General features: G+C 41.4%; 5 protein-coding genes across 6 annotated transcripts in view; 2 read left to right on the top strand and 3 right to left on the bottom strand.

The window, feature by feature from the left end:
* Positions 1-27287, bottom strand: part of pacsin1b (protein kinase C and casein kinase substrate in neurons 1b) — a 31127-nt gene extending 3840 nt beyond the window's left edge. The window contains exons 1-8 of the mRNA XM_080775296.1: positions 27173-27287; positions 23368-23440; positions 7849-7977; positions 5282-5438; positions 2962-3197; positions 2558-2713; positions 1870-2045; positions 1441-1561 (exon numbers count right to left, since the gene is read on the bottom strand). Coding sequence (XP_080631422.1) covers positions 1441-1561; positions 1870-2045; positions 2558-2713; positions 2962-3197; positions 5282-5438; positions 7849-7911 — 909 coding nt within the window. The 5' untranslated portion in view covers positions 7912-7977; positions 23368-23440; positions 27173-27287. The remainder of the gene's footprint in view (positions 1-1440; positions 1562-1869; positions 2046-2557; positions 2714-2961; positions 3198-5281; positions 5439-7848; positions 7978-23367; positions 23441-27172) is intronic.
* A 389-nt stretch (positions 27288-27676) lies between these two features.
* On the top strand, positions 27677-30656 carry rps10 (ribosomal protein S10). The gene is made up of 6 exons (XM_080791580.1): positions 27677-27835; positions 28628-28777; positions 29096-29270; positions 29820-29900; positions 30255-30310; positions 30564-30656. The coding sequence occupies exons 2-6, from the start codon at positions 28628-28630 to the stop codon at positions 30609-30611; spliced, it is 510 nt and encodes a 169-aa protein (XP_080647706.1). The 5' UTR covers positions 27677-27835; the 3' UTR covers positions 30612-30656.
* Positions 30657-32698: 2042 nt separating this feature from the next.
* nudt3b (nudix (nucleoside diphosphate linked moiety X)-type motif 3b) lies at positions 32699-44655 on the bottom strand. Its single transcript, XM_080780595.1, has 5 exons — positions 44389-44655; positions 42439-42549; positions 37967-38011; positions 37797-37881; positions 32699-36374 (listed from the first exon to the last, which is right to left on the bottom strand). Exons 1-5 carry the CDS (start codon positions 44485-44487, stop codon positions 36172-36174), a joined length of 543 nt encoding a protein of 180 aa, XP_080636721.1. The 5' UTR covers positions 44488-44655; the 3' UTR covers positions 32699-36171.
* A 49846-nt stretch (positions 44656-94501) lies between these two features.
* On the top strand, positions 94502-248586 carry LOC308324811 (metabotropic glutamate receptor 4-like). 2 transcript variants are annotated; one of them, XM_080777113.1, is made up of 10 exons: positions 94502-95032; positions 164618-164834; positions 202560-202695; positions 204087-204241; positions 204724-204864; positions 212635-212835; positions 222616-222764; positions 225340-226275; positions 242215-242461; positions 247830-248586. In XM_080777113.1, the coding sequence occupies exons 1-10, from the start codon at positions 94523-94525 to the stop codon at positions 247877-247879; spliced, it is 2742 nt and encodes a 913-aa protein (XP_080633239.1). In that variant the 5' UTR covers positions 94502-94522; the 3' UTR covers positions 247880-248586. The 2 variants fall into 2 exon arrangements, with proteins under 2 accessions (XP_080633239.1, XP_080633238.1); XM_080777112.1 differs by lacking the exon at positions 247830-248586 and adding an exon at positions 243605-243956.
* Positions 114131-114474, bottom strand: LOC308324826 (eukaryotic translation initiation factor 1b-like; the record flags this gene model as incomplete). The annotated part of the gene is made up of 1 exon (XM_080777132.1): positions 114131-114474. One exon carries the CDS (start codon positions 114472-114474, stop codon positions 114136-114138), a length of 339 nt encoding a protein of 112 aa, XP_080633258.1. The 3' UTR covers positions 114131-114135.
* Positions 248587-288358: the final 39772 nt, after the last annotated feature.

Here is a 288358-nt window from a genome sequence, read left to right as displayed (position 1 = left end):
TTATTCCTGAAATAGTGAATAAGCGCCAGGATGTGCACACGTATAAATCACCCCCCCTCCTCCGACGGTCTTTGCAAATAACGGACACTATAATAAGGAATTAGGTATAGTCTCTCTGACTTACATATTCAGTTCAGTCCACATATAAATAAATACATTTTTGTCACCGTCATTCATAGCAGTCTGTGCATTCAGGCATGCACAGAGATAAATTAACTATAGCTTTTGAGGTGTGCACAATATAGCCGGCCTAATTTATATATCCTACTTTTATTATGCTTATATCAGACAACGCAATAAAGCCAGTGGCTTGTTGTGGTCCTTTCACTTTCACATAAGTAGGCTAGATAGGCTACTCTACTTTATCATTCTGAAGCTCTATTCATTCAGCGAAAAATTTAAATGTGTCTCTTCAACAAACAGCAAAGCTTTTTAGTGTGTGTGTGTGTGTGTTCGCACGCACGCACAGTGTGTGCATGTGTGTGTTGGGTCAGCGACTCAGCCGGCCGGCAGCTAGTGGATGGGGGGGGGTGCATAGTATCGGGTTTCAAGCAGTGTTTTCTGTGCCACATGTGGAGGAGGCGGACTTATGTCACTGGAGAAGGAAAAAAACATACCCCACCGAGCCTGCACCTGATGTACACTCGCTCTATGCGGTCTCGGAGAGCCCACTCGGCTCCTCCACTCGACTCCTCGATGGAGCACTTTAACAATTGGAACGTTAACCATTTCCGGGTCACGCTGGAATGACCCCGAGTGACCGAGTGGGAGTGAGCGAGTGGCCGAGATTTTGGGTATTGTAATTTAGCTATAGTGTTTCTTGGAGTGGTTGCACCACTCAAAAAGTAAGCTTTTCAGGCAGAACAAACGGCAAGATCTATGGCAACATTTATCAACACATCTTTGTAGAAATAAATAGACCTTACTAGTGATGAAACTATAATAGCCTATATAGAGGTGAATGAGGGCTTTCCGTTTATCTATAACAGTGGTTTTCAACTGGTGGTCTGTGGTCCATGAAGGTATTGCACGTGGTCCCTGATCATGCATTTAGTATGTCTGTCATACGCCTACATAAGTAGGCGTATGATAGACGCATCAATGTTGTCAGTTACTGGGAAGCTGGACGTCAAGAACTTCCACAGAAAAGGGAAACCGGATTGCTTGGTTGAGTCACCAATCGCCATTATAAGGAAATGTGCCCATGTCATGTTTGCTCGCTCACACATGAGTTGCAATGAACAGAATCAGTTTAATTTGGAACCCACACCACGCCCATTGTGTTGGGAGGGGGGGCGTGGTGTGGGTTCCAAATTGTGTTTAAAATACATTTTAAAAGTTGTTGCCTACCATATGCACTGTATCTATTGTTATATAGTAGTTACACTATTGCATTTATTGCATAGTACAGTGTATGTATAGTAGTCAAATATGTTTTACCTCAAATTGTGGCCAGTTCATATGCATGCCAGGTCCGTTAGTGTTGCTGAACCACTTGAGGTCTTCTTGTGCACTGGCTGACGTGATGCTGCGTTCAAGCTCTCTGTACACTGTTGTATAGCTGCAGAAACACAGGGAAGAGTTAGTTAGCTCGAGGGTAGTGGTGCACATAATACATACCGATACCAAGTGTACCAAGTGTGTGTGAATGTATTGTACATTACTTCTGTTTGTTGAATAAATATATTCAATTTTCGCTGGCGCTTTTTGTGTGAATTTCTTCCTTTTGATAATGGTGTGACAAACAATGTACCGGTATGTATTTTATTATCAATAAAGAGGCCAAAGTCAAAAAAACAAACTACTGATTTGTACAGGTGATATACTTATAGACGGACAGACAGTCAGACAGACAGACAGACAGACAACCTTTGGTTCTCTGTGAGGTTGAGGTGGCGTTTGATGTCCAACAGCACCTCCCTGAGGAAGCTCAACCTTTTCTCCTCGAACTGCTGGCACGAGTCAAACACCGTCTCCATGTTCTCCATGTACTGTGGGGTGCAAGCGCCCAGCTCATCCAGAGCCTTCTCATACTTCTCCTTGGCCTGTGGCGGTGTGACAGTAAGCAACAGAGTCCGTATGAACAGTGCTGGGAAAAAGTACTCACATTTATTACTTAAGTAAAAGTATCAATACTGCAATGTAGAAATACTCCTTTACAAGTTAAAGTCTGGAATTCCAAATGTGCTTGAGTAAAAGTACAAAGGTAACGGTATCAAATGTACGTTTTAAAATGTATAAAAATCTTTTGAAAATAGCAGATCTACAAGATATTAGCCAGACATTAGCCACACTATTCTGCATTCTTTGCTTTACATTGCCTTCTATATATATTATTTTGTAGTCTTCAACCTCGTAGCCTGGGTCTTAAAATAGCCCGTCAGTTGATTTAATTTCCCTTTTGCCTGATTGTGTCTCAGAGCTCTTGCATACTGATGAGCATGCACGCACACACACACACACACACACACACACACACACACACACACACACACGTTGCCATATGTCATGCTTGCATTATATATGAATATGTCGCAGTTGCATCGCACATTCGCACCTTCTGCGATTCTTGTTTGCATTTATCTACTTTCTCGTGGAGTTTCTTCTGTTGGTCTGCCGGGGCGGAGGGCTCTCCTTTGGTGTTGGCCTCTCTGGTTGAAGCCAGCTTCTCCTCTTTACACGCTATGTGGTAGGTCTTTTTGGCAGCCTCCAGCTAAAAGGGGCAAGGTTCCACAGAGAAATTGAAACCCATGGAAATATAACACCATGATGCAAAATGTTAACCCGAGGAATGTCTAAAGATGGATACTGTTGAGAATGAGTACGGTACATATTTGCTTGTAATGCAATGTGATTGTAGTGCTTTGCAGATAAACACAATAATCTTATGTCAATGTCCAGTGATGGACACACTAATTTCTGCTACACTACACTATTCAGATAAATAGCAGCTGGCCTCACCTCCTTCAGTTTCTTGGCCCATGGTTTCTGGGCTTTCTTGAAGCCCTCCTCTGCCTCCTTGGTTTCCTTGAAGCCTCCCATCATCTGTTTGTGGTAGGAGTCCTTCTGCCAGTTCTTAACCTTCTCAAAGTCCTCATTGATCAGTCCGTTTCTCACCTCCTGATGCAATTCGCTGACCTTCTCCGCTTCCGTCATCACCCCCATCCAAGCACGCTCCACTGTACCGTACTGGGGACCTGACGGAGGATGGAGGGAGGTGGAGAGAGAGAGAGAGAGAGAGAGTCAGACACAGAGAGAAACAATTATAACTTTAAATTTAGACATTTAGACACCTTGAACCCTAGTAGTAAATAAATGCCATGACAATACATAAAAAAATATATAATCACACCCGTGTGAAGTGAGGGGCGCTCATCTTATACATCATCTCATTCTGGCCAAAATAGCCGATTTGCTCGTCTACATATTACGTACATTTTCCTTTCATTGTCAATGGCATTTAATGTTTGTGTTTCCAAAAAAAGCCGATTTGCACTTCAGACACACATGATGTAAATTCTCCTTTCATTGTCAATGGCAAATGTGAAAAGAGTTCAGGACAAAGAAATTATATAAGGGTAGCTAGCGCCCCTCAAATATCACACTTGTCTGAAGTGAGCGCCCACTGTGTGCTCAATGATGTCATTGCTTAAAGCGAACATTAAAAGTCCATAGACTTGGTCACCGCATGACGTCACAAAAGCATAGACTTTGGGTCAGGAGTAACATTGTCCACCAAAGATACAAAAAAAACCCAGATGTAAGCAGTGGAGCTAGGGAGGAGGCTGGGTGAATAAAGCAGTATGAATGAACAGAACAGAACAGTCAGTGAACAACAGCAGGAGAGCAGCCTGACGGTGAGCTAAGTATGCCATAAATGCCTCAATGCCTGACATTAGGGTGTGTGATTGTATGAATGATGAGTGGTTTGCCATTGAGTGGTCCAATCAGCTTAAGCCTGCTTAAGCTTTCCGGTTGAACACAAGTTGTTCATTAACGAGAGTCCTTGCAATTAGTTACATTGCACCTGTGTGTGTTTTATATGACTCTCAAAACTAACTCTTTACCTTTGGGACTGTATATGCTTCTTTGTTGCCTGGACACTTCAAGTGCTGCTACAACCGGCTGTTTAAGTGCTAAGTTATTATTAATGATACTTTACTTATCCCTCATTAATACTGCAACCCTCTGTTCAGTTAAGGGCCGATTCATACTCCTGTTTCGGCGCTGTAGTGCCGAAATGATTTCGGCTCGTCAGAAAATTTCAGTAGCACCGAAGAGACGACTTTAGGACGGTACCCGCCCCCCCGAACCTCAAATGACGTCAAATTGTAGGCTCTACAGCGCCGAACCGACTTTTATTCGGCTCTAAAATAGGAGTATGAATCGACCCTAAGTCTGCTATTTTTTTTTTTTTCAATAATGTTTTTATTGATTTTTTCATTTTATGACAAAGACAAGACAGGAAAAACAAAACAAACAAACAAAAACAGACAGCTCAGCTCAGGCGTGTTGTGGAACAAAGGACACAATTATACACTTATACCAAATAAAAATAAAGTGCAAAAATAATAACAAATATGGACACATTTGCAGTTTGGTGCTTGACAGTTTAGATGGGTTAATAACTCCAAATAAAATAAAATAAAAGATATGCATTATACATACATAGATACACAACAATATCCATAACTTTATCAATCAAGGTTAGTGGCATCACTTCTGTCCAGGAACCCTATGGTCAAGGTGGTAGCTAACTGAGGGCCAACAAATCTCAAATATGGGTCCCATATTTTATAGAAGGTATCTGTGGTGGAGCGTAGTAGGCAGGTTAGGAATTCCAACGGCATGCACTGCATGATTAATTTGTGCCAGTCTTTTTTTGTTGGTGGTTTGTCATTGATCCAGGACAACAGAATATTCTTCCTAGCAGCATAGGTTAAGAGATTAAACAGACGTGTATGGAACTTGTCAACAATCTTGTCAAGTCTGCTATTTATTACCTTGCCTGCAGCAATGTCAACTTTAAATATTATGCATATTATGTAATCTTGATAGCATAGGTACCATAATCAATATTACTTATGCAATGTGTTTTCACGCACCATCCTGGCTAAATGTTGTGTTAGGACTACTGCTGTTACACTGGACACTGCACTATTTTTTAAATATAAAATTGAACAGGGGGAAATATTTTCTTGTACAGTTTATGGTAAAAGCAATAAAGCCGATTTAAATGGGCTAATTGGGCAATAAAGTGATGTGTGATTCTTTCACTCACCTTTGTCAACTAGCTGTCTCCACCTCTTGGACCAGTCGGTCAGCTGCTGTGCATAAGCTTTCTCAATTTTGGCACGCTCCTGTATGCAGTTCATCAGGTCATTACAGAGCCGGTGGCCATCGTCAATCCGTTTCACTGCACGTTTGTAGTTTCCAACCTTTCAAAAAACAATTAAAATTAAGTTTAGTAAAATGAAATAAAACGGCGTACACTAACAATAATTAAGACCATGTGTGTTCTCTGCTCCGTCAGTATGAGAAAATGTGGGGGGGGGGGGGGGGGGGGGAACACAGCAAGTGAGGGGATGGGGTGTGCAGTTATGCAATGTAAGCAGTGGCTGGCAGGGGGGGGGAGGTATCAATTGCATCTCTCCATTGACACAGAGCAACGGAGACAGACAGACAGACACAGAGAGAAGAGCACAAACAGATGAGAGAAGTGAGTGTTTCGCTATACAGCAACAATGTTGCTTTGTATTGACTATATTCACACAACAGCCATTTTTGCTCTCATGTGCGGAGGAAATGCCTTAGACATGAATTACATATAGTAGGCTACATAGTTCAACAGAATGTAACCCAATGCCCATACTACACCCTACAAATGACGCACTATTAGACTACCCTCCTCAATGGGGTGGAGGGCAAATGATTGTATTCTATGCCATCCTCTACTGCTGCAGAAGCCAGCCTAGTCAGCTATCAGCAGGCAGCACTGCAGCAAGCGACTACTGTAGTGCAGTGAGTGACTGTGATGGATTGCACTGTGCTGTATGTTGAAAGAAGACAGGTTCTCATGGCCCTGCTGCTTTCTTAAAACAAGGCTGTGGTGTGTGGGGAGAAAATAACTTCAACCCCACCAATAATTTACTTGAGGCAACAATGTCTTAACAAAAGTAATAATAGTATTCATAATACTAGTACCAACTATATGTGACACTGCTTTCCCTTTAAATAATTGAATTGACGCCATTAATATACATTGGAGTGAAAGGCAATTTGACAGGAGTCCTTCAGAGACCATACTGGATACTGCTGTCATCACACTAGCTGGAAGCAGAAGCACACATCAAAAAAGTTTGATGTGGTCTGAAGTTCAGGAACTACGTATTCCTAATGTTGCCATTGTGGAGCAGGAAGTGCTAGAAGGTATAGCTGAGGTCTAGCACAAAGCAGTCGCCTCACAGCGATATCAGTAAATCGTCACTGTCAGGCGGAACATTACTTTTCAGGTAAGCACCACTCAGCACCACTGCATTATTTTTTATTTTATTTTGCTTTTCAGGAAATGGAATCTTGTTCCAAATACCTGTAATGTAACCAATGTTCTCATTGGTTAAATATTTATAAGACCCCACAGACAATTGCTAATCTCCATACAGAAGCATTATGAGTTTTATGGCTTCAGCTATGTTGCTTTTGTGCAATCAAACAACAAAGTATAAAATAGGGAATTAATTTATGAAGAAGAAACAAAAACAGAAACATACGAAACATGGATCCTACACAAGGTTCCTGCTAAACAGCAACACATTGCTGTTTCTGTATTGTCTTGCCCCAGCATTTAACTGATCTTACATGAAGTCCATTACGTGTTCGTCATTTAGCAGTGTAATGACCTTTTACAAACTGTATGGCTCAAAGGCAGGTTTACTGGGAGTTCATGGCTTAGCGGTTTACCATTACATGTTTGATGTAGTCTGGACTCTGGGGGTGTTCCCAGATTGTCTCACCTCCTGTTTCTAATGAGAGTTCAGCACCAAGGGTGTTTTAGCTTTTATCTAGAAAGGTTGGTTTTATCCAGTTCCAAAGGGGTTTAGGGGTTTATTGTGAGTTAACGTCTTGGACATTTCCTTCTCCAAGATAGCTTTCAACTGTGAAGACTTGTTCCAAACTAGCTCACTCCTCAGAGGAGTGAGACAGGTTTACTGAGAGTTCATGGGGCTGTGCAATCTTCTATTTCCATTTTTAATTTGTGAGGCCAATGATTTCTTCTGTTAACAGTAGTCCCGTGCTGTCAGAGGAGGTAGTTTGGAAGTAGTGAGTGAGTGAATTGGGAGCTGCTCATCACGTAGCAGTTCCCGCTCAACCTTAGCGCTAACCTGAAAAGGTTGTCTCACATCCCACATTACACCAGTAAAGACTGAGCAAAAATGGTCTCACATCCCGGGAATTCACTGTTCAGCAGTCTGAGAACAGTGGTTCTCAAAGTGGGGTCCGGGGACCCCCAGGGGTCCTTGAGGGAGTTCCAGGGGGTCCCCAGCTAAATGATAGTTTGGAAACAAATGGACCCTTATGGGTCTGTAACTCTGAACGCTCTCAGAGTTACCAGTAAATTAACATTGATTTTACAATATAAATTGGGGTCTCAGAGATAGAAATGCCATTAAATGGGGGTCCGTACTTAGACTAAAAATGCATGTCAAACTGGGGGTCCTTGAAATTACTGCTAGAGCCGTAAAAGTCTTCTCTTATGGGGGTTCCTGGCATATCTCTTCTAATGGGGGTCCGCGGGTTAAATAGTGTCAATTTGGTGGTCCTTGACATGAAAAGGTTTCTGTGTCTCACCTCCCAGAAGCTGTCTGTGCAGGTCTCCTCCTGGCTGGCGGACTCGTCGTAAGCTCCAGACATGGTCCCGGATTTGGCAGAGTGGCTTCAGACTGTGGAGGTCGGCAGCGGAGTAGCGCTCCTCATGCGCTGTGGGAGGAAACACAAGCACAGCACAGCAGAGTCAACAAAGGGCACTGCATTGCTGTATTGAGATGTCATATATATTTTTCAAAAATAGTCAGCCCTCTACAAGGCCACAACAATTTCCTATTTTCACTATTTTAAATAAGTCATTTATGAAACTATAAAACCAGGAACTGGTGTTAGAAATGGAAATGTTCCTTAATACATGGACACCATACCAAGGCACTCACTCAGAAAATACACAAGCTGAATCTGCCAAGAGACTGTGGTCCAATAAATGTATGCAATAATACATCACATGATTGCAAATGAGCACCATCAGAGGCACACATGAATCTCATGTCAGAGATAAGCTGACTGCGACAATTAGATTCATTTTACACACACGCATGCATTCTACACACTTCAATTGCGATATGAGGTCAGACACACTCATTCATGAACCGGCAAGTGCTTTCAGTTCCAGTAGATTGTTCTCCTGTGAGGTACAGTAGGTGGCTTTGTCAATAGGATTGATATCTGGCCATTCATTTACAACTGGCGTCAGTTGTAAATGAATGCCATTAGCATGCAGCGACAGCTGCTTGCTAATGGCAGTATAATCACGCTTCATCTAGACCTGACTAATATTATCTCAAGTCCTCATTAGAGCCACCTCGGGAAATCAATAGCTGCGGGAAAGATAATGATGACACTCTTGCAGAAATGAGGGCACAAATTGTCTGATGACGTGGAGAGAGGACTTAAAAGGACCAATATGAGACATCATGGGAGTATGACAAACTTTAAAGATGTTCCCGTGTGAATCTGCAGTATATAAGCTATAAGACATGAATTGTTGGGTTTAGTAAGGTGCTGTGAGGCAGCAGCAGCAGCATAGCAGCAGCAGCATAGCAGCAGCAGCATAGCAGCAGCAGCAGCAGCATAGCAGCAGCAGCATAGCAGCAGCAGCATAGCAGCAGCAACAGCATAGCAGCAGCAGCAGCATAGCAGCAGCAGCAGCAGCATAGCAGCAGCAGCATTAATGCTAGTGTTCAGTCACAGCAGACAGAGCAATGCATGCTGACAGTGTGCTGCTCTAAGGTGTCACATAATCACTGTAAAATCCTCAGTTATAATTGTTGAGTCAAAACTCAGAAATGGACCACAAATATGGTCAGCATACAAAATCCCAGACCTCAGAAACTTCATCTCCCAGAATGCAGCAGCAAGATGGCTGCTCGTTACCTGATTAGGAGCACCTTAAAAGGAATGGAGCTTCAGTCATTCAAATTGAGTATAACAATCGACCCAAAAGGACCCACAAGGGATTTTGCTGTGTGACAGGAAGCAGAAAGCATGGGAAATCCTTTCAAAGCCAATACATTTTTTTTTTTTTGTGTATCCAAAGGACAAACAAAACATCAAATACTGACACGATAACAAATATGATACACCTGATTGCTAATGTTCACAGATGCAGCAGTTTTGACAGAGCAGCCTGAACAGGAAGTGCAACCCTAGAACATTTTACAGTATTAGACAGTGAAGAAAATGATTAAAACCTCAGATAAAAAGTAAAATTATAAAGACAAAGACATAAAGGGCAAAATGGGGCATATTATAAAGTAGGTTTGGTGTTGGTGTTGGTGAATGATGTGCTGTTATGAAATGTTACATTGAAACGTTGCCACATACTAAATCTATTTAATTTCTCTCTCTAGAAATAACTAACCCTTAAATTGTCAAGAACCTTTATAACAATCCTTGAACCTCACAGATTTATAACAATCCTTGAACCTCACAGATTTATAACAATCCTTGAACCTCACAGATTTATAACAATCCTTGAACCTCACAGATTTATAACAATCCTTGAACCTCACAGATTTATAACAATCCTTGAACCTCACAGATTTATAACAATCCTTGAACCTCACAGATTTATAACAATCCTTGAACCTCACAGATTTATAACAATCCTTGAACCTCACAGATCTATAACAATCCTTGAACCTCACAGATCTATAACAATCCTTGAACCTCACAGATTTATAACAATCCTTGAACCTCACAGATTTATAACAATCCTTGAACCTCACAGATTTCAAAATACCAGATACCTAGATGCCAATGCTATAGTAATACAGCTGGTACTAGCTTCCAGTAAACCCTAAACTCTAGAAAATATGAGACCTTCCGTTATAATTGAAATATTTAAATGCTTACACATAACACATGGCAAGTTTTGAACACTTGACATTTTTTGTTTTGTTTTAAGCGATAGTATTGTGAGTACAAATCTAACATAACACTTCCCAATGGATTACATTTTTTTTCCAACCAGAAATCGAGCTCTCAAGACGTGTTCGGAATAAAAACTAGCAAAGATGGATAGAGGAGAGCAGGTCAAGATGGCATCCACATCACTGCTTCATCGCTGCCAAATACCACACAAAACAAAGCTATGCCTCACACATTATACCGATCCTGTTGATGAACCCTGGGAGGGGGGTCTCACACTGGAAAACAACAGAGAGAGAGAGGGAGGGAGAAAGAGAGATGGAGCTGTGCTTGGATAGGATAGGGGGTCAGGGGGAGGGGTACGAGCTGCATGGGTATTTGGGTCAACTGGTAGGCAATGGGTGGTGGAACACTTTTCACAATGGAGGAGAGAGAGGAAGTAGAGTGGAGTAGAGACATACTGACCCCGAATACAATCTGACATCCAGTTGATCAATGATGGAGATTAATTTTTTTGCAGAGGTCCAACATCAAGTTCTACATTTATAGTGGAGCATGCAGGGTGTTTGTGTCTGTGTGTGTGTGTGTGTGTGTGTGTGTGTGTGTGTGTGTGTGTGTGTGCCTGTGTGTGTGTGTGTGTGTGTGTGTGTGTGTGTGTGTGTGTGTGTGTGTGTGTGTGTGTGTGTGTGTTTGTGTGTGCGCACACTCACACACACTCAGAGATCTGTGTGTTTATCATGCTTGGTTAATCCATTAGCTGGATATGAGAGGGGGGCTTTTGTTCAGGGCTACAGCCCTCGCCCAGCTCACAGACAGCATACATACACCACAGACCACCTCCCATTACACACTAGCTTCTTCTCAAGGTATTGTTTTACCGACTGTCTAGTGTGGGCACACACAGTAGTATTCGTTTACCTCAGAGGGTGTACTGTAGTGTACACATGTAACCAAATGTAACCGTAAGGGTCCATTTGTACATTTCTACAAATGCATATAACGTTTCACCATGTGCCTTGAGCTATTAGCTAAAAAATACAAGGCAATTGTATTGCGTCTGAAGTGTCTTTGTTTGTGATGGAGCAGCACTAGACTACCGACTTCTCCACTGCAGGGAAACAAAACAACACAGCAGGAAGACAAATGACCACACACCCCAGAGCCTGTCCCCTGGTGGATTTCGTGACAGTGCCCCCTCTTAACCAGCACAACACAACCTGTGTGGACCTCAACCTCACCGCGACAAACAATCGCTCATGCCTAGAGAAGACGCTGGGAAATCTCTGCACCTCGATCCTCTTCAACCAGGCAACATGGACCACAGCTCCCAGCACAGCCAGCCGCGAGCTGGGGCGCATGCGGAGACAAAGGGCAAGAGGAAGAGAGAGAAAGAGAGAGAGAAGGGTCTGCTGGTAATACAAAAGCTTACCCCCAGTCCTCCATTAACGCACCGCAGCGGCTGTACACTCCAGAGAGAGAGGGAGACAGAGAGAAAGAGAGACACACACAGTCACACACACGTGGGTTCCTCCAGCACTCTGCACCATCTCCCCTCTTCACTCCCTCTCATAGTTACACATGTGTGTGAGCGCGTGCGTGCGCACGCGTGTGTGCGTGCGTGTGTGTGCGTGTGTGTGCAACTGTGCGTGTGTGTCACGAGCACTGGAACGCATTTTGAAGTGGGGGGGTCAGTATATCATGATCCCGAGTGCAGATATCAATGAACCAGCTGAGTCATACACAAACAGATACAGTTATCAACATTATATCTTTGTGCATACTGCTGCTTCAGTTGGACTTGTGTCATTCCTTGCCCAAGATTATCTTTTTGAAATCTGACTTGTATCCAGTTATGGCTACTCAAAGCAACGTGTGTCAAAGAGAGCAATGCTTTAATGTATTGTACTACAGTAACTAGAGGATAGATAAATGAACTTGATTGGGTCTGATACAGTTGAGTACATTGTGCATTGGGCATCTAGGTGGTTATCATAAGAACTCTCTAATTATATATACTATTGTAATATAATTACAATTACTGTAAAACGTGGAAGGAAGAAAGTCAGCTGACCCCCTATTCCCACACCACTGTTGATTCTATGCAGGGTGGCACAAAATGGTCACTTTCATCTGTGATCTGAGACCTCGTCTAGCCTGGATCACTGTATGGGTGTGCTACAGTATGTGTGTGCTGCGTGTGTTGCGTGTTTGTGGTCCTCAGTAATTAGTAATTAGCCACTAAAGGCTATTCTGACCAATTTTCTCTACCAGAATGACTATTGTTTGGGACAGGAGAGAACCCCTGGTTCTGCTTCTCATCCAATGAGCTTTGGCTATACTTCAAAGCATTCAACATTAAAGGAGTGGCTATAAACGGAACTCAAGGCTGGCCAAACTATTGTACGCAGGGAATGAATGGAGGTTCATTATGTCTTTACAACACAACATCTTAAAAAGCTCTTCTAGAGGACAAGCAGAATGAGAACTAATTAACAACTTAAGAACTTAGGGCAAAATCATAAACATGCTCTGACCATGTATAAATGCAGTTACAGATTGATAACTTGATTTTACTCTGTGGTATAATGTTGAAGGATTTATACACATTAGAGAGTAATAGAGACCATTAGAGAGTAACTGATCTTGATAAGGTAAGACATATGAACTGTCAAGTTCATTGTACCATAAAAATAACAGAGAGAGAGAGATATGATACACTAGGTTTTGAGTGGTGCAGCAACTCCAAGGAACAGCAATGTCTGTCCCTATGTCTCTCCCTATGACTGTATGTCCCTATGTTTAGGGTACCAATAGGGGAAAAAGTGGCGCTAGAACCAGAGAGAGAGCGAGATAGTGTTGCGCTGTTGCCTGCTAATTACAATGTGGAGCGTGCGTCATGCATGCGAGAGAGAGAGAGAGAGAGAGAGAGAGAGAGAGAGAGAGAGAATACACTAATTCCCCCACACAGTAACTCTGTCATTTTTCGAACTGTATATCAAGTTAAAAGGTGCATCACCATCAAATACTAAATCCATTAAAAGCTATTAAGGATATTTGTGACAAAATTTGACTGAGGGACTGCCATTAGATTCTTTTGAATTTTCATATGAAAGCAGGGAATCATAGCTTCCAATTGACATATTGGTTGTTCAGTTTGACCCACCAGTTTTGGAGATATGGCTTATAGAGTAATGTCTTGCAGAACACAGCGAGTTGAGAAAACCGGTATAGAAAACCCCACCACTCTAGCTGAGAGTGGGGCGGAGCAGTAGCAGGCTGCCTGTTGGTGGCGTGGGCGGGGCCAATAATCAGCACACCTGAGGGATATATATAGGCCTAACTAGGCAGCATACAAACATTTTGTCCCTCACTGAGAGGTGCCTGTACAGTGTACACCGATGCATGACTGTAAGTCTGCCTTTCCTATCACCAGAATGCCCTCCGAATACTCTACTTGTTACATTGCCTATGCCTATGTTTCTTACTGCGTCTGATTACGCCTGACTTAATCCTCATTATTGACTGTTACTTATTTCTTTCTCTTGCCAGTCAAAATCATCATCCATCATCATCCATGTTATGCTATAACCCTCTGTGAACCAAAGAACCGAATAAACATTTGCTACCATCAAAACTGCCTGTTCTGTGGCCCCACATGCTCTAATAGGCATGCAGGTGTAGGAGTGCACATACCACAGACTCCTTTTACCGGTTACAATATATTTCAACAGGCTTGAAAGATTCACTTCTGTGGTCTCTAACATGACACCTAGCTACATATTTATATTTTCATATTTACAGCTCTGACACTTATTTCAGACATGTTCTAGTTATTAACTGGATAAAATTCTCCTTTGGTGAAAAGCTGGAGTTTGCGCAATGGCAGGCAATCAGTCAAATCTGGTCACATTTCATCATGGGTTCAAAATCCACTTGTTGTAACCTGTGCAAGTTGCAATGAGTACAAGAGGTTGTCTTCCTAGATGTTTTTGTACCTTCTATATGGCAAAAATGACACTTTCTTGTATGTTGAAGTATATCAGGCTTAAGGGGTGAAAACGAATTAAACTAACACTATCTGAGTTATTGCTGAGACAGACAGACGTGTAAAAAATAAGATTCATGGAGATCAGACCAGTATTCAACTGAGGTCCTCTGGCAATAGGCCCTTTGCCATCAACGCTACACAAACGGGCCACTGTTTAAGAGTAATTTCTCCAACCCAGCTTGTTCGCAGTGGATAAAGACATCCTGTGAATTTCATGATCAATTAATAATCTTGCACGCACATACACTATAACATCTTTGCCTAGTTCTATCCAGAAGACATATGCACTTTGGGAAGTCCTCAAGTCAACTATCTCCTTAGAAATTGAATAGAGAGAGTTCTCCATACTTAAGTTGTAGTTGTAGACAACATCAACAAAGCTAATTAAAGGTTTTATAACTAGGTCGCTGTTTTCCAAGTAAGTATGATGAGACTGAGAGAGTCTCTATGGAACATAGCATGACTAATGCTCTCTGCATGGTTCTCTAAATCACTGGTTGTCAACGTGTGCTCCGTGCACTCCCAGGAGGTTCCCAGCTAAATGACATGTAACTCCAAGATTGTAACCTTTTAGGGTTCATAACAGTTAGGCAGTCCCAATTGCAGAATCTGGTGGAACCGAGATAGAAGACTCTAGGAAACCCGGGTGGAAAAATACAAGAAGCCTCGATATAGACATGGAGGATAATTCCCAAAACAAGGATAGGAGACGCAAGGATAGAGCCCAAATGAGAGTCATAGAAACTAGAAAGTCATAGAAAAAAACAATCCAACTAACCAGAGAACAAGGAGGCTGGAGCGTGGGCTTAACCCATTTTGACCTGAGATCAGATTCTAAAAATGTCTGTTTGAAAATGACAGTTTTCTGAAAAAGCTATGTTTCTATATCAGTCATTCTTCGATTTTTCAAAAATAGCAGACCTACAAGCTCGTAGCACGCCACTTGGTGGCGCGCTATGAGCTTGTAGATCTATTTTTCAATAGCTAAAGCATAACATAATGCTAACACCAAAAGGCGTTCCCAAAATGGGATAAGCAAGGAGATTATTTGACCAGAATCTTACATGTGTACACTCTCAGAGTTCAATTCAATGTGAGACTTTTGGGGTCCGTGGCCTGATTGAGAATCACTGCTCTACATAATAGGCTATATTGTACCTATATACTGTACTAAAGTCTCAGTAGCATTCAGCTATAGTCTATCCACTCGTGCAAAGAATGAGATATATTATTAAGATAGCATATGTTTTATCTAAAACCATTACTGAAAGATATCACTGATATATGAAATATAATCCTGCCTGCTTTCAAATAGAATACTGAAACACCCCAGTTCACAACATCATCCATCAAACAGTTTGTTTAGATGCCGTAAAGGACTGGAAAAGGTTGCTTACATCTTCCAAAACAATTTGCCCTTCAACGAAGATCAAGCATCAATTGTTATATTATCTCTGACAAAAAACAAAACAATTCGTAGGACTTTATGTAAGTCAACTGAAATGACACGCACGCACTCACACTCACACACACACACCACGTTTCGACCGCCCACTGCCTAACACAAACACCTACAGTATAGCCACAGCATGGTCAAATGCAGCATTTTTCCCTCTTTCTCCCCAAGAGAGACTGCACTGCTGCCCTCATCAGATTCAGGTCCTATTTATGGGGCCTGGGTCATCAATTATTCATTGTGTAAACAGATGACCAAGCCCAATTCACCTGGACTCACTGGTCTGATCTAATCCAACATCGCTGTCAAGACAATTCCATAAAACTTTTCAGATCAATGGAAAGTTGTGCCAGTGCTGCTAAAAGTAAATAGCATTAGCTACTTTTTTATGTGTGAATGCCAAAGGCAATGATTAGTCATATACAGTATGTGAACTCGATCCATACAAACAATACCATTGACAGGACAAACATTTGAACTAAGTCTGTCACGATCCGTGACGTGCTGGTTTTCATGTTTTCCAGTAATGGTTGGTGTTTTACTTTTCTGTTGTGTTCCTCTGATTATGTAGTATTGTGTTCTTGGTTTCCTAGTTCCTGTGTGAGTTTTGCTTTACCCTTGTGTGCTTTTATTTTGTAGAATTGTTCCTAGTGTCTCCTGTCTGCCTTGTTACTGTTTGCCTGCCTTGTCAACCTGTATTGTGATTTGCCTAGTGTTTCCACCTTGTGCTGTTAGTTCCCCAGCCTATCCCAGTGTTGATTTTCAGTTGTGTTCACCTGTGTCCTTGTGTATTTATACCCCCCTGATCCCAGTGTTTCCTTGCTAGTTCATTGTGGTATGTTGTGTGTGTCTTGTCTTGTTACCTTTGTGCTTCCAGTGTTTTCGTTTGTGTTCTAGTTTTTTTTAGTTATTAAACTTTTTTAAATGACCTGCTCTGCCTCCTCCTGCATTTGGGTCCTACAAGCTCTCCTGACTTGAACCGTGACAAAGTCATCTTTCCTTAGTTTTCTAGTCACTCCTTGGTTCCATGGGATAGTGCATGCAAGTGTCAAGCATTTAGGTTAGTGACATTTTCTATGGTGGGCATTTGTCAGCAGTAGCAGGTACTTCAGGGATTGTCCTGGGATTATAGCGTTAACCAAATGTCATGTGTAAGGGAAAATGTACCGCTGTGCGCAATCCATTCTATAAACTTTGGATCGATGTGCGAGGAGTTTATTTACAGCCTTGTCTTATCAGTTATCACTGACCTCTCACACACACAGAAAAGAATGTAATGGATGGAGCAATCCTCAAACAAAACATTACCCTTTCTACCAACAATGACAGGAAATACAATTATACACCCAACCCTTCAAAACAATCTGGATGCGCAACTCACCGCCAAACTGGAGATTACATTTTCATTCCATGTTAGACTTAAGGCCTATTCATAGTCCGGTTTTCGGTGAAGAGGTGACCACCGAAACGGTGGTTAGTAAAAACAGATGTGTTGTGTGAGCGGTGACCACCACGGCGTGAACTCATGTTGTATAGTTTTCGGTGGTCACAGCCTCTTCACTGAAAACTGGACTATGAAATGAATAGGCCTTTAGCTTCAAACGTTTAGCATTGGGTAATGATATAGACAATGTGAAGAAATAAAACTCTTCTCTCCATGTGAAACAGTAATGCTGAATGTCCTTGAGAAAAGAACCTTAACCAGCAGAGTTGCCCAGTAGCCAAGAAAATACTGTGATTTTAGGAAGCAGCACCCAGGTGTGATTTCATGAAACCGTAGGCTACGTATATGCAGTCGTGGAAAAAGTACTCACGTGTTTTACTTAAGTAAAAGTATCAATACTGCAATATAGAAATATATTGACGTATTGACGTCGAAATGTACTTAAAGTAGGCTACCAAAATAGAAAGTACTCATTATGCAGAATGTGCTGTTTCAAGTTTTCAAATGTATAAAAATCTTTTGAAAATAGCAGATTGTTTATTTTCAAATGGCCTAAGTGTACACAGGGTTGAAGTGGTTAATGTAGTGTAATGTTAGTGTAATTATAATCAAAATCTACAAAGTAACTAGTAACTACTAGTGTTCAAATAAATGTAGTGCAGTAAAATGATTTGGATCCGAGTTGTAGTGGAGTAGAAAAGTATTGGAAATTAGAAATACTCAAGTAAAGTACAAATACCTAATTGAACATTTTACCGGCTTGTCTACTGAAAGAAGCGGATCAACTAAACAATCCAACAGGAAATAGGATATTATAGAGGAAAGTGAAAGTTATTTACTTGAAAGTGCACTGTTGTTGTGATCCTGCACACATTAATGGTACACAAGTACAGTACTTAAGTAAATGTTACTGTACTTTCCACCACTGTAACACACTACTACAGTATATGCGATGCGATGCACAAGCACAGCGTTTCTGTAGAAAAGCAAGCTCAGCAAATGTTACATGAGACAATCGGGGCCATTAATGTGTGCAGGATCACAACAACAGTGCACTTTCAAGTAAATAACTTTCACTTTTCTCTATAATATCCTATTTCCTGAAATGTTCAATTGTTATAAACACAGAAGGATAGACCTGCATGAAGCACTGCCTCTCTCAGAAGAGCTTAAACAACAGTGCCAAAATAAACAATTGTACTTCAACAATGGGAAACATATTATTTACATTAGACAGTGTAATCAAAGGGTGTGGTTGTGGTGTTCATAGTGCAACACCTAAGCAACCATTAGAGTGACTGTATGTTATTTACATTAATTACTGTATCAATTTGTGTTAGCACACCGAAAGTCATTTTAATCTGATGGCAAATGGTGGTGGTGGTATGCCACCCATGCACACAGAGTATAAGATCAATTAAGTATGGCGAGAACTATATCAAATAGCTGATTTAGCATTTCAGCCAAATAACCACAATCATTCTTTTTGAATGTCACAGTACAGGGAACAACAAATAAGGCAATTAATTCCAGCCAAAAAACATCCACAATATGAATTTAGATTTAGACAAGCCTCAATTGTAAAAGTAAACAACCTGTGGCGTCACAGTTTAATCCATTTACCCAACCTGTTCTCTCTCCTCTGTGATCAGCAGGTCCTTGAGTGTCACTACTTGGAATTTGTCACAGTCTTCATTGAAAAGAGACGAAGAGTCAAAGAGCATCGCTGCGCTGTGTACCTGTGTAACTATGACACATCCTGTGGTCCAACGCCCTTCACACACATGCACACACACACACACACACACACACACACACACACACACACACATACACACACACACACACACACACACACACACACACACACACACACACACACACACACACACAAACTCCGTCTCACAGTGCGAGACCGAACTTTGACACATCCTTCAAAGTCACACCGGGCCATCAATTATTAGCCAAGCTGCTACAAGGGGCAGAGGCAAAGGGCTGTCCCTTGACGCACATTCCATCCTGTAAGAGGTATCGTGCAGTCAGAGAGAGGAAGGGCAGAGAGTCGTCTGAGACGAGAGTGGAGGGAGAGACTGTGAAAGCAATAAAAAGAGAAAGAGGAGGAGGTCTGTCTGTCAGTCAGTCAGTCAGTCAGTCAGTTTTGGCCCCACTATCGTGATCCCCAAACTCTCCCAAGTTGGTACGTCATACATGACTGACTCCTCCAAGCACTCTGATAACGGGTAGGTAGGCCTACTGTATTAAGTATACTCTGGACACACTCCAGAGTATAGATAAACAGATTGCGGGCGAAGGACAGAGAAGTCAGAATTGAACATCAAGTCATGCATTAGTAATAAGATAAACGGAGAGAACGGCAGAAGATTCAAGAGACAGGTGACGTGGAGGACACACAAGCATGAGTCAGCGTCTTAATTCAAAGTGACGCATAGGAAAGGTCGGCTGTGCCGTCTTATAAATCAATACAGATTTGCGGATTAAAGATCAGGCTGAATGCCACACATATACAAGGCCCGGACTTTGCCACTTTAGATCTATAGATATAATGTAGGTGTATAACCTGCGTGGATAAGACCAATATGGGACACTTACATACAGGTACAGCGGGTACTCTGACATGTCTGTGTCCCTTTTATGCCCATATATGGAGATTTCTCTGTGTTCCTTTATTCCTATATATGGAGTTCTGTATCAGGCATGCCCAAATATTGAGTGTTGTGATGTCCAGCTCCATATATGGACTGCAGGGGCCCTGTCCAGAGCCTCGGCAGAGGCCTTTTGTGACGGTTCTGGACAACCGTGGGTCCGACCTTCTCGACACCGGGCACTGCACTCCCTGTGGGGGTGTGGCACACGTGTCTTGAATGTGAAGTCGGTGGGGCGAACGGTTCACGAGTTACGTGCATTACAGCCGTACACACGTACAGACAGACAGACAGACAGAGACGTGGTGCATTTATAGATAGATTACGCCAATGTTTGACTTGTTTTTATGGTATAGATGGTTGATTACTTTTCATGCAGTAATGGTCTCTTTTTTAGGTATTAAAAGTCCTTAAATTGTCACTTCACTGTCATCTGATCTGGGGACCCCCCAAAAGCATGTAGGGGTCCCGACCGACAGGTTGAGATACTTGAGAACCACTGCTTTATAGGACTGAAAAGGGAACTTTGTCGTGTGCGTGAAGTGGTGCACACGGCAGACAAAGTGGAATCAGAGGGGCGTGTGGGTGTCTCTTTGGAGAGCCTTGTTGCACAGAGATGACTGTTGGGAGAAGAAAAACTCCCAGCTGTCAGATAATTGCCCCAGAGTGGAGTATGGAGAGAGCTCCATCCATTGATCACACAGGCATCTCTGACACCGTGTAGTGAGCATGGAAATGAAACATGGAATAAGGACATGCAATTTCAGGGGATCCTGATATCCTGGTTCTCTTTTAAAATGGCCAGAGACTGACCAGAGGAAGTTCACAGACAAAGGCAGCTGTCTTTGTCTCATTATAGAGAGACACTCATCTTCAGTACGGGCCATCTGTGTGTGTTATCCAATCATGTGAACCCTGTGCAAGGTTCACATTGACCTCCCTGCTAAGACCCATTATTTGCGGGATGTAATTTACAGCTGGAGTGCAGGCAGAAGAAATGAGGGAGCTGCAGGTGTGACACACACACACACACACACACACACACACACACATGGGAAGGCATTGCAGGCTCCCCATTGGCTTAAAGGACTACCAATGAGGTAGTCATGAAATAATCACTACTAGCATAGCAGTTAACTGATTGAACATTAATTGAACTGTGCAGTGCAATCCTGAAATAGATTGCATCAGGATAGGCAATCAGGACTGATAGCCTGTTGGAGGGAGGAAGGCTTAATTTATACTACATTGCACGAGCAGCACGGTCATTTACCATCAGAAACTGTGTGATCAACGTCATAGCGATGTGTGACGCATTATTATAAATCTGTACAATTTGATATTCTACATGATACTATAGAGCCAATCTCCCGACCTCTAAGGTTGTGCGATCAAATCAGCAGCCTGGAGCATGGTCTCCTATTCCTGCCAAATCTCTATTCCAGTCTTGTTTTTAATCAATAACCTTTGACTCAGTAAATGCTCAGTTCATTGCTCATGGAATGTGGACAGGGTGTTTATTGTACTGTTTCTGAAGCACAACCTACAGCCCTGGCAGAGGAAAGGGCAGCGGGCATCTCACAAACTCATTCCAAGTAGTGGGCAAAGTGACTCATTCACAGAGTGCAGCTGTTAAAATCAATGATACACATACACACGCATGCACGCACGCAGCCTCTCTCACACACACACACACGCACACACACACACACACACACACACACACACACACACACACACACACACACACACAAGCAGCTACGGGCGCACGCATACAATGCATACACACACACATCTGCCCAGTGCCCACACAAGAACACACACACACACACACATGTACGTGTACACACGTGCATATGCGCACAGTCACACCCACACACGTGCAAAGTCACACACACACACACACACACACACACACACACACACACACACACACACACACACACACACACCTCTGTCGTCACGAATGGTTCATCTTTGTGCTCTGTGATTTACCATCAATTTAAAGGTCAGGTAATAAAGCATGAGCTACACAGTGTGTGTGTGTGTGTGTGTGTGTGTGTGTCAGACCTCATATCTCCATATTTATTAGTTTTTTTCTTTTCATATATAAACTCTTTTCATATATAAACACTGACTGTGTAATTAATTCATCTCAATCCCTCCTTGACTGCGGGTGTTTTTCACTAACCTTTTTAAGAATCACCCACTATTGTACGTTGTTCCATTCCACCCACGGGTGCCTTAATGCCCTACTGCCTAGTAGGCAGTAGTGCCTACTTCATCATACTACAGTGTCACACAAAAGCAAAAAGAGCTGATATGCAAGCTCACAGGGTGTCGCATTACTCGCATCACTATCCATTGAGCTTATAGATCTGTGATGTTGGGCTTTATAAATATTTAACCAGTGAAACGTATTAAAGTTCTTGTGACTAGTTAACTATACATGGGATGCATTTCCCCCATTTCCTGAAAAGTTACCATTTTGGATATATGTGGTTTCCACCTGACAGCAACGACAAGTATGTGCACCGCACACTCCACAGAATGCATACATGCATTTAACATCATCTCCTTCATACTCCCTTAGTCCTTACACATTCATGCAGCCTAATGACCTCCCACACATCTTTTTCTTTTCTTTTTTTTTACAGAACCCGGTTACCATGGCAACATCAAGCACTGTATTCCGGCTCCGCCCATTCCTGCCTCCCCCATTGGCTCCAGAGCTTTGCACTGACGCTCTCAATGGCTATAATGTGAGCAGTGCTACAGTAGGTTCCAGGCGAGCAGAGAAAGCCCTTATCAACAGCGTCTAGCAGCCTCTCATTTGCTCTCGCTGTACTGTCAGGGTTATGTTCTACAGTATGTGTGCCTGAAAGGATCGATTGAAACAGAATAAATCCTATGAACTCTTCACCACATCGCTTCTCTACCAGCCCATCTGTCGGGCAACAGGAGGAGTGGGCACTCAGGAAGAGTGGGCACATCGATGTAAAATGATAGTGTCACTTTAGCTCCCCTGTTAATAATTGCACCGAAATATCAACATTTTGTTTCACGTACTGTAAATGAGCACCCATTCTCAACCATATTTTCGTAAAAATTGGTTCTCACCAATGCTCATGATGACATAATTTCCGTCTACTCTTTCCAAGTCTCATTGGTGGGATATGGACAGTTCAAAAATTACATAATCAATAGCCAATAGCCTTTCTCTTCCTGGAAAATGTGCCCGCTGAAATAGAAGCCATTGTTCTTACTTTAATAAAAATAAAAATGTCAGAAGAGTGGTAATGGTTTGCACTCAAACCCACGGGTGGGTGGAGCTATGTGCTAAGCACAGCTAGGTAGCCAATGCTAAGGCATTCCACTATGGAAGTAATGGCATTTCTCCCATAAACAATGCACCGTATAATGTTTATGAATGATTCATGAACAATGCACAAAGCGGTGAAGACGTCTATGTATACAGAAGAAAACACACTCACACACACACACACACACACACACACACACACACACACACACACACACACACACACACACACCTTACCTTGTTGATTTGATGAATCAGGTCTGAGTTAAAAGCCTGTGTTCCAGGAAATCCTGTCCTCTTCTGATCCCACCTACAGCACACAGATACCATACATTAAATTACTGACTGCTGCTTTTGCTGATATATTTTTTGCTGATATATTGTGTTGAATTATAAATAGCGAATGAGGTTGGCGGAGGGTGTGTAGAGCCCAGGATCACATTAGATAATTGACAGAGGGGTGAAAAATGGGTTACAAAATCGTGGGATAAAAAAATATATATTTAAAGAAATAAATAGCGAATGATTAATTACATTTTTTGCAATGATTTAATAATATATTTTAATTATCAACAGAATATGTAAAAGATATTAACAAAGTAATTACTAAGAAGATAATTGATAATTATAAATACAATAAATGATTTTAAAACAGAAGTAAACTGGCTGTATAGTTGATATAATACTCCAAGATGTCAGTAGTCAAAACCAACAACAATGAACCCCCATCCTCATTGAGTCACCGGCCTGGGGAAGCACATGTGGCAAAAATGCAAACCCTGGGCCTTTGAGGATATTCAGTCTGCCTATCTATCTCCCATGCTCCCCTGTGAGGATCCTATCACGCAGTATCATGGGCTCCAATTACTTTACAGCTCAGGCCAAAACCCTGATGTCTCTGAAGCTCCATCCGGACAACAAGGCACTCTGAGGCCCATCAGAGGAAACGTGAAGAGGACACTTTCCTTTCAGCTTTGTGAAACGATTGTCTATCCAGTAAATAGCCTATTATATGATATTTACAAATCCACTAATTGTCAATCTTTTTCTAGGAGACCTTACTGAATAGCAACAAGGAACTCTGAATTAGTTAATATCTGTTAAGCCCAGGCTATTATACTGTGTTACTGGATGTTAGGGATATGTAAAAGTGAACTAAATGAAAATCGATTACTATATTTCACACAAACAAAAGGTTTTTGTTAAAAAAACATTATAATAATAATCATTGCTATAGTCAGTCGGTCAGTCATTCAGTCACAACCCCATATATGGTCATGCCTCGTGACATCACTTGATGACGTGTTCATAAACATGTCATCAACATCAATACACTGCCCCCGCTGCCACCCTTAGATCTCCATATATGACCTGTTCTGACATTTCATTGATCTCACCTCATCAAACCCTGTACACTCAAGACACGCTCCATATATGGCCAGTGTTTCTTCACTAGTCTGATCCAGACGAACATAGTTTGCCGGCCACTGGTACAGAGCTGACAATGAGGTTATATCTTCCCTTATTCTCTAGAAACCTGCCTCAAAGCAGACCAGAGGTAGAAAACTGTCGTTCCCTGGTGTCATCGCTAGGGACACATGCATCAGTAAGCAGCAACTGAGGATGGCAATGAATGATGATGCAAATGATGATGATGATGGCCAGTACAGAATTCATTCCATAATTATGTTTATCTGACCCCCCATGCCAAAGCACCAGCGCTCGCCCAGCAGTCTGCTGTCACCCAGGCGGATATGTTGATCTGACCCCCCATTCCAAAGAGCCAGCGCTCGCCCAGCAGTCTGCTGTCACCCAGGCGGTCCAGGCGGATGCGTGCTTCTCGCCCTCAGGCATGGTAATTATTATTATTATTATTATTATTATTATTGATGCTGCTACAATGTTGTGAGGTACCAGAGTCTTGTTCTTATGTTCCTGACTGTGCACAAGACATAACAAGACAAGACATAACAATCTCGCACCTTGAACCTTGAGCTAAGCAACCAGCTAGATTAATATAATAACTTAGTAAAAAGACATTGCACCAATATATGTGCACCAGATGTGACATCATGAGAAGCTTGTGTAAATACAAATGAAAATTGGTCAAATAAAAGTGTCTGTCCCTTTAGTCCTACTCCCTAGGGGGACAGACACATGCTTAGGGAATACCACAGTCAAATCCTCCTTTTATTTGGCAGGGGGGGGGGAACCATTTATGACTTAGCCTAATTGATTAGATTAAGGATCCTCATCTGTCATCCCTCCTATCAAGGGGAGAGGGGTTCAACTGGCTACTTTAAATCAAACAGGTTGCCCTAATTTGTCATTTGAATTAATCAAATCAGGCACTCAAACAGATAGGGGCACTTTAATGAACATGTGTGCAGAATGCAGATTCATAACCACCAACGTCTCTCTCTCTCCTCTCTCTCTCTCTCTGCACTCCCAATGAACCTTGGTCATGCTATTTTCACATCAATACAATTCAATACATTCATACACAAGTAAAATAGTATATCTTCAAAACAGATAGGTAACCAATTCATGCTAAAATGAACCCGACAATGAGCACATGGATAAATTAACAATTATAAACCATTTCACTCATTTCATCTCTGATTTATTTTTCCTATATCAAAATGTTGTTTGTGTTGTATATCCTGTCAGAATTATAATATTTAGCTGAGTTATCTTCATTACAAAGCAGAATAGTTGACTACTGAGCTCATGCTCTTCTAAAAACAACACATTGAATCCAAATGACAATCCCCAAGCCCTTTAAAAAAAGGTGGTTCCCATTTGTTAAAATAAGCATTTTTTGTTATGATTTCAATATTAGTTCCGGTAAAATATTTTCTTTTTGTATTGGTGAGTAGCGAAAGTATTATTTTTATTTTTGTATAGAAGTCAACAGGCTATCATTTGTGTGCAGGAAGTTGGAAGTACCATAGCGTTAAGGAGACATCCTCCTAACACAATGGACCAGAGCTACCTTTGACCTGTGTTATCCACAAGACAATACAGACATGGGCATGCATTGTTGAATTGCATTTATAGGCATAATAAAAGATGCTTTGGGAAACATCAACACATATCAAATATGGGCAAATGTAGTCCAAAAACATTATAACACTTTTAAATCATATCATCTGACTGCTGTGTCTTGTAATAACTCAGTAGGACTAGGATACATGTCTAGTTTAGGCCAGTGCATGGTTCTCAAAGCGGGGTCCAGAAACCCCCAGGGTTCCTTAATTGAGGGCGTTCTGAATTGACCTTTTAGCAGGATAGTAACTCTGAGAGGGAGGTCCTTGAAATGTAAAAGTTGGACATTTCAGATCGACAGACAGTGACCAGGCTCATCGTGCAACAGTCTTATATGATGTGACGTCAGAGGGATCAGTACCCTGGACAGCTCTCATGAAAGTCACTCAGACTACAGATGGAGGTCAGCGACCTCAGGCAATTGTGACACTGCGTAACCACCACCAGCTGGTCCTCAAACAATAAATCACTCAGAAACAGGCTCCCCTGGAAGCGGAGACCCCCCCTAGAGACCTGATCTTTGATGAGGGCATGAGGCATTTGCAGTACTCTGCTGGCTGCTGCAGCAGCAAGTGTATGCTTTCAAGTGGTGCACAGCAAGTCAGCATCAGCAACTGCTAAAAAGTATGCAGCGAGAGAGTCAACAGTACTTTATAGGCTGGCATACCATGGGATGGGAAGTCTGTCTGGCAGCGGTTCAGATGCATAGCCCACTTGGCATAAACACCTAAATTACTAGTGTACGTGCAAACGGATAAACTGTAAAGTTATAGGCCTAACTAGGCGAATATTGTATCAAATTGATTCACGTCGTCCTATAATTTTTTTCGTCCTAGAACAACGCAGGTTGACGATCATGTTAATTCCTGTCGTAGAATAATAGATGTGGCTCACTGGCAGCTTGAAGTGATCATTCCAAAAGGAGAAGATATATAGCCTAGTCCATCATCAGTTAACTATAATGAAAGAATGCATGATGTAAAGAATGACATACCTGCACAAAATGAGTGTTTGACGTCTGCAGATATCAATAGGTTATCATGTTCTTCATAAACTGGGGACTCAGGCAGGGAGGGCTCCGTTCCGTTGTATCGTTGCTGTTCTTCCGTGTGTGGTGCTGCTGCTGCTGCTAAAAGGGGCGGCGAGGCGCCTGGAGGCTGCTGGAGGAGCCCCGGCCCCCATTCATATTCATAGTTCGTCACACGACGGTGTCGCGCGTCAAAACAAAGCAGCGATCTACAAGCCCACGGCGTGTGGCAGATGCCGCGCGTTGTGAGCTTGTACGTTTGCTATTTTCGACGCGCGACACCGTCGTGCGACGGAGCATAAATTAGTCTGGATTGGGGGATGGTCCAATAACAGTTATAACACGAGCAAGCCAAGGCAAGAACACACACTAGTGTAACTGCCAGTCTGCCTCTGATAGCTAAAACAACTAGAACATTTTGTTAAATCTAACAAACTAAAAATACTAACACGATTACAACTTTAAAATGTATTTTATTTTTATTTATTTAATTTGACGTATTATACGCTCCCTTCACCCCCGTGCCAGGAGAGGGCGATATAAAACCGCGGACACAGGAAGCGACAATAAACCCAGCCGGTGATCTACGCTCAGTCCTTTTCCGGCTCCGTTCTCATACCAAGTGGAAAGGTAAGAAAATGCCGGCCTTCTCCATCTAAGTTAATCTTAAACATCTTATGGGTTATAAAACATTTATGGTCGATTGGTGATGGGAATCTATATCGTCGACAAATTCCCGAGCATATTTATCGTAAAAAAAAAAAATTATTGTTAGAATTCACCGAGTAAACTCCGCTCGAATATGATCATCAAACCACTGCCATTTTTCTAGTCTGCTGTTGTCTTCTGTCAAACACCGCCTATGATTGGAAATTCTAATAGCTAACTGTATTATTTGGCCTCAGCTTGTCTATTAAAACGCAATTGACGTGTAAATGTAACCTGACAACTTGGTAGTATGCGGAATACCACTGAAAGGCTAGCTACTGAAAGCTATCAGGAAAACACAATGGCAGCTATCATCACATCCCGTTAATAACGAGTAGAATCAATGTTTCGTTTATCTCAAATAGCCAGGTACCATGGATCTATTGCCAGGAACACAAGAGTAAAATGGTGTTTTATCAGTTCCTACATAATGTAGACTGGTTACAAAATGGCATTAAATTAGCAAGATGAAAAAATAACATATATACTTTTAGTTTAGATGTTTGTGTACAATATAGATAGTGGACCCGGATGTGTTGAAATGTAGTGTATGTGTACTAGGGTTGTTTAAGGTTATATGTACACTGCTGTGCAAGCAACAAGTTCAGACACACATTCCTGGGGGCCATATGTCTAGTTGAGATTAGATATACATTCCCGCCGGGGCTGTATGTCAAGTCATTTGGGGTAACGTCCTCGCATTGCCTTTGACAGATGCTGATGCCCAAGAAGAATCGCATTGCTATCTATGAGCTCCTCTTCAAGGAGGGGGTCATGGTGGCTAAGAAAGATGTCCACCTGGCCAAGCATCCAGAACTTTCTGACAAGAATGTGCCCAACCTTCATGTAATGAAAGCAATGCTGGTAAGAAATTGGGTCGATTCATTGGTATATGGGTCATGCTGTTTTGCTCATATTACTGATGTCACTTGCCACGTGATGTTTTGTACAGAAAGTAATGTTTGTTTTGATATGCTGGCCAAAGGCTTGTATACATAATTTGTACTGCTAACCACATTTGAATTGCTCTTGCAGATAAATCATATTTAGAACCTAAGCTGTATCTTTTTTTAAATTTAAAGCTTGTACTTGTAGACTGAGTTATTTCAAGATGGCACGCAAGCTTGTCTTATGTGTATGTATGTATGTAAATTCATGTTGGGCGTGCTTGTGTCTTTGCAGTCCTTGAAGTCGTGTGGGTACGTAAAGGAGCAGTTTGCCTGGCGCCATTTCTATTGGTACCTCACCAATGATGGCATCCAGTACCTGAGGGACTTCCTCCACCTCCCCCCTGAGATTGTGCCCGCCACCCTGCGTCGCCAGATCCGCCCTGAGACCGCAAGGCCCAGGCCCAAGGGTAGGCTCTCTAAATGTTATGCAGGCTGTTGGAAGGAAAGATTTTGATAGAGATCAATTATATGAATGCTATTTGACCAGCTACTAATGTCTATGCTGGCAATACTTTCGACAGAGGAATGGTAATGTTTCACTAATCACTTATACCATGTTTTTTTTAATACATTGTTTCTATACTTTTGTCTACTGTGAAGCACTTTGGTCAACTTTGGTTGTGTAAATGTGCTATATAAATAAAGGTTGATGTTCTAAGTTGCAGACTTTTGTTCAAAGAGACTGGGGCATAGGGCAAGATTACATTTTTATGATAGCATTTTGGGGCTACTTTGCTCATTGGGTGTCATAACCACTAAAAGCTAACTTGGAAAGGTGTCTTGCTGTGAAATCTTAATACATTGTTGTCCAGCTGATCTTCTGTCCGCCTTTTGAATAAGAAATTGAAAACTGATACTACAGTAACCACTAACATACTTTTCATTGGACTTTCTCAAGTTACAGGTTATCCAGGTAACAGTTATACATGTCTGATTTTTACTATCTTGTTCTCTAGGTATGGAGGGAGAGAGGCCTGCCCGCCTTAACCGTGGAGGAGAGGCTGACAGAGACTCATACAGGCGCTCTGCTGCACCTGGTAAGTAAAGCATTAACACAGTACCAGTCATTCCTTTACACTGGGTTGTTTATATAGTACAATTACTACTGTTTTGGCTAAATGAGTTTTGGTAAATTACATAAATGGCCATGTATGTCACATGAAGAAACGGCACAAACTACATTCACACAGTGGCCATTTTTCTCTTGTGTAATATTTGCGCGTTGGGAAGAAACGCCACCCTGCGGGGGTCCCCAAGTGTGACTTAGGGGCAAAATGGCCACTGTGTGAATATAGTGAATTGGCTGGCTTGTGGACTGCATGATGGTGTTTGTGAATGTTGAGTAGTTTATTTTGGCATCTGTCACTTATAATAATGCATTTGCCTTCCAGCTGGTGCTGACAAGAAAGCAGAGGCAGGAGCTGGTGCTGCCACTGAGTTTCAGTTCGTAAGTGTACTATGCCTTATTTCAATGGAAAACTTATCAATTCATTAAATGTTTTTACCATTGATGGTGTGATATCGGAAGATGGAAAGGAGGGATTTCCATTCCCTGGGGAGTGGAAATTGCGTATATTTTTGTTCTATTAAAACAAACTATCTCTAGGTGTAAATTGACTGAATATAGGCTTGTTATAGTCTGTCTTGCATGTAATTGTAGCCATTTGTTTAATTTGACAATTTCTTTCTTCTTTCCACAGAGGGGTGGCTTTGGGCGTGGCAGAGGAGGACAGGACAGGCCTCAGTAAATTTCAATTTGTTTATTTGTACAATAAATGTCAAAACACAACATGCCTGACCGTGTATCGGTTATTTACTTACCACTTACAAAAACTTCTATGGTAACTTAAGCTGTATAAACTCCTCAAAGTTGGGTAACTTAAAGTTGACCCATGTTGGGGGGTCAACAGAAGCATATAGAGTATGCACATGCATGTTTTTCCCATCAGGACACGCCCCACTCACTGAGTGGCAAAACATTGAGCAGCAGTGTTGGAGTTTGGAAGCGCTCGTTGGAAATCACTCAACCGCCCTGCAGGTGGTACCTGTTTCTAAGGGTGTGTTCGGAAATGCGCACAGGGAATGTGGTCAGTTTGTTTAGTGTGGTGGGCGGTGGCGTCACAGTGTGCCTTATTTACGAACGACCACAGCTGTGACGCATTGACACCGCTGACACCGGACAACCCCAGCTTCAGGGTAGGGTCCCTCAGTGCGGGCACACCCGGTGCACAGCGCACTGGATTTTCGAACGACAACGCACAGAGTGCACTGAATAAAGAACGACGAGAGCACACCAGTGCGTTCAGGGCGCATTTCCGAACTCGCCCTATATGTCATAATGCAGGAGTCAGCAAAATGTTATTGAAACCAAGCACTTCCAAACTCACTTAAATGCAGTGCATTTCTTTACAGAAAGTAGCTCATAATGTTTCTATGGTGGATTTTTATGAAACAAACTTTGCAGATGGAGGATAATTCAAGCTTTTCGTACAGCTGCAATGTTGGTGAGTTTAACATTGATTAATGCAATCAGACAAGACTTTTCTGTTTAGATGAATGGGCTGTCAAGGCCAGAAAGTCGTTTTTTGCCACTCAGTGGACGTTCACACATAACTTCCAGGTATGATGATGTCATGTGCATACCCTCTATTGGCAAATTACTAGTCACTCCCCCCATGTTGTGTTTATTCCATCTTAATAGTAATTGTATTTGACATCTTGGACTGCAGTTCGCATATGGTCAAACGATCCACTGCATGAAGCAGTCAGTGTCATCCAATACAGCCTTCACACCTGGAGAGTAAACTAATGACCCCAACCTTTGGGATATATTTACCTATACTAACTTTTAGGAGCTTTGGGCACCACTTGGAGCAGTTAGTGGTTATAAGCACAGACTGGTTCAACCCAGGGATCTTCTGATTCCCAGATGGCCTCTATTCAGCCATGGCTGCCTTCATGACTACAGTTTAGGCATTTAGCAGATGCTCTTAACCCAGTGTTAAGAGCAATAAGCAAGGTACAGCTCAGCATTCAATTCAGTCATACACTATTTGTAAAACTCACCAAACTGACGACATGCTTCTGCAACTGGGTGTTCAACTTTCAAACAGCCCCTAGTCAGTAGTTGGCAATCAGCCAATCATACATCGGCACATAGCCCTCAAAGCTGTGTGCTGAGCCGGTGAGCCCCCAGCTAATACACTTTAATGGCTATCAATGGTGGGGTTGAGACTGCATACAGAAGAAAGGCGGTATATCTGGTGTCCTGCAGTGAGTGGTCATGACAAGAATGTTGAACCCTAGTGTCCTTATTCTGGAGAAAACAGGCTGTCAAAGGAGTCTTAAAACCCTCTTGACATTTAATATTTACCAGGCGTCATCCAATAGAATAAATTTCTAGTTCCCATTGTCCTTTGATATGAAGTGTCTAATTTGATGTGTGCAAAGAGATGAAATGGGTTCTATTCTACATCGTTTCTCTATAGGCTTTATTTCTTGTAATATAGTCAGAGTTCTGAAAGACTTAAATATTCCCATCAAATGATTTGGACTGTAATCATACCACTCTACACTGGAGGAATGAAATCTACATTTTCTAATAGGGGCATATCATTCAACGCAGAGCTCTTTTTTTGCAACTAGACTGGAGTAGATGGGTTCCTGGTAGAGTTGTGTTCGATTAGAAACCCATCCCATCTAAAGCCACTAATAGTTTCAGGTGTTCACTCGAGGTGTGAGTGAATCCATGTTATCAGTCTGGCCAAAGCCAGGCTAATAACTTGCTACTACTGTAATCAGGATAGATTGCTACAGTAACAGACAATGGACTGAATTGTGAAATACTGGTGTTTTATTTGTTGGCACATTTATATTACAATCTTCAGTCTTCTCACACTGGTTTATTCCACAGTCCCAAATGACAAGAGGAAAAGAAAATTCCAGTGACACATACCTTGGAGAATACAATTACAACAAATATGTACTGTAGGTAACTTCAAGGCTGAGGTCAATGGCGACAAGTGCACGTGTTATTCAATTTAGTTCCAAGTATTTTTTAGGTACATTAACATTTTTAATGAAGTTTAGAATTACTATTAAGGTTGCTCAATTAAGAACATGACATGAAAGAAATAACTTCCACAGGGGCTATGCTAAATGAAACTTGTGACTGCAGAAAATGTGATGATCATCATTTTACAGTGATGTGCTTTTATGGTATATCTACTTTAACCACTAGATGGTGCCATTAATAGCAATCAAGAATCACTGGGAATTAAGGACTTTACTTTGAACTGAAACCAGCTCTTTTATTTGTTTTAAATGCATCCATTTAATGTAGTCATTCATTTAATGGTTCTTAAGCATTGATGTAATTAAAAATTAACAGTCAAATCCAATGATGGATTAGAAGTCTCAGTAAGAAAAGTAAGGATGCATATAGGCTCCAACTCAGAGACATTACCTCGTTATTCACTGCTCCCCCTGTACCTCAGCGTCCATAATCTACTTTTTCTGAGATTTATGAAATGACTGAATTTGGAGTCAAAGATTACGGAGGCAAGATTACACCAACCATCATTGACCAAAGCCAGAGGAGAGAAGGGCTCTCTGGTTTGTAAGGGTGCTGCGTTAGCTATGTACAAGACATTATCTTGTCAATAACAGAGAAAATCACAGAGAGAGAAAACAAAATCAAGTGGTCATAAATGTTCAGTCATTGGCCTCCTGTACTTGTGAAAATCCTCCTCACATTCATTTTGACAGCAGCTGTGACCCACATCGAGCTGTTATCACCATTCACCTTCAACTGGTTTAGTCCCTTGTCGGGCCACAGAGGGTCATGTTTTGGAATTTCCACCAGCCGTGTACAATTTCATCCTGTAGTGTACACATACAAAATTTAGACTCAATAGGTCAAATTGGCATGTAAAGTATTACATTTTAAAGTACCAGGATGTTACAAATGAGGACTTTGGCCACCACACCCTCCTGATGCAAAGCAATAAAAATGCTAGTTCAAAGTCAAGCATTTCAAGAGATTTATAAAATACTCAAGTAATAATCTGCAAGTTACACAGAGATTAGGGGTTATCATTAATGTAAGGAGTGGTGCTACTAGTGAATTGACTCATGCCCAGTTTTATGGAGTGACAATTTATAAAAGCAATCCAGAGGTTTGTCTAGTACCCAGTAAGTTAGTCACTCACCACTACTTCACAACCTCTGTTACCGTCTCAGGCCTGTCAAACTGTAAGCCTAAATGGTATTCTAGGTGTTTTGGAAACTAAGTGGAGGTGGGCTTTTTTTAACATCTCACTTAGGCGTATATACAGTATAACAACAACAAAGGATATGGTTACATGTAAGCATCAGATCTTAGAAAACGTTCAGAATATTCTAATTAGGCCCATCACTCCTAGCCACACCAATTCAGCAGCATCCCTTGTTCTACAGCCTTAAGATGTATTGTATGCCATCTCTCAGATCAAGGAAAAAATCCTCAATGAATTTTAAAAAGCCAATGCCACTCTTAAGATCCGAGTAGATAATTCTGGCCCTCGGTTTGCATGACATGTTGCACTCACAGATGTGTTAAAGAAGCGTTGTCATTTGTACTCTCACCTTTGATCTATACAGAAATGAACAATTTACAAAAAAAAAAAAAAGTCTTACATGCTATCTACAGCGCCTCCAGTTTCACAGTATTGAGCCAGCTGCTCTGGGCTGCATCGAGGCAAGTGACGCAGCTTGGCTAAAGAGACTTTTGCCAGACGTGAAAGAGAAAGAAATTATCAAAACAAAAATGAAAAAAAAAAAAAAACTAGTATCCAAAAGCATTTTACATATTTATATTAAAAACGAGGTCTCAAACTGTACAAGGCTTGTTTGTTCTGCATCTTGCCAAAGACAGCATTTTAGATTCCTTTACTTTCAATGTCAAGCAGTTGTTTTTGAGTGTTTCTGGGGATGCAGATTAAATACTAAAGAATGATGGTTTAAAAAGAAAAATCAATCATGAATCATACTGAAAAGTGCCCTAAAGTAATCTTAAAAAACACCTGTCTAGTGCTACTATATTAAACACAATGTAAACAATTTCTATCAACCAAACTGAATGTGAGGTGTAAAAACATTGGAAATTGATTTGGAAAACAAAAAAAACAAACAAGTGATATGTGCTGCATTTTGAAATTACGAGCCCATCATTTTTTGAAAACCACTCCGGAAGCATGATTTAGCTTGACAAATATAATGTAATTCCAAACAGGAAAAAGTATCAGACACTTTTTCCAATTGAAAATACACTTTGTCACCAAAGCATAAATCAGGCTTTAAACCCCTCTTAGCATACAGAGGAAGACGTTGCAGTCATTCAAAACCTACTCAACTCAAGAGATTAAAAAAAAAAGGGAAAAAAAAATACAGACTGAAGGGATTAAATAGCAGGTAAAGACACTAAAATGATTTTACATTTGTGCATTAACATTCTCGCTCTCTCTATACTCATATACAGTATATCCTCTGTTCGAGAGTGAAACCTGTAGTGATTGGCTAGCTTCCCAAACGAGGGAGAGGCATACTTGACACTTAAAAACTGGTAAGAACCTCATCGAGGGGCTTAATAGTTCCAATTCTGTGACAAAAAATTACCACAAAAAAAAGAAAAGAAAAATGAGAAAGGTCACCCAAGTTAGAGCGAGAGGAACATAACAGTGCTCATGCAAAGATAAGTCACTTCCCACAATTCAGTCCATTCAGACAGAACATTTCCTATCCTTACAAGAGAGGAGGATATACTCACGAGCACATTCACCCACAGAAACTAAAGGAAAGAAATAAAAATGAGAGGGAGACATTTAAAAAGACCACGGAAAGCCTTCAGCTTAAGCACTAAGTATACACTTTTACATTACAACAGTAAAAAGTAGTTCTTGCATTCAATAAACTCCACGCTAAGGGCGTGTTGAGGAAGTAGAATGTAAGGATGGGAGTGGGGGGGTTCAGGATAGTGGGAACATTTCATGCAATTGTCAGTACAAAGAAAAAGACACAGGGGAGGGAAGGGGCTCAAAGATGGGGTGTCAAAGATGACATTTACAAAGTGTTTTAGAATATTCACTTGTCATCAAGTGTGTGCCACAATACTGGCACCAAGGAGTTGGCAAGGCAAACCATGTTATTTTTATTGAGATAAAAGAGAAGAAAAAAATAACATACCGAAAACCGATACAAGTAAGAGCGCGAGCGGTGGCATAAGCTCCTGGGGATGGGTGTGAGTGGGGGGCGTCAGTGTTTGTGTTTTAGTTATCTGATATCCGTCTCGGAGCTCTGGTTGATGTTGTAGGTAGGGGAGAGGTCCCCGGCTATCGTTGCCACCAAGGCCAAGGGCGTTCCGTTGCTGGTCAGGCAACCCTCCTGGAGAGACTCGAAGTAGGTGGCCTGCACAGGCTTGTGACACAGCAACACTTGTATGGCATCGTCTATTTTAAACCACTCCCTTTTTCTTCCTGTAGACAGAGAAGAGCAACACAGGCAGCCGTTGTCAGATTTGAGTTCAAGCGGATGGAACATGCATTTTAAAACGTTTTTTTGGGTGTTGTGTTGTTTATGTCCCTCAAACTTATTTCTAATGGTTTATGGTTTGAGCCTAAATCACCACTCTGATGTAACTAGTCCATGAAATTTCTTTCTGGCTTCTGAAGGAGTTTTAGCTGCAGAACCACAATGAGGAGCACTGTGTATGTGTTACATATGCTTGCTTCCACTGCCTGTCTCAATCTGCTCGGTCTGTCCGACTGAGGAGGCTCGTCTCACTCAAGTAAAGCACTGTGATCGCCTCCGTCAGAAATGACAAACACAACTGAGAGAAAATGAACATGTCTTATAATATAAAACAAATTGCCTGTAAATGACCTTAAAATGGCAATAAACAAGTAAAAAAATAAATGACATAATAACTTTAATTACTGAAACGGCACAAACTATTTACTGTACAAGGACAATGTTGGTGCAATCAGGAGAACAAGCTGCAATGTTTTCCTGGTCTTAAAGCAGCTAGTGTCTCAACTTCTCCCCACTGCTAATTGTTGGGCATGGGAGGGTAGGTGGTGTTTGTCTCGATCCCTCCATGGTACGCTGCCGATTTTACAACTCGCCTTCTACAGACACTATCCGCTCACGGTACCGCTGCTCAAAACGCCTGCGGTCTCCGAGGCTACCTCTCCCCTCCGCCTATACCCGGGGTGCGCACGCTTTTCCGACACACCGAAGATCCGAAGCGGGGGGACATGCGATGCGATGCGAAAAAGCGATGGTCCGACATGCGCTGCTCCCGTGCTTGCGGTTAGGGTTAGGTTAGGATTGAGGTTTCGGATCAATAGTATGTCGGAACTAAAGCCTGCACCCCTATACCCCACAGGTCTGCTCCCCAGCTCTGAGCCCCGTGTCCTTTTCCCCCCGGGAGAGAGATTCATAAACCCGAAGGAGATTATGCACGCCGCCGTGAAAAACCAACATGGTGTTATTGGCGGACATTGCAAACAAAGTCGGAAACTGTAGACTGGGATTATACAAAGTAGGGCGATATGGATGACATCTACCATACGGCCAAATCTGATGAACTGTTTCTGAGACGAATTTACATAAAATCCCCTATATGATGAGAAAGCCTGATTGCTCAAAAATGTCTTTGTATGGATAGAATACATAGGAGAAACCAAAAAGCACTAAACAATTTGAAAAAGTTGAATTTTTATGTTATAGGACCTTTAACTACTTGAACTGAGAACAAATGCTTTACTTTGACAGAGCTGGGTGTTAACAGAGCTGATGTTATAATCACACAAATAAAGCCCTGTGTGTTGTGATATCAAATAGGCCCAGAGAAAGCCAGTCATTAAAGCATTAAAGTAACAAATGTTATACATTACCAATGTTCAGCGAGTCCTCCCAGTCATCCAACACCTCAGACACAATAAGAACATAGACATATGTTCTGTGTTTCCTCTCTTCATTCTGTTGGGGAAAACATTCAGACTTAAAGGCAGCCCACCACAGAACATTGCACCAAATAAAATAAAATAAAATCTGAAAAGCTCACCTCAAATACTCCAACTAAGCGTCCTAAAGTCCCCTTTACACCAGCCTGTTGAGCAAAATGAAGAAAGTATTCAAATGAATAGCCTGTTTTGTTCATAAAAAGAAAAAAAGGAAACGAGAAATTAGCACAACGTAATTTATGTCAGATAGTCTTTCATGTTATTTGCAAGGTTACTTTTTGGAATGAATATTCACTCAGTGGCCTTGTGGTAACTGTTAAGTGTCTCCACCCTGAGATTGGAAGGTCAGGGTTCACTGGGGAAATGTACACTATCCTCATGCAATAGAAAGTACTATGGGCCACATGGCTATGTATTAGTGTCTGTATTTACCATTTCTTCAATAACTATAAATACATTTTTAAATACATTTATTTTATTGTAGTGATTACAAGCATTAATTATTAAATAAATAAATACAATTAAAATACACCACATGTAAAAAATAAAATCCTTTCTATGTGAAATGTAGCTTATTTTTCTTATATACTGTATCTAAAATAAAAATAAATGATTAGCTGTTTTTCAGCAGAGGGCGCCACATCACAACAGCAGACTTACATTTGAAATAAAAAGGTAGACAAACAAATGACTAGTCTAACTAACCTAATAATCACTTTCATCCCATGAACCGAAGCCACACAAAGGTCACAATATTTCTAATTGAAGGACAAATGGAGCCATTTCATGTTGCCGATAGTTATTAAGGGCTCAATAAGGATATGGACAGGAGCATGATTTAGCAATGCAAGTGTAAAACAGAATATACAAAGAAAGGTGATTGTGAATTCATTTTATGTCAGCTGACAATAGTAAAGGTCTTGTGAAACACTACAAATTATAGTATTGATTCTGGGGAGGAAGAAAGAAACAACTAAAATACAATCTTAATCCAACCGTAATTATTCAGGCACTATTATACATTTTTATTTATATTGCACTTTTCAATTCACACAGAATCTGGCCCTGCTGCCTGCCATTAGTGGCAGCAACAGTGATTTGGAGTTGGACAAGGGCCTGACTTATCCCAAAGGTGGAGCAGGCAAGGTTTGGATACAGAGCCAAGTGCCTGCTGACATCTTCGCAGCTTCTTCTGGTTCCAGTTTCGGACTATAAATAAATGTTGACTCCATGCACCATACACAGTCTCGGCTCTACATTCTGTAGAGTAGACTATCAGCCACATTGTATGTCATAAAGAGGCTTAGAAAAGTGCCAAGACATTGGGTAATAAGGCAAAAAAGAAAAGAAACCAGTGTGTTGGTGAAAATGAAAATGCTTCCCAACTCACATTCTAAATAAATGATTAAATCTTGTCATTGTCAGAGACTATATGTATTGAGGGTATACATTTACAGCCAGACAAGATGAGGTAGATAAATATAACCTTTGGCCTGCTCCTGAGCCTCATGTCCCTGCCCTATCATCCCTGGCAGGCCTCCAAACCAATAAGCATAAGCGGTCAATCACCATCACTATCAGAACAAGCTAGCTACTGTATAGGATCAGGGTATGTCCTTTTACACCACCGCCCAATAAGGGGGTTAGGAGCATATAGCACACCATTTTACAACAATGTTTCTGGACTGTTGCCGCGTTACCATTTTAGTGCTTTTAACAAACTTCGACACCAATGTGACACTTCCAAGTCCAACCATAGACCTTGGCCCGGTGGGAAATATGTTGGCAAGCGACAAGGTCCTGGTAGCTGCCGTATCTACTGAGTAGCAGCCAGAGTAAGAGATGATATCAGCATCCATCAGTGTGAGGGATCATAGACAGAGAATAGGCTTTATGCAGTCAGCAGTCTGCCAACAACTGACAGGCGGGTGAAATTCAATGCCTTGGCCGTGTGTGCATTCAAAGGCTTTTATTTGTCACTCTGTTACATTCTGTTAAGAATGGCACAACTAAAACGTCCCTGATCCCCAACCCTGAAAGTTTGCATTTTTATTTCATGGCACATTAAAAGCTAAATAAGCAGAACACTGACTTCTATTTAGGACGAGAAATATTTTAGCTTTGTTCTAAATATCCAAAGACCAAGACAAATAATTAATCAGCTTTACAAATGCAGGATATTATAACACAGGATGTTATTAGTGCCATGGACCACATTTTTAACTATTAAAAGTGAAAGTGCTTTCCACAACGCTTAAGTATTTGCTACAGGGTAACCATGGATGTATTAAGAGAAATATAGGGTTAGTCTGGTTAATTACAGTCAAAGGTCCAAACACACTGGGATAAAACTAAATAGAAAGTAGAAACATATTGTAATGTATTTTTGTCACAGTACATTTGCACATAATGTGTTGTGTACTGTGTCCTCTGTATTTAATCCATCCTAGCCATTGGGAGCAGAGGGCAATATGGGCACAGCGCCTGGAGAGCAGTTAAGGTATAAGTGCTTTGTGCAGGGACACCGTTTCCCCGACGGCCTCTCTACCCATTCAGCTATGGTCACCCTCTCGCAAACCACTTGACTGGTCCAAACAATGCTACGATTTTCAGATGTAAAATAAATAGTTAGCTACGCTTCATATAAATTGGAAGCTTTAGACAACAATGTAGGCCTGTTTAACAAGGCGGTTTCTTGCTGTAAAACAGAAGATATACAAACAATAAAAGGCTCATTTTGTTCCTTCCTTTGCAGGAATTAAAGGATGATACAGCTGCACTGTAACCACTGGGAAACCTAATGCACAATCTCAGTGTGATTCCCTTTGGCACTTAAAAGTTAAACTCTGCTTTTAAACATGACGCTGATGTACTGTAGCTTACTGTAGATGTTGCCACATAGGCTCTCTCTGCCCTTGCAAACAGGTTTCAGTACTGACAACAAGGTTTTTAGGCCTGGCATAGTGTTAAATACTGACATGATTTAAACACCACATTTTAATATACTCCAATGAGAGTCTAAGGGAGGACTTTACCCTGAGTAATGTTTCTGGACATATTATGTAACATCAAAGACAAAGAAGGAACATCCGCACACTTTGTTTTAGAGCTTTATATTAAAAAGGCCTATTAACACTCCGATTGCCCGGGGTTATTTAATCTATTAAATCATAACGCCCAAGCGATTTATAGCAACAGAGCACTTTTACCGACGGACCGGAAGTTATACCGGATGTGGCTGGAGCAGCTAAATGTAGCCAAAACACTCTAGAGGTGATCGACAACAATGGGAGGCATCATTAAATCTAACGCGACTAGCGATTGGACAGCGATTGTCTAACACAGTTATTAACGTTTTAAGATTTTCGTTCTCGTCGGCTAAACAGGGGGGGGACATTTTCGATGACATCTCACTGTTGCGCAATATCTCACTGTTGCGCAACAGGCGCTCCTAGGCTTTGGAGCGATGAGATCGGTTTTCATATCAATAAACTTCGTCTTTTGGATAAAACTGCGTCCTGGGTGTTACTAATAGAAAGGACGGTGAACTTCGTCCTGGGTGATTGGGGTGTTAATAACATAATATCCTGTGTTTGTAAAACAAAACTGGACATAATTTACATACGGTAATCTTTTATGTCTATGGTGTGTTTCTGTTTCACATTTTCAAAAGACTGTAGTTATGTTTAGTTGTTGTTACTTTTAAGTGAGTTACTGTATAAAGAACGCAGTGTCATTTACTTCTCAAAATTGGCACTACTGTGCAGGCCTAGCATATCTCTAACTAGAATAAAGAAGGATTTACCAGTGATGTCAAAACTAAGTGGCAGCCATCTAGTTGAAGTGCTTCAGACTCATGGGCCCCTTGGCCACACCATTGAAACATTAAGGGCCACTTCATACAGTAGAGTAGGTCATACTTCCTTGCAAAACCCTTTTGCTCAACAATAATGACTCAAGTCATGTTGACACACAAACGAGACATTTCTATGGAGCAGCACCTGAATAAAAGGTCCAAGCTGCTCCAGTGTCTATTCCTTTTTCCTCATCACTGTTCAATCCTTTGCTCTTTATTCTAGTCATCTCTACACCAGTGGTTCCAAAACCTTTTAATTTCAAGGACCCCCATAACTCTGAATTACAGACTTGTTCCATTTGGAACCCCCCCAAGGAACCCAGATGGTCCCTGGACCATGGTCCCTTTGAGAACCACTGATTAACACCAATGGTTTTCAAACTTCTCCTCAGGGACACCTGTGAAAATAGCCAATCTATAAGCATAGTAAAAAAATTATTTATAAAAAAAAAATAAAAAAAAATGTTTGCCTGTAATGACATGCCCATAATGTGATGTAAGTGGTTAAAGTATATTTTTATGACTGCTGATATTGTACGCTTACAAAATATTCATAACGTTTTCTATAGTTCTATAGTTTTTCTATAGTAAATCCCAAGGCACACCTGGGCTTGTCTCAAGAGTCACACCAGCCAGTGTGCCGCAGCACACCGTTTGGGAACCATTGCTCTCTACAGTATGTTTCCTATAAGAGTTCCTTAAAAGAAGAGAACTAACCTCTTCACACACTTCTCGAGCTGCAGCAACATTGGGCTCTTCCTCTGGCTCCATTCCTCCACCAGGGACAATCCATTTGTCAGGATGCCGACTACTGCTCACCAGTAGTACCTGAAAACATTTGCAAATAAGAATGCTTATAATTAGCAATGCTTTTATATACAGACAGACAAGTATATTAGACACAATATGCTAGTTCTCCTTCTCCATGCCCTTATCATCAAGAAGCCCACACAAGGGCAAGATGATCTGATGAGCAACATGAAGAGACATCATCCACTTTAAAAAGGAATTGGCAGAGAACAGGACAATAGAGAGCTAGATGTTCAGGTGCAATGCTCCATGAAGCAACCCCTAAGATGAACAACTGGAACTGGAGCTTTTTAGATAACCCATTTAGGCCTGACCTCAACATAAAAAAAAAATCTTCTAAATATTCCAGTTCAAAAATAGCAGACCTACAAGCTCTAGCGCGCCACTATGAGCTTGTAGATCTGCTATTTTTCAATAGCTAAATTATAACATAATGTTTAAAACACCAAAAGGGGTTCCCGCCCAAAATGGGATAACCTAGATAAAGTGAAATAATGGAGTCAATATGGTTCCAGGTGTCATTAAACACACGCTGTCACTTCATTCCTACCACAGGCCTACTGCACATTGATTAAGACTTTATTTGCAACTAGTTATTATTATTATATTATTGTTTGTGTGCAGTTCTGTCATACGTTTGGTTCTACAAATAGCCTTGTTATAACAAATAACAATGTTTCACTATATTTTCAGTTGTCTCTATAAACCTGGTACCAGCCAAGTAGGATAGCTGTTCCATGTCATGGATAAACACCATATGTTTCCTGTAATCCAAATGACCATTATAGTCAATTATTGATTTTCTTCTCATACAAACATGAACAGACATGAATGTGCCTTGTGTGTCATCTCCTCCCTGGTTAATACAAAGCTACCTTTGAGACTTCCTGTCTGGAGACCAGGTTACAGCCAGCTTGCAAAAAGTAAACTTCTATTATTTCTCCCCCTTTCAGGAAATGCACATGCATTTGAATAGAATATGCACATGTTGAATCTAAAGTACAAAGGCTATAGTTATGGAATAATTGTTTGGCGCCGCCTAAAAAAACCCAGACATTGCGTTTACTGCAATCGGACTAGCCATTGGTCATTTCACACCCTATGTTTCACACCCTTTGACTCAGAATTTTAAAGCTAATGATTTGTTTACTGATCCCATTGGTCCATGAAGGCTAATGCTATACCATAATGGAGCTAATGTTAGTCTTAGAGCTTTAGCATGTGGGCCAACCGATTTAACAGTAACATTACAAGAGGACTCTTGATAATCAAATAGCATGAACCTAAGTATCAACACAAACAACGAAATCACAACAACCACCCCGTCTGTCCTGTGATGGGATCTGGGATGTGTGGTCACTGTACTGTACTCGACAGCTGTTAGCCTGGTAGCCTTAGCAATAGCGTGTTGCTATTTGCTAACAACCTGGCTCAATGAACCAATGTCCAGCATACTGCTGCCTGCCAGCTAGTCTGTTGTGTGGTGGTGGGCTCAACTTAGCTTACATAATACTTTGCTTGACCAGAAACAACACTAAAAGCAGAAGCCCGCCAAGGCCATGTCTGTACCAGCTGCTAGAAACACAACACATGCCGATTGATTATTGATTATGTAACGTTACAGGTTCACAGAGAGAAGACCACGGGATCCATTCAGCCGGGCCTGGCCCAACGTCATACTTCGTCCGCGCGATCGTGTCGTTCGACATAAATGACATGTTATTACTGTGAAAAATGTCGACGTGACACTCGTTGACACCTCGTTTCAACTGGAAACGCGTCGATTCCGTCGAACGAGCCCGGTCGCGCGACGAGGCGTCAATGTTGGCCGTGAATAAATCTCCTCCTCGGACTCACCTCCTCCTCCGTCTCGCTCCTGAAGCACAGACAGGCGGCCCGCTTCTTGTATCCGTCCCCGTCGTACGTCCGGGTCTGGTTGGACTTGAGCTTCATCATCTCTAAAGTTCTAAAGTACAGCAAGCAAAGTGGACCCCTAATAGAGAGAGCGCTGAAATGTGAGACGCAAAGTCCTCCTGCGGGGGGAACATCGGCGTTTATACGCTTAAAAGAGATAACTTCTTCTCCGCTTCATCTTCACAAACCTAGGCACACATCTACGGCACGGTCGCCATTACCAGAAGCCGCTACCTACGCCCACGACGTAATTTAACCTTTCGCACCCAAGCGAGCGTAAGAATATTACGTATCGTATTTGAAGAATTCAAGCATCGGGTGATGGGGGAAAAAGGCTGTTGTACCACATTATAGCTGCCGGCAGCCGGGGTTAGAAGTGGCACTTTTAGCTCTAACTACGCTGTTCAAGTTCGATTTTATTCCAAGTAATAGTGTCATCTATTTAAATGCCATTGGCCTCACCCTTCGCCTTTATTTAATTTATGTTGTGAAATGAATGCAAAACTAAGTTGATTCATCATCCACAGTTTCAGCACCTCAGGTAATGGACAGCGCCCAGATGTAATAATTACCGGTTGGGCAGCAGCCTGTATAGCCCACATGTTGTTGACTGTTGTAGTAGGGGCCGGCTAACCCTAGAATGGCTAGCCTGTGATAGTACAGTTTGTGAAATAAGCGGCGGCAATTTCATATCCATTTCAAAGTGTATAAAACGTGTTTAGTAAAATATCTCTACTTTTCCCTCGAGATGGGACGACAATCACAACATGAGTCACCTACCTGGCGAGGCCCAAAATGATAGGGGTCAACACAAAACTTAGTTGGGAACGGAATGTGATTATGTGATACGTATCGGGAACCGCAAACAGGTGTGATTAATTAATGTTAGTGCAGAAAATGTGCTCCGTATCATGAAGCTCGACGGTGGAAAAGTGGAGACAACTTTCAAATGGATATAAGGACAATACACAATAGCAGACCCCAAGTCACAGCAATTAATTAGGCTATTTGGTGAGTAGTACACAGTGCACACAGCATCACACATCACCACAATGTTTATATTGCTGTGAGACTAGCTAGCTTGCTACCTAGCTCTGGTCCATAGCCCTAATGCCGTTGCTGCCGTGAGAGCTATATGGACGTGTAATATAACAGGCAGCCATTCTAGGGCTAGGCCTATATCACAGACATTTTAGGGTGAAATATGGGCTTGCATTAGGTTGTATGTTGTTATATTATTGTTACTTCCTTCCTGGACTACATTTTTGTAAGGTGGAGTGAGTGCAGCAAAGCATTATGGTCATTGTAGTAATCCAGCAGTGAGACCATGAGTGTCTCTGACTTTGAAATACTAAAATATCTAAAAACACATATTACCCACATAAAAACCCCAGGAAAGTGTTTCTTGTCTCCCAAACATCATTAAAATAAGATCTGGCTGGCATCAGCGCTTCCAAAAAAACTTTTGTTTTATGGCATTCTGATTCTGCACTGATCCTACCTTAGTTTTAGATATTGAGATATGTGGTGTGCGAGGCAAGTTGGTGCTAGAGGAAAGTCAATTAGGGTCATCATGGGATTGGTAGGTTTCAGTAGGTTTCATCCTAACCTAACCGCAAGCACGGAGCAGAGCATGCCATCTGCCCCCCCCCCCTCCTGTATCCGCACCCCCCCTCCTTTCTCTTTTTTCTGGAAATGCAAGGAAGATGTAATGTATCCAATATAGCTGTGGTAACTGTATTTGTAACTGTACTCTGCTGTTCACCGAAACAAATTCCTAACATGTATGGCAATATAACAAAAAACATTGCATGGATGCACCTGGGACGTATCCTCAGTGATGTATCCCAAGGTCATCAGGGTTTCGGGTCTCTCGAACATCATACCCCTCACTCAGGTGACCCAGCCGGGGTGATCAAGTCCCAACTTATGTCGTAGTAGCTACCCTCAATCAGACCCATTAGGGAAAAACCAGGACCACACAATCCGTTGCTCCGGAACTACTCTGCCAGGACAGTACCTGGTTCTCCCAGCCAGGTACTGGAGCTTTTTAGATTTTAGAATAAAGGCTTCTGATTCTGATTCTGATGTTCGACCGCATGTCCGACCGTTGTTTCCGCATGTCGGTCCGTTGGTGTGCATACCCCCCCCCCCGTTAGAATATTAGATGAGTGTGCAAGGGTGTTTATCCATGACATGTCTAAAAGGTTTGGAAATATTGTGAAACATTGTCATTGTTAATTAGATCAAGGCTATTTGTAGAACCAAACAGCACTGTACACAATCGTACAAGATCTAGTTGCACTCTAATGAAAAGTCTTACCTATGGTAGGAATAAAGTGACAGCAGCTCAGAGACACATTGACTCCATTATTTCACTTTATCAGACTACTAGGTTACCTAAAAAGCTCCAGTACCATTCATCATAATTAAGTATATCAGTCGTTCATCTTTGGGCTTGCTTCATGGAGCATTGCACCTGAACATCTTGCTCTCTATTGTTGAAACATCGGCTGATCCTCCAGCTCATCTGATGAGGAAATTGATGGCAATTGACTGAAAATACTTCTCGAGCTGAGTTGAGTCTTGGAAACAATTCTGACACTCACTTTTCTGCCATTATTTGTCCTTATACCTGTCCACGTTGTATTTATGCCTGTGAGTGACACACAGACTGTAAGGAGGGGAAATGAGATGTGTGCAAGTGGAAATTGTGGCCTACATGTGATGCTAAAAGAAAAGTGTTCAAGATTAAATCGCAGCCTATAAGCGTGGTGCTATATCAGGGGTTTGAAACTGGCTGCCAAAAGGGTCCAATCTGTCCCGCTGGATGATTTGGAGATGAAATACTTTTGGTATTCATGACTATATATTATGTATCAGTATAGTCTATCTTGTTGCTGTCTTGCCACTATATGTCCCTACTGCTGTACAGTATGCACCGCCTGCTGTGCTTTTTGTCTTGCAGTTTGTCCAGGGCCTTCCTTGGCGAGGCTGGAGAAAACGTTTGTTGTTGTGCCGTTTGTCATGGGCACCATTTCCACAAACAAAGATGTACCATGACAATTCCCAACGAAGCTACATAAGTCACGTTGGTGCTGTTATCAATTGTAGTAGGGATTCCAATACTGTCTGTCTGTCTGTTCGAGCCTGAGAGAATGTTAAAAGTTATATTGTAACATTGAAATTGGACTATTCATGAACGAGAAAGGGAAGCCAATGGCAGAGTTGGATGACAAGACTGGGTCCATGAATCTGGTGGATATAGAACACACAGATCTAAATCTGTGTGTTAAATTATTTTATTCAAATCTAAACTGCCCAGAAACTTTTCCTTGCATATCAGGTGTCTGGAAGCAGAAATTCTGAGAGAGGAAAAGCAAAAGGGCTATTCTATTATCGTAAATGTGATCACATTCATTGTTTGTTTACTGAAAGCAGGGCCATGCAGCTAATAGGATATATGTGCTTAATGGTAACATGAATATGAATGTGTGCCTTCCGTAAAAAACTAAATTTAAATATGGCTATACCGGACGCAAGTATACCCAGCTCATTTCACCTCTTTGCAGTCTGTGTGTGTCACTCACAGGAATAAATACAACATCGACAGGTATATAAAGGACAAATTATGGGAGAAAAGTGAGTTTCAGAATTGTTTCCAAGACTTCACTCAGTGTGGGATCCGATGTGCTGGAGGATCTCCAAATGGAACTAATTGATGTTCAGCAGATTTGTGGGTCTGTGGACTCATTCTATTAGTTACCTGGGACAGATGTACCCCAGAAGACAGACTTTACCTAAAATATATCCTTTGCATGCAGTGCAGCACAGCATATCTCTGTGAGCAGGCCTGCGTTCTCTACTAATTAGCATTAACAAATTCAAACTGCACTCGCAACTGACACAGACTAAATTACATTATGAAATTCACAACTGCCCAGACATTTACTGGTCCCTGATGCTGACAGCTAGCGAAGACATTTCAGGTGTGTGGAAGCTCTAATTGAAAAATGTGTCACTGTTTGATACACTGAAAGTGGTCAGGAAAAAACTGTGTGCAGACTTCTTCTTTCTTTTGCTGTTTGATGACTGCAACATAGTATAAGCAAAATGCATGATTCAATATTGAGTCTCATAATATTGAGATTCAGAGATTTCTTTTGACTAATCTATTGAGCGCTCAGAAAGTTTAATAGGAATCTTGTGTGCAATTGGAAATTCTGCTCTAATGCTGACGTTAGAGTAAAGGTTAAGAGGTCACTAAAATCAGAAGGTCATGCAGGAAATTGCATGAACACAACAGCTGACATCATTAGATAAATGATAGTTGTGTTATTTCGGGTAGAGGCTATGCTATGTACGTGGGGACGGTAATGGCTCAGAAGGTATATCCAGGCCCGGATTAACAATGGAATTTAGTGAAGTCTTAAACGCCACGGCCCGCAGCCTGCAGGCCCATTGCGAGACTATTTCAAATAGGTAGAGCTGTTGGCTTCTGTCAAAACCATATTCATAGGTCACCGATTTCAATGTAACGCAACACAGGAACCCCCGCTAGTGTTTTTGGTCGTCCAGTTTCTTAAAGGGGTACTCCACTCATTTTCAACATTTTACTATGTCATTAATATACCTTAGAGCTGTTGTGTGGAAATAATACAAAAGTCCCCCCATTCTGTGTTTCCTAGAACTGGAGGTCATTGACATGGTGAATCACATCTTGATGACATCATCAAGATGTGATTCACCATGTTAATGATTTTTTTCAGACTTTTCAGACCAGTTTTAGGAAACACATTATTTCCACACAACAGCTCTAAGGTATATTAATGACATAGTAAAATGTTGAAAATGAGTGGAATGCCCCTTTAACCACTCGGTGGAAGGAGACTCGAATAGCAGATCCAGTCGGGGAGCAGCGGCAATCATGCTTGTGGTGGCGCATGAACGCATCATGCACGTTCAATCGTTCATTCAATGGGCCCACATATGTCAAAATTGTCATTCTTGACGTTGCACGCACGTCACGCGTGGGACCCTTTGATTTGGTGTAGTGGCACGGCCCCGGGAGGGGTTGATCCGTCACTAGGTAGATCAGTAAAGCGTCTGTCTTGGAATGGAAAGGTTCCTGGTTTGATCTCTGGCTCTACCTGGCTGCGTATCAAAGTGCAGTTTAAATGTGTCAAGACACAACCCCCAACTGCTCCCGAGTCCCGATGAGCAAGTTGGTTCCTCTACTGTATTTTGAGAAATATGTCATATAAATGTATTTACCATTTTATGTACATTATTTAGTTGTGTTACAAAATAACATACGTTTTTGCATGTCTAGTTTCTAGTTACTCAACTACCCCCCCATATAGTTTACAACCAATCCAACTTTACTTACGTATACTTTATTACTATATACAACCATTCACTATTGTTCATAGCCAAAAGGTAGCCTATTCTGCTGCACTTAATTCTTTAAGCAGCTAATGCTGCTGCCACACACACACACACACACACACACACACACACACACACACACACACACACACACACACACACACACACACACACACACACACACACACACACACAGGTTATTTTGGGATAAAAGGCAGAATGTTTAAGAAACCAAGGCTTCACTTCTGGGGGAAATATTCACATTCACTGAGGACTTGTGTTTGGTGAAATGAAGCAAACCAGTTACAACTGAGTTGTTGCACATTACTATGCCACCCACCCACTAGCTAAATGGGCCATGGCCATATAATAGTGTACCATTAGAAGAAAAAAAAGTGCATGAGATGAACATGTGCCAATCCCCTTCAGCATCACCGTCTTCTCTAATGGAGGATATAATATACCAATGGTGGCTGCTGACACATGCTCCTGATTCTGACAAGTACAATTTAATGTCAACTACCTATCCTCAACTGGATGTACATGTAACTGGGCCTCTAAGGTACACCTTGCGATCTATTCAGCCTTCTGCATCTCATTGTAACAAAAAACTAGTGTGTTGATGAGTGACACATGACTGACAAGAACAAATAATAATAGGCTTGCCTGATCTAATTTTAATCAATGTATATACATTAAATCATTGTGACTATGAATTATTCTGAAAGCTAATTAAATTCACTTGGATGCATCAGTCAGATTCAGTATTACTACTACTGGCCAAGATTTTGTTATGTTTTCCCTGTTATCATCACATGCAAGAAATGGTACTGCATAAAGGCATACATATATGATTAAGTCAATCATCAAAGGCTCATAGGCCATGACGAAATATCATCTCTCTTCTGTGTACACCCCTTGCTATTCAGGGAGATCAGTGGAGGTTTTACACAATTAAGCACATCTTTATGGGGTCGAATTTAAGAGGTTGTGCTCTATCTGCAGTTGCTAAGGCAACCCCATTGTCTTTAGAAGATTCTGGTGTGCAGCTCGCTCACTCACTCACTCTCACAGGATTGCAGTTCTTCACACCTCCAAAAGAGGGCACTCACCTCTCGTGTTCTCAACCACACTTTACATTTTAAATGACATGAATGTGCATGTAGAGTTACACATTTAACATGGCCTTGCTATGACAGTCAAATCTATGCTTGTGGTTGTGAAACAACACTTCCATAGATAGCCTGCGTGAACTCTCCAATCTAAATAAACATGATAAAATAATCTAGTATGCTTTGACTTCTGTGTGTATACATACAACACTCAAGGTTTGACGGCAGAGGTGGTGATATAATCTCATTCTCAAAATGAAAGGTGTTGGCAGTGGTGGAAAAAGTAAATATTAAAAAAAAACAAAAAAAACTTTGGTCATTTTATCATCTACTCAGGCATATGTAAACACCCCCAGACCGTTTGTAAGTATTGCTCGATTCAGTATTTCGATATTTTGTATTAATTTTAGCTACCCTGCTTCCTTAAAAAGTAATTAAAAAACACGGGCACCTCACGTATCAGTCACCAGAACCAAGGACGGGTGTTTTCAATGAATCTTATACATGGTTAAAAGTTAAAACGGAGTCTTAATAGTTACAATGGGTTTGTATAGGAAGGGGGCGAGGCAGCTAAAATGAATCTCATATATCTAAATACTGAATAAAGCAATTTAAAAACTGCCTGGGGTGTTCACATAAGATGATAAAATGAAGTGAAATATTAAGTAAAAGTATCAATACTGCAATGTAGAAATAATCTGGTAAAGTAAAAGTCCAGTAATGAGTAAAATTACAAAAGTATTGGCATCAAAATGTACCAAAAGTACAAAAGCTTGTAGATTTTAAATGGGGCTGAAGTGGGTAATGTATGTTTTGTAATAATAATCAATATCTACAAAGTAACTAACTAAATCACACCTGTGTGAAGTGAGGAGCGCTCTTATCATCATACATCATCTCATTCCGGCCAATCACAATTTGCGTCCTCACTTTTCCGTCCTCACTTTTATCTTCAATTTTTGTGTTTACACAAACCCGGGAAGCTGGGCATATTTCAAATAATTGTAGTCGAGTAAAAGTCTCTGAGAAGTAGTGGAGTAGAAGTGTTGAAAATTGGACATAAAAGTAAAAGTACCTCGAAATTGTACTTAAGTACAATTTGGTGTTGGATAACTGACACCAGTTGCTGTTGTGAACTGAGCCCAAAGATTTCCAGTTGGAGCTTTTGTTGAAAAGTGTGCAGTAAATTCAACTGAGGTGAATGTAATGAAGTTGGAAAAGTTACTAATTCGCTGACAACACTGTCTCTGGTGCAATTCAATGGCATGGTAGCATTTCTGTCCATCTGTTCATCATGTACAATATAATGCATTGACTATAATAGTTTATGTTAGTATATCATTCTACATTGAAGTGGCCTAGTATTATCATGAAATCTGATTTATACTTTAATTAACCACAATACACAGCATTCACAGATTTCACACTCAGAATTTGACATACGGAAAAAACAAATTACCTGATAAGGTGACCCCTATTTTGATATTCAGCCCATACAACCCAAGGCTATGAGACAACATCATTTTGTTTAATCAAAGTCTACGAATCCACCAGCAACATTAACCTTTAAAAGCATTTATTTTTCTTCAGGTATAATGTGAAAGTTAATGACTTAATAAGCAGAAGACTGTACTGTTGTGCCCAAGGCCAGTATGGTTGCCTTGGCACATAAAGCAGATCAATTCACTTTGTTGTAATTTCCTGTACCTATGTTAAGTAATGCAATGGATCTCTATATAGCACCCTTTGCTAAAGGTTTGAAAAAGTTGAGAAAGGGCTTTAGTTATTATAACCTGCACAAAATAATGGAAAGATGCTTTAGTGTTTAGGGCTATAGAGTTGTACAAAAAACCTTTCCTATGCATGAATGGAATGCAAACATTATTTGTTTAGTAGATCAAACAGCCATAAGCCTGCTTAATGATTGGTCGAAAGGATGGGTTGCCTGCAGTGCACCTTTAGAAAGCTCAGACGAAAATAGAGCCCTATCGTCTCCGGCCTTCGGCTGTCTGGCCTGGCGGAAACAGTACTGGTTAAGTAAGTTGAAATGTAATGAAGGTAAATCATTTAAGGTAAACGTGTACAAAGAACAGTATATTGATTTGTTGCCATGAACTTTCAAATCACAGAAATGTAATTTCCCAGAAACATGAACTGAATCATTCCCACAAAATACTTGCTTTAGTGAGAGGTCCATACTGCAAAAGTCTTAGTACCACCCAGATGACATCAGTATGGAGCTTGAAATTTGAAATCCATCCATCACCGCAACAATGACTGCCCGTTAAATAATCAAATTGTCTTGCTTTGATTTCAGTCTCACTTTGAGGAATAGTGGCATGCATGGCAATGGTTCAGAAATGAATACAGTACAGCATGTATAAATGGAACTGCTTGGTTCCATTTGTATTCTTTGTACCCTTTGTGCTTTTACTGTGTCGTTGCAGTTCCACCCAGTACATCTGAGACTTGGTGGGGAAACCACTGAGAATAAATCTGTTCATTAGATTAGACAACCAGTAGAATCTTAATTGAATTTCCAAATGAGGGTTGGAGGGTACTACAAAATAATACTGACTACATAATTATGTACTGATTGCTGTACAACTAGGTGGTTGTATTGCTAAAATGGCATCTAAACGTTATTTGACACTATTTGACAAACTTACTTTGTTAAAATTAACACTGGCCTACATATCATTCAAAACACAGCAACAGGGTAGGTTAAATTTAGTTCATGGGCAATTGGTCTAAAAGGATCGATTTGCCTGCTTTTTATGAGAATACTATTCAACTATCAGAATGTAAAAATAGACCAAGGCTGTACCAATCTTTCACAGACATTTCCATGTGCTTTATAAATACATTTATACTTGTAACGATGTATATCATTCTTTCACTGCTCTTGTTGAACATTTGTTATTGTATTCATGGGGCAATTTCCTAACACAGAAGAACCCCCAAGGCCATGCTGCATTGCTGTATTAAAGCAATACGTCATTGTTTGTTTTAGTGTTTTGGGATGTATTGCAGACTATTTTCATGTAGAAAGGCCTGGTACCATTGCCAAATTGTAGCATTTTAGAGTGGGAGGCATCTCACTCAGTATACAACACACACATCATGCAGGAGCATATGCCCAGCTTCATCTTTGTGAAACATTGCTAAAAGAAAAAGGCAAAGGGGCTGAGTGATACATTGATGTATCTCAGGTTTGAGAATATTAGGACTGGAATGCCACACTTTCATTTCAACAAACAGGAGAATATGTGTATCGTACATTTACTTGTTCAACCACAAACTATTCTTCCACCCCTCCTTGATAGAGCAGTAGCAGACTGTCGGTAACTCAACTGAAAAGGTACTGGTTGAGTGACAGTGTAACTAACATGAAAAGGCTCAACTCAAAAGTTTAGCCTTTTCATGAATCCAATTACTACCTTTTAAATGTTGTAGGCAAAGGAATGACATGTTTGAATTACTCCATAATACATCCATGAAATGAGAGATGTCTGGGGCATGCGATTATGCCTCAGTTGTTAGTTTCTTTCTCTGGGATTTTCACTGGGGATTGGAATTAGCATGGCTTAAATTCTCTACACTCCATGGCTAATTGAAACAAGTAATCTCCAAAGTTTGCAATGCAAAGAGTGAGTAGAGGACTCAGCTGAACATGATATCCTCACAGCAGTATGTACAAAGGACGGAGAAGAGGACGGAGAAGAAGATCAGCCAGAGAATCGGAGCGGCAGGGGCGGTATTGTAGTCACTGTAACGCACTGTTGCGACGAAAAGAGAGTTGAGCCAGAAGGCAAAGCTCTCTGTCTACAGAGCAATCTTCGTTCCTACTCTCACCAATGTGTCGCTGGACTGTCAGTCATGAAGTGTTTCATGACCGAAAGAATAAGGTTGTGAATACAAGTTCAGTCACACGAGAGAGACTCGGAGTAGAGTCGCTGCTTCTTTGCCTGGAAAGGAGCCAGCTTCGGTGGTTCGGGCATCTGGTTAGGATGCCTCTCGGGCATCTCCCTAGGGAGGTCCTTGAGGCACGTCCCACTGAGAGGAGACTCCGGGGCAGACCAAAGCGCAGTTGGAGGAAACACATCGACTCACTGGCCTTGGAACGTCTCGGGACCCTCCAGGAGGAAGTCAATAATATTGCTCTGGAGAGGGAGGTCTGAGCTCTGATGGAGCTGTTGCCCCCACGATCCGACTACGGATAAGAGGTTGAAGATGGATGGATGGATGGAGACATGTACAAAAGACCAGGAAGCCTTGGCCCCAAAAATGTCCCAAAGCAGTGTGCAACTGAAAGCAAAAGTTCAGTAATGGCTATCCTGATAGAAAAGCCTTTAATATTACACTCCAAAACTACATTATTCACTTATTATCCCAACTTGTTTAACAGAATGGAACAGACAAGAGCTGACAGTTTGGGGGGGGGGGGGGGGTAATAAATTGAATAAACACTTTCCTCGATTAAAGTAAAAACATTTATTTCCTGCACGCTATCTCATCCCTTGGCATCGCACCTTCTGTCAGCCCTATCAGTGTGCTTACTTAAGTTGAAATTGTTCCAGCTAAACTCTGCATGAATATTCAGTGGCTGTGCTGCTTCCACTGCCCACAGAGGTGTCTGATAATGTTATACCACCAACATTCGCTCTGAAGGTCAGAGGTTCATCGTGCATGGACTCTGGCCACTGGCCAATGCTCCACAGGTGTGACCTCCACAGACCCAGAACAACTAGAAATAAGCCCTAAAGCACTACTCCACTCTGCCTTGTGATCAGAGGAGCAGAACAGAGACATGAGAGAGCTGCACATGAACAGCTGTGCATGGAGGCAGCAATAAGAGGCATGCAGTTCCACGGTAGGGTACTTTATCATAAGGCGCCATCTGTATGGAATATCAATGAATTGCCGCAAGGTTGCCACTCATGATAATCATATGGATCGATCGATGAAGACACTCTTAGCTCTGTTGGGTTAAAGGATTTAGAGCAGCATATAGGCATACATAAATCATTATTTTAATTGTAATATTAGAACACATTTCTGGACGGGATGTTAAATGTTGCCTTGCAGATGTTAATTATTTGCTTCAGGATTTGGCAACACTCCCCATGTAAAATCTGTAAACAAAACAGTTAATTCAATTCAGAGTTGAATTAACACAGTGGGTATATGTTATTGTGCACCCGTGATTGGAGGTGATTGTGTGGTTTGCAGCATCACATCTTCCAAGCATGAGACACAGTGCCCAACACCACCTGCAGAGGAGTCACTTTTGAAATCATGCTATCCCGGCAAGCACGGTCAGGACCTCTACGAATTAGTGACGTCTCAATTGTGGCCAGATCAAGTGAAACCAAGACTAGTCACTAGTCAGATCTGGCCCAGAATATCACCTGATTTCAACCAACATAAATTTTACCCACTAAGATGGACGTCCCTGGATGAATCGGAGAGAGTCCAATCGAGGCCAGATAGATAGATAGATAGTCTCGGTCTTGGTTTATCCCAGATCAACTTAAGTCATATCATAACTAGTCAGATCTGGCCCAAAATAAGCTATATTATTTAATCTGTTGAAGATGTCCTGGAAATGACGTAAAGATCGTCCCCACATGGGCTGTGATCTGCCCTAGTCCTGAACGTCACCACCATAACGTTATCATCATGAGGTCGTTTGGCTTGCTGGGATAGGCTACCTTATATTTTGTTCCCTGCCCTGGAAAATGGGCTGAAACGCCTACCATTGCAAAATAGTTGGTCGCCCTATATATTCCACAATTAAAATGTTAGATTCATATAGATTGTGTGGATTCCCAAACCGCAATGAATAATTGAAACTTTATATCTCTATCTGTCTGTCTGTCTGTCTGTCTGTCTGTCTGTCTGTCTGTCTGTCTGTCTGTCTGTCTGTGTGTGTGTGTGTGTGTGTGTGTGTGTGCGTGCGTGCGTGCGCGTGCGTGCGCGTGCGTGCGTGCGTGCGCGCGTGAGATTTATTATTATTTCAATTACTCATTGCAGTTTGGGAATGGTATGAATCAACAGCCGATTGTGAAATAGTCTTAGGCAGCAGGTGGCCGAATCAATTGCAGTGGTGTTTCTCTCTATAACACACACACACACACACACACACACACACACACACACTCTCACTCTCTCACACACACACTCTCTCACACACACACTCTCTCTCTCTCTCTCTCTCTCTCTCTCTCTCTCTCTCTCTCTCTCTCTCTCTCTCTCTCTCTCTCTCTCTCTCTTCCACGTCGATCACGAATGATACGAAGCCAGTTCATATACGTAGCCAACTGGTTTGTGTTGCCTGTGATCTGCCATTCATTGAGGTTGTATTCCTACCCTGCATGCACTGTCTGCAGTGTTTCCGCGGGTGTGGGATTTGTTATCTATACTACTCCGATTCTCCCTTTTTGTGTGAAAACATGATGATTTTCTTTTGAAGAGAGACGTATTAGTGACGAATTGTACAGGTCGTGTTCTTCATTTTCTATTAGCGCAAAGCGAAAGTTGGGACTTCTGAGTTTCAGCACCACTTTTCAATGGACAGCGCTCATGCTGAATTTGGGGAATCGGCGGCACAGCCTCGAAATGCAAGGATTCCCTTTGGATAGTCTACTCGAAACAGTGTTTAGATTCTGATTAAAAAAAAATTAGGACATTTGTCAAGAAGCCACCATCACAGACTGACAAAACAAAAACAATTTGGCGCTCGATCGATGCGATTCTGTCTTGGATATGGGTCACTTCATGTAAAAGGATTCCGTTTGGGCAGGATAAGACGGTAAGCCATGCACCCAATTGCTGCGAAATGGATAAAATAAATAAAACATCGCAGATTACCTAGACATGAATTAAAATGTAAAGGTAAATGTTTAAAGAGTAGCCTACGTGAGGGCGCATACATCTATAATTAGTGAAAAACACATTTCTTATAACCCACATGCTTTGTTTGTTTGTTTGTTTTACAATTTCTCTGCTTAAATCAATTGACTATCCATATGACATACGTTCTTATTAACTAATTATAGACCTCGTCGGTGCCTATCCCAAGAAGAACAACGCCCAGGTTGTTAGAGCAAAATTGCTTGTTTTTTTATGCGTAAAGGCGCAGCGTATTGTGTGCAGTGAAGTCCAGTATCCGGATGCGCTGCATGTAAACCTTGCACAGCCACCCAAAGTCTGATCAAATATGGTAAAGTCAAAGAGACACGGGTAACACTGTTCAGAACTGTGATGGGTGTGGTGTGGTGCCACGCCAAAGCTTTAGTTTTAACTCGAGAGATGCATCTCTCTCACACAAGGGAATAGTCGCGATCGTTTATATTAATTGAATCCCACCCACTAGTGACTATGAGACCTTCATGTGAACAATATGACACACTCTATGCCCACTCTCTCTAACTAGGGCTAGGCTACTAACATTCTGCAATTCCCATCCCCCGCTATCTCCTTGTTGAATCAATTAAGTTGAATCGCGTGGGAGAGTAACCTCTGTGTGGAGAAGCAAACGGTGTGAGTGTGAGATGTCCTCAATGTGTTGTACAGATGTGCATGGAGCCTGCTGCTGGCTAAAGCCAAATGTGGCTTGTCTACATTCCCTCTGAACTTACAGCCAAGAGGGGAAGTGCTCCTCAAATCAGTAGGTTAATTATGCAAAGAGAGTCTGAGTGACTAAGCATGAAACAGGTTTCACTCCAGTCTCTGAGCTCCCATAGATGGATTGGGTGTCTTAGGTTGCGGTTATTACTTTTGGCAGGCTCTTTGCAACTGCAGTGACTGATATAACCTATACCTGGATCCAGCTACAAAGTATCCTTAAGAAACCTTCCCCCGAGAGATGGTTGTGCTGAATACTCCTGTCAGTAGAATGTAGGCGCAAGGCTCTTCTTTCAAACAGCTCTTTACTTCCTGGCTTATCTTGTCTTCTGCGTTGGTAGCAATTGCGGACTCAGCAGAAGACCCCTGATTTCTGTTGATGCTATATAGCCTATACGTTCACTTTAATATGTCACAGGGCAGGCTGTAAGCTATGAGTAGATAGCACTGCTTCACTCCGTGCTTAATAATGCATGAAGACATGCACGGTATAGATTGGCTTGCTCAGAGAATGTAATTGCTACTTTACATTTCAATGTGTTGGTGAAGGGATGATGTAATGAACACATCAAGCTCTGCAGATACAAATTGTGGTGATCAAAATAATTTAAATCATCCCATGGCATGGCATCGTTTCCGCCCCGGGTTGCAGAATATGGTGTAAGGCTTTCTCCAGTTTCCTTACACTCCTTACCCTCCTTACACTCCTTACATTCCTTGCACTGTGCTGCGGTTCCAAGACAAAAACGGCAATGCATGAATGTGTAGGCCTATATTATTGTTTCAAAAGAAAGACCCATGGCCAAATTCCCGATAGATGTCTGTTCTGTCTCCTCTCCTCCCTCACAGAAGCTTGTGTGGGGAAATAGGGTTTCCATTCTGGTTGTGTGTGCGGCCTATAGAGGCCACGTTCCTCTTCTCGCTCCTCCTGGCAAACATCATCTGCTCATAGGGGAGGCCTTCCAAACAGTTTCATAGTAGAGGCGGGGGAAATTATAGAACCATGTTGTATGGCAGTTCCAACTTGACTATTAACTAAAAGAACAGATTCCCAGGCTGTATCCTATAAGAAAAGCTTTTTTTCAAGCAAACTGATTTCCAACCAGGAGCCTGCACCTTCACAGCCCTTGAAATGTGTGTGTAGTACACACACACACACACACACACACACACACACACACACACACACACACACACACACACACACACACACACACACACACACATACATACACCACAAACATGTGAATAAAGTTGAGGAATATTTTATTTTTACTCTTCTGCAAACACCTCCTAAAACTTTAAACAGAATTGTTTAAAGTTAAGCCTCCACAGTGTTTTAATTCACACAATGTACAATATCTTTCGCACATGATTTGAAATGACAAGACAACATTTTGCATAATAATGGCTGCATTATAATTATTGTTTGACATAACAATTCATAAAAAAGTGGATAAAAAAAGGTGTGTGCAAGTGAATTTCACATTAGTAACAAAAAATACAAAGCAGAGGGTATTATAAAAGTGATGTTGTGTATTTTCATAGTCAATCATACACAAAGCCTCCTCCTCGGGCTGCGTGTGAAATGGACTGTGAAATGACTGCACTTATCCCTGCACTGATTATACACATTATCTTTCATCAGGTTATTAGACCATCCAGCTTCTTGCTTCAGAATATGTCTACAAGTCACATATACCGTATAAACTACTGATTTTCAAATGGCAGTATGTTCTTTTCAACCGTGACACGGCAAAGTAGACATAATTCCCTTCACCTTTTCTGGTAAATAACAGGTTTGTGTTGTCAACCAAACTACTACTGCTATAGACCTGAGTGATAGGCTATTCAGTATTTGCCATTCATTTCTCACCCTTGTTTTAGCGGATGTGAAGCACCAATTGGGCGGAGTTCACTATGCTGTTGGCCATTGAATGAACTTAATTCCAATAGCCTAAACATTCAAACACTTATGTAATGACAGAATTATTTAGAAATAGTATTCTGTCTGCAGACACAGTAAATCCCCAGTGTTAATTTAACTAAGGCGTAGGCGTAGGTTTCCAGAGCTAGTTTGAATCCGCCCGTCTAGTCTATGAAAAGCTCAGGTATTTAAAAAAAATTGGTAACACGTAGGTTATGCATGAGTAACCAATTTGTATTGTTGTAGTGTTAGTGTCTTGTAGTTTATTTGTTAGCATACAGTACATAACAGATGATAATGACCAACATGATCAATAAGTTAATATTGATTACTGCCATTATGGGTCAGTTTACAATTAGCTTGAAGAAGAGATATTACCACAGCACATTGTAAGTACCGGTAATTATTATGGTTGGACGCTGCCAGTAAAGTGTTACTCTTATTTTGTCATAAGCTATCTCGCCAGATACCTGGTTAAAAGAGAAGCTCTCAAGACAATTATGCACATTATGCAGGGTTGGGTGGGGGTGGGTGGGGAAATCCATTCCTCTGCTTTTGCTATACCTCTCTGGTGCCACACATATGAGCTTGTAGATCTGTCTATTTATGCTATCCACCATAAAGAAGTATATAGCCAAGCCTAGCAGTGGTTGAGAAAATGCTTTCCACAAATCGAACCCAGACAATATGTATTCAAAAGCAGTGCCAACTAACACTACTTCCCTGATATCCTACAATCACCTCTTTAAGCAAAGTGACAGACGGGGAAGTTGAGTCTACTGCACTCTTATGTTTCATCCAAAGGATGGCAATTACAATTATGCTATGGAGGCAAGCCAACAGCTGCATCCAACAGCAGCAACATTTCCCAGTGGTAGTGGTCCCTATTTCTAAAACTATCATTTTTCTTCCTCCATACTGCATTGTGTGTGTGTGTGTGTGTGTGTGTGTGTGTGTGCGGGTGCGTGCGTGCGTGCGTGCGTGCGTGCGTGCGTGCGTGCGCGTGCGTGCGTTCATACACATATGTACACTCTCACACACACACACACACACACACACACACCCACACACACACACATGGGGGTGTGTGAGAGTGTATGTGTGTCAGTGTGTGTGCGTGTGTTTGATGCATTATGATTTGAAAGCTTCCTCTGCATTACACATGCATAATGCAATCATAGAAAATGAAGGCACTGTCATGGCTGCTCTGAATACTTTCTTAGTTGTGTTCTCAAGTGTCTCAGTGAAAGCCACATGAACCCCTGCTCTGCATGTAATGATTGAGCATGTGATGTGAAGATTCTGTGAATATTAGTTGGACATTCAGCAAAGATATCACAGCTAAGTTCAGAATGAGCAGTGTTGTGAGCTTGTAGATTGGATATTTTCACTATTTGGTGTAAAACAAGTGTAGAAGGTTTAACTGGTTGAAGAAGAATATGTTGACAGTTCAGGGTCAGTTATTACTTTTGTAGGTATTCAGAATCAGGTCACATTTTGGAACAACAACCTGGCATTTTCTTTGAAAGTTTTAAAAAAACTTCTTATTGAGTAATGTTCTACACCAGTGATTCTTAAAATGTCTTTACATTGTACCCCCAGCTACAATGTTTTCAGTTGGCCACCCCTTCACCAGCACAACACATTCTTCCTGATAAAACCAAACTTTTCATGTTTCTGTTATCAGGTTATTGTTGTATTGTTTTTGTCCACTTACATTTTCTTCTTGGTTATATTTGTAACTCACTCAGGACAGATTAAAAACATGCTAGTGAGCTCTCAACTTGTTTAGTTTCTTTATTGGCTGACTGGATGACTTATATTGGCAATTGGTTGTATTGAATATACAGTACAGTATATTGAATATAATATATTTTTATTTTATTTTATGAACATGGAATAAATCATTTATAACCAATAGAATAATAATTAATACATAAACAAAAATACAGTCATGGGTCAGTGACATGGTCAGTTTTAATTGTGGGGGGGCAGGGTTCTTGAAGACTCATACACTGACTTGGCAGTGCCCGGATTTGAACCCATGTTCCAAAGGCGAGAGCTCTACCTACGCTATACGGACACAATCAGTTGTTTAATTGTCAACAGCAAAATCATTCAGTGTTTTTGATGACAATTATGTGTGTCCTGGTTTTGGCCCGGGGCAGAAGAAGAATTTTCACTAAACAGCTATTTTCATTGGCTCATAAAAACTTAATTTTTTCACTTCATGTTTTTGTAGTGTAGAAGTTTTCATGCATTTTGATCAAAGATCCTGGGAGGAGATAGATCTTAACTGTTTTTCATATTATTCCAAATGGCGGGTGATCTAATGGTCAGAGGTCAAAAATAAGAACACGCTACTTGGTTGGCATATGTGAATCAAAGTTTTATTGCCAATGGTCAAACGGTTCATGAGCTATGCGTGGTCAAAGTTAGCATTTTCAATTGAGTGCTATAGCGCCACCCTTTGGCCATTGGTCATGGGCTTCGCATCATCACCGTTTGGCATGGCCCTCTACCATATTCCCGAGTTTCGTGAAAACCGACTGCAAAACCGGTTCATCCAGAACTGCTATTTTTGCGGAAGGAGGAGGAGAAGAAAAACTGTTTGGTCCCTTAAAAACTTGGCACACCCAAATAGTGCTGAGGCTTCATCAGATGAAGACGATGAAGTCATTATTTTCCATACTTCGAGGTCACTGAGGAGTCGAACATGGTTTATCAAATAGGCAGGATCAGATCTCCATAATAACAGCTGTAACAGAACCCCCTAATCAATATCAGGATGTCATGCTAAAGCAGCAAGTCAGTTGTCCGCCTACTCCATCAATAAATAAGTATAGTATAGCTTATACCACAAGTAGGTACATCTTGTTACACCTCATTAAGGTACAAATGCTTTAGCCTGAGTACAGCCTAGTGTTCTTAGTTAGTGTGTACAGTTAAAATAAGCTGAATTATACTGATAATGGCACCCTCAAATATTGAACTTTTGAGAGGCAAAGTGCCATAATGGCCCAAGATTATTAAAGAAGTCCTCACATATTTGACAGAAGAGAAATTAAACTAGATGAAATTGGGTTTTAATTATGAATCTACTTAAAAATAATCTTTGAACCTACAAAAGGAAGCATGGTGATTGGGTCGATTTAATCAGGAGGCCGCAGGACAAGCAGTTGTACAAAAGATTTCATGGAGTATTTTTGACTGTCGCAAAAATGGGTCAGTTTGACTGATGGTTAACTCTAATATTGCTCATAACTGTATAAGAACTGTATCTGAAAATGCACACAATCCACCCATCTGACCACTTAACACACCTTAAGTAGTCAGGTGAGTGGGCTGAAAACGCTGTTGAGAATTTCAAGTAGGTCCTGATCCAAAGAAGGTTGGGCACCACTGGTATAAGGAGACCACTTTCACGTTGAGGTGTTAATGAAGTGCAACGATTATATCAGACATCTGGATCACAAGTGCATGGCCCCAGCACCCTATACTATACCTTCAGGAGAGCTTGTCTTGTCACAGAGGTGTGATTCGAAAAAATGGCTCTGCTCAGAAATAGATTGCTGTGTTTGCTGTGATGAGATTAGGGTGGAGGCGATGCAATGCAGTAGCAGGCGGATCGACAGATCAACGTGAATGGAGGCTGATGTGTGCTGGAACTAGGGAACTATATATGCGGCGAGAGGAGTTCTGATTCCTTCAAAGTCCTGTGATGATTCATTTAACTTCTCTATAGGGCTGATTAAAGTGACTTGCCATACTCTTTATAACCAAGGATGTCAGGCTGACAGTTTGACAATGAAATATAAATGATTTATCCAGGTCTGTCATGCAGCATTCATAGCAACCTTCAGTAGCACTGGCATTATTCACTAGTAAAGAGACCACACCTCTACTTAAGTTTGACAATTTATTGAAACGAAGTGAGATGAATGTGGAATGGGATGAGGAACCCACGGTTAGGGCGAGACTCAGGGTGGGGGCGAAGTCTCTGGAGCTGATGGCCATCATTGCTCTACTATGGGAGTGGTCGGTCGTCTCTGCTCCGTCACTGCCCGTCTGGATTCCTAGAGAAATAGAGAAGGAAGAAGAGCAAGAATTTAGAGTGGTGAGCGGAGGCAGGTGCATAGTTGGGCCATAGCCACTGACATCATCAGATGACGGATATGGTATTTTTTGTGCAAAACGAATGCTTGGAATGGATTCAGCATCATGAAAACCCCCTAGTTTGACATGCCACATGCTACATAAAGCATGATGACATTTTCAGTTTCTACATGCTGGGGACCCATACTCAACATTTCTAACATAAAACGTTGGTGTACTCAACATGCCTGGGTTCACATTCTGGCAAGTGGACTACAATACAGTACAGAGCACAGTAGAGTCCAATAATTATAACAATAAATGTATAGTTGCACCGCTCAGTTCACACAGGTGTGATCTTTATATTTATTTACATAAATTAATGCCCCATTTTATGCTATGCAAAAGTATAGTGCAAAGAGCTTATCTACAATTGTAAGCTTGTAGATGTACAGTAGGTATTTTCTCAAATTTTGAATGTATTTGGGATATTGTCAGATACTAGTATAAGGGAAGAGTGTCTGTTGTTTTTTCTACAGTAAATATTTTACAATGAAAGGTATTAACTGTATTGGCCATGTTTTCCCTTTTTTTCTTTATTTACCCAGGGTAGTAGCTGAGCACACGTGCTCATTTTCAGCAACGCCCTGCATACAACGCCCGGCAACAAAATCTATGGTGTAGATGTGCATGCATGACACGTGCACGCACGCACACAAATAATGCGTGCACTTATGCAGAAATACAGACACATACGGTATATCAGGTTGCAGTACACTGAGCACAGATATATCTTAATTAAAATGATCTATTCACACAGTAGTATTGATAACTTGTCAAGGACGGAGAGAATTAAGCTGAAGGAAAGGAGAAGCGAATGAAGGGATTCAGCAGATAAGGAAAGAAGGAAAGTAAGGAAGAAGCAAGTAAGGAAGAGGAGGAAGGCAATACATGCATGGGACTTCTGCCAGATTGAGCAAATATTCCTTGAGTAATATATTATTTACATACAGTATTATTCTGTGCTGAAGCATAGTCTTATCAGCATCAACATATGGGGATGTTTAGATGTATTGTTGCTTTAATCCCCAGGGTGTGGGTGTTAATTGGTACTTCCTAAAAATAAAATCGAAATTGTATGCCCTCTGACCAACCATGCCACATACACATAAAAGGCAGAATACGATTAAAGTTCTCTTAATATGAATCTCAACCATGACCACCTACATTTCTGCACACATACAGTACGCACAAAAGCATTATGCAAATAATTCACAAAGCACTCATGCATGCACACACACAAGCATGCAGACGCCCCAGCGACATCATAGAAACAAGACCTCACACATTGGCTAGCACATCCAATATATCCATGCACTCTTAAGGGGGTGGATGCAAAGAGAGAGCGAGCGTGTGCTGAGATGCGTGTGAGAGCTCCTCTCAGATCCCGCTAGCCCACTGTGGGTGTTCTGTCTTCCCCGCGAGGGATGCTCGTGTTGTTTTGCGGAGGCAGGTTCAGCTCCAGGATTAATGAAAAGCCCCATCTTAGGCATAAAAAGGAGCATTTTCACGACCTATTTAACATTGAGCATACCAATGGCTCACATTAGGCTCTGGTGACTTATGCTTGCCCACAGCGGTGCTTTCTGATGCATTCAGTGCCATCGCTGTGATCTTGTGGTATATTGTTGCCCTCCTTCCAACCATCCACATTGGCTGCATGGCATTTGTCACGCTCACTGTTTAATCCTTTAGCAAAGCCATGAAAGACATGTGATTGAACAACAACAACAAAAAAAACTAAAAGACGTGAGTAATAAAGCTAACTAATAATTAGAGATGTTCCGATACTGTATCGGTATCGGAAAAGTATCGGTATCGGCCCTTTTTGATCATATCGGGTCATATCGCTATCGGCGAATATGCCAGTCTAACCACCGATACGACACAGGGGTAAGCGGTTGACACTATGGCAGGTGGCACTATGGCAAAATGTTTGGCCATGTGGAGTTTGCTTTCGAGTTGCCCAAACTGCAAGTGCACATTTGAGTGAGGAGTCTGCTATAAACACAACACGAGATATATAGCTATTATAAACACTATTCCCGGTCGTGGACTTCAAAATAAGATTTTTATTTTTTTTATTATAAATATTATTCTCTGGTAACGGTATTCGGTGTCAGTATCGGCTAACACAGAAATTGTGGTATCGGGATCGGATCGGAAACGAAAAAAGTCTTAAATTAAAATTGATTAATAATGAACATAATAATAATAACTAAAGCATTATCTTTTTTTTGTTGCCAAATTGGAGATCAATCTGACCCTATGGAGAATTCAATTCAATAATTAGAGACCGTAATCAGAGCAAAAGCTGTGGAAAAGCATGCAGGCACACTGGATGTTATTTCAGTGGTTGCTGTTGGTGAATTATTGATGCGGTGCAAACGGTTGTAATTACACAGTGACTATATGGAGTGGCCGATTGGGCTGTGACATGCCCAGATCATGAGGGGTGACAGGGGTCACGGGACACTCGTCTGCGTGATGAACTCACTTCCAGGAGGTTGTATACACTCCCGCTCCTGGCTCGACTCTCCCCCGGCCCACCCCACTCTGTCAGCGATTTCTCTCCCGCTAGTTGTTGGCGGCCCTCTCAGCGCCTTTAAAAGGCTCATAAAGGTCCATGTGAGACACTGCCCCAGCGCCCCCTTTCCAGACGCTACCTATACTACAATCCACCCTGCCCACCCACAAATCCCTCTAAGCAATCCCAGTTCCTCAAGATGTCAGCCAGCATTACCGTTACCCCCTCCCACTCCTTACGCCTATGATCAGGGCTTTTACCATGTGTGGGGGGAACTGGGGCCAAAGTGGATGGAGGCACTCACTCATAGCAGACTGAGCATGAAAACGGAGAGACGAGAGAGAGAAACAGAGAGAGAGAGAGAGAGAGAGAGATATGAAGCCAGGAGCCCAATCTCTATACCATGATCCACACAGAAATATAGGCAGAGAGACATCTTGTCATCTTTGTCACAATGAGGGCCCTTCGAGAACCGGAAGAACTCACCATACATTCAAGTGGGTGGTGAATGATGGGAAAAGTACACAACAGAGTACAGACTGACCACCATAGCGGGGTGGAACTAATGGCTCAAAATGAGACACAAATGTCGTCCAATGCTATTCTTTCTGAGGGGAAGACAACTGGAGGGCCTATTATGCAGCTCTGTGTTTCTCCTGTCCTGTCCAGTTCAGTTTGTCTTGCCAGGTAAAGTGACAGAGCCCCGAATCCCACTTGACAGAAGAGACTCTCCTAGAAGACTATAAGTGGCCTCGACCTGTCATAGTCGCACACTGTTGCTGACAAGGTGATGATGAACACCTTTCATTAAAAGGCAGAAACTTGGCTTTCCCTGTGCATGCGTGGGTGCGTGCGTGCGTGCGTGCGTGCGTGCGTGCGTGCGTGCGTGCGTGCGTGCGTGCGTGCGTGTGAGTGCGTGTGAGACAAAGCCGGGATCCCAATCTCTACCATGATCCACACTCAAATCACTAAGCACAGTGTGTTAGACTTTGGTGTTGGTTTTTAGTTGAGTTTACGTTAAACTAGGTATGGTATTCTTAAAATTACTTTTTAGCTAGTTGTATGTTTTCTGTTTTATCATGATGTTGCTGTGGTGTATTTGTATGTGGGCCTACGGATGGAAATGAGCTTAGAGCTAAATCTGGCAATGGCATATCTGTCTATTCATTAATGTGCACTACCCGGAAATAAAATTAAGTAAAGTAAAGTGGGGACTGGACCATATCCAACGCAACGTAGCCTACCTCAGAGAGTTTTCAATCTTGTGACAAGCTTGTCAGCTTTAAAGCCTGATATGATTCATACAATGTCGTGCAGCGGCGTAACCTGACAAAAATAAGCCTTGTAGATCGGCTTACGGATGCTTTTACAATAGCACATGCCGTTATCTGTTCCCTCACTTAAATGTTACATAGGTGAGTTTTGCGGTTTGATGAATAAATAATGCAAATTAAATATTGACTGTTTTCACTGTGCTGTCATACTCCTTGGGATATGCGACAGCTTTTCAATATCTCATACTCATTCCTATCAAGAGTAAAAAAAGAAAAGAAAAAAAGAAAACAGCCATATATTATTAGGAGGGGGCCACGATGGCACACCACAGACTTCAAAGACCCCAGAAGATTGAGGAGGCGCACAGCATAAATGTTCCATCATAACAATTAATATGACAAAATTCACTTTGACTTGTTTGTGGAGTAATTAATCACTTTCAATTTAGCATTATTAACTGTGATGCAACCTCACTCCTAAAACCCTTCATTAAGTGATTGATGGGCAGTAACATGCCATTCACTAATTACAGGTGGGCAGCGAAGGAGTAGAGGTCGAGTGACACAACCCAAATAACAAATATGGAAACAGACCCATTAAGAATTAATTCAATCCGGGTGACTAAACCTTTACAGATTGTACTTAGTTTACCCAATAACTGACAATAACACCCTGGAATTCCCAGGGGAATCCAAAAGTATGAAATGCTGTTAGAATATGAATTGACATTCTGTTTAGGTATGTTTGCACATACAAGTAATTTGTCTGTGTATTGAGTCTAATAATGATAGTGTGAAGTGTTTGTGTTTTAATACTATTTTTTTCTACTATCTATTTATTATACCCACTGAGCAATGGACTGCTATTTCCCACTGAGCAATGGACTGCTATTAGCCGTGCGTCTAAAAATGCAATATAAAACGGCAAAAAAGTTTTTTAGATGTCTATCCTTAGATTAGACGTTGATTAGCAGTTGTTCAGACGTCTATCCTCAATCAATCAATCAATCAATCAGATTTTATCACTTCCACAATATACACTGGGCATACAGGGAGCAAAATACCGTTCTCCACGACTCATGATGCTTCACATTTAAAAACAATAGACACATTAAAAGAGGCAAAGCCTTTTTAAATCCTTATATTGATGTTGATTAGCGGTTGTTTAAACGTCCTTTAGACGAATATTAGATGTCTATTAGACCAAAAAAATGCTCAGTGGGTAAGCTATGACAAAGGGAAGACATGTCCATTGGAGATGGAGAATACATTATGAGTAGGAGCAATGAACATGGCTAGAGATACCATACTAAACACTGGAGTACCCGCACTGCAATTGAAATACAGCTCCAACAAATCATGGCTTAATGACCTTCTTCGAACTTGGATATTATAGGTCATTACCATTTATTACCATTTCTACGATAACGATGGATGTATGGAAATGTTCTTCTCTTATCAGCTATCGCTGTGCTCACCTGCACATACTGTACATGTGGCATCCATTGGTCAACTGTTTTCCTCTGATTGTTACTGAATCCTTCTGGCATTGTGTACCAGTATGAACATTGGTCAGTAACCAATGTAATCGTCTTTTGTTTACCCTTGATATCACCATCAGTATAATAATATAAGAGATTTTATTCTCCATTTTAAAACATAAGAAATAAAGAGCTCATTCGCAAAACGCTATAGGCTATACTATATCCTTTAAATATTCCTATTAGTTGAAGGTCATTTTTAACTACAGTATCAAATGATCACATGATAGATGATGTCGTATGTAGCTGCCACCTTCTTGCCACTCTTATATTATGGGGGATGTGCTGTTGCTGTACATGAATGAGTCATTGTTTGTGTTTGGTGGACACGGTCTATCCGTTGTGCTGTCTAACAGGTTTGTGAATCCCTCACACACGTACCACCCTGTATTCTTTAGTCAACTAGTCATCATTGTCCATGCGCAGAACTTTACACTGTCATGTGTCTTTTAATTTATAAATCCATCATTGGACTGCTGCCCAGTCACCTATCCACTTACATGTCACGTAAACAGTGTACTACTTCCCAGGCAGGGCTTCATCACTCCCTCCGCCCCCTTGGTCCATAGTACAGAACATGGCAAAGAAAAAAAAGCCTTCAACTGTTGAATGCTTTTCTTTTGCCATATTCAACTATACTCTGCCCCCTCAACCTGGGACACGCTATAGCACATTTTAAACTTTAGCAAAAGCAGGAGGAGGTTCACTTGCATTTAGCTGATTTAATTTTGATAGCACTTACATTTAATTCAATCAGTTTTTTGTATCTTGTCTGTATTGAATATGGACTGTCTGACTGTCGATAACTTTGTTGATTGCTGCTGCTGTCTGAACCAGACATCTCTTGAGAATGTGACCTCAGGTCTCAATGAGATTAGCTGTATAAATAAAGGTTAAATACTACTACTACTACTACTACTACTACTACTACTACTGCATTTTACCATTAAATACCACATTGAGCTATAAAACATTTTAGAAAAGGTCCATATCTTTATTTAAACTATTGGACCACAGCTCTTAAAATGCATTTGTCCCAATGCATTTCGAGAGCTGTTGTCTCAATTTGTCCCCGCTCCATGAAAGTGGAATTTAATATCAACGTATTTATCACTGAAGTCACAGCAATATATGTGGCTATAGAGTCCATTATGACAAGAGAGAACCACAGATATATAGTTCATCTATTGCAAAAGTTTTGTGGCTATAAAATCACAGCAGCTCAAATCCGGTTGCTTAGTAACTTGTCATTCTCTACCAGGATAATTGGAATGTTGGGATTTGCCACCACAGCGATGTGAGAAAATTGGATGACATTGTTCTGGATTTGTATCCATACTATCCAACCTGGCCGCAACCCTTACTATAATTGGCTCTTAGTAGTTCGTCACGTGTTCTCTCAAAAACACATTTGACTCTCTCATTCTGGTATTCCAAATGCATAGGATCATTCAACATGCCATTATGCATATTCCAGTTTTATCTTTATTAGCACTCTATAAGCATGTGAGCCTCTACTGGAAATTATCAATGTTAATATAGTCTCAGTTTGTAGGCTACTGAATGGTCATTTCAGTGTTGACAGAATACATTACACCTCTTCATGAATTCATGCATATCTCACAGATTAGAGTCTTTGAATATAGGAAGCCCTTTTCATATTCATGAACATCATATTGGTTTTCATCTTGCAAACCGCTAGACGGATCAGCGCCAAATCCCTTGTGCCATACAGTAGAACAAGGAAGGCTCCTCAAAAATATTTCATGTTTTATATTTTTTGAGGGGCGATATCCCCTCCTATGTCCAGCTTTAAGTGTGTGTAAACTTTGTCCTAACACAAACATTAAATGCCTTTGATGTTTAAACATTGCGTAAACACGAACCTTGATGACAAACATGCCCCCAAAAATCTGGGTGCCCCTCACTTCACACGAGTGTGATTTTTATCATACCTTTGGCTAGCCGTGCGCCGTGCGACCTTACATTGCAAAACATGTGTCTCTTATTAGCATTCAATCTTAGTTCTCTGTGAAATTGTCAATGCTATATCCTCCTCCACTGCCCCTGAGGACTTGTTACAATGTTAAGGGGCACAGCCTGTGAAAGCAAAGCAGCACAAACTGATTGAATTTCGACATGAATGCATGCAGAGACATGGTATTATTTCTAGGATGCGGCCTATCTTTCTTCTAAAACAATGTCCCTTACCTTTACATTGAAAGATTTCTTATTTGAGAATAAATTGTTACGCCCTCTTATAAAGTCTCACACATGAACTTGTAACCATTTTGAGACAGACAGGGAACAATGGGGAAGAGTGCTTTGCTTCTCTGAGGAGTGTTTCTGATAGTCGCCGTTTCCTTGTCCTTGTTCAGTTATATTAGCTTGTGTAGAAATGAAAATGCTTTAAGTTGGTCCCTGCCTTGCCTGCCTTCTATGCCACGATGCTCTCTATTTGGAAGTTAGTCCTCTCTGCCTTTTGATGCTCTAGTTTCACTAGTTTTGTGTGCTTATTCTCTCAGCCGAAACGGTATACATTATATTAAAATGATAACAACAACAAACCAAAAATATTTGACAATTCACGCTCTGATATGCACCAAATTCGTCTGTGGGAGCTTGAAGTGAAATTGTGGGAAGGAGCACTCTCAGAGGAATATGTTTGATAAGCCATAAATTCCTTAATCCTGACAGACAGCTAGGCAGGTCGAGCTCAACAGATACAGTAAATCAATGTGTCTGAGAAGTTGCAGGTATCTGTATTGACTGTGGAACTCACCCCCTCCCCTATTTTTCTTCTAGACTAGGGCATGCTGCAAGCTGCTCAGTGATGGCTTATGATGTAGCCTGCTTATGATAAAAAAGCGTATTTGACCTATAGCAACATGGCATATGCCAGGGATCATTACCAAGCACCGCTTAGAGTCAACATAAAGCTGGAGATGTCACACCTCATGCCATCTTTTCACTGGACCATTAACCAAACCCGTTGTGAGTGAGCAAATGAGCAGCTTTTACTGCCCAGGGCTGGTGCATGGCAGACCAGGAATTGTGGACATGCTTTATGGAATCTCTGGATATATGGTTAAATGATTTAGAGGCACAAGTACTGAATGTTGGATTCTTGTGCCTCTAAATCATATACAATATGAGCCCCAAGGTATACAGGTGATGATGGGTAGAATTCTCAAGGTGTACAGGTGGGATAACCTGGACACGTCTATGAATAATAAGCATTGTGTTGACTGTTCACATGGTAGATCTGTTGGGGGGGGGGGAGAGGGAACTGTTGAATAAAGGATAAGATTCTCAATTTTCTTAGAATTTGTGTGTGTGTGTGTGTGTGTGTGTGTGTGTGTGTGTGTGTGTGTGTGTGTGTGTGTGTGTGTGTGTGTGTGTGTGTGTGTGTGTGTGTGTGTGTGTGTGTGTGTGTGTGTGTGTGTGTGTGTGTGTGCGTGTGCGTGTGTCACATTTCAGCCCATTTTATCTTCTACTTCTACTAGATGCAGTTAAGTGATCCTAGCCCTCCAATAACCTAAAAAAAGAAGGGAATGCACTTAACTTGCACTTAACTTAAAACATATTGCAAAATCTCTTGTTTGGTTTAAATACTCTTTGTTTGTGTGCTTAAAATGTCCTTTATCCAACATAAAAAGTGGAGCGGGTCTCTGGTGAGGCTGTCATAAAGTTGATATTTCAAGAGATAAATTACACCAGTGTTTCCTTAGGGTCCATAGTAGAATGAAATCAAACGGCCAGGGAGAGTCAGCTATTGCATAATATCATGTCCTACTGAGGTTTTACACGTTTTGCAGGGTCTAAATAAATCACACCTGTCATCTATATCATGCTATTCCTGCAATAAATATACTGTACCATCTCAGAGTGTCAAAGAATAATGTGTTGTAAGCCCCAAAGATGGGGATCATTTACTTTCTCCATTAGGCTTTCTGTTGTTGTTCAGATACATTTTACATTTCAACATACACTCACTGACTAGATCAATCACAAATGCAAGCCTTTTAAAAGCTTAGTGAACTATTCAGATTTATAACCTCATGATTTTGTGGAGAAGCTTCACAGACTCATTCTTGAAATCTTCTCTGTGCTGATATTTCAGGGTGAGACCATAGGTTGAGCGTGACATTATACCTAAAGGACTAAATGAGGAATTGGTGTTGGATTTTTAATATGAAAACTGAACAGGAGTTCAAATTTCAATATTGTATTTCTGTTTTTGTATTTTCTCATTTTAAGTGTCTAATCTGAGATGTTGTACTATGTATTGTGATGATATATTGTGATGTCATAGTATTGCACTCAGTATTCATTTGATGTGTATTATACACTGAATGTCTATGTTGATAATTTCAGCTTTGGCAGTTCTAACAATGACAAAGCCAGAATGGTCGTTTGATATTTAAGTCTGTGGTGCATTAAAATAAGCCTTTATTTTGTAAGCGCAGATGTTCATTTTTTAATTAAGTAGCACATGGGAACTTACAGGATAATTAATGGCAAGAATGAGTTTTTCTTTCATTTACGTTATGGAACAGGAATTGTGAGGAGAGAGAAGTGGAAATGGCAAAAGAAATACACTGTATGATGTATACTAATGATAATGCTTCAGCTGGAGTGTTTAAAAATGTTATATAGGCTAGCTCAACTTTTATCTGGAGAGTATCCAAATAAGTATCACGCAGTGACTACAAAGTCTCGGGTGACACTTTGAAGCTTCATGTCACTCGCTTCCACTGTACATTGTTGGCCTGATAACATAGGGTGCAGGCAATGTACTGTAGGTTGGTTGATCAGTCTGTCCAACGCCTTTGGACCATAGACTGTAAAAAATATGGACAAAGCGTTCCCCGGGTCTAACACACGTAAAATGAAGCCTGTCAGTCCTTGAATTGTAAATCGCCATCTTTCTAGATCCGTTTTGGCCCAGCTGGCCATTGGCTGGCCCAGACAACGAGGCGGGACTTCCCCCCTTCTTCTTAGTTGGTTTTTATTTTGACTCGAGTGGGTGGGGAATCCCGATCATAGACTGTAACGGTAGCCACGCCCCTCAGAACATACGCAACTTTATGGTATTTTTTTAAATAAATGGGACCATAATTTTCCAAAAAGAATATTATGACATTAGAAACGAGACATTAAACTAGTGACTGGAAGCAGAAAGTATTCATGACCATGTGTATTAAGGTAATACAGTCTAGGTGAAGTTGGGCCCAAATACATGGACTTCTATGGGCCCAATGACAGCGCCACAACAGGCCATTATATGAACTTTCAGGAAATCCCGATTTCCTTAGAGGCTTCACAAAATATCTGTCTGACGGCCCCCTGCTTTGGACCCAAACAAGATGTCTCGAAAAGACTGGTTTCATGCTCCCCAGAGAATAAATCCTACTGATATTGGTTGACCCATGCATCTTTCCTCTGGCACTAAGTCACACCTTCCACATTCCAGTGCTCAAAATCTAATGGACACGCTTGCTGCTCCTACACTGAGGACTGTGTTATGTCGCCGTTTTTCCGAAGGAATAGAAGTATTCATTAGGTTCTTTGCCCTCCTGGCTTTGCCTGACGCAGTGCCCTGCCAAGCCTCATCCTTCTCTCTCTGACTTTGTCCGGTAGGTCCCCATAGAGGTCCACATTTCTGATGCGGTCCGTCCATGTGACACCTAGTGCCATTCGTAGCATTTTTGTGTAGACTCCATCCAGGGCTTTTTCCTGTTGTACTGTGAGGGTCCATTGAAGCCTAACCATTTGAGAGACCCATGTGGTACCATTGTTGGATTGTTGGATTGTTGTTCACAAGCTACACATTTTGGAAATCATGAAATGCTATATCACAGCGAAAACAACTAATCAGTGCTACTATTAATCACCTTTGTGCTACTTGCATGTAAAGTTCTTCTTGTCAGCTACTTCCATGTTTTTTACATTCTTTTTTGTGGATGCTTCCGGGCTTCACCTGGCTGTCATGCCTCACAATCACAATGCAATGAATTGCCTCAAGCAAAGTCTGCAGATATGCAGATTTTCAGAAAGTGTGTGTAAAGGGCTGAAAGAGGCTGCAAGAGAGCCTTCACTTGTACAGTGGGTCAGGCCTGAGACATCATGCACGTCTCTGACCTTCATCAAGGTCAGATATCTCATAATTAAATTATGATACATATCTTATTTCATATTAAAATGTATCTAGACTATTCTGGCATTTAAACACTAAAGGTCCCTGCACACAGAACGTGTTTCGGATTTTTAGCTGCGTTTCTCCATCAGTTTTCCGAAAAACCCGTCCAGTGTGCAGCCACCTTTACTCAGTATTGTATTTGTTGTATGTCAAACAGTATGTCAAACAGCGACATTCCAACACCTAGAGATCTGCTATTTTCACAGAACACTGCCTAGTATTTTTGCATAGTGTTCATCAACTATGACATGTCCAATACCAGGGTTCATGTGGTTACATATGGTGTCACTTTGAAAAGTGTGAGTGGTTGGGTAAGAAAATGTTATAATTAGACCAAGGTAGCTAGCTGCAAGAACTGCACTGAAAGCATTTACTGCAATTTCATAATATTATGACAGTTTGCACTGCAGCCATCTCTGCTTTGCATGCTGATAACTGCTGTTATCAGACTGTCTCAGACTGATATAGGCCTGGTATCAAGATTGCACTTTATTTCAAGCGTAAAGCGTGACTACTGGCAATCACGTCACACCGCCGTTCGGTGACAGATATGCCCATATATGGAGATCTCTGCATCCAAGTACTTGTCCATTTAATGCCCATATATGGAACTGACTGATTTGTTTGCGCCTGATGCCATGATCACAGATTGGGGTTAGACAACACACTCCAGGCTCTATTTTTGTCCATGCTAAACCCCTTATCCCTAAACGTATTATTATAATTTTTGTGTTTTTTTGTGGCTTTCGCCTTTTTTAATATTTTTTATGGAGGGACAGACCGTAGGCTGACAGGAAATGGGGAGAGAGATGGGACATGCAGTAAAGGCCGTCGGGATCGGGAGTCGAACCCGCAGCACACTGCCAGACTGGATTACCAGCCAAGTAGCCCCATATGTGCCCTCTCTCTACGCTCATTCTGTAGCTCCGAGATGAGGTCACACCCTGGGCACCTCCCACCGTGGTTCAGAAACGGCACATATTTCCACAAGGAACGCTTCTTACCCTTTTCTGCACAATGAATCCAAAAAGTGAAGGGCAAAAAAGCTTTTACACTAATTCAAATTTAGCATCGGCCAAGAAAAGCCAAGTTTAAACGGTTACACAAGCTTTACAGCGGTTGTTTAGTCAGCCGCTTCCATGTTTATCAAGGAAGTTGTGCGTGTGCGCGTGCGCGTGCATGTCGAGTGAACTGAAGTCAGTTGGAAATCAAATTTTACTTTCGACCAGGGGAGGCTCCGGGGATGCGCTAAAGCTTTTCAACTTCCTTGAAAAACAAGCTAAACAACCGCTGTAAAGCTCGTGTAACCGTTTAAACTTGGCTTTTCTTGGCCGATGCTAAGTTTGAATTAGTGTAAAAGCTTTTTTGCCCTTCACTTTTTGGATTCATTGTGCAGAAAAGGGTAAGAAGCGTTCCTTGTGGAAATATGTGCCGTTTCTGAACCGCGGTGGGAGGGGCCCAGGGTGTGTAGTGCTGAGGGAACATACTGGGGTTACCAGCCAAGGTGCCTGGACCACTGAGCCATGGCCCAGGCCATCCCTAAACTTCTTTACCTTTTCTTTTTTTTTTACTATTTTGAAAAACATTTTTGAATAGTTAAAATCTAGAAGCTCACAACGTGTCAATGTAGATCGGCTAGTTGAACTATTAGAAAATGTTTTAAAAATAGTAAAACAAAAAGGCAAAGAAGTTTAGGGATTAAGGGATTTAGCATGGGCGAAAATCCAGCCTTCCAAATTTGCCGGTAGCTGCTGGGAACTCCTTATGGTTATGGTTGAGTCGTATGACATTAGCGTGATGACTTAAGCTAGTTTTAATATAGGATGTATGTACACAGTATAATGGGAACAATCACTGACAGATTACATTGCATGTTGTTTAGATTTTTTTTGTTCAGATTGCATTTTACTACTCGGTACTCGCATAGATTAACAAATTACAGCCATTATACACACAGATCAAACAAGCACGATCTGTTGTTTCTGCTACTGCATTTTGACCAACCCTTCAATGTAATTTATTATAAGATTTTTTTTTTAAATGGCAAAAGGTATATATATATATATTATAGAACAAAAACATAAATTGATAATTTGGATCCCTTAAAAACCTAAACACGGTACTAATTATAAAGTATTGTATCCTTGGACAGCAATTACTGTCAAATTAGATTTTCGGAATACAATATCTGTGAGATTACAAGGTGTAAAATGTCCAAGTTTCCTGACCTTTTGTTTTCTTCTATTAGATACAACGCTGTAGGTTGAAAGAGTCCTTCTCTCTCCATTCATTTTCCTCAGGGCAGCTTTCCTCTACCTTACTATTGATCTGCTTTGCAGCAATATGATGCTGGAGAGTGTGTCAATTAGAGAGCCCCTCCTGCCCATCTGTGAGAGGCTGCAGTTTCTCCAGCAAGGCCTCTGTATGTCTCTGCTTCTCTCTCCTCCCTGCCCACAAGCTGAATGTTTTACAGAAGAGAGAGCTCTAGAAAACATGTATAAAAAATATATAGGTTTGCTCCCATATTCATGTCAGATTTGTTTTTGTCTTTTCTTTTCACCTTCTGACGGCACTGTAAAAATGTTATGGCTGGAGCTGTGAAATGTCTTTCATTCGAGGTGGTAATAGATAGCCTTCTGGTGAAAGAGGCTGGTCTAGAGAAACACACACTGACTTGTAGGTTTAAAGAAAACACGTGTAAGCTATTTTGAAGTGCAGTGCATTTGTAATGGCAGCCAGGATGAAGAGGGTGGCGAGAAGGAATGTATTTACCAAGGGAGATTCTTATGTTAGTATCGTTACTATTAAACTACCAGAGAAATTGTAGAACTGAGTGCCTACTTGATGATGTGAAAAAAGTACTAAAACAAATTGTTATCAAATTGTTAAGGTTCAAGGTTGTACTTTATTGTTACATCTTGTGTACAGGTAAATAAGAGTAAAACTTATTTTAGTTTTGGCTTCCTAACAGACAATGCAGCAGCATATAGATAACATGACATTCAAAACAAGCACAGCAAACAAGAATAAAGAGTACAAGAAAGAGCAATCAAAGTGTAAAAATAATAGCAACATACCGGTATGTGTCACTCCCGCCATAGTCATAAAACGACACAGTAGTTCTGGATACTGAATGGATTTATTCAAGCTCTTGTCAAAGCTGAAAACCAACTGTCGAACTACATAAGATAAAGCATAAACAAACAAACACTCGTATTAACATCAAATCAAGTCATAACATTGTACAATACAAGTAAATGAATGAGAAACAAAAGAGAATACAAATAACACACCTTTCTGGCTGCATATAGACTCAAGGGGGGGAATGAATCCAAGTGCCCACGACAGACTCGCAGCAATACAAACTGCAATAAAGCAATACAATTAACCCACTATTCAAGCCGTATAATGTTGACTTGGATACCATGATTCAGAAACACTTCAAGAACATACCTGTCTGTCTACTGCAAGTTCAAACGCTCATGAACGAGTGGAAGCGTTGGTGTTACACACTTGTGTGTCGTATGTTAAACTACACTATTTAAACAAATCACACAATTACTACTTCTGGTAACTCAAATAACATGTAAAGGTAGTTTCCGGGGCAAATAAATAATATACAAAATAAGGAACAAAAATATATCCAGTCATAATATGTACATGTGCATATTTTCCCTGTAGTTTTCCCTGTGTAGCTAAAACAGTATTACTAAATATAGAATATTTCTGCACAGCTGGAAACTGGGTATTGTGGCACATCATGTGTAGGAGAAGGCAGGCAGACATGCCACAAAAAGTAAAAAAAAACCTTACCCTTAGTTTCACTTAAGCAATATTACACTGGATGCTGTGCTGTCCTGTGATATATTGGCACTGGTGTGATGAACTGACCGCAGCACACCAGTGGCAATATATCACGGAATAGCACAACCTTGAGTGAATTACTGCAATTATACCACAGTTTCATAATCAATATGAGTCTGACACAAACTTATTGTCAAAGTCTTTCCCAAAAATGAAAATAAATTATTTCATTCCTTTCCTTTATAGCCCATTCAGATATTCTTAGCTGCAGGCAGGTCATCATTTCATTGTCATCAAACATTTTACTAAAACAAATTTGTTCAGCCAATATATTTTTTACAAAGTCATTACAAAGCATAATGTGTTGTAGCAAACAAACTGATGCTGGTTAATTAATGTGACGATAATGTCTAACATCTAGCAATGGACAAAAGGCTCCATTTGGTTCGATTTCTACATTCTCAGTTAGACCTGTAATCAAGGACGTATCCTTGATTTCAAAGGTGGGGGGAAGACTATGAGCATGTATGGAAATAGCGCACTGAGCGCACTGTGCAATGCAAACTAATACTGTAGGTTAGTGTACTCCGGTGCATAGCCGCAATTTGCAACTCAAGATTTTTTTACAATGGGATGAAGAGTTGCAATACCCTCCATTGACTCCCCACTCATCCAATTTGGTTTGTGATCTGCTTGTCTTAAACAATGTTAAACTCGCCAACATTGCAGCTGTAGTCCAAGCTTGAATTATCCTCTTTCAATCTGCCAAACTTGTTTTTCATAAAAATCCCCCGTAGACATGTTATGAGCTACTTTCTGTCCAAAATATTCCACTAGTAATATTCCGAGCTGCCATTTTGTATTTTTTCAACCTGCCGTAAAACAAGACGTGTGGGAGAGCGCTTGTTTAATAGAAGGCTGTGCGTGACGGGGCCTCGCGCTGCATCGGCCTCTTCTTTGGGTGTCTTACCTGCGCAGGTAAGATTCTATTAAACAAGCGCTCTCCCACACGTCTTGTTTGTGCAGATCACAAACCAAATTGGATGAGTGGGGAGTCAATGGAGGGTATTGCAACTCTAGATTCATCCAATTGTAAAAAGATCTAGAGTTGCAAATTGCGGCTATCCGGTGCAGTATTTCCAAACACACCCACGTGATTGATCTGACTAAGGCAATTCATGCTTGGAGTATCGAATGACGAGTAGCACTATGTGACTCAATATTCTGAGCTTTCATACTTTCATATTCATACTGTCTGCGACTCGTTGACAGCGTCGCAAGACATTTTAAGGAAGTGAATGTGGTCGGCTGGTCGCATAGTACCTGTGGAAAGGCATGAACTATGTCCGTCTAATATGTAATGCCCCGCATGCCTCTGATTGGCCTACCGACACTGACATGTGAGGTTACTCCGTGGTGGGAAATAATACATATACCGTACTTGTATAATACAAGTAAAGGGACAGAGAATGACAGCTTGGAACATACGACAGATGACGCTCCAGAATGCAGCCTTGTAACTTGTAACTTTTATTTTTGTAGAAGAGGCAAACTAATATTGTTTATGCTTTGAGCATATTATAACTAATATGGTATAATTGATTGAGCATGTAAGCCGTAATATGATTTGATTTGATATAAAGTGTTAGTGTTGATTATCGTGTATTAATCTAATTATAGTAAACTAATACAATTCTACTAAAACGGATAAGGATGAAGGGAAAAGAGACCTTTTCCAGTATAATGTTATAATACAATAATGTTTCAAGTTTACAGCAAATAAATTCTCAGCTCCATCTTTAGATTTTTTTCAATTAGAGGTTAAGATAACAGATTGTTCACTGAAGTGCTACACCCAGGTGGTACAGTAGGTGGCGATATGCACCTAGCGTTGCTTGCGATCCACTATTAAATGACAAAGAAGAACCTGGGGAAGCGGGTGTTTTGAAATGGGAATATTCCGCTGTCAGTGAGGATGAAGACGGAAAGAGGAAATAAACAGAAAATAAACAGAAAAGAAAAGAAAGGCAACTGAAGAAAGCTACCAGGAGGACAATGTGATAGGGATGGTAGCAGAGAAACAGATTGATGGCCTCTTCAGCGATCCACATGCTGTGAGAAAGATTGGAGAAGTCAACTCAGTTAGAGTTAGTAGAAGAGGGATGGTCATAGACTATAGTAGATTGCAAAAACAAGCTACTGTATGAATAAAATTGATTAGTTTAGAGAATGTCCGTGAATGTTTTTCGATTGGGAGTGAAGACTTGGAGAAAGGGAGTAATAAGTGGTGTACCACTGTCAGTGAAGAAGGGAGCATTTGCCAATTATGTTGTCGGTGTATGTCAAGAGAAAAGAATGGCACGGTTTAGAGATGGGGCATGGGAGGAAACTACATCAGTGTGCTTAACGTTTGAAGGGGATACACTTCCAGAGCGAGTGTAAGCCCTACGAAAGAGCACCACTCCGGTGTTTTTGTTGTCAGCAGTATGGACATGTCGTTGCAGTTTGTAGGGGAAGTAGGAGGAGGTGTTGTGTGGGAGATGTGGGGAGGAAAGCTGCAAGGAGGAATGTAGAGAGAAACAGCCTACAGGAACCAGCAAAGTGCCTACTGTGGAGGTGAACATTGCGTAGGGTCGGCACCGTGTCCCAGGAAAGAAAAGGAGATTAAAGTGAGTAAGATCAGAGCAGGAAAGAAGATGTCATATGCTGGAGCAGTGTAGACTGTAGAGAGTGGAGGGGAGCAATGAAAGGATGGCCTCACAGTCACAACATGGCTGAACATTAATTGGCATGGTGATGAATTATAACGGTGGAGATAAAAGGCAAGTCAGAAAGGATTAAGATGATTTTGGATGCAGCAATACGATTACTGGATGTGATGGATGTCAGTGGACAAACAACATTATCAACATTATAATTAGTTGGATTTTTGTACTGCATAATTTGGGAGTTTAACACTCCAGTCCAGTTGGTGGCGGTAATGCACGTTAAATGATTTTCCAACTGCCAATAAACCTGAAGAAGAAGAAGAAGAAGAAGCCCATCTTTTGCCATTGCAGGAAGTCAGGAACCATTCAGGTAAATAAAAAACAAAGAGAAATGCATTGGTACACAAACAACTAGTGCATATTCTTAATAAACAAAACAAACTGGTTGTGTATATTTAAATTACTGCAACTGCAAATAACTAAACAGAGGTAGTGGCATGGGTGAATGCAAATTGTGTGTGTGAGTTTGTTTGTGGAGTCTTATCTCAATGTGTGGCTGTGGTCACGTCCCTCACAGGCGCCAACCCTAGCCGCAATTTGCAACTCTAGAATTTTTATAATGGGATAAATCTAGAGTTGCAAAGAATCACCTGCAGAGGATGTCTTGACAGAAAGTATCTCAGAACATGTCTACGGTGGATTTTTATGAAAAACAAGCTCGGCAGATTGAAAGAGGATAATTCAAGTTTGGACTACAGCTGCAATGTTGGTGAGTTTAACGTTGTTTAAGACAAGCAGATCACAAACCAAATTGGATGAGTGGGGAGTCAATGGAGGGTATTGCAACTCTAGATTTATCCCATTATAAAAAAATCTTGAATTGCAAATTGCGGCTAGCCCCAACCCCAGCTTGAGAACCGCTGCAGTAGGCCTAATAACAGTATGACTATATAGTCTCTAATCTCGGCACACTTCCAATATTACCCAGGGGGCAAAGTCCCATTTTTTGGAAAATCAGACTTGGAGCGTTGTAAAAGGTTGTTCACCAGAAATGATATCTAGGACCATCACTGATCACAACCTAGGTGGACAACCTGGTCAACTAGCTACTGGAAAGCTACAGGGTGGGTTCAAACAAATCCCACCCCAATCTCTGAAAAGGCAAATCCGAATAGGGCAAAAGAGACAAAAAAAATATATAACTTGATAATGCTCAGTCTTATCTTCACCATATTAGCTGAGGTATGAACCAGGAGTCTACCCTACATCACCAAAGAGTCAGAATGCAATTTGCCCTAAGAAATACTGAAATATTCTCCTTTAAACATGTTTTAGTTTAGGCGGAAATTGTTTTTTTGTGGTTAGGACTCATTTACTTTCTCTCATTTGCAAGAAAAACATAAATTTATGTCAAATAAGATGTTACTGCATTGCCCAGGATGCTTTTCTGGTCAATCTTCCTGGAGATGACAGACATTCTGCACAGGTTTATATACTACCAGCGAGAAGGTAACTGGGTAGGACATCTCTGTGAATCAGCACGGATGCTACCATACCTCACTGCAGCAGGGCACTAGAAATATGGACAGCAGTCTTTGCCTCTGTATTTGGCAGAGATGAAGGGACTGCCAGAAACGGCTCCAGAGGTATACATGAAGCACTGATGGCAGGTGCATTTGTTGGGAGAAGAGCAAATGGCAACCACAATGGGGTCTCTCCTGACATGCTTCTGGAGCAGACTTATAATGCAGATGCCAAAGAGGCAAGTGGTCTGGATGGCATTACCCTAAATCCTGCTGCTCGGATGAAGTGGGTCTACACAAAACCACTCACTGCAGCTGTCTCTGCAGAGCTGAAGTCTATGCGGCACCTCCATTCCTCCAGCCCACACCATGAATCTGGTTTGAGACGTGTCACCAGGGATGCAGAGATGGTAGTCAAGGTCATGGCAGCAGTAGAGACCAATCCATTCACAACAGCCTCAACATCACTGATCAACATATCAACTGGACAGTGTGCAGATTCCACAGTCAAGGACAACCTGACCAGCGTGAAAGTAATTGGTCTGAAGGCACTGTCTGATTCACTGTCCAGTGAACAGAAGAAGACACATATTGTGAAGCTTAACACCTTCCATACACAGAACATGAAGCCAAAGAAGTCCAGGGGGAAATCTTCTGCACCTGGCAAGAGCAATGAAGTTACTGCCCTTCTTCGCATGACACAGATCATTGCCAGTGGTGGAGAACTGGACATTGTTGACTTCATAGGCAACCATGAATGCAGTGACCTTCCCCCATCCCTCTTCCAGGAAGATGGCGGTATGAGAACGGGTACCAAAGCAAGCCTAGTGAAGATCCTGAAAGAGGAGACAAAAGTTACAAGCATCCCTGATCTACCTCAAAATGTCAAAGACAGCAATAGTCGTTGATGCGTGATGTGTGCGATTCGACAATGGTCTTTTCACGAAGGTGAAAGATTTGGAACCATTGCTGAGCGATACAAACACCTGCTGCTGAATGATGTGCCTGCTGGCTCTGAGATCATACACTTTTGTTGTGACAGGTACAGTGAATCCAGTCTTAAGTCAGCTGAACAGGAAAAGAGATACGGCCCATCAAAATCAGCCAGAGTATATGAAGTCAGTGAGCAGTACACAGCTCCTGATCCAAAGGAGTTTTTTGCAGTGTCAGCTAACAAAGCAAACTTTCTCAACTTCCTCTGTGAGAAATGGTGTGAGAATGAGCAACTGGAGCCTGCTCTTGGCCCAACCCATCTCTATCTGGGTGGTGGATTCACAGAAGAGACAAAGAGTGTGGTGCTTACAGCAGGTTCAGTTATGGATGTTCCTGCTCTGGAATCCACACAGCAGGAGGCAGACACTAGGATAATACTCCACACCCTCTACAGTGTCAAGAATGAAGGAGTTGACAGAGTTGTCATACATGCAAATGACACCGACATCATTAACTTGTGCCTGTATTATGGTGCAACATACCTCAGCGACCTCCCAGAGCTGTGGGTAAGAACAGCCCAGAATGCATACCTGCCTATACATGAAATGGTAGTGGCGTTGGGACATTCACAGTGTTGTGCCATGCCCTTCGTCCACAGTCTGAGTGGTAGAGATATCACTAGTTATCCATATTTCACTGGAAAGAAGGCATGGTTCAAGAGCAGCATGAAGCTGGATATACCTGCACTTGAAGAGTTTGGTGAGAACCCTGACGATGCCATAACAGATGACCTCCTCAATCAGGCAAGGGACCTCACCATAGCTGTGTACACATCCACAGCTGATCACTTTGAGGGTGCTGATCTAGGCAGACTAAGAGCACACAAGTTCCTGAACAACAAATCTTAAAGCTACTACCTCCAACAGAGAATGCATTTCTCCTGCACCTGAAAAGGGCTGCTCTGGCAACACTCATTGACAAGAGTGCACACATCGCCAAACCACAAATTCCCTCATTTACAGAATTTGGTTGGTTTCTGGATAAGGGAAATGTAGTTCCACTTCCATCTACACAGCCAGCCTGGCCTGTGTCAATGGACAAAATGATATCATGTGGATGTGTCAAAGGCTGCCAGAAGAACTGTTCATGTGCAAAGAAGGCTGTCCCATGCTACATAGGGTGTTGTTGCCAGGGACTGGCAACCAAATGCAGCAGGATACACACTGTCACATTTGAGAGCAGTGATAGCAGCAGTGACTCATAAGACTAAGACTAAATGCCTAAAATGTCCTAAAATACCAATGTGTTGTAGCCTAAATAATGTTAAATATATATATATTAAAAATACTATTGTATGTCTAAAGAAATCTGATTTGCAATAAAATTGTAATAGTTATCTCCACACATCCACTGGTTATTGTTTAATAGCACCCTAGGCAATGCAGTAACAGCTTAGTTGAGTACTGTAAATCTGTTTTTCTTGTAGATGAGAGAAAGTAAATGAGTCCTAACCACAAAAAATCATTTTCCGCCTAAACTAAAACATGTTTAAAGGGGAATATTTCAGTATTTCTTATGGCAAATTGCATTCTGACTCTTTGGTGATGTAGGGTAGGCTCCTGTTTCATACCACAGCTAATTTGATTAATTTAAGAGTGAGCATTATCAAGTTATAGGCTTTTTTTGTCTCTTTTGCCCTATTCGGATTTGCCTTTTCAGAGATTGGGGTGGGATTTGTTTGAACCCACCCTGTAGCTTTCCAGTAGCTAGTTGACCAGGTTGTCCACCTAGGTTGTGATCAGTGATGGTCCTAGATATCATTTCTGGTGCACAACCTTTTACAACGCTCCAAGTCTGTAAAACCACTTTGCCCCCTGGGTATATTGTGCTACTATAGAAATGATCTGTGGGACGACATTCCGTGCTCAAATGGACAGACAGACAGACAGAGCAAGCGAGCTGTGCATGTCAACTGCCTCAAATGCCAGCAAAATAATTAATTATAATAATTATTATTATTTTAATGCAGAGTCCCTCATTTCCTGGTGTGTGTGTGTGTGTGTGTGTGTGTGTGTGTGTGTGTGTGCGCGCATGCGTGCACACAGCAGACCCAAGATGTTCACTGCTACAGTGCATGTTTAAGGCCTGCATGCAACAGTTACACATACAAATGTCCTGATTTTATTGTTTGGCCATGAATGCATATTGTAATGTATTATTCAGTTTACAGTTTTCAGTTTTTTAATGTATCTATTTTTACCTATAGAAAGGTCAATTAGATTCACCATTAATTCCCACAGCTGTCTGTGACATTTTTCGAGGAAAACCCTGAACTGACAAAATTGGATAGTGAAACTGACTACTTGGTAGACAACAGAATGTTTGGACATTTACAATTCAACTCCCCTGCCTTGGTGTTCACTCATCGGTGTGCCAGCCACTTGTAGATGCATTAAGACAGACAAAGACTGCAGGGACAGAGGATTTATGCCTTCTTCAGATGGAAAAACAACAGCTAAATGATCTGAGGAAATATATATTGTGCGGCTCAAAGAGGATATCTTACCAGGCTCTCTACTCAGATTACATCGACCGCCATCACCACAATCGCAATGTTTTGCCTTGCTTCAGATGAATATCACATAGTGATTCCTCTGATAACCATTGTCACACTTTGCCTAGTGTGGATAGTGTTAGGCCGGAAGGCACAGGTTGCAAAATAGCCAGAAAGCAGGAGAAATACTGAATAATACTCAAAATAGCAAGTGTTTTATTCACCTTTTGAGTGTCCACATGAAATGGTTCTTACAAGAAATACACAAAATAAGTATTTACATTCACTGGCCTGGTTGGCTCTACAGGTCTGTTCTCCTGCCTGGGCAGTCGTACATTGACTGACCCCTGTGCAGTGGCGGTCCCCCTCTTAAAAAGGCCAGGCCCCTCCCATGGACCAAACCAACCCAGGGTTGATTCCACAATCTAACCAGTGGCTTCACAATGTCCAGAGACATCACAGTTCATTCATAATACATTTTAGAGTCACATAATACACAATATAAATTATCTCCATAATATAATTAAACATAAGTGTCTTTATATACAAAATCAAGTTGGTGTGTTCCCCACACAAACCCACCTCACCCCTGCCCACTTTGACAGGCTGGAATGGCTTAGGGTCGACGACAGAGTACAGCATCTTGCAATGGGTCTGGTCCACAAGATTCGATATACCACCAAGATACCCATGTACCTGAGTGCAACAAACCATGTACAACCCAGATTCGGCACAAACAAGGGACTAAATTATTTTCGCTCCTATGCCACCAAAATGTGGAACGCCCTACCAACAGTCATTAAGACATTTGAATCCCTTGACTCCTTCAAAACCGCTCTCGGGCACCTATACGGACGGCTGCAATTTGAAACTGGCCCCCGTAAAATCTGAATCCCCCCCTTTCCCCCTCACTGTATAGGTTTCTTTTCCCTTTTTGCTTCCTTTATGATGAATTCCTGTTCTGTTCTTTAACTATATAGTAGTCTATTTGTACGTCTCTAAATGTTTTGATTAATTGAACATGGTGGAGCAGATGGACCCTCTTGTAAACAAGTGTAATGCTTAATTGGGTCGTCCACTCACAGTTAACAGTCTTTGTATTGAGTTTGTGCTTGAAATGTACTGTAATTCTGCAAACTGTTAATACATATTTAAATCAAACCACTATAGGATCTTGATTCTGGCGACTAATCATACATTTTAAAAGATGAGGAATACAGTGGTACTATTTAGATTTGTCCTGTGACCATGTCCTGTAGAGAAATCTGACAGGCATTCCAAAGGAACTCAAATGTGATTATTAACGTCCTGTAAGTAGACTTAGAAATAAAACTAATGTTGACTAATCATTACATGTTGCTCTTGTTTTGAAGAGGAAGTCAGTAGTGCACAGGAATCCGTTTCAGTTGTAAACAATAAGCTACTACAACTATGACACTTTCCCAAAGTTGCGTGCTTCTCTCATAGTCTTAGTGCCTTGGTAGTCTAGTCGCTAAACCACGCGAGTCGCGACCATAATTATTTACCATATGAAAACCATGCATCTTGAACAACACTGCCATTATTTATAGAACCTGCAGCAGTAGGTGAGTAATTACTTTTATTTATGTTTAAATGACGTTTGTTTTGGTTTGGTTGAGCTACAAACAAACGTCCTCCTTGAGCTGCTTAACCCGTGTGTGTGGGAAGCGGCAGAGTACACAATGTGCTCCTTGCAGTATTTGTAACGGACCCAAAGGAGAGTTTATATGGCCACAATGTGTTGTCTAGAGACTCTTATTTTGAAGGCGAATTCCTGCCCAAATGTCGGTTGTCTCTGGAGTTGGATATGAATGTTTGACTTACCGGTAATTGTTTGTTGCAAATATGACATGTTTGTTTGTGGTGATTCATTATGTATTTTTGTAAAAAAATTTAGTTTCTACGTTGGGTTCCGAAATAAAGATTAACATAAAACTAATTATTCGGCTTCACCCTTATTATCCAGCCGGTCCGCTACACGCTACAGTATTTCCGAACGCAGTGATTGATCTGACAGGCAATTCATCGAGTATCGAATGACACGTAGGACTATGTGACTCTATTATATTCTGAGCTTTCATACTTTCATATTCATATACGTCTGCGTCCTAAAAACAGGGCTAGGGTACAGCCTTATATGTGGCGGTCAATGTTTAGAAATAATCCCTTAGTTCTATTCAGGATGTTTAGATGATTGATTAGTATAATCCCAAACTTTTTAGCCTACAATATGCACCCCCTTCGATATGCTGACACAGATGAGGCACACCCAAAGCCTGACGGTAACAAGACAACTCCCCCCGTTTCTGTTTTCCTCCCAGAATTTCTCTAACTATAAACTTTCATGACAGCAGACAGCAATCACAGCATAAGTACAAATATAATTTATGAAAAGCTACTACAGTGAAGTCAGTTCACAGAAGTTGTTGTAGGATATGTGGGGATTATCTGACGAGGTACCATTTGAGTTAGCCCTAGAACGGCTCTTGTTGTTATACATACAGTAAGTACAGTATGTGAAATACTGTACTTACTGTATGTAACAACAAGAGCCGTTCTAGGGCTAACTCAAATGAAAATTTACGAAGTATAATTAAATGATCACAGGCATTCTAGCCTAGGTCTACATTTGAGTGGGCAAAACCTTTTATACTAAATAATACTAAATTGTTTATTGGGTCAATATAAGTAAAATAATATAGCCTTTCCACAGGAGTATCTTTTTATAACTACCGTATAGTATTTATCTGTATTTTCGCATTAACTTTAATGTTGGACTACGCACCCCCGAATAGCAATGGGTGGACTTCCAGGCACATGCATGAGAACAACTACAGAGAGCGCTTTAACACCAAGCAACAGTGCAATATGGAAGTCCATAGGTCCAAAAATGAAATGATAAATACCAAAACTTTAATAATAAATACTGCAAAGAAATCAATAAAAAATGCAATTAAATAAATGTATTTCTTTAATTGCATTTTTTATTTACACCGCCGGTGATCCAGCATACTGTACCCACGGACTGGTTGTCGGAGGGTTTTGACAACTTTGGATGCCCAAAGACGAGGCAGAAAGGCTGGCAAAGTATTGTGCCATCTCTGCTGCCCTATATGGCGGAGCTGCCACTACTTGTGCGCATGAAGTGCTGAATGACATGTGTGTTGTATCATGAGGACATGTACATGAGTTTGTGAACCAATTTACTGCACCTAAAATATTTGTATATAATGCTTTCCCTGTGATAAATTGTTAAAGTGTGTGTGTGTGTGTTCGCGTGCGTGCGTCCAAGTGTGTGTGTGTGTATCTATATCTTAGATAGATATAGTATATACCTTGGTAGACTAGACATTTCAATTGGCTCTGCCTTGTTGGTGTTGTACCCATGCTGCCTACGGTGGTGTTTGCTCTGCCTTGTTGGTGTTGTACCCATGCTGCCTACGGTGGTGTTTGCTCTGCCTTGTTGGTGTTGTACCCATGCTGCCTGCGGTGGTGTTTGCTCTGCCTTGTTGGTGTTGTACCCATGCTGCCTACGGTGGTGTTTGCATATGGGAGGGCTTGCATCCCATGTAGCCTACATGTCATCTGCTCTGTGGTGGTTAAAGTGAACCTGCAGTGAATCAAACGTGAACAATTACTTCTCACTCACTAGTAGGTAGTTGGGTGCATTCAAAAGACTTGTCGCTTCCAATATGCTCCCAATGAATCTCAAGTAACCACAGTAGCGGATCCCAGACTCCTGTGGAAAACCAATGTCTTTGGCCCTGTTTTCTGTTACTTTGTACCGGGAGAGATTGTTCCTTCACAGTCTATTACAGCTTATATGAACAGGTATGGGGAACCTGGGCATATCTATTTGTGTATGTATTGTGGTGTATATTTAGGAAGGGATATGGCGCAGAGGGAAGGAGAAATATACAAAGAGATTTGTGGCAATAAGACTAGTACCATCCAGTTTTCAGAAACAATTATATTATCTTTATCTGTGTAGAGGCTGTATCTGACACGCCATGTAGCAACAATGATACACGCTAACACCATCAAATTACAATTAATTCAGTTAGGCACTGTAGTCTAATCTTCATATCCATTATTCACACTTTTTCCCCAGCTGTTGTAAGCTGTTGCACATCAGCAAAAATACTGGTAATAAGCTTTTGGACTCTCCTGATTTGTGTCTGTATTTATTTGTGCAAGGATCTGTGGGAGTGATATAGTGAGATCGTATTAGACTTTTAGATGATACAGACAAAAATCAAATTAGTCCTACAATCATTTCAGACAACGGACAGTATTATGTATCTACTGCGTTGATATGATACTTAATAGGAGAGTACCCAGAGTACTATGGGCATACGGTAGCAGCTATGCATGTGTGTGAATACTGTAGCTTCTTCATAAGGAGGACATTTTTTCTACTTGCCAACTCCTGGTATCAAAGCAACCCTCCATTTGTAGTAATCACATCATTACCATTTCATAGTCAGTTCCTAGACTCTCCCCTCATGGTTTGTTGTAAATTTCTCACCCTCGAAGGCACAGACTTACATATTATGCTAAAGCTGAAGCTGTGTGTGTGTGTGTGTGTGGCAAAGGAAAAACCTGGCCTAAATTACTGTACTTAAGGGGACAATTCAGAGTTTCATTAATAGTTTGTCTTTCCAGTGTTGTCAACGGGAAGCCACTTACTCTGTGGTCTTTAACTACTACTAAATTAAATGAAGAAAATAGAAAGGCTTGATTGTGCCAGGAAAATAAAGGCCTTGAATAGCTTTTAGTTAGTGCAGTGACTTGTGCTTTTTAGGGATTCAAAACAAAGCTTTAAAGGATAATTCCATACTAAAAGGCTTTTTTACCTTTATTTCTAGTTGTTACGTCCCCACCAAAGAGGTCCAGGTGTTATTTTGTGCAAAAGCTCCTTATTGGCTATTTCCCCTACCATAAGCCCTAAATGAATTGAATGGGGCTATGGGGTGTTAAGCTAATTTGCTTTCCATCGCTCAAAAAATGTTTTTTGTATATATCCTCTCTTCATAATGTAAATAATATCCCAAGCGGCACACTTTACTACTTATTTTGATGGAAATAAGCGAATAAGCACAACACCCCATAGCCCCATTCAATTCCCATTCAATTCAATGCAATTCATTGAGGGCTTATGGTAGTTGAAATAGCCAATAAGGAGTTTTTGCACAAAAAAACACCTGGACCTCTTTGGTGGGGACGTAACAACTACAAAGAAAGGCAAGAAAGGTAAAAAAGCCTTCTAGCATGGAATTCTCCTTTAAAGCCTCATTTATTATCAACTAAAGATTGGAAACTTGAAAATCTATTTAATTTTGTGATGTTGCTTAATATACCGTTACTTGATCAGCAATGCAGTGGTTGCGCTATATTATATTATTATTATATTATATATTATATAAGTACCATTACCTTACCATTACCTTACATTTGAGACACACACTGGACAGAAGCAAGTCAAGTTGATGCAATTGTGATGAAGTGCACTTGGTTATATAATTGGGTAGTAACGTGCAACACCAACGTGGAATAGCTACACATACAGTAGTGTATTTCTAGTTCCAGAAAAATTATAGTGACCTTATATTCTGTACCAATTAAAAATTCTTACAATGTGGATTTTAACCCATATGGGAAGGGAAGAGCATGGCTCTTGTGAATTACATAATTCATGCATCCAGCGTAAATTGACTTTTATTAATAATAAATCGATTGGAGGTATTTTTGTGGCCTACTCAATCTGCACAAGAAATGTCGGTACAGCAGATACACAAAATTATCAAACTGACCCTTTTCTAGACGGCCTCATATCTGAGGAGTAATGTCATTATAAAAAGCAATGCATTTCCATTTTATGAAGTAAAGACAATATGTACCACAGGAAATGCAGTGATTCTGTATTAGCAATGCCATTAGTTGAATAAGGCTGATGATAATCTTTAATGTGGAAAGATGACATGAAAAATCAAGCGTAGGGTGACTGATGCCTAATGCCTGTCAACCTTGGTAGTCCATGGCAACCTTTTGAATTGAAGATGGCAGAATGTAAGGAGGAGCAGAGCGTGCAAGAGAAAGGCAATGAGTGTGGGTGTGAATTAGTTCTTTGTTCCACCCAAGGCTGCAGCAAAAAGGAGGGCAAAAAAAAAAAAAAAGATTCAGCAAATACAAATCCCTCTCGGTTTTCTTCCAGTGCACAATGTATCTTACTCCTCTTCTATTTTTTTCCCCATCTTATAGGGAAATCACTTTGGCGCCTGTGGACCTAAGAGGGCCTGGGGGCACTGACACACCGCACCAAATCCATGCCCCGGAGGAGCAGGGGAGATAAAAAACTTCTGACTGAGTTGGAGAGGGAAACGAAGAGGGAGCGAGAGGGAGAGTAAAGAGAGCTTATCGTCACCTCACCTTTTGTTCTTCTTAATGCTTCATGTTAGAGATCTCCATAGACCAGGCTGTGGATGACAGCAGACTGCCACGCTGGTCAGATGATGGAGTGAGAGACAAAAACAGAGAGACAGGAGGCAAGAGACTTGATTACAGTGTGTGAAAGAGCCAAGCTCATATTCTGCTTTCATTGAATGACTGGTAAAAGCGAGAAGCGACATGATAGGGAATTTTTCCTGTGCCAACTGCTTCAAGAGGTTTTATAGGTAATTATCTGGTCATCCCTGAAATCCTACCTTCCTCTTGTTGTGGTGTGCTTCCAACGAGCCCTGTTCAGGTACAGCGTGTATTTGTGCACTAGGGTCGCAGCCATGTTTCAGCCTCCAGGATGGAGCAGGTTGATCCTCCTGCTGCTGTTCCTGCACTGCTTCCTCAAGGCCGTGCAGGCCGCCAAGCCCAAAGGCCCGGGGCACACGCACCTCAACTCCATCCGCATCGACGGGGACATCTCCCTCGGCGGGCTGTTTCCCGTGCACGCCAGGGGCCACGACGGCAAGGCCTGCGGCGAGCTGAAGAAGGAGAAGGGAATACACAGGCTCGAGGCCATGCTCTTTGCTCTCGACCGAATCAACAACGACCACAATCTGCTGCCCAACATCACCCTGGGTGCGCGGATCCTGGACACTTGCTCGCGGGACACCCACGCCCTGGAGCAGTCGCTCACCTTCGTGCAGGCTCTCATCGAGAAGGACAGCACGGACGTCAAGTGCTTGGGCGGCGGGGCACCCATCATCACCAAGCCCGAGAGGGTGGTGGGTGTGATCGGAGCATCTTCCAGCTCGGTGTCTATCATGGTAGCCAACATACTGCGGCTGTTCAAGGTAAGCTTGATGCAATCATGATGCAACGCGTGTGTGTGTGTGTGTGTGTGTGTGTGTGTGTGTGTGTGTGTGTGTGTGTGTGTGTACTGTGAATAAGTTCATGTGCATAATGTTGCCTATAGTCTGTACATTTAGAGCTTGTTTGGACTCCAGCACTGAGAGACATGATGTTCCGAGTGTGTGCGATATCAGAAGCAACTGAAAAATATTTGTGCCCTTGATTTGTGCCTTTGTATTTTATAAATGTGGACTCAAATAGAGAAATTTAAATGTGCGTGCGTGCGTGCGTGCGTGCATGCGTGCGTGCGTGCGTGCGCGCGCTGAACCCTTGACAGTCAATGTTTTTTTTGTGATCAAGTTTTTTATTTGATTTTTTGTTAAAAGAAAGAAAGAAAAGGGGTTTCTTTCCCCCACCCCGCCCTCCCACCCCACAGGTTGAACAGCGAAACAGATACAGGGTTACAATACATCAAAAGATAAATAATCATAATAATAATAATAATAAATAAGGCGAGACAGATATTTTACAATTGGAAAAATCAAATTAAAAAGGAGAAAATAAGTTATCAGAGACGTTGGCATGTTTTAAGTTTTTCTAGTGCTGTGGATAAGACATCAAGTGTGTTTTCTTGTGCCCCATTGGATCGAGCTATAGAGAGCTCCAGAGAGATCATGTCCATTAGTGAGAGGATCCATTGTGAGGTCTCAAGTTTATGGGGAGATTTCCATCTTAGGACGAGCAGTTTTTTTTGCAGCTGTCAGCCCTAAGAGCAGGAGTCTTCTACGTGGCATTGTCAATGTCAACCCAATCGCTGAATCATCATTCAGCAAGAAAATATTAGGCAAGAGGGGAATTCTAGTTCCCATTACCTCAGATAGTACTTCTGAAACTCTAGACCAAAAACGATTGACATCTAGACACTCCCACATCATGTGCATGTATGTCCCCAGTGTGTTATTGCTGCATAGGGTGCAAATGGGTGTCGTACAGAGCTGGAGTTGGAACCGTTTTCTTGGAGTCAGATAGAATCTTTGGATAAATTTTAAATTCAACATTTGATAGTTATAATTTCGTGATGAGAGGGAAATATTTTCCCAAGTTCTTTTTTTTCTCCCTTGACAGTCAATGCTGATATGCATGTTATGTAGCATATTGCATCTATTATGTGTGTTGTTGGTCATAGCCATCCTTCATCTTGGATACGGATCACTATGATGTGTGATTTTTCTTTTTTTACTGCAATTTGTTTCCCTATACTAATACTATACATGAATAATTCAGACAAGCAAAACATGAACTATTAAAAGGGGAGAATAGCACTTGTTAGAATGCTCATGTGCGTTTTCCATAATTCCAGAGGAATGCACTCGTGAATCTAATCACTCACTATTACCCATGAGGACCCTTGTTGCTGTATTGCCTCTCAAGTTGTTGAATAGGACACTAGTCGATTCAAAAATGTAAAATTATGGTAATGTCAGTCAGTCGTTCACTACGTCCGTCCATCACAATTGGTCCCGAAAACATATGTCAAAAACTACAGGCTGGAGCCATGAACGTAAGCCCCCAGGAGAGATCTACCCTACTGCTTTCAATCAACCAAAGTCGGAGAGTGGGCATCCCTTGAGACGACAGTAATATTAAATCATTCATTCCAATAGGATTCATGCCATTGTCAGTTATACATTATAACACGTGTTTCCCCTCAAGTCACGTTTAGTACAACTGGGTTGCTCCTGGTAATATATTTCATTTCTGCAGCAATTAACCTGAAATCCACTATCGTACCTGCTCAGCCTGTCAGTTTTGCAGTTGCTGTGTTCTTAATTTACAATTATGTATACCCAATAATGACATTCTTCTGGTGGAGTGATAAGGCACTGTTACATTAATGTTTAGGTGCAAAGGCAGAGCCTATCATACATGGATTTGACAAAACCTTAACCGTAGCCTGTTTTACCTGTGAATTCCTTAAAAATATAATTTCTAATACTTTACTTCTAATACTTGCTGATTTTGTAAGATAAATGTCACCAAAAGGTGAAATCTATTCAGAAAATGCCCCACAGGTAGTACCTACAGTATATTCCTAAATGAATGCTCTCCATCCATACTTGTCACAATGCATATACAGTAGGCTTAGAAGTCTGTCTTTTATAATTCAAACAGTAAACCTGCCTGGGACCAGGCTTTCGGGACCAATATGGGACACTCTACCTCTGGGAAAGGTTCCCTGAATCATCCTGTGTTCTTTAGCAAGGCTCTCAACCCCTAGCTGCTCCTGGTTGTTGCCTTGCATGGTTTCCTCCAACGTCGGTGTTAGAATGTGATTGTGAATGCTGTGTGAATGTACTGGCCATTGTACAGCGCTTTATATTGATGCACTAAATGCACAAGTTACCCATTATATTCAGGCCTGCATGATTATACTCAAAACCTTGCTCACCTGAGGTTTTCCAATCTGGCACGGCAACACAAAGCTCAATTACTGTGAACATTGAATGACCTAGATCCTATCATTGGAACACATCATTTCCCTAACTACCCCATTCTATTGTCAACATGTAGCTTGACATCCCTAGAACAATTTGCATTTGTGAAAATTTGGTCTGCAACCAATTTTTACACTATCAGCGTTATTAACATGTGGAGACCGAACAGCTTTGGAATGGATGCAATAGGCTCTGTGCAATAGGCTACAGTATCTGCAGTCCCAGCCAGGTTTCCAGAAGGTGACATATGCGTTTCCTGTTCCAGTTCTCATAGTCTCGTTTGATTTGGCTCAGCACAGCAGCAGATTAGAAACACTATTATGACACCTTTACATGTGTTTCCAGTTCAAATCTGCTGCGGGCCAATGAAATGACACTATGGGTAAATATGAATCGTAAAAGGAAACGGGTACACTCCAAACCTGGGACTACAGTTATACACAGATCATATTGGATAGACCTACAAGCAAGTGGGAAGGTGCTCCATAGCTTTAGAGAGAGACTGCAAGTGCATTTTCCGGAAAGCCGTAGCTGCCGGCGACAGCCGAGACCGATGCAGATGAGGCAACTGCTGGCAGCTGCCGGTGGCTGTGTGTTAAACTATGCCTAAACCTACCCTACTCAGTAAAACTATACATAACCTCAGTAAAACCATGCTTAAACCTAACCCTAACCTCAAAACCATGCCTAAACTTAAAGGGATACTAGGCAAGTCTCTATGTGTACAAACACACTCCCCCCTCCCCTCTTTGACAGGCATCAACTTGGTAGCTGTCTTGAAAAGAGAAAGCCCTAACGAGCACAGTGGCCCAGTCAATCAACTCGGTGCACAACCACTTTGAAGTTCAAAGGGATCAATTAAGAGCTCTGGCCAACTCCCTCTCCTCCCACAGAAAAATCACGTCCCGACAGGGCCGACAAGGGATGAATGTCAGCATAAACAACATGTTAACATAAACAGTGCAACAAAACTCAAATACAGCCTGAGAGATGTGTCTTTCTGCACACCAGCACAATCATATGGTGTCTGATAGGGAAATGAGGGCTAAAATATTTTTTACACATATTATAAAAAATCACACCCGTGTGAACTGAGTGGTGCAACTCCCCTCTCCCCCTGCCTCTCTCTCTCTCTCTCTCTCTCTCTCTCTCTGTGTGTAATTAGCAGGCAACAGTGCAACACTACAGTATCTCTCTCTTTCTGTTTCTGTCACAACAGTGCCACTTTTGCCCCTACTGGTACTCTAAACAGTCACATAGGTTAGGACATAGTCAGTGGTCACATAGGTTAGGATGGACATTGCTGTTCCTTGGAGTGGTTGTACCACTCAAACCTTGTTTAACCCTCACCTCAGTAAAACCATGCACCCTAACCTCAGTAAAACCATGCCTAACCCTAACTCTAACCTCAGTCAAACCTTCTATCGCATACTGTAGTTTTATGCTGCAGCCGGAATGTGCAGTCGCTCCTTCTGGCCTCAGAGCCACAGGCAGTATCCTATCCTTCCCCAGACAATCAGGCATATGAACAAACAGAGCAGGGAAAAGAGAAATAATCCTGGGAAACACGTACTCCCCCAACCCCCAGGTCGACTGGAAATCTGTCTGAGTGGGAGGGGGCCATGATGTAACTGCCAGAACAAATAATGAATGAGCTCACAGATTCATGTGGTTCTCAGGCTAGTCATTATGACTAAACCACAGAAGGCAAGATTTCATGTTCTGGGTGTACTCATGAGATGAAGGAGAGGTGCACACGCTCCACATGCACATGCATGCACGTTTGTGCCTGCGAGAGAGCCTTAATTCGACTAACTTACCTAGAGCGTATCGATCAAATAGTGTCAACAGCGCACATTAACATAGGAATGACCCTGGCTGGCTGCATTTCAATGATCCATTGTGAGACCTGAAGTACTGTAGGCCACTTTTAAAAGAGGCAAAGATAGCCATAGATTTTCTGAAGCAGTCTACATATTTGAATGTTTGGGCTGATGGATTCATGAATCAACTAAATACACAGTGCTCTGCAAGGTAAATGCATAATTGTAGATGACAACACTATACAGTATCTCTATTATGCAAGTAAAAAGAATACAATTCGATATATTTTGTGGGTTTATAATGAATAGGCAAAGCAAAGCAAAGCAAAGTTACTATGTTTACCCAGGGTAACTGGACTAAGCTCAATAACTTGTTTACAGCCAGGCCCTGCTCATAGAACATTTCATGGTAGGGGTTCAATGCCTTAAGGATAGGCCTACATATAAGACGTTATCGGTGACCACGCGTGTGTGCAGCTAATCACAACTACAGTCAATTGTGAATGGAAAGTTGATCTGGTAAACAATAACCATTCAGCTAATATTAGTTGAAGTGATTCCTGAGTTACTATTCAATAACTGTGTTACTGTGTACTAGTGTCTGTTTTGATGAAATTGTATCAGACGACAAAATCGCCTGAGTGATCATTTGGTTTAAAAGAGAGATTAGGCCTAACAGCACAATATATACTATTTTGGTTCTGCTGCACTATGATACTTGAAAAATATGCACTGCAATAACATGAATATTGTAATTCCTTTTAAATGAGCTGATCTACAAGCTGACAATGTGTCACATTGTAACACATTGTGAGCTTGTACATCTGCTACTTTTGCATGATAGGGCATAACTTAGCATAAAAATATGAAATATGGAGATACAATGTTTTTGCCCGACAGCGGTTATATACTGTTGGGATTTCAATAGTGAGTACCACTTTATATTTGACTACAAGTGCTTCCTCTCAGATAAAAGCTGAAACAACAGAGCAATCCAAATTTGGCCTCTATTGTTGATAACAATGCTCCCACCGTGATGGAACACATAATCATGTACATCAGTATACTGTAAAGTGCATGCAGAGCAGGGTAATGAGTATCCACCACAGTTGTATTTTTTGATCCTCCATTCACATGGAAGCTTTATTATCCTGTCATTATCACTCATTTCCTCCTCATTAAGGCACATGTATAAGAGATTATCCTGCATGTTTAATATGGCATCTTCACTATTCACCCTCAATGTATGCGTTAGCATTCTCCTCATCCCTATGCCGTAGCAACTTGAGGTTAACATGGCATCTGTGTTGATCAAAAGAGCAGATTGATGTGTTGAGTCTGTCACTTCATCATCCGTTCCTGGTCTTGCTTCTGGAGCGGCGCAATTGAAAAATCAAAGTGGCATCCAAAAGCACTCGCCAATCAGTCATCACCCGCTCTAATTGAATAATGGCTCTTACAAACAATCAAAATAGAGAGCGAGTTCCCTGACGTGATGTAAAGTAGACCTGGTCAGTTATATGGATTAAACAGTAAACTCTAAATGGAGAGTGGTATGTGTTCTCCTCTCTGTTGGGTCTTGAGTTATATGGCCGTGAGACATGATCTATGAGTCGGGCATGGTGCCGGATGGGTTCCTGGACCCCTGATGGACCTGCTGATGTCTGGAGAGAGGCTTTAACTTCACTATCCCCTCATCGCCAGGCCCCGTGCCATGATCTAGCTAGCATATAAAAGCACACCCGTGTGAACTGAGTGGTGCAACTCTGTAGGGGGTCCCTGGAACTTCCAGACCCACAGGAACACGCCCAGGGTGCCGGCCCGGTTCTGATGAACCGCCCCGCGTCCAAAACGGTCGGGGCATGACAGAGTTACTGTGTGGGGGAATTAGCAGACAACACTCTCTATCTCTCTATCTATCTCTCTCTCTCTCTATGTCTCTCTCTCTGTCTCCCTCCCTCTCCATCTCTCATGCACGCTCCACATTGTAATTAGCCGGCAACAGTGCAACACTATCTCTCCGTTTCTAGCACAACAGCACCACTTTTTCCCCTATTGGTACCCTAAACATTGGGACACAGGGACACAGTGACACCACCAGGGACGGACATTGCTGTTCCTTGGAGTGGTTGTACTTGTACCACTCAAAAAAGAAAAGAACAAATGCTAATATCACCGCTAGATGTGAATGTTTGCTTCGAGCTTGTGTGTAGGTTTGGCATACAGATGAAGACATGCAAGCAGACTCGCTGGTGCATATGACAATACAGAATGCTCATTTGTAAAGTACAGGCATGTATGTGCACAAGCAAACAAACCAATGTACACACACACACAGCCCTACACTTGACACAAATACATCACACGCAAAGAGCAATCAGGCACACTTGCACGCACACCACTCCAAACCCAGTGGCAGCGGCCACCCTTGTGTAGTTAGCAGGCTTAAAGAAAAGTGTTTCCTCAGCACTGTGCTGCATACAGATGTGGTCCAAAGCAGGCTTGATGAATATTTTAAACAGGCATTATGTAATGGCAGCATGGGAGCCTGGGAGCTGCTGCTCAAGAACATCTTCAGTGTAGTTCGTCGAGAAGCACGGAGCACAATGACAGGCCGTTGAACAAAGAGATATTTCAAGTCGATGTCGGATGGTTTCATTATTTAATTGCATAGAGGATGCCCTCACAGACGCGACACACATCGATGCAATGATGCACAGCATGTAGTCCACTTGCACTCGCTTGTTTGTCCTTTTTGGCTGTAGTAATGTATGTTCATCCGAGTATGAGGCTGTCTGCATTGTCTTGTGTTTGTTGCTCCCAATCCAACCCCTCAGAAGCAATAAAGCGGATTAATAAATGTTTTAAAGAGTAACTTTTCGTTCAGCCTTGGCTTGTGGGTGTGCACAAACTAGGTTTTATTAACCATTTGTACCCCCAGCATCCATATTCTTAGCCGAAAATAGCTGATCTACTAGCTAACAACGAGTTGCAGAAGAGATTTGATGTAGAAAGCAGTTTAAGTACAGAGACAATTCAGATCCAGTTTGATAACAATCCGGTTTAAGTAGCCTGGGATCAATACCGCCGGTATAGTTTGTTGTTATATTTTACTGGTTGTAGTTATCAGGCCGGACCACCAAGCTGGAACCAAACATCACCCAAAATAATTCCCTGCGATGATGGGCATCATAACTTGAGGGCCCACTCAATGGGGTGTAGTTTAACTTTAGCTTATAGGAATAATTCGTTTAGAATATATCCATCTTTTATTTCAATTCGTAGCGACTGGCGAGACTAAACTAGTAGGTAGCCTACTAGATCCGGCATTTAAATCGGGATTGGGGGACCAAAACAAAGCAGTGCCGAAACCCAACCCCACACTTCTCTTTGTTTTGTTGCACTTTCAATGTCAGGTCAAGTTACCTTGCTATAATTCCCATTGGCCATCAATGTAATGTAAGTAGCTGCAGCTGTCAAAGGTTATAATAGTTTTGTAGTTTATAAAAAGAAATTCATTAGAATTCAAGTGGGAGCAAAATTGTTTTCGTCAGAGGGCAGTTTCTGATGTTAAGTGCTTTGCTTTGTCTTTGAGTTATTATGGGGCCAAGCATGAAGTGCATGTAGCCTCTTGAGTGGTCTATTCAAGCACTTCTGACCTTGCAGCATAAATGAATGGAACAACAGGTTGTCAACAGGTTGTATGCATGGCATTCAGTGCACACCGCACAGTTGTTGTCGAGCTGTCCTCGCTCCGAAACTGAACTCACTTCTCCATCTCCCCCCTTTCAGTCATGACGAAATGACTGAAAATGAGAAGTTGGCGCACGTAAAAGTTACTGCAATTTGTTGCAGTGTAGGCTACCGCAAGGCAGAAACTTATGACGTGAAGTGATGAGTTGCTGAGCTCGTATATCTGATCCCTCGCTGTTGTTGCTGTAGTAGAGTTGAGCTAAGCGCCCTCCTGGCCTCCTCCTGGTGTCTGACGCTAATGAACGCCTCCCTTTGACCACTGAATCGCCGAGTTGAGCAGAGTAGAATGGACCCCCCTCACGATCGCTGCTGAGCAGAGGTGACGCTGTTGAGTGCTGACCTTTGACAGTATAGCTCCTCTCTCCGGCCGTCTGCTGGAGGAATCTCCGCTGTGCGCCCCTCCGTTCTCTGGTGCAGGCTGACATCTCCGCTGCGACAGTGATGACGACAAAGCACACCACTGCTGGTCCGCTTCTGGTTGACTGCCGCTGGTTGACTGTAGCGCGTGTTGCAGAGAAGATCACGGTCCCCGTCGAGTAGACTGAACTAAACATAAGCCCTTAAACTGAATTCCTACAAGTAAGTTGTCATGGCCTTCCAATCACCGTCCTAAACCACAAGGTCAAGCACTCCCAGACACACCCCGCGACAAAATTAAGTTCTTTCCAGCAGTTCCTCTATCTCGCTATCTAGATCAAACATACATGCTCAGTTTTTTTATTAATACATTTGCAACTATTTGAATAAAGGTTGTACACATCAGTGAAATTAAACACCTCTTGGCCCAAGCGCCCCCCACCCCCCCGTAAAGGTGTGTGACTACGTGACAACATGACCAGGGGGAGGGGATATTCAGTCTTCATTTCAGTGGGTGCATATTGGCTTATTATTTTGCCAGTGGGTGTCTAAGCTATTGGGCACTCCCGGAGATGACGCCGTTGGTAAGAAGCCTTTTATAATTCTCCAAATAGTGCATGTGGGGTGTGCGCTCCATAGAGAGAGTGTAGCCTGTCTAGTTACCTTGTGACAGTGCACGCACCCCAAATGTGTTTCTTCGTCTAGACATGGCTGAATACTAAGTAGATGGTCATCTCTATAGGTTATTAACACAATGGCCATCTAAACAAAGGTGCCCACGGCCCAATTCAATAGCCTTTCAATCTCATAGCGATCCTTTACAATTTGTTCACTCTAGGCCCTTCTTGGACTGGGGCACTAGACCAACCCATATCAACTTTTGGGTTCCCTATAGCAGCCAGTTGTTTGTCATCACATACGCACAGTATACTGCATACTGCAACAGTATATTATACACAATATGGAATATTACATGATGATGTGGTTCCACTTCCAATACACAACATGCATAAGCAGACTATTGCAATGTTTGAACAGGCATAACTCATGTTTGACCTAGAGCCATGGAACTCCATTACACATATGATATGCCTCTCTCTCTACAAGGAACACATTGACACTGTGATCTCTGTGACTCTTTAATAGGCCAATTTGGATTTTATGAAAAACACTTAAATCCCTACTATTTTTGAGCAAAACTGCACAAAACCTTTGACATGAATGTGAAATGAAGCTGATGAATATTGTAGTTTCAATTCCATTTCTTCTGGCCCTAAGTTAAAGGAGAAATCCAGATGTTCTCCATTTTCCCCATCCCTCCCACAGTAAAATGCAGCTAGAATGGAGTAGTTGTCTTAATTCTAATGCGGGTATTTTAGTAACTCCAAACTCGTCCATTACTTATGTGTCACACATGTCACACATGCACTGTTTGTCACCTTCGAGCTGCCGTTCATACAAAACCCAGCGGTAGAGTTCTCAACGAGCCTGGAAATATTGACCTCAAGGTCCCATAAGCTCTGCCTCTTCGATTTTCTGCTGTTGGGGGCCGCTCAGGTGGTAGAGCGGCCATCTTGGAAACAGAAGGTACCAGGTTTCGATTCCTGGCTTCTCCTGGCTATGTTGAGCAAGACACTGAACCGCATGCTCCCAATGAGCAGGTTGGTAACTTGCATGGTTTTCTCCGCCATCGGTGTGTTTATGGGTGAATGTGAAAAAAGTGCTTTGGAGAAAAGTGCTATAAAAATGTCCATTTACCATTTACATTATTTTCCTCTGCAACTGGCCTGGCGAAGACCTGCGCTCAGAAGAGAGCACTTTTCTAGTTATTATTGGATTTACAGTAGTACTCTAAAATGGAAAACTAGCAGGGCAGCCTTCCTGGCGGTGAGTCAGATTACTGGTTAATGCTCTGAGTTACTACTGTATACGGGCAAAAGGGCAAAGGCAGGAAGAAGTGAGGAATACATTGATTTATTTTTAAATGCAAGAGCACAGAGGGATTTACAGTCAAACTCTTGTTTACAAGTCTCTTGCTGGAGTCTTAGCGGTTTCTCACACGAATCATTAAGCATGGCCCAGTAAGAGCAACAATGGTATGATGAAACCAGACAGCAGTTTTCCTGTATCACCTCCTTAGGAGACAGTAAGATATGAATAGTGTCCAATCTTGGTTCACTGGGAACAATAGGGCTCCACAAGGAGCATAACGCATAAAGGAAAAATACATACAGTACAATACATTACTGAATGTACACATCTCATTCATCTCATTCTGTTAAGCTGTTCACTTTGTTTCCATATAATTTAGCAAGATAATGGTTATAACCAACGCCTTCATCAGGAAAAAGTAATTCAGCAATCCAAGTAGACCGGAACATTTTCAGTTTATTAAACCACCGGCTTTCTACGCATGGCTTTCTGGAGTGAGTAAAAGCACATATTATAATTTAAGAACATTAAATTATTATTATCATTATTATTATTATTATTATTATTATTATTATCGAAAACCTTCCCCTGGCAAGAAACATTGGTTAGGAGAATCATTGTTGCTCTCATATAAATAAAAAATACAAAATCTCATGCATATCTTTGGTTGAAGAGAGAAATGTCATGCTTGACACTAAACTCATTTATTCCCCCTGCAGCACATCTTGAAAAAAAGAAGCAATTTTCAAATTATCTTTTAAATTACACTTCAAGTAAATCCTGTGTAAACAGACTTTTTTTTGCCAGGACACCATGGAAATATCCAAAATCATGTATTTGTGTTCATAAAGGCTCTGTCTTTGCTTTTTAATACATGTTATTTGTACAATTTTATATATTATAGCTTTATAGGCGCAGCGCAGCCCTGACATTCTTGTCAAAAGATCCTTTAAAAATTTCTGAGTTAATGAGTATTTTCACCTTAGACATTTCTGAATCAGAGACATACACTGTTCATACAGCTACGTTCTAATTGCATCGCTCTAAAATATTGTGAATATATAGCATACAGTAAGCTGCCAGTCTTTGGCATACAACTGAAACATTTAAAATAAATAGTGTACATGCTTTAGTTTTAGGGGGAAAACAGTATCGTAATTGTTTTTCATTTATATGGCATTTCTCATTGTTTAGGGATTGATGAGTTAGAGAAAATTAGCTAAATATGTGGCAAATCTGCAAAAGAAAAATGCTTACTAGCTTTCTTCAAAAATGTGTTCATAAAGGTGTCTACTATAACATATAAATTTGTTCCAACCCAACTCCCTTTGGAAACTTTGTGACAGCTGCTGAAAGTTCGTGTACCATTAACAACCAATATAAAGCAACATTCCCAAGATTTCATTATGCTTTAAGTAGCATGTGACATGTCAAACTAGGGGGTTTTCATGATGCTGAATCCATTCCAAGCATTAGTTTTGCACGGAAATACTACTTGGGCTAAATTCGGCCATAGCCACTTGCCCTAATGTGTCCAAATGTGCTGCCCTCATCACATTTGCGATGACGGCTATGGGCAGTGTTTTTTGTGCAAAACTAATGCTTGCAATGGATTCAGAATCATGAAAACCCCCTAGTTTGACATGTCACATGCTACTTAAAGTATAATGAAATTTGGAAATTGTTGCCTTATATTGGTTGATAATGGTACCCCATCTTTCAGCAGCTGTCACAAAGTTTCCCAAGGAAGTTGGGTTGGAACAAATTATTATGTGATTGTAGACACCTTTATGAACACATCTGTGAGGAAAGCATTTTTTTCCCAGATTCTTCACACATTTTACTAATTTTCCCTTATTTGCGAATTGAGAATTAGTCATATTTTTCATTGCATTCAATGTTGTGGCCAAAACAGCTTGAATAAAGCCCCACAATACAATTACTTCCCCGAAGGATTGTAGAACAACATACACTCTTGTTCTACTGTTCTTTATTTCCCTGTAAACAGGCTTGTGACAGGCACACAGGCTGAGTGAGGACCCCATGTCACAAGTGATTTAGCAGCTCATTTAAGGGACGACAGCTAAATCAAGATAAACTAGCAAGAACTTGTAGTGACTAGGCATCTCCCTCCAGCCTAACCACTGTTTCAGAGTGAGGCAAACATGCCAAGATCACCATAGCACTATATGGAATAAGAAAAAATAACTACTAAGTTTGTGGATCCGGATGGGTTCAGAATCACTTTATTCATCATGGTAATTATCTGGGGACTTTGGTGGAAATACATTGAAGCTGCATGACATGAGCAGAAAGACAGATCATTATCTCTACTAGGCCAGAACAGCCGGGATGTGGATTATATTTTCAGTACTGTGAGTCTGTCTGTAAATCTCGGACACTGCTGGAAACTTTACACACACACACACACACACACACACACACACACACACACACACACACACACACACACACACACACACACACACACACACACACACACACACTGCCAAGGAACCTCATGCCACATTTTTCTAATAGGCATGGTGGTGCTATAAAAGACCATAGGTTGTTCAATCAAAAACTGTCCAGTCACACGCATGCACGCACTTCACACCACAAATCATAAACGCATCGTATATGCTCCAAGGTTTAATTATACATTGAGAGCCTCTAAACAACACAAGCCAGCGATTTCACTCAATGCCGCAGGGGGCACCAGCCAATAGTACACGGCCCTCACTGTGCCGTCATCCAACAGATGTTCTATTGCAAAGAACATAATGCAATCCACGGCATGTGTGATATCTGTCACCATTGATTCCATGTTCTGCGTTCCGCATATAGGACAGAGGTGTAGGAGTAGCTACTCAAAGTGCAGAACAAGAACAGCAGCTACTTCATAGCTTTTCAGCCTTTTCACTGACTGTAATGTGAGGGTAAACAACTGTGTCAGGGCAAATTAGAAATGTGCACACTATGATAACTGTGTTTGGTGTTTTGCATTCAGTGTGAACAAATAATGTTCACACTTCATGCACACACACACACACACACACACACACACACACACACACACACACACCCAAGAAATCCCAATCCTCACAAAAGACTCAGACACTTTGTAACATATATAGTAGGCTATAATACGGATAACAATTTGGAAAAACACTGGCTGTATGCAAGCTGGTTGAAACCATGTCCAAACGATTTGTATTTAACACCGTGTTCACTTTGTCCCTCTAGAATTATTGTGGAATATGAAGGCAGAGGAGCAATTGTGTTGATGTAGCTGATCCCATCAGCCTCATCCCAGTAGAGTAGAGTTAACATGTTGGATGAACCAAAGCACATTTATTTAACATGTCTATTAATTGCAAAAGAACGTGATGTGTCGTACTGCAGTATTGTGCTGTTTATGTTTTATATGTTTTTTTATGTCAGAGACGTTTGGACAGTTATTTTCTTGATGTCATCTAAACTGAAGATCACTTTATTTTGAGTGGTAATGTCACAGCCAGAGTCTGATCATTTTCAGTTGAGTCATGTGTCCAGGATTTTACAAGACTGAGATGGCAACCCTACTACCATCTGCCTGATCCCCGTGAAGTCCTGAACATAGAATTAGTCTTGCTCCTTTACAGTATATCCAATCAATCATTAAACAGTGTGTCTATGACAGCATGCCATTAATCAAGTTTTAATTAAGAAATAAGTAAGCTTATAGTTGTGTGCAACTGTATAAATGAATGGGAGCATTAGCCCTTTAAAACCGGGAAAGCATCTGTGTAATTTTATATTTTTGCTTTGGCTATTCAAAAATAGCAGATATAAGCTCGCAGCATGTGACTTTGTGCTGCACTGCAAGCTTGTACATCTGCTATTTTTGAACAACAAAAAAGTGTGAGAAATTTTAATTTAGAAAGCATTTGTAGAATCGGCCTCAGGTCTTAATTTGTTAGACAAGTAATGCTCCCCTTACTAGCACCCCTAACTGTCTGACAAGCAACCTGCCAATCAAAGAGCGACCATATACTGTTCCTCCTACTGCTAGAAACACAAAACTCGTCATGGGTGTCACCATGGCATCACTAAACTGCATTGTCACATTCATTTGCAGACATGGTTATCCAATTAGCCCTTCGCTAAATCCCACCCCAAAAAGTGATTGTCCAATGCCAATCCAAATAGTTTAGCAACTGTTGCTATGCAGGTCAAGCTTTTGCCACCTCATAGCTGACAGTGTTATTTTGCATGGCTGTGTTGTTGAACACATACATAGCTTTACGTCAAGAAAGTTACACTACTGACCCACCCAGGTGATGGCAATAATACTAATGACCGTAGTCTTACCGTGCAACATGAAAACTCTGGTCAGGTGGCCGTTTAAAGTTGATTTCTCCCTCTGTCATTGCCTCGTATTTCTAGACTCATTGGGTCCCATTATTACAGTCTTTGGTATGACAGGGATCGAACCTCCTAGTTTCAGCCTGGCTCCCAGTTTCAGGGCGGACACTATAACCACAATTAAGGCCACTGTCTGGTAAATATTTCAACCATTGCTTCCAGAAGATGGCTCATTTATTGTTGTAATCTTGTTGTAACATTCCAAATCTGTCTGTCTGACTGTCTGTCTGATAATAATCCATCAAGCAATCATGGAATTTACTGTCATGTTCCTCAGAGGATGAACCTTGCTAAATTTGGTGACCCCATGATCTTTCCTCTAGCACCACTAACATTTTCTTCTAAAAGGAAGATTGCCATTAAACGTATTGAGTACATTCACGCCCCCTGGATGATGAACCTTATTTGAGTGATCCCAAAAGCTTTCCTCTAGTGCCACCCTGAGGCCAACATTTCTTTGCACACAAAATATGTCATACTAGCTGTGCTCCCTTGAGGATGAATCCTACTGATTTTGGTGACCGCATTCTAGCGCCAAAACATCCACTTCATCAGCTTAGCTTTGCTTTAAAGCCTTTGCTGTTGTTTTCAGGATGTGCTATCAATTCTTTATTTTATTTTCAACCCCAGATTTCTATTAAGAATTTTAACAGCACAGCAACTCAAAAGAGTATCATGACATAAATATCCCTGAGGATATAGCACTTATGATTATGAAAATACTTAATTCCAAAGTAGTCCTCTAAGGAGGGAATGTTGAGTGGAGGGAATGTTGGGTGGTTCAAATCACTTTTGTCTGGTTGAGTGTAAATATCAGCAAATCCTCCAGGGGCCACTAGCAGGACTTTAGTCTCTTAGGGGCAGACTCAGAGGCACACAATTAGCACCTAAATTGCAAGCTTTGTGGAATTAACATCTGATTTACCAAGACAGCAGTTAATCATGCAGACAGAGAATATGACTGCCTTCTAGTAATTTTGCATTTGAAGTCTAGCTTTAAAGGTTGGAGTGGCAACCATTGCTCATAAATTAAATGTCACAAAAAAACAAAACAGAACAATTATTTTGTGGCTTGCATTACAGATTATTGTGTTTTCTGTTTCTAGAAATGTTCATTGGATGTGGGGAAACATATTTACAGGTTTGTTTTTAGTTCAATGTTTGTTTTAAAAACACCATTGACAATGAAGGGAAAATTCTTGTCCCTAAAACAAACATTAAATGCCATTAACAATAAAGAGAATGTAATGTTTGTTTTACATCACCATTACATCACCTAATCAACATGAGTTAGACTTTAATATATTAGCACCCCTCACTTCACACGGGTGTGATTTTTATTATCAGTGGTGTAAATTAACAGTAGCCTATCGGTGCCGGACATTTACGACCGTCGTTCAGGCTTCCCTGCCTATGATTAAAGTTACCTTTGAACAGCCACTGCACCGACCGTTGAGTTGCTTAAAGTTACCTTTGAACAGCCACTGCACCGATCACTGAGTTGCTTAAACGGTGTAATCGCTTGTCGTAGAGTTGAAAAGTATTCCAAAGTGGCAATCACAACAAGAGACCGGACGAGGAAGCCACGCGCTGCTCGGCAGCTTCCACATTGTAAACAATAGGGACTCAATTTCCAAACTTCTATTAGATGGCTCTGGCCAATACTTTTGTACTTTTACTCAAGTACATTTTGAATTCCGGACTTTTACTTAAAAGTATCTTAAAAGTATCTCTATATTGTATTGATACTTTTAAGTAAAACATTTGAGTACTTATTTATTAGTTTGTGCGCTACAACAGAAAATGGGGAGGGAGATGGGGGGAAGACATGTAATAAAGGCCGTCGGGATCGGGAGTCGAGCCTGCGGCACATTGCCAGACTGGATTACCAACCAAGGTGCCTGGACCAGTCCACTGATCCATGGCCCAGGCCCATATTTGACTTTTAAATTAATTATTAATCTATTGACTACATTTTTGTTTCCTTGCTGCAATTCACCTGTTGGCATTTCCACCACCCGTCCAATAGCCTTCCTCTGCCTGTGCTAATTTAAACTTCTTAGAGGCAAAGAAAGTCCAAAACTGATCCTTGCAAATTGTATGAGTGTTGGTAAATCCAGTTGAATGTGTAATCACCCACACAATCATATACTCCTATTATTTGTGTGAAACTCCCTTAAATGCATATGCGTACATCAATAAATAAATCTTAAAAAATGCATATGCGTATAGGAGAGAGGACTCTTTCTGATAGATTGCATACATGTGATAGATTAGATTATATGGGGAATTAAGTGCCATAGTAGCACCACAGTAAGGGCGGGGTTGGAGTACAATAGCTTGATCCTCCGCAACCCAAATCCAGATTGTCTAGTTAAACTCCCACGACAGAGATAGCCTTTCTCACCCTTGATTTGATGTAATCTCCCAACAAACCATTGCAGAGGGCACTGTGTGGATGCTGACACTTTTTTGCTTGCCCTACAAGGCTTACATTAACAAACAGGTTCAGTTCATTTGGATGTGCCAGAGTTCTCTCCACTGTAGTGGTACTAGTGTATACTGTACTGCCTGTAGCCCACAATCCTATTAACCTCTCGCACCTCTCTGCAGTTGCTGTCTTGCAGCCTGCCCTATTGGCCCTGTAACAGCCCTTGGCCTCTGCCAGAGCCTTCTTCAGCTCCCTTTGGATGACCGTGGCTTCTTGCACTAGCTAGTCATATAATCACATTCCAGTGAGCCAGAAGCATATTTCTTAATTCAATGTCATGATCTGTTGGTCAACTCTCGAGACAATTGTCTCGAGAGTCATGACCATGTGAATGGACTGACTGAAATTACAATTGAGCATCATTATTAGTTATGATTTCTAGAATTCATGATATGCAGCTTTCAGCACTATATTATTTTCAACGGCCAACATTTTCTGGCTGTGAATATAAACGGACTATAGATGAGTTGACTGCTTTAGAGGTCTAGCAGCAGAAACCACGCACATTGTTATTTGTCCTCCCCATTTCAGTTACTCAAAGTTCAAACTAACACTAGGCACGGTGGCACAGTTGGTAATGCTGTCGCCTCACAGCTAGAAGGTCCTGGGTTCGATTGCCGCTCGGGACGCTGTGGGTGCTGGCGGTGTGTTTCCTCCTCCGCGTCATCAGTGCACATACCCGAGGCGGGGTATGGGCGTGCATGGTCCACTGCATGGTCTTTGGCATTTTGGCAGCCTTGCCATTGCCACCTGGAAACTGGTTTGGATATATTCCATGTCGCCACGGATAGATTTCTTTGGCGTCAAAGGCTGTTTCTGTTTCCTATACCTATGGTCTTGTGTAGCTATAGATCAGAGATCTCTGTCTATGTCTGGGGAAATCTAAATTCAATGTATGGGCTAACAAACTTAGGCCCACTGCTTGAATTGAATTTGGATGTCATACTCGCATATCAATCCAGGTATGTGATTTGGGAGAAAAAAAATAAGTGTATATACACTCATGTGAAGCCCACCCTATTTATATCGGCCACATCTCCCTTTATCAGTGTTTGTTTAACTGCTCCACATTAAAAGACAATATGATTTATGTCATACAGTAAGAGCTCTAAACAAACATTTAAAGAGTTCATAGACTTGACTGCCATATGATGTAATTTTCAAAAGCCATGCATTGGAGGTTATGGCGCCCTCAAAAAAAAAAAAAAAACTCCAGTGGAGGACCCTCTCTACACCAATTATAATATTATCTTCAGCTGTGTTTTTTCATTTGCTTGTATCATTTGTTTAATATAATTGGAATTTAGGTTTAAATGAATTGCAGTGTAAGATAGTAACCTAAATAGTATTGCCATAATTTGTCATCAGCATAATTAACTTGAAAGGTTTTATTTTGGATAATTGTTTTGACTCGACTTATTTTATATTTAAACATGTACAACACTGCAGTACAAAACAACATTTTTATGTACTATGCGTATCCTTTACACAGCGCAAGACTTCAAATAAAAAATACACTCACTCGTGTCACTACGTCTCACGGGGGCATGCACAAAAGGAAGGAGGGGAGAATAAAATAAGATGTAAAAGAAAGAGGGGTAGGGGTTTATAAACATCATCACCACTCATCCCTGGTGTGCCCGCTGCTGGTCTAGGGGGTATTGGTGTTCCATCATGTTGGCCAGACTCGAGGCCTGTTCATACAGTTTTCGGTGATGAGATGACCACTGAAAGAGCTGGTAGGGGCCCTAAGAGGGGGAGGCCTACAGCATGCATGAGGGGAGTGGGGGAGATGGGTGATTCAGGACTGGAGGAGGAATGACAAGGGGAGAGGTCGCCGCAAGCTTCTAGAAGCCGTGGACTTTGAGCTGTTCCTTCTTGGCCAGGTGACCCTCTGTGAGGAACGTGCAGATATTTGTGCGCTGGTCTCCCTGCAGTTGGATCACCTCACCATACTCTGGGTGTTCAATCACTGTCCCGTTGCAGGCAAACTTCTTCTTGAAGGACTGGACTAGTTTCTGTAGTTTCTTACTGTCAGGGTCACTGGCGATGCCCTGGACGGTGGTGAGGGTCTTCCTACCGTTCCTCTGCTGGATTCTTATATGGATGTAGTCCTCTGTCCCAGCTGCACCATCAGTTGCATCAGCAAAGGGGTCAAAAGTCCGGAGGTTCTGGATAGCAGACATACAATAAGACTGGCTTTCCTTTCGGATAATTACTTTAACTGTTTTGTTCGTATTGGACAACACTGCTTCTTTTTGCTTCTGCTCCGTTCAAATGCTGCTCACAAAATGTACTCCAGTTCTCAGGTTTCCTGTATTAATAAACCAGCCTGTGATGTATGTCATTTATGACGTCAGTTGTCATGATGATGTATGATTCCAAATTTCCAAAAGGTTTCAGCCACATGAAATTAGAGCGGTGCCCGCGGGGCCTCTACAGCGGTGCCCGTTGGGCACTGGCCTACTTGAAACGATGCAAGTTGGAAATGGATGCCCCACCCAGATATTATGCGTTGGAGCCTCTGGTGCCCGTTGGGCACTGGCCTACTTGGAACGATGCAAGTTGGAAATGCATGCCCCACCCATATCCAGATACAGACGTCAGAATGATGTCAGAACAGGCCAGATCCATACAGTATATGGACCCTGGGCAGGTGCCCTGTACAGAAACGGGCAGAGGCCTTTTGGGGGCGGTTCTGGACAACCGTGGGTCCAGCTGACTCGACACCGGCCACTGCACCCCCTGTGATGGGGTGGAACACGCGTCTCTAATTCAAAGTCGAGCAGGGGAGTTGAGCATGGGGATTTCTCTCTCATGCATGCTGACGTTGACAGAACATTGTAGTTAGGGCAACCTACTGTAACTACAATTCATTGTACTACTATTCATCAGTAATGAGAAGACAAAATTAAATGCAAACATCTATGATTGGCTAATCTGTGATTAGCTGGATTGGATTTGAGGATGAAAAGTGAGGACACCAATTGTGATTGGCCGGAATGTGATGATGTATGATGATGTATTATTGTGAGTGACCGGAATGACAGAAAAGTGAGGACGCCAATTGTGAGTGGCCGGAATGAGATGATGTATTGATGTATGTTGATAAGAGCGCCCCTCACTTGACATTCACAGTTTCACACGGGTGTGATTGTTTCCCTATATCCTTAAAAGGTTGCTCCTCTATAGCAAAGGTTTGGGGTTGGCTCAGGCTGATGCATTATAGGATAGTTAGTTTAGTTATGATTGTTTTATTTCAAAGAAAAGTAGTCTAATTGTTGAGTTTTAAATTGGGACATTATGTAAAAGGAATATTGGAGGTATTTCTGTGCACAAGACATTTGATGCTGACAGGTCCGGCGGTTTGCGAGACTGCATTGTGAGCTGCATTTTAGGCACTCTAAAACTACATATAGTGGTGCCTCCTGTATGTCTAACTAGCGTCTGTACAGGGAAAGGGATTTTGACCTAAAAAAGTCACACCATAGTTACAATTTGCAATGTAGTAAATCATTTTCAGGCAGCTGTCTGGTGGTTTACTGTACATGATGCCAGTAGTCCAAACTGTATGCAAATGTTCTGGAGTAATGCAGGAGTCGTTCTTTAATTCGGCATCATTAATCCAAGAACAGAGCAGAGCGTGTCAGGGTTTGGTAGGTTATGCAGCCTGATGGTTACTGGCAGAAAGAACAGAAGTAGGATGATGAGTATGTGGCTGAAGGCAGGGCTGGGTTAAATCACCACGGGCCCTGAGCTAATCATTTCTGCAGGCCCCCGATGCACCATAAAGCCCTTGAAAGAGCCTGCTCTAGTAGATCAGAGATCAGAGGGTCAGTCTTGTAAACCGAATGTCGGAAGGTTAAATCTCCATACAGTGTACATATACAAATACATAGACACATGAAGACCGACCATTCTCTCAAACACAATGTTGTGGAACACTCTTGAGGAAACGAGCATGTGAAGGTATCATATAACTATTTATTCAACTCATTATACAACATGAGTTATAGGTCTAATCTGGCAAGCTAAGCAAAGCGAGCTCGCCTCCATGTACTTCCTGGCTGCTTTTATAACCTCTTTCCTTTCCTATCAAGGCAGGCATAATAGAAACTATTCTTACCCACACTACCAATCACATGGTGTTTCAATTATATATCTTAAGTGTTTGAATATTTACTCAAATACATTCATACAATGTATATGAATCTTGCATATCACTGCATATAGTATAGAAATTCCCTAACAACAACATCCCTTACCTCACAGTGTGACACAAACTCAGCAAATCCAATAAACTAGGTTTAGGCCATGCTGAAATTGCTCTGCATTCAATGAAGGCATCAAACATATGCTATGCTTTTCCACAATCGTCGCTTGTCAAAAATAACTGATGTACACGGCCACTTATTTTCGGCAAGCAACACCCTCTTAAACGTAAAACATAAATTAAATTGAGATGGAGAGACATAAGTTCAATGTCATCATTAGGAAATGTACTCTAGCAGTCATTATATTCTAGCAAAAGCAGCTCTCATGAGGAAATGCCAGTGATATCTTTCCTCTGGCTTCACATTAACACAGAAGGTAAGATCCGCACACCGTTCTTAAGCTCCCAGTAGTATTGAAAATTATATAAGCACGCCTAATTGAATAGGCGTGCTTATATACAGGTCAACACGCTGTCTTTGCAATGAGGGTAGTTACTGGCCTTATAGTGCCTTAATAATGTATCATTCTACTGACTGGCTCTACAACTTTGTATGATATATTGGTAGATGTGGTGGGTGTGTCACTCAATTACCCTAACTACCCTCATTGCAAAGAAAGCTTGTTGATCCTATATATAAGCACACTTACTCTCTTGTAATTTAATTCCTGATGAAGACCCGATGCGGTCGAAAGTCGAAACTTTGAATCCTAAATAAAATACTACTGGGAGCTTAAGAACGGTGTGCAGACATCCTACCTTCTTTCTGTATGTATATTTTTTGTTCAGCACTCGTCAACTTTTTTGAGATGTGCGTGTTTCCATTTTGGATCTTCTTATTTCACATTAACACAGAACATGATGTAAATTAAATGTTCTGGTAGTCCTTGTTGTTGTATGTATATAGCGAGGGAATTGTATCTATCTATTGAGGATTATTACATAATAGCTGGGTAACTGAAAAGAACAGGGTGCGTGGCCACATTCATTTCAATGGAAAAAGGGGCGCCATGTTCGGTTCCGCAAGCTATTGAGTACAGAAGCTCTTCAATTAAATTCCTGCTCATCCGGGAGGGATATATACTGTAAGTGGCTGGGGTGGCTTCAGCCCAAGTAGCCCATTGGGTCATGCGCCCCTGGCTGCAGGTGCTCGTAGACACAACATGTTCCATGATGAATGCCGTGGTATCCCTCCATGATGCACAAGGTGTGCATAAAATGAGAAGCAAACTGCATTTCCTGGCCAGTCTGCCTATTTAACCCATTCTGACCTGAGATCAGATTCATACGAGGTTTCCACTGGACACACACTGGTCTGATGAACCCATTCTGACCTGAGATCAGATTCTAAAAATGTCAGTCGTTCTTCGAATTTTTCAAAAATAGCAGACCTACAAGCTCGTATCGCGCCACTCGGTGGCGCGATATGAGCTTGTAGATCTGCTATTTTTCAATAGCTAAAGCATAACATGATGCCAACACCAAAATGGGTGCCCGGTCAGAATGGGTTAATAAATGGCCAGCATGTTTCTAGGTGCAGAGTCTTGTGCTTTTAATACGGCGGACAATTTTCCACACCAATATGTCATTTGCATGCACCATCTGAAACTGCAGGGCCTGTCCATTTGCAGGTCAAAGCCACAAATGGATGGCTGTCGATGCAGATGCCAAATCTATCCATAATAAATGGTTTTCTACTGAATGTCTTGGCTACTACCTAGCCTAGATTCTATATATACAGTGTGTATATTATACACACACACACACACACACACACACACACACACACACACACACACACACACACACACACACACACACACACACACACACACACACATGTAGATATAACATCGATATTATGATGAGCAACATATTATTTATATGCAGGGCATTTTGTATTTTGTTTGGGTGATCCCACCAAAACATAAAGAAAGCCTTGGCCATACTCAAATTGGCTGCCTGAATAAATTGTAAGAGGAGTATATATTTGTTTGGCTGGAGCACATCAGCGGGTCAACTCAAATTAACATCTCTCCAGCATTTCATACATCGTCCAGCCATATGCTAGTGTTTTGACCTAGTTTTCTCACACTTTGTGAGTTATTGGAAAAAGCAGAGATAAAGAAATCCTCAACACGAACTGGAGTCGGTTTATTTGCCTAGGACAGCTGATGTGTTTGTTTGTTACACTGTGCTTTCGCTGTCTCTGTCAATCAGAGTTTACAAACTGTCACCGTGCTTATCGCCTCCGCTCATCAGAGTTCGCAGATCGTCATTGGGTTCTTTCCCATGCATGCATTTGCAATGTATTTACAAATCAGCAACCGGTCAATTTTACAGATATAAATCATATAGGCCTACAGTAGGAAAAATAGGGTTGGTGGGGACCCACATAAATCATGACTCTTATCAAGCCAAACACAGTTGCAGCTGTACAAATTATTGACTCAGACTCCCATATTGCAGTACAATTAAGTCGTTCATTATCTGTCATCTTTTTAGTTTTCTTTCGTCACCAAAGAAATGCTCTAGTTCAACCAACTCATGTAGTTATCGATAGGGTTAAGTTAGCCCTTTTTTATGTTAGGAAAAACTGTTTGACTGCAGACTGATGCTACGGCATCAATCATGCCTTTTCATGCTGCTCATGCACACTGTGGCTATTCCTACAACACTCTGTCTAAGCCAATAAGAAGCATTTGATGAAGTAGCACATTTCTGAGCTATCAGACAGCCATGGTGAAAGAGACAGGAAAAGAGCATAGAGAAAGGTGATGATTAGATGTAACAGTGTCTCAAGCTCGCGGCCACGGCCCACACACACCCTATGACTTCACAGAAAGGTCTGCAGTTTATGTGGTCGTAGGTGCTCTATTTTTTATAGTATCAGTTATGTGTTATGGGATGTGCATATCAGCAGGTTTTTGAAACCCTTATGCCCATACCTAACACCATTCCAAAAATCAAGAACTATAGTTACCAAGTGCACAATTTTATGATTTTTTACATATTAAATCCCTATTCGAGGGATGACTTCCGCACACTCGGTTACATTTTATAGCAGGTGCGTATAGGTCCTGGCAGAACAGCAAACGTTTTAAGGAAGGAGGAGAGACCCGCACACCGCCACTTGCTGGTTCAAGAAGTTTATTTTAAGAGTCGTAGCAACGTTTCGGCCTGGCATGCCTGAAGAAGGCCGAAAGGCTGAAACGTTGCTATGACTCTTAAAATAAATGTCTTGAACCAGCAAGTGGCGGTGTGCAGGTCTCTCCTCCTTCCTAAACATATTAAATCCCAGCTTGTAGGCCTTTTTAACTCCTGTGCAGCCATCGTGGACACCATCTTGAAAATATTGCCTTTCCAGAAGTATTTTTTTCTCCTACATTTTTAGTAGGCCTATGTTATTTAGCATACCCAATAGTAACAGAATCCATTGAAAAATCTCTTCTATCAATAATTCGGGGTTTCAACCATATACTGGCCTATCTAATATTGGATTAATTGCAAATGCAAACAGACCACTAGGGGGTGAGCCCACCTCATTTGCAATGGTTTTTGAAAACCTTTTGCCCATACCTAACACCATGCCAAAAATCTAAAACTAGTCACCAGGTGCACAATCTTGATGATTATGCACAAATTCCCTCCCAGCTGGCAGGCAATTTTCAAAGTGCAATATAAATAAAATCAGGGTTGAAAGTGGGCAGGTGCGGAGCGACCCTGCAAGAAGAAGTGACAGCATGCCCACCAGAGGCAAGCACAGGTAATAATAATAATAATAATAATAATAATAATAATTTTGTTTATAGCACTTTTCTAAGTAGTACTCAAATACGCTTTACATGTGTCTTGGAGAAAAATATTAGGAGATGGAGGTTGGGGTTACTGTTATTTTACAATATAAATTCTTGAATGATAATCTGTTTCTCGTGTATGCCTCAAATACAGAACTGATCAAATTCAGGTTTGTGTGTCTTAGTACATGCCATGGGCTTATTCTAGATATCTGGTACAGTATATGGTTGAAGCATTCCATTTCCTTGTGATTATGGTATAAATAGGAGTATAGGACTTGTTACAATCAATCATGTTATAGTAAGTGTAATGAAGTATAGGTATAACTGTGCGTCTGTGCCAACATGCAGTTTTCTATGCATTGGCATTGGTGTGTTTGACCCCTCCTAAGCGCACCGCAAAGCGGTGTGCCCTCATTATAAATTCTGGGAGCTGTTTTTAGGTGCCTTTTGATTTATAACTGGCTCATAATAAATGAAAAGTAAATTACAAATGATGAGAGACGTGATCACATCAATTCAGATTAGTTTTCTTCATCTCATACAGTACTCTCAGTATGCAAGCTTTAGTCTTCACTGTTAAACAGATGTGGCAGTGCCTGAGGAGGTAGAGCAGCCGTCTGGGATTGGGAACCGGAAGGTTCTCGGTTTTGTACATTGTAATTGTAAAGCTCATTGGAGTAGTCGGAGGATGGCTATAAAAAGCACAATAAAATGCAGTCCAACACACTGCAATTCAGTTTTACATAGAAGGCAATGTTATCATAATACTTCATACTATATGTCTTTCTTGAGAGATTAGAGTGGAAATAATTCTGGTATAATAATGGATTTAGGATTTGTTTTTATGTCCGGATACCCTGTCCTGACCTGCAGGACGGGCTTCAGACGCGCTTCCCCAGGAGACTTAATTGGCTCAGATCTGAACCCATTTGATTTGGTGCCATTAGGAACCTGCTGATGGTTGCTGATGTCAACCCTAGGCGAACCCACAACCTTCCGCATGAAAGGCATATGCTCTAACACTCTAGGGCAGCCCTAACTCTGGTATTATAATAATAATAATAAATACCAAAACTGCTTTCCTGTAAAGGGTTACAAATGTTCAAGGTTGTAAAGGCAAAAGGTTAGCCTGATATGACACATTCAAGTCAATTGAATCAATCAATGTGAATCATTCACAGTCAAGTGATGAGTCATGATGATGAGTCATTTGTCTGACTCTGAAATTAGTTCTGTTAACAAACAAGCGTCAAGGCCACAAGACACATATTTAATCTGAACAGATGTCATAGTCATGCACGCCAAATCTATCATTCACAAAATATCATGCAAACAGCTAATACTTCCATAACCTGATAACCAGAATGAGATTTCCAGATATGCCTGTACCACAGTTTCTATTGAATTTTTGTCTTGTTCTAAATAACCACTTTAAGCCCTACTTCATATTTGAATCTGATCTATAAGCTGTTTTTATTATTGTGTTATTATTATTATTATTATTACCATAATTATTATTATTAATTATATTGTTTTTTACATATTTTGAACGGTTTTGAAAACAAAATAGGGACACCAGTGTAACACAAAATGGCACAGATGCTGGCATTGTCTAAACTAAAGGATGTTGATTAACTGTCATTTGGTATTCCTGTGTATTTTTCTTCTTTTTTTAACCGATGTATTATCATGTCATCTAGTACAAGTAATAGGCTATAGTCAAGCAATCAGACACAATCCCAAACTGTATCTTCAAGCTTCAATGAACCTCCATCCAAAAGGCATGCCACCATCTGTTAAGTTGTTTTAATGCCATCTATGACATTTGTTGGTTGAAATGCTCATGCACATGTATGTGTGCTTGTGTTTGATACTGTTTGCTCCAATTATGCATGTGTGTTTTAGTAACATGTAAAGGAGAATTATGACAATTTATTGGACACATGCTTTCATTAAAATCATCAAAGCAAGCCACATGAAAACAGACTATTCCCAGATGGCATGCACAACACACTGTCAACAAAAGTGTTTTCAAAGGTTAGGTCATCTCATTCAGCAATTCACAGCAATATCACTCACACATATTGGTAAATATTGGTTCTCTAATGGACACTGGCATGTGGCAGTGCCACATAATTACTGAGTCTTTGTCTGTTATTCATGAGAGCAGAGGTACTCAACTGGTTTCACACTGAGATATGAATGTTACACCGACCAAAAAGTTGTGACTGAATATACAGTCAGGCGGTCATTATTGGAAAATAAATCCCTTTGGGGAGAAGCAGGACCTGCGTTTCTCCTGCAGCGTCACATAAACCACGACAGGGTGACTAGGGCTGACACAAAGCAGAGGATTGTAATGGTCCCTTACATATGTCGGACATCTCGGACATGTGTTGACATCTCGCCTGAAGCTACGACGGTATTTGACAAGTGCTAATCTGACTGTGATAGAAAATGTAGGGTGTGTATTGATTCTTTACGGAATCATACATGCCTGATTAAACACTATCAAGCTCACGTTTACAGATCAGTAAGCTAATTGATTGCACGATAACGCACGGCTAAGTGTTCTTGAAACAAAGGAACTTCACACTGGGTGGGCCACTTATCATCACCTCATAGCACATGGAGTGCACAGCGCCACATCAGGCAAGGTTGGACTCTCTTGTCAATGGTAAATCATGAGATAAAGTTGAGCTAGTAATCACAGATGACAATATGTCACGAAGGAAACATATTGAGTCCCTCGCCAACACTGCCACTGTTTCTGCTGACAGACAAAAAGGTCGATGTGGTTTATTATTGGACAAGATGATTTATTGATCTTTGATGGTCGGGGCCCAGTCTTTGGTGGTTCCTTATCATCCTCACAACAGCTGTACAGGTGATTACACCTGCTTACAGATGATCACGAGTGCTATGAACTGGTGTTGAACAGGGGGAAATGCCAGACTGTCTCTGCAAACATAATCACTGTCTGCAAGGAGTCTGAACAGTTCTTATCAAACAGCTTGGCAGAGCTGACAGATCGATTGTCAAGATGCTGAATGCCAGATTGTTCTGGGAGGGAGAGGCTATATATACCAATACAGCGCATTTCTCTGTGGTGTCTCCGGCCTCATGAAAACTGGACCATTCATAACAACTTTAGTGGAGATTAAGAAAAGCTGCCTGAAGGACTGATGCAGGGGTGAATGAGTGATTATTGCATTGACATACTTTCGAGACATCATAAACAGCAAGCAATTTTGGTTTGACCTATAGTGATAGCCACTCTGGCACTAAATTCAACAATCTCAAACACAGGAAGTAAAACACAAGCCAACAAACCGAGATTCTCCTCAAGCAATTGGTGGAAGAAGTACTTATATTATACTCTATTATAAGTAAGAGTCCTGTATTCAAAAATATTGGCATAAACATGTAGGTAAAGTACCAAAGTAAAAGTACATAAATGTACCGGGTCAGCGTCATTATTCCGACGGCGTGTTGGTCTGACTCTCCCCATTACGAACCCTGTCCCTAACCCTAACCGCAGGTGAAGCCACGTTGTCAGACTAATGCGTGGTCAAAAATTATGAGCGGATCCCCTTTGCACCTACCTCCCAAGTGCAAGGCTGCACAGTTTGACAGTGGACCTGGGTGCAATAGATTTATAGCCATGTCAGGGTCCCCCAGAGGCCACAGGCACACCGTTGCTCCAATCATCACCAAACATGGCACAAAGCCTGTTCATTGATCTGCCATGACAATACAAATGACACACACACACACAAAATGCACCATAGCCATGGCCATAACTCGGTGACCATTGCTCTGAACAACAATATTATTATTTTAATAATTATTATAAATGTCCATAAAATTTGCCTTTTTTTTCTTTCTTTTTTTTCATAATTTCCTCTACAAAGTCCTAGTAGTACAAGTTGAAGGTTGAAATCTTTTTTTTTTAAGTAAAAAAAATATATCCGGGTGTTACAGTACAGTACTTGAGTACAAGCAATCAAGCATACTATACTACACTATAATGTACAAGCAATTTACAGTACCTTCCACCACTGGTGCCAGTCTGTTTCTCTCAGTGAGCGTGCGTAGTGTAATCAACTGTATGTGTGTTGTTTAGTGTGTCTTCATTTATGAGCTGTCTTGTTTCTGTGTGAGAGGGTCTGGGGGGTTGTTTGTTTCTGTGTGAGAGGGTCTGGGGGGTTGTTTGTTTCTGTGTGAGAGGGTCTGGGGGGTTGTTTGTTTCTGTGTGAGAGGGTCTGGGGGGTTGTTTGTTTCTGTGTGAGAGGGTCTGGGGGGTTGTTTGTTTCTGTGTGAGAGGGTCTGGGGGGTTGTTTGTTTCTGTGTGAGAGGGTCTGGGGGGTTGTTTGTTTCTGTGTGAGAGGGTCTGGGGGGTTGTTTGTTTCTGTGTGAGAGGGTCTGGGGGGTTGTTTGTTTCTGTGTGAGAGGGTCTGGGGGGTTGTGTATGTTTCTGTGTGAGAGGGTCTGGGGGGTTGTGTGTTTCTGTGTGAGAGGGTCTGGGGGGTTGTTTTTTCTGTGTGAGAGGGTCTGGGGGGTTGTTTGTTTCTGTGTGAGAGGGTCTGGGGGGTTGTTTGTTTCTGTGTGAGAGGGTCTGGGGGGTTGTTTGTTTCTGTGTGAGAGGGTCTGGGGGGTTGTTTGTTTCTGTGTGAGAGGGTCTGGGGGGTTGTTTGTTTCTGTGTGAGAGGGTCTGGGGGGTTGTGTATGTTTCTGTGTGAGAGGGTCTGGGGGGTTGTGTGTTTCTGTGTGAGAGGGTCTGGGGGGTTGTGTGTTTCTGTGTGAGAGGGTCTGGGGGGTTGTGTATGACTTAGAGTTTGAGCATGCTAGTGGGTGCATGTTTTTACGTGTGCATGTGCATTTTGAGGTTGTGTTTCTTAGTTTGAGAGCACCAAAAATCTCTTCCTGTTTTGCCTTCAAAATATTCCTGCACATCTCCCTCCAACAAAAACAAGACTACATAATAAGCCTACTCAGGAAACCAACTAAATATAGTCTAGTAGTTCGTTCTCTAAATTACATATTTAGGAGTCAAACAAACACATTCATTTAAATACAACCTCAGTGAAAATCTCATATCTGAATAGTAACTTGATAGACAGTCTAACAGCAGGGCAGAAATATTTTGTAACTTCTGAACTTCTTTGAAGAGAAGACTTTAATCAAGTAAAGTCCAACTCCTATTCAATGGCCATGACCCATGAGTAACGGATCCGAATTCAATGGCCATGAGTAACAGATCTAATTCAATGGCCATGAGTAACAGCATGTTCAGGTGTCTCTGAGTTGCCCTCTCAGTTCATTTTTAATCCTAGACGTTTGGGAAAAGGACCATTCTTACTGCAATGTATACAGTATGTTGGAAAATCCACAATCAAGCATTGTTTTTAGACATTTTGATGGAGGCATGTTCAGTCCATCAGGTTTAATGTAAGATCTTAAGTGAATCAGTGCAGCCTTATTGGCGTTTTGCCCAGGAAAAAACAATGTTTACTAGTAGTAGTCCTCGTGGTTTTATTTGTGCTAACCTTCTTTTATCGCAACAGTTCACAAATCTTGCTGCTGTGTTCGCACATTGTTGTATTTCTCCCATCATCTCCCGTCATGTTTTCAAACGCACTTTGGGTGTATGAAATCTGTGGGAAGTTTGTGTCTCTGATGTCTTTGTATACTGTACATTTTTGTATGCAGTGGGTGCATAGTCTGTCTTCCCATGGGAGCGGGTCTGTCTGTGCTATTTCTCTATTGCAAGGCATTCAAGTATTCACTCAAGTATTCACTGAGTCTGTACCTCATAGTCAAGGTTTTCATTCACCATGCTCAGGTATTCTGCCAATTATGTATATTCTCTATTTAGAGATAAATTGCATTCCATTTAGCTTTGGTTTGGGGTTGTCTCTTTCCAGTATGTCACATAGCTTTCTTTTTGTTTTCTTATAATGTGGTTAAGTCCATCTGGTAGCTTGCGTTTGAGTCCCTGAACCACCTGACTAAGGGGGCATCCCTGTAGGGTTTCTCTATGGTTGATGGCTATGTTGTGGTTAATTTACATAACATTCAATCTTTTTTGAGGGGCGCTAGCCCCTCCTATATACATCTTTTCGTCACAACACGTGTCACATTTGCCATTGACAATGAGAATTTACATCATAATTATGTGTCTGAACAAATCAGCTTGTTGTGGCAACACAAACATTAAATGCCATTGACAATGAAAGGATAATTTTACGTCATATGTAGACAAGCAATTTTTTAAACATTGCATAATGGTTAAAAGATAAAAACACAAGTTGACAAATTAATTCATGAGGAAGTATATACATTCTTTTATTGGATGATGATTGTACGATGATAAGAGCGCCTCTCACACGGGTGTGATTTTTTTATAATCATACTACCGGTACTACTTTTTCCACAATGACATTTACTCTAATAGTTATTACAATATTGTAATAAATTGTTATATTACTTTTGCTAAACAACTTATTACCGTATAATAATCTTAAGGCCAGAGGGGCCCCCATTGGCCCCAGTGCCATGGGCACATACTCATTTTGTCTGTGTGCATAATCCATTTTTCATGCGGGGCAGTGTGGGATCATTTGAGCGTGTGTGTGTGTGTGTGTGTGTGTGTGTGTGTGTGTGTGTTTAGCTCGTCTGTTTGCCCGAAAAGGCCACTGGGCCTGTCGGGAATCGCTGAAGAATGTTTGTCAACCCACGCCACGATGGCTCTGTCTAAGACTGTGTGGAGATTTTTACCCAGACTGCAGACAGTCTGCAGTGAGGCATGAGAGAGACCATTACACACATGTCTAGTGCACTCAGGATGATGAAGAGATCAGGGAGCCCCATCCTCCCATGGAAGCCGTCTTTGACCAATAAAGTCCATGCAGTCGATACCGGCCTCGGCCCCAGCCGTGGCATCGCCCCGCTCTGTTGAGTTAACACACACTGACAGACACATGTGTAAAGTAACAAAGTACATTTACTCAAGTACTGTACTTTCAAGGAAATTTGACTTTTCACGGTAATATGACATTAATAATTTCTCTCAAAATCTCTCATTTTATATTGTACTTTTTACTTGGCTATATAATTATTTGACAACTTTAGTTACTTTGTAGCTTTAGATTATTGATACAAAACATGAATCATCAAATTGATCAATAAAGATACCTAGGCTATGCTTTGGCTTTTCGAAAATAGCTCTACAAGATCTACAAGCTCACAACTTGTACATCAATTTTTTTAAGTTATTTTACAATCCTTTTTTAGTTTTATACTTTTTTTTTAATACATGGCTTTTACTTAGTAGTTATACATTTTTGTGGGCACCTGCTGGCCTAGTGGTCCAGGCGCATGGCCTGACGCGCGTCACGTGTTCGAGTCCCGTTCATGATGACTTTTGCTGCATGTCTCTCCCTGTCTCTTTCCTGTCCATCTTCACTGTAACTATCAATAAAGGCACAAGGCAAGGTAAAAAAAAGTTTTACATTGTTGTAGTGGGTCGACAAAATCAAACTATATGGTTTGATTTTGTCGATAAAAGGGAGTTGACCGTGGGTAGATATGATTTTTGCCAGGAGAATTTCTTGCCAAGTGAGAATCAAGCTGCTGACTGTGGTGGCCATTAGAATATATTGTGTTTGCGTATAATGAGTTTATAATACCACCAAAGCTTTCATTCAGTGTTAATGTGACATTTGTGGAGTGGAACTCTCAAAATAAATCTTTGAGACAGACAACTGCGTTGAATATATTATAATGGAGCAGAACGTGGCAGTAGAACGAGTAGTTTCTCATGTCCCACTGGGATTTATCTTACACATCACAAGTAAAATAGATACAGTAAGTAACAGAAGTATACAATATGCAGAACATACATAAATTAGTGCAATAACTGTGTCAGTACAGTAAATCACGGTTATCCGTGGCATACTGTATAGGATATCTAGCACAATTTTAGCAATGTTGCCAAAGGAACCGTGTTGAAATTAGCAGCACTATAGGCTACAATTAGCTCTGATCCATATGCGTTTCATTTAGAGCTATGTTACTCTCAACTTCCGTTGCTCGCATAAATGCAGACCAGCCTCTCCTCTTTAGCGTATATAAAAAGAACGTTTTTGCTACTCACCAAAACAATGGCGGGTTGATTGTGTATTTATTGCATGTAGTCTCTATTCAACAGAAAAACAAAGTAGGTCTACAATACATCGATTTTTCGATTATGTTCTTTTCTGCTCTGAGCTGTTTGACTTCATTTCACATAGCCTTTTGTGTTGTACTCATCACTGATGTGTACATTATTTACTGAGGTTGAGCTAGGCTCTGTCAAATAGCTCGAGTTCTCTCACTGACCCTATCTTGGTACAAATAGAGACGGTCATTTAGATTTGTATCTCAGATGTTATCACATCCTTTCAGTGCTTGCCACCCAATCCATTGTAAAGAGAGGAGAGGAGGAGAGCAGAATGTAGGAGCTTAAGCTGGCCATACAAAGAAAAGTCTGATGACATGTTCATGAAATGTTTATTCTGTATACTGTACAGAAGACTTTCTTGGAAGCTTGGACATTGACTTAAAGTGAAATATAGAAACACGTTCTATGCTTTCAGAGCAGTGCTTCCAGGAAATTGGACATATGCGCATCTACAAGTTTCAGAAGTGTCTAGCAAACTGTACACAGAAAGTTTCGTTTTTAACTGCCACTGCTATTGTTAACAAAGCACTTTGAAGAGCGGTGTGACTCCATGCCTTGCACTGAAAAGTTGAGAATATTTAAACTTTTATTTGTTTTTATAATGGTCTTCCTAACAACGTGTCTCAGTGTGATTGACCCTATCAACCCCTAATCCATGTAAATAAATTAGAGCACTCATTAAGAACACAGGCAGAAAATACAGCTGCTTTTACATTCAGGCTTAATGAACACTATACTACATTTCAGTGTAACATTATGTCTTCCTCAGAGTAACCTGTGCAAGTAACAAGCAATCATGACAGTAAAATGGTATCCACTCACAGATACTAAAATGACAAATTGAGCTAATGAAAATATAAAAATGAATGGTCTCTAATCTCTACAGAAACAATGAACAAAGAAGTATTTAAAATAAACTGAGTATTAGCTATGCACATACAATTTAAATGGTCAAAGTCATATGAACGTGACCATTAAGAAAACATGACAAAGAAAAGTTATCTTACGCCCCCGGGTTCAATATTATCAGACTCATACAAACCAATATGTTTCACGTTTCCCGTCATGACAGTAATAATAGTATATTCACAGATACTAAAATGACAAATTGAGCTAATGAAAATATAACAAGACATACTGTATTACCTAATCATATTTGTCAGGTGAAACAAACGCTGTCTCTGCTGTGCATCTTTCCTGCTCTCCAGTTTGCTCATAACATTAGGCTGTGTTATCAGTCGCTCCGCCGAGTCCGCTCCACTGCAGTGTTTATAATATAAACACCACTATCTATGGTTGAGAGTGTGGTCTGGGCATTGCAGACCTCCGCCGTGCCCGTGTCATATAGCTTTTGAGGCAGTCAATCATGACTAGGTTGCTAATACGCGATTGGCTGGCGGCGTTTAGGTGGCTTGCTTACATTTCATGAGCTTTCATTAGTCAGGTTTCACCTGACAAAACAATAATGGGTTCAATATTATCAAACTCGTACAAACCAATATGCTTCACGTTTCTTAAGTCATTACAGTATGACTCTATTAGGCTTGTCTGTGTATGTAAGTCTGTTTGTTTGTTTGTGTATTGTCCAGACCAGAACTACTCTTAAAAACCGTCACAAAAACAGTCAGCACCACATATCACAGATTATTTTCCCCATTTTTACATCAACAATATATATATACCGTATAATATAACTTTAATTTTATAATAAAAGTCAATGGGGCTCAGATTACGCTGAAACCTTGCCCGCATTTGGAGTTATAATTATGTATAGTCTTTAAATCCTGCCTTTTTAATGACCCGATTAAGAGCTACCTGTATACATTATACAACGTAGAGTAGGGTGCACCCGTGTCATTTCAGTGCTGTGTCTATAATTTTTCAGAACAGTGTTTGTAAAATGTCCCTTAATAATTCAAAATAGTAATCATTCATTGACACACGGTCCATGTTCTCTAATTCACACAGATGATACAAGAACACTGTATGAAGTTTGACACAAGACATAACTCATTATACATCGTACCATTGCAGTGAAGCTCATATTCATTACATAGGGGCCTATTCACCTTCCCTTAATCTCACTTCTAGAATGTGTACTACTCATTTGTTATACTGAGGTTACGTTTAGAAATAAGGCTTAGGTGTAGTTTTACTGACGTTACGTTTTGGAAAACCTGGCACGTGACCCTGGAATACCTGGTGGCGAGCGTTCTGAGGTTGTCGGATTTGCACAATTGTCTTGCACATTTAATCCCTAGTATCTCTCCGAACAACCCAGAAGCCCAGACACTCGTCGACATCACGTCCACTCGCTGAATGTAATTTCACTAGACTAGACTATCACCCGGGTGCATTCAGACATAGAGCATTTTGAGCCAAATTGGACATTATCCGGATTTAAAGGGATATTTCACTTTCACTTTACTCAGGATTTTGTGCACACCCCAGACAGTTTTTAAGTTGCTTGATTCAGTATTTATTTAGACTAGCCCTTACCCGTTGTGAGATATTTGCCCCATCTTGTGGCCGCGGGGGGTCTGCACCCAGGCGCATTGCCCATGGGATCGTGTGGTGATGTAAAAACAATATTTGTACAGTAAATATGACAGTTACGTCTGTAAAAAGTAGCCTAGGTCACTTCTGGGAGCGTGCAGAATTCTTTTGGCATGGAGAGATGTGTGCTAATAGTGTGGCTCGGTCGGAGATAGACCACGTACAAAGACCACGGCTGTAAACGGCTGTAAACGGCTGTTTTTATTCACTAATAAATTCATTATTAATCATTAATGTGTCAAATCGAAAAAAGGGCTCTGTTAAGACCTCCATATAATCATGGTCCATGCCTGTGTGAAAAGTGGGACTGATTCGTGCAGTTAATGATGAGATAATGCTCTGTCAGTGACATTCAGAAATTCAGACATTCAGACATTCGCTGAATTATAGTATGATGATATGATATTTGATATTCATTTTAGCTAGATATATTCATTGAAAACACCCGTCCTTCCATGGTTCTAATATTTGAGGGTGCCGTGATTTTTATATTACTTAATTACTTAATATATTACTTATAAGGACAATATCAGTCACCAGAACCAAGGTTGGGTGTTTTGCCAAGAATCTATCATGGTTAAAATGGAGTTTGAAGTTAGAATGGGTTTGTATAGGAACTAGGAAGGGGGCGGAACAGCTAACATTAATATCAAATCTCTAAATACTGAACCAAGCAGCTGTCTGGGGTGTTCACAAAAGCCAGTGTAGACGATATGACCAAAGTAAAATTTTCTTAAGTTCTGGCTGCATAAAATCTGTTGCATGTCCGTTCTACTGGGCCGGAACGTTGTGTTCATACAGTACATACAGCCCTGCTGTACTTTTATGTGAACAGTAAAATGTTACGTCCTGCATATAAGATTCTGAGAGGTTTGCTCCAGCAACTTCAATATAACGACTACAGCAACAGAGGAGAAGCTGATCAAGAGCCTTGTATTGGGCTCTCCAGGGAGACACATTAAATTTGACTATTTCATACAATTTAAAAGTTAACATATTTTTTCTTGAAGTGCCAATTATACTTTAGAGTCAGAAAGTGTACTTTAAATGTAAGTAGCGACTCTTTGTCAGAACTACAACTTTTACTGTTTGATAATATTGCATACTTTAGTTTATAATTTATATTATACTAGTCTCCCGCTCTCATGGAAATCTCAGGGATTTACATTTGTAGACCTCTCTCCTATCCTATGTTAATTAATCTATATTCATCTTGATGTAGAGTCTGCCATTCAAGGGGGGTTTGATGTAACAGGAAAACTCTGCCTCAGATTCTCTCCCGTTATATATTCGTTCATAATAAATCTTCTGTACAAGAGTTCAGATATTACTTTCAGAACTAACATGAACTGTCTGGAAATAGCTTAAGAATTTTAATTGCCATGAATCAGGTGTACCTTTTCCATGCCATAGTGTCTGCCATTCTGCAGCCATGCCTTACTTACACTGACTCATAAAGCCACATGTTTCATCATCACTCTACGAGAGTCTAAGCGACCTTGTCCCATGGGTTGCTGTCTGAACAGCGCCCCTAGAGGTCAGGGTTCTGTTGCGCATTTACAATGGCAGGAAATCCAAGATGGATGCCAGATTCCGAGAGAGAGTGGATTAAATACATTTTTTGTTGAAAACTATAGGCGTACGAGTTGTAATTGCTTAGCATACCCTTACCGGACAAGTGGGGCAGCAGGGAAAGCACCTTAGATTTTGCATTTGTATACAAGACACAGCTTTTCAGACAGCAACCCATGGGGCAAGGTCGCTTAGACTCTCGTAGAGAGTGATGACGTCAGAATCGATGTAGTGCATCTTTTGAAATTTGCTATGCAGTAATATTGTAAAAAGTTACAGATACCACGTGAATTAAAATCCATATTGTTTCATGAAATGCGTCCTTAGCATGTTGGGTATTAGACCTAAATAAACCCATTACAAAATAATTGATGCTGAATATCCAGAAGAAATTGGTACACATTGAAATGTAAGCCACATATGGAAAGCTTCTCAGACATCATAGAACATCAGTATTCAGTAAGTCTGTTGAACATGTTTACCCAGAGTTGTTACCCAATTTGCTCAATCACCATGCCCCCCCCCCCCCCCCTACACACGCACGCAAACACACACACACACACACACACACACACACACACACACACACACACACACACACACACACACACACACACACACACACACACACACACACACGCACGGCAGGCAAGGATATAGAGAAGCCCCTCCCAACCCCAACCCCTGACTGCATGGCTAGAAGGGAACATGTTTATCAGTTTTTTGCAGATTCATGCCACAGTAAATCAAATATTGCTATGATGTGGTGCTGAGGAAGAAGATTTTCCTTTAGTCCCAGCCATGGCAGACTACTTCTGCTGTTCAGGAAAATGATCTGGCGGGAATGCTATCCTATCTGTCCCCTACAGCCCTGAGCCCTCAAAGTCTGAATGCTTTGAACACAGTTACAGTACATAAACATTAAAAGTCAGGAGCAAACTTTTCTTTTTCTTTTTTTATTAATTCAAACGTTATATGCTGATGGGATAAGTCTCTTAACCATTTTAACACTGGTGACCCTATTTAAATAGGCTATTTTAGCTTTCTATTCTAATTATATGCTGTGTTTCGGACCCAACTGAACACTTAACCTTCGCGGCCATCGAACCATTGGAGATGTACAGTGTAGCTTGTGAAATTATGAGTTTCTCTGTTTGATGATAATTGAATTGTCAAGGAATAAGTGTACCATATAATTGTATTTCTGACATTTTGATTTCTTTTTAAGACAGAGCTTAGAGGCGAACACGATGAAGTTAATTAACCATCCCCTCCTTACAGTGGGCTTTCATAACCTGCTACAGTTTGGATGATGACTTCCAGCAGAACACTGAAAGATCTCCTCCTCTTCTTCTTTCCTCTGCTGCACTACAACCTCCCTCAAACATGCATGCACGCACGCACGCACTTCTCCATCGATTTTAGCAGCTGGCTTACCCTTACCCTGAAATATTGCTTCTAAGAAAATAGCCGATCTACAAGCTCGGGGCATGTTGTGAACTTTGAGATCGTGGCTATTTTTGCTGAATGTTCGCCCCATGAATTGAGACGCTAGGGTTGTTAATTCCCTTTAAAATGTCCCCTTTCAATTTACGTAAGTGAAAGTAATTTTCATCAAGTGGCTGACTGGTCTCTCTCTATATCTTTTTCTCTCTCTCTTACTGACTGAATGGCTTCGCTCCTCATTGCGCTATCCTCACATTCTTCTGCTGACTATATGTGCCATGCAGTTCTGCAGTCTCTGAACAGCTGAGAGAAGCTTAAATCTCTGTATTTCAGGGATTGATAGTATTCTGTGAACTATAGCTTCTGCTCCGAAACGATACAAGACCGCAGTGACAGCAGGCCGTTTATTTTAATGAACTGCTATAGAGGGAAAATGCTTTTTCTATATAAGGGACGATCTTCCGTGAAACTCCCATAGTTGACAATTCTTCCTGCAGAATCCTTTGTTGGGCAAAAAAAAGTCTACTTTTCAGGAGTCACAACACAAAATATTAGCTATTATTAATTATTAGCCTATACATATTCATGAAAATACACATGATGATCGTAATAAACATAATTACTTCTAGAGTCAATGGACTATTTATGTACAAAATAATAGAAAACAAAACAAAACTATCTGAGATAGGAGGTTTTTGCATGGCGCTGATGGAGTTTGGGTGGGTGGGGGTGTCTCGATGCAGTTGTTTTAATTAATTTGCCCTACTTTGAAAGGTTCCAGTTATGCCAAGCTTATTCATTCTTCTGTAGCCTAGCTTTATCAGGGGGACTGTCTGCTACATACAGTGTATCACAGGCACAGAAACCCAACTCTGATGGTGACTATATGGATGGTGACTAAAGGAACTCCCGTGGCCCTTCATGAAAAATGCATGAGTTCCAACTGCACAGGAAAAGGGAATGGATGCCTCTTTTAAGCAGGGGCTGGGGAAATTGGACAGTGACAAACAATGCTCTTGATATGTCAGCATTACAACATAGAAGAGTAGTATCCGGATGAACAGTGCAGGCATACTGTATATGCCTCTGTGCGTATTACAGATTGAATAGGCCTCACCACGCTCCCTCAGGCCCATAACATACCCCCAGAGGTACACCTGCGTTTGCTGTTCCTTCTCGGAACTTTAGGTGACCCTAAAAAGAACAGTGAGACAGGGGACTGCATGCCTCTCATTGTTCTACTTCCATATTTAATCAGACATTACTGGACTGCCTCTCTACACTAGTAGGCCATGTCTGCTTCTTCAAGTTCAGCAGTCTGAGATCTTAGGCAACACCCAGGCATGTGATAATATGATGCATGTTTTCAGCATTTCTCTCCTAGTATAATGTTCTAGGAAAGTGTTTTGACAATTTTACTGTGATAGACAGCATGAATGATTAGCACATCCTCTCACGTGCTGTGCAGGTGTGTTGTGTATGTATGTGTGGGTGGGTGGGTGTCTCTGTGTTAGTGATGTGGCTTCTTCTGTTATAATTCCATCAACTGACGCAGTACATTTGATGTGTTTTCACAGTCAACCCTCAACTGCTTAAAACGGTAATTGCTTTAGCGCCTCCTTAAATTCCCTTTTGTCTTAACCCTGCACCTTAACTCTCTGCAGAGAAATCCGTCAGCAAATTAAATTGAAATTGAAAAGTATGAAACGAAGCGATAAATTAACTCTGAACATTTTTCTTGTAATGTCACTTTGTGGTGATAGCCTATCACCGTGGTGACATGGGACAGGCGACGATAAGGCGTGCCGTGCTCACATGAAAGACAGGATCAGCTATAACAGACTGATGCAAAGCCCGTTTTCCCCTAAAACTGATAGTCATGGTCTATTTTAACCAGCTCTACCAGGCTGATAGTTTCTCCCCTGCATCTCCTCCCAGCACTGCAATGATATAAGCAGCAGGAGGTGAGGATGGATGATGGATGCGTGACACTACTGCCAAGCCGCAGGTCTTTCATCCAAGAAGGGATTTTTCTTTTATGTATACTGTCAACAAATACACGTTATTCAATGTCAAGGCATACCAACCACCAATGGGCATGCATTTTTCTGTACTCAGTTTGCATGTCATTGAACGTAGTATTTGTTTATTTTAATTGTATTTTTTTTTTTAGTAGGGTCGATTGATCCTTTCACTTTTTAGCTCATGCCAGTTCAGCCTCAAGCTTGTAATTTGAGCCTGTTTGTGACTCATCCTGTTGCCATGAAAAGAAACGAAGGTCATATTTCACATGGCTCATGAGAATAAGGTTATCTATAGTATAGTATGCAACACTGAATTCATATTACATTATGGAAATTTTGAAATATGAGGAAGGGTAGGCTGGTGGTTAGAGTACGTAACAGTCCGAGGTTCAATACTAGAACCTGTGTCTGTGTCTTGTCAAAAGAGCTCTTGAAGTCACTGAACATCGCCTACCTCTTCACTCAATTACCATATGGTGGCCGATGAAGTAAGAGCAAAATGTTATTTGTATTATTTTTATTTTAATTTGGAGGACACATTGAATGATGATACCTCCTTTTTAATGATGCCAACCTGCCAAGATTAAACAAAAGTAAAAAAAAATCACACATTTCATCGGCAAACCCGGCCTGGTGGAGACCCGCAATTATTTTTTCTGTGCTGTCCTTAAGAACGACTTCACCCATTTTCAACCTATCTTCATATATAATTGGTCCTCACTAATGTAATTCTCCTTAAGTTATGATATGGTAGCCTACCATATGTCTCAGAGGAGGGCTGTGAACAGTTCATAAACCTGCCTACCAGTGATATTGTCGTTGGGGAATCCAAGCTAATAGAAATTGCAAGCTTTCTATTCCTGCCCTAATACAAATCTAAGAAATCCTATTAAAAAACAATCTGCCGGGCGCCCACTGGCCTAGCGGTCCAGGTGCATACCAAATATAGATGCATGCCTGACGGCGTGTTGTGGGTTCGAGTCCCGATCCCTGCGACCTTTGCTGTGTGCGATTCCCAGTATCTCTCTCCCTGTTTCCTGTCTTTCTCCACTATCTCCTATCATTAAAGACAGAAAAGCTAAAAAGAAATCTTAAAAAATAAATAAAAAACTAGAAATGCACTCTGTCGAGCTGCCAACTTGCGCTTCGCACACAAGTTGGCCATGAATGGCCTACATGTGCACGAGCAGAGCGCACAACTTATCTCTGACTGTCAACTTACTACACTACACCAGAGCAACCGGTCTGTATGGCTGGTAATAACCTCCTTGAGCTTGTCCTGCTTCAGTGAAGTATGTAGCTACACTGAACGATGAATGGAACATATGATCCTTTAATTGTGCATGCTATAATGTAACACTTTAGTGTTACATCATGTCATTTTAGACATGCAAAGTGCACACAAAATAAATAGAATATTCTATTGTTCTTTATATAACAATTTTAGGGGAAAGACAAAGAAATGGGCAGCCTGTACACGGCAGAACCATTAACCACTTAAACCTGATAATTATAGCCTACTTTGTTGACGGGAGTTACAGTTATACACTGTAAAATATCTATAAAATATAACAAAGATGAAACCCAGGCATAAACAAACATTTTAAGCTCCTTTGGCAAATGGGTAAATATAAAGCTTCTTTGGCAAATGGGTAAATAGAAACAGACACTATCAACATACATAGTTACATCATCAGCCAATCCCTGATTGGCCTAGCCACCACCAACATACAGAGCCAATACATTCGGTCAAGGGGCCACCGACATACGCAGCAAGCTACCAACTTGCACTCTGATTGGCCGAGCGACGCCACCAAAGACAATACACAATCCCTGATTGGCCAGGGATGCCACCAAAAATTCACAATTGCTGATTGGCCGAGGGAGTCACCGACATACACAGCCAAAAATAGTACTTGCGCTCTGCTTGCGCTCACTGGTAGGCAGGTTTCTGAAGGGTTCACACAGCCCTCCTCTGAGACAGGACAGACTGAGTAAGAAAATAAAATCCCACTCGTGAACGTGAAGTGAGGGGAACTTTTTATCTTTTATTGACCCACATGACGTCACACAAACACGTGGGGACTGGGGACGTGACATCATTTGCCATTGACTTTGAGTTTGGACGGAACATGATCTCTCACTCAAACACAAAGCCAGACAGCTACAGTAGCGCCCCTCAAAGAATGGTACCATTTTACCATGAACATTAGTGATGATTATATGAACATAGGTTGAAAATGGGTGAAGTCGTCCCTCAACCACTTTACAATTGAGCTCCAGACGTTATTTATCTAATAATAATTGTCTGGCTACTGTAAGACTTCTAAAAGATGTTAAAAGGCAACACAATTACACCTTGAAAGCTGATACTGTACAATGCATTAGATGTAACTGTCAACAACAGATGAGAAATACTGATGTATCTCAGCGTGTGTTATTCCATATCAGGAGGCCATTGATAAGAGCTGTCTAATTGAAACAGCAACTTGAGAAAGGGGATCAATGTCTACACTGGTGCAGGGAGCTCTCCTCGTGGGAGTCATATTATTAGATTCCATACAATCTGATAACCCTTTTGCTTTTGATTGATCTATTCCATTTCAAACATTCAAGCTGCGATCAATGTTCCATCCCTCCAGCCACTACTGTCAAAGCAGTGGGGACACAAGGGTCGTACTCCTACAGTAAGTCTTCACAAGGACAGGACAAAATAAATAAAAGTGAAATATGACAACGGAAGGACCACACAGAATGAAGGACAATTTCTTAAAGGCACTCTGTTTCGAGGCGCTCAATGCTGCATTGAAAATTAGGCTGAAACATCAAAAGGATTTTCTTTTTTTTAGCAGACCAGAATCAGATGCACCCTCACACTTTTACGATATTCTAGTCATGTGATCTCAGCTGCAGTGTGTGCACAGGAGTACGGCTTTATAGAGTAAAGAGAGAAGAGTGAGTAAGCACAGCTAATTGCCCCCTCTCTCTCTCTAATTCTCTCAGCAGAATCTCTTGAGATAGCCCACTCGGCGTGGGTGGGTGTAGCTATACGAACCAAGGGGCTGAATGAACTGTAATGAGATTACTTACTACACTACACCAGAGAAACCGTTTTTATGGGACTGTATGGCTGGTATTAAATAACCTCCTTGAGCTTGTCCTGCTTCAGTGAAGTATGTAGCTACACTGAACGATAAATGGAACATATGATCCTTTAATTGTGCATGCTGTAATGTAACAGTTTAGTGTTACATCATGTAATTTTAGACATGCAAAGTGCACACAACATATTCTATTGTTCTTTATATAACGGAGAGCGAAAGAAAGAGAAAAATTTAATCTATATGTTGGGGGTGGGGCAGACAGGCTACAAAAAGACAAATAAATGGGCAGCCTGTACACTGCAGCAACTTTGCAGAACCATTAACCACTTAAACCTGAAAATATAGCCTACTTTGTTGACGGGTGTTACAGTTATACACTGTATACTGTAGGTCTCAATATCGGTATCGGTTTATTACGGCTTGATGCTAAAACATTTTTATTTTATAATTTAATGTTTAAGCTATTCGTTGGTTAATTTATTCACTTCATGCTTGTACACAGGGATTTCCCCTCATGAAAAGTTGGATGGATGGATTCTTATCACAGTGAGGAAATAAAAAATAAAACGGCTTTAGACAAAGGAAACACATGCACATGTGGTTTCCCAAGTGGGCCGCCAAATGTTACTGCTTGTGGAAGCATGAAGGTATACTGTAGCAATACAAGGGCAAAATATATAATATAACTGTGTTATACTATGCTAGATCTTCTCAGTCTTCTTAAAACTTAAAATCACATTCCGTCAAATCATGTCCATTGTCATTCCGGCACATCACATCACATTTGGCGTCTTCAATTTTCTGCCCTCACTTTTTTATCCTCAATTTGTACTTTGCACAGCCAATCAGAATCAAATCATCACTATGGGGTGATCAGTCAAACAAATCATTGCTAAAATTCACACAAACAGACAAAGCTGGGCATAGGAGGGGCTAGCGCCCCTCAAAGAAAGATTGATGATCGTATTCCTTGTTTGCCAGTGATACCATAATGTAGACCTCTTATCACGTGTTGTTAACCATGTAATCATGGTTAAATTCCCAAGCAGACCTTTAGTGTCACTCTGACCACCCGCACCGATCACTCATTGGGATCGACTAGTTATAATCCTCCAGGTCTTGGCTCTGCTGTACCTCATTTAAACACTTCCCCAGGTCATATTCTCTAAATGGACTAAGAGGAATGGAAATGTCCTTGCACTCTCTAATTTTGGTCTTCATGGAAATGCAGTTCTACGGTGCACATTTTGGATAATAATTGCTCGGTTGGAAAAACGACATAATAATGATGTGAGAAAAAAATAATCATTTGGATGAAAAGTCAGCACATTTAGTATATCATTATCTTAGAACTTGACTGTGAGACTGCTCAAAGCTGATATTCGTGAACGTGTTTTGTTTATAAGCTACACTTGTGGCATAGTAATTGTACACAACAAAATCCTCAGTGAGAATGTAACTCATCAAGTCATCATGAGAGCGTAAGAATGGTCCCAATCACACCCAGGCCCATCATGATGTGCTATGCAGCCTGTCAGTAATGAGCTTATGGAAAGTTTACTGACAGGAGTTGGCTTTCAATACTTAATGAACAAAGCCAGAACTGAATTACGATACAAAATTAAATTCAGAGATAGGCTACATTGCACTCCTCGACACGGATTTGATATGTTTCCCTTGTAACAGCTGTCAACTATCTCAGAACTCCGACCCTCGCTACATTATAATTTCTGCTGCACTGCAGAATAAGAGAGAAGGAATAGACAGAGAGGGGGGGTGGGCGAGAAAGAGATAGAGAGCAGAGAAGAGTGAGACATGGGGGGGGAGGTGGGTTCTGTAAGGCATCATCATTAGGTACTATTAATCACTAACATGACATATCAACATACCACAGGAAGCATCTCCTTGGTTTGGGAGAATGGCTGTACCACCTTTTAAGCATTCATTTTTCATAATTATGTATTTTCTCTACAATAAATCTATACTGGTGGCTGACCTGAATTCATGTTTCTAAAATGTGACGGAATGAATGCACTGTAATGTGTGAAATCTGCTATAGTATTCACTTAGCTGTCATGATTATGAGTGTATTCAATTTCAACTGGCTTTCATCCGTCCGTCACATCTATTTAGTCGTGGGTATATCTCTGTGAGAGACCAAGACGTTCTGAGTAGGGGGTCCTGTCGGGGAGTCGCTTTCCGGTTCTCCCTGAGACTGTGCTTCAAAGCCTCCCAATAAGGCTGTTTAAAACGGTCACTCAACCAGCTTTAGAGCAAACTATAAGCTGTCAATCCCCCTTCAACCATGTGCCCAGATGCCGGAGTACACTGATCAAGGGACAAATACCAGAGATGGACTGTCTCTAGGGATCTCATTCTCAGGGCTATTTGAGAGTTTGCGTGGCGCACACACACACACACACACACACACACACACACACACACACACACACACACACACACACACACACACACACACACACATACACACACACACACACACACACACACACACACACACCTAGCCTTCTCACAAAAGCACGATATGTTGCCCCAGTTTATTGAGGCCCCCCTCTCTCTCTCTCTCTCTGCCTGACTGCGTGACATCCACAGAGATTGAGCAAATGCTAATTAGCCAGCGTTTTTTTGTTTTCTTATTTATTATCCCACGATTTTGTATACCCATTTTCCACCCCTGTGTAAATGATCTAATGTGATCCTGGGCTCTACACACCCTCCGCCAACCTAGTCCCCATATATGGGTGACATGGGGAGAGCAACGGACTTGAACTCATGCTTCCTTCATGCCTGAGTGTCCAAGTTGCTCCTTTACACCTGACAGGGGGAGTTTCCCTGGTTGGACGTAGCGCATGGAAGGAACACTTTATTCCAGCCAGTTCCTTTCCCCTCCATCAGGCTGGCCAGGGGGAGGCAGTTTAGAGACCAGGATTACTGCATGTTTTCTGTGAGGGTACCTACCCTAGGGGACACGGGGAGAACATGCAAACTCCACACAGAAAGGCCCTTTCACCTTTGGGTTTTTTTAACAGTTCCATGAGGACATCTCTGAAATCACACATAGAATAGAAATACTTTAGGAACAACATAGAATGGAACACGTCCCAAGTTACTGTCCGGGGACCCCCAGGGGTCCTTGAGGGAGTTCCAGGGGGTACCCAGCTAAATTATAGTTTGGAACCAAGTGGACCCTTATGGGTCCATTTGGTTCCATTTGTACACTCTCAGAGTTAAATTAACATTGATTTTACAATATAAATTGGGGTCCCAGAGATAGAAATGCCATTAAATGGGGGTCCGTAGACTAATTAATCCATGTCAAACTGGTGGTCCTTGAAATTAAATGGGTTGAGAATCACTGCTATAGCCGTAAAAATCTTCTCTCATGGGGTCCCTGGCATATCTTTTCAAATGGGGGTCCGTGGACTAATTAGTGTCAATTCAGGGGTCCTTGACCTACAGCCACTGCTGTAGGCTATACAAAAGAGTGTCTCTGACTCATGATGTGTTAATCACTTTTGTAAGTTCTCAGAATCAGGGTATTATAGAACTAGCAGGGTCTCATTCCAAACATGAAAGGCCTTCACCTTCCTGAATTGGGGGGGGGGGGGAAGTCCACAACTCATGAGGCTTCCATTATCAATGACTTGTTGTGACTAGCTGTTGTTCTCTGGCTCATTCTCAGTGTTGGGAAGACTAGTATGTACTGACTTATTCCTAATTTATGCTCCATCACACTGAAAATATCCAACCTACAAACTAATGCCGCATCGCAGATACGCCGCGTCGTGATCTCATAGGTTGGATATTTCCGACACGCGGAAATAAACTTTCTGCTGTCACCAGGAAAGAGCAGTGACTGTCAATTTGGTTTCACCTTATCTAACTTAAACATGCCTCTGCTGACTCAATGTATCTTCCCATTTCTATTCCCCCCATGCAGCTTTCTTTGTTCTGTTTAGGTTTTTTTTCGTACCTTGATCATGCTCCCTCAGCATAGGCCCATAAATACATTAGGAAATTAATGAAATTGTCAAACTGGGTTTTATAATTTAGACATGAGTAAAAATGAAGAGGGCACCGGCCTGCACAGCATCATTAATTAAAAGTTAAAATTAAGCTATGAATGGTGGCTGCATTTTGATAGCATAAAACATACATTTGTGATTTAGTAACATTAGAGGAGCATTCTGTAGCCAATAACAAGGAGTTACAATAGACGTATACGGTATTATGTGTAGTACCCTTCACTGTGAAAGCCAGAAAACTGAGTGTAAAAAGGTAACCAAATGGACCCATAACAGTCCACCTGTATATATATATTTTTTTTTATATATAGTTGCGGATAGTTGCAGAACCGCAAGGTTAGCACACAATTTACATAATTGAGAGTAGCCTATGATTATTTGACCAGGTCTTGGATGTCTCCTGGTCTATGCCGTCTGTGAGACAAAGAGGAGGTCAGGCAAGGTGAAAGCGAGACCTCTGAGACCTCCTCAGAGTGCAGGACTCCAAACAATTGTGAAAATATAGATGACAAAAAGCCCAGCTGGGGGAATTGCTCCGAAACAGCCTGATTGAAAGCTCATGTCAGCGGGGCTGAAGCAATCAAAGAGACTTGTGTATTTCAAGTCAAGAGCATGATAAATCCACCCTCCAAATCCACCATTCTGAGGCAGGTTTTCCTTCCTGTGGTTTCCATTGCCTCATGGTGGTTGCAGTCTGCAAATGTCTTTGTCTCCCTCCGTCTGCTCTCGTGCTGAACATGTTGAGCCAGTGAATTGTTGCATATATGGTGGCGGTTAATCTCATTACCTGTCATAGTGTCCCGAGCCTGTCACATGCGATATAGTATATAGTGTTATACTGTATGCTATGCCATATAGATTATTCTGATGGAAAATTACATATTTATATCAGTGTAAAGTATTACACTACACCAACCTGCCAGCCTTCTATTCAAAATATTGCTATAATATAATATCTTGATGTCTTTGTGTGTGCGTGTGCGTGTGCGTGTGCGACTGTGCGTGAGTGTGTGTGTGTGTGTGTGTGTGTGTGTGTGTGTGTGCATATCCCATCAAATAAATAACGGTAGTGGTTCGCACACACCAAGTTCAAAAGATGCATGCATAGACCTAAACATTACTGATTCGATAGGTACTGTACTGGCATTGCACTCTGACACAGAACAATGTGTATTTTATTCCAAGATGACTTTTCAAACGATACATACTATATATACAGGTATACACCTATACATAACCACTAATTTGTGCACTTTTGCACTACGTTGAAGTCAATAACAATCCTATTTTAAAATTGGCTAAAAATGGGAGGGCCGGCTGGCGGACCACCGGCCTGTCATTATGACTCAGACATAACAATAAACAAACCTGATACGCCGATATAGGGCCCGGCACTACCATAACAAACCAGGGATCTGCATATATGGCCATAAAAAGGACACAGGTAGACAGACAGATACAGCCATACAGGTATGCACATGCACTGCACTCCCTCAGATCACACACACACACAAACGCACACTCACACACTTTTCTTTCACATTCTGTCCCTGATCTGACATCACAAATAGGTGGGCAGTGGTTGCTAATCACCACAATTAAGCATGAGGTGTTTTTCTCCAAGCCGATATATCCCTCACATTAACCCCAGCACTGCTTCAACTAGAGGCACATTTTAATAATTAATGGTCTTGCAGATCATCAATAATTGAGTAGTTTATTCATTAAACAACAGAGAGAAAGCAACAGGGGCAAAGTCATTGAAGAAGCAAACTTTCTACACATAACTGGAAGCCTTGAGCTTTTGCAGCTGAAGAGGGGACAATGAGTGGTTTTCTACTGTAGTTGATTGTAACAGACAGATATAACTGGCATGTATAATTGGAAGGGTGAGAGACAACGATCATCAAAGCATTCATGAAGAGATCAGCAGACTACTCACTTCATCCCATCCAGGAGTTCACATACATACATTCACTATACTATATAGCCGATTTTGTCTTGATTAGTCTGATTCCACTGTTGCCATGTCTTAACACAGTATTAGTTGTATATTTATTTAGTTTTTCCCTTGTGCTACTGTTGTCATACACATTGAAACATATTACTTGTGGGCTTCATTGTATGAGAGAATCCTTCTGCAGTATTCCTTTCTTCCCCTTTTCTACTCATTACAACAATCAAAAATAAACCATGGGGTATCACTTCATATCACAGTCATGGTTACAGCAGTGTGTAAACAAAAATATTGCTCCAAAAAGTCTGCAAGTTCCTTTCCATCAGGCAGTTTTTTTTGTTTTGTTATGTCCCCCCCCCCCCCCCCCCCTGCATTTTTCTGCATCTTTCTTGGCTTTGCAAGCTCCATGGGGATATTGTTAACAAACGCATACCTGCTTCCGTCAGCATCTTGCATAACAGACAATGTCATATGATGAAGATTTATTATTGCTCCCCTAATTTGTTTTCATATATTAAATAACGGCAAACTGTTCTACAGGCACAGGTTGGGTTTGGGGAGGTTAGACACTTCTATTTACAAAAGTCTTCTCTTATATGACATTTGAGCATTTCTTGGTTTCGGTCAATTAACTCACAAATTGAATAAAATAAATGATAAACACAGAAAATCTAGTTAGGTGCAGGGGGAGTTGCATGATGATGAAATACTTTTGATTGTATGATCTACGGGTAAAGAATTATAGGCCAAAACTTAAACACTGTGAGGCTGATTTGAAAAATGTGGGGTGGTGGAGTACGTGTCTTCCTTGGACTTTTGGCAGTGCGCATGCAAAATCTGTCACCAATCACTCCAGCTGAGTCTGAGATCAGCGACAGACAGACAGTGGCAGAACTAGTTGGTAGCTGGGATGGTGACGGGTGAACAGCAACTTCTAGGAGGGCATCAACAGCAGCAGCAAGAGACAACGCAGCACGCAAGCATTCCGTCGACAAAAGTCGACAGAATTTTCAATGATCAACATGAAGTTTGTCAGTGAAGTGAGTCAAGTCATTGAGGGTGACTAGGAGTGGAGTGGTAATTTCTCAGGTCATACCAAAGACTGTAAAAATGGGACCCAATGCCTCCCTGCTTAATTGGCACTCAAATGGTTGGATTGGGGGATCAAATCAACTAATCAAATGATTCCAGAGCGCGGCACGACTGTAGCTCACCACTCCTTGGCTGCGGCTCACCGCTCCAAGAGATGGGTCAAATGCGGAGAACAGATTTCACTGCGGTTACTTGTGTGATAAATTGTACGACTTTGACTTTTTACTTTGAATAAGGCCATGAATATTTACACATTTAAGGACCCGCGAGTGGACATCTTTCGCCTGGGCAGGAAAAGATGCAAGGGTGTTGTTAGTGGAGTGCCAGTTTCGTTGAAGCCAGAAGCGTTTCTGTACAGCAATAGAGTGAGTGAGGCAAAAAGATTGACACGGTTCAGAGAAGGGAAGCGAGAGGAAACCGGCCAACCGGGTCAGTTTGTCTGACGTTTAAGGGTGACAGTTTACCTCAGAGAGTATTTGTGGACTATATTTGTTATAGGGTTAGGCCCTATGAAAAAGCCCTGCTGTGGTGCTTTTGTTGCCAAGAAAGAAGCAACGTTTATTCATGGTGGTGGGGGGCACCACGCAGGATCTGCCCTGTATTCTAGGAGGGAGAGGGAGAAAAAGGTGATAGGATCAGAGGAGAAAGGAAGGGATTGTCTAGATGCTGAGGCAGTAAAGCAGGTGGAGAAAGGCAGGCCTAATTCTAATGGTGATAAAGTGGCAGCTGTAGTACAGCAGGAAATTGTGGGGGAAAGCTTTTCCTAGCTTTTATAGCAATGGTCATCAATTGTGCGGTTGATATACATACATACAGAGAGAATTAAGAGATAATTAAGATTGTTCTGGAAGCGGCTATGAGGTTTTTGGATGTGCTGGATGTAACGGGAGAGGACATTACATTATGGGAAGGATTCACTCCACCTCAGCCCCCACTGGGGTGTAGAACAGAAAGAATGGACAGAATGTGGACGGGGATCACTTTGGGTGGACACTTTTAACTTTAATTTTAGGAATAGTAGGGAATAGAGATGGATAAAGAAACGAGTAGGTGGCGGTAATGCACAAATGTTTGCCAATTAACTGCCAATAAACCCTAGTAGAAGAAGACTGAGAGAAGCATGCTGCAGCATTCCAAAGCTATTCCGTTTTTATTAACCATCTGTATTAGCCTACACCCTACAGATGGTAAGTAAATAGTATAATTAATGACTAAATGCTTTATCTGTGTATTTGTAACTTCTGTTGGTGGATATATATCTATGGACCAGAGCTATAGTGACACGCCTAGTATAGGATGCTCTTTGCTCAGTTTCTGAGTTTTACTCACTTTCCTAAATAAGGAAGGTCTTTGAGATTGGCAAATAAAGGCACAAATGGTTGAGTGAGTGTGAAAACTATTCCCTAGAGTGTTTTTTGGCAACCTAGTTTGCTGATAATATGAGCCTATAGGCTACTTTAACAAATTGCTTCCACCTGTTACTGCAGCGCAGTTGCAAAATCCCATTGGTGGTTCGGTAGTGATAACATTGTGACACTTTTATTAGAACACTCATTTAATGAATTATTGTGTGGTATTGGATTTGCTCTGTGGGCAATAATAAGGAACACTTGCGGGTGTTCTTGCGTATGCATGCGTGTGTGGTGGTCTGGTGGATTGTTGTGGTAGCCAGGCTGGCATTCAATTCCTCTCTTTCTTTCTTTCCTTCCTTTTCTTCCTGTTTGAAGATTAATTCATTTATTTGCTGCTGCTTACAGTGATGTATCAGTCTTTTAAAATACTGTGTCATCCCACTAGTTTGCTACGTGTGCCCGCCCCCATTGCTGTGAAGAACTGAGGACTGTTGGCAGTTGACAGTAGTTTCTCCCATGCCATAAAGTGGTGGAAAGAATTTAAATGTTCTTGAGGACTTAATTCAAATCACTGCTGAGATTATACATTTGTGTTCAACCCACGCAACCTTCCCTTTCTCCTTGTTAGCTAAAGTACCTGGCAGATGTAATGAAGTTTGCACACTTCATCTAGGCTTTTTAAGGATCAAGTGCCATCAATTTGCCACAGCCTGTTGTTCATAATGTTAGTGGGAGTAATGTACCTCTGCCACCTTGCAGCTTGCTGTCATGTTTTCATAGCCCACGTACGGTCCATGAAGATGTGTTAACAGAAGGATCCATGTTGCTGAGGCAGCGGTAGCTGACCAGCCATGCACAACAGAGGAAACCCATATGTGTGTTGGGGAGGAAGAGGACACTGACTAAAGGACATGGCTAGTGTCCATTTTCCTGGCTATGCTTGGTGTGATGTGGGTGAATAATAATTTATAGTATGTGAACACACACGTACAATGATAATACATGCAAGTTAACTTCATGATAAAGGACTTACAATAATCCAATAATTTTGGATTAATAATGAATTAATAATTTTCAGTTGGTCTATCAGCCAGTCGGTCGGCTGGTCCTTCTGTCCGACAATCTGTTCACCATTTTGGGCACAAACAAACAACATAACTCAAAATTGATTGCATTGGACTTTTCCATGCACATTCATGCTCCCAAGAGGATGGTCTTATTAGGCACAACCATATTTTTCACTTGCACACAAGATATTAATGAAACTTGCTTAGTAAATTCAAACTTTTTGAGTAACCACACAATCTTCTAGTGCCACCCTCAGACTAAAATATAATCTTTTCAAACAAGATCACTTAATCAAGCTATTTTCAAAACAGTTGGTGTAGGCGCAGCCAGATAGACGTCTTCAAAACCTCAAAAGTGACTTTGATTGATAGTTTAGTACAGTCAAACACTCAGTCCAAAAGGGATAGCACCAAAAATAGTCCTTACGGTCTTGCTTCCATTTAGGCTGTATGCAATCCATTCATAGACATGACATGAACAATAACAAAATTCAATATCACAGGTAAAACAACAATAAATCAAATCATCACAGGAAAAAAATAAAAACACTGTATATACAAGGAGGGGGTGATCATTTCCTCTCCCTTGGGCCTGTTCATTTTCAGGCCTGTTTTAAAAGATGCAATCATGCAAGTAAGTGATCTGCATTTTTTTAGGGCATTCCACGCTTGGTGCTGTTTGTTTTGAAAGTGGGTGGTACCGGATGGTTGTTCTCGCTCGCTCTAGTATTGTGGCTGTGGGTATCGCTCACTTTTTTTAGGTAGTTAGTCAGGTATTTGGGCACTGAGGGCATTGAGGGCAAGGTTGAATTTACAATTTTGAATGTCAATCCCATTTTCAATTTCCTAAAGGGACACTTCACCCTTTTTGCAAAAAGAAATATGTTAATGACGTTTAGAAGATTTACAACACTTTCCTGGGGGTCTTTATGTGTGTAATTTGTGGTTTTAGATATTTTTGATTTTAGCAGTGAGCCCAGTGTCTCTGATGTCATGGACACTGGGCTCCAGTGTCTCACCTGTCAGTTAGTTGACAATGGTTAAATGCTCTGTCCAACAAAACTGTTATCGAAATATCGAAGGCATAATATCCATATTCATTTTATAAAACTCTCAATGATTGGTGGTGGAGGCTGATCGATTTAGGCAGTCACACCTGGCTTTAATCAAACTAATTGGGCTCGGTTATGCATTGTGCATAAATTAGATTGATGCACAACAGGTGTGCAGTTACACCCAGTCCAGAGCCCAATTAGTTTCTCTCAAGTCAGGTGTGACTGCTTAAATCGGCCTCCACCCACACCACAGTCAACTAATGTAGATAAGATAGATTCTTACTGTACTGCCAGGTTCTCTTTGGCTAATTGCCAGACATCATTGAACCATTTTGTATGATTCTTAATTTAGGGGTGTAACGATATAGTAACTGCATAAAAATATATATTTTAATGTCAAGAATCGAAGTATATTGAAATGTAAATGGCAACATATCGTTTGACTCAAAGGTCTCGTATCGTTTTGCAACGCAAATAATCGGTATCGAATCGTTTTGCAATGCAAATAATCAATTGTATCAATTCTAAGTACTTACTTAGTACTTACTGCGTTTAATTACTTTTCCATTTAAAATCGGATTTGTTACACTTGGTCTTTCAATAAATGTGTGTATTCTGTGTTCATGTCAAGGTATGGGTTTGTCCATGTGTTCAAATATAATGTATATAATGTCTATGTATTTGCCAGAGAATCACTGTGTTTACCTATTTATATTCATACATTTTCCCTTAAAAAACCTATATCCACATGTTTCACACAGATTTCACACGATGAACGAATATCGTTCATGTATCGTATCGTCAACCATGTATCGTGATTCGTGATACGATTACGTATCGTATCGCTGTTAAAATGTATCGCTTTCCTTCCACGCGCTATGTCCAACCAGGGAAACTCCCCCCTGTCAGGTGTAAAGGAGCAACTTGGACACTCATGTCATGAAGGAAGCATGAGTTCAAGTCCGTTGCTCTCCCCTTGTCCCCCATATATGGGGACTAGGTTGGTGGAGGGTGTGTAGAGCCCAGGATCACATTAGATAATTGACACAGGGGTGAAAAATGGGTTACAAAATCGTGGGATAAAAAATACTCCTAGTTCTTATATGTAGTGTTTAAAACAGGCAGGCCTACTGTAACAGACACATGCTGTAGTGTAGATGAATGCATGCAGAGTCCAGCAGATTCAGTGTGCTTGAAGCATACTTGGAGCGTACCAATCCCACAACAAATGACAGCTGAGTAGTCCTCTTCTGAGCAGATGTCCCTAAGTGCACGCCAGCAGTCATTTTGTGGCGTCAAGTCAGTCAAGTTTATTTTGGCGATTATGAATAGACCTTTACACTGAGAACGCTTCTCATCGGACCAGTATAGATGAATTACATTAATTACATTTTTATTTTCTGCTTAAAGGTAATGAAAAAAATAAAATATTCAGCCTAACCAACCCCACAACATGCCACTTCCCCACAGTACAAAAAATTGCTAAATCTAGGGGTGTAACGAATACATTTTAAGTTAACATCGATACGATACGTATCACAAATTCACAATACATGGTTGACGATTCAATGATTTGAAATCGATACAGTAACTATTTAGCAAATACATTAAATATGTTTTTAAATAGTTTTTTTAAGGGAAAGATTTATTATGGATATAAATAAATAAACATAAACACAGTGATTCTCTGGCAAATAGATGGACATTGTATTAGTACTCATAATGGACAAACCCACGCCTCGACATGAACACAGAGAATACACCATTTTTGATAGACCATTGTAGCTATATGGAATGGAAAAGTAATGAATCTTTTCATTACTCTTTTCACATCTTTTCCTTTTTTCTTCTTACAAGTACTTTTAAATTGAGATTAAATTGATTATTTCCATTGCAAAACGATTTGATACCCAATATTTCCATTGCAATACGATACGATACAAAGTCAAACGATACGATATGATATTTGCTGTTTACATATCAATATACTGTATACTTTGATTTTTGAGGGGCGCTAGCCCCTCCTATATACAGAAATATTACATTGAAATGAATGGATAATTTTACGTCATAGTGTCTGAGTAAATAGGCATAGTGTCTATTTTACGACATGATGATGTATGATGATAAGAGCGCCCCTCACTTCACACGGGTGTGATTTTTTTTCTTTTTCATTAAATCGATATTTCGATACAGGTACTTGCACCCCTACTAAAGTCCCACCCGCCATGTGGTTGACTGCACTTCTGGATGGTTTACCTGTTTCCCCAAAATACTGTAGGGACTTTAGTCTTGTTTTCTTTCTGGCGGATAGTATCCCTATCCAGTAGACTCTTGACTTGTGACCACTCGACCAAAGCTGACATCTTCCTCATTTTCTCTGCTGTGAAGAAAGCTGTATCACCTTTATCTAACATTATGCCACAGGCAAATAAACTTTAAAATATTTTTTTAAATCTGAATATCTGAATACGACTGTCAAAGGAACCTGCATTTGATGAGGCGGCGGCCACATATTTTCACAGCTATGCATACCATTGGGGGGGGGGGGGGGGGGGGGGGATGAAAAACACCTTTGAAAATTTCCATTGGAATAAAACAATATTGAATTCTGAAGAATGCTTGCACTTAAAACAATCAAATGTAGCCCACACCATCAAGCAGGTCAATATCTTCAAGGTTAAACAGATGTTACATTAACTTGATTAAAATTCAATGACATGAGCTTGTGGTAATTTTCCATGGTAGGTTGGCCCCTTGACCTGATGCCGTGTTGATCAGACTCAACATTACAAAATGTGACAATCATTAGTTACTTTAAAGTGCCTTGGAATGTTGTGACTCATAAAATGGTGCTATATGTAAAATAATGTGAGATGTGTTTGAAAGCTCTTTTCACCCTAATAGCAACAGTATGGATTGAAACCCCTTAAACATCAAAATCCTGACACCTAATCTAATTTGACATGCCAGCTTGGACCTACAGGGCTATATCTTGCGCCATTCCTTACCCCTTATCCCTACACTTATTTTCAATTTTTTACCACAATTTTGAAAAACCTTTTAAAATAGTTAAAATAGCCGATCTACAAGCTCACAACATGTCGATGTAGATCGGCTAGTTTAACATTTTTTTAATGTTTTTCAAAATTACAAAACATGGCAAATAAGTTTAGGGATAAGGGGTAATGAATGGCGCAAGATAGGGCCCTAAATGTACATTTGCTAATAAAGTCTGTGCTGGTAGGGCTAATCGAAGAACATTAGTGTCCTGGATATTCAAAGGGTGATGTAATGATGTGCTCCATAGACTTTTCAAACCACACGTGTAGTACAGTAGAGAACAATTCAAAATACTGTGTTATCGTCCAATATATTCGTTCCATTAGCCTTCTGAAAGGAATATTAACAGTCATTAAAATCAGGATAATGGAATAAATAATGGCACTCATTGGCCGCAGTAAAATCCCTTTAGCAAATCTTGATACAGTTCTCCAACAGTAAATACTGATACCATTCTAAAAGCTATTTTCATGATTATAAATACTGATACCATTCTAAAAACTATTTTCATGATTACGTCTTTTGTAACACAAAGCCATGGCCGCTGGCAATTCTTTTCCAGTCCACCCAAAGATTGCAATCAATTGTGTCACTAACATTTAGAGTTTCAAGTTTGCTCAAGACATCTAAAGTCAAGTGCAACAATTGAATGATTGAGTGTGCACATAGAATGTAACATGCATCTTGTTGTTTCTCATTTATCTCAGCCAACATCAAGGTGTTTGGAGACTCCGAGCATGTAAAGCAAAAGTGAGACCAATAAATCAATAGCCAGAGCAGCTTCTAACTAAAGTAAACACTTGCACACGCACGCACGCACAGACGCACACGCACGCACGAGCGCCCCCAACCTGGGCTGCTCAATATGTTGAGCTTGCTGATGTATCTAACACAGACATTTTAATGTACTGTACAATGAAATAAAAATAGATACAATAACAAGAGAAAGGAAAAGGAATCATGTAAGAAAATATCAAATTATATTCATGCATATATTTACTACGGTATATATTATATTATTGCAACTGAAGTCGCAGGTAACTATGGAATGGTGCATTTCCCGTCAGTCAGTCAGTGTATCACTCAAAACCAGGCGTCTTACTGGTATATTTATATTTGGATTTCTTTATTAAGAGTATAAACCCCTTGAGATGAACCATCTCATTTTCAAGGGGGTCTTCAAATTACAAAATACACTTCATACATAAAGACAAAATATTTTTTACAGACAATACAAACAAAAACACCACTCATCTGCTGAAAAAACTTAAGTGAGGTGCTGGAGTCACAAAAGGATAATGAGAAAATAAAGGGGAAGCTCTGCACACTCAGATCTGTGCACAATCAAAAATATGTATTGCAAGCTTTCGGTCTATACTGACCCTGCCTGAAGAAGGCATCTGTCTGAAGAAGGTCAGTATAGACCGAAAGCTTGCAATAAATATTTTTGATTGTGCACAGATCTGAGTGTGCGGAGCTTCCACTTTATTTTTTCACAGACAATTCAAAAATGAACCAGACAAAACAAAACAAAACCTATGAAAACACAACAACTGCATACAGTACACATAAGTTCATAACACATGTATAGTATGGATCATAATGATGATGATGAAAACATGAACAGGTCATCTCAAGATGAGAGGACAGCACAGTTTTAAACAATTTAAAATATGTTATTGAACGAATATGGACAGGTAGATTGTTCCAGTCAGAAGGAGCTTTAAACATAAATTATTTTTTGCCAGCTGATGTAGGTATTCTGTGTGTATGGTTCCATAACATAAGCTGTTTCAGATACTGGATGAGTGAAGTGAATACATTTAAAGATGAATTGCAGCCAGTGCTTCTGTCTTCTTGAGGTGGGAGATGGCAGGTTGAGATTTTCATACATAGTACAGTGATGTATGTATGTACTATAAATAGAAATGTTACACCTAACTATTCATAATAGCATACTTTAGATCAATTTCCATTTGTATTTAAGGGGTTGGGTAGATGCGATTGCGAAACTCCTGCTGGAAAACCTCTCAGGAAATGGGCCAGTTGTATACAGCTGTAAAAGACTTTATGCTGCAATGTGTTGGTTGTTTGCTGCCCACGTCCATTAAACAAAGTAACTGAAGGACATTTATGTGAGTGCTGGAAGCTCCTTTAACTGTAAAAGAACCTTTGTGCACTAGAAACTCTTCTCTGTCTGCTTTTACCTGGACCTCAGAAACGTTTCCCATTGTATGCTTCTCATCTCATAGTGGACGATTTGTGTCTAAACACGTGGAACAATAGAGAGAGTTCTCTAGGTCTCCACCTTATCATGAAGTAAACAGATCGAGGTCTCCGGATTTACAGATAATCCACTGTTAGAAAAATAAAAAACAATAGTGACTTTTGTAAGAAATGGTGATATGTTAAAGAAGTGGTCCTTGGTCTGCTGGTGTTGGAATACTAGAAGCGGCGGGTCCCACGTCCAACGCCACAAATCTGTGTCACAGTGGGATCGAGAGAGAGACACACACTTTATCTGTGCCCTCTGACCGTGTGTTTTCCGTGTTGGGCCGGTTGTGTTGTTGTTCCGTGTTATTGTTGTTTCTCCCTGAATGTCGTGTGTCCTCTGTCTGTGTATATATTCTCAAGCCAGCGCATCACGGAAAGGGTTGAAAACGCATGGGTATTGTCGGTGACGTATCGTGGCTGTGGAGCACGGGCGTACGTGGCGCTTCGGCTTCCGCATGCTCAGCATGCGTTACAGTCTTTGACTTGCCAAACTGAACTGTGCACAAAATGTTTGCTCACAACTTGTTAGTTACCGGCTCAAATGTATAGATATAATGTTGGGAGGATGTGGAGGGTTGGAAGGGAGTTGTTTTATTTTAGTAAACTTGAACACAATGTCATGTGTACTCTTTGAATACATTTTCCTAAAATAATAAAGGCTGAACAAAAGACAACAGCAGATGAAGGTGATAAAATACTGTAAAGTCATCATGAGTCTATTTCGTCTGTTAGTTTCCTATACATGCATCTGAGTGCATACTCAAACTTCTATTTTCCACTGACCATTGGAGTAAGGGAATGGGGTGTGTTGTTCTCTCCAAGCGAGGCTGGATATAGGCTGTGTATCTGCAAGTTATATTTAGCCTATATGAAATTGCTTTATCATTGTGACGATTTGTTCTCATTGGAAAATTGTGCACGACAGTCACTTTTCTGTACATCACTGTACATCACTAGAATTATTTTTAGTACGTATATGTTAGATAAATTATCTGTTTTCAACAACATTAGGACAAGTGCAAAACAGGACAAGACAGTGCAAAAACAGAAATAGTGAATAAATATAAAGTGCAGAGAGTTCAAGTGTTCAGGTCAGACAGCACAAGTCAGTCCATTCACTCTGAGTGGGGATGGAGGGAGGATAGAAGGGGGTCAGGGGGGGACACCAGCAGCATTGAGGAGCTGTTTGAATGGCAGGCCTTCATAGTCTTTAGGGAATGCAACCTCCTGCCTGAGGGAAGCGGGGCAAAAAGACGGTGGCCTGGGTGTGTGGGGTCAGCAATGATCTTCCTGGCCCTCCTCAAAGCCCTACAGGGCCTACAGCATTTCCTTTACCAGTTGTACTTCTGAAACAGAAGCCACTCTCTCCAACACCTGGTGGCACCTGCTTCATTCCCTTATCCCCATTAACTTGCATCTGTGGCAGCCTCAGCTCAGCTCACAAATCATTTTATCACCTGAGAGCTTCCGTTGCTTTGCTATATCAGGCAGGCAGCGGAGAGGAGCCTGCTGCTCTCCACTGTGATCTGCATGATTGGAACAGGGGGCGATGTCGGTCTCTGCGGAGGAATGAGCTCAACGTTATTGGCTTTGCCGTCGTCCTTCTCAGTGCGATTGAATGTCAAAATATTAAAGGTCAAATCAGAGAGATGGAAATACTATGAAAAGGTCTGAAGCATGCTCAGAGATTCTATCACCGTGCTCCTGGGATGGGACATTTGACTTGTTGGCCACTGGTGGCTGTTGCACTGAGAAATTAGCAGGAGCTATCTCAAATCTCTGTTGCCAGTCTGCAATTTACTACCAACCCCGAAAGTATGCTTTATATCAAAACAATTAGACAGTCTATATTTATCGAAAGAATGCATTAGATTTCCCTAATGTGAATCTGAGTGGGAGAAGGCATAACTTAAATACAATTAATTTCCATTAATATATTGATGTAACAACACTTCAGTAAGCAAGCATCCAGTAATCAAGGCTAAGCTGCCAACCAAGAATATAATCTATATCTATTGGTAAATTGAAAGAAATTACACATCAGCTTTGTGAAACACTGAGAACACTCATAATTAAGGAATAATGAATTAATTCCAAGCATCATGCCTGTGTATCATATTGCAATTAATCAGTGCATAGGCAATGCCAACCTATTGTCCCTACTCTGTTTACCACCAGGCTGCTGTTCATTCTCAGCGAAGTGACAATCTGTTTTGTTATATCATTATGCAGGAATTGGTTTTCTATTCTGTAGGCTCAGCTATTTGCTGCTCCACTTATCCAGACAGTAACAAAGTGAAACTCTCATCTCCCCTCAGTGTCAACAGCAGCTGATAGCAATTAAGGAGAAACCCTGCACAGTACTGTATACTGCAATGGTGCATTACATTGCTTTCAAAGAGTTCATCCACAAAATGACTTTTCATTGTCTGTTGCCTTTGTCCGAACATTTTCCTCCAGGGCCTAAATTAACTGAAGTGGCCAAGAGAATGAAAAAATTATGTGTGCTGGTATTTTTTCCAGCAGACAGACCCTGAATAGATTAGTACCGGTATATGAAAAATGCATGAAATATTAGTGAAAGTGTAAAAACAAAGAGAGAAACGCATTCAATGCATATTCTAGATCTGCTGTATAAAAGTATCATGCCTCTGTACAGTGGCCGTTGCATAACATAAGCAACACATCTGATATACTTTATTTAATCTGTGTGACACTGTATGCAGCTCAAGAACGGTTGGGATCGGTGCTTGCTTTAATACCACACAGGCACTAATAGGCCAGGCACATTTTGATTTGATGTACAGTGCAGCCATGGCTGTATTGGAGGCAACCCACAGAGTCCCTGCTGTGAGCCAGCCAGCGAGGTGCTTTAATTTGTTTCCAACCCATGGGAGCATGGCTGTATTATATAGCTGTGATACAGAACACAAAACAAGGTCACCATTCATGGTGTGCAACCACAGACATTAGTTAATTTCAATGTTCACAAAGTCTGGCAGAGTCAGACGCTCTACTTTCAGTGTACTATCATCATCTGTTTGTTTTTCTATTCACATTGGTCAAAAGGGAATATAGGCAGAGCAGCTGAATGCTCACGATGGATGAAATTGCCCTTGGGCGACCAGTCTTGCACTAGTTTTAAGCATTTCCATCCAAATGTTTTATGTTAGTTTATGGAAAGTGTATGCTAATCAGAAATGCACATGCTTAGGGGCAAGCATGCCTCAAAAAAAATTGATATGAATTTGTTGTTGAATGATGAATTTTGTTGCGAATCTATCATTTTACAAAACATATACAGTATAGTGATCATCAGCACATGCTCTCCTATAATATCAAAATTATTCAGAACCTAATTGTTTGCCTTCTGAATATTATTAAGGATTTTACAGCAGTAGGAAGTGGCATATAGATCACCTTATGTCTCAGGCTAATACGCCAGGCAATTGGTTGGATGATGTCGGGAAATGTAAAATGCTGGGTGCTTCGTTTATCACTTGCTCATGGCCTTTTTTTTCAAGAGATTCTCGGGGTGCACTTCACAGAGGAACTTACTTGGACAATGTACACAGACTGTGGCAAAGAAGCTAAGAAGGCAACGCCCATACCACCTTAGGCAGCCGAGGAGATTCAAGGTCTCAGAGATGGTCCTGAAAGTTTTCGAGTCTGCTACAATCCAGAGCATCCTAAGGGCTATCTCTGTATGCAATGGAAAGAGTGCTGTGGAAGGTGATTAGATCGGTAGAGCACACCACAGGGAGAGCTCTGTCTATCCCATGCATAAGACAGCAGGTGCTTGCGTAGGGCAAAAATAATTATGAAGGACAAACCACATCCCAGTAATGGACTGTTTGTGATGATGCGAAATGGCCTGCGTATCAAAGGCTCTGATGTTTTTTTCTTCCTGCGGCTGTCATAGCCCTGAATGAGGATATGCAAACAAACAAACAAACAAACAAACGAACCAAAATAACCAACTTACCAACCGGTAACTCAAGTGACATATGTGACATTCTACTGGGAGCTCAATCAACTCACTCAATTAATACAAAACAAATGAAACAATGGCACAAATTCATAAATGGCCTGCGCAGCATCCATGCGCAAATAATTGTAGGAGATGTTTGGCGTGGTGCTCAGAGGAGCTTTTTTCTAGTATTAATTAATGTTATCCCAAATTCAATGCCTTTTTCAGTCCAGGCAGATTGTCACACTCTGTCCTGAGTGAGGGTAGTGACACTGAACCAGCTAGGATTACTCCAAAATAAGGGCACTCATGGGAAAATCCATTTTAGCAAAACAAAACAGTTTTTATTCACCTTTTCACAGACCATCAAAATTGAAGAACGATGGTATTTACACAGTAAACTGCGCAGGTTGGCCCTAGGTCCACCTCTGCAGTCCTGCATTGACTAACTGGCAGTGGGAAGTCTCCCTACTCATATAGGCTAAGCCCCTCCCACGGACCATACCAACACTAAATTGATTCCACAATTACCCCAGTTACTCCTCAATGTCCAGAGACATCACATTTCATATACCGGTACACATTTAAAGTGTTACATAATATTCTATAAATTATCCACATACTGTAATATAAGAGTTCTCTAAACAAACCCTCCCACTGTTGGCATGTTCCCCATACCCCACAGCTGGTAGTTGCTCCCTTCAATGGAGTCAACAAGCAATTATCAATCAATTAATCAGACACCACACACTATACATAAAGTCACAATAACAAATATCACTGAAACATAAATACTACAAAATCAGTAATTCAGTATCCGTAAAGGACAAGAAATTAATATAGACTATGCAATATCCAGATACTATTAGTGTAGTTTACTTGAACTCTACTTCAGGTTAGAGAAATCTGTCATGTTTGAATAACAGATGCAAATATTATGCATGCAATCGTAAATCGCAAAGACAGAAATACTAGACAAAACCTACTCATTGATCCCATCATTATCATCAGTAAATTGTCCCTCCTCCCAACAGGATACCAATCAAAGCAAACATAATCTAAGGCAAATGTGAGACCTGACTGTCACTAAAAGAGAGAGAGATACTATAAATAGGAAGCATAGGAAATTTAACCTCGGCTGATCTTAGGACATTTTCAAATGTTATTAAATGCCTTGATATAGGGCAACATCTGAATTCTAAATTAGACATTTCTAGAGTAAGATGTTTGTATTCAGATTGCAGAGATACAGTAGTACAGACAGAATGGGTGCACACTCCTCTAACTCCAACAGTTAATTGTACTCTCTCATGCAATGACTCAAAGACTTTATTTGTCTCATACTCATTAATCACATGAGTAGTCACAAAACAAAGCACAGGTGGTAAAGTTGCGGTAAATGCTACTTCCAATTAAGAATGACTGTCAAGCTATAGTGTGGGTTATCATTTGCAACATGAACTATTCATCATAAACAGCAGAATGACACATGTTGTATTACCTCATGTTAATGAGATTAATACAAGGTATTAATGTATAAATTAACCAGATGAACCCCAGCGTCCCTATATCTCATAGGTGATCATTAGGCAAAAATTGGCAAACATTCTGAGAAAATAGCAGCTCTCCATGCTCACAATGTGTCACATTGCGATATGTTGTGAGCTTGTAAATTGACATTTGCTATAGAGGGAAAAAAAGGAGTGGGCCAAGTACAGACCCCTGGGGGACCCTGGTTAACAAAGTAAATGCGTTACAACTACCATAATGGATTGGGTATAAGTTGCTGAAGATGCCTATATTGCCCATTATCCTTGCAGCATCTCAGTCAACTGATACACTACGTCACTGATGTTATGCTGTAACTAGGCTATTATTGGAAAACTTTTGTCAGAGCAATTAACAGCTTAGCGCGGAAGTCATGTCTTCTAAAGTGTTCGTGTTTCATTTCACACTGCTGATAAAATAAACCTGAGCCACACTGGGGAAAACACCAGAGAACTCTTACTGGACAGTATTATCTTATCATTGATGGTGTTTATTTGAAGACAAATGAAGATCTTACTGCTTGCAGTTTTTGGGAGAGTGACTAAAGATATATTTAGTCTACAGATACATGCACACACACTCAAACGGGCACACCACGGGTTGGATCCATTGGAACACAGGATCTTTGTTTCGTATAGTGTTTTGTGGTTTTATGATAATGAAAGCTGTATTATACTTTAATTACATATTTAAAACAGGGACAAGAGTTTAAAATTAGCAATAATAACTACAGTATAACATCTCTGTGCAGCACTTCACACGCTGTACTGGACCTAATTACATCATCTCTATCAAATACAATGTCTTGCCCCACAATAGTAGGGTAACTTATATAGGACATAAAGTGGAACATCTATTCTTTGAAATAATCATCTGCTAAATCAGTCCATACGCCACTAAACTAAAATCACAGTCACACTTAAAACAAGTCTAACTGGTCAATTAGTAACAGCTGTGTCAGTGTTGCCAAGTTTAGCTGGGGGACGTGTTCATTTCTCATGATGCACTTGGGTGGCAGGAATATCCTTATACCTGAATGTTGTTATACTTAACTATGGGAATGGATTGGGGAATTAGTGGGCCGTATCGTTGTTTCATGGTGCTCATTTGGTGATTCATGTTCATATGCCTGCCTCATGTGATATGCTGCTGAGACACAGTCTGACTTTCCTTGTTTATTCATGCACCTACACTCGTAACAGTGCTCCGATTTCACAGGGCTCTGATATCAGTTAACCACTTGAACCCCAGCATCCATATTCTGGTGGGAACATTAGCCAAAAATGACAAGACGAGAAGTGGTCCCTACAAGAATGGCTCTGAGAGGCTTTTGCAAAAAAGTTAAAATGTAATTAATCCATTTCATTTTTTTTTGTTTTGTTCCCTTGTTATACAAATTATACTTGCCAAGCTAAACTCCCTCCAATATAGCGGCATTTCACACTGCGTGAAAAGAAGGGCAATTATGGGCACTAGATTTGCCCGTAAACCTCAAATTTAGCAGGCATATACAGGTGTAGTAATATATGGTAATATAGTGTGATGGTACAATTCGGGAGTTTACCGTTTGTTGGAAAGTTTAACGGGAGTTTCCTGTACACATCCGTATTCCATGCTTTTTGCGCAGTGTCAATGAATTGCATTTTTGCATTTTTTGCATTCAGTGTCAGTGGCTAATTAGTCAGACTCTTTAATTACAATAACAGTTGGTCGAACAACTAATGTGACCGGCACGGAAAGGCTTTTTAACTATTCAAAGAGTTCTCCTGGAGCCTGGGCCTATTTAATTCCTTGACCCCAAAAACATATATTTTGACACAAGATTGAGCTTCTATGTGGCTTGGAAGCCGAGATATTGGCACTATTACTTTATGGTAGCCATCTTTGAACGCCAAGATGGCCCCTGCACTTCCAAAATGAAATTTATGGTTATGGAGAGCATGTTGAAAAAATGTGACGCTTTTGTCAGCCGTGTCCACATTTCTCTAAAATATGGCCCTAAGCTACTGCACTATTTGGGCAGGAACTCAACTGTAGTAGCCTACCTATGAAATAGTAAAAAAACTGTTGAAATACCAAGATATCATGTCACCATGCATGCGCTTATTTTGTGTGTGTTACTTCATGTGTTCTCTCTTTGACTTCTCTGTCATTTGCACCAATTATCAGATATAAACTATAACCTCAACATCCTCAGGTGTTAGTTGAGCTTTTAAGTATTCCGACAGCATGAATAAACATCAAAGTATAATACATTTCAGCTTATGAAGGTGACTTTATTCCATTATTGTGCTTTCCACACTATTATTGAGTGAGTAAAACATTGTTATTGTTACCAAGTAATGGTACTTCAGGAGTTGATAAAGCCCAGGCATTCAGGGTTTCAAAGACTGTGAAGTCCTCCCTATGTTGACACAGGTCTCCACCAGGAGGATAGGTGTGTGTGTGTGTGTGTGTGTGTGTGTGTGTGTGTGTGTGTTGTTTGGCAAAATGTTTAGGAGCAATATAAATGTGTGTGTGTGTGTGTGTGTGTGTGTGTGTGTGTGTGTGTGGGGGCTCTAGAGAGACTGTGTACCAATTTGTGTGATGTTTGGACAAAATCTGTAGGTGTACTGTCAAAAAACTTGTTTTGCACAAAGCGGCCTCCTGGTGGCGCTATAACAGGCCGTTCTGGAAATTCTGGGTTCATCGTTGGCAACTTGGCATCCAGGGAGTGTGTGTGCAAAATTTGACATCGACCGGGTTAATGGTGCCGGAGATTAGCTGTTCACAGACAGACGGACGGACACACACATGGACACACGGACGGACGGAGTGCAAAACATACTCTCTCCCCATGCCTTTGGCATGGTGGAGACAATGACTTCAGTTGTCATCTATATTATCTATTGTTGTGTATCTAAATCTACGGTATATTTTCAGTGCACTTCAGACACGCTGTATCTCTGTACACTTTTTTGCTTTACTACTTTGTCATATGAGGAGAACATACATTGCCCGTATCTTTATGAATATCACTAATGCATGTTGGTGTACACAGCAAGCAAGTGACCCCGGCTCATGAGTTTGACATGGCCATCATTTCAAGTTGTGAACGGCTCTGCCTCCTGTGGCCCAAGGGAGCTAAGAAGCTGTGCTTTGTATGAGAATGCTCAGTGGGGGATCGGGATGACTGGCTCTGTGTTGAGTCGGCAAAGGCAGGTGGTCTGCTTGATGCTATCACATTGCTCCCTGAAAAAAGTGTTTATACTCTCTACCTCTCCCTCCTTGCTTTTTTCGTTCCCCTCCATCGCGCTATCCCCCTCTATCAAACGCACTCCTCCCGGAGCCTCCCAGCAGATATATTTTCCACTCTTCCATCTGCGACCCACCTATCCTCTACTATCTATGTCCCTTCCTCTACCTGACCTCTATTCCTTAACTCCATAAACTCTCTATAGTTTTACTTAGTAAACTTAACTAGTATTTAGTTGCCTGGGAGCAGCTCTGTACTTGGTCTGCTCTCTTTCCCTCTACACTAAATCTCTTTGCCGAAAAAACGTTTTGCTTTGTGGTGCATTGAAAGCTTGTAGCTCTTCTATTTTCATAAAATGGACACCCACAGAATAGGGCACTCTAGGGTTCATGTGGTTAAAGCCCAATTCATACAGCACAATGCGACACATTTGAAAACCTGTTATTTTCAGCAAGCGACATGCCGTGTCATGCCACAAAGCATAAGTGCAGCCATCATGGACAATCCCTCTCATCCCCTACACATACACAACACTGTGGCAGGGCAGAAAAGCTCCTTCAGCAACAGACTGTTACACCCGAGTTGCAAGAAGGAGCGCTATAGGAGATCTGTTCTGCTCCATCCCTCTCAGGGTCCCATGGTTCATGGCATGCCCTCATACCTTAACCCCTTGTCCCTGAGGGCCACAGCTGGATGTTGACTCTGTCCTTCCATTATTCCCTCTTGTACAGATACCTCAGGTGAGCTACGCTTCCACGGCTCCGGAGCTGAGCGATAACACCCGCTACGACTTCTTCTCCCGTGTGGTGCCTCCAGACACCTATCAGGCCCAGGCCATGGTGGATATCGTCAAAGCAATGCGCTGGAACTATGTCTCTACTGTGGCCTCAGAAGGGAACTACGGAGAGAGCGGGGTAGATGCGTTCATCCAGAAGTCTCGGGAGGATGGTGAGTGTGCTGGGCCATCATATATTATTACCAGTTGTCTTGCGAGGGAAGATTGAGTCCTGGGAGAATGTGCTGTACTGTAGGGGGATCCCTGAAGTGCTGAGACACGTGAGCAGGAATCAATCAGAGTGATGGAATGTGAGATGCAATTGTGCAGACCCTGCAAACTGCAGACGATTACGTGCATAATCTAACATACGAGACACATTATTATTATCATATACTGTAGGATCCAAAGAAGTATGAAAAATTGTATACAGAGAAAATGTAGCTGTTATAACCATTTTTTAACTGCTACAGTAGAATTGCTTATGCTCAAATCACAGAGAACATTATTAAATTGTGTCAAGACCACTAAAGAAATGATAGATTATGCTTTATTTCATGGCCATCTATCTCTGTCAGCCAAGCCTAAGAATTTGTTCTTATAGGCGTTGGCCTGTTTGGCAGAATCAGGCTGAGGGGAGGGGTAGGGTTATAGGTTCATTCAGCATCCGGTAGATAAAGGAGAAGTGAGACCTTCAGTGCAACTGTCTTTTTGAGGAACAAATTATTTGTCCCACAGGAGACACAGAAACATTTCCTCAGCACTTTGCATGCTGTGGCCTCTCTGAAAGTTCTCCCTGCATCTACTCACCCAGTTTCTCTATTAAAGGGAGTGTGTTGTGTAATTTGGATGAGACCTAGAGATGTTCTGGTCACCACCTTTGGCTTGCACATGACTTGGCAACAGAAGGCTGACTTGGCTGTGGATGCTCATCTATTACTTCCACTATAACTTCATTGACTCAATTCTGACATGGCCCGGGCCACCAGGGCACATGGTTTGGAAGGACACAGCATGGCACACACGCACGCACGCATGTATGTTTGCCGGGCCTTGATGCCGTCGTAATGACAGATTTTACACTTGCTCACAACGTGTCACAACGCGACGCATTGTGAGCTTGTAGATCTGTTATTTTCAGCATGCAACCAAGTGCAAAATTACTTATACTGGATCTCTTGTGCACTAGTCCCTTCCTAACATTTTAGTCTAGTTTTTATTTGTTGACGAAAACTTAGTAGCTTAGTTTTCATTTAGTTTCCATTTAGTTTTCCTCAGTGGAAAAGGTAGTCGACAAACATCGTCATAGTATTAGTCAACGAAAACAACACTGGCACGCACACACTTGGCGGCCTGACAGGCGTTAAAGGGGTAGGGGTGTAAAAAAAACACAAGCACACAATCACACATCCAAAACATGCAATCCATAACATACTAATAACATACTAATAATAGCTCCAAGCTAGCAAACAACACCATCAGGCAATACCAAAACAAGACAAGCAGTATGGCAAACAGACAAAGCACAGCAGACACAGCCCAGCCTATCTCTGAATGTTTCCAGGATTTGGTTGGAAGCCTATAAGTGTTGTTTGGCTGACAACTTTTGACAAATAATGTGAAAAGCAATGGAACTAACACGTGGAGACTTGGCATTGTATTGAATTTACACAAGTATATATAAACTATATGTAAGCTGTGGCTGATGATTCCAATGGGAGTTGATTCCAATGGGAGTGTTGGTTAGTTTCTTTGTATAAAGTTGTCTGGCTTCCTAAATCATGAAACCACTGTCTGCTCTCTTTGTCTTGCTTGCTTACACCTTCATCGTGGGATTCAGATTTTTTTTAAATGTAAACAACCGATTTTTTTGGAAAGTAGAAAATGCCATTACCAACTTGGCTAAATCATTAATTACAGCAAAAAGTAAAAATAATTATTATATTACAGTAATGCCTTAACTCAATGTTATACAGTATGGATGTGATGCAAGGAAACGTCAAATGGAGTCAACCTCAATTTTCAGAACAGGTGAGCTGTGTGTAGGTAACCTGACGCTGCCAGATCCAAAAAGCTTGCTACACAAATTTGTTTCACAGCTTATTTGGATCTGGGATCGCGGAAGCAAATTCGATGACGGGGCTGTTCCTTTTTTTCAAGATACATGGTAGATGATTGGATGGGAGCGTCTGTCTATCACCGTGTGGGCGTGCAAACACAACCAATCATATCGACGTGTCTATATACCGTCACATCCGCATCCCGCCTTTAGCTCACGCTGATTGGTTCGGTGCGAAGCAGATCTGACTCAGGGCTCAACTCTGTCAGAGATCCCAGATGAGTGTTGTGTTGGGGAATATGTTTCCGCAATACCGCCCTCATCTGGCAGCGTCAGGTTAGTGTGTAGGGTGTAGAACAGAAATTTGCTGCACTATTCCACAGTCTTTCTCGGTTGCTCTCAGTTCAGGAAATTGAGAAGACTATTGCACAGATCTAAACTCCTTTCTGTGCTCCTCTAAATCTTGGATAAGCAAATGCCACCTGTACCAGGCTAATGAGCTAAAAAAATACAGTACAGTACAGTACAGTACAGTACAGTACATATAATATATGACCATATTATGGTCATTTGCATATATGGGCCCGACCGAATGGGCACAAAGAGGAAACTGACAGACGGGTACAACGGGTACACTGACAAAGCCACTATATGGACACTATATCATACTCAGACACATCAGTCGGATCGGCCGTGCAGCGTAGTTGTGAGGGTCGTACCGGCCCGAACCTCTAGTCTGGTAAATTCACCATCGAACCTCTTGAGCTACATCACGCACTCACTTCTATAGTCTTGTTGCAGAGAAATTGAGAGAAAAAAAGGCTGATTATCTGAGTCAGCTCCCAACAGCAGCATACATGAGCCACCTGCTCCACCACGGCTGAGTACAGTAGGCTACAGGTAAAAAAAAAGCTCAAAGTGAAAGGTAAATATGTACTGTAATCCAGGTGGGGCTTGTTGATTTGGGTTGTATGTGTTTGCATTCTGCCGATAAACAGTGCCTGGAGCTGCTGGTAATGCAGGCTTCACCCTTCTTGGCATGGTGGATGTGATGAGCAGCTGCTTCCATGCACTCCACACACACCAAGATGAGACTTTCCCCAAAGGGTGATGTCTATGGTCAGAGCCAAGGAGCTGACTGTATGTAGAACAGTACGCACTAAGTACTTGCGTTAATTTAACTCTGAGAGTGTACAAAATAATACATTAACACTGTATGTTTTTCCGTGCAGAGCTGTGGGATGCGGTTGTGCGTTCAACAGCCCCAGCATATGGAGACACATTCTGTTACTGTTCGAGTTGATGCTATCCATGAACCCTTTAGAGAAAACACATTTAATAATTCATACAGTATTATGGTCGTTTAATTTAATGGATATACACAACATTGATCTCATCTGGCATACTTGATGAAACCTGTCACCATACAGTATTACCGTTTCTTCAGTGGGAGCCACTGAGAAAGTTTTCTGCAACAGAAAAACTCTGCTGCTATAACAATATAATATCATGAAGAAATTCAACAAAATTGTGAGAGAATTGCACCCCCATATCCTCAAAGTTACAACACCTGCTCTACCAAATTACACAGAAGGTACTGCATTCTTCACTGGTATAGGCACAGCACGATGCTTTATTTCTTTAATTTCACATGCAGTGCCTCCTTTGCACGGCATACTTAGTTTCGAAATGGCATGTTGATTATGCTCATCTTGGGGCCCACTCCATAGCCTGTTATGGCATATCAGCTTCGGAATGTATGAATATTGGACCCTTTTCCACTCTCGCCTTTCAGGAAACACACAGGAAACATTGTGACTAACAAAGTGTAGGCTAATGGGCTAAATAAGCCCGTAGAGTGCCATCTTTGACTCTAGACAGCCCCTCACTGGTGCAGAGATGTTGATTACTGTGAGCCCGCCCTAAGAGATGTCATTAATCAAGTTAATGAAACACAATGTCAATAAGAGCCCTAACGAGTTTCCCCTGCAAACCGATGGCCTGTCTGACATCAACATGAGAAACCCTGCTGATGGAGTGACTGTCCTACCCCTGTGACGAGGAGGATTACAAGCCTTAGCCGCGGAGCTATAGCATGGGCTGAATGAGGCCATGTGAAGAATATGAAATGAGGAGAAAAGAGGGGGATACATGCACGCCAATGCTGCAGTATGCTTCAGCGTAGGTAGCGTTGACTGATAAGCTGTAATGGAGGTATAGTACTGAAGGTTGTGTTTGAGGAACTTATTTGGTGCTTGTTCAGGTCCTTTTAGTGTCAGTGGTAGGCCTATTGAATATTATGCTAAAAAGGAACATACTGTAGTTGACCATTTTAATTTTCTAATTTCCTTCTTCCCGGTATATAAACTATTTTATGATAAGCAAACAATACGTGGAGAATTTAAATATAAACAAAGCAAACACCATCTCGTTCCACACAGCAACATGGAGACATTTGAACATCTGCATTCCAAATGGCTGCAGTCTCCCCGGAATCCACATCAACTCAGTGGCGGCTGTTCCTGATACCTTCCATATGGCCTTTTATTCTCTTATCTCTCAACCTGTGTGTGGCATGTCAGCCAGTTAGGTCTTTATTTATTATTTGACATCCCACAAATGACCCCTGAGTGCTTCAGATATGTCCTGTTGCAATTTGTTTAAACAATTACATGTCTGTGCTTAATTGGGCAAGGCGGATGGCTGACTAATCATCACTCATCTCCTGTCACTAGATCTCTCTCTCTCTCTCTCTCTCTCTCTCTCTCTCTCTCTCTCTCACACTCTCTCTCTCTCGCTCCCTCTCTCTCTTTTATACTGTGGCGCTTCTCTTCAATGACATAATGATTAGGAGCTGTGTAAGGAGGTATCCCTCCTAACACAGCCCCTGTAAAAGGCAATTATCTGAAGGAAGCATGACTGTTTTAAATTGCTTGTGTTGTATAGTCCACACAATAATAACAACTATAGCTATAACAGAAATATGCTTTTTATGTTTGAGCTTGTGTACCAGGGTTAACGGTACACAGGTGCTCACATCTCCATTGGTAAATATATCCAATGGAGACAGAAGCTCCAGAAAGTAATTGTTGCCGATCTAATCAGTGAAGCAGAAAGCCAGCGTAATGGATTAAGGCATGGGGACGGTTTCAGGGGATGTTCAAGGGAAGCAATCCTATGCGATGTTTAATTTATCCTGAAGTACCCAAGGGAGGCGGCACAAGTTTGCTGCAAAAAGCAATGTGAATGTGTAAAGATAAGTGGTTAGTGGCTGCTAAGCTAATATATGAATATAATTGCCTGGAAAATGAAGAGATAAGAACAAGAGGATGGTAGCTGAGAGAGATCATCCACCAAAATGACTCTCAATTGCCAAGCTGTCGTGTCGTGTGAAACTGGATTTGTCTCAGTCAATTTAGAGTGCAAGGAATATGAGTGCAAAATAAAACAACATTGTGGAATAATATGTTACCAGTAAGACGCGCAAACGCGGGAAGCTAACGCAACTCATACATATTTTTTTAAAGATTTATTTTGAAGTTATTATTTTTTTAAGTTAAGTTATTTTTAAGTTAAGTTTTTAACTTAGCCATAACCATATAAGGAGTCCCCAAAGCAGCTATACGTCCAAATATGGAGTGTGTTGCATCAATCACAAACAAATCACTCAGCTCCATATAATGGGCACAAAGGGGGGACACACGGACACACGGACAGACATGATCTGCTAGGTCTCATAGTAAGTGCTCATTGCGTTCGCAATGAAACAAACTTAATTCAAACTCATTTTTAGGTTCCAGTAACCATGAGCATAATATTATTTGAAATTGTGATTCTATTGAAGACTTAGGGGGTTTTAAGAAAGATACAATAACATAAAGAAATGTATTTATTACTGATTCCTGAGGGGAAATACATTTTTCTGCATTTTATGCAGCAGTGGTCTGCTCAGGTGAGTGCATGGGGATCAGTTAGGGGTTGACCACATGAACCCTGTTGGGTGAAGACATTTTGTAGAGTAGACCCCTCAATGAAGTTACTTACTTTATTCAATGGTCAATGAAGCGTCCTTCGAAAGCCTATTATGCAAGGTTATGCAAGGACCCACTGTGATTGGCCAGAACATTATTTACTATTCTCTGCCTATCGGGTTGCAACTGGAACGGCCCTGAGTCGGCTAAGCAAACTTCGCAACTGGGCTCAAGTTCGCTTGAGACGGTGGGCCTCCGTCGTGGTCTAGTCAGTAGTTATATATTTAGGTCTAGTCCACAGTTGTTGTAGGCGAGCGAGAGGCACTTCCGCATTGGCCACGTGGTTATAAGCAGAACCCGTGTAGGATTCAGAAATGTCACATCAATGCAGTACCTATATAGGGTTTAATATTGCTAACCACATTCAACCTGGTGTCCATTAAAGGCTAAATGTTATTTATTTATTTTTTAAAAGCTCACAAATGCATCAAATATACGACATGTTGTGAACTTGTAGATCGGCTACTTTCACCGCTCTACACCACCAACAAAGTATAAAATAGGGCTTAAGTGACATTTCAACGTGAAGCTAAGTGGAGCCAAGGATAGAACCGGGGGCCTTTTCTTTCCCAGATGGCCGGTGGCTTCTCCATTACTGAGCCATGCACTGCTGCCCCTATATTCCTTTGCACTGTTATAAAGAACCTGCTAAAAAGAAAAGGGATTTCAGTGAAACAAAATGAAATGATTATGCAAATCACCACCTAAAGAAGATAATCTGGATTACAATAATCTGTCCAGTTCGTCCTCATTAGAACATACTGATAGCACTTTTGTATGGAGGATAAGATGGGCTGAGCTTCCTCTAAGCACCCTCTGAATGGCTTCATGTCATCACGAGGGCAATTACATTTGGCTTACATATTCTGTTTCTCAAAGATTTTGATGCCTACAACACAAACCTGAAATACTGAACAGGAATTATCATAATGCAATTACTGAAATTAGACTATAATAGAGGTAATTATAATAAAGCCATCATAATGGTTAAAAGTGCATTCCAGACATGATTTGGGCAGTGCATGTTCCAGAACATGCCCATACCAGTAAGAACAAACTAAAGTGTTACATTTCATTTTCCATTTAATGTAACCTTGTAGGTGGCCTTAGCCCATTTACTGTAAATTACACAGTTGGTTATAAGGAATGGACCATTCTAGAAAATATACACAGAACTGTATTTATTTCTGAAAAGTATTTAATTGGAGAATAATTTTGCTTATTTGCAACTAAATATATTTCTATGGCGTGGAATTATTTTAGTATAGGTTTCCAATGGTTCCCAAACCCATTGCTTTTTATTATTATTTCAACAGATTCTTTTAAATTAAAAAGTTAAATGATTTTAAAAAATGAAAAAGTAAAATAAGATTTTTCAGATCAAAAAAAGAAAGATCTCAATTTTTTTCAAGAAATGGTGTTAATATCAATACCAGTAAGACGCCCTGAGGGCCTCACAGAGCTTCTTAATACGGCACAGTTAAACTATTAATCTGGTGTCAGTGAGGTCAGATGTAGAGTTGCTGACCGGCTCCATATATGCAGATGGTTATGATCCAGTCTTCTCCATGTCGTGATCTTCATATATGGAGACTGCCATATATGGAGCGTGTCAGGAGGAGTGATGTCACGTGGCATGATGGCCTGACAACCATATATGGATGTGGCCATATATGGAGCGTGTCACGAGGCGTGATGTCACGAGGCGTGATGTTCTGACAACCATATATGGAGGCCGACCAACCGACCAACTGACGGGTTTTGCAGGTTTTCATAGACCTACAGTCGCAACAACACGTCACGATAGTGTTGTGAACTTGTACTTTGGCTATTTTCAATATTCTTTCAATAATTCATTAACATTTAGTAAATTAATGGAGTATTTCTGTAAGTTTGAGTCCCAGGGGGACACCCAATAGATCTTTTTTGGTCTTGAGCTGAAAAACTACCATGGTAGGTTAAGGTGGTTGCAGTATACAGTAAAGTACATCAACAAAAGTGCACAAGAATATTGTATATATTTGTATATGTGTATATACTGTATAAAGGTCCTTCATCTTTATGGCATACATACAGAATGTAGACTAGAATAGAAAAGAGGTTCATGTTTTGTCCAATGGGGCCATCCAATAACTCTTTAAGTTGGACCTACCATTTCTCTTACAGTGTGGAAACCTTTCATCTGGGGAACTGTTGATGACATTTAAAAGGATAGATAGGCATACCTCCATTTGCTGGAATTGGTAGATAATGGCTCGGAATCCGATAACCAATGATAATCAGTCATCTATCTTCCATCTTTCTTTTGCTTTGCTTTTAGCTGAATGAGGAGGAGGTCTTTAAAGTGAAGAACAGTATGTCAGATATCATTGTATCTATAATAAAAGGAGCTAATCTCAGCGCCTATAGCTCCATCATGTTTAAAACATGAATAGTTATCCTGTACCTAGGTATATTGAAATGCATTGACATAAGATATTGTCACAAGTGGATGGTTCGCCAAGCGTGTGGGTATTTGGTCCCTTGGATAATTTGCATAATAATTGTTTTTCTTTCTTTTAGTTATTTTTTTCATTTATTTGGGGTATTTTTATGCTTTTTTTAAGGGCCGTGTAGAGAGCCAGGAAACCAACAACAGTGTGAGATGAAAGGTACTGTAACCTAAGACAAGATGGGGTTGAATCTTAACCTCTTGCACTCACATGAAGCATTATGGTACTGTATGTGCAGCACTAACTGGCTGAGCCACCAGGCACCCCCAATTTGCATAATAATTCTATTACTCTACAGTGTTCACCACGGTCACAGAGTTCCAACAATTTCCCAAATCCCCATACTTCTTGTAATGGGAGACAAATGTAATTTCATTCCTGCACAAGGACCTTTAAGGGTCAATTTAGAAATGGATATGGAAGAGTCCCCCACCCCCTTAGAAATGGTGGAAAACCAATGCCAGAATGACATGAGTGGGTGGGTGGGAAGAGTGGCTTTCCAGCTTCATGGCATTAGACAAAACACCCCAACCAGCCCTCCGTTTGCTTTCTGGGACAAGCAATCTCCCAGCACAGCAAGCTAGAATAACCCCAGAACCATGATGGTGCAAAAATATATTTGATTTGGATGCGGAGAAAAATGCAACATTGAATAAGATTTCCATAAGGTAATAGGCTGCACACGGAGATACAAATAGGATTCCAATTGCCCTATTAACTTTGATGAAGCCACAAGCTCAGCTTCTAGGTCTGATTGAAAGAAGTGCCAGGAGAAATACAATTTCCGTTTTATGTTGGATTCTAAGTTTAAATCTCATTGAAATAAACCTGCATGGCCTTACTTTATTTCATAAGGCATGCGTAGGTTTCCATTGTTATTATTGATATATGACTACTATTATTATACAATATATTGATATTAATATATACATTTCAAGTTGTGTCTGTCTGTCTACGTTAACATTGCCAAAGCAAAAGTGGAACAATACAAGAAATTAATAGAAATTATGTGTACACAGAGCTATTACTGAGGGAAATCTAACTTACAAAAAAATAAGAATTGTGCATTTTCTGGCCTATTTATATCCACATAAGAAAGGTTAGCTTATGGTAAGCTTTTGCAAAGTTGTGCACAAATTGTAGTTGTTGGCTTAGGGCATCGGTCGAGCGGTCCAGGCACCCAGCCTGACGGCGTGTCGCGGGTTCGTGTCTCGATCCCGACGACCTTTGCAGCATGTCTTCCCCCCCATCTCTCTCCCCCTTTCCTGTCATAATACTGTACAAATCTATCAATAAAGGCAAAAAGCTAAAGGTAATTCCAAAAGGTAGTTTGTACTCGTATGTACAGTTTTTCTACAATTGAATTTACAATAGTATTTTGCCTACAGATTCTCTACAATCTTTTCAAAACTGTCTAGATGTACAGTGTAGAATAGTAGTCTAGGATTATAGGTAAAGTCTACTGTACCAGTTAAGTCTACTGTACCAGTAAAGTCTACACTAGGGTTTAAAAGTTTTCCCCGGATTTGGCTCATTTTCATTCCCGGGAATTCCCGTCAAAAAAAAGAAGAAAAGAAAGTGCCCACTAAAATGCATTTATATGTAGATACTTCATATTTTCAATAGAATAGTGAGTAGTAGTAGTAATAGTAGAAACGTATAAAACGTTTTATTTGAACAAAATATGAACATATAAAAACAAATTATTAAATGAAAACATTAATAATGTATATAGGCCTTCGCTATTCAGAAAAAAGTGACACTTAAGGAGTTTGCACACCTAGCACGTTTTTCGGGACGGATATCGGAGAGAATGTCGGAGCACGGGAAAATATAATCGACTTTCACCCTTTGAGCAGTGCTGGGTCCCCAGAGAGAGAGAGAGAGAGAGAGAGAGCGACTGCGTCTTACCGCCCAGTACATTGTGTCAGAGCTCAAGGCTGACAACGTGTCTCATCTGGTCTTGTAGGCTACATTGCATAATGTGGTCTGGCAATATCTGCAATATCTTCTTAGGCAATGGTTTCTGTTGTGTCTGTCAAGCCAGAGTGTGATCAGGCTGCGGAAGGATACAGTATTGTCTCTGTATACTGTATCCATCTATAAATTCATGAGATCTCTGCCTGTCTGTGTGACTGTGTCTGTTTGTACTGTATTTGCCCCGGGGCATTGGAACTTGCCGTATGTCACCGATGACCTCTTCATGATGAGTACTAGGATAAAAGCTACTCTACTGGATACTCTGACCAAGAGTACAATGAGTTCTGTGACAAGTATACAACAATATTATATAAGGTTTGTAAAAAGCATTATGCCTGCAATTTACTAAACGACTAATAATAAAACTAACAAATGCAATATGGTGCCTATAGGAACGTGGTGCTTGGCCCCCTAAAAATAGAATAACGCAGGCCTTTCACAGTCTCATAAAAATGTGACACTATCTATCAGCCTCCAAACACAAAAAGAAGGAAGCTGAGGCCTGATTTATACTATAGTTGTGCAACACTAACACAATAAAGTATAAATCAAACCTTATAGTCTTAGTGTTTTTGTGCACATACAGTACCTGGGATGGTTGGGGAAGACTATAAACTGCCTTTCATCTGTTTGTTGTACTGTAAAATTTGACCATAATTCCCCATTTTTTCTGGCAGATTTTACTCAGTTGTTTTGGCTAAGGTTGTTTGCTATTTTCTCTTTGAGTAAATTCATGTGGAAGGGTTTGTTTGGCTGGAGTTCAGGATTTCAAGTGTACGCAACATTAAACTATTTTGAAGTTGTAGGAATTTGCTCATGCGTCAAAAGGCTCATGGAGATTCACTGCAATCCAATCAAGCCTGAGTGGCACTGGCAGCTAGCTTGTTCACTGGCCACACACAGGTGTGGGAGGCTATATAATATAAGTAGGCCTAGCTGCACTCATTTCCTCATGCCCAGATCACCAAACCATTGCTGTCGTTTCCCAAACCTCCAGACCAGAACTACCACCTTTACCACACTCACTCTCTCTCTCTGACTCTCTCTCTCTCTCTTTCCGGGGACTACGGATGGAAATTATCATCTCTGCTAAATCCGGTGTATTTCCGCTACATTTTTATGTAATGTTCATTAATATAGCCTACTCTGTCTCGTCCAAATAAAGTAAAGTAACTACCATCTTTCTGCAACCCTCAAACGGTGTGCGTCCAAGAACCAACCACACACACACACACTGTGTGTACCACACACACATCCATGTTTCCGACAGCCGTGGACAGAAGAAGCTGTGTTTTACATCATTTCCGAGTTTTTAGACAGCTGGTGGATGGAAAAGAAGCTCCACCCCCGAGACTGACTGCCGTGACGGACAGATTCTCGGAAACGCTCTTCCCGGAGCTTCTTTTCCATCCACCAGCTGTCTAAAAACTCGGAAATGACGTAAAACACAGCTTCTTCTGTCCGCGGCACTCGGTTCATGTGCCCGTGCTGAGAGTCAGTCACTACACCTGAACCAATTACCCAAGATCGCCTTTCACTATGGGAGAAGTTACACTTCCTTTGAATTAGAAGGGATTTAGTCAAGCAGGATTCAGTTTTTTTACATAACATCACTTATGTATTATTTTTTGAATATGCAAGACGAGACACAAAAGACAAGGCATACAATTAAAAAAAAAACATAAAAAAAGAGGTCATGGGATGTACAGCAACAAGCAACAACAATACATATTACAGAATTTTGGATTCCTTACATTCATTGACAACCGGAAAGACAGCCCATATTCACTCCATATCCGCCCCCCAGCTAAATACTCTATCCATTTCTCCCATCTTCTTTCACCCAGCTCTTTTTGCAGTCTTAAAGAATAGGTCAACATAACATCACTTTTACTCAGTATTTGTCATTGCCATTACAAATGTCGGTCACAACAGATCGCTGATAGAGAGAACATGAGTATGCCGGTTTGAAAAAAAGAGTTGTTTGTAGGATGTCGAGAAATTGTTGTTTGATCACCTAGCATTGAGCTGTTCCAAATGTCGATTTCTTTAGCTTTGTTTTGTCAGTCAAAGGAATATATCTTTTTCCAATTGTTGTGTTGGAAATGACATTATTTTTGTTTCAAAGTCAACACTTCCTATCAAGTGAGAACATGGAATATTAGACCTTTCATTTTCAGTGTTTTACTGAAACATATACTAGGCTACATTTCTTGTTTTGTTTTTTTGTTTACTACATTCTTAGTTAATGGCACTGGTAAGGGGGCTGGGCATTGATTATTATATACTTTTTCCCAGGCATGAATATAACATTTCTCATCTCCAACTTATATTTTCCCCCCATATTGATCCATTGTGTATCATGAGCAGGATTTGTAGATGTGTTAAACAGACCAGTGTCCCAACATCAGCGGCATGATCAATGGGAGAGGCAGCCTGGGTCAACAGTTTCAAAGCCTGTGTTTACTGAGGCAAAGTATTGGAGCAAGAGGGGCTAGTGGAACAGAGGGCACAAACTGGAATCAATAGAACAGCTATCATCATTTGCAGGGTTTATTAATGGCTTAGCCCCAAGCCAGAGAAAGAGAATAACACTCACTTGCATTTAGGCAACATTTCAGTGCTCATGGAACTCATATCCTATCCATCATCACTTCCTTTTTTTTTTGCAACTGAATGGCTAGAAAATGTCTGTGAAGCTGCCCGTCAGGAGGCTCTTTGTGCCTCTGTAGAAGTCCCTGATGGTGTTTGGGTCTCAGGCCGAATTGCTTCAGACGCCTGAGTCCATACAGATGCTGTTAGGCCTTTTCTTTTACGACTGCAGTGATGTGGCAGTCCCAGGTCAGGTCCTTCTCAATGTTCACCCCCAGGTATTTGAAGGTGTCCACCCTCTCCACCACTGAGCCATTGATGGTGATTGGTTGGAGCTCCTCCTTCTTTTTCCTGTAGTCAACCACAATCTCTTTGGTCTTTTTGACATTCAGGGAGAGGTGATTGTCCATGCACTGCTCCAAGGTGGCCACCTCCTCCCTGTAGGGCAGGCTGTCTCGTCACCGCCGGAAGATCAAACCCATGACTGCCAAGTCGTCGGCAAACTTCACGACGTGGTTTGACTCCTGGGTCGTAACGCAGTCGCAGGTGTACAGGGAGTATAGGAGAGGGCTGAGGACACAGCCCTCTCCTGTGCCCCAATGTGCCCTGTGCCCCAATGCTGACTCTGAATTCAGTCGCACAGTGATGTGTTCAGGCCCAGGTCCCAGAGCTTGCCATCAAGCCTGGAGGGAATTATGGTGTTAAATGCGGAGCTATATACCAGCGTGCAACTAAGTAAAATTCTGGCTTAAAGGCGAGCACCAGTAACTGAGCTTGCTTTGATTTGCTCTCTTACTGGTGGCTGAGTAGAATTCTCATGAATTTTAAAAGGTTATTTCTACCAGTGCATGATCAACAGCAGTACAATCCGTCACCGAGGATACAGCTATGAGGTAGAGTGGGTTTCCATCGACAGGTGCACAATATCCTTGTGGTTGTCAAAGAATTTCTTGTACGTATAGATACCTCACTGTCCTATGAAGATTATACAGACTGTGCCATCTTCTGTATTTTACAGTGTAAAAAAGGAAAAAAAAGACTCTCCACAGCAGCTGAATAGCTTCTAATATGACAGCTCAGTTGACGAATAGGGTCTCGGTTCAGGCTAATACCAATGCAGGTGTTAAGCACATGAACAAACACATTTTTCCCTCTGCTGTCAAGTCAAATTGTGGAAAAAACGCCTGTGTCGTGTGGTATAAAAATAAATGAAACAAAGACTAATTTTAAATTTGGCACTGATGGACTACTTTAGGCAATTTTTGATAAATGTGGAGGAAATAATATGATAAAGGAACAATTTCAATGAAGTATGAATCAAACCACTAGCTATCAACCAAATGTGATGACATTAAACTTCATCAGAATCATGAGGAAGCTGCCATGATGAGGGGGTGGGGTAGCAAGCATTGTGGGGATTATCGCTCCATGAAAGAGTGAGAGCTACTGGCCACTAATGAATTTGGCTGATTGAGTGAGTTTAGCTTGGTTTTTCTCCTTTGTGGTTTTGTCCTCCTTAAGTGTCAATACAGAATTAGACTCCCTGGCATAGCTTTGTGATCACAGTACCATATCCACGGGATTAGCCCACTTTTAGACTGCCATCTTGAGCCACTGACAAGAAGGCATTGATGACAAGGCCCTTAATGTCCACAGGGCAGGAAAACCTGAGCCAGGATTACTGTTTGGTTCTGTCATGTTGAGAAAACCGTGACATGACTGGCATATTGCAAAGCGCCATGAGAGATCCTTTCTCCTCCCTCCACTGCAGCTCACGGTGACACACATTGATCAACCCTCAGATGTGCCCATTTGGCTATTCTGAGTGGCCAAAGAGCATTGATCACGCCTCCAGGTCTTTAGTTTACAAAGTTAGGGAATAAGACCTGGTACTTAAGACACGCAAAATATAGCCCACGGAGTCATCAGTCATCCATTTCATGCTTGGCCCGGATTCCTCCCTCAAGTTTTCTTTTATTGTAGAATTGGGAAATGAACAACGTGTGCACTCTACTGTGAATTCTCCTTGGAAGTCTTGACAAGCCTTAAGAGAGAGATAAAGCAGGCATCAAATAGACTCCTCTCTGTGCGTTTCACTGTACTTGTAACATGCCTCTCGCTGCATGCAAATGAGAACAGCTTCTTTGAAAGTATTTCTAGTTGCTTCTGTCAAATCACAAAGTTGGAGTTGGGCGACTAAATCTATTCTATGATTTAATTAAACCCATAGCTTAGTGATACTGATATGCCGACGTGGCAATATATCTGTACTCACAAACATCACAGTGATGTCATGTGGCAGCCTCAAGGCAAGAGAAGTGGGCTTGTGTCATCCCGGTTCTCCATACATCTGGTCAGTTCATTGATGCTTCACGCTTGTGCGTCTTTCTGGAGTAGATCCACATTATGTCAGTGTGGGATGTCCTTGTGACCGGTGCCCGTGTGTTCGTTCCCACAGGACTAATTTGCTGGCTGGCAGCTCTTGGCGTCTTTGGCAATGTCCTGCTAGTCTCATTCTCCTAGTATACTTTGAATTCCTATTCATCTTTATCACTATGTTTTTCTCCCCATGGTTTTAAAGACAAAATTACCATGACATTATTTTTTGTAATATGTCTTAATATTAGTTGTTATATTATGATTAAAACTGTAGTGTTTTGCCAATTATTTGGAGGCCCACTTACAGTATCCTCGCGGTTGGTTGAGAATCGCTAATCCACCTCAACAACTGTGGCTGCAAGCCGCTGCATGCTACAGTAGATGAAGATGAACCTGTGCTGGACATTCGGAGAAAACACAAATTCGAACTTCGAAGAACTAAAGGGAATTGGGGGGGGGGGGTTATACACAATAAATGTTTTTCTTTATTGTGTATACTAATTCTGCTGTATACTGTTTTAACCCATTGACGCCTGGTGCAACCTATATGTTGTTCTTCCTTTGATGCCGGCGCGCTGTGTGTCTCATCAGCTATTGCTGCTACTGTATGTACTGTAGCATAGCAACATAACTATTTATAAAAAATAATGAATCGGATTGGTTTTCAGAAACCTTAGGTCAGGCCCTAGAAGGCGTTCCCAGATGGCCGATGGGTTAAGCAACAATTGCCTGATGCAAGACAGATGAACATCTGTGTATAGGAGAACATGGTTACCGGTAAATACATTATTGGAAATCCCTCATGCTAAAATATGCAGTGGACCTGCTATTATTACTGAGGGCTGAGGCTGCAGCATTGTGGGAGCTCAGCTGCACATACTGTATGAAACTATGAATGCAACAGGTCAACTTACTCTCCAAAGACAGAGAACGTACTGTAATGCCTGACCCTGAAATTTCCCTGGATTCAGTAGTATGTCAGTACTGTATATCCCTGTATTCATATTGATATGGGGGCTGGATAAAACAGTATTTTGAAAAAAGATCTACGGTAGTGATAGTCAGATGTCTGGCAGAGCCCTTTCTCGCATTAATGGCATGTTGACTATAGTGTTGTGATGGTCTGTGGTCAGTGTGGTGCCAAATCATCATTATACAGTACAAACAAAAGTGCTTCACACAGACATCAGTGTATTTAAGATATTTGCCGAAAAGGTTAACAGTTAAATGTATAAGAAGGTGGCTTTGTTTGGTGACATCATGCACTTAACATGAGCTGTGATTGTCAGAGAGAGACTGAAAAAACTTTACTTTTACTCAAGTATGGCTTTCAATTACTTCACACAACTGCTAGGGAGAATATTGTGAGAGAGATTTAATGGAAAATATTTAATATGGACCCGTTGGGGTCCATTTGGTTCCATTTGTACACTCTCAGAGTTACAGACCCATAAGGGTTAATTTGGTTCCTATAACTATCATGTAGACTCCTTGGAACCCCCTCAAGGACCCCTGGGGGTCCCCGGACTCCACTTTGGGAACCACTGCTATATAGCATTCGGAGATTGTGGAATAGTTGTGTGGCTACTACATGAGACTAGTGTTTCAGCACCTTCCAGGCTTGTAGTCACTTCATTTGAGTGGACAGGATAAGCACAAACAGGTAGAGTTCATTCATCTCCTGGAGGCCGGATTTATTTCTCTTTTTATCTTTTTTTCTCTCCTTTCTCTTTTCTGTGGGACAGGAACAATTACGGACCTTTTCCGCAGGGGTATTGAGGCAAAGGGAGTTAATGGAGGATTTAATTTTAAAGAGCCATTCTTTTTTCTGTTGAAAGGAAGAGCTTATCTGTTTCTTTTTTCCTACCTCACATTTTTCCAACTGCACAATTTTTCTCCAGTGCTTTGCTGAGTCTTTGAACATCGCTGCAGATCCATATTCGTTATGTATTGCAGGATGTTTGTCAGATTACCACGTCTACTATCTAGTTCCTACTGTAATGAATGGACGAAAGGGGACCGTTTGTTTTGCCTATACAGGATAACTGCATGTGAGTTTCCCCAGCACTGTTATCTCCCAGGCAGGCATGGCATCTAGAGGGCTTGTTGGATTCTCCTCGATAGCATGTTGCTCCTGGGCAACAGACCCCTCTAATGATGAGTAATTGTGTTTGTGTCAGTTAAGGAGGGAAAAAAACTGCGGTAGCTGTTTTGATCAGTGCTTGCACTTTTGATAAGAGCTTTTTAGTCCAATTGCAGGTTGCCTCTGCCGGCCATAGCTTATCCACAAAACAAAAACAACCAACAAAAGAAAGTTAAATGATGAAATACATGTACATTATAGCAAATACTTTCGTGCAGTGTGACCAAGTCTATAAGTAGCCGAGCCCTTCAGCTACAAACAAAAATTAAGAACTCAATACTATTCTTCCTTATGACTCATTAAGCTCCATTTCACCATAAGACAAAAATTGTACACACAGAAGCGTGTTGGTGGGATGTGTGTCTACAGCACGTCAAATGAGATTATACAAGCCCTGATGGGCTGCGGAGAGCAATCTCCGGACACTGTCATTCTAAATTAGATGACCTCTTCACCGCACTGACATAGAAAAGCACAAAACGGCCCTGCTGTCAGCCGGCCGCCTCCATATGGCGCCTGTGTGGATTTCCAGCCATTTTAATTAACACATTTTGGAGGTAACCAGTCATAGCTGTGCAAAATCTTCCACCTGGAAGAGGCGTAGGCATAGCGCCCAGAATAAAGTACCGGTAGTAATCAACCTTTTTCATGGCAGCCATATTGACATGAAATAGTAGGGTAACACTGGTGTTACCAATGATACTAAGGTTCCATTCCATTTAGTGTAGCGCAGGGTATTTCCAATGAGCCAACATGCACAAAATGGTGCATTTACTGTATATACAGTAGCGCTTTAAATGACCAAGCACACTGCGTAAATGAAAAGGGTTGGTATGAACAGCACAGGGACTTGATTAACGGCAATAATTCGTTTTTCTTTCACAGAATGGAGTGGAAATGATGAAACAAAAAACAGCTAAACTTCTTTCTGTGTAGGGTCAGTTTGTAGCTTGACATGTCGCTGGCTTGAAGTGGCTTCCATTGTATGACTTGTGGCTTTGTAACCCTGACTCTGACGTTAACGGAATTATGGAAATTAAGGTACATTCTTTTCTGACCTTTTTCAACCAGTTTAACAGATTCCTCATCGGAATATGAAAAATAAAAAGGGGCGTAAGCTACAGTACAGTTCATGTGCAATGGTACTGTACAAATGTAACATTTGGATATTATATAGGCCTACCGGTATTTGGAATTAGCATAATGTCTCTGAGCAGATGAGAGTTTCAGGCGCATTAAGATATAGGGCAAAAGTTGAAATACAAAAAGGCAGGTCTGGACTGTAGACAAAAATGTGTTTTAGTTTTTGAGATACCCTTAAAAACCAAACGCAACATAGTCATGTCCCATATAATACAGGAAATGGATTCGCTTTAAAACTTGGCATACTTGAAGCCAGGACACTACTGGAGAAGCTCTGACTGTTACACTAAATGGAACTTAAAGCTACTTTTGACAAAGTTTCTCATCTTTTCACATTCCAAAATATTTGCAATGACTTACCTGTCAGTTTATGAAGAACCCCATATACTGTAGGCAATACGATGCAGACAGAGCAGGTGCATGGAATACTGTAGCAAAATACTGTAGTATAACTTGACTGTAACAAATATGCATTGTGTGCCCTTGTATTCTTTCAAAATAGAGTGCCCATCCGATTTCGCAAAAAAGAATAAAAGGACAAAAAAATGTATAGGCCTATATTTATCTAAGACGTGTCCAGACGTCTTGGGCACACCATGCGATAATTCTAAAGACGTCTGGAAATGTCTTGGGCAGAAATTTAAATATCAAATCTACAGAAATGAATGACTTGCTGTTATGAGGATAACATTAAGCATTGAGCTTAAGGTCTCAGGTTTGTTTCTCTTATCCAGGTGTGCTAAATCATAGTTAGTAGTTCTACTGTAGGCCTGTATTTTTCTCTGCACTATTGTTGAAGCTGCATATATCTTTCTCTATAATTTCTCATTTTCTCAGGTTTGGGACATTTCATACATTGTAGTATACCAAGTTATAAACCTCTCAGAGCTTCCATTGTGAATCCTCAATCTATATGAGTTTATATGCCTCAACCCCCAGTTGGACAGGCTTTATTTTTTGTTTATAACTTAATTTCACCGCTATTGCAGTAAAACATATTTATCATGTATGAGAGGCATAGGAATGAGGAAAAACTATGTTGTGTTTGGGTCTACCTCCATTTCTCACATTTTTTGGGCCATTGTCACTATATCATATAGCCTAATAAGGCAGTCATGCACAACTTTTTTCAGAATCAAAACTTGCAAATCAAGGCAGGGAGAATGCAAAAATCCCCAAACCAGAAAATAAGACATCAAAAACCATGGAAACTAACACTAGGAGAAATACTAGAAAGAAGTGAACCCAGTAAAAATTATATACAGGGTTGGCTGATTGCAAAACAAAGGTCAGGTGATTAATTTGAAGATGGTGTGATGATCAAGGGACACACACAAGGGCAGAAGCAGAACTGACAAGATGTGAGAGTACTACAAAGTAAAACGTCTACAAAATAAAACAGGAAACATTCTTTAGACCAGAAAAAGTTATCCTCGGAGCACAGGTCTCCGCAAGGTGAGGTAGGTGGGCCAGCAATGCTCAGAAATCACCAATCAGTATGAAAACATCCTGGGGTTGCCAATGTAATTAAAAAAAAAAAAAAACACACAATATGTATGTCCTCTGTATCCCCTTTCCTAGGCAGAGGGCACACAAAATGTGCCATCTTAGAGAAAATGTTCAGATGGTGAGATTGAAAATCATTAACTGTGAAAGTGACCAGTTCAGAGAGACCAATGCTGCCATAGCACAGGCAGCGCAGCTCCTCAGTGTCCCACAGTGAGTGCTACCGACAGTCCGACGAACCCATGTGCAACAACTCGAATCGCCCCACTGTAGGACCTGTGAACGAAGAGGCAGTTTGATGCCTCAAGTCATCAATCTTTTATGTTGGAGGCTCAGGCTGGGTGGTACTGGAGGCCCTGGGGCTGTCGTCCCACTCAGACTGGCGAGAGAGAGCCTTCTGCTTAATGTTTCACAAGGCAAGGCAAAATGAATATGGTTGAAGAACAATGCCCACCGGCTGTCATGTCTCCAAACTGTTGTTTCACCTCTACCCCAGATGCAGCTCCCAGTCTGACAGTATGCCTGTTCTACCTGAGGAGGATGATCATTCAGTATACTGCCAGCACTGCAGTAACTTTTATCAAGCCTTCTGTAAACATATTTGTCACTGGTCTTGTTCTGCGAATTTATGCACAGTTTGCGCAGTGACAGAAATATGTGCAGTCAGCTAAAAAAGCTATCTGTGTCCCAGGGGAGATACATCTTTGTCCCCAATACATATTTTTATGTCCCCTGGACGATTGGACATTGTTTGTCTAAGTGTATAGTCCTTGCAGTCCCCCTTTCCAAAGCCAAGACCAGTCCAGCACAGAAGAGGATGGCTCTTGACATTCTGATATGCCAGTCATATATAAATCAGTGTGATCCCTGAACTCATGCTCCCCCAGACTCTGCTGCCATTTGTAATATTCTCCAGCAGTGCCTAAAGCATTGATTATTGATTATCATGCAGGCACTATACATCCTCATATGGACACACCTAATTGCCTGCCCTGCACCACCTTGTTGACTTCATTATACATCATCCACAGGCTTAAATTGCACACCAAACTTGACTTACCTGAGAGATGGAATTGCGCGCATGGTCTCCTGTGCATCATCATGGATGTGCGCCTTTGCAGCTCTGCTGTCCGTGATGTTAACATATCCATAACAGGATAAAACGGTTGTCAATTGTGGTTTTCCTCATCTCTGCATGGGAAATTAGTTTCACTGGGTTTTCGTTCCACTCAATAAGCCAGATATACTTGAAAAAGAGCCAGAGGTGGGAAAGACACACTTTCACAAACATTATTTACTTTCTTTTTCCAATTTAGTTGTTAGACCTTTTTCTCAATTCCTTGTCACTGTCACTGCCGACCCCCACTGTTTGGTCTTGGAGAGGGGCGGGCTAGACAACCATATGCCTCCTCAAATACACAAGACGTCACCAGCCGCTTTTCTCACAGTGAAGCCCCCACAAACTGGTAAGAGTCGCTAGTGCAGCGACAAATATGACCCTCCCCGACCGGCTTCCCACCTGTAAACATGGGCAATTGTGTTAATTGGACACAATTGTGTTCAGAGACACTAAGGAAGATTAAAACTCCAGTCTCCACAACTGATGATATGCACACGGCTGCCATCTTGCCAGCAAGGTGCTAATTAGGTGCAAATTCCCATAGACAGTCCTATCTAATTGTATTAAATAACGTCAAACTCACGGTTGATGATGCTGCGTTTGGTCGTGTAAATAATGTAAACTATTTTCACATTTTAATTAGATTTTTCTTTTTCCTTTTTTTCTTTCTATTTGTTTATCTTATCTATCTTGCCTGTCCATGAATACGTACTCTGCTGTTGTTGTTTGTGTTTGTATTTTAAGTTCTCTGTTTTATGTGTTTGTAAAAAATCTAAAATAAAGTACTGATCATAAAAAATATATAACGTCAAACTCATCAACATTGCAGCTGTACTGAAATCTTGAATTATCCTCTTTCTATCTGCAATGTGTTTGTTTAATAAGAATCCACTGTAGACATGTTACGAGCTACTCTCTTTCAAGAGATTCCTTGCAGAGGATTTTTTTCTAAGGGCTGGAGTTTTTAAGTGCTCGTTGACTATCACTCAACAGCCCATGCGGACCACCTATTTTGAATTTGCACATAATGCAGGAGGTTGCTTTACTGATAACGAGTGCTTCCAAAATCTGACACTTTAAACAATAATCATCTGCAAGGAATTTCTTGACAGTATTAGCTCATAACATGTCTACGCTGGATTTTTATGAAACAAACACTTTTCAGATAGTAAGACGATAATTCAAGCTTTTCGTACAGCTGCAATGTTGGTGAGTTTGATGTTATTTAATACAATTAGGACTTTTCTGTTTGGATGAATGGGCTGTCTATGGGAAGTTGCACCTAGTTAGCACCTTGCTGGCAAGATGGCAGCCATGTGCATATCGTCAATGGTGGGCAGGAAATGTATCAGCAGGATTGATGATGATGAAACCTTGCTGGCTGAGATGTTCAAAGGTGGGACAGATGTCCTGGAGTTGCTGGCTACAAGGATTTTCATAGCATTGAATCAATTCGTTGCTCAGAAGTCTGTACACGTAAGACTGAAAGGCATACCTAGAAATTTAAACAACCAAAACGAGTGACTATAGCCTTCTAACCTTCTAACCTCGGACATGATATGCTTACTTCAAGGATACCACGGATACCAAGTCCTGTACTGTACTGTATGTGGGAAAGGGTGGTACCATCATTGAGGTAGCAGTTGTCGTTAAACAGTCACCCATTGTCATATCAGTACCACATGGAGGGGTGAAGAATCACGCACGCACGCACGCACGCACGCACGCACGCACGCACGCACGCACGCACGCACGCACGCACGCACGCACACACACACACACACACACACACACACACACACACACACACACACACACACACTGTATCTATGATTGATGATTGTTACCACAGAAAGAAAGTCAAGCTACCCCCAAGAAAGGATGTGTTTTTGTACACTTTGGGATCTTTTGACAGTACTTGTTGTTGCTAATGTATAATTTGGCGAAGCACTTGAGGCTGTACGTGGCACACAAGGATCAGACCCACTATGATGAAATCAACCAAGTTAGAATATTCCCCAAACAGAAGAAGACCGTAAACTAGTTCATTTGAAGGACTATTAAGTTTAGAATTTTGCATTATACAGTACATACAAATGCTAAAACCCCAATAGAACGGTCTCCTGCTTTCTCTCACACATACAGATGGTGTTCTATATGACAGATGATTGCACTCTCTTCTTTGGAACAGCAGTAATACGCTTTTTATTTATTCATGTCGGGACAAGGTGATTACTGTATGCATTTTAATCTGGGCTAATTTCACATTAACTGTGCAACTTTATGCACTAATTGAATTACTTACCCTATTTTTTTGACTGTGCAGTGTGCAAACAGCTGCTCACTGGCTCAGCCAATACATCAACACAGATCTCTTGGTCTACTGTCCCACATGGTAGCGAGGAGCTGGGAGTGAATCAGGGCCAGCCTGACCCAATAAAGGGAGTAAACATTTGTTTAGAGCCCAGTGATTGGTTCGGGCCCCCTCCCTAACATCCAGTAGTAGACCAGAGCATCTCTTAGTCTGTCTGTGTCTTGCTTGGTAGCCATCACTTCCAGTGCTGTGCTCCTTGACTTTGTGCCTGACAAAAGACAGATAAAGTGAGATAAACACCAACAGGTGACAGTGTTTATTCTAGCGTAGACAAGTAGAATAAACAATATTGTCCCGGACCGCTGGCACAGCAGTCCGGGACCTATATAGACTACAATGTGGCCTGACAGTGCATGGCAGGTTCGAGTCACGATCCCGACGGCCTTTGCTGCGTGTCACTCCCCATCTCTCTCCCCATTTCCTGACAGCCTACTGTCCTATCAGTAAAGGCATGAAAGCCCAGATGTATTTCTCCCCCTGTTCTCCCCTTGCCAGGATTTCTTTGTCCAACTTACCTTTTTAGTGGTTTTTTTTGTAATCGCTCCCTCGGATGATCGCCGACATGGACACGTGTGCTGTGAGGAAACAATCCATTTGGACTTGGTGTTCCCGAGTTGTTGCCATTTGAAAACAGCATGCCTTTCTGAAAAACACAGTGGAAAAAAACACTGAAAATAAAGCCATTTTCGCATTTCCAATAGACAGTAACCAGATCAGAATGTGAATTTGCGATCGTCTCTAGTTCTCCAGTGTTTTTACAAAAGATGTTGCTGGGGGAAAAAAGTTGTCTAACTCTCCTTGGCAGGGAACGCCATTGGGAAAATAAGTCGTTGTCACTGTTGATATGTGGATGATGTCTACTCATACCTACTACGGTACATATTCCATATACTTTAAGGTTCTCTGGGCTGTATTTTGCGTGTCTTAAGTACCAGGTCTTCTTCCCTAAATTGAGTAAACTGAAGACCTGGAGGCGTGATCAATGCTCTTTGGCCACTCAGAATAGCCAAATGGCATTGATCCCGCCTCCAGGTCTTTAGTTTACTGAAGTTAGGGGATAAGACCTGGTACTTAAGACAAGCTAAATTCAGCCCTCTGTGTCTAGTGTCTTAACTTAGAGCCATATCGCCAACCTCTGTCACTTCTCAGTGTTTCACTGCTGCTAATGCACACTCGAGAAGCCCAGTCAATTTGAACTATGACACTATTACAGAGTCAATTAGGTAGCCGTCATACAGTCTAAAGCACTGCTATATTCCAAGAGCTTACTGTACAAATTCAGCTTAGCCCAGGGCATTTCTGAACTGCAAGTCGTATAAAGAGGTCAGGTGGAAGTCGGCTGAATTGATTGAAACCGGTGCCCATACTTCAGCAGGAAGGGAAAAGATTACAATAACACCACTTAGTCACCATTAGACTTATTTTTTTTTACTTTGAAAACATCACTGTAATTACAAACGTGAAAATAACTTTGTATGTTTGCATATTTATCAGACAAAATAACAATGAAAAGCCATTCAATCAGAGTCAGAGAACGATTTGTGAAGAACACTCGACACGCTGCCAAGCTTTCAACAGCTTTCACATCGGCATGGCAAAAGGCCTGCAGCCAGTTTGGCTCCATCCTATTTGCCAAATCCTGTGTTCCAGGAGGGAGAGATTTGTACAGGCCCCCAGAGCTGCTTCTCACTACACAAAAGGAAATATTTCTGACATGGGACTGTAACAGAAAACTCATCTGCAGTCTGCGTGAACACGGCTATTTCAGTTGGAGATTTCACCCTGGGTTTAAAAAGGAACAGACTTGTTCTGATGTGATACTTTATCCACTTGACTGTTGCCAACAAGCTTTGGAGCACTGTAGTCTGTACCAGTATTTGAAGTGATAGTTGAATATTTATTTCACTTGCTATACTGAAATTGCATTCTGCATGCACAATGAGTTAGAATTATTGTTCTGAGTTGCATCCAAACCCTGTCTAGTTCGACTGATACAGCAATTGGAGCTGTTTGCAGGTGGAAACTGTAGCAGCCGATGCGGAAGTGAGAAGTGTACAATTGATGGAGAGATTTAATGGGATAGAACTAGTTTGACTTTTACATTATGACACTTTTCTGTCAAAATTATAGGCAGTGAGCTGCTGTAGATAATGCTCCAGCACACAGCCATGTCTGTTTCATTGACTACTGTATGAACATGATTGAAGTCATGCATGTAGATTTTTTAGGTTGAGACAAGCTGTGGAGGGTCATAGCATTTCTACAACATCAGTTCAACTCAAATGTACCGTGAAATAGCGTATGCTAAACATTAAATTCCAATAGTGGGTTAATTGGATGTTGTGTTCATGATACAGTATATGGCTTTTCTTTTCTTCATTTTTACCAGCTGCAAAGCTGGTCATAGAATGGGTATGAAACTTGCACGACCAGACCGGTAGTCTGCGAGCAGTAGTGACGTTGCCAAGGCCACTTATTTCCAGCCAAACTTGGCTTGTTTTGGCACTCACAGTTGCTTGGCTGGTTTTCGGAGGTTGGTTATAGCTTATTTCTGTCACGACAGTTGCCAACACTGGCAACCATACTGATGAGTACTTCTGATTTCTGATTGGCTGCCTTGTCTCCAGCAACACCCTATAACATCCGGCCTGGGCCGTGGCTCAGCGGTCCAGGCACCTTGGCCGGTAGTCCGAGTCTGGTAGTGTTCCACGGGTTCGACTCCCGATCCCGGCGGCCTTCACGGCATGTCGCTCCCCCATCTCTCTTCCCCATTTCCTGTCAGCCTACTGTCTGTCCCTCTATAAAAAAATATAAAATATAGGCGAAAGCCACAAAAAGAAGATTTAACAACCTATAACATCCTTAGAATACTCAAATAACATCCCATAGTTTGCAAGCTCCACCCCGCCGCGACGGACAGATTCCTGGAAACGCTCTCCTCCGCAGCAGTCAGCTTCTTTTCCATCCACCAGCTGCCTAAAAACTCGTAAATGACAGCTTCTTCTGTCTGCGCATGGAATCTAAAGTGTGCTTAGGGCCTAAGCACACTTATACATAAATCCTCGTGTTTGAGCACAAAAAGCATTTTGAGAACCCACAAATTTCCGCGCTTCGTGCCCACACTGTGCGGCCCCCCACACACAATCATTCTACAGTTGTGGCCCCCGGCCTAATCTAATTGAATACCCCTGGCTTAGGCCCTCTCTAGGTGCTGCCACACTTACTAAAGAGCTGCGGACGTTCTCGGCTGTCCGCAGCTTCTTTTCCGGGTTTTTAGACAGCTGGTGGATGGAAATTAAGCTCCACCACCGCAGCTGACTGCCGGAAATGGCGTAAAACACAGCTTCTTCTGTCAGCGGCTGTCTGCCGTTTTCCGCTCAGGTGTGGAAACACAGTCACTACGGCTTTTGAGAGAGAGAGAGAGAGAGAGAGAGAGAGAGAGAGAGAGAGAGAAATACGGAGAGCCGCAGCACATTCTCTCTCTCTCTCTCTCTCTCTCTAATGAATCAAAGCCTTTCATTCATTAGAGATAGAGAGGTCACATGACATGACAGAAAACACTAGCTTCTTAAATAAAATTGGTGCGCAGATATACACGCACAGTCGTGCTCTGATGAGAACATATCTTTGTACCAACCAGTGTTACATGCCAATAAAGTATTATCCCACCTGATTAATCCACCGGTCTATTTGAAGAACTAATCCAGTGAGGACATGAAGAATGCCTAGTATGATTTCAATCTGGTTTTGCTGAAGAGACATGATGATACATAGTCATGTTATGGTATAAACCTTTAAGGGAAGATGGTCAGCTTATTTCAGACCTTGACTGTGTGACAGCCTAATTGATCTGACCTGACCTATAGGCTATTTTTGCACAGCTGGAATGATTTTATACCATATATCTTTACCAAGATATATGCATAATATGTCTGAGAAGAATGTAATGTCCCTATGCTATGCTGTGGAAATCGCACGATCTCTCTCTCTCTCTCTCTGGACGCATCCTGTTGTTGTTTCCACACACATTAAATACAGATAGACACAGATGTACATTTCATAGCACAATTCTGGCGATATGTACGGCAGCAGCTGGTTATTAATTCATAATGTATGAAGTTTCTAAGTGCTTTTCCCAAATTCCCATCCCATTTTTACATGTCATAGCCCATAAGAACTGTGTTCCAAAAATACAATGTTTGGGCATTCTGTCAGTGGTGTGGCTCTGTATCATTTATGATGATGAATGATATGAATCACATTGACATAGTTTTCTGTGTCACGCAATTATCTCTTTAACCAGGCTGTCAACATCAGGGATGGGTTTCTGGGCAGTTATGTGTTTCAATGTGTTTCATAAACTCATCTAGATGCCTATGTGTCAGCTGCGAATGCAGCCTGGATTTGTTAAATGTATTATGGAGATTGTCTGCTCACAGAGATATGAGACCCACAGTCTCAAATGTATTCATTTTATTTTATTTCGATCAATTAATCCTCCAGCTCATGTGATCCTGCATTGATGGCAAATTGTAAGCAAAATAGTGGCCTTCTCCAGCTGATTGAAGACACACTTTTCAGCCATGAATTTGTCCATGTTGTAATTATTGAGTGACACACACCTTTTGCAAAGAGGCGAAATGAGCTGGGTTGCACCAGGATTGTTGCATCTCCTACACAGGCCTAATTTAATTTGACAGGCACAAATATTGTCATACTATTCGTATTCTTGCATGTTAACATCAGGAATATTTAAGTACTCTATTATATCCACCAAAGTAATGTCAGTAATGAAGTCAGTCTGAGTCATCCAATTCTGCCACTGGCTTCTCTTTCTTGTTCATGAGGAAGGGATGGCATTGACTCAGGACACAGGGAGGCTGAAATCATAGGTTCCTCACTCAGTCCCCAGCTTCATGTTTTTGCGCATCGACCTTAACTGCTTGCGAAGACTGCTTGCGAAGGACATTACAAAGCTACAAGTAAATTTACATTTGAATTTTGTGTGGGAAAGAGAGACTGGATTTCACTCAGTGGATGTAACCTACTGGGAATGCATTTTCCTTCCAGGTGCAACATGTATAGCAGCTAGAATCATATCTGAACACTAGAAAGCTGCACTCAGTAGAGCGCAAATCTCCTCCATGCCCGGCCTATAGTGAGCAGAACGATTTTATTAATGACATAAACACTGACAGACAATCAAACCTATTAGAAGAACATGTGGGAACTTCTGGGAAGCAATCAGTAGTGTCACCCTCGGAATTCCATCAGTGAGTTGTATTTTCAAGCTGTAATGACATCAGGTATGGCGTACAACTAATTATGTTGGCTCCGTCCTTATAATTAATAATCAGTCTGATTATCCATGAAATGGATAATATATGGATTGACTATATTATAGTCTATATCCTATTGAATGCGTCTTTCAGAGGGCTGAACTTGGACATACTAAATCGGCCCTGCCATTTAATGCCTTAACCAGCACTTCTGATGTGACAAAAATCAATAATAGCTCCCTCTCACAAAAAAACCCCAATACAAATGTAAACTGTACAAAGTTTAAGTACATTCAACGTGGGGAAAGAAGCCATTCCAATATAGTCAGACCACTGAGCAATATTTGTGCCAAGTTTTGACTCGTCTGCTGTAAGACCCACTGACTATCCATGGCTTGGGCCGTCAAGAAAGATGTATACACTATGCAGCCATAATGAAAGCATATAGCGCTGCATACAGCGTCTCTATTGTCTTCCTCCCTTTCGTCTCTCATAGACATTAATTTGCTACCTCTCTCCATCTTTTTCCTTGTCTGGACTGGAGCATAATAATGACAATGTCTAGGCCTAGGGTGCACGAGTATGAGAGGCACGGGGCGGTGGGGCGAGGAGGGGATATAAAGGATTCTGATTGGATCCTTATGTATTAAATAACTATGTCACTGCAGTTTGAAGGGTCGGAGATCCCACAATATTAGGTCTTGTTCCCCACTGAGGGTATTCGATTAAATTAATGGACAAGAGGCTGCAGTACAAAAGAATATATCTCAGTTTATTAGAGCCTTTAGGCAGTTGGCTATAGAGTCTAGACAAAAACACTTCAGGGCTTCAGGCTGGGGACATACGTAAACAAGCAAACCAACATAACAAAATATAACTACCGGTAAACTAATATGGGCACGCACACACACACACACACGAACCCAAAAACAAATAATAAGACTCTCTTATCTCAGTTTACCTGTAGATCTATACAGAGTAATCCACTTTTGCCAGACTTCTTTAGTATTAAAAAATAAATAAATAAAACAACAATAGTAAAGGCACCTCTGAATTGTAACTCTTTTAATAAATAAGACAAGTGGTAAAACAGCAGCAGACAACGGTTGCTGGTTCAAAAGGTTCAGGTCAACTACATTTACCTACCTTTATGACTTAACACAACCTCAAGACAAAGAAAAAAGTAATAAATAAACGTGACCAAGGTGAAATTAGGGAACACAAGACGGGGACAACTCGGATAACAGTAGCTTTATTGTCATGTGAAGAACAAAGGCTCCCTCTGCGTCAAAGGAAAATTAATAAAATGGTCGAGACACTCAGAACCCACAAAAGAAACACAAACAAGCTTTCTCTCAAGTGTGTGGTACTCACACCCTAACTGCAACAGACAGACAGGGTAAACAGGACCTGTTATGACCTAATTACCTGATCAGCTGCAGGCACACCTGTGAGTTGGCAGAGCCACCCCTGCCTCCCCTGCTCGCAGACAGTGCCTAAACCATGCCCCACTGCCACAATCACAGCCAGGGCAATAGGCAGTAGCACACACTGTAAGGTATAAAGTTCTAAATTGTCCTTGTTGCGGACCGAAGCCCTTAGAGCAAATAACTGTAAAGGCAAAGTTATTTGCTGTTAAGTTTGTTGCACTGCTAAAACGGAATCAGACTACAAAAGCTCCCGATTTTGAGTTCCCGATCAGCGACTACGAGACAACCAACTGCAATGACAATTAGCCCTTCGCTAAACCCCACCTCAAAAAGAGATTGTCCAATGTCAATCCAAATAGTTTAGCATTAAATCCAAATAGTTCCCGAGACATTGCCGAAGCATTTCCGGGGGTCCCCGGCCAAAAACGTTGAGAACCCCTGGACTAGATTTAGAAGAGAATTTGAAGCTCTTTCTACTGAAATGATCGATTATTTATATGGAGAATTCCCGTCATATAACATGCATCTCACTGGGTGAGAAGGACAGCTTGCCCTGTCTCGTTGCTGCTAACGTGCCTATTGGACAAGGATGGGTTGAGGAGGGACTCAGCGAAGGGCTAATTGGTGGATAGTTGGTAACATCAAAGGGCCGTGTCCACTGAGGGTTTTTTCCCGGATGAAAACGCCCGGCCGTTCGCCTGGGTGCGCTTCACAGGTGCCAGGAGTTGGTTTTTTTTTAGCTCTCGACAGGCAGACGAAAGCGCTGCACATGCGGGAGCGAGTGCAAAGTTATGCTCATCGCCACGCTGCTGGAGTTTCCAAAAACACTGAGCACTGGTGTGCCATGAGACAATATTATAAGTCCAGCTGAGACGCATGTTAATGCCAGGCATTAACATAAATGGGGCCTATAACGTCGCCTGTGAGTGAGTGAATGGTGTCTTGTGAGAGTTTGTGCGTGCATACTGTAGTAGTGTTAAGTAGGAGGATTAGAATGAGTAGAAAATACTCTCGTCTCATTACAAAAATGTCCTTCACAAGTACAGGTATCGTCACCTCCAAAGCTTTCTTGTAATTATTTAACTTTTGATAGGGTAGTAAAAAAGAATGATGGTTAAGTTTAGCTACTTTGGCTTGTACTGTAGTAAGAACAGTGCCAGCTCAAGGTTGTTAGTATTGAGGATGAGCCTCACACTTCTTTCCCACTTAATGAATCGTAAAACCCAGTTAATAAATCATACAATTACGAGGAAAGACTGAACATAAGAACTAGATGTCACCTGTGAATAAGCTATGTCTGAATCGACAGTAAGTGATAAATAGCTGAACTATATTTTTCCAACAAAATAATTCAAAACTACAGCTGGAATTCTCCAAGGTGACAAGATCGCGAGAAATACTTGACTATCCTCGACTATGCGGTTGATCTCGCCCTGACCGCAGAGAACATGCAATCTGCTCAGACGCTGCTCATCTCATTTGAAGAAGCCGCTGCCAAAGTAGCACTCAAGTTAAATGCCAAGAAAACTGAGTAGATGCTTATGAATGAGGACCCTACCCATCCAAGTATTACATCAATGGATGGTCACACATTAAGGAAGTCGAGGAGTTTAAATATCTGGGTTCATATGTGGCTGACAGCTGAAAGGACTTTCTTGCCAGAAAGGGACAAGCCTGGAACACCTGCAACAAACTCCTCAGAGTCTGGCAGTCCAGTGTTTCAACCTCCACCAAGGTCTCTTTCTTCAGGGTTGAAAGCATCCTATTACACTGTATATGGTGCTGAGACATGGACTATGAAGAAGGCATTACAAGACCGGCTTGATTGCACATTTATACAAGTCTCCTCATGTCTGTTAAAAACATCTCCTGCATGGAAAACTCATCCAACCAAAGAGCAGATCTATGTTGAACTGGCGCCAATAACATACATATAGACACAATCTCCAGGGATACAGGACTGACATTCCAATAACTGGGAGCAGCAATGGCTGACAGGTCTAGGACCTTGACGACAGTCGAAGGATGAGGATGATCTATAAATAAATACTTATTCAACTCATTGAACAATGGTAATGTATCAATAAATGAGGAAAGGGAATGCATTTAACACCACAGTATAATCCAGTACAAGCATCAGCACTGGTAAAGGGCAAATTAAATGTCAATTGGCAGAAACTGATTGCATCAGTAACGACTCAACATAAAATTAACACCTTCTAGTGCTGCTAACAGCCAATGTGAAGTGGGTATGTTGTGTAGAGCTGTAGATACTGATGGTCTGATCACGGTTCCAATTAAGGTAGCTTATTTGAGTCTTATCAGTGTGTCAGATGATAGCGGTGGGAATCACACTTGGACTTCACAGTAGTATTTTGTCATAATTTAAGTTATGGTGTTGCAATAACTGTATGAACTATAATTGTAAAAAGTATGTTGTAGCTAAAATGATACACCTGGTTAGACAAGAACATTTATTTTAAATACATTGTTAAGAGTAAAATAAAATGAAGAACTAACATAGGATTCAGTTCTTTCCCTTTCCCAAAATCTTGGTTGACACTTTTAACTCAGGAATTGTTCCTACTTTAGGCATACCATCCAACATTTGAGTGTGAAAAATAAGGAGACTTTCTGGTAGGAGGCTAACTTAGCATTCTAACTTAGTATTCAGTTAGTATCCACATAGTATTCACTTACTGTAGTATCCACTTAGTATTTACGTAGTATCCACTTATTCACTAAGTAGTCACTAGTCAGTCACATAGTATTCACTTATTCACTAAGTAGTCACTAGTCAGTCACATAGTATTCACTTATTCACTAAGTAGTCACTAGTCAGTCACATAGTATCCACTTATTCACTAAGTAGTCACTAGTCAGTCACATAGTATTCACTCAGTATCCACTTATTCACTAAGTAGTCACTAGTCAGTCACATAGTATTCACTTATTCACTAAGTAGTCACTAGTCAGTCACATAGTATCCACTTATTCACTAAGTAGTCACTAGTCAGTCACATAGTATTCACTCAGTATCCACATTCTGTAGTAGCCTATTCACTGCATCATCTGCAAACTGTTAATAAATATTTAAATCAATCAATCACTTTGTATCCACGTCCACTGACCTGGTATTAACATTATGGCCCTAGCTGCATATCAGTCGGACTGAGTTGTCCAAAATGATGGATAATTTAAGACACTGCATGCAGGGCCACTTATGTAGTTACCTTGTTATTATGTTGGTTGATGTAGAATCGTATTATGTTCATCCCTTAGGGCCGTAAAACAGTCCTTGCAAAGGCAAGAGGAAGAAAAGATGACGTGCATTGTGCATGTGCAGTACAGTATACACTGTACTGTAGGGAAATTATACATTAATTTCCCTACTTTACAGTGTATACTGTACTGCACAATGCAAATACAGTATTAGAACACATTTATTGTTTGTGGTATGTGCTCTGTACTGTACATGGTGGGTTCATGTTAATACAATAGTATTACTTCTCAAAACACCATTTATTGTTGATCTGATCCACTCCACCAACTTTCCTAATTGTCTTTTCAATGGTATTTGATCACCATATGTCTCTTTGTGTATAGTCTGCAGAGCCACTCAAGTAAATAATTACCATGTGGAACCCAACACTGGTTCTGGTTTACAACAAAAATATGACCTTATGTCGGCGAAGATGTAGAATTGCTGGCCGGCTCCATATATGCAGATCTAGGTGATGATCCAGATCAAAATGGAGCCTGTCATGAGGTGTCACGGACTGACGGCCATTTATTGAAGCCATCAAGCTTGTAGATCTGGTATTTTCACAATATTTGTGTCAAACAGAGTCAAACAAAATGTAATGCCTCAGCTCCTACAAAGTGCTTGGCAGGATGGGGGGTCCCAAGTTCAAATATGATTATTTATTTCTGAAAAGATACAGAACCTACAGCCTACAGAACAGAGCCTACAACATGAGAATTAAACGCCAAACTAAACTTTACAGTTTGAGGATGACAAGGTTTCAAAGACATTGGTTCAAAAATGCACTTGCAGTATGGGATGTCATCCATGTTTTCTTTTTTTGCTTTTGTTATCTCATCTACAAAAACTCACCAAGTCCTCAGATTCACAGCGATCCTTTGTAGATCATTGTGCTGAGAAAGCATGGCACGCGAACAGTACATGCCTGCCAGGGCTGGAGATTGAATCCCACTGGGAGGCTAAAATGCACTCATGGTACTGTGAGGTGCTTAGACTGTGCACACTGGAAACAAACAGATACGCACACGCATCCAACTATGTGAAACGCAAAACAGCTGTGTTGTGTCTCATCTGAGTGAGACCTACATAGAGAAGAAGGAGAGGACACTGGAGCACTGAGCAGCACGGACATTTTAAGCCTTTTTATTAGGTGCTAGTATACAAAACGACCGCTATGCCGTCTTCATCAGTCATTCTGATGTTCCTGTGATGCACCGGACCAGCCGCTCCAGGCTTGAGGCGCGTTGGTAGACTGTCTTTGTTCTTGAGACCTACATAGACTGTGATCATCATTACCAGAAGTCCATAAGGAGCTTCATAAAATATGAACCCCAGAGTCTACAGATTTGCAACTTCTTGTCTTTATCATTTATGATAAACAGCATTCTCAACAACTTTGAGCTAAACCAAATGTGGATAGTATGACTTTAGTCAAGTACAACTGCCAGCAAGGAAGAAGACCACGTAAATGGTGGAAGAACGAAAGAGCAGACTTACCACTGCATTTTCAGCTGCATCATTTCCGTGAAAGATGTAGCTGAAACATCAATGTTAAGCCTGATTTATGACACCGTCGTACGACAGATTAAACATTAAGCATTCTGGTCAAGCGAGAGGACCGAGCAGCTTTTTGCCTTTAATTGTTCAATATTTTTGCACACTCGCTTGGGCGCACTTGTGATCATCAGTCATTTTTGTGCCACCAACAAGCTGGCAGCTACAGTAGGTGCGATGCATAAACAGCCACGTGAAATAAGACTGACAAATTGTACTGTAGCATGATCCTTCATAAAATATTGAAAAGGTTTGGCCTTTCAGTCTCTAAACATGTCTCCATCAACACTGCTACTTAATGTCTGTCTGCAGTGCAACCACACAGCACTGCAGTGGCACTGTTCCTTCACTGTTCTCTGTTCTGCCAGCTACACTACAGGAGGATGAACACCAACAGGCTTATGCATAATCACAATAATCACAGCGATCTATCACTGAGGTGCAATCTCCATAGTTTCAGAGACCACTGTCTGAGAAACACTTGGCTTTGACAGTGTGAGACATGGCCTCCTCTTCAGAAGCGTGTACCAAAGTTTTCATACTGCACTGTAGTGTATTTTATATGATATACTGTATACTGTATATTTATGTGTGACTACGGTATGTGAAACGGGTGAAGTTTTATGCACTGAACCACCCTTGGCTTGGAATGATGAAGGGACCGCATGGCCCCCTTACACAACACATTCTCCTGCATAAATGTCCTCTCCCCCAGCCTTAATTTCATTAACTTCGACATGATTTACCAACCGCATTCTTTGTTTGGTGTAATCAGCTAAAATAACATAATTAGTAATACATGGTTTAGTACCATTTTAAAGATGGGATTATGAGGGCAGAATCAAATTATCCATCTACAGAACAGTACATCCAGCTGCCTCTGTATGACAGAACCCTGGATGACCCAGCTGTGTTATTTAGACAACATCAAAGACAGAATATATTTCAATTAGATGCAATGAAAGCAGAGGTGAGATGGAGCCCCTCTCCAGATTTTCTTGTTTAAATTTTGAAAAGAATTCCTGTGCAGTGCAGATAACCGTTTTACCTTTTGGCTCACATCACACACTTTGTATTTCTTTTGATTATATATTCCTCCCCTGGGTCAAGTGTCTTGATGAAAGCTGTGCTTGATAGGGAGGGACAGCTTCAGGAAAAAGTGAAACGTGATTTTCTAACTGTGATATACCACTGGGGAAGTGTCGGCAGAGTTAAAAAACCACAACGATCCCAGCATGAGAACCCAGGTTAAAAATACATACTGTATTATTGCATAGCAGTGCATGGTGGCCATTTTCTGGTGCCATTGTTCCAGGCCCCATTCATTTTTCCCATAGAGATTTCCAAAAAATAATCAAAAATATAAAACGACAGAAAATGGCCACAGAAATGGCCGCCACTGCTATGCCCTATACTACGTAGTACCGAGCTACAGGCAAGTAAAAATAATAAAAGCTGATCTCGCTAAGCAGTTTTATTGAACACCCCAATGAACCCCAATACACACCCATTACACAGGTGGCTCAATCAATCACTCAATCAAATCAAATCTTAATAAGAAAAACAAAAACCTTACGTTTAGTCGAATATACATTGAGAGCATTGTTAACAGGAAGAAAAATAAAAAAGATGTGCTGCTGAAGTGATTGTATAAGTCACCTTGTGCATAAGGTACTGCTGAAATATATTTTTAATCCTTTAATAATATATTACAGGGAAGTTAAATTAATGTTTAAAAGACTCTCTCAACCATGTAATTACAGACCATTCTTTACAACTTATAACCACCAAGAAGAAAAGCTACTGTAAACTTTGCCAAGCAATTCTTGTGGACGAAAGAAAGAATGAAAGAATGGGAACTATCACAGTTCATCACAGTGTAACTTAAAACACAATGCTGAATCATCTCAGAAAACATATAGTAACATCACAAAATCCTTCTGTGCAGGGGTGAAAGCACAACTGTTGACCGCTAACATGAAAATAATGTGTTCTTCAGTTGGCACCATACTGATACACTATGCTGTATGTAACTTGCCTGGTGTGGTAACCATTACCAAAGGTGTGGATTCGAGTCCACTTGATTAACTTGATTAAATAAAAAACATCTTGTAACGTGCCGGAGGCAACACCAATGGGCTCATGACTTCACTTGGAATTGAGCCCGCTTTGACTTGAAAATACCGTATGTATACCTTCACACAAACAAGCCCAAATATTAAAGAGGATGTTCTTTAAAAAAGTGTGCCAGGCAGGAATCATTTACCTTTACTTAAATTGATTTGAAGGACTTTAAACTAAAAACTTTAGATTGGGACTTGTCGGTTATATTGAGACTTGACTAGTACCTTACCTGGCTTGACTTAATTGGGACATTGTGACTTGGAACTTAAGTTTAAAGCTTTGAGACTTACTTGACTCAAGTTTATTCCAAAAAATGACTTTGTCCCACCTCTGATATGTAAATTACTGTCATGGTCCTTATTAGTGACTCTTTGGTTACTCACAAATGACTGAATACTGTGTTCTGTATCTTTCTGTGTCTGATTAGGGGGTGTGTGTATCTTCCAGTCGGTCAAGATTCCTCGGGAGGCCAAACAGGGAGAGTTTGACAAGGTCATCCGACGACTCGGAGAAAACCAAAATGCGAGAGTGGTCATAATCTTCGCCAATGAAGACGATATAAGGTAAGGCAACATAGTAACTTGATAACCACTGTGAAGATGAGAATGAAAATGATTCTATAAGACTGGACAACACAGACCATGGTGGGGAAGGGCGGTAACAGAACTGTTCTGAACAAAGTCCGCTGAGACATTATAATGAAATGTTAAAGCAAACTAGAAACTGGTGCTCAGTAGAGCATACATCTCTGCCAGGAGGCATGCCCTACCTCTCTCCATCTTTCTCCCTGTCTGGGGCATGATGACAATGTTTGGGGTTGTGCGAGTATGAAATGGAACGGGGAAATGGGGGGAGGGATATAAATATATATCCCTCCCCTATATACATAATTATGCTGCAACCAGAGTAGACAGCCTACTTGGAAAAACATCTATGGACAGTAAAAAAGCATCACCAGGACAAACATATATAACCACTAAACAATGTTATAACATTAACACCTAATACAGGGGTCCGCGACCTTTTTGAAATGAAGTGCCATGTTGTTTTTATTTTCTAGATAGTTAGTGTGCCATGTAAACATTTTTGAGTGTCCACGAATATAACCTTTTCCCTTATTTTAAAATATTTTCTTTCACATTGTTATAATGATAATTAGACTGTAACTCAGCAACCCAGTCAGAGTTTTAATGAATGTAGAATTATGTGCAGCAGTGCAGGATGCAATTTCCATACACATATGGGACTTCATTTATTTTACTAACTTTTTTTTAAATAGATTATTTGAAACCTAAAATCACGTCTCTCACACTTACCCAATCTGTATCTTTTCACAATTACCCAAAACATGTTATTGTCAAATCCAACATGCTTCTTAGGCAACTGTACATTGTGATTTCAAGATGGTGCTGCATAGGTGATAGTTTTGATACATGTGTTCCATGTGTGAATGTCAGCACTCTGTCAGTCTTAAGACAGCTTGGACTGAATGTGCACAAAATTACTAATATGCACATTTGACATTTCCAGAAAGAGTCTTGAGATTTGGCAGATTTTGTGTCAATCTTGTTGTCTGTCGATGAACTTGTACCATCCATACATAATTCGCCCAATACGCTGGTTCCAGACCTTATTCCTATGGGATACATAATACATATTCCATAACCTGGCTGGAGAGCCTATTAATTGTAGTAGTAGCCTACTAGTGTGAGACACGCACGCACACACGCGCACGCACACACACACACACACACACACACACACACACACACACACACACACACACACACACACACACACACACACACACACACACACACACACACACACACACACACACACACAGGTGAAAACCTGTGAAAACACGACTCCTGGCAGAGATAATAATCAAAGCTAAAGCCTGAGAGCCTGACCCTACACACAGTGTCATCTGTGTTCCTTTGTGTCTACGTAGGCGGCTGCTGAATGCTGCCAGGAAGGCAAACCAGACAGGTCATTTTATCTGGGTTGGCTCAGACAGCTGGGGTGCCAAGATCTCTCCAGTTCTGAACCAGGAGGAGATGGCAGAGGGAGCCATCACTATCCTGCCCAGACGCCACTCCATCAGAGGTACATTGTGGAATTAACCACTTGGCAAACAGAGTTCGTAACACTGCTCTTTTTCCCTTCTGTACCAAACACCCCCTGGGATGCTATAATAACAATAACAACAACAACAATAATAATAATACACCTTTTATATAGAAGGACAAGGATATTTTGATCTGTTTCATGTAATTAAATACTTTTTATGTATTGGTGCAGTCTTTGTAGATGTGCTGGCATTGTGTACATGCACTTCAGCTCCACTGTCAAGAAGAGTTGTTTGACAGGGGTGAGAGAGTTCCCTCTCTACAGCTTTATTAAAAATGTGGAAAATGAAACAAAGAAAAATAATCTTTGTGCTATCAGTTGATCTGCTACAAACAAACTAACAATTTAAATATAATTAATTATATAAGCAAGTCAATGTCAGAACACTTCTACCTATCAGTTTGCTGTGACACTGTCTGTGCGTCAGTACCAATGAAACCATTGATCTGTCCATGCAGGGTTTGATCGTTATTTCATCAGCCGCACGCTGGAAAACAACAGGAGGAATATCTGGTTTGCAGAGTTCTGGGAGAACAACTTCAACTGCAAACTCAGCCGTCATGCTTTGAAGAAAGGGTCTGGGCTCAAAAAGTGCACAAGTAAGATATTCGTCTACATCAGTTAACAGTTACTTATATAAAATATATAAATATTTTCACGGTTTTGCGTTGAATGAAGTGACACATTTGTCTTGATGTATTCTCACTCATGCTCACCTGTTAAACACTGGAACAGAGGCAAATGTAATATTTAAACGTGTGGTTCGTCTCAAGGCCCATTGCAGCATTGTACTGTATAACTGCTGAGTCTGAGGTGTTCACACACCTGGTCGGTTATAGCAAGTTAATGGCTTCATAAGTCTTCATGGTTAAATATTGTGTACCTGCAGGCCCTGTGCCACATGCACATGCAGCTGCTGATAGCACTATCTGTCCATGTGGAAAATCACTGGGAGATTTTAATGAGATTTAAACCCAATTAAGGAGCCCAGCACATATTTAGAGGAAAGGGTCAAAATTCTCAGTACAGAATGTTTCTCTTGGGGGTTTCTCACAATGCCCCATGCCCCCAAACTCCTATCAAGATAATTATGTGCTTAATTAGTTCATGGAATCTGCAAGACAGAACAAATGGCCGAACATAAAGGAATGTCTCATCATCATAATTTGTTGTAATCACAATATAATATAATTTCATGCCTGTGCATGTGTGGCTGTCCGTCCACCACTTTGGTCCCAAACAACACTGTATGTAAAAACTAAAATCTAGATGCCATGCAATGATTGATTAGCCCATGGCTTTTCCTCTAGCGCCACCCTTTGAATTATTTAGTCTTCGTGTATACTGATTGTCAAAGCTCGAATATACCTGCACCTTATTTTAACATTATAGCCTATTACATTCGCATACTTCTGACCAGCATCTCTGGGCCTTCGACATTATGTATCAAACATTCATTAGTTTTATGAAAGGAAATTAACGACTGAGAGACTTTTTATGAAATATCATGAGTCAGACCCCATAAGGGCTATATGTATACATGCTTTCCTTGTTTGTTTTCTTCTTTTGACCTGGCATGAGTCAGACCCCATAAGGGCTATATGTATACATGCTTTCCTTGTTTGTTTTCTTCTTTTGACCTGGCATGAGTCAGACCCCATAAGGGCTATCTATCCATGCTTTCCTTGTCTGGTTTCTTCTTTTGTCCCGGCATTTTTTTCCTTTTCTTTTCTTCTTTTTTTTTTTACAAGCAATAATAATACGTTATTAGGCTTGTAGATAAGAGTCATGAGACCCATAGGGTCATAGGGTTTCTGTACCGTGAGGCAGCTTGATGTACAAGTACACCCCCTGGACATAATTCTAGTAGCCTATGTCGCAGGGACTTACTATGAGCTCAAATTGATGCCAAGTGGGGAGGCATTGGCTCCCTTTGTTAGAGACTTTGGTATGACTCGGGAGGCCGGGATCAAACCCCGACCTCCCAATCTCAGGGCGGACACTCTACCGCAAGGCCACTGAGCTGGTTCTGCAAGACATAGATTTGTACATTTGTGTGCCCTTATCTGCAACATTCATGTTTCTTCCCTTTTGTTATATACAGTAGGTTCTTGAATGTTTTATTTATCTTATTAACATTAACATGAATAAAAACATGAATACATTTTGTTTGCCGGTGATATGTTTTGGCGCATCTTAAATACAGTATAATTAGTGAGCCCTCTTTGCATGTTTGTGCGTCCGAGGTCCCACAGCAGGCCAGTAGTCCAAGTTTCCCCAAAGTTGGCACAAATATCGATGCTCATGGGTTTGGCTTTAGTTAGGCTACTTTCCCTGCGATACATTTTCATACAATTCATAGAAATTGCATAAGTAGTAATTTCTTTGCCCAGATTATGGCCACCAGGGGAGCAGCTCTACTGTGTTTGCTTGCCATCTACACTGTACACTGGAAACTGCAAAGACAACACATTCTCATTCCCGATGGTCAGGATAAAATACAATGTTGCAGTGCTGGTCAAAGGCGGGTTAGTTAATTGTTACATTAAAGAAGCAATGGTAAAATAATAATTGGCATTTGAGCCACGGACCACCATTTGATGAGATTGACCCAAAACGTTGAATATTTTATTATCGTTGGATAAGAAGACAATTTCATGCTGTATTGATGTTGGTACCATAGAAGAGATACTGTAACAGGCAAACACAAACAAAATAACTATTAGTCTACATTCTCTAATTGTGTAGACTTCTTGTAATGTAGTAAGTAGGCCTAATGCAGATGCTTAACAATACATTTACTCTTGAGAGTGTAAAATGAAACCAAATTAACCCACACCAAATTCAGTCTTTTCGTTCACTGAAAATAGTTAATGTACAAACTCACTTTTTAGATCTGCTATTTTTGGTGAGCGTTCGTTTTCGTTTCGCGGAACATTCGGCAGTTATGACATATGCCGAAACTATAGGGACGCTGGGGTTCACATGGTCAACCTTTATTGTCAGCTATGCATTCTGGCGAGGCCGGGGGACCATGCAGCATCTGTTTCATCACTGTGTGAATATCTCAGGTGTCTCTCTACCATCTTCAAGGCGAGTCGACCATGTGGTATATGGCTGCAGAATAACCAATGTCTTCAGGAGGACTTGGATTGTCAGTGTGATCAAAGAGAAGAGGGCTGGGCAGTTTTGGGATGTGGCTGACTGGGGAGATGAGAAAGACAAGTCTTTTATGTGTGAATGAGGGAGATGTAAAACTGATATTGATTAATGGTGAGAGGAGAGAAAAGGTAGAGCAGCCTGGGTATCTCATGGTACCCTGCTCTGCTTTCCCTTGCTAATTGATGTTGTTGGGGAAAGTAGAACAATGCAGACAAAGCAATGTCCTTTGTATTAGTTATGTTTAGAGTTAAACTACAGCATGGAATGCACCAGCACTAACAATATTCTTTGTTTTCCAAATAATACCCAAGTTCTGCTGGTAATGGCTGAGTGGACAGATGTATTGTTCTAAAGGGGTTCAATCATGCATACACTGTTGCAATCATAGCTTTTTGAATGGCACTTTAGTAACTAATTTGGGGCGAACAACTTCAGTAAACACAAACTTACTAGAAATATGGGAATATACAATATGATGCGTTTCTGATATTTCCTCTAAAACAAATTATATTGAATTTACCGTAGTAGGTCAAATTAATTTAACCAACTAAACCTATTACTATCACTTCACATTTATGTTATTTTGTTAGTTTTGCAGAGCTATGCATGTGCAGCAGCTGTCTTTCTCTTCCGGCACTATTTTTATTACCATTTTGGATTTTCTTTATAGGTGTAGGTGGAGGAGAGTAATCACATCATTGCATAACAGTATGAATTACCTTATCTGATTGTATTAAACAGCGTTACACTACGTTGAATTTATGGACAGAAAGTATAGTTCATAACATGGCTATGATGGATTTTTATGAAACAAAAACTTGACATGCATACAAAGAGGATAACTTTCCATACAGCTTCAATATTGGTGAGTCTAGTGTTGTTTAATAACCAGGACTTATCTGTTTCAATGAATGGGCTGTCAAGAGTTGGTATTGCAACTTAGGATGCCAGATAGCATCCTAGCATCTAAGTGGTTGGTGGCTACTATAAACTGGTAGTTGCTGTTGCATGGCATTGTGGAGCCTCGGATTTACGGACACTCCCTCTTCCCTTCCACCCCTCTTCGAACTGCAGCCATATAGGTGCTCTTTGAGAGCAGTTTTGAAGAATTCAAGGGATTCACATGTCTTAATGGCTGTTGGTAGGGCGTTCCACATTTTAGTGGCTGGACCGACTGACCTCCTGCGGGACCGACCGATATCCCGCGAGACCGACTGTGGCGATCAGCGTTTTGATCTAGCTCCTCCTGGAGATTGTTATTACTTTTGCAACATGCTGTGGACTTATTTATTATAAAGAGTCATGCAAATCATGTTGTTCTACTCATAATGTATTCAGCGCTTGTACAATGTCATGGGTCTTTCCTGAAAATTATCCTACATTTTCATGTTCAGGACTTTGACATTTCCAGAGGTTGTTGTGGTATATGCTGTGAAAGACTGTGTGACCTAGACAAGAATGGCAGAAAATGAAAATGAGATGGTGTGGGCAGTCTTTCAGACAGCGAAGACCGGATGGCCTGTCGCCAGGCAAGAGCAGTGAAAAGGTCAAAGGAGTATTAGCCAACATAGACACTGTCACAAAGTGACTTGTGTGACACCTCTGAGTGGGTGATGCCATCAGTTTGAAACTGATGTGCTTAATCTGAGTGAATTTCTCTGAGAGAAGGCTAAATGCTACCCCCAGGAATGTGTGGGAGGGAGCCAACTCAGCAATAGGAAGAGAGAGAGAGAGTGGCATAGATAGAAATGGCAAAGGAGAGATGGGGAGGGTGGTTGCGCATGGAACAGAATCAACACAAAGTTAGTGTGTAGTGGCTGCCAAACCCATGTGAGAAAAATACCTCTCACACCCCATCTGGCTTAGAGGGCTCCCCATGGCTTATGTGTGTCAGCCAAACGGTTACAATCTCTGTCCAATTTCTGGCCCTGTGGTCCTTAATTGCAGACCCATAACCCCTGTCTTTAATTCAAGCATATGAAGGACTCTTGAGATAACCATATTAAAATGCCATTGGTTTGCAGGGAGGTCCTGGTGTTTGATAGTAAATAAATGATGGACGGAAGGACAGACTGCAACAGAGAAGCAATGTACTGATTTCGGAGGCGGCAGGGCTTCCTTTTTTATCTGTTATTTTACAAATAAAAACCTCTGCACATTCATTATAGTGGTCAAGAACCCCCATCTGCCATGAAAAATGATCAAAACGTTCTATTTTTTTCCTCTCTTTCAAAAATAGCATATACAAGCACCCAGCGTGTTGTAAGCTTCTAGCTCTGCTACTTTTGAATAGCCAACATACAAATGGATAAGGTGATTACAATGATTGTGATGCTATGTTAACTACTTTTGTTTTAAAATAGAAAGGTGAGGTCGCACAACTTGTAGTCCCGATGCCAAAAATACTTTTATTGTTCCCAATGTTGCCTTCTTCAGGGTACTTTTGTTTTAACATAATTGTATTGAAGGAATGTCACAGGAAGATATATATCAGTAGTAAAAACCCTTCAAGTTTTTATATGTTAACTACTTTTACTTGTCCCCGGAGGTTAACTACTCAACATGTCTTCCTGTTGGTCTGTTGCATACATTATTCTGTGTGCAACTTAGTCAGCCCGTGGCCCATTATCATTATAAAAACCTTTAAACTTACTCTACAGTCGACACACACCCCCTGCTGTGCACTTTTAACTTGCAAAGCTTAATTGAATTCCATTCAGCAGGTGTATAAACGCATGCAGCTATGTCATTAACTCATCCCTGATAATTACCCTATTGTTAATCTAAATGGAACACTCATGCGTACATTTTTTTTAATCTCCCCTCTACATACGGTGGAGTTGCGTGGAGGCTTTAACAAGCTCTGCTAAGGAGAGGACCATGAGTTTGGATTGACGTATTCCCTCCACACCTCTCCGCACGCACGCACGCACACACACACACACACACACACACACACACACACACACACACACACACACACACACACACACACACACACACACACACACACACACATCCCTTACTACTCCTGACAGCAAAACCCTATAAAAAGCTAACTTGGACAGAATTAAAGCACTGATCATCAAGTTATTCCATTCATCTTGTGAGGAGATTAGACATACATTGTCTGCAGAATGGATGTCCTTACTGCTGCCTTCCTATACTTCTTCACTGTCATGGCCTCTCCAGTTTAAATCACTTGTGCACCATCACTAAATCACTAAATGCACCATTTGTCAACGTCGGGTTTGGGGACACCTGGTGGTCACGTTGAATGCTCTAAATACGTGCTACAATATTATGAAAAATATATATGGCGGAGGAGTATGTCAGGCAGGTCATGTTAACATCAAATCTGGAAATTAAGTATAGACCTAACGTTTACAAAACGGCAATTCCTGGACAGATAGGAAAAAGAGTTGTGGTGTTGTTTTTTAACTGATTAGATTTCTCAGAGGAGAAAACCTTGCACTCCAGATATTGGAATTGATTCAGTTCACTGCAGCGTTCCAGATATTTACCTTCTAGCTAATTGTGAGAGGCAGGCCCCATTCAACACAGGAAGGCTAAAGAGGCAGGCCCCATTCAACACAGGAAGGCTAAGACACACTGAGGACCAATGCATTTTCTTCTATGTCCTTTGGACCACTGCCACTTGCTCCATTAAAAGGGTTGGCTCATTCTGAAGAGGCTTTTTACAGAACAGAACCGCCCTGATGTCTGACTTCAGCTGCTTTACAAAGTGGGGGTAACAGTATATATGAGAAGAACACTGGCAAAATGACTGCTTGCTGCTTTTGATTCCGTAGGACGGGACAATAATGTGTTATAGTCAGTATTTATATCTACAGCTGATTCTCAACCTTTTTAATTTCAAGGACCTCGATCCAGTTTGATATGCATTAGGCCACGGACCCCACCATTTTTCTAATCTCTGGGAGCCAAGTCTATAAAATAAGTGTTTTTAATTGAATTAATTTAAATCTGATAGTGCACAATTGAGGCCCCTGGAAACCCATGGAAGGACCCCTGGTTGCACAATGCAATTTGTAATTTTGTTACAAGTAGTACAAGTAGTGGCCCTTAGTAGTTGTTGAGAATTTGACACATGCACATATGTCAGTTTGCTTCTAAATATAGATGTGAAAGTGGGCCATATATGTTTTCATGAAGGTCAAGGATGAGCAAGTATAATTTGCTAACCACTTGTACCTTAGAGAGTGGTCACACTTGCCTTGATTGCGCGATGATGGGTCTGATCGTTTCCTGATTGATGATCATTTCCGATGCACTTAAAAAAAAACTTCAAACTCTCTCCTATGATTGCCTCATTCCCTTGAAATCTAAATGAATACAGAGATTGACGACAAGGTTAATAATGAGCCAACTCAGTGGCCACAGCAGGATGTAATTTATCAGAAGTATAGCCTAGATGGGGGGGGGGGGGGGGGGCTGTCCAAAAGTACAGTAATATCGCAAAAGGGACGGTCACGTCATTGTAAAACAACACATACGTAGTAATAATGTGTCAGGTGAAAGAGGCGCTGTCTCCCCCTTTTTGCCTTTGTTTCCCCCCCCCACATTATTGTTATTATTTTAGTAACGTGTATGTTTCTCTGTCGCAAATTATTATTTAACACTATTAGAAATTGAACACTATTATTTCAACTAGGGCGAGTCCATTTGGATGCATATTGTCGGGCTTTGGAGACCAAACTAGGCATATGAATACATTTGGAGCGTATTCTGCAGGCACACGCCGTTGTCTTTTGCTGCTGCTGCGGCTAGTAGCGTTACCCCGTCCACCACAGGGTGCAAACACACAGACACAGTGGATTATTTTTGAGCGAGCAAAAATATATAGGGCTATATCTTGCACCACCCCTTACCCCTTATACCTAAACTTATTTGCCATTTTTTACTATTAAAAAAAATACCTTTGATCTACAAGCTCACAACGTGTAGATGTAGATTGGCTAGTTGAACTATTTTAAAATAGTTGGTGAAACATCTGTGAACGGAAATCTAAAATATATTTATTCATTTATTTCTAGTGTCGGTGTAAATAACATACTGTATCTACACAAGCTCACAACGTGGCACATTGTCAGCTATTTTCAGACATGGCATGCAACCAAGTATAAATCATGCATAATATGCCATGTGATGTGGCTCATTTGAGTCTGTTCTTTTGTACCCTACAGATCAGGAGCGGACAGGAAGAGACTCCTCTTATGAGCAAGAAGGCAAGGTGCAGTTTGTTATTGATGCTGTCTATGCGATGGCACATGCCCTTCACAATATGCACAGGGAACTATGCCCAGAGAAGGTGGGCCTCTGCTCCAAAATGGACACCATCAACGGGACTCTGCTGCTCAAGCACATCCGCCGCCTCAACTTTGCAGGTCAGTCAAGTTTGTTTTGGAATGTAATGCACGCTCATTTATCTTGCTGCGAGGTGATGTTCCCTCTTTCATATACCGCTGGGTGCAATTTAAACAGAGCAGCGATATGCATTGGAAAGGTATAATGATTTCCGCTATCCATTTTGAGAAATTATTTTCAAACGGTATTTCCAGGGTCAATAGAATATTTTTTTGCTCACAATTTGCCAACAAGTCTACTACTTATTTCCCCACATACTGTATAGTGCATTGATCTGAAAAGACTTTGGTCCTCGGTCTAGTCTGAATGTGCATGCAAACTTTCACCTAAATCATGTTCATGATTTGAGGCATTTTGTTTAAAACGGACCAATCCTGCAAACTTGAAGCCAATCTTAGCGAATCGGGATGGAATATGGAAAATTGGATTCATCCGTGTTGATCGCATGCCTATAGAGATACTGTGTAGTGTGTACCGATTTGCGTGATGTATAGATAAAATCTCTAGGACTAATGTAAAAAATTGTGTTTTGCAAAGACCGGCCTCATGCTGTCGCCATAACAGACCATTCTGGAACATTTTGGGCAGGGAGTGTGTGTGCACAATTTCGTAGCGACAGGGCCAACAGTGCCGGAGATTAACTGGTAACAGACGGAAGGACGGACAGACAGGGGAGAAAACATAGTCTTTGCCATGCCTATTGGTGTGCAAAGAAAAACACGGCTTCTCACTTATTAGGATGGTAGTATGACTCATACTCGAAAACACCCGTCCTTGGTTATGGTGACTCATACTGTATGAGTGACCAGAATCAAGGACCAGCGCTACCGACTGCACCACCGTGTAACTGTCTTCAGCCTTTTAATCAAAACAACTATTTAGATTTTTATAACCCTCCTGTATAGCCTACTGTAACTACTGCACTAGCTACTGTCGAGTATACTGGAAATTCTGAAAGTGACAGAGGAATGTTATGAGGTCATGAGCTCACTTTCTGGTTCAGATCTATAGCAGCACTAAAGAATAAGTCTAACATGTGTAAGTGCTTCATTGGACCACAACTTCAGTTTCCCTTGCTGTTCATTGATATTGGAGCTGCAGCGGAATGTTAATGACTTTCTTACTAAAAATGCAATTCATTACTTCATATTCTTGAGAAAGACCAATACGGGTCGAAACGTTGTATGTCCTGCCTGCTGTGATTGTGAATACATTTACCTGGAGCATTACAAAGTGAGTTGTGAGCCCTTGCTTTTGTCCATGATATCTGTTAGTTTAACAGTTTGTCTCAAGATCGGAGGGTGTGCGCTGTCTTATTCTGACCCTTTCTTACCACCTCATCTTGGTTTGACCGGAAGTCTAGTATTCAGGCACACATGCTTGTGTCTCGGAGCTTTATTCTGTCAAGCTTTGTTGGGACAATGCAAAGTCGCACATCTCTGCCAGGTTGGCTTTTAACCAAGACAAGATACAATATTAAAAGAAAATATTCAATGTATTTAATGTTAATATAATTTAATGTTCATTGTCAATGGCATTTAATGTTAGTGTTGCCACAAAAAGCCGATTTATTCAGACACATATGGCGTAAATTCTCATTTCATTGTCAATTGCAAATGTGACACATGTTGTGATGAAAAGCTACTATATAGCCCCTCAAAAATGTGCGGAGAATGTCTGAAAAGTGCAAACTGACAATGAAAATGAACTGATTAATTACTGTAAGTAATCAAATGGCAGGTGTGGGCTGGGGTTGCCATGGCAATCAATTGGCTCAGGCAGAGTCTGGAAATTGGATAGGTGTGGGGACATTATTTAGGTCCACTACCACAGCCTTTTCTGGCAGTTCTGAACCGTGTATCCGACCAACTCAAGGCCGGGCACTGCACTCCCTGTGGTGGTGTGGAACGCGTGTGTCGAATTTATAGCGTATGTTCTCGCCGCCTCCTGCTTTACTGGCACTCCCAGGTGAGCCTCCTTTTCCTTGGACTCGCTGGCATGAGTCATTCAGGGAAATGTTTTCTGAACAAAACTACGGACCTGTAAAAGTTCTGTTTGGGAAGTGTATATTCGACTGAGAGTTGCTGAAAGGATGCAAAGACCTTCACCATATATAAGTCCTTAAAGATGGAGTGCGCACCCACAGCTGTAGTTGTATGATAAAGGGGGAGGGGTTAGGGGAGGGGCTGATAGTGTGGTGTCACTATATTACTGTTTACTTCATTGGCCCGTTTGACTGTCAAGGGTTCAGCCTCCAGGAAGAAACACTAAATACAAAGTTAATACACCATTGCACATAAAAACAACTCCAGGGTGTCTAAAGAAGTACTGTCACCTCATAGACACATGAAAAACTGGAAAAATACAAAAATTGTGGCACACTTTAAAAGTATAAATCCCAAGACTTTTCCAGGTTGAAAAGGCACCATCTATCAAAGAGGGATGGAAAATATGATTGGCTGCTATTGGGGCATTGATAGAGAGTGAGTGCAATCCGAAATGGCGTCTAAATTGGATCCATATTTTTAGAGTTTTTTCAATAATATTTTTAGTGTATAGGGCGGTTGAGGAGAGAATGGGAGAGGCATGAGTCATTCAGGACCTACAGTACATCATGGACTGACGGACACTCAAGTCTGGACTGACAGACTTGAGTGTAGTCTGGAAATGAGCCACACTAATCCACTGTCTTGGCACGGTGAGACAGCGGATATTTAAGATTGGGGACTGTGTCACATTGCTGGTCATTTCTCAGCCGCTCAGTGTTATCCCCTGGAGGATTTTATTTCGCCAGCGCAAACAGCAAGATGAGGCGAGTCAGTTCATCAATATGAGGCCGATTTGAAGGGCGTGTGTAAGCGTGTGTAAGTTTGGAGCAATACGAGATGAACTGATTAGAGACCAGTTGGCTGAGCACACAAACAACCCAAAGGTTTGGGAGAAATTGATTATACCCCCGGATGACCTGACACTTAATAAGGCTGAGGAGATGGCTTTCCAATTTGAGTCAGTACTGGGTTTTGTCACTCATTTGGCTTGCACCTCAGTTTCCTCTACCCTCTCATTCAACTATTCCAGTTCCCCTCCGGGACGTTTCCCACATAAACTACACAGGACTCCAGCGGACTCCAGTGTGTTGCTGCGGTAACACGTGCAACCGGGACCCAGAACTGTCCCACCAGAGGGCATTGTTGTGAGAAGCAAACCCACTTTGCGGTTCTGCACCAGCCACCTCTTCAAAACAGCCCTTCTCACGTATTGATCCAGCACCTACAATACACTCTGCGAGCTCTACTCGCCGCACCTTGGATTTAAAATCTGGTGGTTGCGTGGAGGAAGACAGGAAAACTCCCCTTGTGTGTGTCGACCTCAAGGTGTTAAATAAGGCAGTCCTCCCTGACAAGTACCCACTGCCTACAGCGCAATTAACAACTGACCAATTAACAACTCAGTTCCATGATTCCACCACATTCACCAAGATCCATCTCCACCAGGTTTATCTGCAGGTCTCGCTGCATAGCTGAAACTTCATTGCCTCTGTACATGGGGGTGTTTCGATACATCTTCTTAGACTCTCCATTGAGGCGTTCCATGAAGCCAATGAGTACCTTTAGTTTGTGGGGTTCCCATGGAAGGTAAGTAAGCAACATCAGGAAGAAGCAGGACTCAACCATCAGGATTCAAACTCCATTCTTTATTGTATATGTCATCACACCAGAGAGAGACTAGTGTCTCTCTCCAGAGCTTCCCTCAGCCCTCCCCACACACATCCCCAACACATATTTTATACTACAGGAGTGTACAGAGTTTCAGGAGTAACAAGAGATGGTCATTCCTTAAATGGACTCTATTATATAGTTAACTCACACAGTTTGAAATAGGTTCACATGGGTCGGCAGTCTCTAATGAGTTTTTCAGTGAAGAACAGGTGGTAATTAGAGTGTATAGTATCATCTACTAGTAGGCTACATTCAATTAATCAATACCACAGTGTTTATATGCATTTTTGCCACCACATTCCATCCTATTTCTCTTTGTAACTGAAAACCTCAGTTACATGTACACCAGAAAATACATTATTCATTAGAATCACAATTCACTGGGATACAATCATGAACAAACATTCAACTCTATTGTTAGGTACATGTGTGATGACAGTGACCAACAGCATTGCGCGTGTAATTGCACCTCCAACATAAAAACTCACTGGACATTTTGGCCTATTTTTGATAATGCTATGTTATTTGACATGGTGGTCCCTGGGTCAAAATCTGTTGAAAACCACTGTGCGAGACGGATCAGTAGAAAGATAAGTAGAATAATAAATCTGTAATGCTGTAATATGATTTCGTTTTTCCGTATTTTTCAGGCCATCTACTGTGCACTGCTGTTTATTCTACTACACACAATCTATCCTGACATAATTCAAAGTCACATTGTCCCTGATCATGTTCCCATTCTGTTTGAAACAACATCAGCTATGCCTTTGAAACACATCTGTAACAATACTGTATGTTCAGTTGTTGGGAATTCACTGATTGCAGGGGAAGTGGAGCACGTGTGGTTCACTCAATGTCCTGTGTGTGTGTGCAACATTTTACAGTAATGCAACAAATGCATTCATTTATAAATCACTAAATCAAAACAAGGCAAATATTGTTTGTGCAGGAAGTCAGAGACTACTTTGTTTTTAATTGTTCTTGTGAAATTTGTTTCATATTTGGATTTGTCTATGATTGTCATATTTAGTAGTATTTAGTTTTATAAAAAGCCACATGTGATTTTAGAGAGGCTAAGGGGTTTCAGACCCCTTAGCTGTTCTAAAATCACTGTATACTAGCCTCATGGGGCTTATTGCTTTGATCTTCATAATGTGATAAGTGATGCACTCTACTGTATAAGAAATCCCTCAAGTCTTACAGTATATTCCCTCATTAATAGCAAACAAAACAGTATTTGACAGAGAGATGAATCCTTTTGAGGCTGGGGTAGGGGGGTATTCACTGAACAGTCACATATGCCATATTTAACTGCATATATTTGAAGACATTCCGTCTGGTGTGTCATCCATTCCCCACTGTGCTTGGGCCAACATGCCCTTTTCAGGCTGCATACATAATGAAACCCAACTGATGAAGGTCAAATGTCAGTACTTAAAGTGCAGCCCTGTTGTAATTACTCTGAGCGAGCCGTATCATTGGCCAACCCACATTGCACTTATCGTTCCATGCCAGTCCACTGAGCAAGTTGATGTCCGATAACCTTTGTAGTGGACCCCAGGTATGACAGAGACACTGGCTTTGCTGGGATATTTCTTCCAGTGTGGTAATATTATATAGTTTAACCCTGTTGACTGGGGTCCCCCATAATTATATACTTTGTCCCCTCCTTTTTTCCCTCTACACTAAATATCTTATCGCTCTACAAGCTCACAACTTGTACTGTGAAGCTTTTAGCTGACTTTTGTCCTATTATGAAATGCCCATAGGAATAGGGAAGCTGTAGTATTCACATGCCTATACTAGACCCTAGAAGTTGTGATGCTTGCCACAGGTAGTAGTTTTCAAGAAATCTTGTTTAGGAGCAAAGGGTTGGACAGTCAGACAGTTTCATGGCAACCCAACCATTACAGTGACACTAGAGAAATACTCATGGTGTCACCCAAATCGCTAGGTTTCATCCTCCAGGGAGCAATACGCTCAGTGGTTTCATGACAAACTGCCCATATTCTGGCCCCAACGGTGACATTAGAGACACGATCAGAAGGGTTCATCCTCTGAGAATAAAGGTGCACGTGCACAGGAAATTTTGCGGTAGTCCAGCCAGTACCTTTCGAGATATCCTTAGACGGACCAACATTGCCATCCTTAGAGCCCCACCACTAGCGGAGTTAAAAAACAAAACCCTAGGCTCTTTAGCTTTCTTTAATCTAAATCCTGCTCTCTTCAAGTGCTCATAGGCTCATTCAGAAGCAGCCAGAGCCGGTGCATACAAAGCAGAACTATATCAAACAGCTTCACTACGTCCTCCTGCCCTGTTTGACACTCCTTCTGGCGCCCACACCTCCGCCTTTGAAGCATCTAAAAGTAGTTTAAATCCTCAGTAGGACACAATTGAATGAAGCTTCCCATCAGTATTGCATGTCTCATGTGAGAGAGCGTGTTGTTGTCCCTCTGCCGCAGAGAGAGAGAGAGGGAAAGAAAAACATACCTGTGGCCTTCCTACTAGTCATACTCACCAGGCAGGAGTTTGGCGAACATGGTAAAGACAAGCTCTGTGTCGGTTTTTCCCATGCAATTATATGCCACTCTCTTCCCCTTCAAGAAGGTATCAAGTCTCCATTGTGTATAAGTTAAAGATGCTTGCAGATGAAAACTCTCATGTTCATGCAACATATCCAAGCTCTTTTCTTTGCAAACTGAAGCTGAAGTACACTTATCGTTATTGCAGTATGACTGCAGGCAGTCTCCCTGCCCCTCACAGTTTCCTTCACTCTTTAGTATTGCCACTGGTGTACCCCAAACACAATGTGGGCTTATTAGCTCAACACCTTTCGGTGGCTGATAGGTCTACTCTAAAGAGCATGCCACTGAATGTGTATTCCCATTTAAAACCCAGCTTGAGGGCACTTACAGATAGCAGAGGCCTATTTATTGGGATTGACAAATCGCACAAACACCAGGACAGAGATTGAGAGGGAGGAGAGAAACAGCAACCCTTCAAGTGTGATTTCAGCTGTAAATTCTGCACCAGCATCCAGGTCATTAAATCCTAATGACTGGTGTAGAGGGCAACAAGCCGTGATGCCATCCACCAAGGTGTCCTGGTTGTTCATCACAGCATAACAAGCACATGTTGGATTGATAGGCAGAAAACCATTACTGCAATCATTATTGCAGTACATATAATTACAGGCTATTCATAACCTAGTCCAAACATTTCAGAAGAATATTGAATGAAGGCCAGGTTGTGGTGGGTAGCCACACACACACACACACACACACACACACACACACACACACACACACACACACACACACACACACACACACACACACACACACACACACACACACACACACAGAGCACACTTAGCACACACAGCACACAGCACACAAATACAGAAACACATGTGCTGTAGTGCATGGAGTACTCTTGTGTGATGATTGGTCTGTCATATTAGCAGCCCAGCCCCGATGCTGCTGTGCTGGAGCCCCCTGTGGAACTCATTAGGCCCCCCCGACTAGTAAAGAGCCCTGTTTAGACAAGTGGGTCATAATACATGACAGGCCTAATTCCTCAACAACTCAAACCTTGACCATGCAGACTGCACCCTAAGGTACACCGCTATCCACTCTAAATGAAGAGATCTAGACACCAGTGGGCTCTTGAGGGCTGCGCCAATATTTCCCCCAATGCTCTCCTTAGTGTAAAGCCTGGGTTATATTTACTGTAATGTGTGGTGGTGTCACACACACACCGAAAGTAAAATCATGCAGATTTATAAGCTCACAATACGTCACACTGTGCTTGTAGATCTGCCTCTATTTGTCGAACGACATGCAGAAACATTGTCAAGTTCATGTTTATATGTCTTAAGGTGGTTGTACACTGGACGCGTTTTTCGGAAAACCGATGGAGAAACGCCGCTAAAAATCTGAAAAGCGCGCTCTGTGTGCAGGGACCTTTAGTTGTATTTTCAAGCACCAGAAACTGGTCAGCCTGGTATACAGTATCATACCAATCTACTCTATACTATTTACTCCTGCATGTATGTAAAAAGTTTATTGAGATGGTTCCTCTGTACTCTGTGCTAATAGAGTAGCTATGATTCTATAGGGTGAACTTGAAGCGGCAGAAGTGACGACTGAAAAGAAAAGAAAAGAGAAGAGAAGAAAAATCTTACTGATATTTTGAGTAACTGTATTAAAACTGTATCTTCTGGGGCTGTGTTCTGTGCAAACCCACCACCCCCCCTCACGCTATCAAAAAACTGTGTGACTTCTATTGAAAATGAATTGGAGCGGCCTTCAAACACGGACAGGACACCAGACAAGACAGCTGTTTGATATGTGCGAGTGCAGCCTGGTAGTTTCCTGTGCAACAGTCTCTGAGTCACCAGGACAAAGCAGTGTTAAAGCATCTGCAGTCTCACCACGGGCACTAGTGCACACTGCACAGTGCGACTCAGAGGCACCTGATTGGTAAATACCCCATGCAGGGCAGTATTGTACACTGCTTTAAGAGAAATTGGCAAAACATGTTCTCCCCCTTCAGAATGTGCCGAGTTTCATTCAGTTAACATATGGTTCAAATAGCTAGTACACACAGTCGCACACATGTGTGCGCGCGAGCGCACACACACACACACACACACACACACACACACACACACACACACACACACACACACACACACACACACACATTGTACACACATGCACGCAGGCACACGCATGCACAGTACGAAATCTACAGTATAGCAGCTCACAGATGGAGAAGAACGACTGTCAACAGCATTAGTGTTCTGAAAGCATCAGTGGTCCATTTCCATCCTCTCAGTGACAGCATGTTGTCCATGTGAGCACTTACACATTTTAATACACAACCGAGACGTGAGGAGTGGGAGGCATAGAGCTCCTACAGCTCATTTAAAAAATATGATGACGAAATGATTCATTCATTATCTTTGACAGAAATGATGACAGATCGGTTGCAGTCGGTATGTAAACATAATACCTATGTGCTTCATGAACTCACCGTAATCCCCCCAATTGGTAACTGCTTTGTGATGTGGGCTGCATTGTTACATGCGCGAGTAGACGGTAATGCCCTTAATCCATCAGGGCTGACTCATCGAGATGTGGATTAGAGTGTGCTGCATCTTTCAGCACCTAAACAAAACGCAAAGAAATAATGCCCATCAGCAGAAATCCAACGTCCACATTTTGCTTCCTTGTTCCTAACTGGGATTCACAGCACACTGACTTAATAAACAAGCCAACCAAGACAAGAGAAACACTCAATCACTTGCTTTGAACAGTGCATTTAGCATGAGGGAAGATTCTGTAGACCAGCAACGCCTTGTGTTTCCCCTAGGGTGAAAGCACATGGCAAAATATGTACCGGTACCTTATAATGGAGTGTGACAAAATATCACAGATTTGTTTGATTGAAGAAACCCTCTGGATAGGTCTACCTTTGATCATGAATTCATGACGCAACTCCCCATGAGCTACACCCCTCAATTGACACTGACCTTTCTAGTTATATTACATTCTATTATGCTCTATAAACTATTTGAAAACGTGGTTGAACTCTAAATGTAGCCAAAATTATTGCACACTGGTTGGAACAATGTCCCAAAAGAGCATAAGTTCACTTAAAATCCCTGGAAGGGCTGCAATAATCAGTGTCGGAGAAACGCCATACGAGAGGCATCTCCATACCCTGCTTAGCTATCATCAAAGTGCTCCTGTAAGGCATTTAACGTCCCAACCGCTCCACTGGCGTTGTTCATTGGCCAACGACAGTATGTGAGAGGTTGCATAAGGTGTTGTTCATTGGCCAACGACAGTATGTGAGAGGCTGCATAAGGTAACTCCAAGGTCTACAAATGTGTGTGCATTTTCTTAATGGGAAACTACTCCCTTTAGGTGTTTTCTGTTAACTGGACCTGTGTTCTCAGCCAACTTACTTCTTTAAAAAAGTTTATTTGTGTTTCTGAAAAACGACTGAATTGCAATGTGATAAATAGCTAATTAATGTGAAGTAAACAACATGATCACTCACTCCTCTAGGCATAGCTGGCTTCCCTGTGCTCTTCAATGAAAATGGAGATGCTCCTGGACGCTACGACATCTACCAGTACCAGATCAGAGACCATTCTGACAACCGATCTGCTGAGTACAAAATCATCGGCCACTGGACGGATAAGCTCTATCTTAATGTAAGCTTTTCTTGAATTCCATACCAATGCATGGTCATAGCAAAGCAGCTGATGGCAGGCTCAGTCTACAAATGTTCCATTCTTATTATGTTGATGTGGTGTTCAAAGTTGAAAATATCACAAGGGTGCTTTAAATGATCAACAGTGTGATATAAAGAATGAGAGCTTTAGGAGCTTAATGACGGACATACTGTATCTACATATATACTAATCACTTAAGACAGCATCAACGGAAATTGAAAATACTATATTACAAGTTGTGGTATAATATCAATATGTGGGTGGCTCTGTGGCTCAGGAGGTAGAGCAGGCAGTCGGCGGTGTGTCCTTAAGCAAGACACTGAACCCCTACCTCCAGTGGTTGCCACCATTGGTGTGTGAATGTGGGAAGGGAGGACACTGGTGTCGACTGTTCGCCGCTTCACCTCCCAATGTATGAATGAATCGACCATTGTAAGCTACTTTGAGTAGGCACGTAGTGCATAGAAAAGCGCTATAGAAATTAAATCCATTATTATCAATACAATTATATATAAAGGGGGTCTGTTCAGGTACTGTAATAGTCAGAGTGGGGCTGTCCTGGTTTTACAAACAAATATTATAGACTTGATTCATTGATATGGTTATGAAACAACATCCTTTTTCTGTCTATCAGCAATATAAGAAACAGCATTTCTGTTACATAATTGAGTGAAAAAGGAAGCCAGCAAATAAAAAACATCACATACTTTTTTTTAATATACATTCTGCGGGTGTCGCAATCTTTTCCAATCATCTGGTCACCCTACAGTAGGGCCTCATTCACACGTATCAAACACATGTTCCACAATGCAATTCCAATGGGAGTCACATGGTTTGACCAAACATTATTTTGTGTTTGATGAGGCAGAAATCAGCAATCAAACACAAATTTTTGGCCAAACCATGTGACTCCCATTGGAATTGCATTGTGTCAGCCATTAATCAGAGACAGAGCACAGAACATTTGTTTGATACGTGTGAATGAGGCCTAGAAGGGACTGAATTAATTGCATTTGACAAAACAATGAAGAGGCGTTCAAGAAGAAAGCCTGTAAAATGGAAAGTATGTAACTTAGGAGCACCTTTATTGTCTTTATAATTCTTTCAACATTGTTTTTACTTTTTGATGTATAGACTTAGTTCTGGCACCCACTGTGGAATGGGTGAGTTCTTATACTCCAAAGACGTATGCTTTTAGTTAATTAGGATTCTTTGAGCTCTTAATTAAATCCATATTTGCAGAAGAATTTGTGGGCTTTGAATTTAACCACCATGAAAACGTTAACACTGAATGTACTCTTCAGAATGACAAATTGGTTTTGTACATTAGTTGTACTGTATTTAAAAGTTGCATTAAAGAAGGAAAAACAACATCCTCCCTACAACAGGATTTCTATGATCACAGACAGATTTGTTGATACGTAAGTCTCTGCCGAAGTGCAAAGCTGCATCAATAGAGCGTCGCAGTCCCAATGCATTTTTCCCATATCAAAAGGTATTTATTTAAAGACGGTTACGCTGCGGACAAAGCCAACTCGAGTTGTGACAACTCATGACAGTAAACAATATTTTGGACCAAACAAATAATTACAAAGAAGAAAAACAGCAAAAACATGTGTTGTAACCTGCCGTTTCTTTCTTCTTTCTAATTATTTGTTCGGCCCATTTGTTGTCATGATTTGTCACGACAAGAGTTGGCTTTGTCCGTGGCGTAAACGTCTTTAAATAAATACTTTTTGAAATGTCTGAGGAAAATGAACGGAGAATCATTTCCTGGGCCCTGGTAGGGGGCGGGACTCCGATGCTTTATAGCAGTGTCCTTCAGAATGAAGATTTGATTGCCCTCGGCTTTACATGTCTCTGTCATCTGATTTTTATCTTGCTGTATACTTGAAGAAGAAAGGGCAGCTCCATTTGACCCCTGATTCACCCCCTTTGACCCTCCCCAGTCACTGTGCATGCTGTCTCTGTTGTTGTACACAGGATAATATGCAGCGGACCTTCACTTAATGCGGCCCTCTGGTTAATATCAGAATACTGAAAGTTAACATAATTGTCTATTTCTGACTCCTTAAATCACTGATGTGATACGATTTTCATCTCTGGGTAGGCAAACTACACTAACATTCTCAGTGTTCATTTAGTGAAACTGCCCCGCCGATAGGATGATTCTTCTGTGTAGGCTACAGTGGTGACCTCATGTTTATGTATAGTGATGTGTTTTTCTTTGCTGTGTTGTTTTGTTGTGTGTGTGTTATTATTATTGTTGTGTGATTATTTTTATTATTAGTTTTTATTTCTGAGAGTGTAAAATGGAACCAAATACCCTTATGGGTAAACGTTTTGTGCAGTCTCAGACCCGTATAGGGTCCATTTGGTTCCTAACTATCAATCATTTATGTGGGACCCCGAGGGAACCCAGAGTGGACCCCACGTTGACTTACATGATTGTCTTTCTTTCATTATCTCTCATCTTACTTGTCTCTCTTACATTCTCTCTCACCCTTCCTCTCCATACTCGCACACACCTCCCTCCTCTCTCTCTTTTCCTCAGGTCCGTGCGATGCTGTGGCCGGGTGCCGTCCGTCATATCCCCTCATCAATCTGCAGCCAGCCCTGTCAGCCTGGTGAGCGCAAGAAGATAGTGAAGGGCATTCCTTGCTGCTGGCACTGCGAGCGCTGCGACGGATATCAGTACCAGGCAGACACCTACACCTGCAAGATGTGCCGCTTCGACTTGCGGCCAAACGAGAATCACACCGGCTGCGTTCCGATCCCCATTGTGAAGCTGGAGTGGAGCTCCCCGTGGGCCGTCATCCCTGTTCTCATTGCCGTGTTTGGCATCTCAGCCACCCTGATGGTCATGCTGACGTTTGTCCGTTACAACGACACGCCGATCGTCAAGGCGTCGGGGCGTGAGCTGAGTTATGTCCTTCTGACTGGCATCTTCCTCTGCTACGCCACCACCTTCCTGATGATCTCCACCCCCGACGTAGGGATCTGCTCCCTCCGAAGGATCTTCCTGGGCCTGGGGATGAGCATTAGCTATGCAGCCCTGCTCACGAAGACCAACCGCATTTACCGCATCTTTGAACAGGGCTCCATGTCCGTGAGTGCACCCAGGTTAATTTCCCCAGCCTCGCAGCTCATCATCACGTTCAGCTTGGCCTCTGTGCAGCTAGTCGGCGTGTGCATCTGGTTTGGCGTCGACCCCTCCCAGGCCATTATTGACTATGAGGACCAACGGACGTCGAACCCGGTGCTGGCCCGTGGCATGCTGAAGTGCGACATTTCAGACCTGTCACTGATTTGCCTCCTTGGGTACAGCATGCTACTGATGGTCACCTGCACAGTCTATGCTATTAAAACCAGAGGTGTGCCAGAGACATTCAATGAGGCCAAGCCCATTGGTTTGACCATGTATACCACATGCATCATCTGGCTGGCCTTCATCCCAATCTTCTTTGGAACTTCACAGTCCACAGAAAAGGTAAGCTGGGAGCTGTTAAGTGATGTATCTATTCCTGAGACATGCTCATGTCCTAGCTAGGTGTACACAGAACAAACCGCTGTGATTTCAGTGCTGAAGGGAACATCTGCTCTAGTTAGATATTCATACTTGCATTTTGGCTGCTGCAAAACGAAAGATTGATTGTTGCAGTGTTATGGTGGCCATAGGCCAAGCTGTCTAGCAGGTCTGTTGTCTGCATGTATTGTAGACCATCACAGTTCATACAAGAAAGAAAATGAACTGCTTCGCCTCTAGTCAATGCGAGTCAATGGTGTAAATGGTGATGCCCCACATCTTTCCCTACTTGCGGGACTCTGGGGGACGAGGATTTACTATTCTTACCATATCGGGTTGCAACTCAAACAGGGGTGTGCTCTAGCGAACTTCGCAATGCTCAACACGGCAACTCACGCTCTTTAGCATGCTCGGTGGTGTCTATCATGGCTCAAGTTCACTAGAGACTGCGCCCCTCCGTCATGGTCTAAAACTATACTTTATCTGCAAAGAAACGAGTCTGCGGTTGTTGGAAAAATAGTGGAGGCAGCAGGTTTTGAACCCAGGAGGTATGGATTCATAGTCTAATGATTAGACCACTATACTATTGAGTTGGTTAGCAGAGTTAGTTTGGAGGTTGTATTTGAGGCTGAGAATACTACACCCCGTGGGCACTTCTTACTAGTAGTAGGGTGGCCAATCAGAAGCAGGCGGGCGCTGGTCTTGGCCGTCGCTAACAGTAGGGGCCCTATTTTCGTCCCTTTTCCCTAAACTTCTTTGCCTTTTTTACTACTTTGAAAAACATTTTTGTTTAGCCGATCTACAAGCTCACAACGTGTTGATGTAGATCTTCTAGTTGAACAATGTTTTTAAAATAGTAAAAAAAAAGGGCAAATAAGTTTAGGGAAGAGGGGTTTAGCACTGACGACAGGGGGGCCATGCTGTTATTAGACTACGTCTTGTTTATTTTTACTTTAAGGGACCAAGAAGTCACGAAGTGACTTTGGTCACTTAATGTTTTTGTGGGTTTTTTTCTTCTTCTCCTTCTTCCGCCAAAAATAGCTGATAACATTTTAAATAACATTTAAAATGTATCTCCTCCCAGGATCTTTGATCAAAATGCACGAAATCTTCTACACGTGAACTTTGGACCTATACGGACAAAATAATTTTTAAGTGATTTTTTTTATTATGAACCAATGAAAATTGCTGTTTTGTGAAAATTCTTCTTCTGCCTCTAATACATACATGCAGCGTCATATGCTCATGTCATTTTACAGTATAGTAGAGGGTCATGCCAAATAGCACTGAAAGCAGTCTTACTCCAATTGGCCAAAGGGGGCCTCATTTGGCCAAAAGTCATGGCACTTGTTTCCACATGTTCCTTGACTCATGGGGAACACATCTGTCACTTTGACAAGTAAGCTCCGCCCTCAGATTTTCCGCCATTTTGAGCAGTTTGAAAAATGCTTAAACCTGATTTTCTGCCTGGATTGTTGAGCAATTTGTGTGAAACGTCCTACACACAATCTATGGACCATGATCTGAAATTCCAGTTGAAGAGAACTTTGTGCGTGAAAACATGAACAGCGAACATACTGTAGAAACGAGGACATTAAACACACTGAATGATTTTCCTGTTTACATTGTAGTCACGGATTGTCTCCGTGTAGCTCAGTCAGTAGAGCTCTTGCCCTTCGACTGCAAGGTTGTGTGTTCAAATCTGGGAACTGACAACTCAGCCCATGAGTCTTATTTGTGCATATTGATCTTATTGCGCATTGTCTTCTTTCTTGGTCCCGCCTTATCGCTGCTTGCAGCTATATTTCTTTCTTTATTTCTTTAACAGCATGCTTACTGAACTGCTGCTGCATATATTCTCTAAAAGGGATTGTTTGGGAAAACAAAAAGGTTTCCAATTGTCATGAACAAAAACAACTATAATGTTTTACATTATAACCAATTTGGTTCAAGTTAAGTATTCAAGTAAAACATTCTCTGCATTATTAATACTGTTTAGATGCTGGATAAATTTGCTTTAGGAAGAGAGACAATGGCTATCATACTGCAGAAGCTGTAGTTTGTTTGTTTGCTTGTTTTCGTGCTGACAGCAGTAATAAGACTATTATGCGACAGTCTTATACAAGATGAAGCAGGTGAACCCAAGTGCAGACTCAGACAAGGATGAGGTAAACAAGTTTTATTTTATTGACAGCTGTGTGGGTAGATGGGGTGCAGGCCAGGGGAAGCTTGAGCTGGTAAATAGGAACCAGGGGCTGTGGCTTGGGTTGGAGCCTGGGAAGCTGGCCTAGGGCTGGTAACTGGGAACCATGGGGTTGAGGATGCGGGACAAGGGTAGTTGGGGCAGGGTAAGCAGAGCTGGAGTGGGATCCATGGAAGATCAGCTGAGCGGGGGTCCAGGACATTGAAGCAGGGCTACTTACCTTACCATATGAGAGACTGGAAACGGGCAAAAGAGTCATATACACGGATACGGATACATGGTTCAGCAGGCCAGAAGCACTGTAAACTGTAAACAGGCAAAAGAGTCAGAGCCCTCTTCTTGTGAAGAAAGAACGAAACATTAGGAGACAATCAATTATTTATTTCTGTCCCAGCAATGCACTCTAGTGAGATCTAGCAACAGTAATCATGGGACATTCATGAGAAGTCAGACTGCGCCCACTTAGTAGACCATTTGTTTACCATGTTCACACCTACAGTAGTGTGGGGTGGTGCATCTTCCAAAAATAATTGAGCATCTTTGTCAGATCAGTTGATGAATATGCTTTCAGAGCAGTTGATAAATATGCTTTCAATCTGCCCCGATTTAATTCTGAGGGCTCTGGTTTAAAAAGATGAGAGTGCTCTGCAGATAATTTAAAAACATAATGTTGCCATTTTCATATTTGAAATTCATTCAAATGAATGTTTATTCATCCCATATATAATAAACATGATTGTTGCCTGCTACCGACCAGAGAGCAGAGCGCCCCGGATGTGCTGACACTCTCCGAGCGTATTTACGACACAGCCAGCACAGGATCTGGAAGTGTGGAAGTATTTGGAGAGGTCTTGATTAAGGAATGGGTTGCAGCTGGGAGGCTCCTCGACTCCAGCACACCTGTCTCCTCTCTCTCTCTTATCTCTCTATCTCCTTCTCTCTCTCTCTCACACACACAGACACACACACACACACACACACACACACACACACACACACACACACACACACACACACACACACACACACACACACTGTGAATGCATGCACGCACACACAGACTGAGCGGGAGAGAGCCACTGAGGGAGCGGCAAGAGGTTAGGGAGAGGTACAGGATGGGAAGTAGAGGGCAACAGGGCATAGCAGGTGACATCTCAGAAGCAGATGCTACAAAGAGGATTGCCCATGCTGTCTTGTTCTCTCCACACCCTGCTGGCTTGCTCATGTTTATGCTTACCTCTTGGTTTATTCTGGTTTTATTTGTGAGGCCTTTTTGTATAGTATTTTCAACATGGCAGCATGCGTGCTTAGAAAGTGTAGGTGGATAGCAGGGCAGAAATGTAAGCAAGCTGTAGTCAAAGGAACTTCGGGCTGCTAGTTCAACACAGAACATTAATTTTTTATTCCTATCATAAAGTTTTAATCTACCACCAAGAGACTTGATTTTTATGATGAGCTGAATTACAAATGTGGTTCATAGAACTCTGACTTTCTAACAAGAGAGAAGATTAAAAAGATCCTGCATAGAAAACTTAAGTGGCATAACTTTGTCGGATCTGGATGTGTGAGTTTAAAGTGAGCATTGCCCATTTATTCTGCGGGCACTTTGCTAAGGCAACATAACCCTGTGACTCGTAATGTTAAGTCATGTATGTGACGGCTGTATGCCACAGTGTATTAGAAGCCTGTAAGGAATTCACAGAACCTCAAGTTTTCAGTGTTTCTGGCCTGGTGAACCATGCATCTGTATCCGTGTATATTTTCAGTGGGAACACTGGGAGGCTACAGGTCAAGAGTGATACAAAAGGGATGTGGAAACAGTGGGTGGACTTAATCTACAATTACACTACAGGGTGTTTTCAGAGTTTTAACCATGTGAACCATAGCGTATCTCTATTCTGGGTGCATGTGCTTCATGGTCTGGCTTACTAACAGTCACTAAACCCCTAAACCTAACCTCACAGGAAGCCACAGGTTAGTTTTAACCTGCCACGGGTTAGTTTTAACCTGCCACGCATGTTGGGAGCTACAGGTTAGTTTAACCTGCCAGCCATGTCAGGAGCCACGGGTGAGTTCTAACTTCTAACCGGCCACGGGTTAGCAACTGGTTACTTTTACCGCTGGTCAGGAGTAATCTCTAAATCTAAAAATCCCACACGTGTGAAGTGAGGGGCGCTAATTAAAGTCTAACTCATGTTGATATAATGGTGATGTAAAACAAACGGTGCCAACACAAACATAAAATTCTCTTTATTGTTAATGGCATTTAATGTTTGTGTGACAAGGTCAGTAATGTCTGTAACTTAGATAGATCTTTATTGTCATTGCTTACACGAAACAACGAAATTCAGTTCAGAGCTTCACCTCTGGCATAAATCAGCATACTGTGAAATAAATAAATAATTGTGCAATAGTGCTAGTGCATGTAATAGTGCATAGAGTTCAGCAATGCAAAGTTCAATGCTAAGTCCAAGTCTGGTACAGTACACTTATAATACCTTAGAGGGGGGTGGGGGGCAGGATGTTCATTCAGAAGCCTGACAGCCTGTGGCTATTGGTCAGCCTGCCGGTTCTGGCCCGGATAGATTGTTTTCTCCTACCAGAGGGCAGACGTTGAAAGAGATTGTGTGCTGGGTGGAACTGGTCCGGCTGTAGGATGTTATTTACACAGGTTATTTACAGCGGGAGGTGAAGATTGTGGAGATCTCTGGGAGACTGGTCCCAATGATCCTCCCTGCAGCCTTGACCACTCTGTGGATGGCATCCTTGTCTGCCCTGGTGCAGCCAGGGCCTTGCCCATGCCATGTCCTTACCCATGCCATGTCATGCCATGTCATCAATTTCATAAGCTGCCTGTCTACATTAAAGTACTGTGCTGGAGTTTTCAACACAAAACGGGGTCAGTCTCTATTTTAGGGGGTTAAAACACTTGATTATTGGGGATGATCGATGAAAACATAACAAACGGTATAAGGTAATAATGCCTTATTTATATAGCTATAGTGTAGCCGTAGAACAAAGTGACGTGAAAATGAGAAAGGTCATGGTTAAGCCAAGGGAAACGATAGTATAGTTGAAATGCGTCACACCGCACAGCTAAGGGGTCTTTTGGCAGAACACTTGGGACTGGGAGTATAATAGTCACCTCCGCTCCGTCCCTCTGAGATTAAATGAAACAATGCATAATTTTGGTTTCGCTCAGAAGAGAGATGTGACAGTTTTCTTTGTGTTAAAGTGGTCTCTTGGAAGACCATGTGCTTGTTATGGTCATGCTAGCTCTGCCAAAAGCATCACTGTATCCTGTTCCTTCATAATGAAAATATGAGATTTTACAGGACATGTTATGTCCACAGAGAAACACCTGAAAATGCACACAACTGCACATGTAACACAGACAATCACAACCACAGAATGCACTTAGTTTCTTTTATTTTTTCCCACATTTGTAACCCATGCCCCAAAAAGCCAGTTTACTATAACACCTCATGTTAAGCAGCATGTTGCTCATCTGGAGTCGAAAGTCAATGGCAGGCTTGGATATCAAGCATTCCTTCTACTCCCTCTGAAGATGAAAGGGAATTGTAAAATCGTGGGAAGATTTAACATAGGTTTTTCTAGGTTTCTAAGTAAGCCATTAGCTGCATGGCTTTGAATTGTAAAATAGAATGTGTGCTTGCGTGCATGCCATGTGTGTGTGTGCGTGTGCTTGTGCGGGTGGTGGAGAGGGGTTCGAAGGGTAAAATAAGGCTCTACTAATTTTTTTTCTCACAGTCCCTGGGAAGAATTCTATTTGAAATCTGTGAATAACCTTTCTCATTGGAGCTTCATTTGGAACACTCTGTTTCATGCTCTGAATTGTATTAGTCACTCATTAATATTTTCTTTCCTGTAGAAACAACTACTCCCAGAAGATGGGCTCTCTTTTCATTATTGAGAAAAGCTCCACTGTTGCCTCTAGCTTGGTATGGTATATGAAATGGGAAAATAAATGCATATTTTGCTCAATGTAAATTAATTCATGTCTAAAGTCTTTAACTTAGACACAAATAATAGGGGCTTTGGGTATGGTTAAACCAATTGGTAATTAGTTTCTCCCCTGTTGTCATCAATGTTAATGCGTTGTCATTATTTGTTATCACAATTCATAAGTAGTCCGAGTGAAAGAAAGGGGAGAGAGAGCAATATCTCAGAGTCAGCCCTTACATAAAACAATCCTCATTTTTGGAAGAAATTTGCATGTCAAAGCAAACACAGCTCGTAATCATCCCACTGTAAATGACAGGCACAACAGAACAAAGCCTCACCAGCCCACCTTGCCACGTCTCTTGGAGCAATTAAATGCTCTGCTTCCTCTGGGTCTTGATTTACCTTATCTGTCCGCCTAGGCACTCATCACCACCTTACAGCAGGTCCTCCGCACTCGGTGTACACACACAGTCATTTATTTGTCATCTGGTGTCGGGATAAATATAACTAATGCCATTGGGAGGCTTCCTCTGTCATTCAAATGGAATGGGTGGGGGTGGGGTGGGCGAACGACAACGACATCTGGTCTGTCTTTGGAGCACGATGACTGAGCTTGAAGCTATAGCTCCGGGAATAGACGTGACACCTGCTTACCTGGAGAGGCGGTCTAAATCTGGGGCTGTCTCGTAGACAGAGGGAAGAGGAGGGAAGTTGAACAATAGAGCCCGCAGGGTGAGAGGGCCCCACACAATGGGCAATTCAATTTCAATCAGCCCCAGACAAAGGGTGCTGCCATTACTGGAGTGATGGAGTGAGAGATGTTGTTGATTTCGCCATGAAGCTGCCATGTGCCATCACATAGTAAAGTGCTAAATAACAACATTGGGAACAGTGTGCATCTCTACTATATATGGGGGCTGCCATCCCAGGCCTCTATGCCTCTCACTGGGTGTCTTTCCTTTGCCTGTCCCACAATCACTTTCACCTCTACTTCCCATTGCTCTTATCTCTCTCAAGTCTTTACCTTCCGCTGCCTTTCCATTCCCTCATACTCTATCCCCTTTGTCTTTACAAAGATAAACATCATTACTCAACAGTGGTGTCCCGCAGGTCCAATAATACATAATGAGTATCAATGCTACAGAGCGGAGGGAACTGAACAACATATTTGCTTCCAAAGAGCAGTTGCTACATTCGTTAGACCTACAGCACCCTGGCCCTCTGGGTTTCAATTCAAGTCAATATGACCTCAGGGTTTGTGCTATTTTCAGACTCTGGGGCAAAGGGCTAATCAAGGCCAAACTATTAGTCTTTGTAAATGACATTCTCCTTTGAAGGAGGCACAGAACCCTGTCCCCCAAGGCTTGTATTTGTTTATTAGTTCAATTAGAGTGCAATTATGGTGAATTCTGATGCAATAAGACACTGTGCTGAGCATTTGCATACTACACCAAAAATCAGTGCAGTGGGAATTATCCATAGTCTGCCTTCTAAACAGATTCAATAGTTCAAAAGCACAAACCTATTTTCAGGGAGGACCCTGAAAATAGATTCAAAATAATGTATTACCATTTCAATGAAACATTGATTGGAATTTGTCTTGGTGTGTGTGCTCAGGGTAGACAAAACAATACAATACGAATACACATGAGCATAAATATGTAAAAACTACTCAACAAAAATAATAATACACAAGTGTCTGGTGCATTAAACACTATCTATCTATAAAAGGACCGGTCGCTCGGTCGCTGTCTATTTCGCTCGGTCGCTGTCTTTCTGTATACTTCCTTAGCATAGAGCAAGACAGCTGCTTGCTTTGTGCGCCTCCTCACAACGCCATGACGCACGGACAGCCTCACGGAACCTAGCGCCGCGCAGCCCTGTCCTCCAACCTCAATCTGCCCCGCATTACACACGCCAAACATTCTAACAAGGATTCTTAATTAAATTAATTTGCGTCAAAAACAACTCATCTCCCCGCAAATCACGTGTCACCAGTCAAATGTATGTTGGGCCGGACACAGATGAATACTGGGACACAGTTTTCCGCTCATTATTCCCCTTGCATTCTTCAACGCACCTCCTCTTTTGACACACTGAACAGCACGATCACAACGGAATGCTTATCTGTTGGGGACTCGGGGTGGCCAAATGGAGACGCTATAGAGCGTCGCAGTCCCTCCCCCTTTCAGAACAACGAGTGGCCCAGGAAATGAATCTCAATGCATTTTGCCCATAGGCTTTTCTTAAAGTATTTATTTAAAGACGGTTACGCCGCGGACAAAGCCGACTCGGATCGTGACAAATCATGACAATGAACACAATATTTTGGGCCGATCAAATCATTAGAAAGAAGAAAATAAAGGCAGGAGACAAAACTATTTGTTTTGTTTTTCTTCTTATAAATTATTTGATCGGCCCAAAACATTGTGTTCATTGTCATGATTTGTCCCGATCCGAGTTGGCTTTGTCCGCGGTGTAACCGTCTTTAAATAAATACTTTAGGAAAAGCCTATGGGCAAAATGCATTGAGATTCATTTCCTGGGCCACTCGTTGTTCTGAAAGGGGGAGGGACTGCAACGCTCTATACTGTTAGCACGCAACAACAACAGGGTTTAAGTCCGCCCGGACGGGGAATTGCCTTCAACACAATGACAAAATATACAGACAGATGCAATGACCAACTCTGGCTCAATAGATCAGGAACGACACATTCCTAAATCACACAAAATATCTAATTCCTAACCTGATTATATAGAAAACAAACTACTTTGTTTTGAAGCCCAAAAATCCAACCTCTGCATTCACCGTTTAATAGCTTATATCTCCATGGGCAGCAGATGGTGAGCGGTTAGGGACCGCCTACAAAGTGCAACACCGAACGTGAAAATATTCAATAACTTCCATCATAGAATATTCTATATAGAATATTCATCGCATTACCCACACTGAACATCATTTGCTGTTATATTCAGAACGGGTAAGGACTAGTCCATTAAACACAGGAAACAGTTATGATGAGGAGTTAAGAGGCCCTCACTGCCTCAGGATATGTGCTGTTAAAGAAACAAGTACTACTTCTGCTCTTAATATTTCGTAACCTTTTTCCTGAAGGAAGGGGTGCATTTGCTGGATCTCTCATCCAGCAAAAGCGAAGCACCCTGATCAGGATGGTCCCTGATTAGAGTGCGGATCTTATAAATATCATGCATGGCAAATCTTGACCAATGATCTTTTTTATGCTGCTTTCACTGCATTAGCCTATTAAGCTCCGTCCTATTATCGGCTGAACAGTTTCCATACCACACTGTGATAGAACAGTGATTATGAAACTGGGGGTCGAACACCAGGGGGGTCCTAAAGTTATTTTGGAGGGTCCCCAGATGATTAGCAACATCGTTTTCTCACTCAAGAGTAAACAAACCAATATACAGTATAAGCGTATGGGTATCTGCACATTTCTGAAGTGAAAATTTTCCCCAGTTCAAATATGAATGTTTTGGGGGTCACATCCTGAAAAGTTTGGGAACCCTTGTGATAGAGAATGTGAGAATCACACGTCCCTGCCTTTGACGCCTTAAACTCCATGCGTTGTCGTGAAGAACAATCATTCTTTCTAAGACAACTCAAGAGGTTTAAGCGATGAAATAGTGTGTGTTTACATTTATTAACCAAAAATACTATGATTCGTGTCTGACATTCTTGTGGAATTGTACTGTGTGTACAGTCAACAGGCAGGTAGGAAGGCAGAAGGCGTTGCAACAAGTGCTGTTACATCTATCTGTTCCCATACCTCTAGTTCCGTTATTAACGTTGCCATGCATGCACTGCTTCATTGCATGTTTCGCCTCAGGCAAAGTTCTGCTGGTGTGTGTGTGTGTGTGTGTGTGTGTGTGTGTGTGCGCACGAGAAAAGCAACACATTAATGAGCTAGCTATACCTTCAGTCAGCCACCGCCTCTGAGCTCACACGGCCCACAATAGATCACTTCAGCCTCATTCAATGGCACCAAGGTCTACAATACTGTTATAATGAAATATCAAATGGCCACACAATGGCTGATTTTAAATAAGAAATGCACAATCGGCTCTAATTTGGTTTCTATTCTTCTCTCGACCTTGTGCAGCATAGTGCTCGCAAAGATGGTTTCAAAGATAGACATTCTGAGCCATGTGGCAACAAGGCTGAATGCCTAAAATAAAAATCCTTGTGATTATTTTACTTAACGAGATGAACCCTATTGTGTCCTGATTCTGGGCTTGTCTGGTTAGGTGAACATTCGGCAAAAATAGACGAACATTCGCAAAAGAATTATGTGACACAACGTGAGCTTATAGATCTGCTATTTTCATAAAGTATGATAGGGTTTAATAGGTTATTGTACTCATGAGTATTAATCACAATTATTGATAATGATTGTGGTGGGAAATATGTTTTAATAATTGTATTAAATAATGCATTTGATGCGCTGCCAGATCATTGGTCAAATGGCATGCGATGTCCGCTATGGTTTTATTGTGCCCGTGTGAAACAGATATAGATATGGAGATGGAGTGTACATTATTCTGGCTAACTATCGTGTAATGGTGATTAAATGAGCACCAGGTGTAATGGGTGACAAAACAAGAATGAATATTATAACTAATTAGCTGGTTTCGTATTAACATAATTGTGAATTATAAAATCATCAGCTATTGATTCTTTTTTAAGGGACCAAGCCTGAAGGGACTTCTTGGTCCCTTATTGTGTTTTTCTTCTCCTCCTCTCCTTCTTCCGCCAAAAATAGGGTGAACCGTGCAGTCGGTTTTCACGAAACTTGGCAATATGTTATAGGGCTATGCCAAACGGTGAGGATGCGAAGCCCACGACCATTGGCCAAAGGGCTATAGCACTCAGATAAAAATGCTAAGTTTGAACAGGCATAGCTCATGAACCGAGACCCACAAATCTCAAATTATTTATGCTGAGTTATGCTGACCGGCGGCAATAAAACTTTGATATCCATATGCGTCTCCTCATGCCGAACAACTTTCGTGTTCTGACCTTTTAGTTCTCCCACCATTTTGAATCATATGAAAAACAGTTATTATATTATGAATAACATTATCCAGTTTGTTCTCCTCCCGGGATCTTTGATCAAAATGCATGAAACTTGCTACACATGAACTTTGGACCAATATCTAAAAACTGGTGTCTCTTTTGGGTTTAAGTTTAAAAATTAAGCTTTTATGAGCCAATGAAAAGTGCAGTTTTATGAAAAGTCAGAGTCACATGTTTATGAAACTTTACAGTACTCATGCCTCGTTTGGCCAAAAACCATGGCACTTGTTTCCACATGTGCCTTGACTCATGGTGAACACATCTGTCACTTTGACCAGTAAGCTCCGCCCTCAGATTTTGGGTAATGACATCCCCAAAACCAGGACAAGAGGGTTAAAGTGGTTAAAGTGTCTTTCCTGTGCCCAGTAAGGCTTAAAAGACATTTATAACAATATCTAGGCAATAGGCATCACAATATTATTTCCAGTCACTGTGTTGTTTAGTGACCTTTCAAAATGTACATAGGGACATAATTGTTATTCAAAACACTGAATGATTTTGCTGTTTACAATAAAACATCTTATTGTGTCCGGGTAGCTCAGTCAGTAGAGCTCTAGCCTTTGGACCATAAGTTCATGGGTTAGAATCTGGGCACCGCCAACTCCAGCTCTGCAGTCTAACACATTGTTATATGTAGTCTCCTCTGACCCCTTACATGTTTTAAATGATGAATATCAACTGTTGCCCTCCATGAGGCGGTTTAGAGACCCGATATATAAGAAAAACAGGCTAAAGCACTCTTTTGTACACCAGTCTGTTCTGCTTATTGTATCGTTATGGGGATAGACTCCCATGTGTTACGTGTTGTGAAAAAGGAGTCACGCTTTCACTTGATAGTTCATTGATTACTTATTTTGATATCAAGAAAGTATACAGATGGTAATGTAAATGTGTTGTTGCTATGAACTGGGGCTTTGTGATCCAGCACTGACTCAACCAGATCACAGCGTGGACACATCTAACACCTGGCATCAACAGTACAATTACTACTAATATTTTAATAGCTTGATGCACAAAATGTCTAGTTGCTTAGGCCTATTGCTTTTCTGCTTGGTCCTATCTCACCGCTGCTTGCAGCTATATTTGTTTGTTCATTATTGTGTAAGCAAATCCTGATTTATGCTTAGTTGTACGATGGTGTCCCATGCCAACAATAGCGGATCTACAAGGACAATGCGTTGTGAGCTTGTTTTCGACACGGGACACTGGCCCGCAACCAAGTATCAATCAGGCTTAACAGCTTGAGTTCTGCAGTACTTCAAGACAGCAGTGAGCCAAGTCCAGACTCCAGAGCAGTGCACTAGTTAATAGTCTACATGCTGTGAGGACACTGCAGCAGCGGCCTGTCTCTGAAGCAGCATCCTTTCTACCGGCCTTGATTCCTTCCTCCATTCTTCCTTCACTCCATCCATTCCATTTTACATCAGGCATGGGCATGGCTAGCAGTGTTGCCAAGTCTGCTAAAACAACTTTGGGCTTGTTATTCTGTAAAGTTGCTTGTCAATATTGGTTCTGTAGCTAGGGGTTGTACTTTTGGAGGGCATGTAACTTTGCCTATTTGGGCTTGCTTCGTGTGAAGGACCCCCAGATTAATATGTACTTGTCTGCATATCCCCATCTGAAAACATTTTGTGCCAGATTTGTGTTGTTCAAATGTTTACATAATTGATTTTGAAAATAGACCATCTACAAGCTCACATTGCGACGCGTTGTAAGCTTGTAGAACGGCTATTTTCAAATAGCCGATGTGTAATAGGTTTAATAATAGGTTGAATAGGTAGTTGCCTCCAGTATTCATTAATTGTCATGTCTCCGACTCCTACATTGTATTTTAAACTCTCACATAGTAGACCATAGCACAGGTCAGATATATGTTTCTAGTTTTAGTTCAGTTAATTTGCTTTTAAGAGACATGTACAGAGAAAAATAGACTGTTGCAGAAGTGCCTGATTACTGTACAGTGTACACATGTATATAGCTGATGTTGATTTCTAACACCCTTACATTGATAGATTAAACATTAGGCATTGCTGAATCGCACTGAAGAGAGAGTTGAGCCTGAAGGTAAAGCTCTCTGTCTACTGAGCAATCTTCGTTCCTACTCTCACCAAGGGTCATTTAATGTGTGTCATGACCGAAAGAATAACACAAGTGGACAGTGGACAAAATTAGTTTTCTCAGACGGGTGGCTGGGATCTCCCTTAGAGATAGGGTGAGAAGTTCAGTCACCCCTAGAGAGACTTGGAGTAGAACCGCTACGCTTGGAAAGGAGCCAGCTTAGGTGGTTCGGCTTAGTACACCTCCACACTGGCCTGGGAACGCCTGGGGATCCCCAAGGGGGAAGTGGATAATGTTGCTCAGGAGAGGGAACACTGGAAATCTCTGTTGGAACTGTTACCCCCCCCCCCCCCCCAACCCGATTCCGGATAAGCGGTTGAAGATGGATGGATGGATGGATGGATTAAAACATAATATTACATTGACATGCAGTGCATCAGTAGTATACAAAAAGCAACACACAAGAAGACAATTTATCTTTTATTGCTGGCCGATGATCCACTCCTACACCTAGATGTCATGTCAGTTGTTAACATAGTGAAATGGATATCATTCACTTTCCCCTATATCCCTGATCAAGGCTAGTTTCTGATCACAAAGCTGTTATGCCTCTACACAATTATGCATAGAATGTACAGTACATAATAAAGTGTATGTGCTGTAATGTTCTCATTCTCACATCTCATTCATATTCTACAGCTTTCCAAACAATTAAAATGGTGTGAGCAAAGACTGATCCTCATAGGCCCTCCCTGATAATTCAGAATGTTCAGCCAAGTATAAACAATTTCATGAGGTTGTTCTTTTTTTATGGCATCCTTGTAGTGAATCAGAATAGGATGCCATCTACTGACAGGCGTTATCAAATTTGTTTTCAGGTTGATGTGGTGGCCATATTAAAACTAGCATTGCAGAAAATTAAACAAACAACGTGCCTCGGGTCGGTGTGGCACATTCCCATAAAAAAAAGGATGCTGATTTAAAAGGGAATTTCCTCACATAATGTATCAATGTTACTCTGCAAAGAACAGTATTAGCCTCTTCAACAACAGCCAGCCTAACAAATGGGTCATTTGCTCCTCTAATTAGAATGATACACAGCAGATGCCACCGGGTGGCGGATGAGTTACTACCACATAAGAACGACCACAAAGAAACATGGCCAAAACAGATTGTGCTGCTTGACAAACATTCCAAGCAGTGGTACTGTACATCTGTGAGGGTCAGTGTCGGTAATATAATACCTAATACTATAATATTACTTTACATATTACTCCCTCCCTGCCAAAAGTAACTAGTTACTTATTCACTTTGTTTTCCTCCTCGCCCCCAGTAATTGCATCTTTTGTCTCACACTATCCAGTTTGTTCTGGACGGTTTAAGGCCTGCCCTTCCGCATGCGTACAGACAAGTGCGCATCAATTCCATATCTGCTCTAGCGTCTAGATCTAGAGCGGATCAGCAGCCTGCAAAGCAGCTCCATCCCAACCCAGTCTAAAGCCCACAGTACCACCAAGCTGGCTCGTGAAAATAGTAGCGAGTTGCTTTTTGGAAAATAGTAACATATTAGTAATAATATTACTCAAAATGGCAAAGTATTACTATTAAGTTATATTACTAGTTACCGGTAGTTACTGTAAAAAGGTAGTAATATTACTTTAAGTAATACGTTACTTTAGTCACTTTCCAACACTGCTCAGTGAGGGTGTGGACTTGGTGCTCATGGACAGCAACTCCATAAGAGGGATCACTGCCAAAGCTGACTCCATTTCCTCAGGGGGCTCCTACCGTTCACATTTGACTTCATATGTGCATCTTCATATAGGCCTATGTGCATTTGTTGGGGCCCCTGGGACCCCTTATGTTACATCAGTTCATGTGGAATGGTTTCTGTTGTGTCTGACTGACATCAGTGCTGATGGTGTCTGACATCAGTATTGAGCAGTAATGTGCAGTCGCCTCCACATACAGCATGTGCGCTGTGTCGTCCACCGACCGCGCACCACCCATAATAATAACTAATAACTTCACAGTGAATGTGATGTTGCTGCGGCCATCACCTTTCATCCACTTCATGACACTCTGGCCAGGGAAAAGAGCATGTTCAGTTTCAGGAACCGGTACAGGAGCCAGGAGGTCCTTTTCTGACCACTGCCTTCAGATTGTATAACGAATCTCTGGACTACGTCCGTTTCCCCACACACGCACATGCACATGGAAACACACACACACACACACACACACACACACACACACACACACACACACACACACACACACACACACACACACACACCTGAAGGACGGACGGGACAGACAAGACAAGACAGAAAGAGAGAGAGAGAGAGAGACGGATGGACGGACGGTTCTCAACATTTTGTCCATTTAGAACACTTTGGTTCTAAATGGACCCTTACAGGTCTGTTACTCTGAGAGTGTACAAATTGAACCACATTTCTATGGGGAACCTTGAAATACAACAAACTAGTTTGAGAAGCACTGGTGTATAGAGTCAGACAGAATGTTGTTATATATGAGCAGCACTTCACGGGTTTATGCGTCTGTCTGTCCACAGATGTACATCCAAACCACCACGCTGACCATCTCTGTGAGCCTGAGTGCCTCCGTGTCTCTGGGGATGCTGTACATGCCCAAGGTGTACGTGGTGCTCTTCCACCCGGAGCAGAACGTGCCCAAGCGAACGCGTAGCCTCAAAGCCGTGGTCACCGCCGCCACCATGTCCAACAAGTTCAACCCCAAGGCCAGCCTGAGACCCAACGGAGAAGCCAAAACCGAGCTGTGCGAAAGTCTGGAAACGCAATGTAAGAATTATTGGAGGGTGTTGTTGATGGATGGGAGATTTTGGTGAAGAAGAGGCTCTGGGCGTGCGTGCGTGTTTGTGTGCATGCGTGTGTGTGTGTGTGTGTGTGTGTGTGTGTGTGTGTGTGTGTGTGTGTGTGTGTGTGTGTTTGTGTGTTTGTGTGTGTGTGTGTGTGTGTGTATGTGTGTGTGTGTGTGTGTGTGTGCACGTGTGCGCATGCGTGTGCATTTATGTTTTGTCCTTCAAGCACTATAAATCAAAGAAACAAAGTGTATTGTATAAAATCATTACTTATTGGCCAATGCACGCCATGTTATTTTACACTTGAGTGAATTTAGGAAATTAGCTGCCACTGTTCATTTTATATAAAAAAGAAAGACGGAAAGAATGAAAAAGCAAAATGAAAGTGGAATTTGTTTGTGGCTCAGGGGAAGTCACCAATTTCTATGTCATCTTCTACTCTAATGATCAAATCAAATCAAATCAAATCAAATGTATTTATATAGCACATTTAAAAACAACTCATTGTACCAAAGTGCTTCACAAATACAATACAATATAATACAGTGTAGAAGACGTCAATAATAAAACAACAGAAATAGGACAGAATAGTCTAAAAGAAAAGGTGCAGGATCATGTCGGTGGTGGATGTTAGATAATTCACTGTATTTACACATTCACATGGCAACACAATATTTCTGTGTTTTGTTCTTTCTGGTGTCTGTCTGTCTGTCTGTCTGTCTGTCACCCCTTCTCTATATCTCTCTTTCTCTCAAATATATTCCAGCACTGTTTAAACAAACTAAATAATAATCAATGGGGAAATGATGCCCTTTCTTAACCAGCTAAACCTCTTTTGGTGCGTGCTAATCCTAATTTCAATAGCAACTAGAAAAAGTGCTCCTCTAAGCACAGGTCTCTGCCAGGTCAGGTAGGTTATTGTGGCCTCCTGGTGGTGCTATATGTAGCTTTTAGCGTAGGTTCAATAAGGAAGATCTTAACCAAGCTTTCATTTGGCCTTTCAGCACTATCATGGCTCATCATTATCTGTTCTCAAATCCAAGCACTTTGCAGCAGCCAATCAGGTGATTCGACTCTGCCTTTAAATATCTCTGCCTCTGACACTTTGCCATTCTCCTTTCAGTCTGCAACAAGCCACCCACCTCCACCCCCAACCCACCTCCATCCCCTCCATCCCCATCCCCAAGTGTTGAGAAGGAAGGAGGTTCAGCTGCCACCACCAGCGTCTAGACTTCAATGCTCCAATGGGGGGGTTCTCCCTATTAACACATTGGCTACTGGGCTATTCTGCCAGGCCTATTCGTGTGGTGCTATGGACTTTACATTGAAGGAAAAACAAATTTCGGGGCCCACAGCAAAATGTTCTCTTATAGCGAGAATCACACTGCATACATCAAAAGAAAGCCTAACTTGTCCAATTTTAGATTTTACCATCTTCCATTCTGGAGATATTGACCTTTTTGTAACCTACTTTTGCCTGAACTCTGCTGTCTTGAACAGACAGCAGACTAACACAAATAATATCCTATACATACTATACACAGAATGAAAGCCCTGAATGTGTACTTTTAGGAGGAAAACAGTACACATTGATCCCATTTAAAGTTTGTCAGTAATTGGAAACTGACTGCATGAAACTGACTGCATGTTACTTGGAGAGAGACACAAGGGAGTGCCTTGTGGAAAAGGATGATCGTAAAATACGCGGAGCACGTCTGAAGGGTATATAGACCTATTGTATAAGGATCGGGCATTCGTGGAATGAGCAACACAGATAAATGTGTGGGTAGCGCCCCCAAAACATTTGCCAAAATGGCAAGTGGAAGGTATTCACCCTTGCCACAACAGCTTGATTTGGTATGGAACAGTAGCTCTCTCACTGGCAAGACAGAACTTGTCATCTTAAAAGGCAATCTCAATGCAGTGAGATTCTGGAGCCAGTAGCGATCCCATATCTTCAGAATCAGGGACCTAACGCCATCCTCCAGGATGACAACGCTCACCCCATAGAGCCAGGAACACAGAGTACCTCCAAAATGTAGGAGTGGAGAGGATGGAATGGCCAGACCTCAACCCAATTGAACACTTGTGGGATCAGCTTGGGCGTGCTGTACGTGCGACCAACAAAACCAAGTGTTGTTTTTTCCTTATTACTGTGGGAAAGTGCAATCATCCAATCCACTAAGCAACTCAAAGCAAGGGTTGGTATACATATCTTTGGGGACGCTATACCCACCCGCTTAGCTGTGTTGCTCATTCCACGAATGCCCTATCCTTACAATCTATACAGACTATACCTCGTTGTATGTACAGGTGACAACGATCAACGATTAAAATGATATAAAACATATAGTTTTATACAGTATATAGTATATACAGTATATATTTTTTTAAATGGTATATTTTTTGAGATTTTATTACACAATACTTACTCTGATCTTTTTTAATCCTATAGGCTACCTGACAAATAAACCAAAGTACGAAAAAAACTCAAACTAAGCATTTCACCAAAATAAAACTAGCAAACCAGCTCTAAAAACTAACTAAAACTAACTGAATTAGAATTAAAAAAGTCAAAACTAACTAAAACTAAACTATAATGAAAAAAACCAAAACTATATTATAACCTTGGTTGGCATCCATACGGACGGTGCAGATGGTGTTTAGGCAGTTCATCATGTTTTTTCAGAGAGACGGACCTCTCTCGCAAGGTCCTCCTCCTCGGGAGAAACAGTAGGGGAGGGGGGAATCGAGTGTTGTGGTGTTGGGTGAAATGTGATTCTTCTATTCACACACACTAGATCATGGGCGCGTCCATTTTAGATGCCCTGACTTCTACACGTAAAGTGGCCCGCCGTCCTGTTTTCAGGAGGGGAGGCTTTTTTTTATCACGTGAGCGGGACTAAGTAGCGATGACAGAGGGGTGGTTCTTCATTGTCCGGGTGGGTAAAAAGATGAATGAACTGCTCTGCTCAACTTACTGCTTTGTCTCAATGACTCTCCAACTCCCACAGGGAAACCGAAGCATCCGGTGCTTTTTATAAGTTTCGGGTTGATGACGTTACTGGATCTTTGAAGATGCGATCGGAGCTACTTTATATATTGTCCGGGCGCATAGAAAGATGAATGAAAGTATTCAATAAAAAAGTGCTATAAACGTATAGATACGCCGTTCGCACCGGACGCATGGCTGACGTATGACGTATTCATACGCACTGCGCAAATGTGTTAAAAGCTAATCTTATTCAATAAATGCAATTGGAGTCTAATCGCCAAAATAATGCTCTGCCATAATTTTGCCATTTTGCTAAACTGCTGCCAAATCTCTCCTTGCTAAACTGCTGCCAAAAACTTTCCAATAAACATTCGCTTATTCCATATTGGTGTGTTCTCTCCTTTATTGAAATTAGGCCATGTCTTCTTATGCCTTTGATGGCAATTGGCTGTTTAAATTCATGATTTGAGGCATATTGTTCCATAACAGTATATAACAGTGGTGCTATAACAGGCCAATGTGAAAAAGGTGGGATTTATTTCTCAGCCTAGTAGGAATGTATGTGCAAAATGGGGCATTTTGTTCAAAACGGGCCAATCCTACAAACATTGGAAGCCAATGTTAGCCAATTAGGATGGAATATGAAATATTGGACAGATGCTGGTCAAAGATTTTTTCCTCTAGGGAGTGTGCATGCAAAATTGTACACAAATCGGTGCAGTTATACAGTAGGTAAGTTATAGTGCCACCATGAGGCAGATTTTTCAATTTACAAGTGGCATTTCGTCCTCGGCCTAGTGGGAATGTACGTGCAAAAATCCACGTAAATTGCACACTGCGTTCATGATTTGATTTGTTCAAAGCAGACCACGTCTGCAAACTTTGGTATAATCGGACAGATGTCACATGACTATAGAGACAGTGTGTACCGATTTGCGTGATGTATGGATAAAATCTGTAGGAGTAATATAAAAAGATGTGTTTTGTAAAAATCGGACAGGGGCGGAAACAGATTCTCTGTCACGCTATCGCCTGCTGGAGACAATAAAGATGCTTTGCTGCTTCTGTATCACTGACAGTCTCTGGATTTACACATCTGCTGTAAATAATGATTCAGCAATTGAGTCAGCAGATATTACTCAGGTGACATCCAAAACACTCCCTCAGCTCGCATTGGGCAGAGAAAGGGACTAAATCTCTCCGGTCTCACGGTCTGTTAACAGAGATACACTGTAGAGTAGACTCCCTGGCCTATAGTCTAAGGTTAGAGTTAAAAATTATGCATGCTAAAAGTATTGCATATTTTCTTCTGAATTTCCTTTTCCAATAAATAATAGTTAAGAATCACCCCTGTCATAAAAATAAAGTTGCTGACTTTGCTGTTGATAGCATAAATTGTATAACTGGGTTAGTTGATAATGCTATTTGGGGTTCTCTTTCCTGATTTGATGAAAAAGGTAACCAACCTGAAAGTACATTTTAGTTTACTAAAGAGACCACTGCTACTCTATAGCAATCAATTACTATCAGAATATAGAGCTTTAACTTTTTAACTTAAATAATCACTTACAGCACCTTTAACTCTGAGGTATTCAAATGGACCCAGATTTTACACTCCCTATCCTATTCCTTTATCCCCCCCCCCCCCCCCATCTGTATTTCCTAGTAGGCACTAGGCTATAACCTATAATTGTTTAGGGTTATCAGGGGCTTTTGTCACAATAAACATTAAGGGGGCAAAGACACAGATTTGATAGTCAGCCTCAATTTATCCTGATGGGGAACACTGTTTACGCTGGCTGTGCAGCACATGAGTATTTGAAAAAGCACCATTTGTCATTGTCATCTCCAGCGTGGACACATGGCTTGATGAAATTGAAAAATTCTTGTCTGGGCCAAGTCCCCCACAGCCTGAATCTGGTGGCGATATGTCAGGATTTATCTGCTACACCTCAGCGAATCAGCTAACATGGTCTAGGGAGACGAGTGCATGCAGCAGGGAGGTTTGCCGGCTTTACTGAGAGCCTCTCTACTAGCGCCGGCTATATTGTGGGTGGAAATATGTCCAGAGAGCTATATGTCTTCCTGGGAATAATTAGCATTCCATGCTACACTGCAGCAGGAGCTCTATACAACATTTTTCAACATATTTACAGCCCTGGTGTTTTATCTTACACTTTGTTGCCAAGAGGAAAAGTGAGTCAAATAAAGAATGCTCGTACAGTATTAGCCCAGGGCAACATTTATACATCCTCTAGTCTTACTTATCTTGTAGTTTGCAATGGATCACCTTGACTCTCACGAATCACGGCGATCCTGTCCTGATGATCCACTCTCCATTCGTCTCTTTCAGCTTTCCCAACAAAGCAAACATACATCAGCTACAGCAACCATGCAATCTAAGGGGAAGGCCAAGGCCATCGCCATTGTCCAGTAATGCCGCTGGATGGTGATGGAGGTGTGCAACACCGCTGTGGAATTTGAAGCCGGCAGGATGGCACTGGCACGTAGCATGAGAGCGAATCAGAGGGGATTTTCCAAAAGAAAAGGCATGGGTGACGTGATCACACGGGAAGAAGGACCCCTAGGAGACTGTAACAGTCACAGTGTAATTGTAACGCTCCATCTTCTCTCAGGCGAACACTTGGAAGGTCAGGGGCTGGGATGGAGCGTGACTTTTGAGTGTTTACATTGTAGCCATGATCTCACACAGACTCCTCTCCTCATCTTGAGCAGTTCTGGCTGACATCCAACGAAAATCAAGAAAACATTCAGGTGTGCTCAGTGTTTGTCTGCCACATGTTGTTAAGAATAATTACTTGTGAAATCCTTGAGGCATCAGGAGGGATTAATCAACACGAAAAACAAACAAAAAAAGGCATGAAAAAACATGGTCCATGAGATTTCCAAAAGGGGTTTATGTTTTATGTTTTCTTTTTCCTTTCTTATATTTGTCAGTGTATTCCAGTTATATGGATTATATGTGGCTGGAAATGATAGTCATTTCAACAATGCAAGGTATCTGTATCAGACATGTTATATTTTAGTTTTTCCTCAAACAGGTCTCTGTTGAGTTGGCAAAAAATACAATGACTACATCTATTTAAAAAATACATTTCTTTTGCTGATTTTGAGCATGCCAGTTTGAACATCCTGTGTTGTGTTGTTAAAAAAAAACTAAAGAAATCTTTGGAATGCGTTCAAACTTTGTTACAGTGTTGTTACAATTGTTTGGGCCTGAGCCTGTCGTACGTTAAATCCAGATTTTTCAAATGGTGAAGGTCTAGTAAGTGATATAATTATGAATTATTATTATTTTGTTTTATTGTTTGTGCTAAAGTGAGGCCATCATTTGTATTACCAGCTAGCCCAAGGCTGTCACTGCCCTCTGCGTCTGTGCTTTGATACGTATGGTGGCTCAAGGCTAAAATGAATAGTATCTGTAAGCCTGGAAAGCCCACTTAAACTGTCCAACTGTCCCACCAACTACCTGCCCCACCCACTCCCAACCCATCCACCCATATCACTGCCATTAGCGATCCTCTTGGTCACACATAAAGCCAATTTTACACTTTGTCATAATGTGTCGCTCCCCGAAGATAACGGAATTTGGTAGAATATCAGCTATTTTCAACGAGCAATGCTGTCGGACGACAAACGTGTAAATTAGGCTCAAGGGTAAAGCATAGATATACAGCAGATAGATATATTAGAGCAGGGAATTAAGACAAAGTATACCCATGGGAGCAGATCATGCAATATATGCTTCTGAGGGTGATACCCGTAATGGACTAGAGCGATTGAAGATGCTCACGACTACAAATGTCCTCTTCAAGGTGGTCTTCGTGTTTCAGAGGAGGTGCCAGTATAGAGTTGTAAGGCTTGTCACGAATGAAAGTCTAATTGTAAATGGATGCATTATCTTTGTCAAGCATTTCTCAGCTCGCTCAACAGATTACTAGATGGGCGGCAGCAGTATACAAGCACTACTCTAAAGTCTTGGAGAAAATATTGTGGGTCATTTGTGTCGTGGATTTATTGCTGCTTCTCATGCCTCCCTCTTACTTTCAACACCATTTGTGTTGCAGAATAAAATGTGAGTGCTGATCAATTAAATGGAAAGTTAATGTATGTTATTAAATAGATTGATGATGTCTGCTTTATGTCCTGACATATCCTAAAAAAGGGGGAAAATATACAAAAAGTAACAGTGCCTGGCTATCTGAATATGTATTTGTAAAACCTCATGAAAACTAATGAAGTGTGTGGAGCATGTTCAGTTTTTTATACAAAATTTTATTTCTATTAAAAATGTTTTGAAACGTCAATGTCCTACTTTTTAAAAATGTTATGTGATGCTTCGGAACTACTCTGCCGGAACTGGGAGTGAGAGGAACTGGCGCGTGGACGGACTAGGCTCTGTGGGTCAGGTCCATTCCTGCTCTCACGAAGTCCAGAACCTGTGCGTCGTTTCAAGAATGTCTTAATACTTGGAACAAACTTTTACTTTTCACAAACAGAAAAGCGCATTTTGCAAAGGTTTACAACTATAATTACTTTAATGTATAGGCCTACTGCAAAAAGAATAGAGGATTATACACTACTGGTCTTAGTACTGTAATTATCTGTGTGTGTGTGTGTGTGTGTGTGTGTGTGTGTGTGTGTGTGTGTGTGTGTGTGTGTGTGTGTGTGTGTGTGTGTGTGTGTGTGTGTGTGTGTGTGTGTGTGTCTGTGTGTGCGTGCGTGCGTGTGTGTGGGCTTGCTACAAATCTGTCAGCTTTTACCAGAAAAGACAATGGCTGTCATCTTATGAATAAGGTGTTGACGCAATTGCTGTGATAATAACATCTGAAGGACAAAGAATTGGTGCAGGGAAACATGAAATTATTTCAAATGAATGGTTAGCCTAGAGTTTAAACCAAGGCCCCTGCTTTCAGTCTGCTTACAGCATCTATAATTTCCTCCATGCCCTGTGATACTGTGAACCCGCCCCTCAACACCTGCTGAAAGCTGTTATATTGCAGACATGTTAAATGCATGCCCGAGTACAACACCTACTGTACAGTATACTGTAGATGTGGTGCTCACAATGGCGTGTCTTCCTTCTATACAGTTTCATATTAAATGAATCATCATGGGGTTTACTTGTCACTCACTCGAAGGTAAGAGACTATGAATAATAAAAATAAAAATAATAAGAATAAGAAAAAGAAAAAGAAAAAGAAAAAGAAAAAAAAAGTATAAAAAGTGCAGTGCTGAGAAAGAATGGCAGAGGCTATCATAGAACCTCTTTAAGGCCACTTTGTCTGCCGAAGGCGTCTTTTTTTCCCCAAGGCCCCTGGATGGCGCTGTTCACTAACCTATGGGTCATCCTTGGTTTTCGGGGTTCCTGGGACACTACCACACATACGTTGTCGATCACATGACCGGAACTGCAAGGCAGATGGCTTCTTTGTTGGGTGACAAATAATATTATCACGCGAAAAGATGAAATTACCTACGTTCTGTAGGTTCCATCCTGGAGGCAAATCTTTCCGGTGATGAAAATGGCTAACCTGACGCTGCCAGATGAAAATGGCCACCAACGTAATCAAAAAAGTCAACCAAAGAACAAGATTCCTATACAACATCTCCTCACTGGTCAACAAAAACACCCTGAAGACCCTTACAGCCACAGGAGCCCTCTTACAAGGTTTCTTCGACTATGCATGCACCTCAGCACCTCAAAACAAGGCTCCAGAAAGATTATTTATTTTCTTTGCCGTCACCCCAGTCAGTGCCAACGTGTGTGCACTACTGCACTTCAAATATGCACAAACTCTACTAAACTATTTACATTATGGGAAACCAAAATACCTGGGACAGCACACTTCCTCGACTCTTCTTCCTCCTGCATGGCTGATGGCTCCCAAACTGTGGAATATAATAGGCCTACTCCATTGCAGTCTGAACTGCTGGCTCACTCAAAATTTCCACCGTAATCTGAAACTCACCTCTTCACAGAGTTCAGACTCCACCTCACCCCTTAGCAGATCACTCCCTGTACCACTTCTTTCCAATTGATCTCTAATGCTTGTGATTGATTGACCAAGATATAGCAGACTTACAGACATATTGGTCACTCGTTCTCATATTTGGTTTCATAGTGTTTTCTTTATCTTGAGTTGACCACAAATGTAATTTAGATAGCTATGGTGCATTGTTTACCACGTTACCTGATAAACTAGTTTCTTGAGGTACTACTCTGTCTCACATTCTATATTGTAGAATGTGATTGTTTATTGTAAGTCGCTAAACTTGTTTGCTAAAGTACTGCAGTGATGAAGAAGTGATGAATCTGGCAGTGCATAAAAGGCTCAGACCACACATCACACAGCATCATCATCAACTAGGTAGGTTGAATTCCTCCCAACTACAGGTATAATGAAAAAGGTAGGTGGCGACAGTAGGCTGTTCTGATAGCTGACAGTATACCCAAAAATTAAGAATTGTTAGGACAAGTTAAGATTGTTAAGCAGTGTAACAGCAAAGTGCACAAATAAACGGTGTGTGTGTGTGTGTGTGTGTGTGTGTGTGTGTGGGGGGGGGGGGGGATCAATGCAATGTACTCGGCTGTGTAATTGCAGATAGGGTGATACAATTGAGGTTGAGAGCTTATACCTTATACCCACACAAGCCTTAATGACTTCTGTATGAGCTTATGACAGTATAAAGAGGCCACTACATCTAGATGATCTTATGATGTGAAGGCAAAGCTAGACAATCAACGTGCGATAATGAACGGCTGACTATGGCAGTCTCACATCTAGATACAAACCACACGATCACATGACGTGATCCCTTGCCTTCAGCGGTCTCAGCCCTGCAGTGGTACTGGCAGTGACAATGACTCCAGAGATTGGTGGAGTAAATGAAGCATTGGGGTAATGCTTTGATGCAAGAAGTAGCAAGGAATTGATTTTAAGAGCTCGATAATGAATTAACATGAACCCTAATGCCCCTATTCTGGGGCGAATCTTCAGCAAATAAATTTAGTGTAGTAGGGAAAAAATGAGCAGGCTCATTACATCAATAAGTACTGGCATATAGGGTTTAAGTGGTTAACATAAATTGCAGATAGTGTTCACACAACATTGTGAAGACTATTGCCATGAAATACGTGTGAAAACATCATTTATCATTTTGTTTTAATCAAATTACAAATCTTTTCTGATGTTTCTCACAGGGTCTTGTCACACCTTCCTGGGGAAAATGTAAAGTAACACCACCCATCTGTTGGCGCAGGCATGTAAAAGTTTAATACATTTCATTCATCATTTACCCATATGTTCTGGTTATTCTACGTGAGGACTGAAAATGATGTCCCACATAGTAGCTTCAACAGTCATACAAAAATTTGCAAATTGATACATTTTCCTTAGCCGCACGGCTGCAACATATGATACAGCTGTCCTTGACTGACAGAATGGGTACAGAAGCACATTTGTGAACTTAGCACCAATACAGAAAGATTGAAAGGAGCATTGCAGTGCGGTTTCTCTGAGGAGTCTTTTGACCACTGAGCTCCCTCAGCTATGCTGTGTGCAGCAATGCTATTGTGCAGCATCATAAGCAGACACCATAGTGACAGGCCTGTCTTCCCTATATGAAAACCTACAACGAGGGTGAGCCTCATGGAGGCTCTCCTATAATGTGATAGAAAAGCAAGGTGAGGTGGAAATAAACTGCTGTGGTGTAGATGTAACATAAAAATTACACCCGTGTGAAGTGAGGGGCGCTCTTATCGCCCCTCAAAAATAAAAGAAGATATAGGCTACTATTTGATATACATTAGGGCATGGACCCCCATTAGAAACAAATCTCTGGGGGACCTCAATCTACACAATGTAAAACCTTCAGTGCTTATGTACTGTAACTCTGAGTGTACAAATGGAACCAAATCGACCACGGTCAGGGTTGAGTTCGTTCAATTCTTTGTCCTCTCAGAGTTACAGACTTGTAAGAGTCTATTTGAACCCCTGGTGATCCCTGGGCCCTACATTGAACAACACTGCAAGTTAGAGTAACTTGATACAATTATATAATAATATCATTATTTTATTGTATATAAAAATACACATGCGCGCGCACACACACGCACACACACACACACACACACACACACACACACACACACACACACACACACACACACACACACACACACACACACACACACACACACACACACACACACACACTCTCTCTTCTCAAGTGTGCAGTGGTCAGGGACATGTATACAGTATGCACACACACACACACACACACACACACACACACACACACACACACACACACACACACACACACACACACAGCATGTTGCTAGGAAACTGCACCTCATGAATATCCTACAGTTATATTGCACAAATCAAAGGAGTAATGTCCTGACAGTTCAGTGATTGGTTAAAAGCACTGTGTTTGGTTAATATATCATCACAGAAAAGAAGAAAAATGGCCAAGCCAGGTGCAAATTGGATCAATACTAATAGTTATACTAATAGGTATATCATCAGCAGCTATGCCCTTTAGGATTTAATTATTTCAACATATTTCGAATAGCATCGTGAGACAGTCTCACAGCCGTTAGGCATGTTAAGAAACTTCGTTAAAAATGTGGCATTGGATGGTAATTTGAATCTCATCTCGCTTCAATGTTTAAATTGAAGCAAACTCAAATCTATTTTGTTTTATAAACCATTTTCGGTGGCTGCACTCATAGCAATATGTTATCGTCAACCATGACAGAGATAAAAGTGTCACTGGTGCTTTTATCTTCAAGGTACTTTATCTATTGAAGAGAATACTACCCGTCTGTAATGCACAGCAATGATTTCTTCTTTGGAGTCCACTGAACACTCTTTCTAATTGAGCCCCAGGGAGGAAGGGAAAGTGCTGCGTTGAGAACCCAGGGTTAAGGAGACACACTGGTACCATGTTTCCCTCAGGGAGCGAGGAAAAAAGACAGCATGAGGAGGAGGTGGGTGAAGCCTTTACAATGAAACTAGGCCAGTCACAACAACAGGCAAAGAGCATGGCAGTGGAATGCAGTGGCCTATACGATACCTCAGTCACGGCTTCCAAATATTCACTGCCAGCATTGCTTTTATTTTATATGCACCATTTCCCTGTCTCTTTTAAGCTGTGCCCACCTGTTATAAGCCAAGAAGCTGTATGGAAAATGATATCTGTTGCCTACCTCTGGTAGCTTAATCCTCTAGGTTTCTGGCTTGAATAAAACGCTACATGGGTGGATGCTTTTTTTAAATGAATCCCCAAAGACTGGAAATATCATGTAGGTGCTGATTCAGCAGCAAATATATTTAAATATGAGCATTCAGTAAATATATTTTTTTCTTATTACACTTGGTTGGTTCAGTTTGGATTACTGGAACATGCTTACAGTACAGATTGCTCACCAATTGTTCCCTAAAATGAGGGACATTTTAGGAAACATATGCCCAATTTATCTTTGAGGAATTAGGAATGAGGATCTCTGGGGGCCACAGTCCCATTGTATTGCACGATTGAAGTAAAAGCATTTGGTATATTCCCACATCCTCTATAGGTTTTGAGCAGATGTGTGCACAGACAAGTCTCGCAAAGCTCTTAACAACAACAACAACAACAAAAAAAAAAATCTAATCTCTTCCAGCAGCAATAGGGGACTAATGAATAGGACACTGTCAGCAAGTAAAATGATTTTCTCTGCTTATATAATTTAATACAGTATACTGTTTATCAGCTGGTTCACAGCTACAGTACTGGTATTTGAAATTCTGATGGTTAGCCTTGGGAGACGCGCTTCTTTATATTCACAAATGTTGATGGAGCTGCTGAAGTTCAAGGGAAAAGCTGTGAAATATAATACAATGTAATACATAATATAACAACACAGAAGCTCCTACAAAACTCTAAGGGTCATAGTACTTAATCGCATGACCGCATGATCCACATCACACGGCAAAGAACTATGCAAAAGTGATGTTTTCAGCTGAAATAAATGGTGTGTGCGATCAACGTATATGTACACAGTCGTGCCACAAACTATAAAACCTTTAGAGGTCACGAGAGAAAGTGCATTATTTCAGAGCATGCAGGTAAATTAGGGGGTACCTTTCAGAGCTCCATGATTGTCCTCTATAGAAGAAGAACTTTTATTAGTCCTCATGGGAAAATTTGCTGATATGGGGACTGAGAGAGATAGAAGTACGGTAAGATAACAAAGTCTGACCACGTCTCCTCATTTGTGCTGCATATGTTTAGCATCCTGACTGTGTTATAGCCTCGCAGTGGCCAGACGCGAATTTGCCGGTGGCAAAGAAAATTGCCTCCGGCGGATTATGACAGTGTGATATGAGTCTGGCCAATAAGCCAGGGCCAGGCTACCTGTGTTAGTCATGCAGTAAATTCTGTTGAACCTCACGTACAAGCAAATCAGGATATTGTGAGTCATACTGTATTTCTGTCTATTGGCCATAGACAGTGGTTAAATACTTCATCTTAGAAGGAACAATATTGCTGTCTGTTCAAAAGTGGTGGTGAAATTCAGCTACATCTTCATGAGCTAAGAAAATCAGGCTCCCAAGATTTCAAAGAGTTCCAACTTTCCATGATGCTGGGTTAAATTTAACATAGAGATTAAAGATAGTATTACGTTCAAATCAATTTCAAGTAAGGATTTTTTTCCCTGTTTCGTGAGTTTAAATTCAGAGAAATTATGAAAACCTTTGATTTTACTTTTCGATTATTTATTTATTTGTTTGTTTATTTATTAAAAGAGCCTTCTACAGTACATTCATTGGTATAGAATTGTGACTACTGTGTGTAATTGTGGGTCATTGTAAATTTTCCAAACAATACGTCTTAAGTTTTATTCTTTGAGACAATAGACACACATAGAGACATGGGAGAACTTTGAATCTGCCATTCTTTCGCAGGGTCAAATAACACAGCTTTCACCATTCAATGTATAATCAGTGCAGAATTAGATGATGCAGACAAATTCAAGACAGGTGGGCACAAGGGACATCTGGGCATCAAAACCATCTGGGCATTACGAGTGGGGACTTAAAGGTAGAGATAACTGGGCAGTGGGCATTTGTACGAGTGGGGACCTGGAGAGGCTTGCACCAGGACAACTGGGCACTAGGGACAGGTTGGCACCTGGACAAGTGGGCACCTGGAAAGGTGGGCACCTGAATTAGGATTCTTGTCTATAAGTTTTATTTTTTTACATATTGGTGATATTTAACCCAATGTTCTTTAAACCACTAACACGACAACGTCAAAAGTAGCCTACAATATAAGAGTATTTTTGCGACCTCGCCCTAAAGGGCGGTTTACACATCAGCCTGGGTGACAGCAGACTGCTGGGCGAGCGCTGGTGCTTTGGAATGGGGGGTCAGATCAAAATATCTGCCTGGGTGACAGCAGAAAATACAAAGCAAATAGAAAGTAGACCGACTCTCATACATGATCCTCCAAAAATATATAATACAAATCACACCTGTGTGAAGTGAGGGGCGCTAAAGTCTAACTCATGTTGATTAGGTGATGTAATGGTGATACAAAACAAACAGTGCCAACACAAACATTAAACGCCATTGTCACGGGGCAGCCCGTGCCCTATAGACTAAAGAGGAACAAACAGGCATACACTACTCAGCTGCTTCCATTTAACAGCAAGCCGATTTGGAGGACTGTGTGACTGGACATTAGTGTTGCATGTTGTTCTTATTTTATTATTCGTACAAACATGAATTATAAAAGAACACAAAGATGGTGCATGGGTTTTAACAGCATTTCTGTTTTTTGTGCACATTGAATTTATTTCTTGTGGATATTTGTCCTTGGCTAGATGCATTTTAGCATTTTTGCTTTTTGAAGTTACAATCATACTATATACATGCTAGTTACATAGGCTATATACTAGTTACATAGGCTATATACTAATCGTAATGTTACAGTTTTGAGTGTATAAACGTCTCCTTTTGGACATAGCATTGAGATCACAGAATCTTTGGTCGCTTGGTCAGCCACTATCTGACCAAATATGTTATTGTTTTCTTGGTACTACTGTATACTACTGTCGGGGGGGTAGGACCAAGGGATTTGGGATTTGTTTATAAACATTTTGGTATTTGTTTATAAACATTTGTGATTTGTTTATAAACATTTGTGATTTATTTATAAACATTTTGGGATTTGTTTATAAACATTTGGGATTTGTTTACAAACATTTGGGATTTGTTTATAAACATTTGGGATTTGTAAGTCTCATGGGGGGGGGGGGGGGGGGTAGGACCACTACCAGTTGACCTGTAGTAAGTCTCATGGTCGGGGGGGTAGGACCAAGGGATTTGTGATTTGTTTATAAACATTTTGGTATTGTTTATTAACATTTGTGATTTGTTTATAAACATTTTGGGATTTGTTTATAAACATTTGGGATTTGTTTATAAACATTTGGGGTTTGTTTATAAACATTTGTGATTTGTTTATAAACATATGTGGCCCCCACCTAGCTTCTTAATTTTGATCTCAAAGTGCACCAGATTGAAGCATTTTCATGGCAAATTTACAATTTTTATCCGGCGTGGCAAAGCAGGAGGGGGGGGGGGAAGGGGCTCTGTATAATATGTTGCCTAGGCCCTAGGGCCTCAAAAGGCCTAGAACCGGCACTGCTACTGTAATTGATGCATTGTATTATTTCTTGTTTTTACAATACCCACAATAAAAAACTATTAACCTAACATGTGTTATTTGTTGCTATTATTGCTACATTTATTGCAATTCAATGTAACTTAGATAGCCTATACTGTAGCCTGGCCTATGTGTCTTTACAGAACATTTGATTTCTGAAAATAAAATACGAAAAACAATACGTTTTAATTGCAACGATATACGTACTGCATACGTACCCAACGTATTTCATCCAGATTGCATCACAATACAATACGTGGATGATGTTCATTAATTTGTAGCAATACGATATCATACAATGATTTAAAATCGATACAGACAATATTGCCGAGGTTCAGTAGTGGCTTGGGTAACAAGCAGGTAGGGGCATGCCCCCGGCGGCCCGGCCCCGCCCCTATGCCCCGCCCGGTACAGGTCCGGAAGACGGAAGAGACAGGTCAGAGGTTATAGGTGTAAATGGCGACAGACACAAACAAACAATGAAGAGCAAGAAACAGAAAATCGATAGTGAGAAGCGAAATAAAGAAAGACGATAAAAAAGGTCTATGCGGCCGCGGGGGGACAAGAAGAAGAGGCACCACCGTCCACCACCAACGGTTGGGGCTTGTAGCTCAGGCCAGGTGCAGTTGGCAGAAGCTGGTGAGGCAGGAGAGCCGAACGCGGCCACAGTGACTGCTAGCACCAGCAGCAGCGGACCACGCAACCACGATGGAGGTGGAGAACTTGGAGTGGACATGGACATGGAGCCGGCGGAGGGGATGGAGGAGGAACAAGCTGCGATGGAGGAAGAGAAAGAGCATGCTGCTGGAGATGAGGAGGAGCAGGGCAACTTGGAGAAGGACATGCCGCCGGATCGAGTTACAAATAAATACCCCACTGACTTCGGATATTTCCCTGATAATGTTGGCTCACTCGGCCAACTTTACAGCCATTAACAAAAAAGAGACAATATGAGGCACATTATGACGAAAATGGTCCCTTCACTGTCAATGGCGTTTACAAAACAAACATTTTTCAAAACTGAAAATCATCAAGACATATAAGCATTAGCCTAAATGTCCCAGGAAAGACTGTCTGGATTGGCACTAGAATGGAGGAGGAGGAGGAGGAGGAGGAAGAAGCACGCTTTGGACGTTATTAGAGGTAAGAACATGTTTTGGTTACAGCACACAGCACATATAATTATGAGTGAATGTAGCCCCATATGTGCCCTGTGCTGAGGGAACATACTGGGGCTAGAGTGAATGGTGATAGCGCGCTCTCTATAATGTATGATGCTCTAGCTATTGGCCTCTCTCACTGCAGAACATCCTTTCCTTTCTTGTCTATGGTGCTGAAGTTTCAAGGGAAATGTATTTGTGTAAAATGTCTGCAATTTTCAACGTCCTACCTGGACTGTTATGGCTGCAGGCTGCAACAGGGCAATTGTGAATTTGTGACCGTTTCTGACCAATGCTATTTTATTTATTTATTTTTTGTTCCATCCATGTCATATGAAAGCAGGGAATCATAGCTTCAAATTGACATTGGTTTTTCAGATATGGAGATATGGCTTGTAGAGTAATGTCTTGCAGAAAACAGTGAGTTGTGGACTCTACCATTACACCTAGCTACATGTTTAAGCATTTATTTACATTTCAGCTCTGACATTAAGTCATGCTCTAGTATGTAAAGAGTCTGCCTGTGCTATTAGGCCTACCTCAGTTTTTCTTCTCTCCTGAACAGTTGATTGTATCCGATTCCGTGTGTACACATTCTTATTGAAGCAAGCACTCTTATTATCGTGATGATATAGGCTACACTGTGGTCATGAAAGGGCCCCCACCCAAACCCTTGCAGTGGGGCCTCAGGATTTTCAGAAACGCCACTAGCTGATGGTAGGTGTGCACTGTGCAGGTGCTTCACCTTGCATCCATCTTACAAGGCTTTAGCCGTTTAGCGCATTGTAACAGGGACAGCTAGACTCCTGTGTTACCGGCTGATACCAACAACAAGCCACTCCCGACCTACCTCACTTCTTGGTGATAAAATTACGGATTGGAGTGCATATACATGAGTTATATTTTGCCAATGCCAAATTGTTTGATCAGGAGTCATTTCTTTTTTATTTGTTTTGTTTTGAGTATCAGTTCATGAGTATACTGGAGTTTAAATGGCTGGCCAAAATGTGACATGAGGGAAACATACAGTATATTATACTGTATGTTCCCCTCATGTCACATTTTGGTTAGCTGTCCAGAGGAAACCTCATAACTCAATGTTTTATTTTATTCTAACAATCTGTGCTATTGAACACCCTTTACGTCGAAAATACAGTATATTATACTGTATGTTCCCCTCATGTCACATTTTGGTTAGCTCGGTTCAGTTCAGTTTGTCATTATTTGTGGCCTAGAATTAATGTTTCTTTTTCAAGTTTTCATGGAGTAAATAAAAGAAAACCACACAAGAATCCTGGTGTCACATCCAGGTGCCCACATGTCCCTAGTTCCCCTATAGTTCCCAGATGGTTTTGGTGCCCACCTGACCCTGTTAGCATTAAGACTTCTGTGCCAGCTACCCAGCTGTACCTCAGTCCAAAGTTCCCTCAAACTCGTTTAAAGCACAATGCTCTAATTGTTTTAGTGGCTAATGTTAACAAACCTGATATGTACCTGAAAAGGTATTTTGACTTACAATCTTCTGTAAAAAAATTTTGCTCACCTCACCCTGACAAGCAGGGAGAAAAGGGCTATTTTTGTATTAGAAGTTAATGCTTTGAAAACTGCTGAGGGTAATATACATTGCCACATTGTCTGCAAACTAGCATGTGTGATTGTCTATTTTTAGATTCAGAAAATGAGCAGAGCAGAACAGTTTGATGTCTTTCTTCAAGGCCATGTTTGAAGAAAACTCAACAGAAAACTCACACCCATTGCAAGATGCTGTTGATGGGAATCCCATCAACAGCATCTTGCAATTGGTCTGGTCCACAAGATTCGATACACCACCAAGATACGTGGTGTCTGCATGGTCGCTAGGGCCGAGCTTACCAGCACTGACTCCACTTGCCTCCACACTTCCACAGACTATTCATAAGTACTCTGCCAAGGTTCTAGATTCCCAGTGTGAATTTAAAATGAGATATTCCTCCAAATGTAGTAACGTAGCCCCTGCCTCATCAAATCCCTCTGCAGTACGTCCCTGCCTGCTTCCAATGTATTGTCTACATGTGTATGTCCAACACCATTGTCCTGCACAGCTCGGGGACTGCCCATGATTCCAACATCCCATTACTCTGACTATGTGACTTCCGCGTGCAGTTATAGGGTTAAGGTTAGGAATAGGGTTAGTAATGGGGCCAGTCGGGCAAATGGGTTGTCGGAACAATAACATGGCACCCACAGCTTTCCAGAATGACCAGCCAAGCCCACCCTTCCTCTCCCTTTCAGCTGGTTCCTGTCCTGGCTGGGTGAGGTAGCTCCGGGCTTGAGCTGCCTGCTGCAATGAGCTCCTCCTTGGCCAGGTCGCTAGCCACAGGCAAAGACACTGTCGTGTACCCAAACCACTGGGTCTTCTAGCCAGACAATCTGCTGCTGTCTTTCGAGAAGACTGCAACCCCAGTGCATCTTCTAATCTAGGAGGCCCTTCTGTGTCCCTTCCCCTGATCACCGGGTCTCTGTTCAGGTGCCAGTGTAGCAATTGTTTAGAGAGAGAGAGAGAGAGAGAGGGGGAGAGAGAGAGGGAGAGGGAGAGGGAGAGGGAGAGGGAGAGGGAGAGGGAGAGGGAGAGGGAGAGGGAGAGGGAGAGAGAGAGAGGGAGAGGGAGAGGGAGAGGGAGAGGGAGAGAATACACGCGAGTCTGCGGACTCTGCACGGTCACTGAAATAGCCTGTTGCATATCTATGCCTATTAATTATGAACCCACATTAGGCTATACATATATCTCTCTGACTTTTTTACTTTATATATATATAATATGCAATTTACAATTTAGGCATTTAGCAGACACTCTTAATCCAGAGCAATTTACAGTAAGCAAGAAAAAAACATAGTAATACATCAAATACATAGAATCACACATGTGTGAACTGCGTGGTGTAACTATACTTTTATTGTTATAGTGTGTGGGGGTCCACATGGGTTCCCAGAACATCTGCGCCCAGGGGGCCGGGCCGGTTCCGGTGATCCGCCCATGTCCAAAACGGTCAAGAAATGACAGTTACTGTGTGGGGGTCCCCAGGGGGTCCCATGTACTGTACTGTACTTTATATACTTTATATTTATATTGGTTGTCTGACTATTGGTTGTCGGCTCTCAACTTCCCAAACACTAACAACAGTGACACAAACGCTATTGCGTACACCGGAATCTGTACTGCACACTAAAACTCAGCTTCCCATCATGCACCTGTGGGCTCAACATAGGGACGGACATTGCTGGTCATTGGAGTGGCTGCACCACTCATCATGAATCATGTAAGCTATAAGAACCTAACATTGGAAAATCTATTTAATGAAACTATGCGTACACACTATAGAGTGCTATGTCTTACTACATGGAATTCTATAAGTTACATAAATTGAGCCTATGCATACGCCTGTAAGGTCGTCGAGGCTAAGACAAGTGCTATGGCAAGTGCTACGGGCTAAGACTGCTTCAGTAAATGTGACAGATAAACCTCTTTTATCAGTGTCTGTCTATCAGGTTCCAACAATAAACGGTTAGCAACTCATTGCACAATAGGTGTGTATAGTCCCCCTGCCAGGTGCTTAAATTAGCCATCCTCCACACCCCAGTTAAATTAATCCAGTTCATAGTCATGCATGCTCAGATCTAAACAAAATCAGAGTCACGACTGGCTTGAAGATGGGGATCCCATCCCCATCTTCAAGCGTCAGGGTGAGTTGCAGCTGTGGTTCCTTAGACCAAATGGATTTGGGGTGTTTGGCCTCTTTTAGTTTTATGCTGATGCTATAACTGCCCACATTTTGCTTCTTGGCTTATAATCTGCAGGAGCACTACCCTGTGACTGGAAGTGTTTGTCAATGGTGGATCATGCAGACTTAAAGTGCCAGTCTCCCTGAATTATTTTCATGATTTAGAACTGCTGCCATATCTGAAAGGTAGAGACAGATAACACTATCATATGATTAAAATAAAGTGTAGCAGGTGGTAGTGTTACTGCACATGCTTCCCTTCTCCATCAAACCTTGACCACAGCAGGAGGAATAGTCTTTGTGGAGGCACAATAGAGTATGTCAAGTCAACCTTGACTCTAAACCACATCACTATCTCAAGCTATAAGTACAATTTAGAGAAATATACATGGACTATTGCATTTCTTGCATTTGCTCATTTATCAAACTCATACCTCAGTTTAGTCAAGCGCTTTTCTCAGAAATTCGTTCAAATATGCAGAATTGGCTGAAATTGAGTTTTATTAAGTCGCCTCTCGTCTGGTTGGCCAGTGCTAGATTTGTGTCAAACTATATATTCATTACAGGTTATACGTGTGCAGCATTTGATATGTTTCTCATCATGCCCAATGAGAATTCAAAATCTCAGCAAGAGACTGGTGTCGAAATACCATATTGAAAGGAAATGGGCAGAGAAAATAAATGAGCTGGAACAAGCCATCACAGCTACTGCTGGAAATATGTTTTGAGGGGCATGAAGCCACAGTCCCTAGCTGTGAAAATGTGGCCCTGATCATGTGGCAATATCTTGGGTAAAATGTATTATTAATATTAGCATTGTCCTCTACTGTACATATCACACATTTTAGTATACTTACATGCAGCAATTTCAGCTATTTTCCCAATGCACGTCAACACATGACAAGTGTGAGAATTGAATGTGCTGATTTATGCAAACAGGACTTCTCTGGTAGCGACTACATCCTGCCATAAAAATAGACATGTTTTTCTAAATGGAAGATATAAGCGAGGTGTATGTATACTTATGACTGACTGAGAAGTGAGCATAAAGGAATGTCAGCAGATTAAATTACTCTCGTCTCAGAATACTCATTAGTAATAACTATTCTGAGGCCCATCAAACAGACATCAGAAAACTCAGAAATTGCAGGTAAAGGAGGTCACACACACACACACACACACACACACACACACACACACACACACACACACCAATGTGTGCACGTGCATGCCTGACTGCATGCATCCATGCTTGTAGCCATGTTGGCAATAGACAATACACTAACAAATGCCGACAGTATTTAGTGGAGATGGGCCCTCCAAGACATTTTATGCCAATTACCTCTGGTCCTATAATCTGTGCTTGGATCACAGTGCTAGTTTCTGTGAGACTGTACCATTTAACATGTGGTACCACCAGCTTCATTATTTTATTTCATTGGATTATTTTATTATTACACTTTTGTAGTACCACTAACGGCAGGGCTCTAAGGATAGTAATTTTGGTTTGTCAGTTTGTCTGTCCAATACTTTAGTCTAAGACAAGATGTCTTGTCCACTGACAGGCTGGAATGCCATGTACTGTAACTTGCTGAGCACATTCAAGCATCCAAAGACTCTTATGGGCCGTTCACACCAAGCAAGCAGTAAAACAATATACAGTAGATGGCAGAGTCCACACACCACAACTGTAATGAAGACAATCGTGAAGAATATACTTATCGTTAGTGCTTAATTTGATTTGTCATTATGTTTAACATTTACGTAAAGCCCTATTACTGTACGTAATTTTATTTCGTTAATAAAATAAAATGTTGTCCAATCTGTATCGTAGAGTATGTTATACATACAATTTATTAACATACTCTACGAGTATTTTGGTCTCCCTCCCTCTATTGAGACATTTATATCCTGTCTAGGTTAAAAAAAATCTCCCCAGAACAAATAGACAGGCTCTTATAAACTTGTGGTAAAAATGTCAGCACTTGTGCCGGAGACCCATGGGTTCAAATCCAGGGTAGAACGGGAAAGCTTTAAGGCACAATAAAACCAATTTTTACCAAATTATGCAGCCCTCAGCACAAATTGTATTTATGATATTATAAGCCTTTGATACACAACACAACATAGTCTTTACTTTACCCTAAAACTTCTACAACTTGGCAAAGTGCATTGCTAAATGCTAATGAAAGTGACACAATTATTCCCCAGACTATCAACCGCCATCTGCATGGTGTCTACTCCGCATATTGAACAGTGAGCCTCTCAAGCCAGCAGTAGCCTAATGTTAACCACATGAACCCTAGAGATACAAGTATGTTCATCATGTGAAAAGTGTCAATGAGCACATTAGTATTTAAAATGATGGAAATAGGCATAGCCTGGGGGTATAGCTCTGGTCCAGCGCATTAGCAGTAAAGTTGTTTTCAATGGTGGCATTAATGGTCTCCATTCTCCAGATTTATGGTAGTAAAAATAATAATAATAAATAAATAACACAAACTGTACCTTTAGCAGCAAGTCGGTGGCTCATTGTTTCATGTGTCAATACACAATCAAATAGTAGCACCTGAGCGTGTGAACGCTGCCAGTCTCTCAATTGTGAATTTATGACAACCTTGACCTTTGACCTTTTTGACCAAAAGAAAATCCAAAAAGGATATTTGAAGATGACCAACGTTTCGGCACAAAATGCCTTCATACACTGAAGAAGGTATTTTGTGCCGAAACGTTGGTCATCTTAAAATAAAAAAAATTTGCATCATTACTACGAGCTGTGCGACCTCTCCTTCCTTTTCAAGTTTATCTCCCGTGGTCGACTCAGCAGTGCACCTCTCCACTATCATTGTGCGCTCCTATTCGTTTGTTTTGATTTGTGTACTGTAACAATAATAATATGTATCATTGGTGAATGACTGCAGCAATATTATGTAAATAAAACAATGAAGAGATTTTTGAGTGGTGCAACCACTCCCTTACGGAGCTGTGTGTGTGTGTGTGTGTGTGTGTGTGGGTGGGTGGCTGCCTGCCTGGCTAGGTATGAGCACGAAAACAGCATGGTTGTTTTTCACCACCTGTGCGCAACCTAACACACACACAAACACACACGCACATATTAACACATACAATGCTACAGGTTCTAGTGGACCAAGGATTTCCAGTGCTAAGGGGATTAACATTGGGATTTTTGAACTTTTTTGGGGGCCCACAGCGAGGGGCCTCTTATAGCGAGAATCACACCGCATAAATCAAAAGAAAGCATAACTTGTCCACTTCAATTTAAAAAAAAAATTATGATTCTACCATCTTCCATTCTGGAGATATTGACCTTTTTCTAACACCTGCTTTTGCCTGCACGCTGCTTGTGAAAAAAAACAACAGAGATATGGAGGCCTGAAGTTGACAGACATTTCAGTTCAGTTTTTTTAGTTCAAAAGACCGATATAAAATTGAGCACAAATAATATCCTATACAAACCATATACCGAATGAAAGCCCTGAATGTCTACTTTTAGGAGGAAAACAGTACACATTGTACACATATACAGTTTGTCACTAATTGGCTATTGAATGCAGCTTGCGCCCACCAGAGAACTTTAGAGAAGGCATGGACCCGAAGAACTATTATTCACAAAATAAGGCCTATAGCGACATGTACATACTATATACCGTATGAAACAGTAGACTCTCTGCTTTCATAAGAAAAATACCACCCAGAAAAATCACACCCCTGTGAAGTGAGCAGTGCAATTGCACTGCTCACTTCACAGGGGTGTGATTTTTATTATTATTACAGTATTAGTATTTTTCTTATGAAAGCAGAGGGTCTACTGTTTCATACGGTATATAGTATGTACATGTCACTATAGGCCTTATTTTGTGAATAATAGTTATTCAGGCCCATGCCATCTCTAAAGTTCTCTGAAAAAGATAATTTTAGAGAAAGCATGGACCTAACAACTAAATATTCACAAAATAAGGCCTATAGCGACATGTACATACTATATACCGTATGAAACAGAATACTCTCTGCTTTCATAAGAAAAATACTAATACTGTAATAATAATAGAAATCACACCCCAGTGAAGTGAGCAGTGCAATGTTGCACTGCTCACTTCACAACATTGCACTGCTCACTTCACAGGGGTGTGATTTTTATTATTACGAGTAAGACGCGCGAACGCGGAAAGCGAACGCAGATCGTAAATTGCAATAACAATTAGAATAAATTACAGACATGATCTGCAGGGTGTCATAGTTAGTGCTTGGACCACGCCAGCTCCATATATGGTCACAAAAGACGCCATCACACTCATGTCACCATGACTCAGCCATAACCATATAAGGAGTCCCCAAAGCAGGACCACGCCATCACACTCATGTCACCATGACTCACAAATCACTCAGCTCCATATATGGGCACAAAAGGGCCAGGTCCACATATACAGTAAGCGGGACAGACAGACACACACACACACACAGACAGACAGACAGACAGACAGACAGACGTGATCTGCTAGGTCTCATAGTAAGTGCTCATTGCATTCGCAATTACAGTATTAGTTTTTTTCTTATGAAAGCAGAGAGTCTTGATGCACATATGTGATCATAAAACGGACTTGGAAACTTTCTTCTGCCTGCATCGTGGTCAGTCTCTCTCCTAAGTTGTTAGAAAATATAAATCAGCCTCAATCGTAGCCCCATATGTGCCCTCTCCCTACGCTCATTGAACTCATTCTGTGATTCGAGCTACAATCGCAGTAACGGGGGGGGGGGGCAACTAGGCTTTGAGGAAATTATCTTGCATAATCAACATTATTGTCGATTGTCGTGTGCCGCTCCAAACATGTCCAGACATACCACTAACCTCATCGATCCAGTCTCGCGTATCTATAAGGTGAGACGCGAGACTGGATCGGATTGTGTCTGGACATGTTTGGAAAAAAAAACAATGAGAAAAACAACGAGGGATGGTTGGATGCGGCAGCAGCAGAAGCAGCACGTCAACGTATTTGGAAGAAAAAAAACAACGACAAAGCACCACCTGTCGTTGCAAGACAAACACCCGTATGTTGCTGATAGACAGATAATAATCGATCCGATTTTGTCCTGCCGTTCATTTTATCACATTAGGTGCAGGGCAGGCTGCTCGACGGTGAGTTTATAATAGCCTGTTGTAACGAGAAAGGGGGATGGATGGATGGTTGGATGCCGCAGCAGCAGAAAGTCAACGTGTTTGGAAGAAAAAATACAACGAGAAAGCACCACCTGTCGTTGCAAGACAAACACCCGTATGTTGCTGATAGACAGATAATAATCGATCCGATTTTGTCCTGCCGTTCATTTTATCACATTAGGTGCAGGGCAGGCTGCTCGACGGTGAGTTTATAATAGCCTGTTGTAACGAGAAAGGGGGGTGGATGCGAGGATGCGAGGAAAGCAGCAGCAGCAGCAGTACGGCTTGCGATCAGCGACCAACGTATCATGGCGGGCCCTCGATAATGATGTGCAATCTGTCCATGACTAACTCCACATGTGTCTGGCAAACGTTACGTTATGAAATCAAATGCCGATCGTTGCAGGTTTATATACGGGCAGAGAGCAAATCGCGTTGTATCTTGTTCCGAGAATGAGAGTGCAAGCCTTGCAGTTGAAAGCAGTGGGGACTCGGGAGTGGGGGGGGAACTGCCAATGCGATCCAAGAGGAAGAGACCCCCCCCCCCCACCATTCTCCCTCGGGAGAAACCATGTAGAAACAGGAGGGGAGGGGGAATCGAGTGTATTCACACACACAAGAGCATGGACCCATCCATTTTAGATCCCCTGACATCTGCGTTGGTCTATGCCGGACGGCCGTCTCCATTACGTCGTACGTCCTCGCATAGACCAACCAATAGGCGGTGCCAGACGCTTCTCAGACCAACACCTCTTTTCAGCAGGGGGGGGTTTTAACTCTTTTTAGAGCCGATCGGTGTTACATTATGAGTTTTCCGGGCGCAAATATAGTTGAACTATAGTAATCAATAAAAAAACGTTTTTTGGACCATAAAACGTATAAAAACGTTATGCGCATCTTAGGGGTGGCTATAATAAAACGTTTAAAAACGCTTTCAGCATTCTAAGTGTTAACTGTATGGGTGTGCCAGTACAGTACAGTAGAGGGTGCAGTAGAGGGACTGGCAAACGGTAATTTGCTCAACCATTTCGGACGTGGGGCAGCACGCCAAAACCGGTCCGGCCCCCTGGCCGCGTTCATGGGGGTCTGGTCACTGGTAACTGTCATTTCTCTACCGTTTCGGACGTGGGACGGCTCGCCGGAACCGGCACCCTAGATGCGTTCCTGTGGGTCTGGAACTCACCCCCCCCCCCAGGAACCCCCACACTAAGTTGCACCACTCACTTCGCACGGGTGTGATTTTCACATTAAAGTGATACTGTTTGAATTACATAAAACAGACATCAGAGGAGATGTCTCATGATCTGAATAATAAAAGTATATTATTAATATACTGCGTATTATAACACTGTACCATTGTAGGACTCAAGATACAGATTATAGAAGCAGAACCCCCTCGCTACTTGTATGGAGCCCACGTACAGTAATTAGTAGAAAGATTTTCTACCTTTGAACACGGGCTACACAAAGAAGCGAGGCACATCTCTTGGATGGTGAAGCGCACCCGAATCACTAATCTTGTTGTTCTGGCTCCTGGCTAACTGTGACTCATGATAACATAGCAACTTATTTAATATTGGTAAAAGAGAGCGGATGTGGATCTTACTCCAGTGAGCCGAATCTTTTTTATCACCACTATCAGAGACTAGGCTATAGTTAGAAAAAGGCAGACTTCAATTTGATATATCCAGAATTTCCAGATCAAGGACGGAAAGTCCCATGTCCTCAGTCAGGCTGTTGACAGTGCAAGATCTAAGGTGAGTGATTTTAAGTGGGCTGGGGAAAACGGGTAAGGCAACTGCTCAGTCTGGCAATGGAACAAATGCTGCTGTATGATATCAGCACAGTCTCATCTGTACTCAATGCTGCTTCTTATTCATTGAAAATGTAGCCCTTACCATGTTGGCACGGTCCTTTTATCTGTGGTTTTATGTTCTCTAAATTAATTTGCATTGTGCATATAGGCTATAGTGAAACAGACACGATTTAACCCTTTTTCGAGAATAGTGGCTGCAGTGTAGAAACTAGTGAGTAATTGAGTGTCATTTTCCATAACAGCACAGATAATTTGCATGATAATATCTAAATACAGTATTTACCCTAATACAAAGTGGTAGATTACTGCTTATAGTACTAAAATAAAAAGTCTTTGAATATAAAATTACAGAAAATTGTGTCTTTTAAAATTTTGGGGAAGGACACTCATGCCCCTCCTCTAACTTGCCCATCAACCACCCACCCATTATTACACCATGATCACATGATTACACCATGATTACACCATCATCACAAACCGAGCAGAATCATGTGTGAGGGTCCATTACCATCACATAATTATGTCATGGACAAAAAAATACACGGGTTGTGCAAGGCGTGCGCTGTGATTGGCAGGTCGCTGTTGGTTGACAGCATAAACCTAACCCTAACCTTAACCTCAGTAAACATAACTTGCCCGGGGGCGTGGTTATAAGCACAACCTGTGTAATGCTGCATAAATGGATGCTCCCGTCCCGAGTTGATGATGTCATATGTCCATGTGTGGTCAAGCCCTATATGGAATGCACGTGTTTGCATCTGCTTTGATGCTCATATTATCCTTAGGCATTATTAAAAGCGATGGATGAGTTAAGTTGTTTTTGAGTGGTGCAACCACTCCTACAACCAGCAATGTCCGTGTATGTAGCTGTTTGTGTACCTGAATGAGCACGAGTATGTGACTTATTAATAGCAGTAGGGGGCGCCAGAAACAGAGAGAGGGGTAGTGCTGTGTCTCTAGAGAGAGAGAGAGAGAATTGCACCACTCAGTTCACACGTGTGTGATTTTTTTTATTAGCATATGCATTCCATACGGCTAGTCAATGGGGGCATGCACCACTCAAAAACATATGGAATGTCAAAACGGGTCAGCTCCATATATGGAGATCTAAGGGTGGCCAAGATTCCTAAACGCTAGGTAGTTTCTACAGGTGTCAATTACAGCTGTCAACCACCAAACCACATGAAGGGCTGCCCTAAAGACTTTGGATAAGTTCCACAATCCCGTTTCAACAATGAAAGCTGGGAGATTGTCTGTCTAGGGGGGCAGTGCAGTGGCTGCAGGATGTCTGCTGAAACCGGAAGGTTCCAGTTCAATACCCAGCTCCTTCTGGCTTTCTGTTGAAATGGCCTTGAGCAAGACACTGAAACTCTATTGGTGCTTCAGTTGCCTCCACTATCCGTATGAGAATGGGATGATAAAGCCCTTTGGATAAAGGTGCTATAGAAGTGCAGTCCATTGACCATTTTATAGAAATGCAGACCATTTACTGTATGCTGATTTTACTTTCACTGAAAGGCTTGCCTACTACAAGGCAAGCCATTCAAAGTTATCCACTGATATCTGTTCCACTTTCCATGCTAGAAGCTATTTCTGGACCCACTTGTAATTACTTCTACTGCTCCAGGTGGACAAAGGTTGCCTCTGGTGCTGCAGAAGCTGCTAATATCAAGTTCAAGCTGCACTTGAACTCTGCCAAAATGTCTCTGGCTGGTCCTGATTGGACGTTCTGTCATGCAGGAAGACATCAAGATCATATCTATCAGCAAGCATTTACCTAGTGCATTTATACTTCTGGTTCTGGCCACCAAGATATCAACCAAACCCAGTCACTACAAATACATGATCAAATATATAAATAGAATTTTTGTCTTGCAGAAGGCTCTGAAGGTGCAACATTTACCCAATGTATTTTTTGGGGGGACAGGGAGTCGGCTAAATTGTTATCCCGACCTGAAAAAGGTAGTAGCCTTCACCAGCTGGATTGGTAGTGACTGTTCAGTCGTGTTGTGTTGCATCATGTTTCCTGGTGTACAACATCTAGACCATGTTTAAGTAACAACACACAAGAACTAAAAGGGTTTTAATGTGTTCATTTATTGACACTGTGCTGAAGCTAAATGATGTGTGGGTCACCAGCCTCTCATCTGCAGTGTTGACACTGTGCTGAAGCTAAATGATGTGTGGGTCACCAGACCTCATCAAACCCTGTACACTCAAGACGCCCTGCATCATTGCATGTATGACCAGACCTCATCAAACCCTGTACACTCAAGACGCCCTGCATATATGACCAGACCTCATCAAACCCTGTACACTAGTAGGCTGTTTCATTTTCTGTTAACTAAAGATCAGGAGAGACAAGGAGCCCCCGGTTACCGAACATTGGCGAATAAACACTATATAGCAATGATTACTATCAGATACTATTTAACACTACCTTAAGGATTAGTTATTTGGTGGCCATGCATGTATTGGATGCAATTAATAATGATGAAAATCCAGCCTGGGCCTACACATTAAGTATCATGGTTATTTTAACTCTGGGAGTGTAAAACTGCATTTGCACACTGAGGATTTTGCTGTGTGCAGTAGGCCTACCATACTGTAGCTACCGTCCTTCACATAGTCAGACAGCTATTCCACAATCTCCGAATGCTATATAGAGTCTGGAACCTCTCAGAGTAAGGAAGCTGCCATTTCCGTTCACGAAAATATATTTTAAAATATCTTTACCTTTTTATTTTTGTATTTCCTTTTCTGCTAAGCAACAAGCTATATATATACTTTATTGCGAACGCAGTGAGCACTTACTATGAGACCTAGCAGATCATGTCTGTCTGTGCGTGCGTGCGTGTGTCCCCCCTTTGTGCCCATATATGGAGCTGAGTGATTTGTTTGTGATTGATGCAACACACTCCATATTTGGACGTATAGCTGCTTTGGGGACTCCTTATATGGTTATGGCTGAGTCATGGTGACATGAGACTTAAAAAAATAATAACTTAAAAATAAATCTTAAAAGAACCCAAATATGTACGAGCTGCGTTCGCTTCCCGCGTTTGCGCGTCTTACTGGTATACAGGTGATTTCCATTTATATTGGGATACATTTGCGTGACTGTAAAGACCAAAACGGAAGTGGGGAGGACTGGAGGAGTCTCCACTTTATCGCGTACTCATGATGATAGAGCTTCTGTTGCTCCAGACTGTATGACGGAAGCATTTGGAAATTGCGAGAGGCAACAGTCTGGCAACACGAGACTATCCTTCACAGTACGTGTTAATTGTTGCACATGTGATGGCCTGACCCCCTGTTCAGTTGTCTTGTTTGTTGTCCCCTGCTTGTCTGTATGTTTGGCTCCTGAATAGAAAGGTGGTGGGATATAAGCCTGGTGGTCCCCAGTCTCTCCAGTCTCTCTCTCTCTCTCTCTCTCTCTCTCTCTCTCTCTCTCTCTCTCTCTCTCTGAGGAGTTACGGCAGTCACAGTGACAGACAGACACACACACACACAGACATTGACTGACAACGGGTAAGGGCTAGTATAACATAATTTGTATGTACCGAGATCTGGGGCCGGGCGGGGGACTCTGCTGCTGCTGCTCGCCGTCAGAAGAAGCAGGGCTGGCTCGTGTATATATAGGCCACATAGGCCATGGCCTATTGCCCAGGGCTTCCCTCTCTGGGTCGCCCCAGTCATTTCTGGAGCCATACTTTGGCTCGTTGTTGGACCAGTTGCTGCCACTGCTGTTTGTATGAGCTGTATTGTTGTCTGGGCAGCGAGCGGCTCCGACGGGGGCTTTCTATGCGGAACCTCTTGATGTTCCTTGCCTCTCGGAGGCCACGTTCCCCGTCCTCTCTCTCCTGCGCTTGGTCGCGGGGCTTCGGGTGCTTGGGGACGAAGTAATCCGGCCACAGCAGTGACTCTGAGAGCGACTCTGTCTCCTGGGCCTGGGGCCGGGCGAGGGACTCCTTTGCTGCTGCTCGACCGCTTTCTACTTATCTACTAAATAATTAAACGTGGTTTCACTTGTGAGTCAACGGCTAAGTAGGCTACCAAAACAAAAGAAAAACCATGATGTTGAAACTATTAAAAGAAAGAACAGCGACTGATGCTCACACGTCTTCTGACGAGTTTCAGTTCAGTTCTCTCTCTCTCTCTCTCTCTCTCTCTCTCTCTCTCTCTCTCTCTCTCTCTCTCTCTCTCTCTCTAAACAGGGTTTATATTGCCAAAGCAGATGTGAAAAAATACCATTGTATAAACAGATGTACAGTATAACATTGCAACTTTGCAGAAGAAAATGTAGAAAAAAAAATATATATATAATTATTATAATTGGCCGCTTAAGGGAGGACCCACCGGCATGCCGGTGGCAGTGGGCCACGTTGTCACAATCATGTCACTATGACTTTGCTATAATTAAACATATAGTTCCCAATGCAGCTACATCCAAATTGTTGTCTAACCTCAATGTGTCGTCATGGCATCACGCGCAAACACATACTGGCATAAAAGGGGTAAGCCAATATATGGGTATATAACAATGGCATCAGCAATCTCCATATACAGTATGAAAAGGGACAAGGACTGACAGATACAGAGATCTCCATATATGGGCATATTAAACCCAACACACACCGGCTCCGTCCGACGCGCTGCGACGTGTTGCCGCGCGGCGCCGCCTGGACAATAGAACTGGTTCTATTGGCGCGCCAGGCGAGGCGCCAGCGCGCGTCGGACGCCGCCGGTGTGCGATAGGTTAATTGAAAATAATGGAGGCGGCTGTTTTGACGCGGTCGCAGACGGTGTGTGATGGGCTTTAGTTCCGTGTGGATAGGCGAGAGGGTCGGGTAGCGTGTAGTCGTGTACCTCTAGTCTAGACTCTAGTCTAGAACATAAATACATAAGCAGGACTTTTCTCCCTGAATGGGCCTCACTTCAGAGGTGTTCAAATGTCCTTTGGCTCAACAAGCTTAAAATAAGCATAGTACCATACGACTGAATCTACATGACAGGCAGGAGGGAGCCCTTAGACAATTACTTTCACTGCGCTGTCTACAATAACCTTCTACGATAAACTTCTTTCACTCTGACCTCGGGGCACAACTTGTCACTCTCACCTATTCGCATGGGAAAGACACATGGGGTCTGAAATAGAAGCTTAACAGTGCTTCTTGGAAATTAAACAAAGCCATACATTCTCGACGTCCATTCACCCTATCCTCAAAACGTTTATTTATCCCTTTCCCACCCATTTCATTTATTGGCGTGTTTTATTGCGGTGTCTAGCCTTTTCTTCCCCTACCTACTCATATTGTATTGTTCTCTCTGTGTATCTAATACACAGAGGTAAGTTTGGCATCGAGCCTCCAGGACCACAGGATGAATGGACGTTATGATGAAAGGTGATAGATTGCGAACACATATTTGGTTTTCACTCCATATTGCCTTGTCCAAGGTCGGAAACAGCCCAGGCAGCAGAAAGCCTACACCCCCCCCCCCCTCCCCCGCCGTCCACCATTGTCCCAAAAAATGAAAAAGAAAGAAAAACAAGACCAGACCTTAAATTGCACAACAGTTTTTCTACTTCTCTAAATTGGAGTCTGCAAGCTACCATTTTATCTCCTAAAATGGTGATCTGTCATACTTGAAGAAAATGTAGTTGACCTATTAAACTACCCTTTATAACACTGTTCCTTAGTTTCACTCACAGATGGAAGTACTAGTCAATAGTTGATGGACAATCTGACCATACAGTAAAATATTGTCATAATGTATCCAAAACCATTACTTTACAGGGAATGGTTAAAATCCACTTTCACTATTACTTTCAGAAAAAAATGCCTATCTATAAGCCTACAGTAGCTGTCGCACTGCAACGCGTTGTGACCTTGAGCAGCTACAGTATATTCCCAACATTAATGTGACACAGAAAAACACAAAACGTGTGGAGATACAAGGTTCCTACCCAACAGCAATGATATGCTGCATATGTTCCATAGTATTGTACAGTACCTGTACTGCACTGCTTGAGCTACTACTGTAGATGGGGAGTTCATATAGGTCAAGTATTGCCCGTGATTTCAATTGTCCTTTTCACAACCTGATGCATAGCATGAAGTGGATGGGGAGGGGGATCTCAAAGAGCCATTACCATGAGGCACCTCAGACACATCATCAGCTTGAGGTGATGAATTGTATTGCGTGCAACGCAACCAGAGCCTGAGATGGAGTCTTAAAGATGTTAGCCTAAATGATGGCCGCTATTGCTGTCATCTGGCAAGAGATAAGGTTGCCTGGTTGCAAAAGTAATGGCCGACCGTATAGAAGAAAATCCAGGGAGATTGAGGAAATAAAACGATTTACTGGGGTGTGGCGTGTTGGGGGAGGTGATATTTCAGGTACAGTAGCCTACGCCTTGATCATTATTTTTTAGACCCAAAGATTTCTCTTATCTGCTTATTTTTTATGGTACTCAATACTCAAACAATACTCATGCAGACGTATGTTGATTAATTTGTCCCACTATCAATGTTATGTAGATGACTATATAATAACTATACTGTTTGCTTGTCCACAAACTAAGTCTACATTTTTTATTTAGACAGCATGTTGCATGACGGTTGCATGGTTTACCTGGCTTATTTAAGTTATTTTGCAGCATGTAATTGTTGTAATCTATCTCCGTGGTCATTTGTTGAGTTTGGGTCCTTTATTTTGCACTTTGCAAGTCACCATGTAGCCTGTAGTGTCTGCTAAATAACTAACTTGATGTATGTATCACATTGAGAAAATGATCTGAAAGAGCTGGGAACTGCTACGTATGATACTGGGTCAATCCCTTTTAGAGTGATATTCCAGCGAATCATCACACAATCTTGTTCCAGTGATCAAAATCAGACTACTGCATATTCGCTTAACTACCATACACCCACCACAAGATGTTCAACAAAAAAAAAGTTCTGACCTCTGTGACAAGCATGCCTAGCAGCAAATGAAACGGCCCCTAGTCTATAGTCTAGTGTTCAGAGAGCTAAATTGGACAATAAATTGCCCTGCAGGCTGCAGAACCCCTGCCTGCTCAGATGTAGGTGAGCAGAGATTTGGGTCTCAGTTGAGGGGGGTGGTCCCCACAAGAGACTCAGTGTAAAGGAGATTTCTTTTTAAAGGAGATTTTTTTTTCTTTTTTAAGAATGAATGTCTACTAGGGGGGCTCGTCCATCATGGACGCTGTGCAGAGGCCCATTATTAGAGCAGAGTTATCGCTCCCGTCCCCAGTAACACCGCACTGCTCAAATGGCTACTATAAGGAAGACTTATGGTGACCTAGACAGAGAGATATATAACAGCTAGTATCATATGATGAACTACTGCTTTGGCTCAGCTTATTTGTTCGTACTTAGGGTTTCCTGACTGTGATATCGGATTATATATTTATACCAAATGGTTTTGAATCAGTCCATCGGTTTAGTTGTCTTATCAGACGGGAAATTAGCACAGAGCACATTAAATGACTATTTACATGTTTACGTCTGCCCTCAGTAGGCACGCATTAATAATGTATGCATTTGCAAGTACAGGACAGTCAAGTGGGGAAGTGCCTAATGCCTATGCTGAGGAATCATTTGATACAGCTCAGTACACGGACAGCTCCAACAGACGGTGTGATGCAGCGCTCATTAGATGGCACAAAGCAGCCGCTGAAGAAAAATACCTCAGTCGAGTACTTTTGAATGGCTGCAACAAACTGTCAATACCGCATGTTGGAGCAATTACTGCAAACCATTTTGTCTTTGAAAAAGATTATTGTCTTTAAAAAAAATCACACCCGTGTGAACTGAGTGGTGCAATTCCCCCCCACCCCCCTCTCTCTCTCATTAGCAGGCAGCAGGCACAGCACTATCCCTCTCTCTGTTTCTGGTGCCCCCTACTGGTACTGATAAGTAATATACTCGTGCTCATGGCCACATAGATACGCACAGACATTGCTGGTTGTAGGAGTGGTTGCACCACTCCAAAAATAGCTAGGTTATGGACGTTTGACAATACGTGGATCTTGGGATTCTCATATTAACCGTGGCTCCAATGTGATTTGTCATGTAGAAAGTAATCTATGATGTCAGTCGTTATATAATATATATATATATATATATATATATATATATATTTTTTTTTTATAATATCTTTTATCACTCAATTTTTTGACAGCAAAGTTTTATTTCGTTTTAGTCATTGTCTTTTGAATAAAATTCCATTTAGTTTGTCATATTTTTCTTAGTCTAGTTTTAGTCGACTAAATATCATTGTGACGTTAGTCGACTCAATCTACAGTTGATTTTGTCGACAATCTTTGTTTTGATGGCGGTGTAATGGCAGATTTTACACTTGGTTGCATGCTGAAAATAGCTGATCTACAAGCTCACAAGGCGCCGCGAGTTTCTCATAGCTTAGTTTTTCATTTGTTTTTATTTAGTTGACGAAATGTACACCGATACGCAGCTCATGACACCTACAGACAGTATGAATTCCATTATGAACGTTAACCACTTAAACCCCTAGCATCCATTATATTCTGGGGCAAACATCCGGAGAAAATAGCCAATGTACAAGCTCACAACGACGAGTTGAGAGTTTATTAGCTACTTTTGGTAAATAGGTTTAGTGTAGAGTGGAAAAAAAGAGTGTATGTAGTATAGAGCCCTGGGGGGAACCGGTCGACTCCCTCAGTATATATTTGAGATGACCGATATATTTGAGCACATCTACTGGCAGAGTGCAAGACATTTGGCACTGATCTGTCCAGCGGTTTTCAACTTTATTAAGCTCTAGACACAGAGCAGACACGTGTTATGTGTGCATATGTGGCACCAGCTAAAAACACCAATGCACTAAAAATATACTCATACAATTACCAATAAAATACAAGTGATAAAGTGCAAGGTGCTTAGCTTTAAAATACCCAACGACTACGCCACCTTTGTAAGAGGTCTGGTCCTCTAGTCTAAACTTGAAGACACTCCGGTTCGGTGGGACAACTTAAAATATTAAAAAGGCAAACTTAAAACCGAGGCAGGTTTGAACAAATGGAACAGGTTAACAAAATACTTTATTAAACTAAAATACAATGGGGCATCTATAAGCCATCAGAAAATACATTTGTACGCAAACTCTAAAGCCCTAATACAATCCTAATATGACTAAACTAAACCCTAAAACAAAACCCTTAACAAATTCAAAAGCAATCAATAACTGTTAAAACATCATTTCACTGTCACATGTGCAAAGTAGCAGGGGGAATTATTCGGTGTGCGGAGACCATCAGGCTTCTACTTCCTTCCGTCGACACTGTAACACACAAGGGTAGCAGCCAGTTCATCCGTTCCACAATAATTTACTCTAGTGATGGTTCCACAGATACAGTAGGTCCTACGTTGGCAACACTACAGAGCAGGTACTTACAGACAGCCCAGGTTTTACCCTGTGTGTGTGATTAGCTTCAGACAACACACACACACACACACACACACACACACACACACACACACACACACACACACACACACATACACACACACACACCTCTTTAAAAAGAATCCCTAAAGTAAGCCTGATTTATACTTGAACATCTGTGTCATCTATCAAAAATTGCAGGTCTCACAAGCTAACGCAACACGATAACGTGTTGTGAGCTTGTATGTAGATCGACTATTTTCGGCACACGGTGGTGCGTAACCAAGAATCCATCTTTATGTTCTGTCGTACAACGGATGTGAGATGTGTCACGAATACAACACAGTGTGATCTTCTAGGTTGGCTATTTTCAGTCTGAGATGGCATCATACGACCAGCGTTTTTAAAACAAACATTGAACCTGTATATAGGAGGGGCTAGCGCCCCTCAAAAAATATATAAACATTTGACCAGTCACAGACAGCAACTATTGAAACATTTTGTTATTCACCTTGATGCTATACTTTTAAAGCTGTATAGTGTAGGCGTATAGGAATCAAAATGCTCGTTCAGAGCAATTGAAAAACATTTCCATCCAGCATCTGTCTAGAACTGAGTGCACCTTGAAACGGAGACCCTGAAGAACTTTAATATATGCTTAGACTTATCAAAATTTACATGACTGGTAATTTCATATGAAATCAAAGTAAATTTACAGTTTATTTAGCCTTTCGAATTAATGCAAATTCATGCAAGTAATCCACAAGATAAACTGTTCACATTTCACAAAAGAAATTCAGACATGTCGGTCTCCTTGATGTAGGTATAGAGGAGGAAAGAAATGACAAATGGCTCCCCCTCAGCGTTGCAATCCAATTCTTCCTTTGCGTTCCACATACTTTATAACTGATCTATGCCCCCTAAGAAATTGACGGCCATTAAGAAATGGAAGTCTCTCTGCATATGAATAGGGCCTAGGCTACATCGCCTATACTTATCATCTAAGGCGGGACTTTCATAATGCAATCAATACTTAATGGCCACTGCATGAACACAATTTAGACTATGCCTCAAATCCACATAGCAATTCAACATCCATAAATCCTAACCAGTGTGCTCTAGAATGACTGCACAATTCTGTATTCTTTATGTATTGAGCTCATCTCCTGTTTTGAAGCTTGTTCTGAGGGAGAATTTGAGTGCGTGGGACTAAAGCATAACAATGCCATCTAGTGGCAATGCCAAATAAAAATGGTACAACATTTAAAAAAAAAAATGAATAAAGCAGCCCACCACCACACTCTCAGTACTTCACATAGACTTCATTTAAGCCTATGGGGCAAGTGAATCGGCTCATATTGAAACAAGCTTATACATTTGCAACAGCTAACATCAATTCCCTCGAGATTCCTTGTCGTTTCCGAGTGCTGACAACATTCTTAATTTCTATTCCAACACTCAGCTGCAACCTGACCCGTGAGGATTTCACTCGTGCTCAGCACTGACGATCAGTTTCACAAGCCTATTTTAAACTCTGCTTGGCTGTACACAGGCATCACACCAGGACATAACCTGCTCCACGTCTGCAGTTTTGTACTAATGGAGTCTAACCCTCTAGGACCAAGGGACTGGTTCAGAGCAAACTGAATGCAATGTTTTTTTACATAAAATATTTACATAAGCCTGATTTATACTTTGTCGTATGACGGTGTTGTGCAATGTGCACTGAAAATAACGGATACACAAGCTCTCACCACATCGACGGATCAGAAATCAATCAGATATCCTTGTCTTTCCATTTACCGTAATCAGACTGATTTCATCCCCTGTGAGGGCCATTTATTGTATTTTGTGTAAGAGCTCAAGCCTTGCTGAGCCATATAGGGCAGGAGCCTATCTCCTGTAAGTACACCCCCTGGACATGATGCTAGAATGTCGCAGGGACTTACCCCCAATAAAACCCTTAATGCTGAGGGCCCAGCCGGGGATTCGAACCCCGACTTCCCAGTCTTAGGGCGGACATTTGAACCACAAGGCCACTGAGCTGGTTACATCATCAAGCTGAGATGAATGTGCCCTTAAGGTGTGAAATGTCAGGAAGTGACTTGAATGTCTCCATCCCACTCAGCCGGTATGCTGCAGTGACCTCATCTCATAGCCATGGTGACCAAGTCAATAATCAGTTGCATCAGTTAACCACATGATCCCTAACCCTCTAGCGATGTGCTACATGTGATCTGTGAGTCATGTGGGTCATGTAAGTGATCATGTGAACTACAAGCTCACAACGGGAGATTGGCTAATTCCGACAAAGAGGTGTAAGGCAGCAGGGAGCTATTAGCCTATGGGGGACCCCTGTAATCGAAGTATAGAGTTTGATAGTAGTTAATCTACAGTAATGCAGGAGTGATTCAATAATGGCTTTTGTCAACTTGAAAAAAAATGTCCGAAACAACATGTACGTTTTTAGATTCAGCCTCGGGTTAACCTAAAGGGATTAATGTCTTCCTTTGGTCCATTCACCCATCCCTTCTCCTGGTGAACAATGTTTTTATCAGAGCAAATATTTTTTGTGTGACCTACTGTACAGTATAAAACGAATATTTAAAGGTTGTCACACAGCACATGCCTGTTTGCTCACACCTAGGGCTCCATTTTCGTCACCGCTAAACCCCTTATCCCTAAACTTCTTTGACTTTTTTCTGCTAAACATTTTTGAATAGTTAAAATGGCCAGTCTACAAGCTCACAACGTGTCAATGTAGATTGGCTAGTTGAACTATTCAAAAATGTTTTTCAAAATAGTAAAAAAAGGCAAAGAAGTTTAGGGATAAGGGGTTTAGCGGTGACGAAAAGTGGAGCCCACTTGGAGAGATCATCACATGGAGAAAAGAGATCATTGTGAGTCGTGACTCGTGCTGAAATATACTGTAAACTGAAACTGAATAAGACCAACTGTAAAGTCTAAAGCCTGATCTTTACTTTGTCGCACACCTAAAATAGCAGATCTACAATCTCAAATTGTATTTGAGCTTGTAGATCGGCTATTCTCTGCAAGTGACACCGTCGTACGATGGTGTATAAATTAAGCATACAACTCGAGATGGATTTGAGCAGTCAAACAGAAATGACGAATGGAAAAAATGGAAGAGGCTATCTGCCGGCAGCTCCGATGTCCAAAGGAGGCTCTACTTAATGTTACAAGCGGAGTCCGAATGTGGAGGGGGTCAAACCCTTCAACATCGACACGCCATCCATCTTCCTGGCAGCTTATGACAGGCAGAGATGCCTTGACCTAGTGCATGGCGAATGGGAGGAAAAAAATCATTTTAATCTGAGGCACCACACATGTAATCAATTCTTATTTGAGTGCAAGTATTTTTCCTGGTGGGCGTCTCAGTCGGTAGAAGCGTTTTGTCACTGTGACATGGACCTGACATCTGTTGCAGCCTACTTACAGTATGTGAGGACCCATCATATTTAAAAAGTCAACTATGGTCCACAATTTAAACCATGGGGAAATATTGTACCGTGAGTGAAAGCGCCGAAGTGCAAATCAATACTTTCTGATAAATGAATTATTCCAACAGGTGCAGAAATGGATCAAAACACGCAACTATAAAGAAAGTGCGTATGAAAATGTGACCTACATAATATAAGAGAAGGGACTCTGCATGCTTTTTCATTCAGTGTAAGACTACACTTTTTAACACTCCAGCTCATCTTAACATTCTGACAGCTTGTTATGGCATCAGTGACAAAAAACATTCCGAGTGCTGATGTTGGGTTTTTCTATATGTAGGTCACCCCCCACCCCCTATGTCTCTCATTTTGGGTCATTTTGAATGAGGTGAATTAATTTTTTTACGTCCCTCAAGATCAACAAGCTCACAAATGTCACAGTGTGATGCATTGCATTGTGAAATTGTAGATCAGATATTTTTGAAACGATGTTCCAAAATAATAACAAGATGATGTACTGTATAAAGGTGGAGAATATTTTAGAGAGGTAAACATAATATACTTCAGTTTTAAATTATTCACATGGCACATTCAAAATCAAAAGTGCGTGTGTGTGTGTGTGTGTGTGTGTGTGCGTGCGCGCATGCTGGCCTATATAACACTGGGAACATGATTTTCCTAACCACAGAGCTTTCTTAGTGGACTCATGAGAAATATGGAGTAGTTTCACACACAGAAGGAAATCCCTGGGCAAGCTACTTTAAATACAGTGTAGTCAGATCTTGGTGTAATGGGCGATGAGGAAGTGCTTAATCCAATCTATAGGGAATGGCATCACAGCTGTTTCATTACCAAATAACAGTTGGCCATTAATGAACAGTGGGGTGTTAGTCTTTCAATGACGTACCAGATATGTAATTATGTACCACAATTACAGTACTGGCCAGCTTGGGCGATATAACTTGCAATTAAAGCTGGGTTGAAGTTGCACTACTTTGAAACTGCAAGCATTCATGTACAATCATGGTTTTGCAAGTTAAAATGCACTGTAAACTTGCCAGATGTGATTGTAACAGAACAATGATGCAAAATATGAGTTTTGGAGTTAGCCTGGCATGACCAGACTAATATCACTGCGAAGATTATCCAGGGATTTTTCTTTATTTTCTCCCTGTAGCAGATCAGTCTGGTTTCCAGGCTATTCCAGGCAGGATCGTCTTTTCCTTGCTTTAGTCGCAAACAAGCTGCTGTTGTGAGTTTGTAGATCTTCTATTTTTGGTTACTGCAGATAGGCCTGGGTTCAATTCTTGCTTGCAGTGCATCTAGCTTGGTCAGTCTCTCCAAACAACAAAGTTGAAGTATCTGAGGAGATAGCTAGACACCTGCTGGTTTGGCCGTGATGTAGGATTGAAGTTTTTTTCCCACCCTGCTGTTGATCAAATAGGTTGATTAAAAAAACTAAATAAGCATAATTTCAAATTTAATTTGTAGAAAATCACTGGCCCAGCTGCTCCTGTGGATACTGATTGCAATTGGTTCATCAATATATGCAAGTGTTGATCCTGAACTGCCAGACAGCCATTCACATACCATACAATAATGAATTATTCCTGCATTAGCACTGGATTGTGGGGGGCTATTTGGACACATTCCACCAGTAATACAATTTTAGGAGGGTCAAGTCAACAGAGCAGTATACCAACCAAAGAGTCCTGGCTGGCATGCATAAGCAACAGGTGGTCCCTTTATAAGTGGACTGAATTGTATGACAGGGACATGCATGGGTTTGTCAGCATGGTCAAGGTAAGAGAGGGGAGGGGACAGGGAATGTCGGTGGCCAAGTGGCAGGTGTTGATTGTAATTTGAGAAGATCAAATAAAATACAGTAACTTCATTAGTAGAGAAAAGAGGATTTTAAGTAATGCCTTCTGTTATCGCATTATGCTGCTGAATGAAATGAAACAGATGGTCCCCTGGCTGGAAATAGAGACATCTTAGTCATCTCCACAGCCTCAGCACTAGCAGTAGCCTCACCGTCATGATACAGAGGCTAGACTGGGAGCGCAAATCTCTGCCAGGAGGCATGCCCTATACCACTTGCCAGCTTTTTTCTCTCAGTCTGGGGCATGTGATAACAATGTTATAGGCTATATAGGGACACATCAATGACAGACTACATAAGTTGAGTCCAAATCAATGATTCACAACGCAATTTGCAACCACTTGAAAATATCGTAAAATAGTGGTTTGCAACATGAAAAAACTGGACATTCCATGCGCATCTACGTGCCAAGCTGTGATCGAATAGCCTTTCCTCAGCAACGGTATTGTCACAGTCCTCTGGGATATGGGATTTGAACAGCAGACGGAGCAGTGCCTAAACTGGACAGTGACAGACATGACAGACACATCAAGGCGAGGAGCAGACTTTACTCTAAATCCATAGTACCATAATAGTCAAATCCATAGTCAGTACCACCAGTAAGACTGCCGGGCACGGCTGCACTAATAACTTTGGGGCAGGCCCGTCTAGAGTTTAATCAGTCAAAAGGGAGACATCGAAGAGTAATGTCCGAACAGGTCAGCTCCATATATGAAGATCTAAGGGTTTGAGGTCAGATGTAGAGTTGCTGGCCAATATTGATGACAGCAGGGATCTCCATATATGGATTTAATCTCCATCCCTGATGATGTTACGTGATGTCACGAGGCATGACCATATATGGTCATGACCATATATGGTCATGCCTGGGGGTGACTGACTGACTGATGGGAAATGCACGATTTTATAGTAAATGCGACTTGCTGTCGCAATAATAGTCAAATACATACTATCGCATACGTCGCTATACCATAATCAAATTAAATCCATAGTCGATACCATTAGTCAAATCTATAGTCAATAACATACTAGTCAAATCCATGCACAAATTAAAAATAAGATTTACTACTTAAAGCTAAATCAAAATAATAATTATTTCCAGCATACAGTAGGCAAGGCCAGGCAACTTTAATACAAAACCTTTCATACACCAAGGCAATTCAAACTGCTTTGCAGAATAAAAAACAATACAATCAGAGTCAACCAATGCACTTTAAAAATACAGAATATAATAGATGCAATTAAAAGATATAGGAGCATATACAGTAACTTATAACGAATACTATATAAGGTTAAGGGTACCCCAACTTTCAGCAACTGTCACATATTCCCCTGGAAATAGGAATATTTGTGAGATGTATTGCTACTTGCTAGACACCATTACAAACACATTGGTGAAAACATTTCTTGGTAAGGAATCTATTCCCAGATTGGACATTTTTCTCATAATATTCCCTGACTATTGCATAATACTCTTGTACAACAAACAATATGAAATGGTATACGCTCTCCTTTCTTCTTCATTAGAGAGAGAGGGGGAGTGGGAGAGAGAGGGAGAGAGAATATGTAATGGCGGATTAGTGTGAGGAACGTGTTTGTTTTTATCAGACATGTGTTGAATCACTTGTGACTCAATGAGCTGGCATGTGGCAACCTAACAGGGATTCAGACTTCGCTGCAGCATTTTACTGCGTTGGTTTCAAACGGTTAAAAATGAGTGTGCAGGCATGTTGTCATCACCAGACGTTACAATGTAACAGCTAACATAATGCAATAATACAGTATGTGTGCCCTTACACACACACACACACACACACACACACACACACACACACACACACACACACACAAACAAACATCTAATTTTAAAGGACCGCAAAAGGCTGTCAGCCTTTTTGGGTATGGTGCACCCTTTTCATGATAAAGATGGCAATTAAAAATGCAATCCCAATGTCGGTAAGATCCTGTACATAATTCAGAACAGATTTCTGTGTAGTCTACAATGTTAATTCCTTGTGCCAATATTGTTAGTTGCACCATGTCTACACCGTGTCTGGTGTTCGCTGACCCAAATTCACTTTGCGAGTCTTTCGTGAGAGGAAGTGAGTTCAGTAATGTTATGGACATTGCAGATATACAAGTTGACAGTCAATGTACATGCAACTGAACAGTAATGACGATATATCCACTACTACATGTATCTGAAAGGTGGACAGATCATGCCACAGCATAGTCTCAGGAAAAATACCTTGGCCCTGTGTCACAATTGCCATGTGTTGTCATCAATATCATAGTCCGTATCATTCATAGACAGTATATTATGGTTAGTTCAGTAATACTCAGTATGGCACGCACGCTCACATGCGCACGCACTCGCGCAATAAAAATAGCCCAGAGGCCACACGCTGTGCTGACCCACCTACCTACAGCCAAAAGAATGTGGTCGTGACTCAAGCTGGTTGGGTGGGATCGAGGGTGTGGAACTCAAAGAATCTAGATCTAATCACGACTCAAAAAACATATGGCTCGCTTTAAACTGACACTAGTATGTATGTATGTAGATTCATTTGTCATGCGTCACATCGTGACTGCAATGGTGGACATACAGTAAACGCCTTTGGTAGACAGTTGAAACAAGGACATTGCTGAGCAGTTTGGGGAGTATAAAATCTGTAATTGGTCAAATTATAATTTATATTCACCTTTGTGTCCGGGTGTATTTTGTACTCAATTTTGAAGGTTCACTGCACTCATGAATAAAACACAAACACCAGATCGCATCTTTACAAATACGTATCAACCTTTGCTACATACATTTGCTCCATGATTATTTTGAGCTACTGTAAGAGACCTGTACAAATGCATCCTACTGAATACACTCCAATTGAAAACTGACCCCAACTCCCACTCCAGACCATGGCTGACTGCCAAGATGTGAGCATTCTGAATTTGCACCAAATTCTCAGTTAACACATATCTGTTGCCACTGGAGGTGTGTGCTCAAAGGGGACTGAGTTTATATTGCACATGGATGCCTGAACATGGAGTTAACATATGACAATCATGTAACATGCCATATGTGACATACTGTATAATATAACATGTACAGTATGACGAGATGCACAGTAATATTTACACAATCTAAATGCGGCCACACAGTCACCATAGTCTCATGTTCACACAAAAAATAAACACATGACTGTCTGCCATTAGACCCTGATGGTGCAGTGCCAAGACTCGACATAGTCCTGGCGAATCGGATAAAGTTAAAGTACCAAAATGCTATGTATAAATACTCTGTTACAACTAAATGTCCGGAATTCAAAATGTACTTGAGTAAAAGCGCTCATTATATTCTGCAGAATGTCCCATTTTAAATTTAGTATAAAAAATCTTTTGAAAATAGCAGAGCTACAAGCTCAGAATGTGCCACAT

Source organism: Protomyctophum bolini, assembly GCF_963924005.1.
Source record: "Protomyctophum bolini genome assembly, chromosome: 2".
In the NCBI taxonomy this organism is placed as follows: Eukaryota; Metazoa; Chordata; class Actinopteri; order Myctophiformes; family Myctophidae; genus Protomyctophum; species Protomyctophum bolini.
This window is presented reverse-complemented; position numbering and strand designations above follow the sequence as displayed.

Excerpts from the sequence above, each read along its gene's own strand:
- rps10 (XM_080791580.1), top strand. The coding sequence starts at position 28,628 with ATGCTGATGCCCAAGAAGAATCGCATTGCTATCTATGAGCTCCTCTTC. Across the intron at positions 28,778-29,095 it reads ATGTAATGAAAGCAATGCTG|TCCTTGAAGTCGTGTGGGTA; the intron begins GTAAGAAATTGG and ends GTGTCTTTGCAG. Across the intron at positions 29,901-30,254 it reads CAGGCGCTCTGCTGCACCTG|CTGGTGCTGACAAGAAAGCA; the intron begins GTAAGTAAAGCA and ends TTTGCCTTCCAG.
- nudt3b (XM_080780595.1), bottom strand. The coding sequence starts at position 44,487 with ATGATGAAGCTCAAGTCCAACCAGACCCGGACGTACGACGGGGACGGA. Across the intron at positions 42,550-44,388 it reads GGAGCGAGACGGAGGAGGAG|GTACTACTGGTGAGCAGTAG; the intron begins GTGAGTCCGAGG and ends AAATGTTTTCAG. Across the intron at positions 38,012-42,438 it reads CTCGAGAAGTGTGTGAAGAG|GCTGGTGTAAAGGGGACTTT; the intron begins GTTAGTTCTCTT and ends TTTGCTCAACAG.
- LOC308324811 (XM_080777112.1), top strand. The coding sequence starts at position 94,523 with ATGTTTCAGCCTCCAGGATGGAGCAGGTTGATCCTCCTGCTGCTGTTC. Across the intron at positions 204,865-212,634 it reads TGGGCTCAAAAAGTGCACAA|ATCAGGAGCGGACAGGAAGA; the intron begins GTAAGATATTCG and ends TGTACCCTACAG. Across the intron at positions 226,276-242,214 it reads CTTCACAGTCCACAGAAAAG|ATGTACATCCAAACCACCAC; the intron begins GTAAGCTGGGAG and ends GTCTGTCCACAG.